The following is a 288,358-nucleotide window of genomic DNA, read 5'->3' on the forward strand; positions in this document are numbered from 1 at the left end:
CAGGGAGCCTACTTCTCCCTCAGCCTATGTCTTTGCCTCTCTCTGTGAGTCTCTCATGCATAAATAAATAAAATCTTAAAAAAAAAAAACTATGTGGGATCAGAGGAGAGGGTCTTGGACTCACGCAAGGTTAGTTTTGGAACTGGGATGCCCACCAAAAGCTTTCTATGGGAGCTAAAGATAAATCAATACAGAAATGGAAAGAACTCTCAAATGCCTCTAGAGCAAAATAGGCTCCTGTGAGAAATGAATGGCTTGGTGAAATTAAAATATTTGGTTACAATTGTAAAATTCCACCTCCATCTCCCATGATTTGAAAGGCTGTGTGCTAAATGGGGGTCTATAAGGAGAATTTCCTATCATAGTTTTTCTGAAAAATTTGCCCTCTCTAGCTCTGTGCTGTCCCATATGGGAGCCAAGAGCCACATGTGGCTAGCAAGCACTTGAAATGTGGTTAATCTCCATTGAGATGGGCTTTTGAGTATAAAACACACACTGTATTTCAAAGACTCAGTATAGAAAAGTGTAAAGATCTCATTAATAATTTATTATATCCTTATGTGTTGAAATAACATTTTGGATATGTTGGGTTAGGTAAAATATATTAAACAAATTTCACTTAGCTTTTTTCCTCTTTAAAAGTTTGGTTACTGATCATACCTGCCACCTTGGGTATAGTGACAACTGCATGAGGCCATGCGTGTTGTTACCTAGCACAGCACCTAGGCCAAGAAGGGTACTTCCAAGATGTAAATTTCCCCCATTTCTTCTTGGCAACTGAAATAAAAAGTCTATTAACCTCAGCCAATAACATCATCGTGCATGAGGGAACAAATCTCTTTATTACCCCTGTCAGCTTTGAACATTAAAATCATAAAAATGTTTATCCTATTTGTTTTAATTTGCTTTTCTTCGTATTAATGAGGCTGAACATTTCCCCAACACTGCTGGTGGGAGTGTAAAAGTTTTCTGAAATGATTTTATCAAGAGTCTTTTAAAAAGTTTATTTATACTTCTAGCCAATAATAGATTATTTTTTTCCACATATTTTCCCAAAATAAGAGAGGTAAAGACTGAGATGCATATTGAAGAATCTGGGATATGTCCAAGAATCTTCACTTTTTAAGATGCAGGTTAAAATAGTTAAGTCTCGGGGGGCCTGGGTGGTGCAGCTGGTTAAGCATCCAACTTGGTTTGGCTCAGGTCATGATCTCCTGGGATGGAGCCCCATGTTGGTCTCCACACTCAGTGGGGAGTCTGCTTGAGTCTCTCTCTCTGCCCCTACCCTACCCTTTCTGTCTCTTTAAAATAAGCAAATAAATCTTTTTTTTTTTTAAGTGATTATGTCTCAGTAGCTTGGAATATTGTTTCTACCAGCCAGCAGATGGGGATTGGGAGGGGCAGCAGTGTGGCCCCAAGGGGCGATGCCCGGTGCCCACTTGCACTGAAGCTGGGTTGCCGGTGGCTTTTTGCCTAGATGTCCCTCCCTTTCATGTTGTGTCCCACTAGCTTTTCTATTCTCACCTCCTTCTCCCCTATCCCCCTTCTGGGTCCCATTTATGACCTCCTCTTAACCTAGTAACATTTTTTGTAAGGGAGGCCCTTTCTCTGACTATTTGCTGTCCTCCCAAACACTTGTTTTATGCCAGGATACCCTCTGCTCTCTTTTATGCTTGGGTCTTTCGAAATCAAAGCCAAGATGTTTCACCTATCTGCCTGTCCAGCCCGCCCCTGAGTAACTGACAACAGGCCAGTCCAACCAATTAAATAAGAGATGGGGAAGGAAAATAATGGTATCGTGATGGGAAAAATGCTTTACTATATCAAAATATTATCGCACTACACATATTACGTAGATGTGTGGGAGAGAGACCTTTGTTCAGTAAACTCTCCCTCACTTCCTTAGAAATCTCATTTGGCTGTATGTTAGTTTATCTAATTATTTTTTTTCTCATATACAGCTATGATAATGTGTGGTACTTTAATTAAACGATTCAGATAGGTAGTTAATATATAATTATATATATTAGTAGTTATGCCTAAATATTATTTTACTAATAGTGGTCTGTGCTTCTTAAAATGAAGATACCATTGTTCCTTACAACAGTATTATCCTGCTGCTTCTTCTGAGTCCAGCAGGACGGCAGAGTCCATCTGTACTAGGGGTTCAGATGTATATTGGTAGGAATTATCTGTTGAAAAAAAGAAGGAAGGAAGGAAGGAAGGAAGGAAGAAAGGGAAGAAGGAAATCAATCAATCAATCCCATTTGGCTGCAGAGTAATTAATTTCCTTACTGTAACTGTGGTAAAGATTATGTACTGTACTCTACACAACAAATATGGACTGTTTGGACAGTAGAGTGGAAATAATACAAAGAAAATTCTCTATAGAAAAAATAAGTGGGAAATATCAGAAAGGGAGACAGAACATGAAAGACTCCTGACTCTGGGAAATGAACTATAGGGGTGGTGGAAGGGGAGGAAGGAGAGGTGGGGGTGACTGGGTGGCGGGCACTGAGGGGGGCACTTGACGGGATGAGCACTGGGTATTATTCTGTATGTTGACAAATTGAACACCAATAAAAAATAAATTTATTAAAAAAAGAAAATTCTCTATAATGGAGGAAACATCTTTTAATAGAATATCCTAATCCTGATCCTCTGAAAAGAGCACGTAGGGTGGCACACTAGTGAAGCAGGACTCACAATTGTGTGCTTACCACAGATTGAAAACCAAAATCTAAGAATCCTAAACCTGCTTCCACAATGAGCAAAGAAATAAAATAGAGCTCAGTTTCCATCCGAAAGATGGTCCCAAAATTGTACAACGAATATAAAAATGGATATTTGCAAAGGTATCACCAATAGATCCTCAACGGGTAGGATATTTTTCCTTGCAAAGTTTCACTATTAGAAATGCTTCAGGGCACCTGGATGTCTCAGTTGGTTAAGTATCTGTCTTTGGCCTTTGGCTCAGGTCCTGATCCCAGGATCCTGGGACTGAGCTCTGCAAAGGGCTCCTCGATCAGCAGGGAGCCTGCTTCTTCTCCCTCTGCCCCTCGCTCTCACTTGTGCTCTCTCTAGTGCTCTGATTTCTCTCAAATAAATAAATAAAATCCTTATTTTTTGAGAAGATTTTTTATTTATCCATGAGAGAAACACACAGAGAGAGGCAGAGACACAGGCAGAGGGAGAAGCAGGCTCCATGCAGGGAGCGCGATGCGGGACTCGATCCCAGGTCTCCAGGATCACGCCCTGGGCTGAAGGCAGACGCTTAACTGCTGAGCCACCCAGGCGTCGCTAAATAAAATCTTTAAAAAATGATTCAAATTCTAGTGTCTACTTTGAGAGAGGAAAGCTCTGGGTAGCAGGATAATAACCACAAAACTCACTTTATCTGAGAATTCTATTGAAGACTCATAACCATTGAGAATACCACTGTTTTTTTATGTGTTATATATTTAAAGTGATGTTGATAAACTGGAATTTGAATGAAGAGGCTGCTAAGGTGATGAGAGACCTGGAAATATAACACAAGAGCCAAATCGATGGGGGAAATTTCACCTGAAGAAGACAAGAGAGAAATGTGAACTCCTATTGGAAGGGCTTCATATGGAGGAGGGAGAAGATTTTTTTTTTAAAATGTGATTCTAGATTGTGATTCTTGATTCTATCAAGAAATAGATTTCATGATTAAGAATTAATGAGGGTCAGAATTTTCTTAGTTTTGAAGTTCTTAGACTTCCCCTCATCCCACCAAAAAACAAAACAAAATAAAACAACAACAAAAAACAAAAGAACAAAACATCCACAAAAACCAAAAACACCCAGTCTCCTGTGAGTGGAATTGAGCACTGATAAAATGATGGAATGCATTGGCCAGAGTGTTGAAAGTTTGGGATTCTGTGGACTGTTTTTTTAATGTGGGGCAGGGGAGTGAGGGGTAACTGTGGAGACAGGGTTTCAGATTGCTTTCCATGCTTTCATCACAATGGCTACTTTTATTTTATATACTGGGGTTCTGTACAGAATTTTGTTTAAAACAAAGCTCTTGTTATTATAACAAATCAAATTAAGTAAAGCCCAATCCAAACTGAACAACCCTTCTGAGCCACAAGTCTGAAAATGCCACCGCTCAAGACAGGGCTGGATTAATGGAAGCAGAAATGTGGTGGGTGCTGGTGATCGTGTGTATGTGTGCATCTGTGTGTGTGTAACTCTTACTGAAGATTACACTGGAAATCCATGGCAGAGTGAGGAAAGAATGTAAGCCAGTTGACTCCTAGGCCTCTGTGGTATATATTTTAATCTGTGTAATCTGTGAAATCTAGAACAAAGTAGAATTAGCAAAATTTTATATGTATATATGGATATGTGTGTATATATATAGCAAAAATTAATATTTATACACGTTGCAAAATTTATATGTATATAATTTATATATATATATATATATAAGTGAGGTTGAACATTTGAGTGTCTACACACACACACACACACACACACACACACAATTGCGGTCAATCACATATACCTGAACAGATACTCTATTCTTTAGGTATTTTAAGTGCTTTGTTTCTGTGGACTTTTCTAGAATCATAGACTACTTGGCTTAAGAAACCTCCTAGTCTAGTTCAGTCTTCAGATAGGGTCACACACAGGTTATTGTGAGAACTCAGGCCTCCTGCCAGGAATATTTTGGGGGTTATCTCTATAGCAAAGCCAGATGACGCTGCATTTCCAACCATGAGGAGGGAACAACACTTTGCCTTGAGAGTGAGTGGGTGTCTTAGACAGGGAGCCTATAATTGAAGATTATATTATTGAGATGAAATAAAAATGAGAGATTATTGGATACTTATTCAGAAAGACAAGTGTAGGGAATCAGATCGCATTGAGATTACATTTTATTTCTAATGATCAAAGAAGGATGAAGAATGTGTGTTTTGGTTTATGTTGGTCTAAGGCTAGGTTAGAAGGTGCTAATACCACTAACAGTTTGCTTTCAATAATGTAAAATCAAACAACTCATTTTCATTAGAGAAGCAGAAGGATCGATTTAAATTAAAAGGAGTGTGCTTGTCCATATGTATTCAAGATAGGCAAAGTAGGGGAAAGTCAACAATGAATAAACCTGTGACTTTGACCAATAATTGTCGTGTAGGTGGGGATGGAGGCAGCTACAAGCAGGAACAACAGGCTCCATCCACCTATGACGCCCCTCGACTAGTGATGCTCTTTGTTCTAAATCCCTCTTAGCCAGTTCTGCTTCCACCTGACCATCCTCCAGGTTTCTTACTCCAAGAAAAAAAGAGGCACTTAAGTAGGAGGAAAGGCAGATGTCTCCATAAGGCTTTTCTACTTGATTCCACTATTGTAGAAACAGTCCATGGATGCAGTAATCCCACCAGAACATGTTTACTACCAAGTATGAGCAACATAGGTACTAAGTAAATCAGACTTAGTACTAAGTGCTACGGGAGCCTGCTGCTCAAAATGTGGTCCATGGACCAGCAGGCTCAGCATCCCTGGAAGCTCTCTGACAGGTGAAGAACCTCAGCTCTCACTCCAGGCCTAGTGAGCCAGGACCTGCATTTAAACAAGAGTCTCAGGTAAGAAGAGTAGCTATGGGGAGCATCGATAAATGGCTTTATTATAGGAATATTTTTGAAGTTAAATTTGAGGAATCAGGTGGTTGAATGAGAGCCTCTCGAGATTAGACATGATCAGCTTTTTAGTTCTTTGAGAAACACACGTTACCTTAACCCCAGTGAAAGCTGAAGGGAATAATGTCACTTTGGTCCCATTAGGGTCTTGTTATCATGATGGGGGGCAGGAAATGGAAATGGAAGAATGAAAAGTACTCTTCGGTAGTTCACAGGAGACATCCCCAGAAAGAGCTCCTCGGGACTTGGGGGGCAGTGTGACACTGCAGGTCCCTTGTTCTTCAGACAAGGAAGGGCATGAGCAACTGGATCTGTAGTGTGACAAAACAGGTGACATGTATTTGTGGCCATAGCATAGATATTATTTTACATTCTGCCATTTTTCCCCCTTCCCACCACATTTTTGAATATTTAAAAAGTCTACTTCCCTTTAGGTTCATCTGAGACTCACTTTCTCACTCTGTGTTACAGGGATAATGACATTGCTATTCTCATTTCACACTCTGTGTACCAGGCGGGTGGCTCGCTGAGCTGCACACGCTCCTCAGGCTCCCCCAGGGGAGAGGTTGGCACAGTCATTTTGGCAAACAGCAGGCACTCACTCGGGAACCGACGTCTGCAGGGGAGGCCGCGATGCTGTACCATGTAGAACTGTGCAAATCTGAGCTGAACCTGGGCTGCTAATGAGCACATCACTTTTCTCTAGAGTCTTTCTGGCCCAGCTCAGAGGTGACAATGAGATTTCCCCAAACAATAATTCATCATGCATTTGCAACTGCTCATTCTTCTCTCCTAGGCTTATTTTCAAACTTCCACGCTTGTTGCTGAAGAGATGGCCAGCGTGTCAGTACTCTGCCACAAGAGTAATCCCGGGTGAAGTAAGACATTGCCCAAATGACTCCTTGTGCAATCTTTTTTAGCATAAACCTTTTATTTTGAAAATTTTCTAATCTCCGGAAAAGTAGAAATAAGAGCATAATGAACACTGGTGTACAATTTACCTACATTAACCAATTGTTAACATTATGTGTGTGTATGTGTGCACGCACGCACGTGTGTGCATGTGCACATGTGTAGAATCCAAGCCACATATCTTGTAGAGTGCCCCACAGTCTGGATTTGTCTGTTTCTTTATGTTTAGTTGTGGGTTAAACACTTTTGACAAGAAAACCACATCAATGACATAATGGACTTCTGATTGCATCACAGTAAGAAGTGTGTGATGACTGTTCTATCACTGGTTATGTTACTTTTGATCATTAAGTTAATGTGGTTTTGCTAACATTCTCCATGGTAAGGCAACTTTCTCCTTATTGTAGTCAATAAGTAATCTGTGTTGAGAGCATGTGAATATCTTGTTTCTCGGTAACCTTTCACTTTGTCATTTTAGCATTCACTGACAATATCTGATGAATCATAACATAGAGGATTGCAAACAATGACTTTCTACATCTATAATTCCTCCCACCTTTATTGGTTGGTATTTATCAGTAGAGAAGAACTCCCTATTTTCACCTTTCCCCTTTTCTCTCCCTCCTTCTCATTTCTGACTATCAACACAGACCTATAGATTCATTTTTAAATTCCAGGCATTATTATCCATTACTATAATTTTTTTATTCTCAAATGATTCAAAATGTGTCCAATAGTAGTCCTGCAGGCTAGCCCTGGGTCCTTTGACATGTCCCTATGGGTTTATTTTTATTTTTTTAATACATCCTTACTTTCTGATAGGACAAGATGTTATAGACTTATAATTTCACTATCAAAGGACTGGGATCAAACATTGCTTCAAGAAGCCCTGTTTTTTTTAGTTGGGAATGGTATTTAAAAATTATATTTAATGGGGGTGCCTGAGTGGCTCAGCAACTGAGTGTCCAACTCTTGATTTCAGCTCAGGTCATGATTTCGGGGTCCGGAGATCAACCCCTGCTTTGGGGGGTGGTGTCTGTGCTCAGCAGGGAGTCTGCTTGGATATTCTCTCCTTCTTCCCCTCCTCCTGCTTGTGCGCGCATTCTCACTCTCTCAAATCAGTCAATCAATCAATCAATCAATCAATCTTAAAAAGAAATGATGTTTAGTGGAGAATTCCAGATGTGCTCCTTGCTACTAAGGTATCACCGGTTTTAGGGTCTTTCTATACAGTAAGCTAGGAAATAGCCTCTAAGGAATAATAAGTCTTTCCCAAGTTGATCTATAGATTCAATGCAATCCCAATAAAAATCCCAGCAAGGATTTTCTTTGAAAAGGCAAAGGGCCTAGAATAGTTAAAATAATCTTGAAAAGAAAAACAAAGTTTAAAGACTTAGGCTACAAGTTTCAAGAGTTACTATAAAGCTATAATACTGGATATTATGAATCAACAAATAGATCAATGGCACAATGGAGAATTTAGAAATAGATCTGCACATATATGGCCAATTGATTTTTGACAAACACACAAAGTCAGTTCAATGGGAGGGCAAATCTCCTCAACACATGATGCTGGGGCAACTAGATAAATGGGGAAAAAGAAACCTCAATTCTTACCTCCCACCAGACACAAAAAAAGAATTTGATATGGACCATAAACCTAAACATAAAAGCTTATAACATGAAGCTTTTATAACTAAACATAGGAGACTATCTTTATGAACTTATATTGGACAAAGATTCCTTAGACAGGAACCAAAAAGCATATATCATAATATAAAAACTGGTACATTGAATTAAAGTTGAAAAAAACTGCTTATCAAAAGACATTGTTGGGCAGCCCAGGTGGCTCAGTGGTTTAGCGCTGCCTTTGGCCTGGGGTGTGATCCTGGAGACCCGGGATCGAGTCCCATGTCGGGCTCCCTGCATGGAGCCTGCTTCTCCCTCTGCCTGTGTCTGTGCCTCTCTCTCTCTCTCTCTCTCTCTGTCTCTCATGAATAAATAAATAAATCTTTAAAAAAAGACATTAAGAAAATTAAAAGGTAAAAATATTCACAAAATATGTTTTTGACAAAAGATATAGAGCCAGAATATATAAACAGTGCCTACAACTCTATAGTAAAACAAAAGACTTGGCAAAAGATTCAACAGACATTTCCATAGAACAAGATATAAAAGTGGAAATAAGAGGCTGGCAAAGTTGTCATCAGAAAAATGCAAATTAAAACCAAATTGAGAGACTTCCAGCTTCTGCTTAGGATATAGAGATCTAATGTAACAAAAAGCAGGTACCTCTGATTTTGTCTGTTTGGGCTGCTTTAACAGGATACCACAGACTAAGTGGCTTATAAACAATAAGCATTTATTTCTCACAGTTCTGGAGTCTGGAAAGTTCAAGATCAAGGTACCAGTATGATCACATTCTTGTAGGAGCCCTTTTTCTGATTTGTAGCTGATATTTTTGTCTTCACATGGTAAAAGGAATGAGGGAATGAGGGAGCTCTCTGGGGTCTCTCTTATCAGGACACTAATTCTATTCATGAGGGCCCCATTCCCATGACTTAAGCACCTCCCAAAGGCCCCACTTACCAGTACTTTAATGGGAGTTAGGATCTCAACATATGAATTTTGGGTGCCACAAAAATTCAGACCTTAGCAACCTCCTAGAGAGGTGATTATAGACTCTTCCTCAAGCCTTACTGGGTGATCATGAGAAAGACCAGGCAGAATGAGGTATGGAGAAAGCCTATTTCATGGTATAGGCTTGGAGAAGCCACTGTGGGAAAGACACAAATGCTTTGGTTTATTGCACCCACAGAACAAAAGCTCTATACTGATAGGAGAGGGCAAGAAGATGTGCTGGGCCCAGATCCTTGGGAGTCTCCTATCACTAAAGGAGAGGGAGGGTCATTGAATAAACTCCATCCCTGAGGTCTACCCAAGACCAAAGCTGCACCAGAACAATAGAGGACCCTGTTCTGGGCCCCTCAGTACCAAGCTAGCAAGCAATAAGTAACAAGCAACATGTCTACTGATGCAGAGGGCCACGAATGCGGAGAGAGGCCTTCTCCAAGGTACACATGCAAAAGGGAGAAGAGAAGCCGAGGGTAGAGCAGACACTGGCTAAACTCTCTGACAATGTAGCCTCTGCCCTGACACAGAAAATGCTAGAGGAATTAGAAGCTTGCATGCACTGAGGGTAACCATAGCAACAACAAATCCCATACTGTACTTCGAATTACTGAACCCCCCACACTAAAGGATTATCACAGAGGCTTGTGTGTTTTCAGACATGGATATCATTTATCTGGATCTCTACTGTCCTACACATGATATACCAATCAGAAGACAACAGGGAGACATCTTTAAAGTGTTGGGAAGAAAACTGTCAATGCAGAATTATATAACTGGGAAAATTATCTTTCAAAATTGCAAGAAAAATACTTTTTTTCTACAAAAAATTATGAGACTTGCAAAAGAACAAGAAAAGAATCAACATATTGTCAAGCGTCAAAGCAATCATTGGAACTAGACCTGCATATAACATGGAAGTTGGAACTATTAAAATTTTAAATAAATGAATAATATTTTAAAGGCTCAGAGGGAAAAGACAGCAGATGTATATGATCAGATGGGGAACTTTAGCAGCAAGACTGAGGCTGTAAGAACAACCCAAATGGAAATGTAAGAAATAGAAAAGTATGGTAACAGTGATGAAGAATGCTTTAGAGTTGAACGTAACTAATAAGTCAGTGTACTTAAAGATAGGTCAATACAAATTACTCAAACAAAAACACAGAGCAATAACTGAAAACAAAATGAAACAGATTACTCATGGTCTGTGGAGTAAAAGAAAATCATCTAATATGCCTGTAACTGGAATTTCAGAGGAGGAGAGACACAAAGGAGTAGAAATCTCTGAAGAGATAATGGCCAAGAATTTGACAAACCCCACAAATCCCAGAAGTCCAGAGAACACCAAGAAGGATAAATGTCCTGCCCCTCATAAAGCCCCACTCAGATACATTGTATTCAAACTGCTAGAAACTGAAGGTGAAGAGAAAATCTTGAAGAAAAATAAAAAAGATATAATTCAGAGGAACAATAATTTACAGAAGCTGTCTCTTCAGAAGCAGTGGCAGTTATAAGAAAGCAGAGGGATATCTTTAAAGTGCTGGGGGAAAATACTGTCAATACAGAATTCAAAACCAAGGAAATTGTCTTTCAAAATTGAAGGAAAAATAAAAACATTTTCATACTTACAAAAACTGGTAGTATTTATTACCAGCAGATCTGCGCAACAAGAAATGTTAAATGAAGTTGTTTAGGGAAAGGAATACGTTGCCAGACCAAAACTTGGATCTATACAAAAAAATGAAGAACACTGGAAATGGTGCAAATGTGGATAAATATAAAATGAATATTTTTCTCATTCTTAATTGCTCTAAAATGTGAATGAGTAAAGCAAAAATGGCAGCAATGATAGTATTTTTTATAGTATATGTCAAAATAAAATATGAAAACAATAGCATAAAGAATAGGAAGAAGGCAGTATATTTGGTCCTTAGACTGCACATGAAGTGTCATCATACTATTTGAAGGTAGACTACAATTAAACTCTAGGGTAACCACCAAAAACACTTTTTAAAGATAAAAAACGAGGTAATAGTGGAGATAAAATAGAATCACAAAAATAATCTAGTCAAAAGTAGGCAGGAAACAGTCAAAAGAAATGAAGAACATGGAACAAATAGAAAATGGCTAGAAAAATTTACTTTGATCCAACAATATCAATCAATAATTGCATTATATATGATCAGTATTAAACATATAGTTTGTTAGATTAGATTAAAAACCCCCAAACTCAACTGGATTGTCTAAAAAAACCTAGCTTAACTATAAAGGCATGGGTACATTCAAGGATAGTAAAAGGATGACAATGACCTACTATGTACATGCTAATAAAAAGAAAGTTGAAGTGGCTATATTAATATAGCTGATATTAATATTAGAGAAAGCAGACTTAGAAGAATAAATATTACTATAGATAAAGATGAGTATTACATTAATTATAAAGGAGTCAATTCACCAGGAAGCTGTAATAAACCTAAATGTGTATGTGTGACCAACAGCAGAGCTTCAAAATACATGAAGCAAAGCTGATAGAATTGAAAGGCAAAAATACATAAACCTACAATTATAAACTTTTATGAATTTAAAACTTTGGTCACCCATCAATAGAAAAATTAAAGAGAAAACTCAGAATTAGAACAATTATTTTGATCCATTTGACCTTACATTTCAAGAACATGCCACTTAATAACAGTAGAATACATAAATGTTTAATGTATACATGTGAGTGAGTAATATATAGAATTATTGAATAACTATATTGTTATAAAAATGTATGTTAACTACATGGGAATTAAAATAAAATAAAGTGTACATGAAAACATGTCACCAGATATGCCATATTCTGGGCTATAAGATAAAACTTAATACATTTTAGAAAATAGAACAATGCAAAGTATGATCTTTGACCATAAAATAATTAAACTGGATATTAATAACACAAAGATATCTGGAAAATAATCCATGGATCAATGCAATGGCATATTACTCAGCCTTCAAAAAGAATAAAATCTTGCCATTTGCAATGACATGGTTAGAACTAGAGGGTATTATACTGAGTGAAATAAGGCAGTCAGAGAAAGACAAATACCGTATGATTTCGCTCATATGTAGAATTTAAGAAACAAAACAGATGAACATAGAGGAAGAGAAGGAAAGGAAAATTAAAATAAGATGAAAATTGAGAGGGAAGCAAACCATGAGAGATGCTGACGTCTAGAAAAGTAAACTGAGGGTTGCTGGAGCAGAGTTGGGGGGATGGGGTGACTGGGTGATGGGTATTAAGGAGGGTACTCGATGTAATGAGCACTGGGTGTTATATGCAACTGATGAATCATTAAATTCTACCCCTGAGACTAATTAAAAAAAAGAAAAAAAGAATACATGGATCAAAGAGGAAGCCACAAGGAAAAATAGAGAATATTTATAATTAAATAAAAACAAAGAAGCAATGTTTTAAAAATTGTGGTATGTATTTAAAGCAATGGGTAGAGGAAATTGATAGGTTTAAGGACTGATATTAGAAAAGAAAGAAGGTCTCAAATCAATGATTTAAGCTTTCACCTAACAAAACCAGGAAAAGAAAAGCAAATGAAGCTCAAAGCAAGTAAAAAGAATTAGATAGTAAATATAAAAGCTTTCTTCAATGAAATTGAGAACAGGAAATGACTCAATAAAAAATGCAAGATGGCATTTTTAAAAGATCAACACAATTATAAACCTCTAGCTAGATTGACCATGGAAAAAGAGAAGACACAAATTACCTATATCAGAAATTAAAAAGGGGCATCATTACTGACCTTTTGGGATAATAGTGAATATTACAAACAACCCTAACCCATAAATTAAATAACTTAGATGAGAGAGAAAAAGGTTTGAAAAACACAAAATCCCAAAGCTCATTTAAGAAGCGATAACCAATATTATGATATTTGTTAAAGAAATTGAACTTGTAGTTAAAACACTCCCAAAAAAGAAAATTCCAGGCCTAGATGACTCCACAGGCAAATGCTACCAAACACTTAAAAAAGAAATAATATGATTCCTACACTCATATAAACTCATATAAACTATTCCAGAATATAAAAGCAGGCCTGGGACTAGGGTGAGGTAAGAGAGACATTAATGCAAGTGCAGGGTCAGTGCCTATGAGTGACTGCCACCATAAATTTTGTACGTTGCTGTCTCACCCTGGTCCCAGCCCTGTATAGAACATACCTCCCAACTCATTCTATAAATCCAAAAAGAAAAGACAACCAAAAAACTAATATCCCTTAGGAACATATATGGAAAAATCTTAAAATACTAGCAAATCAAATCTAACAATATATAAAAAAAGATATTATATCATGACAAAGTAGAATTTACCCTAGGAATGCAAGTCTGGTTTAACATTTGGAAATCAATCAATTTAATTTGCCATATCAACAGGCTAAAGAAGAAAAACCATCAGATCATCTCAATAGTTTCAGTAAAAGCCTTTGGAAAGATTCAGCATTTCTTCATAATAAAAAAAAAATCTTAGCAAACTAGTAATAGGAGGGAACTTCTTCAACCTAATAAATGCATCTACATCAACATTATATTTCATGGTGAAAAACTGAATGCTTTCCTTTAAGAACAAAGGATGTCTGCTATCACTCTTCTTATTCAACACTGTACTACAAGTCTTAACCAGTGCAATAATTCAAGGAAAAAGAAATAAAAACATACAGATTGTAAAGAAACAAATAAAACAATATTCACAAACGACATGATTTCTATACTAAAAATCCCAAAGAATCCATAGGAAAACCAGTAGGTTAGTTCAGTAAAAGCACAAGATACAAAGTCAACATGTGAAGTCAATTGTATTTCTGTATATTAGCAAATGAACAATTAGAAATCAAAATAATAAAAAGTACCATTTACAATAGCAGCTAAAATTTTTAAAAAGCTACTTAGACATAAAGATAATTATGTGTGAAATGCATATATGCTGATAACTACAAAACCTTGATGGAAGAACTCAAAGAATGCCTAAATAAATGTACAGATATACCATGTTCATGGCTTGGAAGACTACATAGAGTAAAAATGTCAATTTTTCCCATACTGATCAGTAGAACCAACATAACTCCAATTAAAATCCTGCTGGGATTTTTTTTTTTTTTTGGGAGGGGGGATTTTTTTAAAAAGAGATCAAAGAACACAGGCAACACCCTTTCTGAACTCGGCCACAGTAACTTCTTGCAAGATACATCCACGAAGGCAAAAGAAACAAGAGCAAAAATGAACTATTGGGACTTCATCAAGATAAGAAGCTTTTGCACAGCAAAGGATACAGTCAACAAAACTAAAAGACAACCTACAGAATGGGAGAAGATATTTGCAAATGACGTATCAGATAAAGGGCTAGTTTCCAAGATCTATAAAGAACTTATTAAACTCAATACCAAAGAAACAAACAACCCAATCATGAAATGGGCAAAAGACATGAAGAGAAATCTCCCAGAGGAAGACATAGACATGGCCAACATGCACATGAGAAAATGCTCTGCATCACTTGCCATCAGGGAAATACAAATCAAAACCACAATGAGATACCACCTCACACCAGTGAGAATGGGGACAATTAACAAGGCAGGAAACCACAAATGTTGGGGAGGATGCGGAGAAAAGGGAACCCTCTTACACTGTTGGTGGGAATGTGAACTGGTGCAGCCACTCTGGAAAACTGTGTGGAGGTTCCTCAAAGAGTTAAAAATAGACCTGCCCTACGACCCAGCAATTGCACTGCTGGGGATTTACTCCAAAGATGCAGATGCAATGAAACGCCGGGACACCTGCACCCCGATGTTTCTAGCAGCAATGTCCACAATAGCCAAACTGTGGAAGGAGCCTCGGTGTCCATCAAAAGATGAATGGATAAAGAAGCTGTAGTCCATGTATACAATAGAATATTCCTCAGCCATTAGAAATGACAAATACCCACCATTTGCTTCAACTTGGATGGAACTGGAGGGTATTATGCTGAGTGATATAAGTCAATTGGAGAAGGACAGACATTATATAGTCTCATTCATTTGGGGAATATAAAAAATAGTGAAAGGGAATAGAAGGGAAGGGAGAAGAAATGGGTAGGAAATAGCAGAAAGGGAGACAGAACATGAAGACTCCTAACTCTCGGAAACGAACTAGGGGTGGTGGAAGGGGAGGAGGGCGGGGGGTGGGGGTGAATGGGTGATGGGCACTGAGGGGGGCACTTGACGGGATGAGCACTGGGTGTTATTCTGTATGTTGGTAAATTGAACACCAATAAAAAATAAATTTATTATTAAAAAAAAGAGATCAATGAGCCAATTCTAATGTCTTGGAATTTTAAGAAGTTAGAATTGCCAAACCAAATTTGAAAATGAAGAACGAAGTTGGAAGATTCGCTGTACTTAATTTTAAGGGTTAGTAATAAGGCCATAGTAATCAAAGGAATATGACTTTCGAGAAAAGATAGACATATAGGTTAATGGAAGCAAGCTGAGTCCAGAAATTGACCCATGCATATAGGATCAATGGAGTTTTGATAAAGGAGCAAATGCAATTCAATGGAGAATAGACAACTTTTTCAATGATGCTGCTGGAAAAATTGGATATCCACATGCAACAAAATGAGTTCTACATTATGCCACATATAAAAATTAGCTCAGAATTAATCATAGATCTCAATGTAAGACCTAAAACTATAAAATTCCAAAAGAAAATGTAGGAAAGAATCTGGCAAAGTTAAGCAATGATTTCTGACATACAATGCCAAAATTATGATCCACTAAAAAAAAAAAAGTGCTGAGTTGAATTTTAGAAAGATTGAGAACTTCTGATCTTCAAGATCACTAATAAAAGAGTGAAAAGACGACACAGACTAGGGGAAATATTTGCAAATCACATTTCCAAAAAAAACCTTGGATTTGGTATTTATAAAAGAAATCTCTCAAATATTAAGATTTCCAACACTACATAGCAATGCCACTTTTCACTAAATTTAGTTTTTGTTTTAGATTACATAGTTATTTTTCATAAGATATGGTTATTTATGTTCACAGGTGATAGGTGTACTATTGTTATTTTTAAATGGGTTAATACATATTTTAAAAACTTCCCAGCTTTAATGTTTATTATGATAACTATTGATAAATGTATCTTACATCAACAAAAGCCCTTTTGCATTCCCTTTAGAGTGTGAATATGTCCTGAGATCAAAAAGGTCAAAATTTGCTATTATATAAGCAATAGATATCACGGGAGTTCAGGGCCAGTATTTTCTGTAATTGTTTTGGCTAAGTGTACTGTGAGAAAAGGCTCTTTGTGTTTTTTTTTTTAAAGATTTTATTTATTTATTCATGTGACATACATAGAGAGAGGCAGAGACACAGGCAGAGGGGGAAGTAGGCTCCGCTGCGAGCCTGATTTGGGACTCGATTCCAGGACCCTGGGATCACACCCTGAGCTGAAGGCAGATGCTCAACCATAGAGCCATCCAGGCGTCTCAGCAATTTGGTTTAAGATTACATTTTCGGTTTTCATGAAATGCCTGGGTTGGGTGTAGCTCTCAGATGGCCCTTAAATGCAAATTTGTCACTACTGTTATTTATTAGTTCCATAGGCACAACCACTGACCCAGAAGGTGCTAGAAGCACATCATTCTAGAACGATGCTAACCAAGTAAGAGGAAGATGTACCCTTCCAGATGAGTCAGGAATGTCAGGGATGCTCTGGTTCTGACCATATTGGTGAGTTCTTCCTGTTTTGCTCACCTGTTTAGGTGCTACCTTGGGACATTTTCTGGCTTGGTATGTGTCCATGGATCTGCAGCTTAAGAAGGACAAGTCTAAAAGGACAAGAAATCCTTTCTGTAGGTTCTTTGCAACTATCAGTCAAAGTGGATAGTTTTTGCTGCTTGTTAGAATAGGCATCTGGTTCCTTTGTCTCTTCCTTCACTCTGACTAATTGTTGATTAAAGATCTGTCTTTACTTGATTCTTTGATTGTCACCTTTTCCAACTGTCCTAACCTTTTCCAACACTCCTCCACTGAGTGGTCTGAAGAGAATTCAATGCAAATGAGGATAAATCTATCCAGAAATGGATTTTTCTTCAGAAATATTTGTAAGGGGGGAGTAGGTGGGAGAAAAAGTTAAATGTCAGTAATAAATACGTTTCAGTTTTCAACAAAGGAAGCACTTCAGAGATGCTCTGCTTTGCCATTTCAAAATTATAGGACTGGTTAATTGTCTCATTTGGAAGAAGAACATGCTGGGCTTTTAAAAATAAATTTTATATAATGAATCAAATCTGCATTTTGGGTACAGTCATTTACCCACTTAAATATTCATTGAATGCCTATGGGTGTGAGGGACAGTCTTGCCTTCTGGAGATTAAAAATGGAGTGGGACGGTCATGATTCTTGCTCTCAGAGCTCACCCCTCAGAGCAGCGTCTCTCAGAAGAAACACACTCATTTCCTGTTAAGAATGGATAATTCCTATTCATTCTTCAATTCTCAGATTAGGTTAGGTGTCTAAGAACTGCTGGATCAGAAGAGTTGTACTTTTACAATTTTAAAAGATATATAGGAGCCATTATATAAGGCTCAGCTAGAGCATCTGCCTTCAGCTAAGGTCATGAGCCTGGGGTCCTGGGATGGAGCCTCACATCTGGCTCCCTGCTTCGTGAAGAGCCTGCTTCTCCCTCTCCCACTCCCCCTGCTTGTGCTCTTTCTCTCTCTGTCGAATAAATAAATAACTTAAAAAAAGATATTATAATATCAGATAAAATATTGCCAATTGTCCTCTATAGTGATTGTACCAATTTGTACTCTTAATAGCATTACAGGAGAATGGAAGTTAAGGTCCACAGATCCTGAATCACCTGCCAGGTGAGTTGTTGGACTGGGCTGAAGATGGGTAAATGGGCAGTGGTGGGACAGTGAGATGACCCACTGCCATAAGAGGGGAGGCCAGGGTGCTGTGAGGACATACCCAGGGGCCCCTTGTCTGGTCCTGGGGGCCACCTGAAGATTCCCAGACATCGAAGCTCACGCTTAGTAGGACAGTTGAGAAGGATCAATAGGAAATGGGGACGGACATGGTTTAGTCTGAGAGATGGTGTGGTCTTGTTCGGGCTTTAATGTTCCTTTCTACACAAGGGGCTTCTCTGATGCCGCCCACCAGAAGAGAGGCAGGGAACAGTCCTGTGAAAGTTCTAGGCAAACTTAGAGCTGTGTTCCTTGTTGCATCATGAGTAAAGTTAATATGCAATTTTAAAACTATCTGGGGGATCCCTGGGTGGCTGAATGGTTTAGCATCTACTTTTGGCTCAGGGCATGATCCCGGAGTCCCGGGATCAAGTCCCGCATCAGGCTCCCTGCATGGAGCCTGCTTCTCCCTGCCTGTGTCTCTGCCTCTCTCTCTGGGTCTCTCATGAATGAATAAATAAAATCTTAAAAAAATAAAAACTAAAAACTATTTGTTTATTTGAATATGTAACTCATTCATATGATTCAAAATACAAAGGGTCCACAAAGGCACACAGTGAAAACTGTCCCGTCCACCCTGCCCTGAATCGCTGAACTTTGCCTCTGGAGGACACCAAACTTACACATTTCTTATGCTTCCTTCTAGATATTTCATGCAGAAAACAAGCAAATTATATGTGTGTAGAAAAAAAATTATATGTGTGTATATATTTATAAACTGTAGGTTTATAATGCTCTCTATATAGTATAATTTGTATATATTTTTATATTGTGCATATATGATTTTTCCTCCTCCTTCCCACAATTGTTAAAAGAGCTATAGCACTTCTTCATTCTTTCATATTCCAATTAAGGATGTACCATAGTTGATTAAATCAGTCCTGGGGGGCACCTGGGTGGCTCTCAGTCAGTTAAGCATCTGCCTTTGGCTCAAGTCATGATCCCAGAGTCCTGGGATCAAGTCCTGCACCAGGCTCCCTGCTCAGCCAGGAGTCTGCTTCTCTCTCTTCCTCTGCCTGCTTCTGCTTTCTCTCTCTCTCTCTCTCTCTCCCCTCTCTCTCTGTGTCAAATAAATAAATACAATCTGAAAAATAATCCGTCCCCTATTGATGGTCATTTGAGTTGTTTTCAATCTTTTGCTATTAAAAACATGTTTTTGCATGTATCTGTAAGACGATTTCCTAGGAGTGGAATTGCTGGATCAAAGAATCTATACCTTTGTCATTTTGAAAAAAATTGCCAGATTTTTCCCCCATAGAGGTTAAATCAATTTACACTCTCAATAGGAATATATGAGAATACAGCATAAGGTCCCCTGAATAGAACTTTGGGGATAGAAACTAGAGGACATGACTACACAACAGTAACAACCCCTTGGCTTTCTGATAAGTGTGATATCGTGGGGGTGGACAGCTTCCGTGTGGTTGGACCTGAGATGCATCTGCTGGGACGGGTTTGATATGGCTGCTCCAGCCAGCCACAGAGTCTACACCTGAGTGCCAACAAATGTCATCCTGAGACCCAGAGAGCAAAGAATAAATACAATGTGAGTTTTATAATAAAGTTATATTTTACCCTATTATGCCAAAGTTCTCAGGCTTATTAACTGCAGTTTATTTATTTATTTTTTAAATAAATTTATTTCTTAATTGGTGTTCAATTTGTCAACATATAGAATAACACCCAGTGCTCATCCTGTCAAGTACTGCAGGAGTTTAGAATCATTCCCATTGGCCATCAGCCCCAGCTGACTCTAAAAAGTTAGGGTTTTGTTTTGTTTTGTTTTTGTTTTTTTTTTATAAAACCTCCTCCCTAAATATTTCTGGGCTTCCTCAGGGGTGTGTACACGTGGTAACAATGGAAGAATTATTCTTGACCATTGTTCACTGCTTGGCTGGTCCACATAAGGTTCTGAAGTCCCTGGTCCATATAATTCACAGGGGGCTTTGCTGCTCCAAGGATGGAATCATGCCCCAGTGCCATGGTGGGCACTGTCCCTTCTCCTGGAAGTCTGAATGTTGAGTATCTGTGAAAGTGAGACATTGCCCACGAGTCTCAGAAGTAGAGGCTCCATGGTCCTCCAAGCCTCTCCCCATGAATGAAGCATTCCTACCGTGTTTATTTTCTGCCAGGGGTCAGGGAGTGAGGTAATGTACCTTGAATCATGACTGTGAAGCCTCTTTTAAGGCACAAACACTGTCTCTTTTTTTTGTGGGAGCACCCAGACTATCATAACTGGCTTCAGGGGAGGACACCCTGTCTGAAACTCCATGTCCTCAGGCTCTGATCCTGTTGCCAGGCCTACTGGTTGTAGCAGAATCTTACTACTCCTGTGGTTCCATCTCCTGCAATCTGATCTCCATGAGACCCCTGCAGACCATTAGACACATCTGAATCTCAACAACGGCCAGGGGCAAATACTGTTTCCAGAGGATTCTTGATCCCTCCGTAAACCACGAGACACAAAGAGTTACATACAAGGAGATTTTTGTCCAGCTTCCTTCACCAGAACTAACCAATCCCAAGGCCCAACTAAGACATCTGATTACATAAATAACAGAGAGTAATACTGAATCGAGTGGAGATGCCTGGGTGGCTCAGTGGTTGAGCGTCTGCCTTCAGCTCAGGTCTCGATTGCAGGGTCCCCGGATGGAGTCCCACATCGGGCTCCCCACAGGGAGCTTGCTTCTCCTTCTGCCTATGTATCTGCTTCTTTGTGTCTCTCATGAATAAATAAAGAATTTTTTTTAAATACTGAATTGAGTGGATTTATGAATGGAAGGAGAGATAATACTTATGAGTTGTTTTTATAAGAGGACTTATCAACTAATCTATTTCTGAGCCAGTTTAATTATGTGTCTAAGACATTTTTAATTCCTTAAAAAAGCACAAATAGAATGCCCCCATACTTGTGCCTGACGGATCATCAGCCTGTCCTACGACAAGTAGGTATAGACAACTGCAAATTACTATTATTGCCCCTAGGCAAGCTGTGAATTCAGGGCATCTTTTCCCTGACCCTGAGCATATTTCAGGTTTGTGCAGCAACTCACAGGGCTACTCGGGAGAAATGAGAGGATTCTTCCTAAGGAGAAAGGATAATGTGAATTAGGGTCAAGGGCATTCCCTCATTGTTAGGGGCTGAGATTTAGCAGTAGAAATATAAATTATCATGTATTAGGTCAACCATGCTCTCCTTAAGCTGCTTGGGTATCCTCTGTCCTTCAACTTTTTGTCCTTTGAGCCATAAAACATCAAAGGCCAATTTTAAGATTTGAAACTAGGCAGGGGGTTGGGCAGGGACAGATCAAGGTCAAGGAGGCCATTGCTTTTGGCTTGGCCTTGGGGTCTTGAATCACAGACACCGAAGGAGCTCTATTGCCTTAGGAGGATTAAGAATTCCATATAGGAGTTTAGGGCTCATGCTTAGGGTAGTCTCAGCAAGCCTTGGCTTTCCCCAATGTGTCGCCCTATGCATATCTCTCCTTTGAGACTGCAGTGGATCCCAGGCAAATCTTTTCATCTCAACTCAACTCAACTAGCGGTTCTTTCAGATTTTTCCCAAAAAGGAGATCATTTTAAAAGGTAATTTTTAAAATAAATTTATTTTTTTATTGGTGTTCAATTTGCCAACATATAGAATAATATCCAGTGCTCATCCCGTCAAGTGCCCCCCTCAGTGCCCGTCACCCAGTCACCCCCACCCCCCGCCCTCCTCCCCTTCCACCACCCCTAGTTCATTTCCCAGAGTTAGGAGTCTTTCATGTTCTGTCTCCTTTTCGGATATTTCCCACTTATTTTTTCTCCTTTCCCCTTTATTCCCTTTCACTATTTTTTATATTCCCCAAATGAATGAGACCATATAATGTTTGTCCTTCTCCGATTGACTTATATCACTCAGCATAATACCCTCCAGTTCCATCCAAGTTGAAGCAAATGGTGGGTATTTGTCGTTTCTAATGGCTGAGTAATATTCCATTGTATACAGAGACCACATCTTCTTTATACATTCATTTAAAAGGCAAATTTGTAAGTAAATGGCATATAAAACAGTCACAGCGTAGTGGATGAGAAAGAGCGGGAGCTTTGGAGGCCGACAAATGGGTTCAAATCCCAGCTTGGACACTCATGAGCTAGAATAAAGAACAGGTTCTAGAATCAGGAATAAGAATCAAGAATCTGCATTTCCAATGCCTCATCCCTTAGATGGTGATAATAGTTTCTATCCCATGGGGTTGTTGTAAAGGTCAAAATGAGATAAGGTGCATATATTCTTAGCAGAGCACCTAACACAGGGTAAGTACCCAATCTATGGTTGTGTTACTACTAAGAGCATAATGAAAAACTATTTGGTATAATCTGTGTTGATGGCAATTTCTGCCACTGTTCATTTCTGTGAGTAAATACATTCTGTCAACTTGATGTGGAGAACAAAGACAAAAGAAAGGTACATAAAATTAAATCTTACAACTGGCAGCCCCTTGAGCCTCAAGCATCTGCTTGAGACCGGCAGAGTACGACACCCTCCAGGAACTCCCAACTGTCTTAATATTAATACCTTGCTAGAAGGAAAAAAAAAAAAAAAAAAAGAAAAAGAAAAAGAAAAAAACAACCCTAGCTTGACAATGGCCAGGCCTCCAGGATCCTGTGAGTCTTCTTTAACACATGAAAATCCTTTTGGAAACTTTTGTCTCTATTCACTCCCCCAACTTAAAACTAAATCAATTGATTCTCAGGATTCCAGTGCATTTCTTTCTGTCCAGTGGTCCTGTCCGTATGCTTAAATAAAATCATGTTTTTTGCACTGAAAACATCTCGAGAATTCTTTGACCCTTCGCTCCCAGACCCCACAACAAATCACATCAACTCTACCTCCCCCATCTCTGGCCGATCTTTCCTTCTGTGCCTTCTCCATGCCCTTGGCTTGGTTACCTGGATAAAGGTCATTGCTTCCAATCTTGCATCCCTGACTTCAGTCTCAGCTTCCTCTAATGCAAGAGTATTTCTGGCTTTTTACAGTGCATTTGAACCACCCGAGGGCTCATTCAATCATAGTAGCTGGAGAGGGAAGGGGCAGAGAATTTGCATTTCTAAGTTCCCAGGTGATGCCCATGCTGGTTGGCTGGTCTGGAGACCACACGTTGAAAAGCACTGGTTCTTAGTGTTGGATGCCTATCGAAATCATCACCTGGAGAGATTTACAAAATATTCTTGCCTGGATCCTACCAGCTCGGAATCCAATGTAAGCAGCCTTGGAATGTGCCTTCAGGAGCTGGAGTTTCACTAAAGCTTGCCAAGTGTTGGAATGGACAGCCCAGCTTAAGAACCACTGCATAGAGCAAACTCCCTAAAATCCTTCCCCTAATTTCCCCTTAAATACCTTGTGCTTCACATCAGTCATCCCTAAATGGATCACGTCTTCTCCTTCGTCTCTTCTCTCAGCTCTTCACTTAAAGTCACTCTAGCTGATTTCTCTGAGTTCACCTTCACTGGCAAACTCATAGATGGTTTACTTTTTATATTTCAAACATCTGGCCCTATTTCCATCCAAATGTAGAGTTATGATTGTTGTTTTGCTTGTTTGGTTTCTCAACCAGAGAAGGAACTGGGCCTTGTTCATCTCTGTTATCACGGTGCATGGGAAGTAATAGATGTTTAATAAGTGTTTGCTAAAGACATCATCCTTTATGCAGCTGTTATACTGCAGATGAAATGCCTGAATGAGAAAGGCACAGTGTGGGGAAAAGAGCACCAGACCAGGGACCAAAGGGATGGTCTATCTTGTGACTGGGTGTTTCTGTGGGGTGTTTGCATTTATTTTTCTTGACAACCCTCCAGGGTGAATATTATTACCCCCATTTTCAAGATTAAAAAAAAAGGAATGTTAAATGATTTCCCTCAACTTCCTTCAAATCTCTTTTACTTGGTCTCTCTGTCCCTGGTCACTTCTCTCTTAAAAATGATCTCTTGGCTTTGGGACTAATATGTACTGGTTCTCCACCTTCCCTGCAATTTCTTTTTCTTCGTAAAGAGCTGAGAGCTGAAAAGAAAACTTTTTCTTTCTTTTCTTCCTTATTTTTTTTTTTTAAGATTTTACTTATTTATTTGAGGGAGGGAGGGCGAGAGATTGACAGAGAGAGAGAGAAGAGAGATCATGAGTTGGGGGGGGGAGTAGCAGAGGGAGAGGGAGAAGCAGACTCTCCGCTGAGTAGGGAATCCCGATGTGGGGTTTGATCCCAGGACTCTTAGATCATGACGAGAGCTGAGGTCAGATGCCTAACCAACTGAGCCACCCAGGTGCCCCTTCCCTGCAAAATTCTCCTTTCACAGAATTCTCTCAGAGCCAGCTTGTTTTGTCATATGTACCCTTCCTGGGAGAATTCTGTAAGCTATGGCTTCTTCCGCCCTATGGTGACCCTCAATCTATATTTACAGCCCAGACAGTTCTCCATCCAGGGCCCCAGACTACACATCCAAATGTGCACTACGTATTTCCACTTGAATGTTCTAGAAGCACATCAAAGTCAACATTTCCAAAGCTTAGCTCATTACCTCCCGTCTTCAGTTACTTTATTACTGGCTCTGGTGCTTGACCGGATCCCGGGACAGATACTTGATTCCACCCTCTTATTCTCAGCTCTTTATAAAGCAGCTACAAGATAGGATGAAGCTACTCCTTAAAATTCTTGTCCATAGTAATTGCATCCTATTCTCCAGTATAAGTTACCCCCACCAGTCCTCTACACAGGGACAAAGCATTGTTGCTGGAATGCAAGTCATTTTTTGGTCCTAAAATTATTTCCTAGTTGGTTGGAAAAAAAAATCTTGGTAGCAGATGTTGGAATTCCTCTTAGAGCAGAAATTGTCTTGGTTTTGAAAAATGCTTTGAAGTTTCAGACGGCAGGTGAGAACCTGGGGGCATGAATTTCAGGAAACAGAAGACAGGAGAAAGATATATATTCATTATGACTGTGTTTCCCTCAAGCAAAGAAGTAAAGATTTTTGATGGATTGTTTAATATCCTTTTCTAGGATCAGCTTCTGATACATTGATTAACAAAGCAGAAGAACTTTGCGAACACAAAAGTAACAGGACTGCTTCTAAATATGTTCTATCAAGCCTTAACCACAAATCTTTATATAGCCCTGACATCTTCAGGACATCCAAGAGCCCTTGTCCCGAATTGGCCTGTGCAGAAATAAACCTGAGTCAACTGTCCTGAGGATAATGAAGCAATAATAAGATTGAAGCAGGAGAGGAATTGTCAAGGCGTAGCTGAGCCCCATGTGCCAAGATTGATCTATTGCTTCTTGCTCCTTAGTAGCTTCACTAAGGAATGGAATATGGTTCAACAATATTCAGAAAGCATTTTCTGGAACAAATGTTTTGTACCAGGTTTTGTTTTAGGTCTGGGGATACCAAGACAGCTATGGTAGGGCCTATTCCACTGTCGTCCTTGACCTGCATACAGATGGAGAAAATAGAAATAACATAATTCAGTCCATAGGAAATACCATTTTTTTTAAATGCTATTAAACTTGAGCAGTTATTTTATCATTAGGATGTGTGCCAGAGCCTTTGTTTAGAAAGACAATACCCATTCTGTCACCAACAAACTGCTCACAAAAGAAACAGATAAGTGTATTTACAAGGGCTAAGTGTATCAATGAGGCAGGTGAGTTATTCCTCTTCTCAAAGCGTCTTCCTATCTGGACTTTAAGTATTGGTGTCTCAGTATGGACATTGGCATTTTCAATTCAACCAATGTTTTTTGAAGACATACCATGTGAAATTTTCTGCAAAGGATACTAGAATAAATAGGGCTGGTAATTGTCCTCACGGGCTTACAGTTGTGTGTGTGTGTGTCATCAGGGACGAAAACTTACCAGAAAAGCTACCCTAGACTGTGTACCTCCCGCACTACTCAAAATTCTTTTTAACCTCATCTAATCCTTTTGACGACCATGTAAGGTAGGTGTTAGTCTCGCTTCATGCTTAAGTGACTTTCCAGGGTCACAAAACTAATAAGAAAAGGAAGATAAGAGCATTTTAAAATATGGGAACTCTAAGGAGGCCATATCATATTTCAATAAGATAAGTATCAAAAGATTTATAGTGGAGGGTGTTTTTGCAAGAACTTGACATCTGGGCAGAATTTTGAAAGGCAAAGATTGTAGGTATAAATATTCTCAGTAGAGAGAAGAATATGAGCAAAAGCCCAGGATGTCATGGAACAGCCCAGTGCGTTTTGGCTGATGTGTTGGGATGTGTAGATAAATAAAACCAGAAAGATAGGAACTTTTTCAGGAGACCGTTTTTATTTGAGTGACAGCTGAGGAGTTTCTGTAGTAGAGTTAATGGCAGAGGAGCAGGACTTGTGGCGTGCTCACAGCTGTGCTTTAGGAAGATGACTCTGTCAGGATTAATATTGGAGAACTGGAACACAGGAAGCATTGAGACCCGTTAGGGCCACAAGAATCTCATGAAAGGTAATAAGAGTCTTAACTAGGGCAGTAGCATTGGGGGCAAACAGTATTATACCTTTTAAGATGGGCATCATGTGGGTTATTTTGTTTCAGGATTCCTCTGGAAGAAGTTGTGCCTATTGTCACCAAGTAAACCCATACTATCATTACTTGGATTGAAAATCCAGTCCCACTAATTATCTGAAAATTATATATGTAATATTTTCCAGCAGTTCCAGTAGCTGTATGCTGACACTTAAGGCAATGCATGCTGAAGCTTTTCAGGGGTCAGAACTGATAGACGAGAGAAGGAAACAAGAGTCATAGTTGGGTTATTTTATTTTTTTCTCGTATGCATGTTATTTTTTTTTTTACATTTTTAAAATTTAAATTCAATTTGCCCACATATAGTATAACACCCAGTGCTCATCCCTGCAAGTGCCCTCCTCAGTGCCTATCACTCAGTTACCCCAAACCCCATCTTGTCTCCCCTTCCACAACCCTTTGTTCATTTCCCAGAGTTAGGATTCTCTCATGGTTTGTCTCCCTCTCTTATTTTTCCTACTCAGTTCCCCTCCTTTCCCTCATAATCCCTTTCACTATTTCTTACATTCCACATATGAGTGAAATCATATGATGATTGTCCTTCTCCGGTTGACTTACTTCGCTCAGCATAATACCCTCCAGGTCCATCCACATGGAAGCAAATAGTGGGTGTTTGTCCTTTCTGAGGGCTGAGGAATATTCCATTGTGTACATAGACCACAGTGTCTTTATCCATTATCTGTCCATGAACATTGAGGCCCTTCCACAGTTTGGCTTATTGTGGACATTGCTGCTGTGAACTTTGGGGTGCAGGTGTCCCGGAATTTCACTGCATCCGTATCTTTGGGTTAAATACCCATCAGTGCAATTGCTGGGTTGCAGGGTAGCTCTATTTTTAACTGCTTGAGGAACTGCCACACTGTTTCATAGTTGGGTTAAATTGCCACCCAAACCTAAGCAGGGAATAGTGTGGCAAAGAGGTTAGGTGCATAAAAGGGGGAGCTAGAGAGATGAGTTCAGGTGCTACCTCTGTTCATGGCTGGCAGGCTGTGTAACTTTGGAAAGATGGATCAGAACATAAACTTCCCAGGAGCAAGTGTCTGCCAGTGAAAGAAGCCACAATTATATGGAATTGGAACCACAGATCACAGACTTGTCTAAAAAGTGCTTGGAGATATGGATTTCCAGATGAAGAAAACAGGGGTGGGGGAGGAGAGGTTGTTGGAAGTGAACGGGGGTAAGGTGCTATCAATCATTTCAGTAAGGGTGAAGGATGAACACACTCCTGTGCCCTGCTTATCAAAGGGTTCAATACATGTGCAGTGAATCAGCGGTGATTTACCTTCAGAGGGGCAGAGAGACGTGGTCTGGAAAATGTGGCAAGATGCTTTGTCCTTAGTGGGCACAAAATACATTTAAATCAAAGGAAAGAAGGGAAAAAAGAAGGAACTAGGATCTTTAGCTCTCTTACACAGAAGGGGAGCTTATTTATGAAGAACCTAGAAGGGAATTTTGCGAAACTTATAGAATTCTGCAAAAAAAAAAAAAGAAAAAAAAAAAAAAACCTAATGGCTACTTAACAACAGAGGTTTAAAAAAAAAAATTGTGGAATTTGAGGGCAAGGAAAGAGATCCTGTGCCCTTAAAGTAAACATACTTTACTTAGGCTCATGTGGGCTGCGTGCTTTCCCACCTTGGGACTGACCTAAAACTTTTAATTCCTTCTTAGGGTTTCCACATTTCCAGATGCCTTTATGAGATGCCCTGCTTGGGGGTCCTGTGGGACTCAGCAGAGACGAGGAAGGGAGGGTCAGATAGTACAGCTGCCTAGTGACTGCTCCCCCTCCAGAACTCTGCAGCACCTGGCTCTACTTCATAGTCACCTTTCCTCCCTATGCTGAGCCCCTGATCCTCAGGGGCCCCCAGTGATCGGCTCTGTCAGAAGCTCATCTATGTCCTACACAGAGTGACTCAGGTAGCAAAAGGTGGTCATTCTCTAAAGCGCAAGTGGATCAGGAAAAGGGTCAGTGGAGAGTTAAGAAAAGCCTTTTGCCCCCAGTCTGAGGGTTTTCCCATATGGCCTGTGTTCAGAATTGACCTGGCCTGAGGTCCTGAAAGAGCATTGCCCACACACGGTATATATCATATGGTCAAGGAACTGTTGCAGTTGACGCTAGACCGTGACTACGTGTGGCTGGCAACCTACGGGGAGACTGAGGGCTTCATCTGTGAGGGAAAGGAGGACTTCTTTCCAGCTAAGCTGATTTTTCAGATCTGCGGCTGCAAAGACCAGGTTAAGACAACGGAGGTTGGGAGCCCTATCATTTTTTGAACACCTAAGCCCTTTCAGACACCACTTTGTAGGAGTTGATGGAAAGCATTATGTCAACTTGATTCCTCAAACAGGCATGTTTTTCAAGCTCTCCAGAGATAAGGGCTGATTCTGAGAACCAGACTTGAGTGGGCACATCTGATCCGACCACTGCCTCTCTGCCCCAGCAAATGTTAGTGCTTCTACTTCACGGAGAAACAAGAGGGAGTTTCCTCCGTTCCTATTTCCTTGCGTGCCATCCTATGAAACGAGTCTTCCACATTTACCAACATGCTTCCCATTTCCTACCCCTTTTGCTCTCATGCTGGGTCAGCGGTATTGGGCTCTTGTTGAAAAGGTTCACATCTTCTGTGCACTGATCCCTTCACCTCCCCAGGGATCCCCATCCCTTCATTCTTTACCCCTGCACCTGCACATTCTTTACGTCTGGCTGCTGCCCCTCAAATCTATGGTCGCAAGCAGGATTCCAAGTTACTGAAATAATCAAATTCCCAGGACCCTCGGTCTTATTTTAGTTGCTTTTTTATCATTCTCTCATCTCTAACAGCTATCACTCATTTCAGTAAGGGTGAAGGATGAACACACTCCTGGTACATAACACAGTGCCCTGCTTATCAAAGGGTTCAATACATGTGGGGTGAATCAGCGATTTACCTTCAGAGGGGTAGAGAGACGTGGTCTGGAGAATGTGGCAAGGTGCCTCGTCCTTAGTGGGTACAAAATACATTTAAATCAAAGGAAAGAAGGAAAAAATAGAAGGAACTAGGATCTTCAGGTAACAGCCATGCTGTTCAAGACAGAAATTTGTACATTTGTTCTTTACACATTTCATCATCCCTCAGCCTTTGGTTGAGGACCTCCCACCTCCCAGGAATTGGGCAAGGTGCAGGGACCATGAACAAGACAGTCCTTACCTGCAAGGAGCTCAAAGTCTGGTAAAGGATACCAGGAAATTAAGGACCACACACACAGCTGCCAGAGACATGCCCAGATTCTCTGGGAGTACATTTCACCTTCCAGTTCATCCTTTGAGACCCAGTAGAAAAGTTACCTCCTCTGTGAAAGTTTTCTACAGGACTTGTCCTTCCCATCTTGGCACTCCCATGTCACCTGGTGTGTACTAGTATGACATCACTTATCACATTTTACTGTGCTTATCTCTACCCAGCTTACTCCCTTCCCTAGTTGTGAGGTTCCTAAGAGCAGGGATTGCACCCTATTTACCTTAGGACCTTTATCCCCAAGCCCAGGATTTAGGGGGTAGAAGTTCTTAGTAAAGTGCTAATTGAATGAGATGGAGTGGATGTTAGGAGGCACACAATATCTTTGGGGGCCAACTTGGATGGTGTGACAAGGTCTGGGTCAGAGGGGCCTTCGGGAGGAAGGCAGAGCTGTGGGAAGAAAGTGTGAACATTTATGCGCACATTCAATGCGATCTCCTTCCTGTCACCTACACCTTTTCTTAGCTACACCTTTTCTGTTCAAATCTAGAGGGAGGGTTGAGTTTTGATTTTTATTATGGAAGCATTTCCCTTTCAAAACATGAGGAGTTTGACTAGTTGTGCCTGAAAACCATGCGTTTGGCCACGATGCAGTCAAACTCCTCCAGCCATGGGGAAAGGAAGTGTTAGACCTCCCAGTCTGAAAACAAGGAAAAGAGGTGAATATTTGAACTAGGACCGCTAGCCCTACGGAGCCCCCACCTTTCAATCTTGGAGGAGATGTTGGGCTGAATTCATCTGACCGAAGCTTGTTCTTGGAAGTAGGTAAGGTTTTGTTATCATTTTACTGGACCCGAGGTTATGGGGTTACGTGATTTGCCCAATAGCTAATAAAAACTTACACCTCTGACTTTTAAATCAAGACTCCTTTCTCAAACTCTCTAAAACTACTTGAACAGTACAATGAAAAATCAGCCTGAGGTTTCTCTGGGGTATGAGTCAACTTGCCAAGTATTTCACACTGACGCAAATGCGTTTCTTCTTTTGGGCTCTGGATTTATCAGAAGTCATCTTAGACACTGACATCGCAGGTGGTTAGGGTTAAGGAAAGGGGATATGAGACCCTCAGGCGCAAAGCAACTTCCTGCCAGCCCACCCCCTTCTATAGGAGGGCACCATGTGCAACAGTGCTCTGGACTCCCATGACATCCTTTTCTGAAAGTTCAATACCTTGCAACTTGGCTAAATATTCACTAATTCTGTGTATTTCTTTTTGTTAGATACTCTATGGCAAACTCATTAGGAGATTATTAGCCAGGACTGTTGGAGCTGAGCTGATGCTAGTTAAGGAAAATGAGTTTGGGGAGCGCAAATCAATGCCGGAAGTATCTTTGTCCAGGCTAACAAGAATTTGATAAATACCATGGCACAACTGGCACATGTTGGCAATCAGAAGCAATAAAGCCATTACTGGATTTCAATAATTCAGTCAAAAAAGGTCACACGTCAGTCAAGGATGAGATGTGCAGAGAGAGGATGTATGAGTCAAAGAGTAATCTCATCAGGAATCCAATAAGCTTGCCAGGTTTTGGAGGAGAAACAAAGTGATGTTGAAGCCAGGACAGAAGGGAAGCTGTGCATATGTTGGAGGATTCATGCTGACTATGGAAGAAATATATTAATTCCCGAGAACTTCTGTCTGACTGTGGGTTCCTTATCTGTATGATAGGAATGGTGAGTTTGGATTCACAAAGAAAGGTGTGAAGAATGCTTTCCACTCGCCAAGCTCTTAATAGTTCCTCATGTTGCCCATCTTATTTGATTCTTGTAATAATCCTATGAGATAGTTAAGGCAGGTCAGTCTAGAGCCACCAGTCTAGTGGCTCAGTGTGTTTCTTGGGGGCAGGACAATGAACGGATTTCCAGGTAATTGTGCAATCTCTGAAGGCCACTTCCAGTCTTCAGTTCTGATGCTATAAATTTAGATCCAATAACCAGCAGAAGGAGAAGACCTTGTCTCTGGCTCAGAGTCCACACAGTTTAATAAGAAGAAGCTCATAGTCCCAGACAACCCCCTTAGTAAACGCCAACACCTTCCATTTTACCTGCAGAGATCATGTCTTTTCTTCAGACTGATGGGTGGCTTTGGAAAACCTCAAAGCAGAACGTGTGAGGCTAAAGCATTTTTTAAAACATATTTTTGAATTTACATATAGTGTGACTGGTGTGTGTGTGTGTGTGTGTGTGTGTGTGGTCTGTTTCAGGTTTGCCTTCGAAGTTGCAGGGTTTCCATATCATTCTACAGGTCGATAGACTCCTGAAGGCAACCTATCAGATGAAATAGCTCTAAGAGAAAGAACTGAACATGCCTGGTGAGGAAGGTCACTGAGGCCCAGAGTGACAGGGTGTGCTGCATAATAATACAACGATATTGTGTATGCTGATGTCCCGTCTGTGTGTGTGCTTTCCCCCACACAAGGGAAGGAATGCTTGTCGCAGCTAATGCTGAGACGTATTTACTCTTGGGCATGTACATTCTTGAGAAGGCTTCTTCCATTCCTTCTTCCATTTCTTCAAATGCTGATGATCCCCAAGGTGTAAGTTCCTATCTGTGGTCAGAGCCCATCTTCTTCTTTCTCTTTTCTTTTTAAGATTTTATTTATTTAGGTGAGAGAGAGCACAAAGCAGAACAGGAAGAGGCAGAGGGAGAGGGAGAAGCAGACTCCCCGCTGAGCCTGGAGCCCGATCCCAGGACCCTGAGGTCATGACCTGAGCTGAAGGTCAACGGTTCACCAGCTGAGCCACCCGGATGCTCTGGAGCCTGACTTCTAATCCTATGGTATCTATCCACTTGCTTTGTGTCTCAGCTTAAGGTCTTCTGGGCGTGTCACATTTCACAATACAAAACTGAGCTTCTGACTTGGAACCTACCCTCCCCCCACAAAAAAATCAAACCTTCTCTACAGCCTTCCCTGGTTGGAGATTAATGGCAATTTTATTTACTCAATTTTATTTACCCACTTGCTTAGGCCACAACTTTTGGCATCATACTTGACTTCTCTGTTTCTCTCCTGTCTTACATCTGATCTGTCAACAAATCCTGTGGACTTGATCTTTAAAATATATTTGGAATCTTAAAAAAAATCTATAAATGTACAGATGTTTAAGAATAAAATAATACTATTATCGCATAGCCACAGGAAACACATTTAATAATGCTCAATATGAGTTTTGATTTTAAAAAACTGGTTAAATTAAGAATAAAAACAACCTGCTTTAACTGAATAAAGGGTATAAAAATCATAAACCCAAATTGAGAAATATTAGAAGCATTCTCTTTAAACTCTGGAGTAAAACAAGAGTGACTGTTATCGCCGCTTCTTTTTTTTTTTTTTTTAAAGATTTTATTTATTTATTTTGATAGACAGTGAGTGAGAGAAGCTCAAGCAGGGGGAAGGGGGAGGGAGGAAGGGAAGGACAGGAATAGGGGAGGGGGAGTAGTGAAGGGGGAGACAGGTAGGGGCAGAGGGAGACGCAGACTCTCTGCTGAGCAGGGAGTTTGATGTAGGACTCCATCCCAGGACCCTGGGATCACAACCTGTGCTGAAGGCAGATGATTAACTGATGGAGTCACCCAGGAGCCTCTATTATCACCACTTCTATTCAACATTATCCTGGGGGATGCCATAAGACCAAAAAAAAAAAAAAAAAAATTTACAGCATACCATTTGCCCTTCTTTTAACATGCAAACGACTTCTCACCTAAGCTGTTTGCTGTCCACTTCTCTCTCCTGAAGTGTTGTTCTCTGATAGCATGTGATCAACAAGAATTTAAGTGTAAGCTCCACGCAGGCAGGTTTTTGCCTGTTTTGCTCATTGCTTCTCCCTAGCATTTAGAAAAGCATATATAGGGGGGATGTCTGGGTGGCTCAGTGGTTGAGCAGCTGCCTTAGGCTCAGGGCATGAGCCTCAAGTCCCGGGATCGAGTCCCAAGTCGGGCTTCCCGCAGGGAGCCTGCTTCTCCCTCGGCCTGTGTCTCTGTCCCTCTACCTCTCCGTGTCTCTCATGAATAAATAAATAAAATCTTAAAAAAATAAATAAGAGCTTTTATAAAAAAAGAAAAGCATATTATAGGAGCAGATCCAGCTATGTAATTGCCAGATGAAACCATGGCGCTCCCCATTAAAAAAATTAAGCTTTCAACATAGTGACAGTTGAGTGTTAAAGCAGGCATGGGGCCCTTCTGAGCACAGTACCCGCAGCAACTGTGCAGATGGCATGCCCGTGAAGCCAGCCCTACATGACCCGCCAATTACTCAAAGTTGTTGAAGGAATAAAAGATCTCACTTGATCATCTCAACATCTCCTAAGGCAGTGGGTCCGAATGATGCTGAGAGAGCTAAATAGACCTGCTGAATTTTAGTCTGCTCCCTACGTTGGCCTGATGCAACCGGAAGGCAGGGCAAAGGAGCCTGTTGATGGAGCCCATCTGGTCAACAACCTCTTGGGCCACGGAGCAGGTGCAGGGGAGCAGAGGGCGTGCGTGCAATGAGGGCAGGCAGAAATAACAGCAGACCCACTTATCTTGCTTTCCTCTTGACTTGTCTCTCCATCGGGGCAGTGGAATTTTGTGAAATGTCCAGAATCTAGCCCCAGGGCAGATGCATAAACAGTAGGTCTCCAAAAAATAATTGGTAAATAAATGAACAAATGAATTAATGAGGGAAGAGATTGATACAGAGAAGGTGTAGTCAAAGTCATTTTAGGTGAGGGATAGAAGCTTAGGGAGTTTGTTTGGGGGGGTCTGACCGAGATTCTCTCCCTCTCCCTCCGCCCCTCCCCCTGCTCCCATTGTCTCTATCCAATAAACCAATCTTGAAAAAAATCAAAGCTTTGTTGAAAGAGATGTATAGGGCTGCCGTCTAGTTTGTGGTGCGTGCTATTTAATATATATTTGTTAGGTAGATTTGTTATTGTTAGCCATTACCTTTATAGGTCTTTATATTGTGGACACAAAATTAAAGTCCACTTAATGGCAAGGAGAATCCTGTCTCAATTGAGGAAAGGCTCTAAATTAAGCCCCATAAATGAACAAAAAGGTTGGGACCAGTGCCTCTGAGCTCATCACCAGGAATGGCAGCTCCAGGGTACGGTTCTGGTATATTCTGAGCTGTCAGCATATCTTAGGGGTGTTTATGGGAGTAATTAAAGGCAAGAAGTAATTAAAAGGGAAGCCACAGAGGTGGGGAGGTCAAATCACAAGCTAGTAGGATCATGTGCCACTCAAAAATGTGAACACAGAGGCGTCCAGGCCAGTTTGGCCAATTTTTTCCACTTTCATTATGTCACCACGGCTGTATAGCTCTTTGTTTTAAAGTAAAAAAATGGCTATCACCACCTTTAAATCATAAAATGTCTTGAAAGTTTAAATATTTGTATGAAACTCTCACATACAGCTATTTTAGTTCTTTAAATATCCTCTTAACATAGTCCCATATGAACACTTGTACTGTAATTATAAATCATCTGTAGTTTATTTCCGTTTAATATCACATTATAAGCACATTGTGGTGTCCACTCTCTTCACGTAGCTTTTAAAAACTGATGTGGAATATTTCCTGAAGTTGCCAGACTTTGTCAATTGTAAATCGGTGGACATTTTGTATTGGAGGGTTTTTTTCTCTCCTGCGACCGCCTTAGCACAAAATATCTTTAGGCCTTGCAGGGCGTAGAGGCAGGCCATGCCCTCTGTCTGGGTCTCGCCTCTCTCTTTGTGTCTCTCATGAACAAATACATAAAATCTTAAAAAAAAAAAAAGGTATCTTTATGTATATAGCTTTTTTCTGTTTTTGAATTCTTGGCCTGGGAATACATTCCCAAGGTGGGATTTCGTTACTCCAAAGGCATAGCCCTGTGACACCTGCAGTGGATGTGCCTCTCACTGGCTGCTGCGCCCACTGCAAGCGCCTAGGAAGATCTGACCCTCAGACTCAGGGTCTCCTCACTCTTCACTGATACCCGCTTTGTGCAGGACCATCTCCCCAGCTGATCCCAGTCTTTCACGCCATGGTCAATGTCCTGAAACTTAGTCCTGCTTCTATATCTTTGATCCCACCCTTCTTACCCTTACCTCCCAAACCACATCCTCCTTCCTCATCACTGCTGAGGAAACGGCCTTCCTCCTGCCTCTACCACCATCTCCTCCAATAGAGACCAGATACAACCTCCTCCTGCCTCTACGCACACTGTGTATCTAGTCTTCATCGTGCAAATCTGCCTGGCCTGTGTTCTAATCACATGACCTGGTCTTATTCTCCGTTGTTTTAAGGTTTTCAGCTACTTGGAGAGGGCTGCGGGTTATATATTTCTCTCCCCTGATTGTTTCTATCAACCATGTCAGACCCACTTTCAAAACTCAAATACTTGATCCTCTGTAAGGAGTTTTTACTTATAAGCTATTTCTTCCAATAGTCCTTAGAGCTAATCTTTCAAAATCTTGTGTTAGACTTTAAAAAAAATTTTGAATTATTATTATTATTTTTAAAGATTTATTTATTTCTTCATGAGAGACACACACAGAGAGAGAGAGAGAGAGAGAGGCAGAGACACAGGCAAAGGAAGAAATGGGCTCCCTGCGGGGCCCTCCATGTGGGACTCGATCCCAGGACCCCGGGATCACGACCTGAGCCGAAGGCAGATTCTCAACCCCTGAGCCACCCAGGCATCCCTAAATTATATTTTTTAAAGATTTATTTATTCATTTTAGGGATATCAAGGAGGGGAGGTGCAGAGGGAGAGAGAATCCTGAAGCAGACTCACAGACTCAGGGCTCCATCCCTCCATGGGAGCAGAAATAAAGAGTTGGCACTCAACCGAGTAAGCCTCCCAGACAATCCCTCCTGGTAGGGTGTAGGGTGGTAGGGTGGTAGGATGGTAGGGCATAGGGCAGGAGCAAGACTTCGGGGGTGGCTTACTTGCTCTGAAGGAGATGAAATGCACAGAAGCCAATAATAAAAACAGAAAAGTGTCAAGGAGCCTATAAATACAAGAAAATTTAATTCAAACATTGAACACGATGTTGGCAAATATTAGCAATTACTGACTGCACAAAGAGTGTCATGTAACACCCCAAAGCCCAATTGGTTTAAAATCCTAAACATACGTTTAGCTCAACTCTGTGGGCCAGTGGTTTAGGCTGATGGTTTGCTGGTCCTGACTGGGCTCAGTTCCAAGCCTGGGGGTCAGCTGGCTGCTGGTTGGGGCAAGTGAGTCCTACCCATGTCCCTGGTGCCCCTCTGGGACATCTGCATGTTATAGAAAAGTTATAGAGTGGGGGCGCCTGGCTAGCTCAGTCGGAGGAACTCGACTCTTGATCTCGGGGTTGTGAGTTCAAGCTCCACCTTGGGTGTAGAGATGAAAATGAAATTAAAAAAACAACTTAATTTTTTTTTTTTAAAGAAGAGTAAGGGAGCATCAGCACTGTCCATGGGAGGACCTATCTGAGGTGTGGAGTTTGACCAAAATGTGGACGGAGGAGGCCCAAAGGAGGCAGAGACAGCACCTGAGGTCTGAGGAGGCCCACTGAGGTCTGATGGTGGCCAGGGTGGGTACTAGTTCAGACTCTCAGTGGGCCAACTGCTCTCGGTGTGGGAAGAATTGAGAAGCAGGAATATCTGGTGTTTTTCCTGGAAATATATCAACAGCGGGGAGAGGACTGAGTCAGGTGGCTGCAGCCTTGACCAGGGGAACAGGCAGAGGTGCTGGAGCAGAGGAGAGCTGGCAGGGAGGGGACGGGTGCACGCAGGGAGCTGGGAGGGGGGCCCAGCATCTCAGTCTCTGGGGAGGGCAGGTGCCTGCCTCCTGCTGTGGCTGTGCTTTCAAGCGAAGGCAGAAAGGCAGGTAGGTCCTTCTACACCTTGTTCCCTCTTCTGGGATGACAGGACAGACTTCAAGTTTTCTCTACCCCCGCCCCCCACCCACTGCCCTACCAACCACCCCAGCTTCTCTCCTATCTGAACGTGGACAGGAGGCAAGACTTCAATTGTATTAAACACAGCGTGATGACTGATTTGTGTTCCCTGCCCTCGGAAATCAAATCAGAGTCAAATCGGATCATTGGGGAGCAAACTCATTTAAGTCATGAACTTTGCCAGACCTTTCCATCACTTTCAATGGGGGAGAAGTAGCCGTACTGGTTCAGCCAGGCTGGAGGCGGGATAAGGCTTCGAAGGAAGGATTTATCATAGAGCTTACAGCTAGGCTGGAGTCCTGGGATGACTTCTTCCCACTCCACCCCATCCCACCCCATGCGAGGTTCACAAGCAATGCTAGTGTGTCTGGTCCCCGTGAGGGGCTGGGCCTCTGTTGGGTGGGCGTCCCCATGACAGACTTGAGAGGAGGCAGGCCACACTGTGGTGTAACTTTGGGAGCGTAGCTCAGAACTGGATGACCCCATTGGACAATCCTGGTGTCTGGAATCAAACCATTAGAGATTTTCTGCTCTGAGGCTTGAAGCTTGTCAGTCTTCGGGAAACTCAGGCTGAGCAGCAGATGCCCTGGACGGTAAAATCCTTCCAGCCACCACCAGCAGTAGGGGCTTGAAGAATCAAACCAGGAGGTCATGGGACAAAGCCTATCTGGGAGGAGGAAGAGGAGCTAAGAGTCAACTCAAGATGAACCAGATCAGCTAAATCTTGTCCAGGGATGGCTCCAATTCCAAATACTGTCAGAATTATTTTCTTCAAAAGTTCTGAAGGTGCTTTGGGCAATAAGAACAGTGAGCTAGGTCGTTGCAGTCTCTAGTAGATTGAAGCTCATGCTCTAGACTTAGATGTTTTGTGGAATGATATCCCTTCTTTTCTTTGCTAATCGTGGACTTTAATTCATGATTCTCTTTCCTCTCTACTTAAAAATATAGGCCCTGTGCAGTACGAATCATGCATATTTTATTGACACCAACACCCTGGCACAGAGTAGACACTCAGTAAATTTGTGAGCAAGGAATATGAACTGTGGTGTTTTTCCACCTTTAACACCTCCAAGGGAAGTAAGCTCCACCGACTGGCTACCTGACGTGGAAAGTAGCACTTCCTTTGCTTTCCTTTTCTTAAAAAAAAAAAAAAAAATCAGTATTTTAGGTTGAGAAACGTAGGTGATCAGATTGGAAGTGGTTTTCAATTTCTCCCTTTCCTGTTTTGTTTGTTTGAAGAAGAGAAACTATTTTATCAATGCAAGTTTACTCTGAACCGTAATCTAGAAAACATTTATAAACCAGGCTGCCTGGGTTCATGGTGGGTCAGACCTGGTCTTCATCTACGCCATAAGGCAGCTCAGAAGGACCTCCCAACCGCAGCACCGTCCACACGGTGTCTAGACCGTGAGTGTCTGGAGCACAGAGTGCATATTCTCCTTCCTTCACCCATTTCAGAATTCCATACTCATCTCTGTTAGGAAATGCTTCTTTTTTTTTTTTTTTTATCTAAGTCAGATTTTTTTTAATGCTTCGTCTCTATTTAGGAGAGAGAGTGAGTTATTGGAGTCTGAAGTGACCCGAAATTCAGTTACCTTCTTTTCAAGGGCCGCCTGGGTGACCCCATCAGTGAGCGTCCAACTCTTGATTTTGGCCCAGGTCATGATCTCAAGAATGTGAGATCAAGCCCCGTGTCCAGCTCCGTGCTCAGTAGGGAGTCTGCTTGGGATTCTCTCTCCTTCCCTCCCTCTGCCGCTCCCCACACTCTCTCTCTGAAATAAGTAAATAAATCTTAAAATACACTTATTTTTTAGGGCAGTTTTAGGTTCACGACAAAGTTGAGCAGAAAGTACAGAGATTTCCCATATATGCCTTGCCCTGACAAATGCGTGACCTCCTCTAGTATCAACACGCCCACCAAAGGGAGATGTTTGTTACAACTGATGAACCTACACAGACTCATCATCATCATCACCCAGAATCCAGGTTACATTAGAGTCACTCTTGGGGCTGTATGTTCTGTGGGTTTGGACAGATGTGTAATGACAGGTTTCCAGCATTACAATATCCTACATACTCAGCTGGTGGTTCTGAAAGTCCTCTGTGCTGTACCCATTCGTCCCTTCCTCTCTCTTCCATGACACCCTGTGATCTTTTTACTGTCTTCAGAGTTTTGCCTTTTCCAGGATGTCATCAAACTGGAGTTACACAGTATGCAGCCTTTTGGGATGGACTTCTTCCTCTTAGTAATATACACTTGAGGTTCCTCATGCCTTTTCAAGTTTGGCAGCTCATTTATTTTCGGTAATGAAGTACATTCCATTGGCTGGTTGGACCAGAGCTTATGATTTATACATTTACTCTCTGAAGGACATCATGGTAGCTTCCAAGTTTTGGCAATAATGAGTAAAGCTGCTATAAATATCTGCCCGCAGGATTTTGTGTGGACATAAGTTTTTGATTCATTTAGGTCACTATCAAGGAGCATGACGGATGGGCCGTGTGATAAGAATGTCTGGTTTTCTGAGAAATGGCCAAACTATCTTCCAGAGTGGCTGTACCATTTTGCATTCCCACCAGCAGTGAATGGGAGTTCCTGTTGCTTCAGGTGACTGTCAGCATTTGCTGATGCCAGTGGTGTGGATTTTCCTTGCTCTAATAGATGTATCGTGGCATCTCATCGTTATTTTAGTTTTGCAGTTTCCAAATAACAGAATGTTGAACATCTTTTCACATGCTTGTTCGCCATCCGTATTTCTTCTTTTGTGAGGTAGCTGTTTGGGCCTTCTGCTCGTTTTTTAAATTGATTTGTTTTCTTATTGTTGAGTTTTAGGGGTATATTTTGGTAACAGTCCTTTTATTATATATAATTAATATATATTATATTAATATATATGTATTTGCAAATATTGTCTCCCAGTCTGTGGTTTGACTTTTCACACTCTTGACATTGTCTTTTTAAGTTTTACGTTTTAATATTGCCTCTGGTTTTTGTCAAAAATTGGCTGTTTGTATGGGTCTATTTCTGGGCTACTCGTCCATCTGTTCTGTCCCATTGGTTTATGCATCTAGTTTTTTCATCAATACTACACTTAGCTTGATTACTGTAGCTTTACAGTGAGTCTTAGAGTCAGGTCTTTTGCCTGCCTATATAAATTGAGTCAATTTGTAATATTCTTAAAATAAGTTTCTTGTTCTTTGATTGGGGTTGCATTGAATCTATAGATCAGGTTGGGAATAGCCTTGGCAATATTATTTCTTCTTATTCATGAACATAGAATACATCTCCAACTACTTAGTTATTCTTTGATTTCATTTGTCCTAAAAACTTTCTTCTCCTAAAATTGTCAACTGGGAAAACCCACATCTCTAAGTGGGTAGGCTGTTGTCTCACTTTGACTTTTCATTTATTCCTTGTGCTTTGCTTTAAGCTCATGCTCCTGTAGATTATAGTTGTATCTAAGGGGAGGAATCAGCAGGAAGTAAGAACCAACCAACTTCTCTGTAAGGGAGAGAGGAGGCCGTGGTGGACGCTATCAGGAAGTTGCTGTTTGCTGTTGACTTCGAAGCTCACTTCCTCATCCAATTAGCAAGGACTTTGGAAGCAAACAGGTCTGAGCTCAAGTTCCAGTTCTCTTATTCACTAGCTTGCCTGTTGCAAGTTTCCTTCTCTATGCTTCTGGTTTGTTCATCTGAATAGCAGAGAAAATGTCTATTTTGCAGGATTTCTGTGAAGATTAAATAAGGTTGTACATACAAATGACTCACGCATAGTTGGTATCCAGTAAATGACAACTATTTTTGAGTCTCCCTCCCTCCCCTCCTCTGAATAACCGAGGGGCATGGGACTTTCTCAGTTTTCCCCTGGAGCTCAATCCCTGACCTTGATGGGGAAAAGGCATGTTACCATGCCAGAGCCATCCGTCTATAGGGTATGGGGCAAGCTTGCAAGTCCTCATGCATCAAGATGGAGAGTATAACCCTTTCAAAGCTTCACTTTAGACCTCTCTTTAGTTTAAAATTCTCTTACTTTCCTCCCCCTTCCCCTTTCAAGGAGCTAATGAGTCCTTGCAATTCCTTTACCACTCTTTCTCTGTCATCTAGCTTTTGTGAAATCATTTCATGTTATTAGAATGTTCCTTACAATAGATCTCTTCTGGTATGAAGGTCTTTATTTATACATTCTCAGAGATTATGTTCTTACCCATTAATATTTAACTATATACTTCAAGGTTCTTTACTCCCACTGTTTTCTCTTCTCTTCATCTTCCCCCATCTTGAAGTCTTTCTCTTTCATTCACATATCATTTGGCTCATTTCCTCACATATTTTTCTTAAGTGGGATCCAGAGGTAGCAACAGTCCAGCTTACTGGGTAGCAGGTGAGAAGTCGAGGCAAGTCAGAGTCCCCTCTTTATGAATAACTTGTTTTTTTCCAGGAAATTTGCAAATTTCCCTCCTAATAATTATAATTCAAGAACTTTGTTAGGATATGTTCAAAGAGGTGTCTTTTGTGTCATCAATCTAAACTAGGATTCAATGAACCTTTTAAATTGTAGACTCAAATGTTTCTTCAACTAGTAGACATTTTTCTTTTACTATTGCAGTTAATACTCAACTATTTATGGAGTCTTTGTGAATTTCCCTAAATGCTACAATTTATATCTAACCCCAGAATCCATACTTGTAGAGCTTTTGTGGTCATTCCCAATACGTGCAATCGTGGCCAAAAAATGTTATCTGATGCTCATGTTTCCAGCTGAGGTTGGAGAAGGCTATGCTTGCCTTCTTGTTTCAGTGCTCACACTGTAAACACATGTCATTTTCACTGCCTTTTGGCTTTTTTGTGCTTTTTTGTTGGTGATTTCTGCTTAAAATGGTCCCCAAGCATAATGCTGAGGCACTGCCTAGTGTTCCTAAGTGCAAGAGCACTGTGATCAGCCTTATGGAGAAACTATTTGTGTTAAAGTTTCATTCAGACATGACCTGTAGTGCTGCTGGTCATCAGTCCAATGTTAGGAACTCAACAATATGTGTAAAATGAACTTTCCTCAAACAGAAACACACACAAAACAGGGATATATTTTAATCAGCTGGGGAAAATGATGTGACCAGAAGCTGGCAGGAACCCAACCCTGTATTTTCCTCAGGAGCAATGGTTCAGTATTTGTCAATTCAGTGTCCACAGCAACTTTATCAAACATAAATATCACAAATAATGAGAATCAATAATATTTTAAATTTTTTGTTTTTTTTCTCTGTCTCTGGGATATAATACCATTTCATCATGATATATATTTGGTTTTACATATGGCTAGATATGATTAGCTAATATTTTGTTGAGGACTTTTATATCCATATTCATAAGGGATATTATTCTGAAAAGTGTTTTTGTTTTTTTAAAGATTTATTTATTTAAGAGAGAGAACAAATGAGTGGGTGGAGGGGCAGAGGGATAGGGAAATGGAGGAGGAAAGAAGCAGACTCTGCCCTGAGCACAGAGTCTGATGCAGGGCTCGATTTCATGACCCTGAGATCATGACCTGAGCTAAAATCAAGAGTCAGACACTCAACCCATGGAGCCACCTGGATGCTCCTAAAAAATATTTTTTTTTCTTGTGATATGTTTGTCTGGCTTTGTTATCAGGGTAATAATTGGCTCATAAAATGAATTTTTAACTACAAATTTCATTTCATTGATAAATATATGACTGGTTACATTACCTTCTGTTTCTTGTTGAGTGAGCTCAGAGTGGCTGATACAAGTTTTCCCAAAATATAATTTTCTCTTGAAAGCTCCATTTTTATCCTTGGCAACAAATATTGTTAGCCATCTTCCCCCAAGTGAGAAAATGCCTGCTGTATGCCGATGTTTGAATAACCAACCATAGTTTGTCAGTTGTTCTTTTGAGTAAAAATAGTACTCAGTGGAAGAGTGACTTGTTCAGCCTCAATTCAAACAGCTGTACAAGTGCTTTTCCTGGAAACACCAGCATGCTTCCCAATTTGTCACACAGAGAATACTAAAAAGATGCACATGCTGGAGTTGAAAGGGTTGAAACTTAACCTGTAACATTATCAAGGACAATCTCTGATGAATCTGGCCATGCTGTGCTGTCATCCAATGTCTGAAATACGTGTTATTCATTTGTCTGGTTTTCTAGTTGCTTACGGCAAGAGGGTAGATGTGGGTCCTGTTATTCCCTCATAATAGGTTTGTTTTTCCTCTTCTGGAAATCTTCTTAATCAAAAATTAAGCTTCCTGGAGCTATCTTTCTGATTTCTTCTCTTTCCCTCTGATTTTCTTTTCTTGTACGTTGACATATTTCTTACTCTTGGTCTCAATAGTGGATGACTCTTTGGTTCTTTAAGTTGTATATTAGATTTTAAAATTCAAAACATGTTTTTGCGCTCTCCCCAGATTTCCTTAGGTACTCGATTACCTTTTACTGCAGGTGCTCATCTTTCTCTTCCAGAGGTCTGCTTCCTCGGGCACATGTTCTACACATTTCCCCAGCTCTTCCTCTCTCTGGCTGCTGGCTTTGACTTTTGCTTTGTGGGTTCACTGGGATTCACATCCTGTTGCTAGAAGTCACATAAAGGCAGGAATGCTGATACCATGTCACACTCAATTAGTATCTTTTATATTGAGTAAAGTATTGAATAAAGTATAAGTATTTTTTAATTTATTTTTATTTTTTATTTAAGTATTTTTATACTTAGTAAAATAAATGGACATATTTAAATTGGATGATTTGATATACATTGTGAAATAATCACCACCATCAAACTAATTAATGTATCATCTCACTAGTTACCTTTTTTCTTTTCTTTTCTTTTCTTTTTCTTTCTTTTTTTTTTTTTTGGTGGTGAGAACACACAATCTACCCTCTTAGTGAATTTTTTGTTTTGTTTTGTTTTTCTTTAGAGAGAAAGAGAGCATGTGTGCACAAGCAGGGAGGGGCAGAGGGAGAGAGAGTCTTAAGCAGGCTCCACACTCAGCACATAGAGCCCAATGAGGGGCTGGATCTTACAACCTTGAGATCATGACTTGAGCTTTCATGATTTCATGAAAATCAAGAATCAGACACTTAACCTATTCAGATATCCAGGCACCCCTATTCTCTTTGTGAATTTTAAGCTGAATGTATTCATATTGTACAATGGGAATTTGTACTCATTGACTAACATCTCTCTGTACCTCCAACCCTGGCAGCCACCAATCTACTCTACGCTGCTATGAGTTCAACTAGTTTAGATTCCACATCTAAGTGAGATCATGTAGTATTGGTTTGGGGCTTATTTCACTTAACAGACTGTTCTCCAAATTCATCCATGTTACCCCAAATGATAGGATCACCTTCATTTTTAAAGCTGAAATTCAATGCTATCTTTTTTTTCTGGACATTGCCATACAAGTCCTTTGGGAAAATCAAAACTTACATAGGATCAGGGTCAGAAGTAATTATTCCCCTTCTGTGTGTGTGTGTGGAGAGAATGAGGCTCTGAGTAATGAAGCCCCTGCCTAGCATTCCTTGAGAGACAGGCAGAAATCCAGACGGACATCTATATTGTCATGGTGATTATCAACCATCTGTTGAACTCTCACCCAGTGCTAGGCATGGAGATATGCTTTTCACATGCTAGAGTTTCTTGTGGAGCTAGGTTTTCCTGGTTACTAACACACATCTGCCCTGTGACATAGGTACAATGATTCTCCCCACTTCTACATGAAGAAGTTGTGTCTTTCCCTGAGATTGCGTAAGTAGGAAGTGGTGAGATTGGGATTTGAATCCAGGCCTGTCTTTGAAATCCCTGACTGCATTTGCTTTGGACAAGAAAGGGAATGGTTTCCTTTCTCTGCTGCCCTTCAACAGCTCAGTGGGTGGCTTCCTCATTTAGAAAAATTCTTCATATTCTCTCAGTGTCTGAGGTCAAGGGTACCACCTCTTCATCTTCCATACATTCTTCCCAGCACAATAGCCCAGCTATTATTATTATTTTTAATTACTTTCCCATTTCATGATTGATTAAAGAGATTGGTGGGTTGGGTGGTATTATCAGGTGATGGATTCTGTGCTTGCTTTTGCTCAACCTTCCCTGCCCCTTGTACTTTATGTTAGCTGATTCACAGGCTGTCTCCTTATTACCATGAAATCTGGGGGCAGAACCCTCCTATTTCTAGTTGCCATTAGCATTTCCATTTTGAAGACATTTTGAGTGATGGGGGTGGCATACTCAAAACTTCTCTTAGGGATTTAGTGGTCCCTGCCAAAGGAGTTTTTGAGCACAGTCTAAGAAAGAGAGAAGTGATGTGGATTATCTGAACCAGTGCTTAACCCTCAAATCACTTTTTAAAGATTGGACTGGAGCCTATGGGAGAAGGTCTGAAGGAGCTATTTACTTCAGGCACCCAGCGTGGGGGACTGCTGTCAGGGCTCATTGGCAAGAGGAGGAGTTTTTTCTGATATGGTGGGATCAGTCAAACCAGGTTGCACTCCCGACCCCAGATCAATAGCTCTTAACCAGGAGTCATCTCTTGACCATCTGGGGATCTCCTAGGCTCCTCTACAGAAAAGTCTGAGTGTCCTGGTGTGTATATTTTGACAAAGCTCCCCTGGTAATTCTGAGGCATAGCTCTTGGGTGCACCAGCCACATCTGCCCAGAGGAGGCAGGCCTTGGGGTCTATGGTCATTTACTACTGATGGCAGAGATCCAGAGTTTATTAAAGAACTCATGCAAAGCACTGGGCCTGGGGCCAACTGAATAACATCACTGCTACTGGATCAGGAGCCAGGAGGGTACTCCTAGGACATGAACAGGAAGTAGGGTAGGAACACCAAGGATCAGACCGTCAAGGCAAGGACAGCAACAGCCAGAGTCAGGCATGACAGCCGAGACCCTGAGATTCATACTTGTAAGGGTGGAACGATCCAGAAAGGTAGAGACAGGTTCACAAGGGATGCAAACCATCAAGGTCCTTGAACACTGGAGTCTACTGAATGCCAGCCCCCTCTCCCTGCTGTGCTCACTAGCTTCTGCTCATGCAGTCTTACTAGTTTTCCACTGGGTTCTGCCGTTATTTCCCCAGAAACTTACAGACGTTTTAGGATATTAACTGACTCTTTGATAGGACCACAGGAGATTGTCAATTTCCAGGGTCACCACCATTTAAATGACTTTCCTCCCTATCTGGGCCCCAATGCACCATTTCTGGCAACTCTGCACAGAGGAATAAGATGAAGGAGTCTGCTCAAGGAGGTCACGAGGAACTCAAGAGTGGGCATGTGGGGACCTCGCCATGACTAATGACATGTCTCTCTTGCCTGGCAGAGTAAAATCTTTAATTTAGCAGTAGGTGACCCCACCACTAAGGGATTTAATTGCTTGGCTTGCCAACCTGAAATAGATTCATCCCTGACATTTGGGAAATGAGATGACCTGAAGCCATCTTCCCCCCCACCCCCGGGACAGCCCATGGCGTCAGCGGCATTGGAAGCATGGAGGAGGGAGGAGAGGGTGACCCCTGGGTTGGCCACCCCTCCCTCCCCAGCTCTGGTACTGGCCCACCCATGGGCTGAGATGCTAACTGATGCAAACATCCTTCCCTCCCAGGACCCCTGTCTGACATTTTTGGTCAAAGTGACCCTCTTTCCTAGAAGAATAACATGAAATATTAACATTTTTGCCAAGCTGCTGTGTGTGAAGCAGTATTTTATTTCGCATTAATTGGCATTTCCCCAATCACAACTTTGTTGTGCAAAGTTGATCAACTTTTGCTATGTTGATTTGGACATTTTTGTTTCTACTTCTTCAAATTGCTAGCACATATCCTTTGCCCATTTTTCCCTATTTTTTTATAATCCCTTTGTATTACTTTTAGGAATTCTTTATCTTTTTATGGCTCTAAGTCGTTTGCTAGATATTTGCAATAATTCTCCTGGTTTGTCCCTGTATTTTAACTTGCTACTATAAATAAGAGTTTTAAATTCTGATGTGGTTGCATTTACCAATCTTTCTCCTTTAGCTTTTTTTTTTTTTTTTTTTTTTTTTTGTGCCTTTTTATGAGAACCTCCATTCTCCTATGGGTATTTCCCTACATTTTCTTGTCATATGTTAAAAATATTGCCATTTTTATTGAGTTTTGCCATCTTTTCACTGACATGTTGTGAGGTAGGTGTTTAACCTAATTTCTCCCTCAGATGTATATATAGCCCATAGGGTCATGGCAGTTATGACCTAGATCTCCACCCTCCCCATATCCCCTGCCAAGGACTGAAATGGCATCTTCCCTATGATTAAACCCACATATCCTTAATTGATATATTTGTTGATTACTGTTCTAATAACACACGGTCTTCATCACAAATGCTCCAGAATATTTGCAATTGGAGAGCTAGTTCCACATGTCTCTCAGAACTTTCTTGGCTCTTCTTACACACGTGTATTTTAGAATCCCCATCTGTTTTGAGGATTGTTTATCCTCTGCTTGTTTCTATCCCATTTCTCAGTTTAATCTTTTATATATATATATTTATTTTTTATTGGTGTTCAATTTGCCAACATATAGAATAACACCCAGTGCTCATCCCATCAAGTGCCCCCCTCAGTGTTCTCAGTTTAATCTTATACCTTTCCCATAGTTTTATCTTTCTTACTTTGTCACCTACCTTTCTCCTTTTCCTCTATTTCCCTTGGGGAGGTAGATAGAAACCCCGAATGGAAATCAGGAAAGCTATGTCTGAATGCGCGCTGTCATGACCTCGCTTGTGACCTTGGGCAAGGCACCTCTCCCCCTCTGAGTTTTAGTTTTTTTCCCCATAAAATGAGGGAGTGGAGGAGACAAACCTTGACTTCCCTTCTAACTTCTGCTCTTTTATATGACAGCTCATTCATCAGTGTGACTTAGCTCTCCTCACCAACATGTATGTCATAATAAAACATCCTTTCTCCCTCTACCTGCCCCCATATTCACCTGCACCCCTGCCCCCCATTCAGGCACATGATGGCGGGCTGTGGCATAGTATGCTTGGCCTTGATATTTTCAGACCACTCCTCTGCAGAACAAAGAAAGGGAGCATTAGGTGGCTGCCACTGAGACGTTGAGCTACTTAAGCAGGTTAATCTTCTGGCGCCACTTTCACGGAGTCCTGCTTGAAGACACAGAGGGCCTGTCCACTGTGCTCCCTGGGTAGGATTAGGGGACCGCCTGCTGCCCATGTGCCTATCACCTGTTGGTAGCGAGGGCTCCATCTTCACCCTTGCAAATGGCTAGAGTGTATTTGCCTTGCCCAGCTGAGTATTTGCTTTTCTAACTGTTAATGGTCAGAGAGTTAATGAGGCAATAGAAGTTCTTCTGGGCAATTACACTCAGATGGAGCATTAGATCAGGTTGTTCTCATCATTAGATCAAACTAGTCCTCATCTGTCTGAGGGATAGGCTACTATGCAACCCTGCTCATTTGAATTTTCTAAGGCTTGGGAGAGCTTTCAAAGCAATGTATACACTTCACCATGTTTAAAGGGGAAGGGTGTGGGGCACCTGGATGGCTCAGTCAGTTAAGCGTCTGCCTTCAGCTTAGGTCATGATCCCAGGGGGCCTGAGATGGAGCCGTGCGTTGGGCTCCCTGCTCATGGGGAGTCTGCTTCTCCCTCTCCTTCTCCCCGCACCTGCTCATGTGCCCTTTCCAAATCTTTTAAAAAAATTCTTTAAAAAGGGGTGGGGGGAAGGGCGTGGACAGTTTAGCTTGATGATTTTGTCTATAGTTCTAGAAACTCTTGGCATGTCAGGATGGTTCACAGCTGTGAGCACACCTTCTTTGACATTGTCTTGGGAAACAAGAAACCTCCTCACCCAAGATTGCAGCCCCTGTGGGGAGTTACTCACAATCAGGGATTGCTGATGCCAGAAGACAAAGTCCCAGCCCCCCTTGCCTCAACGTGGGACAGCTTCCAAAGACCATCCCCAGCCTAGATCTGTCCATGGGGTTAGGCGCAACAGTGATAGCACTCAGCCCGTCTTAAGTGTTAACTTGCCTCAAGGTTAATACACTCCTTGCTTGCTGACCTAAGACCCTTGATCTGTAACAGAACCAATTTACTTTGAGATTTGCCTTTGGAGCACGAAAGATCAGAATTTTCCTAGGCCACAGAGGCCAGCAAGTCTGTTTGAAGCTACCCTGGCTTTCTGATTAGCCCAGCAATTTTTAACAAAATATTCTTTTTTAAGAGAAAGACTTTAATGACCTCCCTTTGCAGATCTGTAGACCTTACCCTCTTCCCCTCCTCCCCTGAAATGAGGGTACTCTTGTACAACCCTCGGGTACCAAGGAATCAGACCTCTTGTACAGATCTCCACATCTCCACCCCCCAGCACCAACCTTCCTGCACAACCTCTGGGCACCGAGATAACTATGGCTGCCATGGAGGCTGCATGTAAGCAAGAAAAGTCACAGACCACTGCATCCCTCAACTGACTAAGCCCCTTTAAAAATCTGACCTAGGGGGCACCTGAGTGACTCAGTTGGTTAAGCATCTGCCTTTGGCTCTGGTCATGATCTGTTCATGATCGAGTCCTGCATCAGGCTCCCTGCTCAGTGGGGAGTCTGCTTTTCTCTCTCCCTCTGCCCCTCCCCACTACTCAAGCTCTCTCTCTCTCTCTCTCAAATAAATAAATAAATAAAATCTTAAAAAGAAAAAAAGAACCTGAGCCAGGCAGACACCTCGGCCTTTGGACAAGAGCCCGCCTTCTCTGCAGATTGCTGGCCTCCTGAACGAAGCTCGCATTCCTTTCTAATCAAAGCTGGTCTCTTGAGTTTTGGCCTTTTGAGTGACAGGCAGCTGGACTTGGGTTTGCGTGATGCTGCTTTTTGGGTCACCTCAGCCTCAGTCCTGGTCCGGCCTTCCTCGGTCGCTTACAAGTCTGTCTCCCTAGACCTGCGTCAGGGTCATTCGGAACTGTCCCGTATGTCATCCAGGCCCTTCTTGCCAGAGCTCTGCGCCACCCGCCTCAGATTGGAGGAGGGTCTGCTGGCCCCCCGCTCACCTGCTGGTCCCTGGTCATCCACCCATTGGCCCCGGGCTTTGTGCCTGACCTTTCTTCCCTTGACCGTGAAGCCACTGTGATGGCCTCTGTCTGGCAAGTACCCCCACCCCCCCACCCCCCGCCCCAGAGTGAGCCCACGACGCCCCAGGACAGGGCCTGGGCCTGCCAGTTCTTCTGGAAGAAGACCTGAGGGCTACCAGCGCCCTCCAGTAAGGAATGATCACTACCCGGCTTTTGCACCCTTTGTTGACCCGTCCACAGTCAGGAGCTTTTGATTTTTTCTAAACTTTTAATTTTTCCGTTAGCAATTCCAGGGTCTTGGCAGGTAGACGCATTGGAACCCGGACACTTGAAGGTCTCAGAGAGGCAACGACAGCGAAGTTCACACTTGAGTGTTGCTTATAATTATGACACTTTCGACTTTAAGGAAACCCATAGAATCCTACACCTTGAATTCTTACTGGATTTCTGACTGCCACCTCGTCTCAGGCTTCCATCCCATCCCTGAATTTCATCTACCCTTTGCCTCCTAGAACAAGGAGGAAGCCACAGGCTGTTACCATAGTGAGGTTTTTTTAAGCCAGAAAATTAAGTAAATGCATAGGATTGCAAGCGCAATGATAGCGAAATACAGTGGCACTGGTTCTCACTGTGCTGTAACAAATGACTGCAGACCGAGTGGCTTGAAATAACACGAGGTTGCCCTACAGTTTTGGAGGTCAGAAATCCGAACTGGGCAAACAGGGCTGCATTCCTCTGGAGCTTAGGGGAGAACCTGTTTCCTTGCCTTTCCTCAGCTTCTGGAGGATCCCTGTGTTCTGTGTTCCTTGGCTTGCACCCCTTCCTCCATCTGGAAAGCCAGCAAGTACATCACTCTGGTCATCAAATATCTCTCCTTCTCCCTCTCCACCTCTCTTCTCAGCTCAAGATCCCTAACTTACATCTTAGAGCTTCTTTTTTACTACAGAAGGAATTGTATTCCAAGTTTCTGGAATTAGGATGTGGACACCCTTGGGGGAGCATTATTTTGCCTTCCGCCCAGTTAACAAAACATCCTCACTACCTAATAACACATGAGCCTCCTTACGGTGCATGAAATAGCAAGACCCAGGGGCAGGTTTAGTAGGTACCGTGATCTCAAGGTAGTGTTGAAGGTGGATGACACTGAGGATGTTTGTAACAACTGGGAGAGGGTAGGAAGGTGTTGACTCTGTTCGTGAGCATCGGGCCTGTGAAGATCACCGTGGTGTGTGTTCCACAGTCATAATTGCGAGACAGGTTAGCTGCAGTTAAAGCTTAGGGAACACAAGGATGTGGCTTGTTCCCTTTTAGGTTTAGGGACTCTGTCTGGATGTGGCCCACGGGCCCCAGATGAAGACACGACTCTAGGGTGTGTCCCAGAGATGGAACAGGTGCTGGAGAGGGGAGCGGCAGTGGCAGGCGAGGCTCACCAACACAGAGGGAACAGAGATGTTTGTAGATCGCAAGTGAACTTGGCTGCCTCCGATGGCCCTCGTCAAAATACCCTGTTCCTCCTGGCACATGGCGGGTTTTCAATGAGTTGCACCGGTGGTTATTATCATATTGAGGCGTGAGGTCAGGAGACAGAAGGGAGAGGGAGGATTGGCGAAGAAGGCCATCCCCACAAGTGGTGATAAGCCAGAGCCAGCCCTGCCACGGGCCTCCAGTCCTGGGGAGAAGGCTGCGCTCTCTGCCTAAGTGCCCTGGCTTTGCTGGGCTCCAGGGTCTCCCCCATCCCCGTCCTGTGAGCATCATCCAGAGCCAAAGATCGAGGTTGGGTTTCTGTCGTTGTCACATTGTGGCGGCCATGAGGAAGCCTGATGAGTACACGTTGACGATGTCATCTGAGTGTGCACCATCCTGGGGCACCGGCTCCAACCAGAACATCGACTTGTGTCCGTATTGGGGAAAGTCATGGGGGTGAAAACAAAACGTCCTTCTTGGGGAGAAAGGCACTCCGATGGCCCTGGAGGCTCTCTTCTGCCTTCGGAGGCTGGAGACCTCACTAGATGGTCTCCCACACATTCCTGCTCTCTTCCCCTGTTAACACCCAGAGCCTCCTGGGGCAGGTGTCTCTGTGGGACTTCTCCACGACACGTCCATCCTCCTTACTGTGATTCTCTGTGGGGTGCTGAGGGCTTTCCCACTGGTTTGCTCTTAAGGTTCTCCTCGTGACCTTGCACAGACGTTGCATGTTAATGAGTGTCCTTGCCCGCTCTGCTCCAACTCTTCTGGGCAGAGGAAGAGGAGGAAAAGGAGTAACAAGTGTCGCTGCTCCGTGTAGTGGTATCTACAGTTGGGTGGACTCTCTTGATTGACTGCATCTCAACAGCTTTTTAGAAAAGAAGAGGGAAAGCACACAGCCTTCACTTGTGGAGTGGAGAGAGCCCATGCTTAGGAACGCTCTGACTCTGAATCCCTATACCGACTTTTGTGTGTTCGGGTATTTTTAAATGTTAATGGCCTGTCCCTCATTTTCCCCAGGTGAGTCGTATTTCCCCTGGTTAGTAATAGAGAAATGATTATTTCATTTACTTTATTCCTAGGATCTTTCCAAAGGAGAGTGGGTCTGTTCAGAAATTGATCTGAGGTGGAAATTAGCACAGCTGCGGGGGGGGGGGGGGGGGGGGGGAGGGGAGCACCTGGGTGGCTCAGGCAGTTAAGCATCTGGGTTCAGCTCAGGTCATGGTCTCAGGGCCCTGGGGTCAAGCCCCGCATCGGGCTTCCTGCTCAGTGGGGAGTCTGCTTGTCCCTCTCCATCTACTGCTCCCCCTGCTTGTGCTCTCTCTCTCTTTCTCTCTCAATCTCAAATAAGTAAATGTATCTTTTAAAAAATTAGCACAGCTGGAAGCTAATGGAGCAATCTCCTCACACAGCCAGCCTGGATAGAAGAAAACAAAGCCATCTTGATGATGCGCATGAAATATTCCCCACCCTGGATTTACTGCCTGGGTTTAAACATTCATCTCACAGATGCTCACCAGGCATTCAGTCATGCCAACCATTGTTTTGAGGGTTTCCTCAGAATTAAAGCGGGAAGAAACACTCAGCCTTTTGTGTGGATTGAATTGTTCTGTAGCCTTTCTCTTCCGTCATCCCATTGGTCTTCACCTGTTCTGTTTCTCCACTCTGAAATTCCAACATTCCCATAAATAAACCCCAATTATCTCTCAGAAAGCCCCTGGCGTGCAGGAATTTGGATTGTTTCTTATTTGAGCTATGTCATAATCTTCTTTTGTGTTTTAGATTGCCCACTTCTGGGGCAAGGACCATGCTTTATGGTTGGTTGGATTTCGAAAGCCTAGCAGGAGACACGCTCCCTAGTCCCTGCCTTTTTTGCATCGTCATCTGCGTTGCCTCTTAACTGGTGGTGGCAAAAGGTGCAAGACTGGGGTCCTGCAGGCTCGTTGCCCCTGCCAACCCCCAGCTGTGTGACCTGGGGCAACATGCATGGCATTTCAGTTTCCTTATGTGTGAAATACGCTAGCTGAAGCGATTTTGGGAAAAGTCTCTAGGTTTCCTCAAACTCTAGGTCTCTAGTCACAACCCTGGGTGAGTGCAACGTGAAAGCCACACACTAGAGGGAAGCATTGGCTAAAATGTGCTGAGAAGCCCTCGAATGCCAGACCTTGTCTTGCAAGTTTAGTTTGCTGAGTTTTAGCAACTATTGATGATGAAGATCATGGTAGAGTGGACGCAGCTTATCAGTTTGGAGCAGTGGGGTTGTTTCGTGTCATCACTAGTCTAGACAACGATGGCTCTCTGGAGATGGGCAGGTGAGTGGCTGGGAGTCCACCGACCCATCAACCCCACCAGGGCGGACACCAAACTTCTCTACTATCATCCTTGGGCCGGGACCACTTCCCTGTATCCAACTGAAATCCTTCTGGCTTAACCTGTCCTGAGTGGGGATGAATAACAGATGAGGAGACTCTGTAAGAAAACCTCAACTATTTCAAATGATTACTTGACGATATTTCATCGTTATTTACTTCAGGCTAAAATATTTCAATTCGCTCAAACTCCTTTTTTTTTTTTTCTTTTCTTTTTTTTTTTTCCCCTCACAGGAATCTCTGTGAATCCTGTCTGGGGCTGGGGAACTAGAACTTGCTAATAGGCAGGGCCTGTTCTGACAATGAATCAAAGATAGGCAAGGCTAAATGAACTTTTACCAAGCTACTCTCAAAGCTGCTCCTATCGGTCAGAGGAACAGTATTTCCACTGTTCGGGAAATACCTCTTTACTTGTGGAATATGAAGGGCAGGTGATAACTAGATGATCCAGCCCACAGTTGTTGAGACCTGCTCTGTGCCAGGCTTTCTGCGAACAGGCTGGGGACACCACCATTGGGAGGATGTAGCACCCGCCCTCCTAGATCTCACTGTCTGTAAATAGGCAATTCTGGGGTCATATGACAAGTCCTAAGGCTGAGGGTGAGCATACATAGCTAAAGGACACAGGAGAGGGGTCTCTACCTAGATGTGGGCTGTCTAGGGGAGCTTCCGGGAGGAGGTAATACTAAAGCACATGGAGAACTATGGAAGGAGCCTCGGTGTCCGTGGACGGATGAATGGATCAAGAAGTTGTGGTCTCTGTATACAATGGAATATTCCTCAGCCATTAGAAACGACAAATACCCACCATTTGCTTCAACGTGGATGGAACTGGAGGGTATTATGCTGAGTGAAGTTAGTCAATCGGAGAAGGACAAACATTATATGGTCTCATTCATTTGGGGAATATAAAAAATAGTGAAAGGGAATAAAGGGGAAAGGAGAAAAAATGAGTGGGAAATATCAGAAAGGGAGACAGAACATGAGAGACTCCTAACTCTGGGAAACAAACTAGGGGTAGTAGAAGGGGAGGAGGGCGGGGTGTGGGGGTGACTGGGTGATGAGCGCTGAGGTGGGCACTTGACGGGATGACTGGGGGTTATTTTATATGTTGGCAAATTGAACACCAATAAAAAATAAATTTATATATATAAAAAAAGCATATGGAGGACAGGTGAAGATTGGCAGGCCAGGCCAGGCCAGGCCAGGCCAGGCCAAGGGAGCTTTCTAAAGATGAGCTCAGAGTATATATGGAGGACTCTAAGTAGTTCAGTATGGTTAGAGTATAGAGCACCAGGGAAGGAAGGGAAGATATGGGGCTCATGAGGTGCATCATAAAGAGGCTGCTTCCTAAGGAGTAGGTGGTTCCTCTTGAGGGCAGTCTTGAGGGAAGCCATGAGGGGTGAACAGGGGAATGCCTCATTTGAGAAGGACAGCTCAGCTGCTCTGTGGGTTTAAACTGGATGATGGTAAGCACTGGAGCCTGGGACACCAGCTGGAAAGCTTCTGCCCTTGAATGAGAAGGTGTCCACGTGTTTCAGCACCTTTTGTTGAAAAGACTATCCTTCACCTGGAGTTACTTGGGCTCCTTTGTAGAAAACCAATTGACCATACATGTGTCCATCTCTTCCTGGATTCCATTCTGCTCCCTTGGCCTGGATGTCTATCTTTTCAGTACAGCACACTGCTTAACTGCTTAACTGCTTAACTACTGCTTCCCCCCTTTTTAAAGATTTTGTTTATTCATGAGGGACCCACAGAGAGAGGCAGAGAGGCAGAAACACAAGCAGAGGGAGAAGCAGGCTCCCTGCAGGGATCCCGATGTGGGACTCGATCCCAGGACCCCAGGATCATGACCTGAGCCGAAGGCAGATGCTCAACCCCTGAGCCCCTCAGGCATCCCAATCACTGCTCCTTTATAGGAAGTCTTGAAATAAGGTCACTTAAGTCCTCCAAACTGGTTCTTTTTCAAAATTATGTTTGCTATTCTGACTTCTTTATTTGTCCATATAAATTTTAGAATCGGTTTATTGATTTCTAGAAAAAAAAAGTGCTGGTAATATTTAGCAGGATTGCATTGACTCTAGAGAAAACATTTTGGGAATAATTGACATCATAGCAATATTAAATCTTCCAGTCCATGCGCACAGTATTTCTCTTCACTTTTTTAGGTGTTTTTAATTTCTTTTGGCAATATTCTATAACCTTTAGCATCCAAATCTTGCACTTATTTCTAATTTTTTCCCTAAATATCTTGTTTCCTAATACAATAGTAGATGATACCGTTTAAAAATATATCAATTCCTGTTTTACTTCTTAGTATAGAAAAAATCATCACTCTTTTAAATACTGACTTTGTATTCCGTGTCCTTCTAAACTCACAGATTAGTTCTAGTTTACAAATTGTTTTTGGAATATCTAATATTGATAACCATGACATCTGTGCATAGAGACAATGTTATCTGTTTCTTGAAGATAATATATAAAAAGACTTTGTTTTTTTTAATCCAGTCTGAATACCTACACCTTTTAAGTAGAGTGTTTAAACCATGTATATCTAACATAGTGATCAATATGTTTAGACTTTAATCCACCATCTTGCTATTTGTTTTCTAATTGTCTCATCCGTTCTTTGTTCCTTCTTTTGCTTGTTCTGCTTTCTTTAGTATTAACACTTGGTTGGTTGTATTTAACTTCACTATGGTCTAATTAGCTTACATTTTTTAAAACTTTTTTGGTAGTTCCTCTAGAATTTAAAATATTACTCTTCTATGGGTCTGTACTAAATTCCATGGGTGTTCAACAAAGATTCTCTACTCTGCTGGTAGAACTTAAACATGCCCTAGCTCTGTGTCATCTTGGAATTGTTCAACTCATTGCTCCCACCTATATTTGAGTGACTGTGGAGTTTAACATCTCAGTTTTTGGTTATACAGTCAAGGGGACTCCTATATAGACTTTTTTTTTTATTTTAAAGATTTATTTATTTATTTATTCATTCATTCATGAGAGAGAGAGAGAGAGAGAGAGAGAGAGGCAGAGACATAGGCAGAGAGAGAAGCAGGCTCCCTGCAGGGAGTCCAATGTAGGACTAGATCTTAGGACCCTGGGATCACAATCTGAGCCAAAGAAATTCCATTGTCTTATAGTCTCTATGCTTTTATTCCCCCTAAATTATTCCCCCCCACCCCCCACCCCCCCACCGCCTGTCTTTCAAGCTACAGGATTTCCTCAAAGGACTAGTAATCCACCCTATAGGGGTGGAGGCTGGAGCTCTATCCCAGTATAAATTGGGGAACCTCAAGAGTAGTAACAGTGAGACTTTTCTCCCTGCCTGGTCCCTTTCACAGAGAAAAGACCTTTTATCCTCCTGGCTGAGGTCAGTCTTGGATCATTCAACAACGGCAATCCTCCTTAGGGGAGGGATTGCAGGAGAGGGAGGGTGGCAGCCTCTGGGAAGGCATTTGAGATGGTGCATTTTAAGCACTCTGCTCACCATCTGCTTGTTAGTTGACACACAACTCATTTTCTATGTCCTGGGCAGACAGTGGCCAGGAAGACTAACCTGTTGGCATAGAAGTTGACTATTACAGGAGCACTGGTGGCTGAGTGGTTGAGTGTCTGTCTTTGGCCCAGGGCGTGACCCCAGGGTCCTGGGATCGAGTCCCACATCGGGCCCCCCACAGGGAGCCTGCTTCTCCCTCTGCCTGTGTCTCTGCCTCTCTCTGTGTGTCTCAAATAAATAAATAAATAAATAAATAAATAAATAAGTAAATAAAATCTTTTAAAAAAGTAGACTCTTACAAATAGGGTTTCCATGTGCTAATGGAGTTCTGCTAATCAGAAGCACTCACGGTGATTTGGAAGGCGGAGGCTCTGGTCCTGTGGCTTCTGGTTGCCTCTGCTAGGAGTTAAAGTAAGAGGGGGCGGGCTGCAGCCTTGGCTTCTGAGGTGACCAGTCATGATACGGAGGCTGCACGTGTGGGACGGCTCTGTGAAGACAGATTCACTGGTGGGTGTGACTGTTTTGGTGTCCAGGGAACTGTGGCCGGTGGCAGTGGTTTCCTGACCCCGGGTTAGCACAGCTTTGGAGGTGTGTCCTTGAATCACAGAGTTGCCAAGGTCGCCTCCTGAAGGCCTGGCTTCTAAGTGGGGTCACCCCTGGGGAGCATCAGTGCCTGGGGCCCGTTCCTGGGGATCATGTTGAGGTCCCACTTTCTGGCCCTGCCGGTGTGTTTCTGAGCACTCCATTCTTTTGGTCATTTCTGCTCAAAATGCATGGAATGGTTTCTTTTCTGGAGTAGAGCTTTGCTATGTGGACTTTGAGCTCATGGGCGAGGCAGGGTTCTGAGGCTGTGGAGACATGGACACACTCGAGTGTGGGTGTGCTGTGGTGTCTGTCCCTGGACTCTCTTGCCTCTGGCCCAGAAAACATTGAGACAAATCAGTTCTCCTTTCCAGGCTTTAAAATGAACAAAAGTAAGACCTAAATATCTAGGGTTAGGAAAGCCTGCCTACTTCATACCAGCTCATACCACTGCTTACTTCCCAGAGTTACCCTCTGGGTGACTTGGAGGGTAGCCTTCGCATCTTCCCCCTGCATCCACATAACACAGAGCACCCTGTGAGCACGTGAATACCCTACACGTACACACAAAGCCCACATGTCGGTACAGAGCGAGGCTGTGTAGACACATTACTCAGAACATGCCCTTCCCACCTTAGCCTACTACGTTCCTTCCACGGCTCCACGGTATGTTGTGAATCATGATTTATTTAAATTGAACTTCATGGATATATTTGTACTCATTTTTTTTGTAACTGTTTTTACAAACAATGCAGTGAAGAATATCTTTGCTTATCTTTGGACACATGTAGATCTTTCTGCCAGATGTGGCTTTTAGAAGTGAGATTGTTCAAAGGAAAGAAGTGTTTTATTTTTTTTATTTTTATTTTTTAAAGATTTTATTTATTTATTCATGAGAAACACAGAGAGGGGAGAGAGAGAGGCAGAGACACAGGTAGAGGGAGAAGCAGGCTCCATGCAGGGAGCCCAATGTGGGACTCGATCCCGGGTCTCCAGGATCACTCCCTGGGCTGAAGGCAGATGCTAAACCACTGAGCCACCCAGGGATCCCAAAAAGAGCATTATAAACTCAAATTGATGTCACATTGCCCTTAAAAGCACTGTGACAACTTAGCCCTTCCCACAAAGGTTGGAGAGATCTTTGTAATGTATTGAGCTTCCACTTTTTATCCTAAATGTCGTTTATGGATATCCTCTTTCCATTATCCTTAGACTTTCTAAGTGGGACGTATCTCACAGGTGTCAGTTTAAGTTACTGGGACAGATCTGCACTCCTTTTTGTTTCTCGTTTCATTGCGGTGCTTTGATCTCTGTTAATACTTTGTTATTTCTTCTCCTGTCTATACGTTTGTTTTTTATGTCTCTCCTTTTGTTATTTTTCTTTTTGTGTTTGCTTGCTAGGAATTTAGCTTCTTTCTTTCTTTCTTTCTTTCTTTCTTTCTTTCTTTCTTTCTTTCTTTTTCTTTCTTTCCTTTCTTTCTTTTTCTTTTTTTCGCCTGTGATTTTGTTTTGCTAGGGTATTTGGCCTGTATGGGTTCTGTTTTATAAAGTTTCTCTTTTTCCCCTAACACTCAGCTAATCTGATCAGGCGATGCCAGGGCACTCAGCTTCATACATGGAGACGGGCCCTTGACTTACGGGCCCACTCACCCATTTTTGCGATCCCTGGCTATCAAGTGGCAAGAGCCCCAGGGACTCCCCCAAACCTCCTGAGGGAAACCCTGAGTCTGGCCAACAGCTGACTGTCCAAAGCCAGCAGGGCAGGAGCTGGGCATCTCGGGTGAATGGTGTCCTTTGTGCTGTGGGCCTTATGTTCTTCCTTTGGTGCTGGTAGATGCGATTCAGACTGGCCTTTCCCTTCACTGCAATGAGACATCCCCACTTGTATGTGTGCGTGTAAAACAGATAGAAGTTTAAGGCTAGGAGTGAGTGACTCTTCCCACTCCCTCAGGTTCCTGGGAACAAACACCTCAAATGCAGTCTTTTTTTTTTTTTTCTTAAGGTTTTGTTTCTTTATTTGAGAGAAAGAGAGAGAGAACAAGCAAGGGGAGCTGCAGGCAGGAGGAGAGGGAGAAGCAGACTCCCCACTGAGCAGGGAACCCCACGTGGGACTCGATCCGAGACTCCAGGATCATGACCTGAGCATGACACTTAACTGACTGAACCACCCAGGTGCCCTCAAAATCAGTCTTTATCAGAACTCTGCTTGGACAGCCAGGGTTTGCCCAGATGGATAGAGTTGTATATAATGGCGAGAGAGAAAAAGGCAAGCTGAGGACAAAACACGAACTGACACCAGCAAACCACCCCCTTGGGGTGGGATATGCATTACATCCTGCAAGCACTCCTGACTGCCTAAGAACAAAGGCCAGGGAAAAACAAATGACCAGCTGATAAAGATCCCAGTTGTATTGGGCTCAAAACTCCACTATAGTTTGTAACTATCTTAATGATTTACAAGAAAAACACAATCTTACTAATAGTCAGACCTCCAGGAACCTATAGACTCAATTTCCTGGAGCCTTAACGTCACCTTCACTTCCAAAGGACAGAAAAGCCTGAACAATCAGTCACCCCACACACCCAGTACAGCTCTTCCTGCCCACGGGTTCTGTCCTGTACTCTAATAAAGGCTCCTTTTTGCACCAAAAACATCTCAAGAATTCTTTCTTGACCACCATGCTCAACGATCCTGCATCTTCCAATATCCTCAATTATACTGTTAAATTACACAATTCAACCCAGTTAATTTTTTAAAAAATTGTATTTATTTCTTCATGAGAGACACAGAGAGAGAGGCAGAGACACAGGCAGAGGGAGAAGCAGGCTCCATGCAGGAAGCCCGATGTGGGGCTCGATCCTAGGGCCCCGGGATCACACCCTGAGCAGAAGGCAGATGCTCAACCCGTGAGCCACCCAGGTGTCCCTCAACCAAATTAGTTTAAACATCTAATCGGCTTTATTACCTGATCCATAAATCCGGCAGCACCCCATCTAGCAAGCAGAGACTGGTTCAGAATGGAAGGTTTTTATAGAAGGAGGGTGGAGGCAAGAGTTACTAGCAAAAGAAAAGGATTAGTTCCAGGTGGGGCCCTTTCTAGGAGAAAAAGCATAGTATCATGCAGATGACTCCTCTTTCTTTGTGGGGTAGAGAGAACCCACAGTGCAGACAGAAAAATCCCTGAGAGACCCCATTCCTGGGGGAGGTGAGTCTGCTAAGAGGTTATGTATTAAGTCCCAATTTGGGAACTCATCTACACGACCCGGTTTTGGACCTGTGGTTTGTGTGTGTGTGTGTGTGTGTGTGTTTAACAACACGATGCATTTTTTTCATATTTTTTCATTCCCCAACTCTGAGCGAGCCTTAACACTGAGAAAGCCCAGCACCCTGAGGCCGAGGGGGGCTTAAAGTTGTCCTTGAAGCTGGTGTGAGCACGACACGCTTGGGGATGATGGTAATTCTAGCTTCCACTCAATAACGTTGTTGTGGCACATTTTACACGTCTGGCAGGGGGGCTCAGACTACACCACCCCAAAATACACCACTTTGGCATCAGGATTGTCTTGAGCTGCAGACCTGTCTGCCAGCCCCAGCCCCACGAAGAAGGCCAGCAGGCTCTTAATCACCAGGGGATTCACTTCTAGACTCTCATCAGCCCAGGGACCAGGGGAGTCTACACAACAACCCCTCTGACTAGCGTCTACCCCTCAAGATTTCTCTATATTTACCTCCCCACTTTCCTCTGTCTTGTCCCTTCTTTACAAAATCTACTGCTCTTCTGCTAAGATGCTCTACGAGCTAGGGTTCTAACTACCAGTGGGCGAAGGTCAGGAGGCCTGTGACGACAGACTCCACCTGGTTTCCTCCTGTTTACCTGTCTTCTGTTCATCTAATTTGCAGGATCCCAGACAGAGGATTTATGGGAGTAAAGGGAAAATGTTAAAACAATTTTCCTCCCTGACACATTCCGTAAGGAGAGTGTTGTGGACAAGAACATTGCTTTTAAATTCAGATGGTAATACATAGACAGCCTAGATGTTTACTATGTGCTCGAAACTGAGGATCTTACAGGCACTGATGTCGTCCTGGCACATCCCTCCTTTTATGAATCAGGGAGCTGAGACCAGGTCACACAGCTAGGAGGTGATGGATGATGTAGGAAAACACATTAGGATTCGAAGCCAATGGCCAACATAGAATTCTTGAGATGTCTTTGGTGCAAAAAGGTGATTTTATTAAAGCACAGGGACAGGATCTGGTGGCAGAAACAGCTGCCCTGAGTCATGAGGAGGGGCTCCTTATATACTTTCAAGTCTGGAGGGGGACAGGGAGAGTGTAAGTCTCTGAGGAACTTTGGAAGCAAGGTTCCCAGGACCTTGAGGGAGTAGCTGTTGTTGGGACTAGGGTCATTTATTACCGTCTAATAAAACCTGAATCACGAGACCCTTCAGATGTACATCGGTGGGTCATATGCTTGGGGGATGATCCCCAATATGTATCTTGGGGGTCTTAGAGATAAAGGAAATTTCTAAAGGAATTTTTACATGTTAAAGTAGACTCACAGGATCCTGGGTGTCGGGCTAAGATTGCCTTTTGCCCTCAGCCGAGTATTAGCATTGAGGCAACTGAGTCCCTAGGGGAAGGTCACCCTGCCTGTCTCAAGGATGTGTCAGTGGGCTGTAGAGAGTAAGGACTTTAAATAATTTCTGTTCTGTCCTTCTGAACTCAAGGGCAGAATTGGACAGATCTAGGATCCCACCTTCCCACCAGGGAAGGTGCCTGCTGGTCCCTAGTTTCTCACATCCACAGAACCAAGATATGAACCCAGGCAGTGTGACTCCAGAGTGGGTCATGCTCTTCAAGACTACACTAGGGATCCCTGGGTGGCGCAGCGGTTTAGCGCCTGCCTTTGGTCCAGGGCGCGATCCTGGAGACCCGGGATCGAATCCCACGTCAGGCTCCCGGTGCATGGAGCCTGCTTCTCCCTCTGCCTGTGTCTCTGCCTCTCTCTCTCTCTCTCTCTCTCTCTCTCTCTGTGCCTATCATAAATAAATAAAAAAATTAAAAAAAAATAAATAAATAAGACTACACTAGCCTCTGCTTCCAGGTAAGGTAACGTGTTACACTTTGATATTCCACCCAGCATATGACACCAAAAAGCACTGGAAGACTCTGAACCAGTGAGAGAAAAGGAAGCCGACTGTCTTGGGACCTAGTCCTCAGGAAGCATCCTTGGGCACAGATGAGATAAAGACACAGAGCACAGAAAGAGGTTACTTTCTCTGGCTTGGGGACCAGGAAGGGAAGCACGGTATGTTGCTGGAAAGCAGTTTGACAGTTTGTGGTCTAGTCAAGCATACATGCATTGTCCAGGAATTCCAGCCCTATGTGCTGGAGGCAACTACCCAAGACAAATGAAAATGTACAGGCTTGTCACCCATGTGCATAGCAAAACCATTATTTATAACAGCCCCAAAGTAGAAACTATCGAAACACATTAACGGGTAGACGGAGAGACACAGGGTGGCCCTCATCCCTGTAATGGGACCTTTCTCAACAGTGAAAGGGAACATGCATGACATAGATGAATATCAAAAATATTCTGGCAAGTGAAAGCAGCCTAACACGATAGGCTACGTATTGTATGATCCCATGTATATGAAATCTGTGGGAGAAGCCAACCTCTGTAAGCAGGCAGGAGGTTAGAGGTTGTGTGGGGCTGGGGTATGGGAGAAAGAATTGCCTTCCACCAGGCACAGGGGGACTTTTTGGGGGTGATGGAAAGGTTCAGAAACAGGGTGGTGGTGATGAATGTAAAACTCTATATAGTTACTAAAACTCATTGGAAATGCGTGTAGAATGGATGGATTTCAGGATGCGTAAATTATACTTCAATAAAACTGCTGAAAAATATCAAATATAGCTATCTTTATTATTATTCCTATAGTTCTGGGATCGGTCTAACCTTCCTGTGGCAGGGATACCAGGAATGATGATGGTCCTAGGCACAAGCACCTACCATGTAGACTCTGCTCTTGGTCGGGATAGGCCCTCTTGCATTTGGGGCAAGGGACCTCGAGAGTGTGTCTCTTGATTACTCTTTCTCAGACTCTGGGGGCCTCCTCTCTTTCCACAGCTCATGCATTGTAGCAAGTCCTGGAAGAGAAGAAAACTCAGGCTGCTGAAATTAGCTTGCTCTTTGGTATCAAAAGGGTAGCTCCATCGTCAGAAGTCTGAGCACCTTCATTTTCTGGCTTATCCTCCACAAACCAGCACCAATGCCATGATATGGATTCTTAGGAAAACTGCACTGAAGAAGGTGGGATCCTTGATCTGTCCAATTCTGCCCTTGAGTTCAGGCAGATATACTCAGTCCGTAGGGCCCTCCAGCCACCTGTGTTATAAGCTACAGATAGCAGAGTCATGCGCACTGCAGCCGTCAATGTTTTTTGGTGGTGTGATTATGGTGCCATCCTTGGGCTCCTAAGCCATGGAGCTTACCCCTTGACTATGGGGCTGTTAGATCCAGCAATAGGGGCACCTGGTGCCTCAGTGGTTGAGCGTCTGCCTTCAGCTCAGGGTGTGAGCCCAGGGTCCTGGGATCAAGTCCCGCATCAGGCTCCCCGCATGGAGCTTCCTTCTCCCCCTGCCTGTGTCTCTGCCTCTCTCTCTTTCATGAATAAATAAATAAAATATTTTTTAAAATTCCAGCAATAGGGGATCCCTGGGTGGCGCAGCGGTTTAGCGCCTGCCTTTGGCCCAGGGCGCGATCCTGGAGACCCAGGATCGAATCCCACATCGGGCTCCCGGTGCATGGAGCCTGCTTCTCCCTCTGCCTGTGTCTCTGCCTCTCTCGCTCTCTCTGTGTGACTATCATAAATAAATAAAAAAAATTAAAAAAAAATTCCAGCAATAATTACTCCTACACCCATATTTCCAAGAAGGTTGTTGTCATTTTAATGCCAGGGAAAGATTTGAAGATAGAACCCTACAAAAGCAAACTTCAAAACTCTTGAATTGTTCTTATATATATCACTTCAAAAAAAAAAAAAAGAGATTAGGGACAGCATCCTGAGAGTGCCCTATAAGACAGATGGTAAATATTTGTTGACCTGAGCCTGGGTAGGACACGTTATGTAGCCCCACCTGTGCTAATCCCAACTTTGGCAAAGGTGAGCTGAATCTTATGGATGCTAAAGAACCTTAGCGTTTCTGCAGGAGCACGTTCTAGCAGGTTCTATTCACCCGACTCCATTCCCTCTCTCCCACCCACGGAGCCCAATGCGCCGGCCCCATCTGCATGCAGTACAGAAGAAGGCTGTATTTTACCAATATCCAGTTTAGGGTGCTCGGCCAGACGCAGCCTGGCTGCCTGAGGGACGTTACCCCGCCAGCCCTGGGACCCCTCACCCTTTCTTTGTGGCCGTGGTAGCCGATGAGGGTTGCCCAGTGTGGTTGGCCCTGACCTTCCTGTCTGCGGGTTTCCAGGTGGGGTGGGTATCGGGAGGCGCTGGGAGAGCCTGGAAGGAGGGGAGGTGTGGGGATGTTCCCTCTCCTTTTCTGGGGGACACAGCCTCAGCTTCCACTTACGGGCCTTTCTAGCTCCCATCCCCTGGACTCACCAGGGGCCCCCAACTCTGTGTTTCATAATTGTGCGCCCCTTTATTTTCTTTTCTTTTTATAATAAATTTATTTTTTATTGGTGTTCAATTTGCCAACATACAGAATAACACCCAGTGCTCATCCCCTTTATTTTCTTTACCCAGAGGAGCAGCAAGCTGTGGCTTCCTGGTTTTGCTAATCACTGGGGAGCTCCATTGTCCCCAGACTGGCTTCCAGATGCTCCCACTATTTGAATACCAGCTCCCCGTGTAAGTAACCAGCGTGACCTCTTCCTGGGGGCTGCTTCCTGGCTGGAGCTGCCCTTCAAGATGTCCCCAGCCATCTAGGGAACTCCCTGGACCTGCTGCGCCCGGGGAAAGTGCTCCCGTTCCCTCCCTGTGGCCCCCACACCAGCCTGCCTTCCTGCTGATTTCTCTGCCACTAGGCCATCCCTCAGCCAGGCACAGCTGATCCTGCTGAAAACTGTCACCAGCCTTGAAGGGAGGAAAAAAAAACATGCTTTGCCACTCTGTTCCCCATGTGAGATGGATCCGTCCATTTCCTGGAGCCAAGCAGAGTTTTAAGGAGTTAATGAGGATCTAGACACAGTCTGGGGCTCCCAGAATCTAAGCACGGAACAAAGAATATTTCAACATCTGCTGTCCCCAGACCTCAATTTCATTCACTCTACACAGATTTATTGAGCATCAGCCATGTGCTAGGGAGCCTTTTCTAGGCGCGGGGGTTACAGTGTTGAAAAATTCAACGCATTTGAAGACACACCAGCAAATAAAGAAAGAGATAAGCTCCTTTTGGAGAGTAGCAGTTCTGCAGGACCTGAAGCAGGGTGTGAGATGGGGAGGGGCCGTGGAGAGCGGGAAGCTGCTTGGGCTAGAGTGGCGGAGCAGAGAAGACCCCTCCAAGAGGGTGGCTCTGGAGCGCACCCCCAAGTGGCGAGAAGGGGGCAGGCCCTCGAAGCTCTGGGGGAACTTGGGCCTGGTGACAAGTCTTGGTTCCTTTCAGTTGCTCTTCTAGCTGAGACCTTGGCAAGAGCACAGTCACATGGCTGTAGCACCGGGGCGTATGTCTAAGGAGACCCCCCCCTTGGAGCTGGAGCCTGTGCTTGTGAGGCTGACCTAGGAGGGTCCCAGCTGGCATGGGGACTGGCCCAGGAGGCAGGGGCTGCTCCCAGAACATGGGCAGGTTGTTGGGGATGACCCTGCTCACGTGGCCCAGTGAGAAGCAGGCGTGGCTCAGCCAGGTTCTTCAGGGGCCGTGGCAGGAGCCCTCCGAGGCCATCTTTGGTCTGCTCTGCTGTATGGGTGGTGAAGTAGGGGTGCGTCGGGTTGTCCCCACCCAGGAGGCAAGGTTTCCCTCTGTTGCTCCACAGTGGATTCCCACCTATTCGGGGAGGATGATGTATGTGCTCTATTCCCATGCTCAGTGAATGCTTTTCTCATAACCCTTTCCTTCAGGATCTCAGAGACCTAATTGAATTTCACCCTCCCTTTGCTCAAATGTCGCGTATAAATCTCCCCCTCTGCTCAGTTGTGTATAAATAATTAGTGTCCTTCCTTCCAGCAAAGTGTTTTCCAACAAGCCTGTCTTTTCTTAGATGGCTCTTGATACTGTAGACCTTACTTGTTTTTCCTTCGAGGTACCTGACTTTTATGGGAAAGGAGAAATCCTTCATTCCGGCATCCTCTCTGCTGGGCCCTGATAGAGAAAACCCAGAAAACCCACAGGGATCTCCCTCGGTGGAGCCAGAAGGCGATGACAGCTGGGATTTGTTGGGAGAGGAGAACCAGTCTCAGTCTGGGGGGAGCAGGTGCCTGTGGTCAGCGGTAACTGTTCAGTCCTGGCTTCCTTGGGAGCGGGGTGCTGGGGGTAACGTGCACCGACATCCAGGAAAGTAAAATGTGGGCAGGGCAGGTTCTCAGGGGAAGAGGGAGGTGAGGAGGCTGTGATACAAGCACGAAATACCACAATGAACCGTCTTCATACTTAGGGTCTGGATTACTACTCCTGACCTGTGAGATCCCTGTGGAACATCACCTCCCAGCTCCTGTTGCCTAATCTAACTTGTCCTCCAGAAAACAAAGCAAGACAACAAACAAGCCAACCAACCATCCAGACCCCATGAAGTGCTGCCCATTTTCTTTCGGATAGAATGGGATTAGAGGAGACACTGAACACTCGGGGCTTGTACCCCAGGGAGTTCCCATGTGGAAGAGGGAGGGTCCGGATAAGGGCAAACGGAGTCTATGTGGATCACGAGGTGAGATCCGGTCAGAGGGCCTGAGGAGGTAGTAAGCAGATAGGAGCTATAAATAGATTCCAGGTGAGAGGGGCACCTAGGGGGCTCCGTGGGTTAAGCATCTGACTTCAGCTCGATCAGGGTCCTGAGATTGAGCCCCAAGTCAGGCTCTGCACTCTGCAGAGAGTCTGCTTCCCCTTGCCCCTGCCCCGCCCTCTCTCTAAAAGAAATAAAATCTTTTAAAAAATTGATTCCGGGTGAGAAACTGAGGAGACTGGTGGGGATGTTCACTAGGGACAGAGTTGGGCCCCCGCCCCCTACACTGGAAGTTCTAGGTTGAAATCCTAACCCACCATGTGGCTGTATGTGGAGATGGGGCTCCTAGGGAGGAGGTGACTCAGGTCATGAGGGTGGGGCCCTGATCCAAGGAGGCAGGTGTGCTCATGAGGAGAGACACAGAGCTCTCTTTCTTGTGTCACATGAGGATGCCACGTGAGGGCAAATGAGTTATTTTTGTATTTTGGATGGTAATCCTGTATCAAATTCACTGGTGATTTCCTCTACCACGCAGAAGCTTTTTAGTTTAATGTGGTTGCACTCATTTATTTTTTATTTTGTTGCTTGTACTCTGGGTGTCATATCCACAAAGCAACTACCGAGACCAATGTCAAGAAAGCTTTTCCCCTCTGTTTTCTTCTAGGAGTTTTACGGTTGCAAGCTCTACATTTAAGTCTTTAATCCATTTTGAATGAATTCTTGTGAGTGGTGTGAGATAACGGTCCCATTACGTGTTTTTGGCTTGTAATATCCAGTTTTCCCAGCACCATTACTGAAGAGACTATCTTCTCTCCATTGAGAATTCTTGGCTCCCTTGTCGGATATTAGTTGTCTATATATTTGTGGGTTTATTTCTAGGCTCTCGATTCTTTTCTATTGGTCTCTGTGTTTGTTTTTATGCCAGTACTGTGCTGTTTTGATCATTATAACTTTGCAATATAGTTTGAAATCAGGAAGTGCAATGTCTCTAGCTTTGTTCTGTCTCCTGAAGATTGCTCTGGGCTTGTTTGTTTTGCTTTTGTTTTTTGAATCCATCTGAACTTTAGAATTGTTTTTTCTATTTCTGTAAAAAATACCATTGGAATCTTGATAGAGATTGCATAGAATCTATAGATTACTTTGGTGGTATGGACATTTTAACAAAATTAATTCCTCCAAACCATGAACACGGGCTCTGTTCCATTTATTTGTATTTTCTTCATTTTTAAAATTTTAGTTTAAATTTAAAAAATTAAAAAAAATAAATTTTAATTTAAATTCAATTTAGTTGACATATACTGTATTACTAGTTACAGAGATAGAAATCCGTGATTCATCAGTTGCATACAATACCCAGTGCTCATCACATCATGTGCCCGCCTTAATGCGCATCACCCAGTTACTCCATTCCCTACCCCTACCCCTCCAGTGACCCTCAGTTTGTTTCCTACAGTTGAGTCTCTCATGGTTTGTCTCCCTCTCTCTTTTCATCTTATTTTATTTTTCCTTTTGCATTTTTTCCTTTTGCATTTTATTTTCCCTGTGTGCATTTTTTCAGTCAATGTCTTATAGTTTTCAAGATACAGATCTGTCACTTACTTAAGTAAATTTATTCATAAATATTTCATTGTTTTTGATGTTGTAAATGAGATTGCTTTATTTATTTCTTTTTGGATAATTCATTGTTAATGTATAGAAATACTACTGATTTTGCACACTGGTGTTTGTACTGAATTTGTTGATTACTGCTAATAGTTTTTTGAGTCTTTATGATTTTTTGTACATAAGATCATGTCATTGCAAACACAATTTTACTTCTTTTTTTTCTGATTTTGATCCCTTTATTTCTTTTTTCTTGCCTAATAGCTCTGGCTAGGACTTTCGGTACTATATTGAATTGGAGTGGTGAAGGTAGCACTCTTGTCTTCTTCCTGAAATCAGAGGGAAAGCTTTCAACCTCTCCCCATTGATTATCATGTGAGCTGTGGGTTTGTTATATAAAGCCCTATTAGGTTGAAGTATGTTCCCTCTATACTTAATTTGTTGAGAATTTTTGTCATGAGTGGATGCTGAATTTTGACACATGCTTTTTTCTGCATCTATTAAGATGATCATGTGTTTTTATCTTTCATCTACTAACATGGTGTATCACATTTATTAGCTTATGCATATCGAAGATTCTTGCATCCCAGGGATGAATCCCACTTGATCATGGCATATCCCTTTAAGGTGTTGTGAATTTGGTTTGCTAATATTTCCTTGTGAATTTTTTGTGTCAACGTTCATCATTACCTGTAGTTTTCTTTTCCTTTTGTGTCCTTATGTGGCTTTGGTACCAAGGTCATGCTGGCCTTATAAAATGAGTTTGAGAGTATTCTATCCTTTTTAATTTTTGGAAGAGTTTGGGAAGAACTGGTGTTAATTCTTCTTTACATCTTTGATGGAATATGCTCATGAAGTCAACTGTTCTTGAGCTTTTTTGACTACTGATTTGATCTTTGTACTCATTATTTATCTGATCATATTCTGTTTCATTATGATTCAGCCTCTGTAGGTTGTACCTTTCCAGGAATTTACCCATTTCTTCTATGTTGTCCAATGTGTTGATGTAGAGTTGTTTATAGCAATCTCTCTTTCATTTATATTTATGTAGGCTCTCTTTTTTATTGGATTAGTTTTACTTAAAATTTTGTCAATTTTGTTAACATTTTTCTTAAAGGATTGAGACCCCTCTCTTTGAAATGTAAACATCAGAGAAGATGGGTTTCTTTCCCACTGGGCCCCTTGCTCCAGGCTATAATTGCCTGTTGTCATAGAAGTTTTATTTTCCTTCAGAAAAAGTCAATTAACTAGCACAGATAGTTGCCCCAATTGCCACATGAATTTGGAATTGAACTATAAACAATAATGCATTGCCAATGGTGGTGTTAAACCCTCTTACCTAAGGACAAGCTATTGTTCGTCTTGAAGATATATCTCCTTATTCATATAAAGGGATGAAATTTCTTTTTGTCTTTGTAATTTCATTAGCAGATTACCTGTAATGTTCATTGCAATCTGGTTTAATGAACATTCCATAATAAAACCATTTGCTTCCTTTTCTGCATGCATGGAGAGGAGTTTTCTATGTTGGCAGGAGATTTTACTTTTAATTTTTCCCTAAACATGATTGACGAGAAGCTTGACCATCAGTGTCCTAAGAAGATAAAGGAAGATTGCCATTGGGTGTAGCCATGGGCTCATCATTTCTACCTTCAATGGCATAATAAAGGACACAGAGCTAACTTCCCCTTCCAGAGTCTACACTGGGGATGACCCAGTAATGTTCAGTGATCTGGACACGGGGAACCCCTTTTGCTCTTCTTCCTGCCATCATCTAACTGAGTGAGCAATGCCAGCCTTGGCTCCCAGAACCACCTGGAGAGTTGAGAATCCCCTCCCTCCTATAAAAGGCTAAGGGCCATGCATGGTGTATGTGATTAGTACCTGGCATTGCATTCTGTAGGAAAACCAAGAGGAGTGAAACTTTGACCTGCCTGTGTATTTGGTATTGGAAATTCCTGCTTTGCTGTTATTTGAAATACCACCCATCCCCTCTTTAAAAAAATACTGCTGACTCACAGTGACCAGAGGCTTTCGATGGCATGTTAGAACTGCCAAAAACACAAACCTAGCTTGTCTGTGACCACTCTGAGCCACATGGGTTCTCTCTTTTGATACAAGCTAATTGGAAAGAAATGACATTTCTGGCTGCTGTTCCTGTAAGAGATGCCTGCAGAGACCTGAAAGGATGACATGAAAGTCATTGGATTGATTCCAGCTTCATCTGGCAATCGCTGGAATCTGTGAGCCCAGCCTTACCTATCCTTTTGTTGTTGGTAGCAATAAAGAGCATTAACTGGAGCCTTGTCTTCTCTTGGGTCTTTGTCAGGAAAAGGAAGGAAAGATGGAGTCAGATTAGCCGGGACTGTGGATGGTGATGGACCTCAACCGGAGTCGTTCTGTGCAACTGAATGATGGGCACGTCATGCCGATGCTTGGGTTTGGCACTCCTGCTTCTGATGATATAGGTAGAACCCAGGGGACCAGAGGGTTGGCCATGAACAGCCTTGGGTGGGTGGTCAGCAGACATACACCCCTCATGCACCCTGGGACTCATTTGGGCCTTCATTTCATGATCTCTAAGCTTATACTAAGTGGGATAATGAGCTATTGATTCTGGGGTTTCAGAGGTAATAATTTTGAGGGTGGATTATTATTATTATTATTATTATTATTATTATTTTGGTTACTGTAATGCATACTGAATGCTTACTGCGTATTTTAAGTGCTTTCCATGCATTATGATTATTATTTTTTTAATTCCTCAACAACTAGCCTGGGTAAGTGCCATTATTCTTCTAATTTCTCGCCTGTTTAAAAATCTGAGCTTGGGCTGCTCCTCCTGCACTCACCCGATCTTGGTCAGAGCCATTCTGCTCTTTGTTAGAAACCCCTGATAGCCAGTGGGTGCAGGAGGACAGGATGACAAAATGACTGCTCTGTGGTAAGTTTGTTGGCACAGGAAGGTTGACATGTTCCAGCATCTTGCTCAGGTGACTTCTTTTGTTGAGGCAAACATCTTTTCCAGGAAACATGCAAACTGAGTATCTCAGATTTAGTCACTAAGCCATTCCCCATTTGAAATTTGATGCAGTTATCAGAGATGTTGTGCTGGCTTCCCAGAGCCATTGCCTGTTTGTCGAGGGGAGGACGTTGTCTCAGGTGAAAGCAGCTCCTCAGATGAGCAGTGGGTCAGGTCTCGGGGCTTCTGCTCTGCATTTACCTGCTTTCTGTCATTTTTCCTGGATCTGGCCCTGTGTCCTGTCCTCAGCCCTTTCGTAGAAGTTCTGATGCTGACCAAGGGGCAGCCTCACTTAGCCCACTGTATGTGAAGTCAGTGTGTTGATTTTATCAGATAAATATTAGAATAAATAACCCAGTGTTTGACATGGTGGGAAGAAAGTAATAATAAGCCTTCTGATCTTGTGAGTGAGGCTATCAAGAAAGTACAGATAGAATATGCTGCTATTAATTAATAAATCAATTAGCTAATTCAACAGTCATGATTAAGCTTCTACTTGGTGGTCTATCCTAGTGGTGGTGGGAGTTTGCACAGAAGGTAGTTCCACTTATGTGGGGCTTTCTCTGGCTGAGAAAGACACTTGATGCACAGGCTAACAAGGCTCTACGTTAGATTGCTAAGTGCCAGGAAGAATTGAGAGGTTCCAAAAAGAGGCTGATGTGAGCTGGGACATGCTGGGAGGGCTTCCAGGGGGAGGTGAGCTGAGCTTAAATGAGACTTGAAGTCAGACTCAAGCATTCTAATGGGCAGTGTGATGACTCCATTTGAGTAGAAGACACTTGCTTCTGCCTCATATCCTTTCACGGAAGTCTTTCCCGCTGGCCGAGGGGCAGCCCCATGTCCCCTTGTCTATGACAGTGAGTGTGGACTTCAGGCAGAGGGCTTCTGTTTTCCTGTGGGAAAAGGGGAATTAATTTAAACATTCTTTTTTAAAAATTGGAAAGATATTTCAAAATTATTCATGAATTGTCATTAAAAAAATCTGTCTATATGTCTTTATAGCAGTGACAAAATCAAGCCTTATACCAGGGGACACTCCCCACTGCTCCAGCTGGGTCTGCGGGCCACTGTGTATTCCTTGTCCCTTCTGACAGCCATTCTAGATTTCAGTCGTGCTCACTCATCACTTCCTGCTCTAGGCTGCCTGCCTAACCGGGTAATCACGGGGGAGTCTAAGCATCTGGTTACCATGACCTTGGCCAGTGGTAATTGCTGAAATTGTCCGTTCACAGTCTTTACCAGGCACAGAAGCATCAAGAGCTGCCCTCGCAACTTCTCTGAATTCCAGACATACTCCTCTCTGCCTCCATTGTGGAAATGTGGAAATCCACATATAAGTGACATCATGCAGTATTTGTCTATGGACCACTCTGTCTACTTCTGATAAAACGAGATGGACAAGGTGGCAGCCATGGCATTAGTTAGGTAGAACCCTACCTATGTCACCTGGAAGAGGGTTTCCCTACTCAGAACCAGCATCATGAATCTGGCAGATCCTAAAGCTGAGCAAATGGGCAACATAAATTTCCCAAGTGGGTGACTGGGAGTGGGGATGACAGTGTGTGGCAGGTGCAGTTGGTGTCCCACTCATACGTTCCCTCTGAACACCTGGCACTTAGCCTAGCTCCCAGCTGCCAACATCTGCATCCCCTCACCTGACAGCCGGAGACTTATGCAAAGTGTCCAGAAGCAGCCCACAACAATTCACTGGCTGGAATTATCTATGAATATCCTCAGTCTGTCTCTTCTTGGGAGCCATAGATTTTACGTGAACCTGGGGTTCATAGTGGAAACTGTGATGGAGCAGCATCTACTGGCTCTCTTTCTTCTCCCACTTGCTCACACTGCTCCCAGCACACCCTTTGCCTCTCCAGTAAGTTACTTGGTTTGGGATCCTTGCCTCAGTTTCCCCATTTGGAGGAACTCACACTGATTCAGGGGGACACTTGTATTTCCAGCCCTTGGTTACTGAATCGGGTGTTAGGATTATGGTATCACATAATTGTTACTAGTTCAAAATACCATATCGCTTCTTAAATGGCAGTGTCCTTAACCGACAGTGTCATTCCTCCCAACCTGGCACTTGTAGTTGTACCATCAAGAAGCCGTCCAACGTACTGCCAGTTGCTTCTGGAAGATGCAATATCTTTGGAAAACCAATGGACTCCGTGGTCAGGTGCTGATTGTAGCATATCCTTCACTATAAAGTGGGTCCCTTGGTCAAGGCAGCAGTACACGGGATGCTGTATGGACAAACCAAACTCTCTGAGAGCCCCTGTATAGTAATGCTGGCCAAGGGACTGTGCAAAGGGACATCCATAGAAACTCATCCATAGAATGTTGTAGTCCAGTAAAGATGCATTGCTTGCTTCCCTCCTCACTGTGATGGGGTGTTTAATACAATCCCAGGGCTGGCTTGTCTCCTTGAGGAATGGTACCCTATGAACACTGGCTGTCAGTCTTTGAGGCTGCTGACAGGTCACACATTTATGAACAGCATGATTGTAAAGAGCTCTAGTGAGAAGTAGCCCATGCAGTTAGCCCACATGTAGTCTTAGTCCCTCCCAGCAGGGCTGTTCCATTCATGGGCCCATAGGATGAGGACTATAGAGCCAGGTAGAGAGGCTAAATTGCACCCAGTGGTCAACACATCTTCTCTACCTAATTACTAAGAGCTTCTCCCAAAGACACTGGTGGCCATAGAAATCCCCAGGCAGAGTTATAGGTGCTTCTGGCTAGACGTCTTTGGGTGAGTGTACATGGATATGTTGAGTGCCAAGCAGATAGAGTGACAATTGTGTCACAATAATGGACATCCTGTAGTATATTTCTCCTTTATTTCCCTCTCAATCTCCCTGAAAATGAGCCATTATTTTTCCTTTAAATCCAATTGGTACACTTGATTGGCTTTTTTTAAATCAGCTTTATTGAGATAAAATTCACAAAGTTGTAAGATATTTAAACTGCATGACACGATTATTTGGTATATGTTTACATTATGAGAATATTCACGTCAAATATTTATGCCCTCCCTTTCTTTTCTACATTTATCTTCTATCCTCTTAACAAATTTCAATTATACAGTAGTGTTATCAGGGACAGTTACCATGTTATACATGAGTTCCCCAGACTTTGTCTTATAGTGGAAACTTGGTACTAACATCTCCCCATTTCCCCAGCTCCTAGCCCGTGGCAATCACTTTTCTACTTTCTGTTTCTAGGAAATTTTTTTTTTCAGATCCCACATATAAGTGACATCATGCAGTATTTGTCTTTCTCTGTCTGACTTATCTCACTGAGCATAAATGCCCTCCAGTCTCACCCATGTTGTTGCAAGTGATAGGATTTCTTTCTTCAAAACTGAATAATATTCCATTGTGTGTATGTGTGTGAGTGTGTGTGAGTGTAAAGAAATATATAGGGGCACCTGGGTAGCCCAGTCAGGTAAGCAGCCAGCTCTTGATTTCTGCTCAGGTCATGATCTCCAGGTCCTGAGATCGAGCCCCATGTTGGGTTCCACACTCAGTGGGAAGTCTGCTTGAGATTCTCTGTTCCTCTCCCTCCGCCCCTCCCACTTCCTCTCCCTCTCTCTTTCTGTCTCTTACTTCTCTCTCAAATAAACAAATCTTATAAAAGAGAAATATATATATATATAAAGAAAATGTGAGATACAAATATAAATAAATAAATAAATAAATAAATAAATAAATAAATAAATAAATAAATAAATAAAAACATATATATCTCCATTCTCACATGGAGAATGGCTACAATGGCCTCATTTTCAATTCTGAGCCCAAAATACATGTCACCCCCTTATCCTGTCTCTGTCTTCTATAACTGTAACTATATCTACATACATCTAGTTCCTTAGAAGTTTTTTCTAGTGTCAGAAGCCTTCCTTTTGGTTACTTCCATATGATTAATTCCTTATTGAATGAGACTTGATTTTCCATGTTCCATGGTGAAGCCTGTTTCACTAACTCTTCTGAGATTGGAGGTCCTGTCTGTGCCTCCAGAGTACAGGCTTGTTACCGAGGCTTGCATCACCCACGAGGTAGCAGGATATGTGTAGAAACAGCTGGCCAACATGACATGAAGGAAGTGCATTTCTTCTCTCTGAGTCAGGTGGATTACCAGCACTTCTAATTCATATTTTGTAGGTTCCTAAGAACAAGGCTGGTGAGGCCACCAAAGTGGCTATTGATGTAGGTTTCCTTCTGTTTGATGCCGCATATGTCTATCAAAATGAGGAGGAAGTTGGTAAGGCCATCAGAGAAGATTGCTGATGGGACCGTGACGAGAGAGGACATATTCTATACCATCAAGGTGCTGTGGGTGAGTCATGAGAAGTCACTGCTAGACACGTTATTTTGCAAAAAATAAAAAAGAATGACCTTTGGTCTTGGTTTGAGTAACTTCTGTTCCTTCTCACATTGTAGGGGCCCATGATAGAAAAGTAAAGAACAGAAAAGGCTTGCTTTTGATCGAAGCCTGTGAGAGAGGTAGGAGGGCAACCCCATTCACACATGAAACATTACTAGTGATAAGCATATTTTTTATCTGTTGTACGGATCAGCTGAGTCACTAGACTGGATTCCACTCCTTTTGCTCTTCAGCAGGTTGTCACAGGACATATCCAAGTGTGGTCGACCTAGTACTCCGCAAAGGAAGCTTGACTCAGAAACACATTCTTCAAGTCAGCATTGAACTTACCAAAATTTGTAAAATGTTCTCAGGTGGAAAATGGTGCTTCCAATGTCCAGAGAGTGAGGGTCTCTACAGAATGACCCTATGAGTGTCTCCATCAGGGACATCCTATATCTAGAAAGAGGAAGAACTGTTTCCAGGCAGGATGGCAGATTCCATTCTCCTCGCCTGACACTTCCTGACTCTCCTTTGAGAGATGACTTTTCTGATCCCTGAGATGCTGGGGCTGCTCTCCTTGGTCCACTGATGTCCATTCAGTTTTCCTACCATCACTCAAATATAACTCAGTACCCGTGAAGGACCCTGATCACATCAAGTGATACATTTAGCCCCAGTGTCCCTTATTTTTAGATAACCCCAGTGGCTTGTTACTCACTTCTCAATCTTGTAAAAAAGGTGCTTAATTTTGGTCCCCAAATGTGTGAAATCACTTCTTTTGGTCACTGCAGCTTTGGGCTACTTTCCTTTGACCTGAATTGGTTCGACCAGCCCTGGAAAGATCACTGAAAGCACTTCAGATGAACTATGTGGATCTCTTCATTATCCATTTGCCGATAGCTATGAAGGTCAGCTTCTGCTTTTCTTGTTATGCCTTGTTATGGTCATCACTGCTGCTGCATCATGTTACCTCCTTCCCATTTTCTGGGTTCTGACTGAGAGGCAGGCTTGGGTTTGGCTCCATGACTTATGATTCACCTTGACACTTCTGTCCTTTCACCACTGAGATTTTTTTTTTTTATCCTCATCTCGTAGCCTGTGTAATGACTGAAATTCAATGATCTTTTTTCCTCCACCTCAAAGAGTTGAGGATAGTGCCCTATATGTCTAAATGATGTGTTCCTGTCTGTGGTCCCTTAGCGATCAGTATCCTCAAGAATGTTGAATAATTTTTTAATAGTTATAAAGATCTTTATTTAAATTCAATTAATTAACATATAATTTATTATTAGTTTCAGAGGTAGAGGTCAGTGACTCACCAGTCTTATGTAACACCCAGTGTGCATTACATCATTGCCCTCCTTAATGTCCATCACCCAGTTACCCCATTCCCTCCATCTGCCTCCCCTCCAACAACCCTCAGTTTGTTTCCTATGATTAAGGGTCTCTTATGCTTTGCCTCCCTCTCTGATTTTGTCTTGTTTTATATTTTCCTTTCTTCCCCTATGATCTTGTTTTCTTTTTTAAAGTCCACATATGACTGAAATCATATAGCATTTGTCTTTCTCTGATTGAGTTATTTTGCTTTGTATAATACTTTCTAGTTCCATCCACATTGTTGCAAATGGCAAGATTTCATTCTTTTTGATGGCTGAGTAGTATTCCATTATATGTATATACATAAACCACATTTTCTTTATCCATTCATCTGTCAATAGATATACATCAGGGCTCTTTCCATAGTTTGGCTATTGTGGACATTTCCTCTATAAACATTAGGGTGCAGTTGTCCCTCTGGACAACTACATTTGTATCTTTGGGGTAAATCCTTAGTAGTGCAATTGCTGGGTCATAGAGTAGCTCTGTTTTCAACTTTTTGAATTTTAGGATTATTTATTCCAGTTCTGTGAAAAAAGTTACAAGTTTCAGTATTATATGTCAAGATGTTGACCTATTTTTATTGATTTGGGAGGGTGGAGGTTCCCTGTGCCTCCTGGACTTGAATGACTGCTTCTTTCCTCAGATTAGGGATGTTCTCTACTAGAATTTGCTCCAATATACCTTCTGTCCCTCTGTCTCTTTCCTCTTCTTCTGAGATCCCAATTATTCTAATATTGATTCACTTTATAGTATCGTTTATCTCTCAGATTCTTCCCTCATGATCCAGTAGTTGTTTATCTCTCTTTTTCTCAGTCTCTTGGTTTTCCACCATTTTGTCTTCTATATCACTAATTCTCTCTTCTGCCTCATTTATCCTAATAGTTAGAGGCTCAATTTTTTTGTTGCATCTGAGAAATAGCCTTTTGGATTTTGACTTGATTAGATTTTAGTCTTTTGTTTCTCCAGAAAGGGATTCTCTAGGGTCTTCTATGCTTTTTTCAAGTCCTGCTGGTATCTTTTTTAAAAAAGATTTTATTTATTTACTTGAAAGATTGAAAGAGAGAGTGAGAGCACAGCAGGGTGAGTGTTAGGCAGAGAGAGAAGGAGAAGCAGGGTCCCCACTGAGCAGAGAGCTGGATGTGGGGCTTGATCCCATGACCCTGGGGTCATGACCTGAACTGAAGGCAGATGCTTAACCAACTGAGCCACCCAGGTGCTCCCCAGATAGTATCTTTATAATTGTTATTCTGAACTCTAGTTCTGACATCTTACTTATATCCATACCAATTAGGTCCCTGGCAATCAGTACTGCCTCTTGTTCTCTTTTTTGAGATACGTTTTTCCATCTTGTCATTCTTGCAGAAAGTGGTTGCTTTTCTATTTGTAGATTCACAGTCTTTCTTTTCTTAGATGTCCAGTTGAGTTCACAGGTGTTCAGAATGATTTGATGGCTATATAGCTGAATTCCTGGGACCAGACGAAACTAAGGTCTCCTACTCCTCTACCGTCTTGGACTATCTAGAATGTTAAGTTATAACTGACTGCAGAGAGGTGGTGGGAAACCCCCATCTTTAGGGGGAAAGTCTCTCCCATTTGCACCTCTCAGCCCAATCATGATGAGGTACCTTGGGATGGTCCATACTGCACCACTGGGCTTCTTTGGGCTTCACTGATCCAACCTCTCATCAGAGTGGGCAGTTACTGACCATGTCTGGTAACCTCACCATCTCTGACTTGGGTTATTGTAAACTGGAGCTGAAACACATTGCCTAATAGTGTAAGGGGTTCCTATCATCCAAACTCTGTGAAATCAATTCTAACAGTAGGAAAGTGGATTCTTAAGAGAGTTCAGGGATGTGTGTGGATAGAAAGGCGGAGAGATTCTTTGCTACAGTCTCTCAGATGACTGTTGTTCTCCTTTTCCTACATTTCTTCTCCACAGCATACACACACACTTGCGTACACACATTCACACACACACTCTGATTAGTAATCACAGCCGCTTAAAGGTCATGTGACCAAGCTCCTTAGGCACCAGAAAGGTCATTCTTTTTTTTTTTTTTTTTTTTTTCAGAAAGGTCATTCTTAAAAACGAAGAAACAAACAACTTCTTTTTCCTCCTGTTTTCCCTCTGTATTCCAGCCTGAAGAGGAGATTATGCCCAACAGTGCCAACGGGGAGGTTATTTTAGAGACAGTAGATCTGCATGACACCTGGGCAGGAAGTACGGCTACTGGACCCAAGAGGGGTGCGGGGAGGTAGAAGCCACTGGGTAGGGAGTCAAGAGACACGGGTTCGAATCCTCTAGTTGTCTGCCCTCAAGTCGTTAAACCTTGATATACCTCACTGTTCTCAGTTGTAAAGCAAGGGAGTTGAGCAGGATGGACTCAAGGTCTATTTTTAACCTAACTTCCGTGGTTCTAAGTGGGGGTTTCTTTGCTCCATGGGTCAGGTTAGGCCTGCGAACCTCATAAGGGGGATTGTCAGCAGTAAGTTCAAAAGGGGGTAGAGCTGTATCCCCACAGAGGGAGGGATGGGCAGCTGTCTGACTTAGCAGAAGGGGGGGCGCTGTAGGAGCCAAGCCTGCAATGTGTATCCCATTCCATATGCTTTTTTCAACACTGAAGGAAAGAGGAAGCAGAAAGACCTTTCCTTGGAGGAAAACCTGAGTTTCTCTTTACCTTTGACTCTGACACCATTTGTTAAAGAACAATTACAGGCCTAATAGCAAAAACAGTGCCATGAAAGAGAGTGGGGTGATGAGGGGAAACTTAAAAGCTTTTTAACATCTGTTTGTTGTCCCATTTGTGCATGTAATGGGCTCAACGAAATAAAACATGTGCAGAGCAATAACATATCTTAGGACATAGCATATGTAAGTGATAAAACTAGTTCAGTCAAATCATTATATATATTAGAAGAGATTTCCTGATTTTTTAAGTTCAGTGTCAAATGCAAGGGCCCAAGTACACTAAAAGTTTGCCACATGTTTCCCTCCCCCTCAAGCCCTGGAGAAGTGTAAAGATGCAGGTTTAACCAGGTCCATTGGGGTATCCAATTTCAACCACAAGCAGCTGGAAATGATCATGAAGAAGCCAGGGCTCAAGTCCAAGCCTGTCTGCAACCAGGTGAGCCCACAGCCCACCAGAGACCACCTTGCTTCCTGCCCTTCACACCTTCTTCCTAAATGTGCAGGACCCAAGTTACTGGCTCAAGGCTACTGCATAGGAGATTGTTCCTTTTATGAAAAGAGGAAAAGGCCAAATGAGGAACAAGTTGAGGGGAGTAGGAAGGGTATTATTTCCACTTCTCAGATGCCTGATGTCCCTTCTCAAAGATGTTAAGTGGAAGCTGATGTTGGAAGACAGCAGTGCTGGTCTGGAGCTCGGGAAGCCCGTCAGGGCTGGAGGTGCAGATTTTGGAGTCATTGCTTTATGGGTGGTAATTAAACTCACAGAAATGAGTTAGCATTCCTGAGGTAAATATCCAGTTTATTCTGGAATAGGACAAACAGGAAGAGGGCAAGAAAGTCAACAAACAATTAAGGATCAGGCAAAGAAACACTGGTTAGGAGATTGAATATGAGCTGCAAAATAGGGACAGGGAACATGGTAGAAGCCAAAGAAGAGGGTTGAAAAAGTTTGAGTGGGACATGGGTGTGTGTGTGTGTGTGTGTGTGTGTGTGTGTGTGTGTCTTGGCGAGGAGCAGCCAGTCCAAATAGAGGTGGAAAAAGCCATTGGACTTCATGATACAGGCTGCATGGGAAAGCCCACAGGAGCAGTGGTGAGGGAGACGCCTGGGAGGATGAGTGGGGTGGAGAGTGAGGAAAGGAATAAGTCATCATTAAATAATTTTTAAAAATAGCATCATATGGTACAAACTTTCAAACATTATGACATTGTGAAGTTGGATTGCCCTTTTGTAAAAGAGCTTGAAAATGAAGCAAGAAACCATTCAAATATTATACTTTTCATCTTAGCTATTTTACTTCTGGGAATCTATTTGCAGAAAATAATTTAAAATGTGTTAAAATATGTCCCTCTGTCCTTCCTTCCTTCCCTTTGTCTTCCTCCTTTTCTCCTTCTATTTGTGAAAGAAACTAAGCCCTTTTTTTTCTTTAAATTTTTCTGCACAGTTGGTTTTACTGACTGATGTGATACAGTTTGATGTGTTATTTGGTCTTTGTGCTTCCTCTAAACTGGAGGTTAGGGATGCCGGGGTGGCTTTGTGCTTCCTCTAAACTGGAGGTTAGGGATGCCGGGGTGGCTCAGGGGTTAAGCGTCTACCTTTGGCTCAGGGTGTGATCCTGGGGTCCTGGGATCAAGTTCTGCACCGGACTCCCCAAGGGAGCCTGCTTATCCTTCTGTGTCTCTGCCTCTCTGTGTCTCTTATGAATGAATAAATAAATAAAATCTTAAAAAAATAAACTGGAGGTTATATCTAAAGAGATGTGATCACATATACAGGTCATTGTGAATTCATGAGTGTGAACAGATAGAATAGGATGCTTTCCCACCCGGTGCAGTTGCTATTCTTATCCATGGTCAAATCGTCACCATTTTGATCAGCAGGAGCCTACTCATGGGAGCCCCTGTTCCTTTGGCCTGCCTCTTTGTCTTCCCCAGTGTCTTTACTCTCAGGACTGTAAGATGTTCTAGGATCAATCTGTAGCTTTTTTGTTCAGACCTAGAGTCAGCCAGCTTTCTAAGGATTCTTGGTTTCTTTTAGTAGGAAATGGCATTTAGAGGCCCCAACTTGAGCATAACAGCCTCTAATCATTTTAAACACTAATAAAAAAATAAGAAGAGAGGTGCCTGGGTGGCTCAGTCACCTAAGCATCCCACTCTTGATCTCAGCTCAGCCTCGATCTCAGGCTCATGATCTCATGAGTTCAAGCCCTGCATTGGGCTCTGTGCTGGGTGTGGACCCTACTAAGAAGAAGAAGAAAAGGAAGAAGGAGAAGGAGAAGAGGAAGGAGAAGGAGAAGGAGAGGAAGAGGAAGAGGAAGAGGAAGAAGAAGAAGAAGAAGAAGAAGAAGAAGAAGAAGAAGAAGAAGAAGAAGACGATTGTTTTATCCTTTCTGAAAATTGATAGCATCTGAAGGTATTTCAGAAGGACAGGAAAAATATTACTAATCTGAAAACACAGACTATATGTTCATAGACTATTGGATATCTCTTCAAAGGACTTTCTAAATTTACATGTTATTGGCATATGTATTTTGATCTTGGCAATTTGCATGTGGAGTGTCGCCTTTACCTCAACCAGAGCTAGCTCCTGAAGTTTTCTGCAAGTCCAAGGATACCGTTCTAGTTGCCTACAGCACCCTTGGATCCCAAAAGGGCCCAACCTGGTAATGAGAATGTCAGAGTGAACTTATGCTAGCAACTCTATGATGATGAAACACTTTCATTAACATTTTATTTTATTTTTTTAATTAATTATTTATTTATTTATGATAGTCATACAGAGAGAGAGAGAGAGAGAGGCAGAGACACAGGCAGAGGGAGAAGCAGGCTCCATGCACTGAGAGCCCGACGTGGGATTCGATCCCGGGTCCCCAGGATCGCACCCCGGGCCAAAGGCAGGCGCCAAACCGCTGCGCCACCCAGGGATCCTCATTAACATTTTAATGTGGAAAGATTCAAACATAAGAAAGTAAACACGATCCTGTAGTGAATTCCCATGTACCATCACCAAGCTTCAAAAATCACCCACAATCTTTCAATCTTGTTTCATCCATGCATTCGTCTACTCCCACCTCCACTCCGAATATCATTTATTAAGTGATTTTATGGTAAAATCTGCACAGCTTGTTGTGCATCACTCTTAGCCATATAATTCTGACGTGTGGATGTACAGTATAACCCACACCCATACCATGATACAGAACCTTGCTGTCTCCTAAGAGAGTTCTTTTGTGTTTCTTCCCAATCAATTCTTCCTCACCATCTTTCTTTTATTTTAAAGTTTTTATTTTAATTCCAGTTACTTAACATACAGTGTTACATTAATTTCGAGTGTACAATACAGTGATTCAACAATTCTATACATTACTCCGTGCTCATCACAGCAAGTGCACTCCTTAGTCCCCTTCACCTATTTTCCCCATCCCCCCACCCTCCTCTTCTCTGGTGACCATCAGTATCTTCTCTGTAGTTAAGAGTCTGTTTCTTGATTTCTCTCTCACTCTCTCTCTCTCCCCCTCTTATTTTTTCTCTTTGCTTGTTTTGTTTCTTAAATTCGACATGAATAAAATCATAAGGTATTTGTCTTTCTCTGACTGGTTTATTTCACTTAGCATAATACCTCCAGCTCCATTCATGTCATTGCAAATGGCAAGATTTCATTCTTTTTGATGGGTGAGTAATATTCCACTGTGTATATACACCACATCTTTACCCATTCAGCAGTTGTTGGACACTTGGGCTGCTTCTGCATCTTGGCTGTTGTAGATAATGTTGTTATAAATACAGGGGTGCATGTACCCTTTTGGATAAGTTCTTGTATTCTTTGGGTAAATACCCAGAAGTGTGACTGCTGGACTGTAAGCTAGTTTTATTTTTAACTTTTTGAGGAACCTCCATACTGTTTTCTTCTGTATCATCTTCCTAATTTCCCCCTTTCAACTTTGATTAGTTTGGTATGTTTCAGGACTTCATAAATAAAAGAAGTCATAGAGTACATACCCTTTGGACATAAAAGAAGTCATAGACTACATACTCTTTGGGTCCAGCTTTTTTGGCTTAGCATAGTATCTGTTGAAATGTATCCATGTTGCTTCAAGTGTCTAGCTCATTCCTATTTGCTGCTGTGTAATAGTTCATCGTATGGACACATGTACCACAAGTTGTGTCTCCATTCACCCGTTGATGGAAACATTAATTGTTTCCAGTTTGTTGTAATGATGAATGAATCACTAAGAATATACACAAAACTCTCTTTTAATCATATTGTATTGTACCTACTTCTTTCAGTTGCCTGGGGAATCTGGGGAAAAGTGACAGAACACTCTATATATTCAGTTCTACACCCTTCAGATCTGTGGGTTTTGTTTTTTATTCTTAGGGTGGAAGGGGGTAGCCCGTCTCTCTTGGAGGAACCAATTTTGAATGCCATTGCTAAGAAACACAATAGAAACCCAGGCCAAAAAAAAAAAAAAAAAGAAACCCAGGCCAAGTGGCCTTGTGCTTCCAACTGTAGCAAGAGGTGGTGGTCCTGGTCAAGAGCTTCAATGAGAGGAGAATCAAAGAGAACTTTGAGGATAGGCCCAGCAGTATTTTTTCCAAAGTAAGGAATGGGTGCTGTGTTGGGGACTAGCTCTCTTGCTTTTCAGAATGTGCCCATGTTCATTCATTCCTAGGTATCTCTCCCCATGTGCGATGGGACAGCTTGGCAGGTAGGAGAGAGAGCATGACCCAGAGCCCTAGGCTTTATGGTTTCTAGCTCTGGCTTTGCCTCTTCCTAGTTGTGTGATCCTGAATACATTTTATCTCTGTTCTCCTTATAGGAGGCCCTCCATGCAGTAAAGAACTTTTAAAACCCTGGTTCCTCTTTGTTACCTTCTCTATCTGATGAACTCCAATTTGTGTTTCAATATCAAACCCAATAGGAGGAACTGCTCTGTATGACCATCAGCACAGTTTGGCCACCATAGCACTTGGCATGGCTTTGTGGGGTTTTCCTTATTAAACTCAAATTGATGGTTTATATGTCAGTGTGCTCTCCAGACTGTGAGAACCCTAAGTGTAGTGATGCTCTCTGGGTCATCTCGTAACACTTTTTCCCCCAATAGAGCTCCTGGCTCTAGGTAGGAAGCCTGGTATAAGTTTATGGACCAAACAAATTAACTAGTGAATGAGTAGTGTTGCCATACACCCTCTCTCATATATCTTCCTATGCTTTTGATCAGCCTGTTGTCTTTAATTTACTTTATAGTGAATTTCTGAGAATTGTGAAAAACCATGGGATCCCTAGCCTGTGCTAATGACAAGGAAAATTTCGTCATGAGTTCTATATTTGCAAAAGATGATATTGTGGAGCATATTATTTATAAGGTATTTGCTTCAAAACCTTGAAGCCGGGCAGCCCCGGTGGCTCAGCGGTTTAGCACCACCTTCAGCCCAGGGCGATCCTGGAGACCCGGGGTTGAGTCCCACGTCAGGCTCCCTGCATGGAGCCTGCTTCTCCCTCTGCCTGTGTATCTACCTCTTTCTCTCTCTCCTCTCTGTGTATTCTAATGAATAAATAAATAAAATCTTAAAAAAAAAACCTCGAAGCCATAGATTTAGTTCATTCAATTTATGGAAATATCCAATAGGCAAATCTAATCTCATTGTTAAATCAGGAAAAGATCCTGTTTTATTTTTCAGTTCAACTCAATGTATTAATATATATCCCATGACAACATATCACTTCTGCAGTATATTTGTAAGATGATTGATAGATGGATGTCCAGATAATAGATAGGTAGATAGATAGATGCACCAAGTTTTCCAAAAAATTGTCCCCTGGATGAAATAATGACTTCTGCTTTAATATTTCTTACCAAAGATCTGTCTCCTTCGCTCTGAATGCCCTCTCAATTAGGTGTTATATATCTTCAAATAAAAACAAATCTGGACATAAGTAAGAGAGACTGTAGGGAGAACTCTCTGAATGTAAGTGTCTCAGAGATCAATCAGAAAGATTTTTATTTCATAGGGAAGAGTAAACATGACTAGGAAGAGAATGGTACTTGGCGTTGGGATGAGCAGGTGGTGTGACTGAACAGTTGATCAGGAGATGCCTTTTTCTCATCAACAGATTCTTGAAGAGACCTTCACAGGGGAGCTGATCTTCCTTCCAATGCTTGATTAAGCTCAAGGTTGCATCATATTGTAGGGGAAGGAAAAACCTGATTACACTTTGGTTGATTCCACAGATATTTTTGTCCAGCTGTGCCTTTGGTTGGACAAAAATAATTGTTTTCTTTTCTGTTACAAGCAGTTCAATTAAAAAGATTTGAGATTGTGAGTTATAAGCCTTTCTTTTGTGGGAGTGGATCAGAGGAGAGGGGGTGGGGAAGAAGTGTGGGAGGTGAACTCAGGCCCCTTCAGAATGTGCCCCTTCCATCTTCATTCCTGTCCCTTACTCCCACACAGCTGGGAAGAACTCAAGCTCCCAGGTAGAAGCCAGCTATATTGGGGGAGAGTTCAATCTGGTTCTATCCCTCCTTCCAGGTTTTTGACTTTGAATTGACTCCAGAAGACATGAAAGCAATTGAAGGCCTCAACAGAAATTTTCGATATTTCAAACTACTATTGTAAGTGACTTGTACGTTGTGTTTTATGGATTGTTAGTTGTTTTCTGTAGTGTGGAGGTCAGTAGAGGGACTCAGCTGCCCTAAATCAGGACTAAAGGCCTGATTTCTGTGCAGCAGTAAAATGGGGGCTTCCTGTAGACCTCAACCTGGAGGTTGACTCCAGACCTCAGCCTCTGACCCGATGGCAGTGTGAGTGGGGCCCCAGAACAGAACTGCTAACGCCTGCATCATTGGGAATTCGCTATTTTCATGCCCTAGTCCTTGGGCCTGGTGTACTTCCACTCGGGGTTGACTTATCTGTTAGACACAGAGGCACAGCGCCCTCAACGCACTGTACTTTGGGGGGGCCTATCAAAATGCTTCATCTTTAATTCTTTTTAAAATCAGGAGAAAGAATTGGGTGCTTGGTTGTCTCAGTTGGTTAAGTGTCTGTCTTTGGCTCAGGTCATGATCCTAGGATCATGGGATCAAGTCCCTTTTAGGGCTCTCTGCTCAGCATTGAGTCTGTTTCTCTCTCTCCTACCCCTCCTCTCTGCTCACGTTCTCCCTCTCTCTCTCTCTCTCTCTCTCAAATAAATAAAATCTTTAATAAAAATCAGAAGAAAAATAATCTCATTAATAATGATTATATAATAATCAGTGCAGCCTGGATTCTATTTATTTTTATCCTAATATAATTGTAAATGTAATGTTAATATTTTTATGGAGGAGCATGACCTAGGAAGGCAAATGTGTTTTTTTCCTTAGTGGGTAATCCTTCCCCTATTTCTTTCAGATCCATTTGTTTCAAATACATCTTTTCATTGACCTTTTCTTAGCTATGTAATGCCACTGAACTGATTATAAATGGGTCATGAAATTAATTGACCTTCAAGTTGGTGACAGATGTGTCCCCAGTCATATACAGATAAGATCCTTTGGATTTCTCCGGTCTCTGAGTCAAGACATACTCTCGGGTGGCCTTTGTCCATCAGGAGGTGTCCCCTGGGGAGCCCCTGCCTCCTTTGACTACGACTTATTCACATTCCAGTTGTTCAATTACTGCAGGAGGGTCTCAGGATCCAGGAGAAGGAAGACTAGTCAAATTGGGAGGGTTCGCAAGGTTAGAGACAAAGGGAATAAGATTTTAGTTATTTTAGTTATAGAATAAGAATTTAGTTTTCAAAGAAAGATCATCAGTAATACTCATTACTGAACAGCAAGTATTCTCTTAAATTATAAATTAAGAAGTCTGATCACTTTTTGCAGGTATGGTTATTTAGGGGTGCATCTTACCTCCTCAACAGACTGGCAGTTCCTTAATAGAGGGACCATATGTTGTTGAGGGAGCTCTTTATATATTTGCTGAATGCATGTACGAAAAAAAAAACAGCAAAATCCTGTGACTGTTCTCACCATATACGGGCCGGTTCCCCCTGGGGATGAAGTGACTACAGTATTCGCACCCCAGTACTCACCCCCTCTTGTAAACTGCCACCTAGGTCAGGCCCTGTGTCACTCTGGTGTTTGTGTTACACGTGCGTGGGGGTTTGCATGTGGCTTGGGAGCCTCAGTGCTCATGTGCCTGGGGCAGAACCAGGGGGATGTGGCTGTGGATTTGGAGGTGTTAGCCTAGCCTGCCAGCAGCCCCAAAGAAACCTTCTGGGACAGTGGGGGGCAAAAGCGGCAAGCTCATGTCCCTCCTTCTCTTGTAGTGCTGCCGATCATTCTCATTACCCATTTTCTGGAGAATACTGACCATGAGCTATCACCATTCGCTCTACCAGAGTTTCTCATTTCCAGGGCTCGGAGAGGACTTCTGTGAGTGGTGGAGGGGATTAAAAGCAGTCTGTGAAAAAAGACAGAAAGAAAGAAAGAAAGAAAGAAAGAAAGAAAGAAAGAAAGAAAGAAAGAAAGAAAGAAAGAAAGAAAGAAAAAAGAAAGAAAGAAAGAAACCTGTGGTTTCAGGCTGCTTTGCCTTTCTTTCTTAAAAAAAAAAAAAAAAAAAAAAAGAAAAAAGAAAGAAATAATAAAGACTTCAAAATAAACATGTTGGTTTTTCCTGATAATCAAAATAATACATAAAAATTACGGAAACATTGGGAAATAAAGACAAAGGATAGAGAACACAGTTAACCCATAATTAGCTCATTTAAAAAAAAAACGTTAAAAAATAAAAATACTTAACTTTTGGTGCGTTTTCCTTCTTGATTTTCCTATACATATGTGTATGTGTTTGTTTACAAAATTGAAATAATCTTCATCATACAGTCTTGTATAAATGTTGTTGGTTAGCCTCAGTCCTTTTCCAAGTCATTAAAATAAGATTAAAAAGTTCTGGTGTTATATTTGGCTTGTGGTAAAGCAATGCATCTCAGGGATTTATTTAGTTTCTCAATCATCTGCGTGTATTTTGGCAGTGTGATTAGTTCTTGTGTATTTTACCATTCATCCATTTATCCATGCAGCACACCTTTATGGACATCCTTTATGTGCCAGACATTGTTTTATCAATAAATAAAACAGATGAGAATGAAATTAAAATGAGAAATGTCTCGAGTTTGTAGTCCAGCAGAAGAAGAATTCCATGAAGGAAATAACGCATATTTAGTTGTTAGAAATGGATAAATGGGGGATAATTCTGCAGTCTTTCACCTCTCTGGACTCCTCAGAAGCAGAGGCAGTGGCGACCCTTCATTCCACACTATTGTTTTTTCAAGAAGTTCATACAGCAAATAGCCTTGGAATATAGATTGTGGCCCCCGCCAGAGACATGGAAGGCTGTTTACTGCTTCATAATACAAAGAAAATATCTCCCTCCAGAGAAAAGGCAGGGGTGCTTACTGCCTACTGATCCAGGTTCCCTAGACTCAAGATTTTTCTCTCCTAACTCAACCCACTGTGTGTTTAGGTCTCACCTGGTCCCCTTCATTCCACCCGATGGAGATGGGGGTTCAAGGAAACTAGCACAGCAAACCTTATGGTCGTACACTTTTTTTTGCAATATATACATATGTCAAATCATCATATCATAAGCCTCATGCTTACACAATGTTATATGTCAACTTATATATCAACAAAGCTAGAAAAGACGCTGCTACTTTAGCTTTAGCTTTTACTGTGAGTAATAAGCTGTCCTTCTATTGGCATCCATGAAACCAGGACAAGCTAATTTGTTAGCTTGCAAATCCATCCTTGATGATTCTTGATGGTGATTTGAAGAAAACTGAGGCAAAGAAGGAGAATTGGTAGTGGTGAAGAGGGGGAGCATTTAGTGCTCTTAAAACATGGTTAGGAAAGATTCCACTGAGAAGGCGACTTTTGAGCAAAAATTAAGGCAAGACAGTGAGCTTGGTGAGTATGTGGGAGAGTATTCCTGGACATGGACCAGAAAAGGCCAAGGGCAAGAAGAAAGAGCGTTCCTACAATATTTAGGCGACAACAAGTGGGCTACTGTGTGTAGTTGGGTGACCAAAGGAGATAGGTGTAGAAGATGAGGTCCGGACAGCCAACAGAGAGCGGGTATGTCATCCAGGCTTTCAAAGGACTTTGGTTCTGAGAGAAATGGAAAAAGATACTGAGTTCTGAGCAGAGAAGCTACTTGGGTGACATGTTTTAACAGGATTACCTGGGTGTTCATGTAGAGGAGGAAGAGGAACCTCTTTCAGGGTTCCATGTAGACATGAAGATAAGAGATAATGTTGGCTTAGACCATAACGTGAGCAGTAAATGTGGTCAGAAGTTGTTAGAATATGGATATATTTGATGGGTTGAGTCAACAAGGCTACCTACCATATTGGATGTATGGTGAAGGGAAAGGAAAGAGTCAGAGTTGATTCCAGACATTTTTGGTTTAGGAATTGGGAGGAAGGAGTGGATATCTTCTCAGAGCAAGACAATGTGGGAGGGGGGGTGGTCAGCAGCTTCCCATTTCCCAGAGCAGTGTCTTTCTGACCTTTGAGTTGCTTCTTCCCACCCATGCCTCTCTGCCAAGTTCAGGGACACAGCTTTTGGTCACCCAGAATGCAACAGCACCCAGTCCCACTTTAGAGAATTCATTAAGGAAAACAGGTCGCTTCTTGGGACAAATACTACTGGCAACATGACTTTATTTATTTTTTGAACCATGTCAATATACTCTTTGCTGGGCAAGTATTTGCTGTTCTCTGTACACTGACAATTCTAGGGAGTGAGTGAGGAGAAACCAAAAGCAATTATTTACCTGTGGCACACCTGTGGCACTTGTTTATGACTCCCGGAGGCCCTTGGCATCTCCTTCTTTCATTTCTGTGTTCCCACTTCCTCTCTTCTCCCTTCCTCACGCTTTTCTCTTAGCCCCCTCCTACGGAACGAGGAGAACCTCGAGTCTCTTGACAGTTCTCTCGTTCAGCCTGATTGTATACAACTGGGGAGAGTTGGAATCCCCATGGATTCCTTTAACCCAGGCTGGTCAAACAATCATCCCTATGGACTGGCCAGTTTCTCAGGGAGCCTGGGAGGCTGGAGGGCTCTGGCTGGCAGCCCCTGGACTAACCAGGGAATGTCCAGCCTGGGCCCTCTGTGATACAGCCCCCTCCCAAGTCTCATGTGTTCTCTTTCAGGGCCTTGTAGTCCAGGACACTGAACTTACTTCTTTATCTTCAATAAAGCTGTAGCCACAAGTCTTACCTCTCCTATTCTATTAGAAAAAATTCCACCTAATACTATTCCAAGTCTTGCCAGTAGTTCATTGATACTCATTATTTACAAGGCAACCCTAAAATAGCCTCCCATTTAGTGATAAATGTGATAACATCTGGAAAGAAGCTCGCCTAATGGCACATCGTGACACTCAGATGTCTGCAAATACTCTTGATAATATTTTATTAATGTCATAATACTCATGCATATAGACAAAGGTAAGAAAATAATGCAGAGAGAGAGGTGATCAGTCAGTAATTCTTACAAAAAAGTAGATATTTCAATAATAATCATTTTTCGATCCCATTTTATTCTGGGTTGCTACTCTGTATAGAGGTCTCCTCACTTTAGAGTAAGCACCTGGGAGATGGGACCTGATTTTTATGCGACATTCTTCCCATCTCTGCTATGTTGCATATGGTGGGCAGTTGGCAAATAATTCATGAATTTTATAAATGGGAAATGAACTTGCTGCTGGGAGCCCGTATCACTCTGAAGTATGTGCTCGTGCTGAGCAGGTGGCTGGAGGTGACCAGTTCAAAACAAGCCAGAATCAGCCGTTTCTTCCACTGAGTATTTGAAATCACCAGGGATGGACTCTGCATTGCTTTCCTGACAGGTGTAGCGAGGGCGAGGAGTGCACTGAAATAGCTGACCCTGCGTGACCTGTGTATTCAGATCTGGGCAGGGAATATGATTGGAAGAGTTCAATTATTATCTTTTAAAAACCACATTTAGGGGCACCTGGGGGGCTCAGTTAGTTAAGCGTCTGCCTCCCGCTCAGACCATGACTCTGGGGTCCTGGGATCGAGCCCCGCATTGGGCTCCCTGCTCGGCAGGGAGTCTGCTTGTCCCTCTCCCCCCTTCCCCTCTGCTCCTTCTCTCTCTCTTCCTCTCTCTTTCACTCTGTCAAGTGAACAAAGAAAATCTTTAAAAATAGATAAAAACCACATTTATTATAAAGTCATGTTTGTGGAAGAAAGAAAGGCAGACTTCACAACCAGCCAGGTGATACAATTTTTAACTTCTTCTTTTCTTGAGATTTTATTTGTTTATTTGAGAGAGAGAAAGAAAGAGTCATTGAACCAATATTACACATCGTCCTTTCCCTTTTGGGTGCTGCTGGCCACCATAACCTCAACAGCTGACGAATATTAACACGGAGGCCTTTGGCTTCTGGAGGGTGGCAAGCAGTGTGGCAACGTCTCAGATGTTGGTGACTAGACACAGCAGCGTGGGGTCAGTCCAGGCTGCGGAGTGCAAGGTCAGTCAGAGCAAAATCCAGAGGTCAGGAGGGGACGGTGCTAAACCTTTGTCACTTTCAGGAAATATTAAATAATTGTTTTCCCTAAAGCCTCTTACCTCTTCCAACCGCTGTCTTGTGTGTTTGGTTTCCTTCTAACTCAATAGAGCGCCGAACTGGTTTGCCCAGAGTTTGGGTTTGGGGTGGGGAAGAAGGGATAAGATGGCACAGCTTCACTGATGGCCTGGGCATGGGGTGGGTAGTTTTCAGCCTCCAGGAAATAGCAGTTCCCAGGGATTTATCAGTGTCTCTGGGGCCCTTCCAGGAACAGGGAGATGTATGGTGTTCAGTCTGGACAAGGAAGCACTCTGAGAGGATGGCCAGCAGCCCATGGGCTCCTTCCAGCAGTCTGCAGAGGAGAGGGAAGGAGGTACTTACCATGGCCCCAGTAGCCTCGGATGCAGGAGGGGAACCAGCCCCAAAGGATGCTTAGGACTCTGCTGGCTGAGGAGGCAGCGGAGCACACATCTGCTTGGGAAATGGTGGCAAATGCCTCTTTTGATACTTCTGTCCTGCAGGAAAAGGGGAAATTTCCACAGTCTTTTACCAAAGAACCAGAGCTGAGAGTCAGGGATAGACTATTATGTGTGTCCAGGTCATAGCAGGACCTTGCTGGGGGTCACTGGGCAGCAAGTCAAGAAAACCACTCACCGGCCAAGTTGCCCTTGCGAAGGAGTAAACATTTAACTCAGTGCATTCTAAATATCTAACAGACTTTATTAAACAACTCATGAATCAGGAAGCACCCCATTTAGCAAATAGAAAGGAGCTCCATCCAGCTGCAGGAAAGCAAGAGTTTTTAAATGTAGGGAGGGAGCAGAAAAAAGGAAATTATTAGCAAAGAATCCATTGTTTAAGGCAAGGTCACCCTCCTAAGGGGAATGGAAGGGTCTATCAGTAGGTCTCCTAGTGAGTGACCAGGAAATTCTCGTGCTGACCAGCTAAAGATTACATTCCTGAGAGGTCGAAGCTGCAATTGGGTTAGGTAGTAAGTCTTGGTTTAGTGACTAGGTAATCCCTGTGATGCCCTGTGGTTTTAATACCTCACATTAATTCCACATTTCTCTAATTTTCTTAAGTCCAAAAAATATTAATTTGATATACTTGACCCCTTGAAACACCTCAAACATGAAATAAGGCACACTCACAAATACAAAACACAAACTATTCATGAGCCATTAAATATTTTCTATAAAGCCAACATTAACATGGCTAATCCATTTGTAAACTCCAATTCTCCTGAATTTCAAAACACCATTGGAAAATATATGCACGCAAAAGAGCACACCGCTTACACCTACGTTAACTTCTAGGAACATCTTTTACAAAAAATATACATTTGCTATCTATAAGTTTTAGGAATACCAACTTCATCATGCCATCCGAAGGAACCAGATTTTTTATGGCGGACCACTTTGTTAAAATTTGAGACAGTCAAGGACCCGACAGGGACAATGAAGGAATTTTGAGACTTATAGCTGTTCAGGACCCGGGTGTACTTTTCAATACCGATACCTAACCTGCTGCTTCATCTCATGACCACATTGACCTGTCATAACCGCTGGGTTTTCCAAAGCTGCGCTCTTCACCTGAGACCTAACCAACAAGCTGTTGCAACCCACAGTCTTTCCTAAAATGACTTACCCTTTTAAATTAAAGGAGGCTATATAGGTTCCATATAGGTTCTCAGATGTTGGGCTATGGCATAACCTTATGTTTTTAAGACACCGAACATAAATATTGGGATCGAATTCTCTACGTGGACTGAGATTGTATCTCTCTTATTTTTTATAATGTCTCATTGGACATTTTTTTTAGTCAGTTTATTGAAATCCATCTTAAAAAGTTGCTCCCTTGGGAAGATCACTGTACATGAAGGCAGCCAGGTGAACTCCCTAGGCCTGCTTCAGGCAGTAAAAAGATAAGGAGAAGACGCAAGGAGTAAAAAAAAAAGTACATTGTCTAACAAGGTCAGAGCTGTCCACAGGGGAGGGCCAAATTTTAAAAAGATAGAAAAACCCGGACTTCTGGTCTCTGGTCTCACAGGTTACAAACTTGCAAGTCATCCCTCCCGTCCTCATAACAAGCAAAAAGATAAACTAAAATTCAATAGCTCTTAGATCTGTCAGAAATTGAAGTTATGGGGCAAATGGAAGACCACAAAACTGGAGAGACAGACAGGTGTAGAGAATCATGACATACCAGAGGCAGGAGAATATGCCAGAGGCATACCACAGTCAGTGGACTGACATTACTGAATGCTGAAGCTTACTAGAAGCAATCAAGACAGTATGGTAGTGGTGAGAGCATGGACAAATCCATCAGTGGGACAGAGCAGACCCACACAAATACAGTCAACTGGTCTTTGACGAAAGAGCAAAAGAGCAAAGACAATCCAATGGAGAAAGAATCATCATCTTTTCAACAAATCCACATGTAAAAGAATGAATCTAGACTCAGACCTTACACGTTTCACAAAATTTAACTCCAGATGGATTGTAGACCTAAACGTAAGAAGTAAAACTATATAACCCTAGATGACTGTGGGCACAGCAATCACTTTGTAGACACAATGCCAAGTGCATAATCCATGTAAGAAAAAAAGTTAATGTTAGCCTTCATTAAAATAAAATTTTTAAAAAATCTGCTCTGTGAAAGGCATAGTAAGGAGAATGAGATGCCACAGACAGAGAAAATATTTGCAAAACATATCTAATAAAGGATCAGTACCCAAGTATGCAAAGCACTCTTAAACTCAATTGTAAACAAACAACCCAATTTTAAAATGGGCAAAAGACCTGAACAGACACTTAACAAAAGAAGATATGCAGATAAGTTCATAAAAAATCGCTCAACCGCATTTGTCGTTATAAAATTGCGAATTTTTTTAAAAAACGAGATACCACTACCTGCCTATTAGAATGGCCAAAATCTGGAACACTGACAACAGCAAATGCTGGCGAGGACGTGGAGCGGCAGGAAGGCTCATTCCCTGCTGGTGGGAACGCAGAACGGTGTGGCTGCTTTGGAAGACACTTTGGCAGTTTCTTAGAAAACTAAATATACTCTTAGCATATAATCCAGCAATTTACTCCTCGACATTTACCCAGATAAATTGAAAACTCAGGTCCACACAGAAAACTTCACACGGATATTTGTAGCAGCTTTTCCTAATTGCCAAAATATGTAGGGAGGATCTGGATGCATAATTATATTCATACAGTAGAGTCTTATTCAGCAATAAGAAGAGAGCAAGTATCAGGACATGAAAAGAAGCCTAAATGCATATTCCTAGGCCAAAAAAAAAGCCAGTCTTATAAGGCAACATGCTTTATAATTCTGAGTGTATGACACTCTGGAAAGGATAAAACTATTAAGACAGTAAAAGGACCAATGGTTGCCAGGAATTTGGAGGAAGAGAGAAAGGAGAGGATGATGGGTGGAGCACCGAGAGTTTTCTGGCAGTGAAATTAGTCTGTGTGATGTATGCAGTCATGGTGTAGACATGTCTGTATGCAGTTTTCAATATTCACAGAGCTCCACAACCACAGAGCGAACCCTAACACGAACTTTGGACCTTAGTTACTAATAATATATCAGTATTGGCTCATCAATTGTAACAAATATCCCACAGTAACGCAAGATGCTAATAATAGGGTACACTCGGGGGATGGAGATTGGAACGCTCTGTATTTTATGAGCATTTTTCCTGCAAATCTAAAACTACTCTAAAAAATATTGTCTATTAATCTTTAAAAAATGCGTGGTCCAAATCTTAGTCCTTCCCACAGTTTATGCCCATTAATTAAGACACTTCTTGAGCATTTGAAGATTTTATTTCATTTTATTTTTATTTTACTTTACTTTACTTTTATTTATTTATTTTATATTTTCTTTATCTTAGAAAAGGGGAAAAGCACAAAGAGCACGGAGCCGGGCTCTGCAGGCAGCTGGCAGGGGCCGTGCCACAGGCGCCACCCAGCACCACCCAGCACCACCCCTGGGTGCGTCTGGGAGCTGGGTCCGGCTGGGGCCTCCGCACCTCCCTTAGCAAGCGGTGGCAGGGGTGGCTTTTTGCGTCTGGGATGCTCCCCACTTGTAAAGGTAATTAGCATAAGTTAATGTGAATCGTTCCTTCACTTGGGGCCCTCAGGAAAGGCTTTGGGGGAAGCCTCTGCTTTCCGGAGAGGGAACCCGTATTGGCATTTTTAATTAATTAATTAATTAATTAATTAATTATTTTTTATTGGTGTTCAATTTGCCAACATATAGAATAACACCCAGTGCTCATCCCATCAAGTGCCCCCCTCAGTGCCCGTCGCCCAGTCACCCCCACCCCCCGCCCACCTTCCTTTCCACCACCCCTAGTTCGTTTCCCAGAGTAAGGAGTCTCTTCTCGTGTTCTGTCTCCCACTCATTTTTTCTCCTTTCCCCTTTATTCCCTTTCACTATTTTTTATATTCCCCAAATGAATGAGACCATACAATGTTTGTCCTTCTCCGATTGACTTACTTCACTCAGCATAATCCCCTCCAGTTCCATCCACGTTGAAGCAAATGGTGGGTATTTGTCGTTTCTAATGGCTGAAGAATATTGGCATTTTTAAAGATTTTATTTGTTTGTCAGAGAGAGCGAGAGCAAGAAGGGAGGAGAAGGAGAAGCAGGCTCCCTGCTGAGCAGGGGCCCCGACTTGGGACTTGATCCCAGGACCTGGGACCTTTGCGTTTAATGATTAAGCCACATTGTAAAGCATTGGGCCTCCAAAGCATGGGGCAAGATGGGGGGGCTGCTTCTGCTGAAACCAGGCCAGTTAAAAAAGATTTCTTTTTTTTTAATTTTTATTTTTTTAAAGATTTTATTTACTCATGGGAGACACAGAGAGAGAGGCAGAGACACAGGCAGAGGGAGAAGCAGGCTCCTTGCAGGGAGCCCGACGTGGGACTTGATCCCGGGACCTCAGCATCAGGCCCTGGGCCGAAGGGGGACGCTCAACCACTGGGCCACCCGGGCTGCCCAGGCCAGTCCAGATCGTGTCACTGAGGCTTCCTCTGGAGGCTCTCAGTCCCACAGGGAGGAGGGAGCCCCCAGGCTGCTCCTCATGGAGCATCTCGTGTTCCTCCGGGGTCACCTTCATGTTTCCTCAGAACCCATGGAGACATTTACGTCCTCTCCCAAGTTTTTATTTTGAAAGATTTCAAACTCACCAAAAAATTGAAAGCACAGGGGACGCCTGGGTGGCTCAGCGGTTGAACATCTACCTTCTGCCCAGGGTGTGACCCTCAGGGGTCCCAGGTTTGAGTCCCGTATCGGGCTCCCTGCATGGAGCCTGCTTCTCCCTCTGCCTGTGTCTCTGCCTCTCTCTCTCTCTCTCTCTCTCTCTGTGTCTCTTATGAATAAATAAATCCAATCTTTAAAAAAAAATTTGAAAGCACAGTATAATGAGCACGCACATGCTCTTCCCCGTGATTCACCTGTTAATATTTTGCTACATTTTCTTTCTCTCTCTATTTTCTCTTCCTGTGAAAACTCATGAAACTAAGTCGGGAGCAGCGCAGTTGAACATGATGTCCCCAGAGCAGGGACATCTCCGTCACCAGGCGGCCAGCCCGCATTCCCACGTCTCCAGCTGCCCCAAAAGTGCCCGCCTCCGTTTGGCTCCCCCCCTCCAACCCCCAAGACTAGGATGAAAGGTGTCAAGCGAAAGTGGTATCTTCCAGAGGTGAGAGGAAAACCCCAGACGAGGGGTGAGGAGGGGAGGGAGGGAGGGGAGGGCCCCCTGAGAATGCGGCCCCACTGGGAGCTCTGGGAATCCTTTAGGGCCTCTAGCCCCCGAGCCCTTGCAGAAGGTGGGCGGCTGGGCCAACGATGCAGCGCCGTCTACCTGCGTTTTGGGGCTGCTCGCAGGCGGCCTTAATGTCCTGGCACCGCCGACCCGTGGCCCCCAGCTGAGGTGCCCGGGGACAGAGAGCCCGGGCAGAGGGACACAGGACCCGCTCCCTGCTGTCCCTGCTCCACAACCTCTGCTGAAGCCCCTCTTGGGAAATAGAAGCCACTTCCCCAGGGCCAACGGCAGACCCGGCGGACCCGGGGCCCACTAAGACAGGGGGTGATCAGCCCTGGAAATGAGCCCCCTGGCCACCCGCAGGCCACCTGGAGGCCCATCCTGCGCACGGCCCACAGGAGCGTGGCGTCAGGTGCACCTGTCAGCGGCGGCTCGAGTCCGGCTGGGGTCTGGGCACCGGCTCACGGCCCCGGGCCCGGGGAGTGGTCGCAGCTCCAGCCTGAAGGCCGCACCAGGACAGGTGGGCGTCCCGAAGCCCGAGATGCCTCGAGGGCCTCCTCAGTTTTTCCAGCCCAGGGTGCAGTGGGGGCCGCAGCCGAGGCTGGATGGGGCCAATCCCCGGGGCCCGGGCGCTCCTACCTGCCTGAGGAACCAGGTGACCCAGGCCCCGGTGCCCTTCCAGGAAGCACCTGCGCAGCCAGACTAGGGCCGGACACCCAGAGGTGTTCCCCGGGGCTCCGAGCCCAGGTCCCGAGCCCAGCTGCCCGACAGGTTTTACCCTTCTGGAGCCCCAGGTGAGGAAGTGCCCTCACCGGGGCGGGTAGCTGCTCGGGAAGGCTGTCCCCGGAGATGCTGTCGCCCAGCCCAGGACTCACCCCCGGGGATACAGCATCTCAGGTCCTTGGACACCCTCCCCTGGGTCTCCTGCGGGGCCACCAGCCTCCCACAGAGCACGGCCCTTGTGGCCTGGACTCCGTTTCTTGGCCCTGGGGGCTGCTTGGTGAGGAGTCCAGGACACCTGCTGGGCTGCGACCCGCCCACACGCAGGTTTACTCTCTTTCAGCTGGAGTCAAGGATTACAAAACGCTCCGGAAACAGAGGAGCCCCCAGCATCCCTGCCCGGCCTCCCTGGCTCCCCAGGGGCCGTGCCCCCCCTCTGCACACTCCGGGAAACTGGGGCACTTCCCTTAGCCCCGAAGCTGAGCAGCACAGGCCGCCCATGAACGCCCGCCCCTCTCGCTGGAGGACAGCTTTCCACCAAGGGGCCCCCCTAATGTCCTCCCTGCCCCTCAACCTCAGGGAGGGCCCAACCCCTTCCCTCCAGGGCTGCAGGAGGCCTGTCCCATAGGCTCACCGGCCCCCTTAGCACCCCGCGGGGCCTTCCCTAACCCACGCACTCCGGCCTAGGCCTAGAACACTCACCCCAGAGCCAGGCCCCGACACACCCCACTCTCTGTCACCTGCCGGAGCAGAGGACCCAGCACGAGGCCTCCAGGACCACGCAGCGTCCCCGCTGCACCCCAGGTGCATCACAACACTAGGCTCCCCGGCCTCCAGCCTCTCCACTGGGGCTTCCCGTCTCTGCACCTGACTCCCCGCCCCCAGACTTCTGCCCTGACCTCCTCTCTCCCTCACACCAGCATCTGTTCCTGCCAGCGCCACCCTCCACGGACATCCTCGCTGCCACCGCGGATGAGGCTGGTCCCTGCTCTTCCGTGGCTGGGTACTGCTGCCCCCCTCCCCGTGTCCCCATCCCCCGCGCTGTGGCTCTCCCCCCACCATGGCCCTCCCCGCTGCCCCACCAGCAGCACCCACCTACACGCACCTGCTTGCCGCTCAGATCACGGCCACGGCCTCAGACACGTGCAAGCGCTGCACTTACATGGTCACTCTTTTTACCAAACCAGCCCTGCATTCCCTCGCCCCCTCAGCGACATCTAGAACCGGGATGGCACTTACATGAGTATCCACACCCGCCGTCAAGGCCCACCTGCGCTCCCACCCTGCAGTCCTCTCTCCCACCCGGGGTGCCACTAATTGCTCACACCCGTCCTCCCCAAGGGTGCACTGCAGATGCCCCCAGAGGACGACCCCAGTTAGACACGCTCCCCTCCTGTGCTCCCTCCCCGTCTCCTGTCCTCCTCCCTCAGCTCCTGACTATATCCCACCCTTCACCTAATGCCACCCTCTCTTACAAATCACCGCGGGGACCGGCCCATTGGGATGCCCAGCCTTCACCCCTCCATCCCCACCCATGCTGTGACCCCCTCGCTCATGGACCAGCTGTCACTCACTGGCTTCCTCCTCATTACTCTGGGATTCCCTATGCTCAGTATGGACACCGCCACCGTGTCTGCATCCTCTGCCAACACCACTTGCAAGCCTCCCCCAGCCCAGATATGTTCCTCAGGAAGGGACGTCGCCCGTCCCAAAGACGACTGGCATGGCAGGCCAAACTTGCAGAGGCCAAGTGGCAAATGTCTCGGGCTTTCATCTCTCAAATGACATAGACACCACGAGCCATTGGCCTCCTAAGTCAAGGACGGGGCTCACTAGCTAAGATGGTGTCAGGCAACTGTTTCGTGGTTGGCTTCACACCGGCTGACAGCGGAAGTGTTTGCAAAATCCTAAGAACCTTCCATGAGGTGTCCGCGCATGACGTGAGCCAAGCCGCCCCGCAAGTGCCTTGCTATTACTAAAGCAAGTTTCGCATTATTTCCCTTCATGCCACATTACTCCAAGCCCCAAATGCTTCCCAGTGTGTCATGGATTTATGTTCATGCTCACCAAATGGGCCATCTGGCAATGGGCCACCTGGCAATGCGCCGTGCATCAAGGGGTCGTCATGACCAACTGAGGAGTAGACCCATGCTGTGGTTTTCTTAAATGCTATGGATGCATGGGGACCAGGTCTCACCCTATACCTACCAGTGCCTTCCATTACAGAGGTCCCCACTACCCGAATCTCCCCAGTGAACCCCACCCTGAGTGTTAGATAACACTGGTTAGATTTCCCCTGGTCATGGAAAGCGTGATGGGGCCAACTGCATGAAACATACTTTTTTTTTTTAAGATTTTATTTATTCATGAGAGACACACACACACAGAGAGAGAGAGAGAGAGAGAGAGAGGCAGAGACACAGGCAGGGAGAAGCAGGCTCCATGCAGGGAGCCCGACGTGGGACTCGATCCTGGGACTCCAGGATCATGCCCTGGGCCAAAGGCAGGTGCTAAACTGCTGAGCCACCCAGGGATCATACTTTTTTATTTGATGATTATTATTGTAAAGTAATCTCTACACCCAGCGTGGGGCTAGAGCTCATGACCCCAAGATCAAGAGCCACATGCTCCACCAAACAAGCTGGCCAGGCCCCCAAACATAGTTTAAATTTTTGTAAACGGATACTTTAACACCCACAAAAGGGGAACAAGGCTCCTCAGATTACCTTGGCCCATCCAGAAGCATGTTGAAACTTTAATAGCTCCAGGCCACATGCTCTGCTAGTCGCACGTGGGAGCCTGTTGAGCCGAGCCCAGCCAATCCGAAGCCTGCTTGCCCTGCCTGACCCGATGCTTCCCAGATCCCGCATGCTCTGCTCCTCTGGCCCACAGCTCTGCTCTTATTATGGTGTCCTCAGCACCAGCCCCAGTGGCTCTCCGGAGTGACCCGAGGGGCACGTTGCATCCTCGGCAACTGTGAGTACCAAGTGACCTTTAAACCTCCCGGCTCTCTGTCCCCTGACTGCATCTTTGATTTCAGGTTTCGGTCCCTGTGGCCAGGCTGCTTTGCAAATGCAGTTTCCAACACCTGGCCGTGACAGATGAGATCGTCGTCCCCTCCTCGCACCTACCCACGATGGACGGCATGAGGCATTGATTTTCGGCCACTCAGGTGGCTTTAGGCTGACCTCTCTCAGGACTCGGATTAGCTTTGAATGCTAGTGAATCCCAACGTCCTGTATGTGTGGACATTAGGCTTAGTCTTCTGTGCAATGAAGGCCTCCTCCTCTAATACCAATGTTTGGAAACTATTTGTCTTTTTCTGGTCAATATCTCAGAGCTCTCTTAGGTTATAAATACCAGCTCCCTTTCATCTAGTTGATAAATGTCTTCCAGCTTATTCATTTGCTTGTTAATTCTGACAAAAGTGAATTTTGTCATGCCGAGTTTTCCTGTTTGTGTGTTCAAATACGTTTATTCCTTCTTTCATAGCATCTGATTTCCCGGTCTAACAAGATCTTCTCACCCACAAGATTGTGCCTTAGAGTTTCTTGTAAGTATTTTTCTTCTCTCCTTTTATACTTTATCTAGAATTACTTACATATATGGTGAAAGAGGGGAAATCCAACCCTACTGTCTTTGAAGTGGACAGGCATTTATTCTAGTACCATATGTTAAATAATTCATTACTCTTCTCTGGATTTATACCCACCCAGTTAATTCATACCTTAAATTCTCACATAAATAAAAGCTAATTTGGAATTTTCTGTTCTGTTCCATGAGAATTTTGTGTAACTTTATACCAATATGATTTTACTTTATTTTTGCTTATTTAAAATCAATTAATCTATACTGTATTATTAGTTTCAGAGGTGAAATTCAGTGATTCATAGATACATATAACACCTGGTATTCATTCCATCATATGCCCTCCTTCATGCCCATCATCCAGTTACCCCATCTCCCCACCTGCCTCCACTCCAGCGACCCTCAGTTTGTTCCCTATAATTAAGAATCTCTTACGGTTTGTCTCCCTCTCTGATGCCATCTTATTTTATTTTTCTTTCCCTTCCTCTACATTTATCTGTTTTGTTTCTTAAATTCCACATATGAGTGAAATCATATGGTATTTGTCTTTCTCTGGCTTACTTCACTTAGCATTATACCCTCTAGTTCCATCTATGTCATTGCAAATGGCAAGATTTCATCCTTTTTTTTTTTGTTTTTTTTCTTTTTTTTTTTTTAAGATTTATTTATTCATTCATTCAGAGAGAGTGAGAGAGAGGCAGAGACACAGGCAGAGGGAGAAGCAGGCCCCATGCAGGAAGCCTGATGTGGGACTTGATCCCAGGTCTCCAGGATCACACCCCAGGCTGCAGGCAGCACCGAACCGCTGTGTCACCGGGGCTGCCCTTCATCCTTTTTTGATGGCTGAGTACCAATACAATTATTTAGATAATCTTGGCTTTGTAATAAGTTCTGAGGTACAGTCAAGAAAGTGTCTGTCACTGATACTTTCCATGAATTTTCTTTCCATGAATTTTCTCTCTGGTATTAATTTTTTTCATATATACCAGAAAAAATTGTATACAATCTTAAAAATTGGACTTTTAGGGGAATTTGAATTAAAATCATGTGGGTATATATATTATTTTATGGGAATTTAAATTTTAATAAACTGTCCAAAATTTTGTACATTTTCACTTGTTCAGATATTATTTATGCCTTCAATGATATTTTATAGTTTTGTTCCCCTGTAGAAGCTCCATCACTCTTGTTAAATTTATTCCTAAATATTTTGAAGTTGTTATGATTGAAATGCAGGGAATACTTTGCTCATTTCCATTTTGTGGTGCTTTGGTGCAAGTTTTGTGTATTTGCCTTGTACCCAATTACAGAAGTCTCTAGAATATTCTAGTATATTCTTTTCTTTTGTATTATATTTGTACCCTGTAACACAATTATACTATGGTTAGTGAATTCTAAAGTATGTCTATTTCCACAGTATAACACCTTTTTTTATTATCAGATTTTAGTTAAATGATTTTAGTATTTTGTAGTCCAGAAAATCGCTGTTGTTTTTGGTAAATTCATACTATTTCTTTTAACATGATTTAATTTGTACAAACATTTCTAGTTTGTTGATATAATTGATATGTGACCTTGTGGAAGTTTAAGGTGGACAATGTGATGATTCAGTACACGTATATGTTGGAAAACGATTGTTACAGTAAAGTTAGTTAATACATCTACTACCTCACACATTTACTTTTGGGGGAGGAGTGGTGAGAGCATTTAAGATTTACTATCTTGGCAATTTTCAGGTGTATACTACAGTGCGATTAGCTTGAGTCACCATGCTGTTTAGATCCCCAGAACTTTTTCATTCTACAAGAGAAACTTTGTACCTTTGACCACCTTTACCCATTCCCCCCTACATAGCCCTGGCCAGGCAACCACCATTCTACTCTCTGTTTCTGTAAGTTCAGCATTTTTATTGTAGATTGTGTAGATTTTTAAGATTCTACACATTCTATTGGAAATGAAACCGAGGACATTTTAAACATTTATGTATCATTAGAAAATAATAATGCCAAAAGTACATTTTATGAAAAGTAAAAATATTTTCCAAAAAAAAAAAATCCATTAGGGATAAGAGTGAAATCATTTGGTATTTTTGAAAACAGAATGAGTAGCCTAACAGAAGGCAGCTAGAATATCAAATCTGCTTCTGCGTCCAGTCTGGTACAATACCCCACACCCTACAAACCTCTGGAAAACCTCCACTGCATACATGTGAGATCATGAGGACCAAAAAGGAAAATGGTACCCTGGTATCATGATGATAGTCTTTTTCATATGCCCCAAAAAGGGATTTTAGGGTCCTCCATGGGTCCTGTGACTACACTCTGAGAACTACTGCTTTGAAATTCAGATGAAACCAGCTTCCTATAGTCCTTGGCCACCAGAGCTCTTCAACGTTTGAAATTAGCAGGCATGTTATAGTGAATATAAGTAATAATAAGAAAAAGAAAGAAAAGTGGTGGAAAAAGGCTACACAGTACTTGATATAAATTACCATGAGGATAAAAAAGTTTGTACTAGTGGCACGGGGAAGGATTCATGAGGGAGCCTGGTTCTGACGCTGTAGGTGATTGAGGTTGAACCAACTAACCCTGGTGTGATGTTTTGCCTTAAGAATCTGGGTTAAGAATGTGAGTGTAAGTTAAGATAATTGTAATCTTGGATTTTGCATAGATTATGAAAGGGACCCATTGGGAAAATCCCAATCCTAGTGTTCTTGAAACCCTTAACCTAGAGCCAATTGTTTTAGCCATGGGGAACATATATAATTGGTTTATCTTGAGTTAGTTGCTCAACTCATAACCACTAATTGTGTCTAAAGATGCAGGCTCTGTAAGTTGGTTGGCATAACTGGAGCTCCTATGGCAGGACAGGTCACGTTTCTCTTACAGAATCCATACGTACTAGGAATTATCTTGCTCTCTGAGCACATTTCTTATAGAAAAACTGCAAGATTGGGAGCACCAGTTGCTCAAAGATAGGGAACCAGAATGCATGAAGGAAAGGTACAGTGATATTACAGAAGGTTTTGACAAATGCCACAAAGATGCCAAGTGTTAGGTTAGGTTTTTCCTTGCTGGAGAATCACGTCTGCCAGTTGATTAGAGTAGGTCTAAAGCACCTCTATGACTGGAGGGGAATGGTATCTCCAATTAATTGTCCTTAGTTTCCTGCTAGGTAGATTAAGCTTACTCTATCAATCAAAACATGGAAACCGATTTTTACTGAACAACTAAAAATTGGTTAAATTTTGGAAAAATCATCTCCTAAGCAGTTTTTTCCCCCAAGATTTTATTTATTTATTCATGAGAGACACAGTGAGAGAGGCAGAGACACAGGCAGAGGGAGAAGCAGGTTCCTCGCAGGGAGCCCGATGTGGGGCTCGATCCTGGATTCCAGGATCACAGCCTGAGCTGAAGGCAGATGCTCAACTCCTGAGCCATGCAGGTGTCCCTCCTAAGCAGTTTGTATTGAAATTACAATTTTAACATCACCGATGAAAGAAACTTCAGAAAAACATACAAAAGCAATGATTGTAAAGTATATTACTAGACGAACACTGAAATTTCCTTCGAAAAAGTTTGGAACTCCGGAGTCTATTTGAAAGCTTGCCACATCCAGGGAAAAGCTTGGCTGGTACATTGAGCTAATATTGAATGGTTAGAGCCCTCAGGGCGGTAGTTTCAATGCATCCCCTGCCCTCCACCCCCAGTCTGCAGCAGGCTGCCGTAAGGATAGAAACCAGAGGTTCTGACACAGTTTGCTGGATCCATGGTGGGCAGTAAGGAACCTGTCCTCTGCGTATCAGTGTTCTGTGTTTTGAAGGTGGGTTATTGCTTCTGCTTGCTGCCTGCAAATACAAAGGCTGTTGCCATTGTTTTATGCCCCACAGGCTAAAGCGGATTCCAGCAGATTTAAGGGAGCCATCTCTGCTTTGGGGGGTATTCGAAAACACTGCTGTCTAGGGTCTGAGTTTGTGGGAGGAGCTAGCGTCATTCAGTTCACTGTGCACTTAGCCACACGGAATGGAGGCCGAGGCAATGATATCATGGAGCAGTCCAGCTCAACACCCAGCAAAGCCATACATTGAAAACCCACAGCTGACATCACGCTCGATGCTGGAAGGCTCAACGCATTCCTCCTAAGACCAGGAGCAAGACAGGATGCCCTTTCCCACCACTGCTACTTGACATTTTCTTGGACACTCTACCCAGAGCTGTGAGATAAGCAACAGAGACAAAGGACATCCAGATTGGGAAGGATGAGGTAAAACTATTCTTGATCACAGATGATGTGACCTTACAGTATAGCCAAGCCCCAAGAGTTCATAAGGAAACTCGTAGAGCTGATAAACAAACTCAGCCAAGTCGCAAGTTGCAAGACGAACACACCAAGATTAGTTGTGTTTCTGTACATCGGTAGTGAACTCTCCAAAAGGAAATGTCTTGACAGGTACAGTGTTTTTGTTGGGGACGACAAAAATGTTTTGCCTATAGTTAGTGGTGATGGTTGTACAAGATTGTGAATCTGTTTAATGCCACTGGACTGTGTACTGACACATGGTCCACATGATAAACATCGTTAGGCAGATTTTACCACAGTTAAAACATAATCTATAGAAAGATCATTGCAGATATTATAATAATGTCTAGTAATTATACGGAGCAGAGATCCACAACGTGAAACAGCTCACTGCCTGTTCACGTATGGTCACAAGCTACAAATGGCATAGACAGTTTTTTTAATGGCTGAAAAATCCAAAAAGTGAATAATACTTCAGGACACTTGAAAATTATGTGAATTCCAACTTTCACTATTCAGAAATAAAATATTTTGGAACAAAAGATTTGCCCAAATTGCAGGATTTGGATGATTTATTTATCCTTTGGGGCCCTAGTATAATTGTCTCTCCCCAGGTGGTACAAATCTAAACCACTGATCACCAAAATGACCTCTTTTTTTTATGGTAAAACTTTACTTTCTACACACTTTAAAAAAATGTGCCAGTGGCTTTTGCCTTCTTTATAGGATTCGGTATTTTTGCAATCTGGTATCTCGTGAATTGACATGTCTTCAGAGGCTCCATTCATCAGTGTTATGGGACCCATAGGATTTAATCATCTCTCTTCCGTGCTCTTAAGCACTTCCCATGTTTGAGTAATGAGTGAGCACTGGAGCACTGACCTGTCACTTGTGTGGCCACTGGTGGATTCCCTGTTCCCATCCTTGGCACATTTCCTGCTCATGCACCTGCCACCATCCTTCCCATTCAGCACTCTTTCAAGGCTCCTGGGCTTATATCAATGTCCTGCTTGCCAAAATAGAGAAATGTCAGAGCTCCACTTTATAACCTGCCATTGATATAAAGGAAGAAAAAATAATCATGTACATTCACCTTCCCTCACTTATTAAAATTGGTGACAAATTCAACATGTTTTATTTTTGCTCATCTTGCTTTTGTATTTCAACTGCCCTTTCCTAACCTTTATATTAATTTTTTGCTTTTCACTGTAACTATGAACTCATAATTAATTTTCACAGAATCGACATCTTCCAAATAATGATGTTAACATTATTTTCAAAATGTCACAAGTGGTCTGGTGAGATTCCTTCTGTGGACGCCTTGTTTTATCAGCATTGTTGTTGGCATTGTAAGCTTCGATTTTTGGCAACAACACAGTATTTAACTCTATCCTGAATTTCCCTGATGCACAATACAAATAGCTACTTTCTAAGAAGGTAGATTTCTTTTTGGAGGAAAGGGCTAGAGAGTAAACTCTGGTCAATGGTATCGCATATGAAAATTGGTGGTAGGTGGAGATGCTACTTGAATCCTATTTGCTTCCCTTAGGCAGGACAGAGCTGGAGACAGTATTTTAAGCATGATTTTAGATGTGTGAACTCATACAATTTTTTCCAATTTAATATATCATGTTTCTTACAGTGTGAGGCATTGTCACCCACTCATATCTTCTCCTATATTGTGTTTCTTTATTTAAAAAGTTGATTAAAGGAAATTACAGTAAAATGGAGAAATCAGCAGGCAAATAGAAACAGGTTTAAAGACCGTTGAGAATCAATGCTGGCAATTGCAGATGTTGAATAATGATGGTAGTCTGTATCAAAGTCCAGAAAATACCACCCAGTGTTTCATAATTAAACTATTCATTGGATGACCTATGCAACCAAGGGAAAGGCGCCAGTAGCTGAGCTGGCTTTGTCTTAGAAGAATTTCTAAACTCAGCATGGCAGAGACGGAGAAGTTCTAGATGGTGGGGGCAAGACAAGAAGTCTAAGGGAAACGACAGGAGAGGTCTGAACAGAGGAGGCCGGGGGAGCTGGTTGAGAAGGCATTTTGGGGACTCTAAATTTGTGCAGGCTGAGCACCTGCTGGGCAGTTCATTGTGACCAATTATGCAATAAAAACTACAAACCCAGGGCATTTTAACCTGTTTCTTCAAAAATCATACATTTTCTTTCAGGAATCTTAAAAATTGGCTACTCCAGAACAGAGACCAAAAATTGCAATAAAATAATACATATCACAGTAGTTGTCAACATTCTGGAGTTTCATACCCCATGTAAGGCTTGTAAGATGTAGCGATATCTTACTTTATTCACCATCTTTGTAGTGGATATTTTAATGTAATACAATTTAAACAGACTAAATGAAAATGGCATTTCATTTTAATGCATATTTTCCCCACAGAAGCATAATTTTTATTGAGGTATAATGTATACCGTTACGTGTCATAGATGTGCAGTGTGACATTTTGATGTTTGTATAGATTGTGGAATGATGGCCACGGTACGTCTAGGTAGCGTGTATTTCCTGCACATATCCTATGTGTACGTGAGATGGAATAGACTTACTAGAGGTTTAGTGCCTTTTTGAGAGGAGAGGGAAAGGAGATGTTTCAGTGCATCTGAATTAGGCATGAGAGGAAAGGGAAAGACTCTGTAACAGAGTTGGAATCCAGAAATTAATCTAACAGCTTTAGCTAGCCTCTTTTAATGAGATCTGCTCTAATTATTATAGATAATATATTCTAGAAAAGGAATGTGACAGCCCAATAGTCTGTTTAGAAATTTTTCAATGAGGTATCACAATACCATCACATGGTCAATGAGCTAGAGATTGGCATGCTCTGTTGACCAGAGTGTAAACACTGATGGGGCACAGCCTTTTGAGAAATTGGCTTGGAAAAATCAGATAAGAGCTTCAAAATATATATATTTAGTAATTTTCCATAGCATCATAAAATCGAACAAACATCATTTATAATCTCATTTTTTCAAAACTACTGCTTAGGTGGTCTGTGTACTTTCTATTGCTACCCATCATGAAGCAGATAATGTCTGGATTTCAATTGCTCTTTTATCAATTCAAACTCAGAAATATAAGTAAGCTCAGGGTTAGAGCTTCATTAAATAGTTTAAGAACAAAATTAATCAAAGATTAATCATTCTTAGACTGTGTTAGAATAATACAAATGTATCAGGGTTGTCAAATTTAACTCAAAATGGATTGAAGATTTAAATGTAAGACCTAGAACTTTAAGACACTGGAGGAAAACACAGGAGAAAATCTTAGTGATGTTGATCATGATTTCTTGAATAAGACATCAGAAGTGCAGCAACAAAACAGAAATAAACAAGTGGGACTACATCAAATCAAAAAGCTTGTGTGCAGTAAAGGAAACCGTCAACAGAGAGAAAAGGCATTCTCTGGAATGGGAGAAAACATTTGCAAATCATGTATTTGATAAGAGGTTCATTCCAAAATATGATGAGGAATTCCTACAACTTGTTAATAAAGAAACCAATAACCAAAAGACTTGAGTAGACATGTCTCCTAGGAAGACATACAAATGGCCAAGAGGTACGTGAAACGATGATCAACATCACTCGTCCTCAGGGACATGCAGATCAAATCCACGGTATCACTTCCTACCTATTAGGATGGCTATTTACAAAAGATGATGGGTAACAAGTGTTGGAGAAGAAGTGGAGAAATCGGAATTCTCACGAATTGGAATGTCAATGGTACAACCATTTTGGAAAACCCTTGGCAGTTTCTCAGAACGTTAACCATGGGTTTGGTCTATGACTCAGTAATTCCAGGCTTACGTATAGATCCAAGAGAATTGAAAATGCACGTCCACGCAAAACCACGTGCAGAAGTGTTTACAGAAGCATTGTTCCTTGTAAGCAAAAAGTAGAAAAAGCCAAGTGTTTGTCAACTGACGATTGCATAAACACGTGGTACATCTGTACAGAGGATGTTAGTTGGCCATAAAAAGGACTGAAGTACTATTACACACTACAATGTGGATTTACCTTGAAAACATGCTAAGGGAAAGGAAGGGGGTCACAAAATGCCACATAGTGTGTGAATGCATTCAAATAAAATTTCCAGAATAGGCAAATCTGTGGAGACAAAAAGTGGTCGCCAGAGGCCGATGGGAGAAAGGAATGGGGAGATGTTTCTATGAGTTTGGGGTATTGGGGAGGGGTAAGAAAGTACTCTAAAATTGTATACTTGTAACAACGCCGTGAATATACTAAAAACTGTTGACTTGGGTAATTTGAAGGGGGTGATTTTATGGCATGTGACTTACTATGCTATTTTCTCCCCTCTGCAGATGTATTATAATTAGAAGCCAGAAGAGTGCAAAGAGATGAATCTAATGAAACTTAGATCTGTAAAGCTGAACGATGGACTCAGTATGCCTCCACTGGGATTTGGCACCTCTGCTCCTAGCAAGGTAGTCATAATGACGCTGGGGATGGAGGGTGGCAGACACAGGTCCTTATAAGAACCAGAGTTAGGCAAATGCAGGTGGGCCTCATTTTCTTCATTTGTAAGCTTCTCTCCAGGTTAGGTTATTTTGTGCAGTTAGTGAGTTGGTGCTCTTCAAATTTTCAGAGGAATAAAAACACCTGTTAAAAGTCCAGATTTGGGGGCTATACCCACAAAGGTTCTCAATGAGTAGATCTGCGATAGAGCTAAAAAAATCTGCATTTCTCATGAGCTGCCCTTGTGACTCTGATGCTGTTTGTCGACGGGTCACCCTCGGAATGGCACTCTTATCAAGGGACATGGACGTGTATCATCTGTCAGCAGTTCTCACCTGCTCTCCAGTTGTAGCCACGCACAGTCCACTAGAATCAATGAAATCCAGGAGTCTTGATTACCACACGACGGAGACTTCGTGGCGAGTTTGCTTGTGATGTCCTTTTCTGTCAGGTCCAGTGTCCAAGAGATCTCTGTCCACCAGTACTCATAGAATATCTAGAGAAATCTTGGCCACTGAAGGGTCTGGAGAGGACAAGATTAATATTAGAGGGAACGTTGGTGGTCTGGAGTGGAAATATCCTCTTAGAAGCCAGGTTGGTAGTACTGTGCCATGGGGAGAGCCAAGTGGCACTTGGAAATTCTCTCTCTGGAACGCTGAACTCCATGCATGTTTCTCGTTTGAACATTGCAAACTACAAGAGCACACCTTCAGTGGTTCTTGGCGGAGGAGCTTATAACTGTTTAAAGAAAGTTGTAGGATTAGTTCCTCAGCACAGGAGCCACATGGGGTATAATGCTGAGGACTGCAGCAAGGATGCTGGTGCAGAGTATGGCTTTCACTTGGACTTGGCTCTTAAATCTGTGGATGATCAGTTAATCTCCTTGGTGCTAGTTAACTCATCAGGAGTTATAAATTTAAAAGTAACCCAGGGGACATTTTAAGTGAGGGAGGGAGAGGTCATGGAGAGGGAAATTCATGGATAATTTTAAAAGTCCAGCCTGGTAGGCCAGCAGAATGGCAGGCAGCTAAGAGAAATAACCAAGTTGTTTATTGCTTATAGCTATTTTTCTGTAAAAGAGGAGTTTATTTTCTTTTTTTGTCTTTGTCCCTCCTCAAATGTTTGAAGTATTTCTCCAAGTTTAGAAAAGTGAATCATTAATTTATTCTGTATAAAGTTACACCATCATTGCACTGAGGTAATTTTGAGCCTTCGGCTTCTGGATTGCAACCAGTTTAATCATCTCTTACAGAGTGAATTCACTTGGGACTGTAAATCAATAGATTGTGTAAATCCACAGATCATGTAAATCCAGAAGCAGAAGGTTAAAGCCAGTGGCCAGGTGGGTCAGCTCATGAGCTCACGAGATCCAATGGTGAGCACCTTTTCATAATATTCCTAGCTCGAAGTTAGCAGGGGTGGGAGTATTTAACCATAGAAACAGGCCAATACCATAAATCAAGGCTTCTTTTCTTCTTCAGAGAGTCGGTTGTCAAACATTTACCACTAAGGTTATGAGTTGACATTTAGCTCTGACATCTCTAGCTCTCAGCCCTTGGGTAAATGAGGTTCTGCTGAATCGCTCTACATGTGGAACTGGCCATTCCTGTCAAGTAGGTCCTTATCTTCTTATGGTCTTCTAGGTTCCTAAGACTGAAGTGGAAGAGGCCGTCAAGAGAGCAATCGATGTAGGCTACCGCCATTTTGACTCAGCCTATATGTATCTCAATGAAGAAGAGATTGGGAGGGCCATCCAGAGGAAGATTGCTGATGGCACTGTGAAGAGAGAGGACATATTCTACACTTCGAAGGTTCTGTGTACAGTCCCCTCTCTACTGTGACTAATTGACATGTTAGGTCTCTTTCCTATGACGTAGGAAAAAAATACCACAGAACTGCTGTGAGGATGAAAGCAATGTTTGTAAAAATACATATATTTTTTTAAATTTTTAAAAAAGATCTTTTAAAGGGTGTGTGTGCGCACTCAGGCGTACGTGCCAGTGGCGGGGGGCAGAGGGAGAGGGCGAATCTCAAGGAGACTCCCCTCTGAACATGGAGGCTACACAAGGCTCTATCTCTGGACCCTGAGTCAAAATCAAGAGTTAGACGCTTAGCCAAGTGAGCCACCCAGGTGCCCCTATATATATATATTTTTTAACTCTTGAGCCATTTTCTCCTACTATTATTCATATCCGTAGATATCATATCTGAAACAAATAAAAGAATGTATGTATTAAAGTCAGACTGGAAAGGGAATCCAAGAGGCATTTTTCCAGTAGTGTGCATTGAGCTAAGTACTGCTAGAACCGGATATTTAAATATGAGGTAAAGTACCCAAGAAGAAACACTTGAAGTCCACTCAAGTGAATCCTAGGCAAGTCTGTGAACAGATATCTCTTCCTTCTCAATCCAGAGGATGAGGCTCTATGACTCTGTTACACACAGTATCATCATCTTATTCTCATCTGTTTATATCCTTTCCAGAGGGTCCTCTGGTTTCCTTATTTTTAGCAATTTTGATTGATTTTCCCTAAATTGTTACTTCCTAAAATAAGCTAAAGTACCCCCCCCCTCAAATTCCTATAGGGCCTAATTTTCTTTGGAACCCTGAACCATTTAATACAGTCAAGATGCAATTTCCTGATTCACAACTACTTGAAGTTCTTGCTTAAAATGCAATTTTCTGGTTCAATCTCCAGATACTGTGATTTATTATATTTGAGGTAGAACCCAGGAGTGTGTTCTTTACAGGCAAACCAAATAATTCCTTTACATTCTAACATTTGAAACCCTCCGTGCAAGGCCATACTATTTTTTTTCTTCCTTGTGGTCTTAATTCAGAATGAAACAGAAGCTATGAGGAACACAACTTAGGAGCTTGGCAGAGTGATTTGTCACTTCCCAATGACAGCAAGTGGGTTTGTGGTTTTTATTATTTATTTGCCATTTTATTCATTTCTCCTAAAGATTTTTTTTAAGCTGAATCAGATAGTTTTATTTGGTTCTGCTTAGGCTAGAGCTAGGCAGCAAGTCCCTAAGGACTCAACTAGGCCGTATTAAAATACAGCAATTTTTTAAAAAAATTGAAGAAGAATTAAAAGATAGCACTTCTGTTATGGAATCAGAGTGGACATATAATGTTCTATTAGTTCCAGGTGTACAAGAGAGTGGTTTGACAGGTCTATATATTTCGGAAAGCTCGCCACGATAAGCGTAGCCGCCATCTGTCACCATACAATGTTGTTGCACCACTTTTGACTATATTTATTCTCCTTTCTTCATGACTTACTTACTGTATAATTGGAAGTTCATACTTCTTGAACCCCTACACCTGTTTCACCCATTCCCTCCCTCCCCTCCCTTTTGGCAACTACCAGTTTCTCCTCTGCCTTTATGAGTCTGTTTCTGTTTTCTGTTTGTTTATTCAACCATTTGTTTTGTTTTTCAGATTTCACATATAAGTGAGAGCATATGCCATTTTTCCTTCTCTGTATGAGTTATTTCACTTAACATGATATCCTCTAGGTCCATCTATATTGACACAAATGGCAAGATTTCATTCTTTTTAATGGCTAAGTAATATTCCGTTTTACATATGTATTACATCTTCTTCATCCATTCACTTATCAGTGGACATTTGGATTGCTTCCATATCTTAGTTATTGTAAATAATGCTGCAATAAACATAAGCATGCATGTATCTTTTTAAATTAGTGTTTTCATTTTCTTTTGGTAAATACCCTAAAGTAGAATTATAGTAGTGGATCATATGGTTTTTCTAGTTTTAAATTTTTTGAAGAAGCTCCCTCCATACTCTTCTCCGGAGTGGCTGCACCAGTTTGCATTCCTACTAACAGTGCACAAGGTCCCTCTTTCTCTAAATTCTCACCAACACCTGTTGTTTCTTGTGTTGTTGGTGTTATCCATTCTGACAGGTATGAGGTGGTATCTCATTATGGTTTTTATTTGCATTTCCATGATGAGTGATGATATTTAGCATCTTTTCATGTGTCTGTTGGCCATCTGTATGTGCTCCTTGGAAAAGTGTACATTCAGGTCTTCTCCCAGACCTGATTAGTCTCCTTAGTCAGATTATTTGTTCTTCTGGTGTTGAGTTGTGTAAGTTCCTTATATTTTTTTATATTAACCACTTATCAGATATATCATTTGAAATATTTTCTCCCATTCAGTAGGTTGCTTTTTTGTTTTGTTGATTGTTTCCTTTGCACTACAGAAGCTTTTTAGTTTGGCGTAGTCCCAGTAGTTTATTTTTGCTTTTGTTTCCATTGCCTCAGGAGACATATCCTTAAGTATGTTGCTAAGGCCAACATCCAAGAGATTGCTGCCTGTGTCTTCTTTTAGGATTTTTATTGTTTCCTGTCTCACATTTAGGACTTGAACTGTTTTGAGATTTTTGTGTGTGTATGGTGTAAGAAAGTGGTCCAGTTTCATCCTTCTGAATGTGGCTATATAGTTTTCCCAACATCATTTGTTGAAGACACTATCTTTTTCCCATTGGATATTCTTTCCTGCTTTGTTGAAGATTAATTGACCATATAGCTGTGGGTTCATTTCTGAGCTTTCTATTCTATTCCATTGATCTGTGTCTCCATTTGTGCCAGTACCTTATTGTTTTGATTACAGTAGGTTTATTTTATATCTTGAAGTCTAGGATTATGATAGTTCTGGTTTTGTTTTCCTTTCTCAAGATTCCTTTGCCTGTTCAGGGTCTTTTGTGGTTCCATAGACATTTTAGGATTGTTTGTTTTAGTTCTCTAAAAAATGCTATTGGTATTTTAATAAGGATTGCATTGAATCTGTAGATTGCTTTGGATAGTATGGACATTTTAACAATATTAATTCTCCCAATCCATTAACATGGTATATCTTTCCCATTGTGTGATTTTTAATTTCTCTCATCAATGTCTTATAATTTTCTGAATCCGGGTCTTTTATCTCCTTGGTTAAATTTATTCCCAGGTGTTTTATTCCTTTTGGTGCAATTTTAAATGGGATTTCTTTCTTTCTTTCTTTCTTTCTTTCTTTCTTTCTTTCTTTCTTTCTTTCTTTCTTTTTCTTTTTAAAGACTTTATTTATTTGATGCATAGAGAAAGAGAGAGAGAGAAATCACAAGCAGGCAGAGTGGCAGGCAGAGAGAAAGGGAGAAGCAAGCTCCCCGCTGAGCTGGGAGCCTGGCAAGCGGCTCCATTACAGGACTCTGAGATCATAACCTGAGCCAAAGGCAGACGATTAACTGCCTGCACCACCCAGGTGCCCCTGGGATTGGTTTCTTAATTTTTTTCCCTGTTACTTCCTCCTGCCATGTTAGTGAATTCTAAATTTATTAGTTCTAATAGTTTTTTGGTGGAGTCTTTATATAGTACCACATCTGCATTGTGAATAGTGACAGTTTTATACTTTATTAATTTCTCCTAAATATTCTTTAAAAAAATAATCTAATACTACTTCTCTTTCAACCACTGCAGGTGTGGGTAACCTTCCTCCGTCCAGAATTGGTTCAAACCAATCTAGAAATGTCACTGAAGAAGCTTGGGTTTAGCTATGTGGATCTTTATCTCATTCATTTCCCAGTACCTTTGAAGGTTAGCAAAAGTTATTTTACTTTGATGACCAACATACCAATTAGTAGCTGAATACAACAGAGGATATAGTTTATAAAAAATGAGGAGAAACATACATAGTATTTTAAGATTCCCTTTTTTCTGCTGTAATATTCCTTTCTCAGCCCCAGAGTGACAAGAGTTCACTGTCATCCATGTCTTTGATTTTGTGAATACACTGTCTGTATTTTCAAGACCTCTGCTCCTGAATCTCAGCCTTTGACCCCTCGTTTTTGGAGAATGTTCTGAGGTAGAGAACAGTTGAGGCACAGGAGATTTAATGAGGATGGAACACAGGCTTTGAGATGCTGACAAGTCATGTTCTTGAATGCCCATCTCTAGGTGGAAGCAGGAATTGAAGCAGCTTATCCCACAAGTATCTGGGGCCAAGGGGCCTATGGAGCCCTGGCACCACCCTAGCCTCTCTCTAGGATGGGTATTGGGTGTTTCAAGCTGCCCTTGACACAAACAATATTTATTGAACCTTTATCAGTTAAAAACATACTTTCTAGGAAATGCATTTCCTCCATGTACTTTCTCTCCCTTTAGCCTAAAGTTTCCATTCCTTTCAAAATGAGAATACATTGTCGCATTAGCCTGAAGGTCTGTAGGCTCTTGATGGCTTGGCTGAGGCCAAACACAACTTTGTACAACCTCTCATTCTTTTCTGTGTCCCAGCCTGGGGAGGAATTGTTCCCAAAGGACAAAGATGGAAAAATCATTTTTGACAGAGTGGATCTCTGTGCCACATGGGAGGTGAGTAGAGCTCCAAAGATGCGATCCATGTCTCTGCATGTTGGGTGAGAGAGGATGGACAAGGAATTCAAGATGTGTGCATCTCGTCCAGTTCTGCTCCCATGTAGACTTGGGCGAGTCCTTCCCTGAGTGTCCTTCTGCCATGGTTTCACACCTCTCCCATTTAATAATTTACCAAGTACTTGTTGAGTGCCTATGATGTATTGAATACTAAGTATTTTTAAGTTCTCAGGCTACGTCAATGAACAAACCAAGGTCTCTGGGCACATGGAATGGAAGTGCTGTGGCATGGGTTGGGGGTGTGTGGAATGGGAAAGTAAAACTCACCAAGGAAACTGAGAATGCCAGGGTAGGTATGGGATGCAGATGGGCAGGGTAGGCTTTCCTGAGAAGGTAACAAATTGGGCAAATATTTGTAAGTGCGGAACTGAACACGTGGGTATCTAGAAGGAGAGTGATACAGGCATAAAGGAAGCCAAGGCCCAGTTGTTGTTGTTAAGATTTTATTCATTTACTTGAGAAAGACTGAGAGTGGGGAGGAGCAGAGAGGGAGAGGGAGAAGCAGATCCCCCGCTGAGCAGTGAGCCCAACATGGGACTTGATCCCAGGACTCTGGGATCATGCCCTGATCTGAAGGCAGACACTTAACCCACTAAGCCACCCAGATGCCCTCAAGGCCCAGTTCCTAAGGTGGGAGAGAGCCTATTATGTTCAAGAACAGCAAGGGTGCGTGTGTGACTGGAATAGTTAATCTGATGACCCTAATAGGACATGAGGTCACAGAGAAAAGAGGGAGCCAGTGGGCTGGGGACCAGAATGGCCTCCTTCTTGGTTCCCAAGCTGCAGACCTCCACTCCTGGTCTCCTGGGGCTTGTTTTGCCATCACTCAAGTTTTTCTAGGTGTGCAGCTAAAAATCGCACTGAGCCCTTTAGCTCTGTTCTAAACCCTGTGCATTCTATCTTCTTACTCATTTTTAAGAATTATTTTATTTTCCATTCTCCTACTTGGTTAATTCCTATCTCCTTTATTGACATGAGTGCCTTTAAAGGCTCTCTCTCTCAAAAAAAAAATAAATAAATAAATAAATAAATAAATAAAAATAAAAAAAATAAAGGCTCTCTCTCTCATGCTCTGTCTCATCTTCTCTCCCATCCTCCACCCCTACTCTTAGCACGCTACCACTTATCATGCTTCCCTAGCTGGCTCCACAGATTACTGACCACCCCTTCCCTCCGTAGGCCATGGAGAAGTGTAAAGATTCAGGGCTTGCCAAGTCTATTGGTGTGTCCAACTTTAACCGCAGGCAGCTGGAGAGGATCCTGAGCAAGCCAAGGCTTAAGTACAAGCCTGTCTGCAACCAGGTGAGCCACATCAATCAACCCACCGCACCCCTATCTCCTCTCCCTCCTTGGCTTACTCTTCCCTCATTTCAACTAGGTCACGGGTGGCATCTCCCCATCCTGTAGAGAGCAGAGTGTACTGCAAGTTGTTGAAAACAGTCCCCAAGGCCATGTCACTTTATAACAAAACATCTAAGTGTCAGGTTGGAGTATAATCTACTAGGTGTTATGGTGGTTGGTCTTAGAAATTTAAAGCTAGCTAATTACTGAGCTTTCTCATCTCTGGTCAATAAAGTTGGAACACTTCTATATAAAAGAAAACGGGTAATTCTTTCGAGTTCTGTGTTAGGAGATATCTGCTGAGACTCAATGGTATAAAATCAGCCACCCACAATGTGAGTAGGTTAGTGCCATTGAACTGTATGCTTAGAAATGGCTAAAATGGTAGATCTACTTTTTAAAAAATGGTAAATTTAAAAAAAAAATAAAAATAAAAAAATAAAAAATGGTAAATTTATGTTATGTGTATTTTACCACAATAAAAACATTTAAAGGTTAAAAAAAAATCAGAAGTCCACTTGTTATAATAAACCTGCTTTAATGAGCCACACATAAAACTTGCTTATCTTAGAATAATGTAAGAAATCATGAGTACAGAAGTGAGTGGCCACCCTTCTGCACTCCGGAGAGCTCACACTCGCCTTGGGCTTATCTCCTTTAAACTTCGTACCTGCAGGCTTGTTAGAGAGGGATTGGCAATCCGTGTATTAGATATCAGTGAGTCTTATTTTTTTTCTTATTTTTAGATGAAAAGTACAAATAGATGTTCTAAAGGTGGTATTGTGGGTCCCTTGGGAGATTTACCTTCACTTTGAGCATCACCAGTTTATAGAAAATAAAGAAACTGGTTTTGATTGGGGTAGTGATGACGAATTAAGGAAGAAGCTGAACGTGGCCCTGAGCTCTACCGGGCAAATGGAATGCGGCCAAGTTGAGGTCGTTGGTTAGTGGCAAGTCTACATGAGCCCAAAGAGCTGGAACAGAGTCTAGTTCGTTGTGACCTGTGAGGTTGAGGTCATTGGTTAATGGGAAGTCTACATGGGCTCAAAGAGCTGGAACAGAGTTCAGTTCGTTGTGATCTGTGAGGCAATCAGGTGATAGCAGACGGTGGTTCAGGTCAGGTGAACCTAGGTCCAGGCTTGGTTTGGGGCCCTGAATACAATACATCCCCCTTCCTCCCTGTCCGTGTCCCTGACGGAGACCGCAAACACACGTGCAGCTGTGACACAGAAAGTCCCTTTGCACCTAATGCCTGAGCCAGCCCCTTTCCTGCAAGCTGTGTTGATGAATACGGTTCACGGGAGGCCCAAGTCAGGCTTCTGGCTTCTCCTCGGATCTGCGCTCATGCTTATCCAACCACCACAGTCAGGGAAAGGCAGTGAAAAAGGGGTGCAGCAGGAGCTCAGCCACACTTTTGGTTTGGGATCTGGCCTTGTCTCTCGTGAGCCCCTTTCTCAGTAGAGCCGTGTCATCTCTGGGCCGTAATGCAGAGGTAAGCCTCTGGCAGGTCCCCTGGCACAGCTGTGGGTGATGATCCTGTGTTGGCTCCTGTGGCTGGGACACCTACATGCGTTTGCTACCGGGCGATACAGCCCTACAGCTTCCCCGTCAGGTTGGTGGCCGTGGTCCTGTGATCCAGCCCTTCTGCTTGGCACTCTGCAGGTGGAGTGTCACCTTTACTTCAACCAGAGCAAACTCCTGGAGTTCTGCAAGTCCAAGGACATCATCCTGACTGCATACGGTGCCTTGGGGTCCGACTTCGGGAAGGAATGGTAATGACCTCTATGCCTGTATCCTAACTGCAGACGCTGTACCTTCTGGAGTCATCACTCAACTGTCGGGGGGGGGGGGGCGGGGGGAGGGATGGTAGACAGCAGCCGTGGTCCATCTCCATAGACGCTTAACTCGCCTACATTGTGGGGACTCAAGGACACATTATTAAATAACACAAACCCTGATTAGAATGTTCACACAGTTGAAAAGCTTTGGCTGTAAAGAGTGACAAAGTGAGCCCTCGCCATGATTCTGACACTTGATAGCCGAGTGATAGGAGACAAGTGACAACTTCTGTTAAGTCTTAGTATCTTTATCTCTTGAAGAGGAATATAAAAATGCACCTTTTAGCACTTGACAAAGCAGATCATTAATTGAAAGCATTTTTGAGGGGCACCTGCCCTGTTGGTTGAGCGTCTGCCTTTGGCTCAGATCATGATCTCAGGGTCCTGGGATCGAGCCCCAAGTTGGGCTCCCTCTCCCTCTGCTGCTCCCCCTGTGTGTGCTCTCTCTCTCCCTTTCTCAGTCAAGTAAATAAATAAAACGAAATAAAATAAAATAAAATAAAAGCATTTTTGAAATAGTAGATTCTTATAAAATAATTGGGTTGTTACAATGCAGATTATTGGATCTTAATTTGGACAGTTTCTCTTCTTATCCAGTCTTTTACCACATTTCTCAGAAATGCTTTTTTAAACAAACAAACAAACAAACAAACAAACAAAAACATATGAAATACTCCCTGAGGGTCCTCTTCTGCCTTCCTTTCTCTGGGCCTTCTTTGGATCCACCAAAAGAAGTGAGCCCAGGGACTGTGGCACAGCAGCAGGTTCAGGAGGCAGAGCTTAGAGGGCGAAGGCCCCCGGCGTGAGGGGCTACACGGGCTCCGACACACAGCACCCTGCCTCCCCCCAGGGTGAACCAGGACGCCCCAGTTCTCCTGAAGGACCCAGTTCTCAATGCTGTGGCCGCCAGGCACGGGCGAACTCCGGCCCAGGTGGCCCTGCGCTTCCAGCTGCAGCGGGGGGTGGTGGCCTTGGCCAAGAGCTTCAACGAGAAGAGAATCCGGGAGAACTTCCAGGTGGGGCTGCGGGCCCAGGGCTGGACGGGGCCCCATTTCCCTCTGCACTGGGTCATCCGTGAGGCACCCGCGGGCTGTCCGTCCTCAGTGCCCAGGTAGCTTCTGCGGTGTCGGGAGAGGCCCCGGGAGGGTCAGCTTGGGGTCCCCATGCTGGGTTTCCTTTGAACCCCAAGCTAGGGCCTGATCTGCAGCTGCACAGAGAAGGAGTTAGATGACATGTGATTGGCGCTGGGGCCTGTCGAGGCTTCCTTCGCTGTGGCCACATGCACCTGCCCAGCGCCCCTGGGGGGCCCAACTCCCGCCTGGAGTGAACCCCAGCTTCATGAGTCATCTCTCAAAACCTCCACACCCCTTGCACAAACGTGTGTGGGAGGGGTAGGGGGATGGGGGCAGTCAGTGCCGCGGGGAAACTGAGTCATCACCTCATGTTTCTGGCAGGTGTTTGATTTCCAGTTGACACCAGAGGACATGGAGACTCTGAGCAGCCTCAACAAAAACATTCGCTACTTTTCAGATACTTTGTAAGTAGCTCGTTGCTCCCTTGACATTGGGAAGCTGGACGGTGGTGGGACTGTGTGACCCCAATCCACAGAGGGGTTCCTCTTCTTTTAGGAAAGTGGCTGGGGAACATCTTTCCTTCAAGGCCTCTGGAACCTCTTTTCCCTGATGCTCTCCTGTCCTCTGTCCTCACTGCACCTGTGATGGGGGCCAGTGGGTGCTGGAGTCACCCTTCTCTCCGCCTTACTCACTGCCTCCCCGAAACCTGGGGAAATCCCTCTCCACCGCCCCATCAGGCTCTCCCTCCCACCACAGGCACTCAACCGTGCTCCCGTCTTTTTTTTTTTTAATATATATATATTTTTTTCTTTTAAAAAAGTTTTTATTTGAAAGCAAAACAGTACAATCCACAAGTACAAACATGTGAAATCGTTAATAGCACGTGTTTATGTTTTATCATGAATCAGACATGTTTGAACAATTCACAGCTACAGGAAATCTAGAACGAAATCAAATATTTTGTCACATCAGGTTGAAAAGTTGGAGAGGACTTTGTAATATATATATTTTTTATTGGAGTTCGATTTGCCAACACATAGTATAACACCCAGTGCTCATCCCGTCAAGTGCCCCCCTCAGTGCCCGTCACGCAGTCCCCCCGTCCCCCCGCCCACCTCCCCTTCTACCACCCCTAGTTCGTTTCCCAGCGTTAGGAGTCTCTCATGGTCTGTCACCCTCTCTGATATTTCCCGCTCTGTTCCCCTCCTTTCCCCTTTATTCCCTTTCACTACGTCTTATATTCCCTGTATCAGTGAGACCATAGGATGATTGTCCTTCTCTGATTGACTTATGTCACTCAACATCATACCCTCCAGTTCCATCCATGTCGAAGCAAATGGTGGGTATTCATCCTTTCTGATGGCTAAGGAATATTCCATTGTATACATAAACCACATCTTCTTTATCCATTCATCTTTCAATGGACACCGAGGCTCCTTCCACAGTTTGGCTATTGTGGACATTGCTGCTAGAAACATCGGGGTGCAGGTGACCCGGTGTTTCACTGCATCTGTATCTTTGGGGTCAGTCCCCAACAGTGCAATTGCTGGATCGTAGGGCAGATCTATTTTTAACTCTGAGGAACCTCCACACAGTTTTCCCAAGTGGCTGCACCAGTTCACATTCCCAGCAACAGTGCAAGAGTTCCCCTTTCTTTACATCCTCTCCAACATTTGTGGTTTCCTGCCTTGTTAATTGTCCCCATTCTCACTGGTGTGAGGTAGGATCTCATTGTGGTTTTGATTTGTATTTCCCTGACGGCCAGTGATGCGGAGCATTGTCTCATGTGCTTGGTGGTCATGTGTATGTCTTCCTCTGTGAAATGTCTGTTCATGTCTTCTGCCCATTTCATGGTTGGGTTGTTTGTTTCTTTGCTGTTGAGTTTAAGAAGTTCTGTATAGATCTTGGATACTAGCCCTTTATCTGATATGTCATTTGCCAAAATCTTTTCCCATTCTGTCGGTTGTCTTGTAGTTTTGTGGACTGTTTCTTTGGCTGTGCAGAAGTTCTTTATCCTGATGAAGTCCCCATAGTGCTCCCGTCTTTAAAACCAAAACCCAAACCAAAATCTTCTCTTGAGCTGACATCGCTCTGCAGCCACACTGCATTTCTCCTTCCATAGGGAAACTTCTCGAAGGAGCCTATGCTTGCCGCCTCGAGCCTCTCTCTTCCCATCTTCTGAGGCACCTGCTCCCCACTTTGCCAAAACTCTCCTTGTCAAGGTCAGCCATGTCCTCCTTTCCTCATTTGTCTCGTTTTAGCTGGCAGACCTCTCTCTCCTCCTGGAAACGTGTGCGTGGCTTTCCTTCCACGCGGCCCACCCGCTTACCTGCTTCCCCGTTGTTGCCCGAGCCTCCTTCTCCTGTTCTTTGCAAGCCCTCCCCATCCACCTGGCCTCCTAACTTTGGAGCGACTTGGTCCTTGGACCTCTTTTCTTTTCTGTCTGTGCCCACCTCCCGGCTGCTTTCACCCAGTCTCAAGCTTTAAACACCATCTAAATACCCACTCCCCAGGATTCTACCCAGCCCAGACCTCGGCCCTGGACCAAGATTTGTAAGTCCAGTTGCTCAGCTGCACTTGGGTGTGCAATACGCCACCTCAAACCCATCAGGCCTACCACTGACTCACGATGGCATCTGCAGAGGCCCCAGCTCACACCCAAGTCTTCCCCCTTCCACGCCTGGAGGCCAGGGCGACGGGCAGCCCTCTTCCTGACATGGTAGCCTATCTCACTCGGACAGAAGGCCGGCTTCCTTCACACCTGCAGGGGCCGCAGGGCGCTCCCTCCCTCGCTGTCTGCCGCTGTGTCCAATCTCCGCCCGCTGACTCCACTGCGGCCCGTGGCCTCCCCGCTGTTCCTTGCGGCCGCCGGGCCTGTCCCAGGGCCTTTGCACTGATTGTTCTCTCCGCCAGGATGCTCTTCCTCCCGACAGCTGGCTGCGCACCCCTTTACCTCCTTCGTGTCCTCCCTCAGGTCACCTCCGTCATATACCTTCTCTGTCACCTCACCTAAGAATGCAACCCTGCTCAGCAATGCCTTTCTCTCTATTCTACTTTGTTTTCCTTTTAGCGCATATTCCTGATTAGCACACCATACACTTCACGGTTTTATGTTGTTTATTTCCCGTTTGCCTCATTGGAAACGTTAGATTCCTAGGGCAGGATTTTTAAAAATCTACTGTTTCCTTGAGTGATTAATCAGTGCTGGGTCAATGAATAATATGATCAAATGATAAAGAGGGAAAGGAAAAGGAGAGTGGAGAAGCAGGCAGTAATCCTTAGCAATTAGCATCAGTCGTTTTAATCAAGAATTAATTATTTAGTGATTTAGCACTATCTCAAAATTATTACTTTGTGTGTGTGTATATATATATATAGAGAGAGACTAGTATATATACTATTATATATATTATATACTATTATATTATATACTATATACTAATATATTATATACTATATTATATACTATGTAATACTATAATACTATACTATATATAGTATATATACTGTTATATATACCAGTCTCTCTCTCTCTCTATATATATATATATACACACAAAGTATAGAGAGACTAGTATATATAATAGTATATATATATATATATGATATATCTCAATATATATTGTATATATATATTGGATCTCTATATAAATGATATATCTCAATATATATATATCCTATATATATAGAGAGAGAGAGACAGAGATAGAGACAGAGACAGAGAGAGACAGAGAGAGAGTTAGTTTGCCTCCCTTGCTAAAATGAAACCCCCGATGAAGTGATTTATATCATAATCACTGCATCCATCCCTATATCTAATAATTTCTCACCGAGTAAAGGCATAGATGAATTACTTCTGAGTGCTTGAGAGAAACTGAACAACAGTGACGTTCTTATTGCCCTCCCCATCATCGCCTTGAAGTATTTGTTCCCGTTATGTATGAAACCCTAAGGGCATGGTTTTAAAAGAGGCAGAGTTCATTACTGCCCTCTTGGGAGTTTAAAGTAGCAACTCCAGGACCTTATCTCCTAAGTAGTAGAATAATACAATACCTTCAAAAATGCAACGTATTGTTTTAATTTTGTATATGTGTTCATGAGCACTGTGTACCATTTTTTACAATATGTTCATTATAGTCTCAAGTGGTAGTAGGTAGTAGTACCGGGTTATTGTAAAACTGGATGCTTTTGTCCTTGTCCATAAAAGAAAGTTCCATTAATTTTCATACTTAAGCCAGTTTAAAAGAAACCTCTCTTTACCCAGCCCAGAAACAGTTACTTGACTAAGTCTCTCTCTTCACCTTTTAGATTTGCTAATCATCCGGATTATCCATTTAATGACGAGGATTAACTGATTTCTTTGACTCTGGTTGATGATCAGCGAACAGCTCAAGGATGAGAAAGGATCTGACTTAGCCCATGTTACTTAGCCTGACACGTTGAAATGTAGCCTGAGTCCCCCGAATCTGGAAGTAAATGTCTCTAAACCCAGTCTTTCCCCCTCAAAGTCAATGGCAATACATTTCAAACAACCTAACCTATCAATGCCTTGGCTTTTTAGTCTGTTTTGCTTTTTCCTGTCACTGAGGTTGAAATGCTGTCCCTGTGAAGTGATCACAGGGATATAAATCTCTAAAAACAAACAAACAAACAAACAAACAAACAAACAAACAAGAAGGTAACCATTGAGTATACTTTCAAATTGCCAAAGTCTAGCTTTTTACTTGTCTCCAAGAATTTTTCTCTTTTGTTCTGTGAATTTACCACACTATACAATTTTATCAGGCCTTTAAAAGAGATCTGAAGCTTAATTAAAACTCAATACAAAAAAAAAAGGCCATGTTTCAATTAAAAAGTACTCATAATGCCAAGAACAAGGAGATTATCAAACTGGATGAAAAAGGATGAGCACCAGATGCACTGCACCAAGACGACCAAGATAGGAAAATTATCCGACCAAGGATTTTAAAGCAGTCATGGTGAACATGTTTCAACAAGCAATGACAACACATGTGGAACAAATGGAAAGCCACAGTTTCAGCGAAGAAATAGAAGATATAAAGAATCACAAAATGGAAATGTTAGAACTGGAAAACACAATAATCAAAGTGGCACCTAGGAGGGTAAAACGACATAAATCACCCAATGGGAACAAGAGAGAGAAAATGAGCTGGGGATAAAAAACAGGAACAGAGCCTGTGGACCTTGAACAATAACAAAAGCTCTAACATTCATGTGATCAGAGTAGGGGGGATGCAGAGATGTTGGTCAAAGGCACAACTTCTGTTATAAGTTCTGAGGATGTAATGTTCAGCATGTAATCATAGTTAATAATACCGTGCTGTAACACTGACATGTGCTTAAAGAATTGATCTTACGTGCTCTCACCAAAAAAAAAAAAGGGTGATGGGTGTATTAATTAACCTGATCGTGGGAATCATCTCCTAAAGTGTATGTTTATTAAATCACTAAGCTACTGGAAGTATAAATTTTCAAAAAACTTCACAGATATTGGAGAGTCCAAATTTCAAAAGTGATATAATTAGTAAAAGGGACTGAAAAATGAGTGCCAGGATTTATTAAGAACTTCCAAAGATTTGCTTTCTCCATTTGCATCAATGCATCTCTGTGAGGGATTTTCAGCTGCAGCTGCTTGCGATGAAGACTGTGTTTCAAATCAAACTGAGTTTATGATCAAAATTTCAAATTTCTGTATCACAAAGTATTGAATCAATAGTGACAAAAAATATATATATATATAAATGTAAAGCGTAGTTGAATCATTGCTTTGAAAAGAATGTAACCACAATAAATTAGTGGGAACAAAGAATTTGGACCATGATTAAAGTTCTTATTTTTCCATTTTTTATTTCATCTCTGGCTCAGTGTAAAGTTTTTTTTTCTATTTTTTTGGGGTATTTTATAATGTACACACTGGATTAATAAAGAAGTGTATTCATATAATACATAAATAAATATACATTGTTTGGGTGCAAGTTCAAAAACTGCTAGTAATAGTAGGGGTTCTACCAAAAAAGAGGGAGTCCACTGTTCAGAGGTCACGTTGCCGTGTGTGCACCAGACAAGAAACCAACACCGTCCTTTGTCAGGAAGGCTGCGCAAGCCCGGGGAGGCTGAGCAAACCCCTGTTCCTCTCTCCCTGTGGACCCGGTGGGAGCGTCAGTCCCACCCGACAGGTGCCGCACCCGCAGTGAGCCGGGGCAGGTGTCATACCCTCTGGGGGCTGGGGCAGGTGCCGCGCCCGGGGGAGCAGGCAGAGGTGCCGCCCCGCGGGGAGCCTGGAGAGGTGCTGCACCTGCGGGGAGCATGCAGAGGTGCCGCCCCCGGGGGAGCACGGAGAGGTGCTGCACCTGCGGGGAGCATGGAGAGGTGCTGCACCTGCGGGGGGCACGAGAGGTGCCGCCCCCGGGGGAGCACGGACAGGTGCTGCACCTGCAGGGAGCATGCAGAGGTGCCGCCCCCGGGGGAGCACGGAGAGGCCACATCCGCGGGGCGCGGCGGCAAGTGTCGCACCCACCGGGCAGGGGCAGGGGCAGGTGCCGCACCCACAGGCAGCCGCGGTCGGGACCAGGTGGTGGGCGGGGCGCACCTGGCGGGCGCCCCTGGGCCGCGGGGAAGGAGGCCCAGTCTCAGAAGCCAGGTAAACAAACAGGGCCCGGCCGCCTGTCCCCGTCGGGCCCCTTTGCTCCCAGCCGCCCCCGTGTGGCCCAGGCTCGGGAACTACCCCTCTCCCCCGGCCCCCCGCCCCCCTGAACCCCCGCCCCCCCGCCCCCCTGCGCCCCACCGCCCCCCGCAGCTGGCCCCTTCGCTCCTGCTCTTGCGGATCCAAGAAGAGCCCCCCCGGGAGCCAAAGATGGACCAGGCCGTCGGCTTCCCCCTGCAGCCCTGCTCGCTCCCACCCCCTCCCCCCACTACCCACGCGGGAGCCTCCGATCCACGGGCGGGGCAGGGGTGCCCTCTGCCGCCAGAGCCGCGGATGCGCGGGCGCCCGTCGCGGGGCGACCTGGAGAGGCTCCTGGGCTCCTCCAGGGGAGGGGAGGCCTGGGGTCCCTGCGGGGCAGGCCTGGGGCGTTGGCCTAGGCCCTCAGTCCCCGTCGCCCCCGAGCTCCCCGGGGCGCTCCTGGATATGCACAGAGCGAACCCGGGAGCCTCTGGCCCAGCTGCAGAGGCGCAGTGCTCCCCGCGGGCGCGCGTCCTCCCCCGGGCCGTGTGGGGCCCAGTGTTTCTCATCCTCGCTGGTTGCCGTGGTGTTGCTATTCCAAGTGTTTCTAGCAAAAACAACAACAACAACAACAACAACAACAACAAAAACCAACCACCAATCTGTAATAGTGTTTTCTATAGAATATAAAGTGATGGAGCTTACCTTTTGGTCCCTCCAGGCTCACCTGTGAATGGACATTGGTAAGAGTTGGAGTTTGAGGTGTGGGGATGAGAAGAAAGCCCCCTGCAGCCCGCAGTGCCTTTGCAAGGTCGGAGTCGTGGTGATAAGGATTCAGTGTAACATGTGGAAGTCATTTACATTAGGCCGGAGATCGATGACCGGCTGAAACTGGTCAAAATATTAAGTGAACGGTTGCACCAATGTACATCCGGTATATACGTTCGTGCATGTTTAATTTTTTGAAGATTTTATTTATTTACGGAGAGAGAGCATAAGTGGGGAGGAGGGGGTGGCTCCTCGCTGAGCTGGGAGCCTGATGTGACCCAGGACCTGGGGATCACGACCTGAGCGGAAGGCAGCTGCTTAACCACCTGAGCCCCCCAGGCGCCCCTACACTTTTTTAAAAAGCGAGTTACAAATTATGTATGCTATGTGGCAGGTTTTGTGAAGTGTTTATGCCCATTTATTAGACATGTTTTTTAAAGATTGATAGAAAAGTGAGCATGCAGTGGGGAGGGGCAGAGAGAGAGAGAGAGAAGCAGGTTCCTCGCTCACTAGGCGCAGAGCCCCACGACCTCACCACCCTCAGATCATGACCTGAGTCCAAACCAAGAGTCCCACGCTCAACCGACTGAGCCACCCAGGCGCCCCTATCTGCACGTCATAGACGTGGGCAAAGACCACAAGGATCCACTAGAAAGAGGAGTTTTCCTAGATATTGCTCTTTTAGGCCTTTTTTACTTTCTCTAGTTGAGCTTCTCTCAGTTCTTTGCATTGTGAATTTGGTTGAATTACTTTGTAACCCAGGAAAATTCTGTAAATGTTAATAAAAAGTACTATTAGCCAATTGTGTTGAATTTTTCTTACACTTGCAAACAGGGAGACGCCTGCCAATTAACTCATGAAAATGAGCCTTTTAAGTCTCTCATAATTTATAGCAGCTTTAACACGAGTGGCCCCAATAGTACTGAGGTGACCCCTCGTGAGATGAGCAACACAACACGTTGCCCTGAACGGGCCTGCGTGGATACGCTCCCTAATGCCCTTCCTTGTGCAGAGTGTGGACGGCCTGGGCACCGAGCGTCCTCTCTGAGCTGGGGTTTCCACATTGTGGAGAAGGAAAAACGCCTCTCTATTGACCTGAGACATCTCCAACTTTCAGCCCCGTGTTCTTTGGATGTGTCAAGGTAAGGATTTTGCTTTAAAATCAATGGGGGGGGGGGGGTGCTGGCCAGCACAGGGGAGCACAGGGGACGCGAGGCGGGCCCAGGGCTGCAGTGGGGCCGAGTGACAGATACAGAGACTCATCATGCCATGGTCTCAACTCTTGTATTTATCTAAATATTTCCATAATACAATCTTTTTTTTTGAGAGTGTAGGCCACATTGTCTTGTAAAATCCCATCACACTGTGCTCAAAAGACTGAGGGTTCTCTGTGGAGAGGATCACCCTCTCCCTTTCCATCACGGAGACCATCTGAACCGTATGAATTTCTCAGGGAGCTCAGCTGCTGTTCCAGGCGGAAATCCACCGGAATCAAGCCTCGTCCGTCCCCTCCCCTCCCTGGCAGCCCAGGGCAGAGGCTGGTGGTTCGGGCCTCGTGGATCTGTCTGCCCAGGCAGGAGGAGGAAGCAGGAAGCCAGGCTCAGAAGTATATGTTGAAAGGATAGTCCTTGTGGTTTGCAGCTCTGAAAAAAACAGGAAAACAAATAAAAAATTAGAAATGCTTATTCTCTTTAAGAGAAACATTCTAAGAGACACAGTTGTGTACTTTCAAGGTCCCCAATGTGCCAAATTAGTCTTTGGATTCGCTCAGGGGCACAGCCTCAAACAGAAAAGACTTAGGAGTTATGAGAAGCCTTAATTAACCTAAAACGTATATAATCAACACCGATTCAGGAACCAATCCCCTTATTTTGAAAGGAAGTAAAGGAGACGTATTTACATGGGTAACGTGCACAGCCGCAAGTTCCTGTTCAGGCCGAGGATGTCATTCATATCCTGTTCTGATAATTTAAAGTCGAACACCTGCAGCCAATACAGACGTTCATGGCAAAGTCAGGTCAGGGAGCACTTCGTGGAGCATGTGCTACCTGCCAAGTGTCGTGCCAGGCCTGTCGGGGACACCAAGCGGAGGGCGAACGGTGCCTGTGGCCCCCGGGTCTTCCCCAGAGCCTTGGCCTTCCCACACACATGTGGGCCTTGGCCTTGGCCTGCCGCTGGCTGCCTCGGGGCTGGCTGGGAGCCCCTGGAAAGTCGGGGGGGGGTACTGCACTCACCCCCTGGGAGTACGGGACACCCTGGGATAGTGAAGGGGTGCAGCAAAGCTTTCCCACTGCTCAAAAAAAAAAAAGAAAAAACAAAAAACCCAAAACCATTTGTGCCTCCCACCCTACCAGCTAGGAGGACGCTCGTCCCCGGGACCAGCCACTCCGACAGTGTTCAGAATGCAGGGTCCTCTTTGCATCTGTTCCCTCTGAAGCAGAGCTCTAAGCTGCACCGTCCCTGCCCCGCCCACCCTTTGGCTCCTAACATACTTGAGCACTATGACCCGCTCCAGAAATAGGAGCTTTTCTCCCAGGAGGGCTGACCCTGGTTGCAGCCGAGGGGCTGGGAGAGAAGGTGGAGTGGCCTCGGGCCCAGCCTCTGCCCACAGGAGAGGCCCCACCACAGCCCAGGGGAAGCCAGGGATTCGGAGTCCCCAGCAGCTCTGGCTGGAGAGGGGCGGGGGCCCGGGAGGCGGGGTGGCTGGGCTCAGTTCTGGTGGGGTCGGCGGGCAGGTGCCCGGCTGTTCTCGCCTCCCTGCTCCCTGTCTCAGCTCCCAGGCTGGGCACTGTCACACCCTCGGGTTCCTCGGGCTGTGGCCACAGCTTCACCCTGCGCGCCCGCCACGTCACAGCCAGCAGGGCCCGTGCGTGAGGTGGCCGGACCCCCGCTAGCTGCATGTGTTCCCAAGCCCTCCACCTAAAAGAAGAGAAGCACTTTCCTGGATATTCTCAATAATCCGCTTGGGGGTGACTGATTTGGGAATCACGATCACATTCCTCTGGATCTGAAATCGGAGCAAAATCTGCAGGAATGAAAAAAAAAAGTCTAATATCAGACACAGGGAGGAGATTCCACGGAGTTGGTGGTTTCTCACGCAGTTTACAGCGTATCGTACAGTGAAAAAGTCCAAAAGTCAGGGGCAGCTTTTAATCACAAAGCTTTTCTGTTCCAAAGTCTTTTAGGAACCCACACCAGTATTTTCTGGAAGCTTTTTCCAATGTGTGTGCAATGACCGCCACCGGCCCGCGGAGACTCCTGTGACTTAATGATCCCACGGATGCACCCAACACCTCGACCCTGGACGTCAGAGCAAGGAAGCCGGTGGGAAGGCCTTTCCTGTTCCACTCGCTGGTGCGCGGGGTGGGGCCCAGCACATGCTGGTGAAGCGTGGGGGCCTGGCCAGGGGCTCCTGTCCTCCGTCCTTGCCCGGTCCGGCCCCCAGAGGAAGCAGGCCCGCCCAGCCCCTCCTACCTGTGCCGGGGACTTGTTGTGCTTCTGCGCCACCCTCTGGATCACAGGGTCATCCAGCAGGTCTACGCCCTCACTAGAGAGAGCAGGGCCAGGCAGGAGGTTAGGTTAGGGGGTTAGCAGGTCCAGCGTGCATGCTCCTGGCTTTGAAAACCCCACTACTTCCTCCAGAGGGCAAAACCTAGATTTATTTTCGTCTGATCGCTACATCTGCTCGCTGCGGGGACGGTAAATGAGACAGAAGCGCTCCCCACCCCGACCCCACCGGCTGACACTTCCCAGGAGACAGCTGGACACGCTGCTGCTCTTGGTGGATACGTGGTGTTTCCTCGAGGACGAGGTGGCACCATCGGAGGGCCCATGGCCTGGTGTGACGTCTATGGGCTGTCTGACCTCGCTCACCATAGGGCCTGGAGCGGCGCCTAAACTGCTGCTGCTGCTGCTGGCAATCTCAGAAAGCTCAACTCGGGTGCCCACACGAGCCTGAGCCCGGGAACACGCGGAAGGTCTAGTGCGGAGACCCTGGGCTACGGCCTGGCGCCACCCCTGGGCCCGCGTCCCGCAGGGAGAGGCCCTAACCACTCCGGAGAGGCGTTTCCTCGGCCAGCACTCCTTAAGCGGCTCTACAGACAGTGCTCAGAGCCTCCTGAAGGAACTGACCAGCTGATCTCACCTGCCGCGGGCCCAGCACTCAGCTGGTTCCCTGCCCTGGGCGGCCCTGGGACCCCACGCTCATCTGCATGACACGACCTGGCCTTCCAGCAACTACCGTGTTCAGACACCTGTGCCTACCTCCCACGGCAGACACACACACACACACACACACACACACACACACAGGTATTTAGAGTCAAATGCTTCCAGCCCTCCAGGGCCCCTGGTCTGTCCCAGGCACTGAGCCAGGGGTGGAGGAGAGTCACAAATCACACGCTGTCCCTGCACTCGAGCAGCTCTGACAAGTGGGGACAGGAATTAATGACAAGACAGTGAGACGAGGGCTATGGACAAAACCGGGATACAGGGAGTGAGTGTGGGGGGCTTCCTGGAGGAGGTGACACAGAATTAAACCGTGTATCAGAAATCAGAGTTAACCAGATTTAAAAAGAAAAAAAAGGGTCCGAGCAAGATCTCAAGGTAAAGAGAACAGTACGTGAGAGGCACAGAGCCCGGAAAGACGGCGCTCCTTCCCGGGAGCCCCGTGTGGTGTCAAGTGCTGGGCGAGCACGCTTGTTGGGGGAAGAACCGAGGCCAGAAGCACGCAGAGGCCAGACCAGTGGGACTTCGAGGCCAAGCCAAGAACGGAAGGGTTTTCCAGCAGGAAGGTGACCTGATCCTACTGAGCCGCCCCGTCTGGTACCGCGGGGACAGTGGGTGGGAAGCGGGCAAGCCCGGCCCGAGCCAGGAGGCTGCGGGAACTAGCGAGAATTAGCGGGGAGAGTGCCCGCTTAACTACGGCAGGGGTGGCGGGAACACAGATCGAGAGACAGACCCCGGCCCTGCGGCAGAATGGCCTGGAGGACGTTCAGGTGTCTGGTCCGGGTGGTGCGAGCGGCCAAGGGGGCTCGTTAGCTTAGCAGGTGGAGGGAGCACGGCACACGGCTGGGGTTGGGGGGAGGAGGCCGGGCGAGCCTCCCCTTCCTTCAGAGAGCCCCTGCCAACCACCCGAATTCTTCCCTGCTAGAGCCCCACGCGCCACCACCCGTGACGCACCCCTACCTGGAACCGCCGAGGGGCCGGTACGCGGTCACGGACACCTGTCTGGACTGGCAAAACCCGATGAGCTCCTTCTGGGTGAGATACGGGTGGCACTCGATCTACAGAGAGAGTCACAGCTTACCAGGGGGATTGGGACCGACAGGCCACCAGGAAACAGGGCATGCGCTCACGGTCGGCTCTGCCCCCGAGGAGCCGCGGGCCCGTTCCCAGGCGCAGGCCTCCGCTGCCGTGGGGTGACAGGCCCCTGGGAACGGGCAGGAGGGCCCCCACGCTCCCCGGGCGCTCCGACGGCCCCTGCCCGGTGAGGTGCCCCCTCTGGGCCTGTATTTCCGCTCCAGCCCGTGGCGCTCTCCTGCCTCACGTGGGGACAGTGGCTGCTCTGTGGGTGGCAGCCAGGGAGCTTCCAGAAGGCAGAGGCTGTTTTGCTTCCTGCTCTGGGTGCTGACCGCTTGAGCAGGCTCACCTGCGGAGACTCGCCGAGCGATGCCCTTTCCTGTACCCACGTGATAGGAAGGGTATTTTTTTTTTTTTAAGATTTTATTTATTTATTCCTGAGAGACATGGAGAGAGAGGCAGAGACCCAAGCAGAGGGAGAAGCAAGCTCCATGCAGGGAGCCTGATGCGGGACTTGATCCCGGGACCCCGGGGTCACGCCCTGAGCAGAAGGCTCAACAGCTGAGCCACCCAGGTGCCCCAGAAATTTGTTGTAAAAAAAGGAACCTGATGCTCTATTCTTAACGTCCCCAAACCAGAAACTACCCAAGGGCCCATCCACGCCAGAATGGGTAACTACCCTGTGCTGTATTTACATCATGGAATGCCACGCAGAGATCGGAACGGTGGACGACCACACGTGAACGTGGACGCATCTGACAACTATACTGTGGAAAGCCAGACGCAGCAGAGTACGTCACGCGTCACTTCATCGACTACGTTCAAAAGCGGCTGGTGCCGTCAGTAATCGGCACAGCGGCTGCCCTTGGCGGGCGGCGGTCACACTGTTTCTGTGTCTGGATGCCGGGCACGGAGTGCGCCGAGGCTCAGTGGAAGTCATCGAGTCCCAGGGTCATGTGCGCGCTTTGTGGACGTCCGTGACGCTGTGCAACCGTTCAGGTAAAGTGAAGTACTGCAAAAATGCCCTTTGCTCATGAGCCAGCCCGGTGCACGGAAGGCCTGGGCAGCACCGTGGGTGAAGGAGGACGGCTCGCCAGGACCTTCTGCTGCCTCTACACAGAGCAAACCCAGCTCCGCCCGCGCCCTGCCTCCCCAGGGCACCTGCCGTCCCGCAGGCTCTCCTGCCTCGGCGCCCGATCCCGGCTGACCTGCTCCCAACAGCACCGCTCTGCAGCCCCGGGAGGGGAAGGCCCAACTTGCAACCCCCCTCCTCCCGTTCCCAGCTTACTCACGCGGACGGGGCAGCTGCAGAGCCAGCTGTTCAAGCCTCACCTGGTTAGTGATTGGCTTGAATCTCAAGTTGGGTTTGTTCAAAAGTCTGTCGAGCTGCTTGTGGTTGAAGTTTGACACCCCGATGGCTTTCACCAGCCCCATGACCACCAGGTCCTCCATGGCCTAGAGAGAACACAGGGTCCCGCGGATGCTCCACGCCCCGCACGCCTCTACACACTGTGCTGAGCCCACTCCACCCACCCCAGACTTCTGCGGATCCCATCCAACGTCCCACGGGCGTTTCTGCCCCCAGCGCCTACTCCACTTCCACCTCTCCCCGGCTGGGGGGCCTGGGGCACGTGTTTATGACCCACGGAGCCTCAACGTCCCCACCTGCAAAGTGGGGACAAGCCTGTCCTTGCCACAGGATTGTCTTAAGATTCCATCCAACAACACGCACCTAGCATTCAGCTCAGGGCCCAAATCTCCCGAACGCGCGGCACGTTAGGTATTGTTACTCCTCTTACTCTACCTGCTGATGCGGTGTCTGTGAGCACGTGCGATGCTGACCGTTGGCTTGCCTCCCTCTCTACCCAGGTTATGGACCTCCTGAGCACCATGAGGTGCCATCATTGTCCTGCTGGCCCTCTGCTCGAGGCGGAGCATGGCCCGGTGCAGGGGACGGGGGCGGCATAAGTCCCGAGTGGCCACGGGCAGGCGGCCAGTGAGCAGACACCAGCTCCTGCCTGCACGCTGCAGCAGCATCCAGAACCCCACTCGTGCTGCCGAGACCGCCCGGACTCTAACCCACGACTTTCCAGAGAGGCAGTGCCCTGGGACAGAAAGGGCTGGGGACCCCCGGACACTGGCCCTGATAGCCCAGGCCCCGCTGCTAATCCCTTTCGCTGATTCCCGTTTAAAAGAAATGGAGGGAGAGGGTGGCCTGGGGGGTGCGCTTCCCCATCTGTGTGCCCCTCACCCTGCCCGGTCCTCCAAGGCCGGCTCCCACTCCTCTCCCTGAACTCAGTGTGAACTCGCCTGCTTCCCACGCCTCTACCCCACATCAGTGTGCAATATCACACGCGCTGGGTCAGCCGAGGCCGGCGGGGAACCCCCCCTCCCGCACTCGCTGCTGTACTTGAGGCCTCCTCCCCCCTTTCCGTCCGGGCTCCAGCAGCAGCCTGCAGAGTTGCATCCCATCCCTCCAGCTTCTCTGAGCGGTTACCGATAAGCCGTTGGCAACTACAGAAGAGCCTGATGGGGCCCCACCGGGTAATGGAGAAATGGATTCTTAAGTTTTATTTCTATCCTCTTCTTTGTTTCCGTCATGACCACGCGCTGTTTCCTAATCAAGAAACAAGCGGACACTGAGAGTACCGGAGGCCTGCCCTAGTTGTCGCTCAGATGGATGTGTTGGCGAGAGGAGGCAGCCCGAGCTATGGAAGCAGGCGGCCGCTGAGTCAGGTGTGCACCCCCGTTCATGCTGCACACCCGTGCGTTGGGCACGCAGCCGGCGTACCTGAACCAGCAAGCTCGCGATCCCCCGCCAGCCGAAGGCTCACCTCCCAGGTGTCCAGGAAGTCCGTGTCACTGGCTATGACCATGCCGCTGCGGTCCAGGGGCACATCTTCTTCCCCGGACTGTGAGACAGAGGAGGGAGCCAATGGGGAACTGCGGGCAAGTAAACGTGCGCGTGCGGCCCACACGGCCCGGGGACCCCGGCCCTGCTGCTGGCCCAAGCTCTCTGCGCCACCCGACGGCCGTGAGCAGGAAGCCGGTGCCTCCGGGACGTTACCTTGAAGCCCATGGGCCAGTGCATGAGGTAGAGGTCCAGGTAGTCCAGGTTCAGGGCTGTGAGACTCCTGGTGCATGCCGCCTTCACCAGCGACTTCTTGTGGCTGGTGCACCAGAGCTGCCGGCGGGAGGAAGGACGCCCGTGTTAGCACCACAGCTGCCCCTGCGCCCCACGATTCCAGCAGCAGGAAGGTGGACAACATCCGCGACTAGGCGGCAATCAACACAAGGTGGTGACGTCGGCCTCGGATGCTCCCTTGGGGACGGATCTCCAAAACGGGGCCCCTGCTGCCTGAGTCCCGCTGGAAGGAAGTTGGCAGCACGGGGAACGATTTGTGGGAGGGCCGCCTGCTTACAGGGATCCGCTGGGACCAGATGAAAATCAACCCAAATGCCTGCAAGCAGAAGGGCGGGCGCGAACCGTCCAACTCGCTCACTGGGTCTCCCGTTAAGTTGGCGCCGGCTGGGAAGGCCGCGTGGCCGCGGGTGAGGTGGGGCGGGTGTCCAGCTGCCCTGTCCTGACCTGGATACTTCCAGCCCCGCCCCTGGATCTGCTTCCCGTTACTTCCCGCTCCGTGTCGTAGTGACCGCGACGAGGCCGGTCTGGGGCCTCTGACACAGCAAGAGAAGACAGATAACATGTTCCAGAAAGAAGACTGGAAGATAGGAAGAGAACACTGAAACAACACCCAGAAACACTGGGTATTGACAAAGGCAGGAAAACACAAAAAAGGGAGGAATATACTGTGAATAAATAACGGTGCCCTCTAGACGGTGAGCACACAGAGTGATTTCTGTAAAAAACTTGCATTTCCACCACTTTTCCAAATGTCAAGGGCGAGGAGCACACCTGCCCTGCCGGCTCTGCTGCACCCCGGAGAAACCTGTGCCTGGGTTTGGGGGCTGGCCCGGCAACCCTGCAGCCAGCGCCCTCCTGGACCAGCAGGGGAGCAATTTGAACCCCGCCAGGGACACACTGAGGCCTCTCCAGCTCTCCGGGACCTGATGAGTCGCAGAGTCACGCAGGACAGTGACGCTACTACAGGAGCAGCAGTGCGTCCTGCAGCTATGGACATTGGGCCTGGAAAGTACTCGAGATGACCAGATCCCGAGCCTGGATTTACACACAAGGACGCCGTGAGCCCGTGCCACCCAGTGACTGCCCAGTGCCTCGGAGCTCGGGGACACCCGGCGTGAGGGCCGGGGCTCTGGCCTCACGGTCCTGACACCCCGCGTCAGAGTCAACAGCTAGGGCGCTCTGGACTGCGCGCTGCCCGCGTCTGCCCCTCGGCGGCCCGCACGGCTGTCCCCTGCGCCTCCCATCTCCCAAGTCCGGGCCTCCCTCCTCTTCTGCCCACACGGTGGCCAGGGTCTCCGGCCTCCTGAACAAATGCACCTGTCTTTCCTTTTTTTTTTTAAAAAAAAGATTTTATCCATTTATTCATGAGAGACACAGAGAGAGAGGCGGACACACAGAGGGAGAAGCAGGCTCCACGCAGGGAGCCCGATGTGGGACTCGATCCTGGGACCCTGGGGTCACGTCCTGAGCCAAAGGCAGACTTTCAGTTGCCGAGCCCCCCAGGTGTCCCCGCACCTCTCGGTGGCTGCAATTGCCTGATCCGACACAAGTCTCGCTGCTCCAACATATGAGCTCCCTACTTAAACACCTGCAACGGTGCTCCTCTGTGGGGAACAAGAGCGAGCCCCTGATTCACAGGTAGCTGGGCCCCCGGGATGCAGCCTGTCCCCCGCTGCAGCCTCATTTCCTGGTCCAGGAACGCCAAGCATCTTCCAGGTCCCTGTACCTGTCCCCACCGCGTGCTCTGCCCACGTGTCCCCTCTGCTTGTCACGCAGTCCCGGGCACCTTCCCCTGCACCAGTCCCAGCACATGCGTCCTGCTCAGCTCCCCGAGGCCCAGAAAACCCTCCACACGCTAGGTCGGCTTTCCTGCCCCCCAAGCCCTGCGGGGTCTACACTGGGGTCTACACCCTCCGACGTCCTACCTTACTGACGATAAACAGGTCCTCCCGCCTCACCACGCCCTCCGTGATCTTGCTGTGGATCCCGGCTCCAACCTCGCTCTCATTGTGGTACAAGTAAGCGCAGTCGAAGTGCCGATATCCCGCGTCGATGGCCACTTTCACGGCCTCGGCCACCTCCCCTGGGGCCGCCTGCAAAAGGAGCGTGACAGAGATCCCTGGGTGGCGCAGCGGTTTAGCGCCTGCCTTTGGCCCAGGGCGTGATCCTGGAGACCCGGGATCGAATCCCACGTCGGGCTCCCAGTGCATGGAGCCTGCTTCTCCCTCTGCCTATGTCTCTGCCTCTCTCTCTCTCACTGTGTGCCTATCATAAATAAATAAAAAAAAAAAAAAAAAAAAAAAAAAAAAAAAAAAAAGGAGCGTGACAGAAGGAACCCTCGCACTCAGGACACGGCCGCTGCTCCCCCGCACCTGGGTCAGGTCCCCGCACCCGCGCCAGCGTGGGCCGGCCCTGCGATCAGGGCCCGTGGGAGTCAGGGCGGCTCCCAAGCCTCTAAGTTCCAGCTCCTCGGCTTGTTTGGGGAAAACTCTGTAGGTATTTTTGGTGCCTGCAAATCAGGGAGCCACATCCTCTGCTGTGCCTCCTGAACCAGCAGAGGAATAAAGACACGGAGGAGGCATCACAATAGTAAAGGAGACACAAGAAGGTGCAGATTCAGCCTCTACCCGGGAAGACCAGAAGGCCAAGGGGAAAGGCAAACAGGGGTACACTCGCTTGAAGATAGCCCACCCCCCGCGGAGGAGCTCCCCAAACCCACAGGCACAGTAGGGCTTTCATCAGAAAAACGCTCCCTGTGGACGGGGCTGCTCAACAAGCAAAGGGGCTGAAGCAGAGGAAGGAGCCCGGGGAGGGCTCACGACGTCCACCGGGCATCCCCAAGGGCTTCGTGATTCTCAGAGCACCTGCTCGCTTGACCTTCACGGAACCCCCTGCGCCAGGTCTTCACTCACGAGCAGCATTCAGAGGCGCTGAGAGCTAATGAAGCAGCATCCACCCCAAGTCGGGAACGAACCACCAAGAAATGAGAAGGGGAGGGAAAATGTGAGAACAAGAATGAACATCCAATAAAGACACGGAGGAGAAGATCAACAAAGCCAGAGCTAGGTCTCTGAAAAACCTTAGTAAGGTGGACAAACTTCTGATGAGACTGACAGCACCAAATTTTTTTTTTTAATGACCTCAATGAAAAACAGCCATACAGATTAAACTGAGACCCAAAATCGCAGAAAATATTATCGGTCACTACAAACTGACAATTTGCAGAGATGAAAAGACTGGGAGAAATCCCTAGAGAAACTTACTCGAGAAGAAGTAAAAGCCGAATTGTCCTATAATTATCTTTCTTTTTTTAAATGAAGCAATTCGTTGAACACACACAGAGTTCTACGTTTTCAAGGATGAGATCATCCCAAGTTGATACTAAATCTTTCATAGAAAAGGAAAAGAATATTCCCAACTCATTCCACCAGACCAGCATAACCCTGGCATCCAAAGCAGACAAAAATATTAGTAGGACAGTCACCATGGATCTTGCTCATCGATCGTTGCAAAAATCCTAAGTAAAATAACAGCAAAGTGGATGCAACAATATACTACGGAAAAAGAACATACCACAGCCACACTGAGTTTATCTGACATGGCCAAGGACGGCTTGATATCAGAAAATCCATAATAATTTACCACATGAACAGATTAAAAAAATACACGTTGTCAATCAATATTGGATAAGATTCAACATCCATTTCTGATTCCAACTCTCAGTAAACTAAGAAAAAAGAAAACTCTTTAACCTGGTAAAGAATACCCACACTTAAAACAACCACAACAACAGCAAAAAAAAAAAAAAAAAAAAAAAAATCAAGAACAAAAACAAACGAAAAACCCTAGGGGCAGACATCATTGTAAACCTGTTAAGTATCAGAAACATTCCCTTTAAAATCCAGAACAAAACAAGAAAGTCCTTGGTAATGGAGGTCCTAGCCATCACAAGCAGCTCAGAAATAGCAATTTGAGACTGGAGGATCAGAAAAAAGGGAATGAAAGTAGCGTTGTTTGCAGACGGGAGGATCATTTATGTAGAAAACCCAAATGAATCTATAGGTGAATTAAGAGAACAACAGGACAATTCAGCAGAGTGGCTGGAAATGTGATGAATATACCAAAGAAGACTGTTCTTTTTTTAAAAAACAACAACAACAAAAAAAAAAAACTAGGCCCACACCTAATATGAGGTTCCAACTTCTGACCCTGAGGTCAGAGTCCTATGGTCCATCAACTGAGCCAGACAGACGGCCCCGGGGAAGACTATTTTCCTATGCATCAACAGTGAATGAGCTGAAGACATAATTTCAGAGAAGTTTCATTTCCAATAGTATCACAGAGCGTCCAGTATCCAGGACTAAATCCCCCAAATGAAGGGTCTGCTCTCTCCAGGGAAAGCTGTATGTAGAACCAGACGAAGAGACACTGACAGACACAATCTATCTAGGACAATGTATTAACAGAGAAATAGACTATGCTTGTAGAAGGCCGGGTTTAATACAAAAAAGTCAGTTCTCTCCAGGTTGATCCATGGATTTAATGTGATCCCACAGACTCCGAATGAACTATCTTCCTCCCCCCCGCCCCCAAGGCCATCTTGAACCTGGGGTGTCCTTGTGCTTCACTGGGGTGAACAGAATGCAGCCAGAGAGGTTTCCAGCCTAGGCTTCAGGGCGCCCTGTGCATTTCCCTGGCTCCCTCGGGACCTCAGCCACCATCACCCAGTGGATACCCCAGGATAGCCTGCTTGAGGCTGAGAGTTCGGTGCAGCCACAAGGATTAGCCCCAGGGGGTCCGACCCAGGCACGGGACAGGGCTGCCCAGCTGAGCACCCTGCATGCAGCCGAGCACCCTGCATGCAGCCGTCAGGACCCACATGCTGCCCTAGGCCACTGCGTCTCTGTGATTGTCACTGAGGCCGCTCTTGGGGGCCAGCAGAGAATCCATAGTAGTGCTGTGACCTGACTGCACAAACGCGAGACTCTGCGTGGTGGTCAGGAAGGGGCGAACGGGGCCGACCCAGCTCTGTGCACCTGGGGTCCAGCAACACCAGAGAGGAATGGTTTGGCCCCCGAAGCAGGCTTTTTTTTTTTTTTAATTTTGTTGTTGTTGGTTTTTTTTGCAGGTTTCCTAGCGCTGGTTGCTGTGCAGAGGGCGGTGCAGCAAAGGCAGGCGGGGAAGTCGAGGCACGGAGCCCTGCGGAGCGCTGGCTGCGCGCGCACACAGCCCGAGGCGGGGCCGCGGAGCCCCAGCAACCGTGCAAGTCGCACCCCAGGTATGCAGGAGCCGGAGAGCACCTCGCAGGATTATACCTGGGTGATGCTAAGCCCTCCGCAGCCGGCCCCTCCCATGATAAAACGCGGGGTCCAACAGGTGCCAGCAGGTGCGCAGGGGCGTGTGATGCGGCGCGGCCCCCACCCCAGGGCGGCGGGTGGCCCCGCGGGCCTCGCAGGGGAGGCCGCCTCACCTTCCAGGTGCCCAGGCCCACGGCCGGGATGCGCTCCATCCTCCCGCCGCCGCCGCCGCGCAACTGCCGGGCTCGCGGCCGCAGCTCCCGAGGGGCGCGGGGGGCGGGGCCGGAGCGGCGGCCCTGATTGGCTGGCGGCCGGGGACACGCCCACCCCCTGGGAGCCCGGGCGGCGATGTGCGCACGCGCCGGCCTGCGCGCTCCTGGAGCCTCGGGGACTGGGAGGGTGGGAGGGAGGGAGGAGCGGGGAGAGGCCCGGCCGCGGGGAGGCGGGACGAGGGGCTGGTGTTCCCGGTTCCGGGGACCGCAGGGCTGGGCCAGGCCCCGGCTCCCGGCGCTGGAGCCCGGGTAGGGACTCCCTCCAGCAGGGAGAGGGAAGGCCTTGCTCCCCTGCAACCTGACGTGCTTGGGGCGGGCATCCCGAGGCCCCCGGGCTCCTCGAGGTCCGTCGGCCTCGGGGCTCCGTCGGTGACACACCTGGCTGGGTCCAGTAAATGCTTTCTACTCCCTGGGGTCCCGGCAGCAGGACCTGCGGGGTGCAGAATGGGGCACAGCACTGCCTGCTGCACCCCACCCCGCCCCACCCCGCCCCGGGGCCGAGGACCAGCCTCCCGGCTGGCGCCGCAGGTGGAAGGGGGCGGAGTCCCGGGATCGAGTCCCACGTCTGGCTCCCTGCATGGAGCCTGCTTCTCCCTCTGCCTGTGTCTCTGCCTCTCTCTCTCTCTCTCTCTCTCCCCTTCTCTGTGTCTCTCATGAATAAATAAATACAATCTTAAAAAAAAAAAGTTTCCATTTCCCTAACCTCTAATGTGGCTGGTCCTGTTTTCACAACCTTATATCTTATATTTTCTGTGGCAAAATGGGTATTCAAGTCTTTCACTCGTTTTGAATTGGATTGTTTTGTTGTTGACCTGTAAGAGTTCTTTGTTCTGGACCATGAGCCTTTTATTTGTTTATTTATCATTATTATTATCTGTAAAGAATGTATTTATTTGAGAGTGAGAGAGTGAGAAAGAGACCACAAGCAGGGGGTGAGGGAGAGAGAAGCAGACTCCCCGCTGAGCTCCAACCCAGGACCCTGTGACCGTGCCCCTGATTGACCGTGCAAGGCCAGGTGGGTCTCATGCACCTGCTGCCCGCGGGCACGGACCTCGGCCGCCCCAGGGGTCCGCTCTGGTTTGCAGGTGGGTAGGAGGCCCTGCGCACCCCAGTGGCCCCACCAAACCCACCCAGGAGCTGGGAGCCCAGGTCACATCCACACCGCCGAGGGGGAGGGAGTCACGCAGTTCTGTGGCCAGTCCTCCTGAGACCATTGGAACCTCAGGCTGGGACAGGCGGGGACTGGCCTGGGCACATCCGGTGGTTAGAGTCCATCTACGCAGGAAGGGTTCTGGACACTTGAGCTGAGACTCAAACCTCCTGTGGGCTTTGCTTTGGAAACGAGAGCCCTGAGATTCCGGGGGCCCCCCGCCTATGCGCAGCCCCATGTGAGCACCCATCTATCCACCTGCATGCCTGCGGCGGAGAGCACATCTGCTGGAGCCTGTGAGGGACTCGGCAGTGTCGCCTGCGGAATGGAGCAATGAGAGGGAAGATGGAATTAAAAACATTCCAGGGATCCCTGGGGGGCTCAGCGGTTTGGCACCTGCCTTTGGCCCAGGGCGTGATCCTGGAGTCCTGGGATCGAATCCCACTGGGGCTCCCTGCAGGGAGCCTGCTTCCCCCTTTGCCTGTGTCTCTGCCTCTCTCTCTGTGTCTCTCATGAATAAATAAAATCTTTTTTAAAAAATGAAAAAAAAAAACCCATTCCAGATCTTGTGATTATTTTTACAGTATATTTAACTTTGTTTTCCAGATTTTATTTATTTGTGAGAGATGGTGTGGAGAGAGAGCACGAGCAGGGCGAGGCGCAGAGCAGCAGACCCCCCACCCCCCGTAGCAGGGAGCTCTATCCCAGGACCCCGAGATCATGACCTGAGCTGAAGGCAGACACTTCATCCACTGAGCCATCAAGGCGGCCCTTCCTAACTTTAATTTTTAAAAACAGATAATAAATTGGTGGTGCAGCATGGAGAAAGGTATTTTATAAGTTGAAGTATAATAAGCATAGTGTGACATCAGCTTCAGGTGTACAACACGACTCAATAATTCTGTACAGTCCTCAGTGCTAATGGGAAGAATGGTCCCCACTTGTCACCAAACATTATTACAGTATGATTATGTTCCCTATGCTACTTGCCATCTCTGTGGATTATTTTATAACAAAAAGCTTGTATTTCTTTTTAAGATCTAATTTATTTATTTGAGAAAAAGAGAGAGAGAATATGAGAGAGGGAGAAGCAGACTCCCCACTGAGCAGGGACTCCCCAAGGCAGGGCTGAATCCCAGGACCCTGAGATCATGACCTGAGCCGAAGGCAGACCCTTAACCAACTGAGTCCCCCGCCCCCAGGCGCCCTGAAAGTTTGTATTTCTTTGAAAAGGCCAATAATGTAGGGCTAGCATGTTTTCTTTTTTAACAGACATCATTTTAGAAAGAATTGCTTTATCGTTGATTATTTGTAGATAAATTCACAAATTAGAAATCAAGATGACTGTTCAGAGTGTGCTTCACCTGAACTTGGGAAATGTTTTGGGACTTTGTAGAGATGGTTTTGTTAATTTAGGAAGAATAATTGTGTGGTAAAAGCCAGTTACGGGTTAGTGGAGAACTCTCCTAATGGGCACCAGCCTCCGGCCCAGCTGGCGGACTCAGCTTGGCTCTCCCGCCCTCCGGTGGCCCTTCTGCAAAATGCAGACACAGCTGCAGGCAGGTGAGCGGCTTCCAGCTATCAGGACAACCCAGGTGTGTGAACTGCACTCCCAAGCGTGCAGGTTTGGAGAACTGGAGACATTTTCTCACTCAGGTTCCTCACTTTAATTTTGCCACGTTATCACTGTGTCTCAATCACACACTCCCTTGAGATTCCTGCTACGGAACCGAGCTCTGGCATCTCCTGTTTGACTTAGCAGCTTTATCCAAAGCTACAAATATTTTCTGCATTTTTTTTTTACATATATACCATAATCTTAGGCCTTAGATTACCCTAGGACACAAAGGGTGTTTTGCAAAGAAAGAAACACTTGTAAATGTACTTATTCTTTGTCTATGAGTCCTTTGTATACTGTTTTTTTTTTTTTTTTAATTCCTCGGAACTACCTTGTGAGGTGTACGCTGTATTTTTCATATTTCAAGGCAGTAAAGTGGTACCGAGGGAACCTGACGGAAGGAGTGCAGCCTGGGCCTGAAAATCAATCTGGCTTCAGAGTCTGTACCAGAACTTTCCTCCTTCTTTTCAAAATCCATATAGTTGATTAATTTTGAATTGATTGTGAATTATTTAATGAGAATAACTTGGTAATGTGTTTCAATGGTTTAGCATGCTCCTTTGTTCAAAGCAACATGTGAGTATCGTATTTTTTCATTCGCTGGTGTGGGTCACCCTCAAAGACCTAGACTCCTCTATAACATTTAAGAACCAGGTTCCGTGATTTTTACAGAAGGGTAGATTTTACAAAGTCTTAAAATAGAGGTTTTTTTTTTTTAACTTTAACTTCTTTAATTTTTTAGGAATTTAAGGAGGAAACTAGTACTTAGAATCCTTTTAATGGTAGATGCCAAATAGTGGCTAGTTGGCCAAGGTCAAGTGCGTCCCAGGGAAGAGTTAACAGTGTACAGATTGAGTATGATTTCTGATAAAAATGGTTATTAACTTCAAAAAAGTTTTTCATTGCTGTAGGACTTCAGAGTAAGCTTTTCAGAGTTTCCTTCTGTAAAATAACTTCATTTCAAAAAAAAAAAATCCTTTGGGCATTCCTCTGCTAGACAATTTCAGGTCAAATCAGTTCTGATTAAGTTACTAGTTCTCCAGCAATGACTTTTCCTCCCTGGAATTTCTACATCTGGTTTTTGTTGCTCATATAGCACTGACTTCACAAATAAGAATAACAGGACAAACCATAAGACCCAAAGAAAAATAATTGTCCTATTGGGTTAAGCACACAAACTTATATATAATACACAAGATCAGCTGCTGGTCTATTAACTGGAAATGTGTGACTCTTCATGGGATCAAAGTAGTTGTAGTGAAATCTCAAGGAGGCATAGCAGAGACTCGGCCATAAACAGGAAAGCTCAAGTCTGGCCAGTTGTCCTGTGTGAAGAGAGTATTAAAACAATTGTGTAACTGTTCTTATATTAGTAATTATAGCTATGTCAAATACTTAAAACCCAATTATTGTAAGTTCTAATTCAAGCAATAGCTCACCCCTATCCCCAGGAGATGGGCATTCTTGTCAACCACACTTTTGTAATGGGTACACGGAGACACACACAAGTTCAGTAACTTTCAGTTTTTCACTCTAGGAAATGATGCAGCAGGATTCATCCTGGGTTCTAGGGTCAGGACACATCAATATGCTGCTTTACCACCTCATTTAAGATGGCCTACCCTTGTGACGGTTAATTTTACGTGTCAACCTGACGGGTCTACAGGGGGACCGTGCATTTGGCCAAACGTCGTTCTGAGTGTTTCTGTAAGGGTATTTCTCGGTAAGATTAACATTTTAATTGGTAAAGCAGATTACCTTCCCTAACATGGACAGGCTTCATCCAAGGTCTGGAAGCAACAAAAAGGCGGACTCTTCCCGGAGTAAAAAGGGATTCCTCCTGCCGGATTGCCTCTGAGCTAGGTCCTTGGTCTTCTCCGGCCTGAGACTCAGACTCAGACTGAATTACAGCATTAGCTCTCCTAGATCTCCAGGTTGTTGTTGACTGCTGATGTTGGGACTTCTCAGCCCCCCATAATTGTGAGAGCCAATTCCCTACAATAGATACATATGCTCTGTTTATGTATTATTTATGTATTTTATATATTACTTCCATCTATATGTATAACTTAATTCTACAAGTTTATATATATATATATGCAATTTTATAATAGAACATATATATGTATGTGTGTATATATATGTGTGTGTTATATGTTATATTCATATTCTCTGGAGCACCCAGACTGATATAGATTTTTGTTCTGAGAATAGGGATCGATAATACATAAAGACACATCTCTCTCTGTATATATAGGTGTCACCCTGATGTGCTGTAAGCTCCCAAGGATGGGGAAATATATGTCACCTTTTCACTGTATATCCGGCCAGTGTTGCAATTCCTGCCGCAGGGCAGACTTCCCAAATTAGGCAGGTGTTCATTGGAGAGAAGTGCTAGGGGAAGGAACACAGAGGTAAAACACAACTCCCGCCCCCGGGGGCTTCACACTTCTCTGGGGATGACACGTGAAGTCTACCTGGGTCGAATCCAATGAGCTGGGTGACTTCCACACTAATCTTAAGTGGGTGTGCACCTAACGGTCGAGTCGCACGATGTGTGAATCCCAGGTTGACAGAACTGCAAAGGGAAACAGAGCCTCCATCGCAGCTGGAGATTTCAATGCGCCGCTTCGTAGATCAAGCAGCGAGAACAGAACGCCCTTCCGCCGAGCCGAGCTCTGCACCGAGCACAGCTGCACGCACATCCTTCTCAGGAACACTCCGGGTGGTCCTCGGGACAAGCCGCACCCTGGGCCGCACGCTCAGTTGGGATGTCTTGAAGAGGGCAGCAGAGGGTCCCCTGGGTGACACCTGGGGGGCCCAGGGGCTGAGCGTCTGCCTTCACCCTAGGGCGTGACCCCGGGGTCGCGGGATCGAGTCCCGCGTCGGGTTCCCCGCAAGCCTGCCCTTCCAACGTCCTGTTAGCAGAGCCGCTCAGGCCCCTGCCCGCTCACTCCCCTTCTCCCTCACCCCTGCCGCGTGTCTCCCAAATGCACGCTCTGCACTTTGAGATGGGTCTTCCCACGGCAGATACACCACCTGTGTTTGCAGCCACACGCACATCGGCAGAGGAGGCGGCGCCCGTGCAGAGCTCCCCTCCTCCAACACCCGTGCACGGACACCTGTGCACGGCGGGCACCTGGGGGCTCAGCACCTGAGCGTCTGCCTTCAGCCCAGGGAGTGACCCCGGGGTCGCAGGATCGAGTCCCGCGACGGGCTCCCCGCAAGCCTGCCCTTCCAACGTCCTGTTAGCAGAGCCGCTCAGGCCCCTGCCCGCTCACTCCCCTTCTCCCTCACCCCTGCCGCGTGTCTCCCAACTGCACGCTCTGCACTTTGAGATGGGTCTTCCCACGGCAGATACACCACCTGTGTGTGCAGCCACACGCACATCGGCAGAGGAGGCGGCGCCCGTCCACAGAGCTCCCCTCCTCCAACACCCGTGCATGGACACCTGTGCATGGGGGCGCACCTGGGGGCTCAGCAGCTGAGCATCTGCCTTCAGCCCAGGGCGACCCCGGGGTCCTGGGATCGAGTCCCGCGTCGGGCTCCCTGCATGGAGCTGCTTCTCCCTCTGCCTGTGTCTCTGCCTCTCTCTGTGTCTCTAATGAATAAGTTAATACAATCTTAAAAAAAAAAAAAAGAAAAGAAAAGGAGAAGAGGCCAGAATTCGTCCCTACCGCACCTGCTGCTGTGCAGGGAAGCCCCGCCCCCCGCCCCCGCCGCCCCGGGCTCAGGCGGGAAGAGCCCCGCAGGCAGATGTGTGCGGTGACACAGCCCCCGCCCGGGTGCCACGGAGCGCGGGGGAAGACGCAGAGTGTGACGGCGGGCGGCCCCGGGAAACCACCGCGACCGAGCTCCGCGCGGCGCCTGCGCGGCTCTGCAGCCGCACCTGCTCCTGCACCTGCGCCCCGCACCTGCGCCCTGGATCCCGGCGTGCCTATCCGCAGGGACGACGATTCGGCTTGCCGCTAACAAACAGTAAAAATACCAGCCCCCTTCCGCGCCTCTCCTCTCGCCACAGACGCGCTTCCTCCCGCTCCTCTGCCTCCAATCCCGTCCCTTTCACCCGCCCTCCCGCAGCGGGGGTGGCGAGCGACGAATCTGCGGCCGCGAAACCGGCGGCAGCGCCGCGCCGCGCCGCGCCGCCCCGCGCCGCTCCCCGAGCGGCGGAAGTAGACGTCACGCGGAGCCGTAAAGCGCGCGCTGCCTTCCGGTTAGCGACAGCCGCCGCGACCGTCCCCGCCGGCCGTCCTCCCGGTGAGCGCCTCCCGGTCCTCGCAGCTCGGGCTCTCCGCCGTGGGCGCCCCCCCCGTCCGCCTTGGATCATGTTCAAGAAATTCGACGAGAAGGAAAACGTGTCCAACTGCATCCAGCTGAAGACGTCCGTCATCAAGGGCATTAAGAACCAGCTGATAGAGCAGTTCCCGGGCATCGAGCCGTGGCTCAACCAGATCCTGCCCAAGAAGGACCCGGTGAAGATCGTGCGCTGCCACGAGCACATAGAGATCCTCACGGTGAACGGCGAGCTCCTGTTCTTCAGGCAGAGGGAGGGGCCCTTCTACCCGACGCTGCGGCTGCTGCACAAGTACCCGTTCATCCTGCCGCACCAGCAGGTGGACAAGGGCGCCATCAAGTTCGTGCTCAGCGGGGCCAACATCATGTGCCCCGGCCTGACCTCGCCCGGCGCGCAGCTCTACCCCGCCGCCGTCGACACGGTCGTGGCCATCATGGCGGAGGGCAAGCAGCACGCGCTGTGCGTCGGGGTCATGCGCATGTCGGCGGAGGACATCGAGAAGGTCAACAAGGGCATCGGCATCGAGAACATCCACTACCTCAACGACGGGCTGTGGCACATGAAGACGTACAAGTGAGCGCGGGCAGCGGCGCCCGGGGAGCGCCCGGAGAGCTGGACCCGTGTGTGTGCGCACGTGGGTGTGTGTGTGTGTGTGTGTGTCTCGTGCGACCGCGAGGAGGCCCGCACGCCCCGCGCCCCAGGGGGCAGCAGCCCGGCAGATGCTGAACAAAGCAAAACAAAAACAACAACAACAACAACAACAAAAAACCAACACGAAGTAAAAGATTTGGAAGGAGTGCAGCTGTCTGTATCCGTGTCATTGCACGCGTGTGCGTCAGTGGGTGTCCTTTTTAGTTTTTTCTTTTTTAAAAGATTTTATTTATTTGTTCAATAGAGACACAGAGAGAGAGAGAGAGGCAGAGACACAGGCAGAGGGAGGAGCAGGCTCCCTGCAGGGGGCCCGACGTGGGACTCGATCCCGGGACCCCGGGGTCACGCCCTGGGCTGCAGGTGGTGCTAAACCACTGAGCCCTCAGGTGCCCCCCTCCCGTGCACGGGTGTTGGAGGAGGGGAGCTCTGTGGACGGGCGCCGCCGCCTCTGCCGACGTGCGTGTGGCTGCACACGCAGGTGGTGTATCTGCGGTGGGAAGACCCATGTCAAAGTGCAGAGCATGCAGTTGGGAGACACGCGGCAGGGGTGAGGGAGAAGGGAAGTGAGCGGGCACTAATACCATTATGTTGCTACCAATCCTACTGAGCGGCTCTGCCAACACGGCGTTGGAAGGGCAAGCAGAAAATCTAGTAAAAAGTGTCCCACAGGCACGAGTGATAGTCTGCCCCACAAGCCACATCTCCCCTCTTGCAGGCAGAATTTGGCCCATCCTTGTTCTACATGGTCCCGGAAAATTCTGATGAGGCCAGGCTCACCTTCGTGCTCTGTTTCCCAGTAAGACTTAGGCGTTTATAGGACCTAGAAGGATCCTCCTCTATCAGAATCCCTAGGAAAATGGGGATCTTCCTGCCCATGATTTTGAGTTGTTTATTCAGGTGGCTTTGTGAGCTGTGTTAAGATAGGGCTGCTTGAGGATGTCTGGAAAACATGACTAGGGCCTCAGAGGAAGATGCATGGGGAGAAGCGGTCTCCCTGCGATGGGGGATGTTGGCGTGTGTGGTTTTGTTCTTGCCGCACACATGCACACGTACGCACCCAAGACCTTGCTGGGCATAGAGTCTGAGCATGCTAAAATTGAACATGGAGAGCAACAGTGCCCTTTTTGTATGAGCTGATGGTTAATCGACTGGAGACTCCATATATACCAGGACACTTTATTAAGGAGCATGGCAAATTTATGTGAGCTAGTACATTTTCCTTATAAATGACTTTTTCTGGACTTGCGTTTCCTGAAATTTAAAGCCACAGTTCTCTCAATGTGTAATGGAATGGCATCGTAGACCTACCCAATTGAGAAATTACATAAAAAAGGGTAAAATAGGTGAACCGAAGGCTTGGTGACTTTGCCATGATTCGTTTTGGTGTTACTTATATGAATACAAGATAAATTGCTGTAGATTTAGGGGTGAATGGAAAGTGCAAAAGTAAAATGTGGAAATTTAGACTTCATGTTATTCCTCACACAAGTTTGGTTGTGAATGAAAAGATACTGGGGGCAAGCTAGAGGAAAGTTCTAGTCAAGGTATTTTATTTTGGAGTCTAGATCACTTTGCTGTTATTTTTATTGTTGCAGGTTGTTAGTGGGATATTTAGTATGTCTGCGTGTTGGGAAAGATTCACTAAGCGGGAATGCTTGATGGGGATATAATCAGTGGAATAGAAAAGCAGGAAGGGATACTCTAGAAGGAGAGGTGGAGGGACTGACCTGCCCTCATAAATCTGCACCTTTGGATTCTGTCTCTTTGCCGCAGAGTTGTCATGGAACGACTCAAACTCTCCTCATTAGAACACTATTTTTCCCTCAAAGGGTTAGGGGTTTTGCCCCGTTTAATTGTCTTCTGCAGTCAACACCACTCTGGCCATTGGTGGACACCTGTGGAGGACCGTAAGCATCTCATGACAGTATTCTGGAGCGTCAGTGACTGATGAACACTGATGGAGACACTGAAGGTAAGCCACCCTACAGTTCTTCTCTCACCGTGTCCCCACCAGCTCACTCCACCAAACATTGAAAGAGGACCCTCCGAATCTACATTAAGCCTTCTTTCAGGATTCATTCATGGATTTTCATGCTATCTTCCATTATGGGATACTGACCATTATGTTGATACCAATCCTACTGAACAACTCAAGGTGGAAACTGCATATGCATCAGAAAGGGTGGAGGGCAAGGGTTATGGGAACTTCCTGGAATTTCATAGAAACTTTGGTCTGTGTATTCAGAGATAGATGTCTTTGTTAAAGCATTCTTTACACTCACCACATGTTTAAGGTGATCTGTGAACCAAAAGGTAATTATGAACGATTAAAGTAGAAGAGGATCGTCTCTACTTACTTTTGGCTAAGACCAATGTCTGATTCGATGGTGAGGACACTGTCTGAAGTACGAGTGATAGTCATATCTTACCTCAAGAACCCACTCACTCCTGTGCTGTTTAACCCAGAATAGTTCAAGAAACAGTGTTTCAAACCTACCTTGGGGCTAGGCACTGGGCTGCAAGTAGGGTGCACAAATTTAAAACAGCACCCTGTTTTCCAGGAGCTTAGTCTTATTAGGAAGGCAAACATGTAGACGTATAATTTAATTTCACATGTTTGTGTATGTATATACACCTATATATAGTAAATGTATGAGTTACCTGTTATAATATGGTCTGAGTGAATGATGGAAAGTTGTCTCTGCCTAGAAAATCAAAGAGGATTTCTTAATTAGAGGCTATCTGAGTAGAAATGTTAAAAAAAAAAAAAAGGATGTTTTCATAATGAAAATAGTCCAAAAAAATCCAGGAAAAGAAAAAGTGTGAGCAATGCAGTAGAGTCACAAAAATAGAAGCAGTTTGGCTTTTTTGTAGGTCATGATTTTCCAGGAAAAGATGAGAAGAGATGAAACTAGAGGCTGATGGTACGGACCCATTTTTAGCGTGCCAAAGGGGTTACATGCTTAGGGCTGGAATGGGCGTCTACAAAAGTGTTGAGAAGGAGTGGAGCATGAACGGTATCACAGATTGGATAGGTGAATGCGAGAATGGATTCGAGGGGCCGGGGCTAGAGGGAATAACTAATAGGCAGCATTGCACATCTTTCAGGCAAGAGAAGATGACACTGATTTGAGGGATTTGAATGATCCTAAACATTTTCGTGAAGGAAAAAAGTCTTCGGACATTTACTGGGAACAGGAAGTCTGCACTTGGTGGGACATGGTTCATAAATGGGACAGGAGCCAGGAGGGGGGATAGTTGGGGGGAGGGTGGCAGGAGAGGGAAGGGACTTCATTCTAGGGACACGCATGAAACATAAACTTCTTACAGGACCCCCAAATGGGACCACCCAGCAGACATGCAGGTAGTGAGTGTGTGAAGACCAGGCAGGACCAGGGCTTTTGTACAGATTCGTGAGCCATTAGTATGTGGGTGGTGGTTCAAATGATGAAACAAGTAAATGCTCGTGAGTTTTAAAATGAGGAGGCTGGAGACGGAGTGGCGGGCGTGTCAACATCCGTGTGTGAGTGGGGGAGTATCTGTCCACTTAGAGAACTAAGAGGATGAGCATCAGTAGGACTGTGAGTCCCCTGACCAACTGTCTAATTCCTGGGAAGAGTAAAGAAGTGTCCCTCAGCTCTAGAGGAATAAGTAAATACCTAGAATTGGCGACTTTGACAGTCTGGAAAATCCTAAGGAATTTTGAGTGGGACTCATCGGACAGGCGGCTCGTCCCTGCCCAAGTGTCGAGCGCCCGCTGGTGGCAGAGAAGGGAGCTGTGCGTTTTCCCAGCAGTCACTCCAGGTCAGTCCCACTTGACTTGGGTTGCTGTTTGGACAGTTAATGCTCCTTTTTTTTTTAAAAGATTTTATTTATTTATTCATACGAGTCTGAGAGAGAGAGAGAGGCAGAGAAACAGGCAGAGGGAGAAGCAGGCTCCATGCAGGGAGCCTGACGTGGGACTCGATCCCGGGACTCCAGGATCATGCCCTGGGCTGAAGGCAGGTGCTAAACCGCTGAGCCACCCAGGCTGCCCAGTTAATGCTCCTAATTCTGGCCAGCCACCCTGAAAATCTGTAACTAAGACTCAGAGAAAGAATTGTGCCGGGCAGGCCATCCACCATGGTGCCGAGGACCTGGCAAGAATGCAAGGCTCTGACCGCTCAGAGCCGCTACGTCGTATTGTCAGGCATTAACCCCGGGGATGAGGTAGCAGCGTCTGCCTCTGGACAAGGAACCGCCCTGCTTCTGCCCTCCATCAGAGCAGCGAGTGCAGCGAGCTCAGGTCCCCTTCCGGCAGCGTGGCTCCCTGTGTTTGCAGTCGTCCCCTGTGGGACCTGAGGGTCATGAGGAGTCAATGCACTTGACCATGAAGCTCTGGCTGCTGCTGTCGTCAGGACACCTGTGTCCTCTGTCTCTGGCTCCGCAGCCTTGTGCCTTCTACCCGCATTCATGAAACAGACCAGCTTGGTGGTTTGCAGGGAGGGGGAAATCGGGGGCCCTGCACAGTTCTTGACAGTTTTGGGGATGAGGATGGGGTGCTAACCGAGATGTGGCTTCTGGAAGAGAGCAAATGAGGACTCTCAGGTCCGCCAGAGGACCTAGAAGACCCCTCAGGGTCCTGTAATGAAGGCCCTTGTCCTGCTGGCAGGTGAGAAGGGGGAGGCACTCTCCTATCTGTTCAGGGAGGTTTAGAGGCTGAGCAGCAGAGAGAGAGGATTGAAACCAGCCTTCCAAATGGTACCTTGGTTGTCACACATTGTTTCCGAATGAAGGAAGTCAGGGATGGTGTCTTTACCAAGGACAGGCCCACGACTCTAACTCCAAGGTGATATGGTTTTGATGGCAGAGTCAAAGGTCTCCAGCGCTGAATTAACTGATGTCCACAAGAGGATGCAAGATTTTGGAAGGAAAAAGTTTGTTAATTGAGCTGAATGGGAAGCGTCTGGAAATAAAGTTAATGCAAAAACCGTCCTTCTTGTTCCTTGCTTCCTACACTCTTCCCTGAGGCCCTCATGCCTCCCTCCCTCTCTCCTGCCTCTGCTGCTTTAGGAACAGAGGTGAATGAATTAGCCCCTGATGCAGGTGTTGAATCCCTGATTTGTGTTAGCATTTTGGGGGCGGTTGTGGGGACGGCATCTGGATTCAACTGATAAGGTCTCAAGATTCACAAAGAAAGAACGGTAATAAACTACCAGCTCACCTAAGAACTAGGTAACTGGGGGCTCCTGGGTGCCTCAGTCCCTTGAGCATCCGACTCTTGATCTCAGCTTGGGTTTCCATCTCGGGGTCATGGGTTGGGGCCCCACACTGGCCTCCGTGCTGGGTGTGGAGCCTACTTAAAAAAACAGTTTGCTAGAAGAGTACTGTTTACAGAAAACAGTTCTACTTCTACCCTCTAGCTTCTGTGGCTGCTCAAACAGTTACAACGACATAGGACAGGTTAACAGGAGAAACCCAAATTTAATAAAGATACGAAGACTCAAAAGGCAGCTGGACAGTTGAAGCTGATACAACATCCTGAGCGATGGACAGGGTGGGGGCCCCCGGGAGGCAGTGGAGAGGAAGGCTGTTCACAAGAAGGCAGAGGAGATGTGAGGACAACAAAGGTTAGCCACGTCAGCGTCTTAGGTAAACCAGTTGTCTCTGGTAATAGCTTCTTCCTGGTGCAAGACCCCTTTCCCTTGTAAATTTAGAGAAATTTGAGAGAAAGGTGAAGAGCTTTTCCTGAATCTGCTGGGTTTTGATCACCTTTAGCTCAAAATAATCCTCATGCCAAGGTGACCTATATTGGGGAAACTCGTTCTGAAACCCTTAGTTCTATACCTATTAAAGTAATTTTGTGGTTAGGGTCCTTCAAACAAAGAAAACTCCAGACCCAGAAAGTCTTTTTTATATATATATATATATTTTATTTATTATTCATGAGAGACAGAGAAAGAGAGAGAGAGAGGCAGAGACACAGACAGAGGGAGAAGCAGGCTCCACGCAGGGAGCCTGACACGGGACTCGATCCCGTAGACCCAGAAAGTCTTTCTGGTGAATTCCACTAAACACTCAAGAAATAAAAAAAATTTACAATTTCTTCTTTAATAAAGAAGTTTAGAGGACACTTCCCAATTCACTTCACGAAGCCAGTGTTACTCAAAAATCCAAACCAACGGCATGAGAAGAACATAAAACCGCAGACCAATATCCTTCACGAACATAAGCACAAACATCCCCCAAAATATTAGCAAAGTGAGTCAGAAATATGTAAAAATAGCAAACCACAGCGTTTATCCTGGAAACAGAAGGCTGGTTGTCATGGGTACGCCCGGAAGGTGCACACACGAGTTGCATCTTTCCACAATGTCAGCTTTATTCGATCATAAAGCAAAGTGAAATCCCAACTATAAAGCAGGTTGGGGACCCCAAACTCCATGGCATTTCCCTGGGTGATTAAACTTGGCTTCTCACACAGGACGCACAGCAGGACAGAAGACAAGCCGCACGACAAACCGGGTCACAGAAGTGCAGGAAGTTCAGCGCAGTTGAGAGGAGACCTCGGTCCCATCCGGGTTCACTCTCACACTTACCCCTTATGTTCAAGCGGGGAAGGATCTCGGTTCTGTTCCTAGATCAACTGGGCAGAAACTTGAGCAGCAGCTGCCTGTTTGAAGTGGGCAGACATAGAGAGGTTAGGTCTGAAGGTCTGACAGTTTGCTTTTTAAAGGGATTCAATCAATTTCGGGTCCCTGTGGACATCCTCTGGCTCTGGTGGGTGGTAATTGTGGGGTGGCGGCTGACGCTGGTCCCGGCGAGGTGTCATAGCTGCAGTATCTTTCACTGCTCGGTCATTGTTTGACACGGGCGCCTGCTTGACACGAGTGGCTCCAGTTTGCTCTCTACACTGATTCCGTATTCAGAAATTAATGTGAACCGTAGTAATAGGCTCATTAGGAGAAAGAGCATATGCTTATTTTACTAGATGCAGAATAAAATCTGATATAAATGCATAATCATTCAATTAAAAGAAAATGTCCTCAATCTAGTAAAACAGATCTACAAAACGTCTCCAGCTCACGTTATATTTATTAGTGAAAGACTGAATGCTTTCTTCCTAAAATCCGGAGCAAGACAGAGGTGTTCCCTATTACCACGTGGGAATCAGTCATTCTACATAGCCCAATAAGGGAAGAAAAAGAAATAAAAGACACACAGCTGGCCAATAAAACTGTCTATTCACAGCATGACTGTCTAAGTAGAAAAACCAAAAGAATCGCTAAAAAGTTTTCTTCGACAGGTATGTGAGATCAGCAAACCAATTTAAAAATCAATTGCATCTCAATAGGCTAGCAACGAAGACTGGAAATTGAAATTTAAAAATAGATTATTTTCAGTGGCATGGAAAACTTGAAATAATTCTTTATCAATAGAATAGGGTGCGGGCATGACCCACACAAAACCACACAAAACACTTAGGAAAGGAGCCCGTGTTAAAAAGACTGTAGCGAGCGTGGAGGTACACTCTGCTCGCAAACTACGAAACTCAGGAAGGTGGTAAATGATGTAAGAAATAGAGGCGGGGGGTGGGGGAGAATGGGTGACGGGCACTGAGGGGGGCACTTGACGGGATGAGCACTGGGTGTTATTCTGTATGTTGGCAAATTGAACACCAATAAAAAATAAATTTATTATTTAAAAAAAAAGAAATAAAGGCAAAGGCAGAAAAGTAAGAAAACTTCTTACTGCCTACGGCCCAGTGACACGTCCTTGCGACTGGCAGGTGACTTTCCTCTAGGGACTCAGCTGCTGCTTCCGTGTTAGTACTCTGCTCAGGGCACAAGGCAATCTTAGCCCAACCCCCGGGTTCTTGGGAGTCTACTTTAACATGTAAAAATTCCTTTGGAAGCTTCCTTTATCTCTACCCCCCAATACATATATTGGCAGTCACCCCCCAAGCATATGGCCCACCGATGTATCATCGGCAGAGTCTCACGACTCAGATTTTAATAGACGGTAATAAATGTCTAGTAAACATTTTCCTAATAGCAGCTACCCCCTCAAGGTCCTGGAAACCTCGCTTCCAAATTCCTTAGAGACTTATGCTCTCCCTGTCCCCCTCCCAGCTTGACAATGTATCAACAGTCACCTGTCCTGACCCCAGCGCAGCTCTCTCTGCCCGCGGGTCCTGGCCCCGTCCTTTAGTAACACCCCTTTTGTGCACCGAAGGCGTCTTAAGAATTCTTTCTGGGCCATTCATTCTGAACCCCAACATTTCCACATCAGTGATGTCAATTCTCCCCAAATAAATGTATGCACTTGATATAATTGGGGTCAAAACCACACAAGATTTTTCGTAAGAATTGACCAACTATTTCTAAAATTTCAGCCGCAATTGGGTCACGGAATAGCCAAAACCGTTTTGAAGAGGACAAAGTGAGGGCTCACGCCACCTGCCTCCCGGGCTTCCTATAAAGTGATGGTAGACACGTCAGTAGGGTATTAGCCAAAGGATAGATGTGTGAACTAACGGAACTGAGCAGAGTCCAGAAACGGACGCGCTGAACATCGCCAAATGGTTTTTTACAAAGTTGCAAGGATAATCCAGCTGGGGAAAAACAGTCTTTGCCCCAAATGGTGCCCAGACACCCCCATGCTGAGATACTGGACCTCACACCATCCCTTGCAATGTAAACTGGGGTTAGCTCAAAATGGATGGTTGGCCCTACCTGTTAAAATGTATTATATTTCTAGAAGTCAACATGGGAGAAAGCCTTTTTGATCTTAAGTTCAGCAAAGATTTCGCAGACATAACACCGAAAGTGTGACAAAGTAGACCCAACTGAAATGAAGAATTTCTGAGTTTTGAAAGACAGGAAAAGGAAAAGACAAGCGGTATGCTAAAAGAAAATATTAGGAGAACGTATGCTTAACAAATAATTAGGATTTAGAATACAGCGAACTCGGTGAAAAAGCGAAGGGTTAAAAAAATGGACAAAAAGTTTGAACAGATGCTTCTAACTAAATAGGCTAGAGACATATGAAAGGATGCTCAGCACCTTTAACCCCGAGAGACGTTGAATTAAGCCGTAGTGAGTCACCACCACGTACGTGTTCGCACAAACAGCAACGACAAAACCTGTCCACGGAGGTGTTGGCACAAATGCAGAGCCGAAAGAATTCACCCGCCGCTGGTAGGAATGCAAATGGCATAGTCACTTTGGAAAGGAAATGCGTAAGTGGGTTTATTTGTGACCTTCCCGAGCCAGAAACACAGAAAAGAACATTCCTCCCACTGTCACACGTTTACCTGCTCTCAGTCTGCATTTTACTAGGAACCTTGTGGTAAACATGACAAATAATGGCCAATAAGGATTTTGAATATTACAAGTCGAGGTTTTCAGATTCTGAGGATTAATGATAATGTACACGTTGGCACATTTTCCCCCTTTCACCTCTGCAGTTTCTCATTTAAAAAAAAAAAATCAAAGTCTACATTTACGGTGGGGCCCTTGTCCCTTCATTTCATCCTCACGTGCTTAAACTCCAGGCAAACTTTAAAACATTTACAAAGAGTGTGATTGCAATTCTTGCATGCTCTTTCAGCAGAGCTAAAATCAGGATATAATTATTTTCTTTAAAAATTCAGTTGGCTCAACATATTTTCAAAAGAGGAAATTCCAAGGCTTTGAAAAGCACATCTGTGTTACAGAGAAAACATTTTTCTAAGCAGGCAAAGTCTTTCTGACTATGCAAAATATCAAATTTTCTATCACATGTTTTGGGGTTATTTCTATCCAAAGACTTTTTCCTTTTAGTTGGAGTGATTCAGAAATGTGGGCAAGCAAGTCACGGTAATGTCAGCAGCTTAGCCACACAACCGTGGTGAATGCTCTATTAAGTGATTTTCTTAGGGCGAAATAGAGGCTTTTGAAAGCAAGCTGTGTGCTTCCCGTGTGTCGTGGAGTGTGTGCCGGATGGGGACTGTGTCTTTCAAAAGGATGAAATGTGCGGCTCCTCCCGGGCTCCTCGCGGCCCCACCAGCCATCAGTAATGATGTCTCTATTTCTTGGAGGTCAAATGTCAACTGATTCTCTTAAGTCTGTATTTACCTCTGTGTCTCCTTAAAAATCTACAAGAATGTGAAGTAGAATAAAAAAGCTACACGGAGATTGTCCGTTTTGCGGCAACATGCCGTGTGGGGTCAGAGAAAGGCAAACACTCTGGGGCATCGCCTACCTGTGGAACCTAAAATAGGCAAACTCCTTGAAACGGAAGGAACGGAGATTGGTGATTGCCAGGGGCTGGGAGGTGGAGGGAATGGGAAGTTGTGGGTCCAAGGGAAGGATTGCTTCTGGTTATAAGATGAAGAAATTCTAGGGATCTCATGTCCAGCACGGTGGCTCTAATTAGTAAGACAGTACCACGTGCTTGAAATTTGCTGCAAGAGCAGCTTTTAAGCAGTTGCACAAAAAAAAAAAAAAAAAGGTCATCATGTGGGGCGATGGGTGTGTTGGCTTGATTGTGGTGATGGTTTTGAATCCTATCAAATCATCACAGTGTGCACCTTTGATACACTATAAATTGATGTGTCAGTTGTACCTCTGTAGAGCTGGACAAAAGGAATAGTGAGATGAAAAATGGACGTGGCCAATGGACTCTATCAATGAACTCTGGAGCGAGCTTCCTCCTTCTGCTGGTCGCCGGGCTTCATTGTGTTTCTCCTGCCCCTCATGGAAGGAGGTGAGGCCCACACGCCAAGCCCACTGGAGGCGCATGTGTCTTCTGATGCGTGCACGTGTGTGCATGAATCCCTGAGGTCTCTCCCGTCCTCTAGTCTGTGTGTCCTGATGCTCCTTGTCCGCTCCTCAAAGGAGCCAGAACCTGGAGCTGCGGTATCACAGCCGGGCCGAAGCGGCACGACTATACGACTGTCCAGGGGATGCTGTTGGAAAGGCGCTAACGCCTTTGTAAGCTTTGTAAGCTTTGTAAAGAGAACACGTGTCTACAACTTGTTCAAGTTGCAGGATGTTGGAGATAATTTCCCTTCGTGAAGAGAAAGAGACTACTGAATCGTGGGAGGATGAACAAAGTTGGCCCCGGGCTTGAACACCCTCAGCCGTGGCTCCTTCTGGAACCATCGGATTAGGTGGTGATGGGGTCTCCAGAGATGCTACCCCCAGTCCTCTGGCCTTCCTTCCCAGGCGCCGCTTCTCCAAACCCCACACCTTCTTCCCTCTGCAGCTTCCCTCTCTCCCCATTCACCCTTAAAAAAACATCCAGAACTTATGAGAAAACCCCTCTGGGGTCGGGTCATCACCTTTTTGGAGACGACAAATTTGAGGCACAGAGAGGCCACAGTAATCAGCCAAGGGCACAGAACCTGAGGGCGGTGGGGAAGGGTCGTCTCTAGAATCGAGGAGCTAGTCCAGGGAGGGCACCCCAGGATGGCCCTTACTGATTCGTGCTGTCCTCTTGCTTGTTAACCCACCCCACAGGCATGCGAGCACTTCCAGTAGTTTCTTATTGCTTACTGACAAAAAAGTCCTAGAGATTTTTAGTTCTGAATGTGCTCACCTGGAAAAGCTCCAGCACGCAAGCCCGGCCAGCTCTTCTCCGCTCTCTCAGACTTTGTGTGGGAATTTGGAGTCAGTTTGATGCAGGTTCTTCTCTTATCCTGAGTCGGCTATTCCCTCCTGGCCTAATTACAGTGTTACTTTTCTTCAAAACTTTATATATATATATATATAAATTTATTTTAAGATTTTATTTATTTATTCATGAGAGACACAGAGAGAGAGAGAGAGGGACAGAGACACAGGCAGAGGGAGAAGCAGGCTCCATGCAGGGAGCCCGACGTGGGACTCAATCCAGGGTCTTCAGGATCACACCCTGGGCTGCAGGCGGCACTAAACTGCTGTGCCACCAGGGCTGCCCTTCTTCAAAACTTAATGAAAGTTCTACATTTCCTCTATTAGGTTCCCTTTTATTATCTCGCTCACCAAAAATCAAATCTCCTGAAAGCGTAACAGAACTTAATGTGTGTATACCTCATTTTATCAGCTTGGCCTCAAGGAATCAAATAAAGGCCGCTTTGATTGTCATCTAGATGTGACGCCACAGTGCTGGTTACTGTCAGGACCGCAGAGTCGCAGGAACAAACTCTTGCACTCCCTAAAGATGATGATGATGATGAGGATGATGATGATGGTGATGATGATGATGGTGATGATGATGGTGATGATGGTTTTTACAAAACCAAAGGGTATGAATGATAAGACAAGATGACTCCAGAGGAGCTGATGCTGTGCAGAGGGTGCATGAGGGAAAAACCACTTTATGCGTGAAGAGGAGGAAGAGGTAACTGGTCTCTGACCAGTTGAGCAGGATTTATGGGGGAGACCCACAAAGCCCGGGTGCCATAAAAATGGGACCAGAAGTGGAATGTCAGAATGGAAAAGGTGGATTAAAACCACACGGGAGAGGACTTTGAGGTCTCAATCCCTGAGTTCACTGAAGGCAGAGATCACCCCGTCTTCTGATCCTACCAATGCAGTGTTTACCTTGAGAGCGCCCAGCAGGGAGAGCAAGCTCCCAGTGCTCCAAGGAGAGAGCGGAGGGAGGGAGTGACGGAGGGCTGGGGCCCTGGCCTTGGAGGGAGAGGGAAGGGGCTGACCAAGTCATACCTAGGAGTTATCCACACATGGCCGTGCATGTGCACGTGTGTGTGCATGTGAGTGCGTGCATGAGTGCAAGCACATGTGTGTGTGCATACGTGTGTGCGTGGGTATATGCACACAAGCTCATGTCTGAGTGTGTGCATGCACGAGTGTGTATGTGTTTGCATGTGACTGCATGCATGTGTGCATGAGTGCATGTATGTGTGTGAGTGTGTGCACATCTGGGTGTGCACACGTGCATGTGTGAGCGTGTGCACTCGTGAGTGCATGTATGTGTGTGTGTGTGCACGTGTGCGCGAGGGTGCCCGGGGCTGCACACACTTCAGCGGCAAATATCAGAATGGCGCAGGATGGCTCTACATGGACTTCCTCCTATGGAATCTCCAAATAATGACGGATTCGGGGGCAGCGGTAGGCTGTTATCTGACGTCGCCTCGCCCAGCGAGAACCACCGTGTGGAGGCCCTTCTTCCTCCCCTCCCTGACCGGAGGCCTTGTTTGGTGTTGCCTTCCTATCTGAGCTGTGTCTTTTTTTTTTTTTTTTAAGATTTTATTTATTTATTCATGAGAGACACACAGAGAGAGGCAGAGACACAGACAGAGGGAGAAGCAGGCTCCCTGCAGGGAGCCTGACATGGGACTCGATCCCGGATCTCCAGGATTACGCCCTGGGCCGAAGGCAGGTGCTCAACCACTGAGCCACCCAGGCTGCCCTGAGCTGTGCCTTTTTAACAACACTCCACTCTAAACACTGGAAAGAACACCGTCCATATATCTGGGGACCAATTTGCTGGCTTGTTTTTTTTTTTTTTTTTTTAATGGTGATGTGAACTACAGAAGCCAGATTCTCTTAGCACTTAGGAACATGAGTGATTTAAAACATGCAGTTGAGCACTAGGAACATGAATGATTTAAAACATGCACTCGTGCATGCACACACTAGTTCAGGTAAAATAAACGTGGTGCAGAAATCTGGCCAGGAAAAGCAACATGAGAGAGGAATACAGCATGATGTGCAGGGGTTTCCCCCATAAAAGTCTAGCTCAGCGACAATTGTACCTATGTTCATATGTTTAAATACCTAAAAATGAAGAAATATGTGACATAAAATGTGCACAGAAGCTAAAACATGAAATGATGGTAGAACGGGTATGTAGTATAATCTATTCCCTTAGAATATTTCAAGACTTGAATTTAATAATGCATTAAATAATTCAGAATAAAATACTTCTATAAGGTACGTTTCTCAATTTTAATACACGAGGCAACACTCCAATAATGGGGAAGCCCTCAGCCCTTCTTATAGCTTTTAAAACCTGTAATCTTTCATTTTACACCTACAGGCAGATGTTTAAATAAGAATTAGTTACTTTAAACATTAGAAAATAAAAGTTTTATTAAGTACTGCATGTCAGATACTTCCGGCCTAGAGAGTTGGGCAGGAAAGGACCCCTCCCCACGACACAACACACCACACAGATCGAGACTTTCCATTTATTTGTTTTGAAGATTATATTCATTTATTCCAGAGAGAGAGTGAGAGAGAATCACTAGTGGGGGGAGGAACAGAGGGAGAGGGAGAAGCAGCCTCCCCCCTGGGCAGGGAGCCCAACTCAGGGCTCTATCCCAGGACCCTGAAATCATGACCTGAGCCGGAGGCAGACGCTTCACCGACTGAGCCACCAGGCGCCCCTGTTTGGGCTCTTTCAAGAAATATATTTGTAAGCCCTAAAATGGGAGCTGTAGCCTGGAATTCATGGAGAAGTTTCGGATTGTCACAGTGATCATGGTGTCACTGTCGTTTAGTAGACTATGCCAGAAGACCTGGGTACCCTGCAGCACACAGAGAGTCTCTGACCTCACCTGGAACCAGCTACATCCTACAGACCCAGATTTCTGGTGTGCTACTGGACGCTCATAAAAGTGAAAAATCTGTTTGAGCCAATCCAAGTTTAAATAAATCCCATACCCATTTTCATATGGTCTTAATACACACTAAATTTCATAGACATTCAATTACTGCGCAGATCAAGAGGGGATTGTCGTTTGCTTGAGAAATGTACCCCAAACTGCACATTTCAGAAAAAAAAAAACACATCACAGGGAATGTTGCTCCTTGTGGGCATTGAAGTGGAGGATTCGAGGTAACTCACCTGCGTTGAATTCTATCTGTAACTACCACGCTCACAGTGATTTCATGCATACTGTGTAAGCCGCTGAGTACCTACTTGTGTTTTCAGTAAAGTTATGCAAGATATTTAAAGATTCATATCATTTTACCCTAAATTGCCTTCTATTTTCTTCTACTTTATAATGTAGGGCAGTCTACTAACTTTTAAAAGTCATCTTTTGAGCTATGTAACATTAACTGTGGGTTTTGTTTATTTTTATTTTTTTTAAGATTTTATTTACTTATTCTTTTTTTTTTTTTGCCTTTTCAATTATTTACTTATTCTTGAGAGAGAGAGAGAGAGAGAGGCAGAGACCCAGGCAGAGGGAGAAGCAGGCCCCATGCATGGAGCCCGAAGTGGGACTCGATCCTGGGTCTCCAGGATTACGCCCTGGGCTGAAGGCGGCACCAAACTGCTGAGCCACTCGGGCTGCCCAACTGTGATTTTATGTCAAGCTCATAAAGGACGGTGCTGTTGATGGTGATGGAGACTAAAGGGTTCTAAGCCCCACTCCCCACCTTCCTCATGCACACCAAAATCAGAGCAAGTTGGTTTACTAGGAGGGAACACAATGAAGCAGAGAAGAGACGGAGAAAATCTTGTCACCTTGGGTCAGGACAGGTGTGCAGGCTCAGCCCCTTGTGAGAACCAGCCCCCCATCCCAGCCTCTGCCTTCCTTTAGATCCTCAAACCTTTAAAATCACCCCAGAATTTTTTGCTTCTACTAGAACAATGGGGTTTTGTTCGTTGCAACCAAAAAAGACTTGCCTACATGTTTTAATTTCCATTTCATAATAGGGATTAACTAATAGTTATTAGATGAATTAATGTAAGAATAAATGAATGCATCAATTAAGCCAATGACTTCAGATGAATTTTGAAAATGAACAAAATAAGGCTTTCTGTTATTTCTTCCAACTAATCATCTAAATCTGTTTATTACATTTCCTTTCCTAATTTCATCCTCCTCCCCCCTCAAAAGAAGCAATCTGTCTTTCATGCACTGTTGTGATCGGCTTGTTCAAAATACTTGTTTTAAATGGAAAGACTAAGGGGCACCTGGGTGGCTCAGTTGGTTTAAACATCTGCCTTCAGCTAAAGTCATGATCTCAGGGTCCTGGGGTGGTCCTTGGGCTCCCTGCTCAGCGGAGAGTCTGCTTCTCCCTCTGCTTCTGCCCCTCCCCCGACCCTGCTCGTGCTCTCTCTTTCTCTCTCAAATAAATATATAAAATTAAAAAAATAGAAAGCCCAAACATAAAATTCCATCTCTCACCTCCCTTTCAGTTCTCAAAACAATGACCTCCTTAGATACACTGGCAATGTTCAGCCCTTATTGTGTTTGACCTACTATTTCTCTGCCCAAATCTGAGCAAGTTCTCCCCAGATTCCCTCTTTTTAGTGTTGATGCTCCTCAGAGCTAGTCCTAACATTTGTTCCCTTCTCATTCCGTACACTCCTTGGAAAGCCTGTCCTCTCCCAGACCTTCTGGGACGAACTCCAGGATGATAGTTCTAGTATTTGTCCCTTTGGCCCAGATCTCTCTTTAATAAATTCACAGTATGTCCTACTGCCAGCTGGAGTGGCCCTCGGATAGTCCCACCAGGGACATTAGGTGCAACATGTACAAAACCGACCTTTCATGTCCCCACTGCCCTGCCCCTCCCCGCCCAGCGCTCTTACTGTGGTTTCATGGAGCAGTAATGTAGTGAGAAGATTCAGATGCTACCTGCCGTCTTTCTGTGTGGGGGAGATAGATAGATAGATGATTGATAGATAGATAGATAGATAGATAGATAGATAGATAGATAGATAGATAGATATAGGTAGATAGGTATAGACAGGTAGATAGAGATAGGTAGAGATAGATAGATGATAGATAGATGATTGATAGATAGGTAGATAAGTATAGACAGAGATAGGTAGATAGAGATAGAGACAGGTAGATTGGTATAGACAGAGATAGGTAGACCAGAGATAGAGATAGGTAGAGATTGATAGATGATAGATAAGGTGGATGGATGGATAGATGGTCACATTACAGCACAATTATCTTTAATCCTTTAATTCATTTCAATGATTCTCTGGGTTATTTGAACATTAAGACTAGTAGAGACCCAGGCTCTGTGTGTAGACAATACTGGGGTCTTCTGGTTACACATCATCTTAGGAAAAGCTGAATTTCCCTGTGGTATGCGGAGCCCGTGGGGAGGGCAGGCAGTGTGGGTAAGAAGCAAGGAGAACCTGCAAGAAAAGCTTCAAGACTCCCATCCCTCCTCCCCGTGATGGATGAAGGGGTGCCCCGAGAGTTCATGTCGGGTTGGCCATGCTCCACTGGCAGGTAAGCTTTACTGGGCACGTACGTGGCTCCTCAGGCACAGACCACGTTCCCCAGGGTCCTTTCATCCCCGTCCTGTGTGCAGGCTGCCAGGATGGGGCAGGAATGACTAACATCACAGCTCACTGCTCTGGGCTTTCTTGTCCCTCCCAACGTGGGACGTGGACATGGCTGTGACCTGGCCTCCAAACTGCCAAGTAGGACAGGTCTCCAGGCACAGGTGCTTACCCTAGATTTCCATGAACCAGTTGTGGAAAAACGGTTATAATTTTATTTTCACAAACTTCCCAGACACTTAACCACTTCCTGTGTGTAGGATTTAGAAAAAGCCTACAATGGCATCAACGACACCTCTGTCCCAGTCACCAATGGTGACCGTGGATGGCTTCGTGCTTTACCATGGTAAGCAGTGACATCTGAGAACGAGCACCTTGTCCATGCTCATCGCCACTGCAGGTGATGGTGCTAGTGGGTCCTTTCCTGGACTGTGTCATTGGCTATCTTCTAGGGACACATAGACACTACTGCGTGGATACTGTGCTCCAGCGACCATAACAAAATAGCACAGACTTGAGGGCTCTTCCCCAGCTCGGGAGGCTGGAGGTCCCAGAACAGGGTGTAGCTCATGTGGCTTTTGGTGACGCCTCTCTTCCTGGCTCACAGATGGTTGCTTTCTTGCTTCTGTGCTCGAGGGGACTTTCCTTGGTAAGTACATGCAGAGAGAGAGAGAGAGAGAGAGAGAGAGAGCAGGAGAAAATGAGCCAGCGCTCTGATGTGTCTCCCTGTAAGGACACTAATCCTATGGAATCAGGGCTCCACCGTCCACCCTATGACCTCATTTAACCTTAGTTACTTCTATACCCCAAATATAGACAGACTGGGGGTTAAAGCTTCAATGGATGAATTTTGTTGGTGGGGGCAGGGGGGCAGAGTGGGCGTGAACACTGACATCCAGCCCATAACACTACTACAATTTCACAAAACGCCTTGTTTTTGTAGTTCATAATTCGGTAACTCTATTCATACATTGTGTCCCTTGTAGTCTTCTATATTTTATGATTTGCACTTAAAATAATTTTTTGAGGAATCTAATAGGCCTTGTCACGCTGTCACAGAGAAGATTATATAACACAAAGTAAGAACCCTTGCCCTGAACACTATTTTGATAATATCGCCGGGAGGACCTGAGTGTGTAAGTGACTCCACGGAGCTCCATGACGTCCCTGCCTTTGGGTTTAATTTCTGTTTTCTCGGCGTGGAACAGACTCCCTGACTCTGCATGGAGAACTCATAGTCCTCCTTCTGCATTAACTGCATATTGGATCCTGCAGACTTTCCTATTTTGTGTCTGAGCTGACGCCCCCTGTGCACTCCTCTCGTCCCAGGTACCACTGCTCTGCAGCTCCATTTACACAGAGGCTGTCTGTGCATATGTTTGTATAATCCATGAAAACTTGTTTTCACCTATAACATACTGGGTTCTCAATTAATATTGATTAAATGGGTAAATACTCAAACAAATGGATTCCATAGTAGGGTAAGGAGATTCCCAGAAGGGAAGCAGACCTTAGTATTGACTGCCCCTCCCTGCATGGTAGGCAAACTGTAGAGGAACTCTGTTGTTTAAGGGAAATAAACTGATGATTTTAACTCAGAAGAAAACAGGGTGGGTGATAGAGAACAGAGGGTTAGCTGTAATGTGGTGGATGTTTGAAAAATACAGTATCTCAGCCTGGTTCTTCATTAACTCATTGTGCAAAATTGGTCAAATCACCTATGTTAGAGTCCACGAACTTGAGGATAAAATAGAGCAGCGTTGCCAACCTCAACAAATTTTATTTGTTATAAAAGTCAAATAAAATGATCCAAGTACTTAGAGGCTGTAAAGAGATCTCCCAAAATAGTATAAAGTCTAGCACGCAATTGTTTTTTTAAAAATCTGTATCAATCAATAATATAACAAGTCCAGAGGGCATCTGAGTAACTTGGAGATCGACATTCATGTAATACCTGAGTATTAGCTCATTTCTTGGAGTTCCTATGTTGAGATGCCCAACCTCACACTTGTTCTGTGTGGTGACACTCAACATTTTCTCATTCTTACTCTGCACTGGGAATCAATTGAGAGACAGACAAACAAGTTGGACAAATGGGGATTCAAATATTTCCTACGACACAGGCTGCCAGAAAATGTGGTTTAGTTGGGTGGCAACAGCATTCTTACTGGTACTATGACAAACCCACAAAATTTACTGTCAACTGTTGGAACTGAGGCTTTGACACTTCTTAGCTCAAGTCATATGCTCTCATGTGAACTTTGATTTCATTACCGGTAAATAGAAGTAAATGTAATCCCAAGCTACATACAGTCTTGTAGCTTTGTGTGTGTGTGTGTGTGTGTGTGTGTGTGTGTGTGTGAACCACATCGATTACATGTAAATATATTCCATGTATTTTTTTTGTAGTCAGTGTTTCCTTTTTTAATTTAAATTAAATTAGCCAAATATAGTACATCATTAGTTTCAGAGGTACAGTTCAGCAATTCGTCCGTTGCATGTAACACCCAGTGCTCATCTCATCACGTGCCCTCCTTAATGTTCATCATCCACTTACCCCACTCCCCACTCTCTCCCTTCCAGCAAACTTCAGTTGGCTTCCTGGAGTTAAGAGTCTTATATTCCATGTATTTTTAAATGGTGCAAACATTTTATTAATTGGCCGTTAAAACAGAAATAATACTGGTAATATCCCTGAGATGGTAGATGTAGTAACTCAAGACACTGAGAGGTACTGGTTTATGGAGCATTTCATGCACCAGGCTGTCTCTCGGTGTATACTTCTGGTGACAAACTTGTAGTTTCAGAATTTGAAACTAATATTTTTATGTGTATTTGCTCATTTTTCTTCAGTGTTCTAGTCAACCATATATTTGAGTATCTTTTTTTCCTAGTTTTATCATTTTATCCTATAGTATAAAGATAATGCTTTTGGGTTGACTTTAGTTTTTTGTTTTTTTTTTTTTGTTTTTTTTTGTTTTCAAAATACGTTCTTAATGCATTTGTTGAGCTAGAAAATCTTTTATTGTTCTGGTAAGTACTCTTTCTGCCTATGTCACTTATTTAGTCTTCTTTCTTTCTTATTCTGAGCTTCAGGTTACTGACTAGTTAGGTAAGATCTGACTTCAGAACCCCTCGTCCTCCCCCCTGGTACAAATACTAAAAGGTTCTGACCTGTCTGTCATCAGTGGGTGTAGGAAGAGGAAAATTGAGAAAGCACATGAGTGAGTGAGAAGTCCAACATCTCTCTGGTACCTGGTATATTCTAGAGGATCGTGAGTGTAAAAGGTGCTTTACCTTCTTATCCACCTCAACCCTTTCAGCTCTTGAATGGGAAAAGGTGAGTGAGTAACTTTAAACCCTGATTCTTAACCACCAAATAAACCAAACTCCAGCAGTAGCTTTCGTGAGCATACAGTATTCACAATTAAATGACAAAGAGATTATGGTATTTACCACAATTCACTACTCAGTGAGTTTCCAAACCCACCAAAAGGACAAGCAGCCATGTACTTTTTATGGAGAAAGTACATTGCTTATAAACATTAGACATCTACAGAAACTCGCAGCTTCTATAAATAAACTGTTGCTTGAGTAATAGAATGATCTCGTGAAGGTGGTGTGCCTCAATCGTCCGGTAAACCAGGTGCTCCTCAGCATGAGCTTCCACAGTGAGGTATCTGCTGAAATCCAGCCTAGGAGAGTAGAATGACACATCCTTCCTGATGGATCTGGGAGGCCTCAAATCCAGTACGAAATCCAACACAGAACATCACTAACTGAGCTAGTTCTCAACACAAATCTATAGGGTTATGAAGTCACTTCAGTTATCAACGCTAGAGAGGGTCTTCTTTCTAGATTCAGTGTTGCCATCCCAGGTGGGGATTACTTTTAAACCCCAAACTTAGATTCTTGTGGCTAACTGGCATTTTTTATTTATACATGCATGTGTTTGCATGTATATAGCTACAGAAGTAAGAAAGTCTACTAGTCTTGAGAATTTTATTCAGGCTATTTCCTCCTAGGTAGAATTTCATCATGTACAGTAGGGTAAGTAAAAAAAAATTAAGTTAAAGAGCAGTTATTATATATATATTATATTATTATATATATTATAATATATATGCAAAACATTAAACAGAATTTATCACAATTAGATATTTTTATTTCTCCTCTCTTTTCATTCTGATTATATAAGTACAATCTATTTGTGATTTTCCCTGAAGTTACTTTTTCTCTCTTTATGAAAACCAAGGCTATTTTACTTAGAAAAATCTGTTTACGATTTTCTAGGATGGTGGCCCCTACAAGGTAAGTCCACAGGGAACCTCAGAATGTGAACTTGCAATACGGTCTTTGCAGATGTGATTATGGGAAGGATCTGAAGGTGAAATCACCATGTATTAGAAAGGTTCCTAAATCCAATGACGTGTGTCTTGTAGGAGGAAGAGGAAACACACAGACAGAGGGTAAGTCCATAAGCACAGATTGGAGTGTTGCAGCCACAAGCCAAGGAAAGCCATGCTTTGTTGAGTCACTGGAAACTAGGGGACACGCATGGACCAGACCTTCCCTCAGAGCGTCCAGAAGGACCCCATCCTTCTGACACCTTGATTTTGGACTTCTGGGATCCCCCAAATTGTTAGAGAATATGTTTTTGTCATTGTGAGCTATGTTTGTGGTAATTTGTCACTGCAGCCTTAGGAAGCTAATAGAGTAGCTAATCATAATGTTCAAAACACAATTTTATTCAGGCTATTTCCTCTTGACTTTCATTCAGATAGCTGGAGAAGAAATTGTTGTTTAAAAAAGATCTGATTTCCTGTCCTCAGATCTTGTTTTTGCATTTTTGAAACTTGTGTTTGGAAAATTTTGAATTTTTGTTTTGGTTACTTACAGTTTAGAGCTTAGCTTACTATCATAGACATTATGAGCTGGAAAAAGAAACTAATAAAAGATCCTTGAACAGTGAAGAATGGCCACTTGAACTTGGCCTTCTTAGTTCTCATGGGCCATAAAGTGTAAAGTTACTACATTCCTCTGGAGAACTTGGGATGTAATTGAGATGATCTCAATGTGTAGCCAGCCATCTGGGGAGAAGAACTCTGGGGATGTAGGATGGAAAAAAGCTAGCAGAAATGGAGGAGTTTGCTTTCATGACCAACATCATCATCATTGAAACTGTATTATCAAAAAAAAAAAAAAGAAAATAAACTGTATTATCACTGAAGGTCATATCACTGGAGTAGGTTCTAGAGAACCTACTAGAGTAGGTTCTAGAGTAGGTTCTAGAGGACGTCATATCACTGGAGTAGGTTCTAAGATTCCACCCTCATGATGGATGTTTCCTAGAGAAAGACAGATGAAGACATTTGACTTGTCTGAACCTTGCCTGAGACTTGTTTGCGGGTTTCCAGGCGGAAGGCAGAACCATAGAACTTGGTCCTCGCGAGAGTGTGGACTGAGCACAAACAGGGAAATCCAAGTTGATCTCAGGGTTCTAAATCCCAGCCATGGTGAATAATTTTCTTCATGTACTGTTGGATCCTATTGGCTAGTATCTTGTTGAGAATTTTTGCATCCATGTTCATCAGGAATATTGGTCTGTAATTCTCCTTTTTGCTGGGGTCTTTGTCTGGTTTTGGAATTAAGGTGACGCTGGCCTCATAGAACGAATTTGGAAGTACTCCATCTCTTTCTATCTTTCCAAAAAGCTTTAGTAGAATAGGTATGGTTTCTTCTTTAAACGTTTGATAGAATTCCCCTGGGAAGCCATCTGGCCCTGGACTTTTGTGTCTTGGGAGGTTTTTGATGACTGCTTCAATTTCCTCCCTGGTTATTGGTCTGTTCAGGTTTTCTATTTCTTCCTGTTCCAGTTTTGGTAGTTTGTGGCTTTCCAGGAATGTGTCCATTTCTTCTAGATTGCCTGATTTATTGGCGTATAGCTGTTCATAATATGTTTTTAAAATCGTTTGTATTTCCTTGGTGTTGGTAGTGATCTCTCCTTTCTCATTCATGATTTTATTAATTTGAGTCTTCTCTCTCTTCTTTTTAATAAGGCTGGCTAATGGTTTATGTATCTTATTAATTCTTTCAAAGAACCAACTCCTGGTTTTGTTGATCTGTTCCACAGTTCTACATGACCAAGTAGGATTTATCCCCGGGACACAAGGCTGGTTCAACACTCATAAAACAATCAATGTGATTCATCATATCAGCAAGAGAAAAACCAAGAACCATATGATCCTCTCATTAGATGCAGAGAAAGCATTTGACAAAATACAGCATCCATTCCTGATCAAAACTCTTCAGAGTGTAGGGATAGAGGGAACATTCCTCGACATCTTAAAAGCCATCTACGAAAAGCCCACAGCAAATATCATTCTCAATGGGGAAGCACTGGGAGCCTTTCCCCTAAGATCAGGAACAAGACAGGGATGTCCACTCTCACCACTGCTATTCAACATAGTACTGGAAGTCCTAGCCTCAGCAATCAGACAACAAAAAGAAATGAAAGACATTCAAATTGGCAAAGAAGAAGTCAAACTCTCCCTCTTCGCCGATGACATGATACTCTACATAGAAAACCCAAAAGCCTCCACCCCAAGATTGCTAGAACTCATACAGCAATTCGGTAGCATGGCAGGATACAAAATCAATGCTCAGAAATCAATGGCATTTCTATACACTAACAATGAGACTGAAGAAAGAGAAATTAAGGAGTCAATCCCATTTACAATTGCACCCCAAAGCATAAGATGCCTAGGAATAAACCTCACCAAAGATGTAAAGGATCTATACCCTAAAAACTATAGAACACTTCTGAAAGAAATTGAGGAAGACACAAAGAGATGGAAAAATATTCCATGCTCATGGATTGGCAGAATTAATATTGTGAAAATGTCAATGTTACCCAGGGCAATTTACACGTTTAATGCAATCCCTATCAAAATACCATGGACTTTCTTCAGAGAGTTAGAACAAATTATTTTAAGATTTGTGTGGAATCAGAAAAGACCCCGAATAGCCAGGGGAATTTTAAAAAAGAAAACCATATCTGGGGACATCACAATGCCAGATTTCAGGTTGTACTACAAAGCTGTGGTCATCAAGACAGTGTGGTCCTGGCACAAAAACAGACACATAGATCAGTGGAACAGAATAGAGAATCCAGAAGTGGACCCTGAACTTTATGGTCAACTAATATTCGATAAAGGAGGAAAGACTATCCATTGGAAGAAAGACAGTCTCTTCAATAAATGATGCTGGGAAAATTGGACATCCACATGCAGAAGAATGAAACTAGACCACTCTCTTTCACCATACAGAAAGATAAACTCAAAATGGATGAAAGATCTAAATGTGAGACAAGAGTCCATCAAAATCCTAGAGGAGAACACAGGCAACACCCTTTTTGAACTCAGCCACGGTAACTTCTTGCAAGATACATCTACGAAGGCAAAAGAAACAAGAGCAAAAATGAACTATTGGGACTTCATCAAGATAAGAAGCTTTTGCACAGCAAAGGATACAGTCAACAAAACTAAAAGACAACCTACAGAATGGGAGAAGATATTTGCAAATGACGTATCAGATAAAGGGCTAGTTTCCAAGATCTATAAAGAACTTATTAAACTCAATACCAAAGAAACAAACAACCCAATCATGAAATGGGCAAAAGACATGAAGAGAAATCTCCCAGAGGAAGACATAGACATGGCCAACATGCACATGAGAAAATGCTCTGCATCACTTGCCATCAGGGAAATACAAATCAAAACCACAATGAGATACCACCTCACACCAGTGAGAATGGGGACAATTAACAAGGCAGGAAACCACAAATGTTGGAGAGGATGCGGAGAAAAGGGAACCCTCTTACACTGTTGGTGGGAATGTGAACTGGTGCAGCCACTCTGGAAAACTGTGTGGAGGTTCCTCAAAGAGTTAAAAATAGACCTGCCCTACGACCCAGCAATTGCACTGCTGGGGATTTACTCCAAAGATGCAGATGCAATGAAACGCCGGGACACCTGCACCCCGATGTTTCTAGCAGCAATGTCCACAATAGCCAAACTGTGGAAGGAGCCTCGGTGTCCATCAAAAGATGAATGGATAAAGAAGCTGTAGTCCATGTATACAATAGAATATTCCTCAGCCATTAGAAATGACAAATACCCACCATTTGCTTCAACGTGGATGGAACTGGAGGGTATTATGCTGAGTGATATAAGTCAATTGGAGAAGGACAGACATTATATAGTCTCATTCATTTGGGGAATATAAATAATAGTGAAAGGGAATAGAAGGGAAGGGAGAAGAAATGTGTGGGAAATGTCAGAAAGGGAGACAGAACATAAAGACTCCTAACTCTGGGAAACAAACTAGGGGTGGTGGAAGGGGAGGAGGGCGGGGGGTGGGGGTGAATGGGTGTTGGGCACTGAGGGGGGCACTTGACGGGATGAGCACTGGGTGTTATTCTGTATGTTGGCAAATTGAACACCAATAAAAAATAAATTTATTAAAAAAAAAAATCCCAGCCACCGAGAGAAGGACCTGCCACAGGGACCGAGCCTTCTGCCCCAGTGCCTACAGGCCACAGGGCGCGCTCTTTCGTGGACCCGCTGAGTTGAAGGAATAGTGGGGCAGCGACGTGGGAAATCCGCCTTCAGCCGTAGGTGGGCCTGTGACTCTGAAGACAGGCGTCAGGAATTGAGGCGCAGCTCTGTGGGCCGTCATTGCACACCTGCTAGCCCTCCACTTTGAAAGAAATAGCTCTCCAGGGCTTACCTGGAGTGACACTCTCTTTGGGGCCTTCTTACGCTCTAATTCTCTCTTTTTCATAAAAGCACCCAGATTTCTGTTCGAGGATTTCCACAACCCTCGAATTCAGTGTGTCCCAGGAGCAGCTAGGCATCCCAGCCTCCTGCCTCCAGCCTTGGGGCGGGGGTGGCGGGGGGCAAATGGATTGTTTTTAGGGATCTGAGCAATCAGTCCCATTAAGTCCCCATCAGAATGATGCTTAGGACTTTATCTGATGATTGGGCCTGCAGGCTTGGAGGGGGGCCGCAGATCCTGCTACTGAGGAGAAGTCAGACTGGGCATGGGGAGTGGGGGGCGAGCACCGGCCGGCCCCAGCGAGGCTGCCCTGAACCTTGGAATTCCTCTCACCTTTTAGTTGTGTGGGTCAATAACTTTCCCTTTTAGCGTTAGCCAATTCAATTTGCGACCTGCAGGCTTTATGTCTTCTTATGTTGTCACATTTGCTAATATAATTGATTCATGAGATTGAATTTCTGGATGGCACAAGACATTCAAACCCTGCGTTGCATCATGTATTTCCCAACTATAGGCTAGGGCAGCCTTGGCTGTCTTATCTGCGAACGCACACTCCTAGGGACCCCTGCGGTCGTGGTGTTCAGTCCCTCATTTTACAAACGGGGGACTGAGGCCATGAGGCTTAATTGGAATTGTCTAAGGGAACAGAGGCGCGTGACAGCACGGTTACAGTTGAAAATCCCTTCTCTTTGGCACCGAAGGCACTTCACCCAGGATGGAGCAATGTTTTCATTAGGTTTTGCATGAACTGTGGCATCCCCCGTGCAAGGAGCCCTGCGGAGCCAGCCGAGCGCGCTGCACAAAGGGGAGCACCTGGGGGACAGGGAGCCCCGACGGGAGGAGGACAAACCCTGGGCCCCAGAAAGGCTTCTATCACCTTCCAGAACAAGTGGAGGTGCAGAATGAACACCAATGAGCTGCCCTACCACCTTCACTGGTTGGCTGATGTGACAAGACTGTGTGTTTGCTTTGTCCCTGTCCCTGCGAGGGCCCGGGGGTCATGCATCCGCACGGCTCAGAAGGGGGGTCTAGGAAAGAGACCCTCAGAACCTGGCCTGGGGGAGTTAAACAGGGGACTTGGGGTCAGGAGCCCACCACTCCTGGGACTGCAGGGCAGGAGGAAGCAGGAGAGGAGCTGGGGGGTGGGGGTGGAGAGCAGAAGGGACATTCAGGTGGCTCACGTGGCTGGGGCACCAGAGTGGCCGAGGGACACTGGAGAGGAGCCAAGTGCCCAGCAGAGATGGAAGCACAGAGGAGGCCAGGCCCTGGAGAGCCCAGTGCGCCCGGCCCCCTGACCCGTGGGAGCCCTCTCTTGCAGGGAAAGGCTGACCCCCAGGCCTAACCTGGAGAGCCGGCTTGGCAACGTAGGAGAATCCTTTCAAGGCCACCGCCTTTTAAAAACCTTACAGCCCATATGCTGAGCAGCATTCGAAGTAATAGGCTCTTGGTGTTTGCTTGTGGCAGCACCATGACAGGCGGCTTCTCTTTCGCTTCGCCCAAGGCATTTTTAGGTTTAGAAAACTGGAGTGCGTAAGTGAACAAAATCCCTGCGAACCATCATTTATTCATCCGTGTCTCTGCGGAAACAAAAGATTATCCTTGTTAGACTCCTAACTCTGGGAAACGAACAAGGGCTGTGGAAGGGGAGGTGGGCGGGGGCACAGGGTGACTGGATGACGGGCACTGAGGGAGGCACTTGACGGGATGAGCACTGGGGGGTTATGGTATATGTTGTCAAATCAAACTCCAATTAAAAAAAAACCATGAAAAATAAAAATAAATAATCTGTTGAAAGCTAAAAAAATAGATTGCCGTCTATAGACAGTTTTATTCACTTGAGTATTTGAACGTTCCATGAACATTCCTGATATAACCAAGTCTCATTTACTCCAATAGCAGCATTTTTTTTCTTACCGCACACATACATTTGCCAAGTTACGTCACGGATTCTCTAGGTGAGCTTGGAGGAAAACTAGCAGGTATCTCTAGCGTCTAGTTTTCTGTGGGTCCTTAAAACACATGCAATCCCAGGCTCCACTGTGATCCTCTTTGTAATTAAAAGTACTTGTTGGATACACGTTTTCATAGAAAGCTCTGTGTGCCTTACGTAGAGGTTCTCTGGCTTCCTTACAATAATATGCGGTTAATCGACCACTTGGCAAACGTTAGACATACGAGCAAATGGTCAGTCTACTCTGAAGCTACCATGTTCTCAAAGTTTTAGCGGCGTCTGGACAGGACATTTTATTTCCTGTGGCCTTTTCAAGAGTTGCTGCCTTGTCAATAGGAGCCCCAAGGCAGGAAAGCTTGAGTTTCAGTGCATTTATGAATTCCGTTCCATCATAGATGGGCGCACACCCGGGGACGGGTTCTGCAAATACCTTTGATCATCCCTCACGGCCACATGTCTGAAGCTCAGCATGTAGGGCAGGGTGGGCTCATTGTTCAGAAAATGTCTCAGAAAAATTGAGCAAGGGACACCTTGGGGGGGGGGCGGGGCTCAGTGGTTGAGCGTCTCCCTTTTGCCCAGGGCGTGATCCTGGGGTCCCGGGATCAAGTCCCACATCGGGTTCCCCTGCATGGAGCCTGCTTCTCCCTCTGCCTGTGTCTCTGCCTCTCTCTGTGTGTCTCTCGTGAATAAATAAATGAAATCTTTAAAAAAAAAAAAAAGAAAAATTGAGCAAGCTTGACGTTTTCCCTTGGAGCGGAATAGAACACAACGTGGTGTTTTATTCCATGTTTGCCAACATTACGAGGTCTCCTACGTACACACAATATATGGAAACAGACATGTTGTGGGTGCACAGCACCCTGAGCATTATCCCCACTTTACCAGAGCTTTCTCTATCTCCACTTGGGGTAGCCACTCTCCTCTCTCTGTCCCCACAGCTCAGGTCAGGGAAGCCGTGGAGGCAGAACAGAGCAGCTCACACAGTGCCCCCCCCTTACATTTCTCCGCATGTGTTTGTCGTTGATCCATGTTGGTGTGAGTTTGTGTCACCTGCTCCTTCTTTGCTCACTAGCGCTCGATGGCACGAGTACGCTGCCATCTCTTCATCCATTTGCCAATAGATAGATCACTGGGCTGTTTTCAGGTTGGGGTTATTCCAAGTCTTGCCATATACAAGTTTTTTCCCCAGAAGTACATTTTATTTCTTTTGGGTTTAGACACCTATGTGTGGAATTGCTGGGCCATAATTTTAAATTCCCAGCAGCACTGTACGAGCTACCCAGTAGCGTTACGTCCTCAGCAACACGGGATAGTGTTTGACTTTTTTTATTTCAGACATTATATTGGCTACAAAATGATATCTAATTATGATTTTAACTTGCACGTTTCTGGTTACGAAGGGCCCTGAGCATCTTTTTCATGTACTTATTGGCCATTCACTACTCAAGCCCTTCGCCCATGTCTTAGTGGCTTGCTTGTCTTTGTTTCATCGAGTTGTAAGAATTATTTGTATATTCTAGATAAGTAATCACAGGTATATCACTGTTCTGACTCTGAGCTGAGGTTGGTGGCTGTTATGCTCGCTGCACTAGTTTCCAGGACACCAGAGTCTCTAGCCCTGTGAATAAGATCCCAAGATGGGCTCACCCTGCCTGCCACCAGGCTTCGCTGCTCCTGTAAAGTCCACCCATTCACTCCTGTGAGCAACCGTATCACCCAGTCACTGCAGGAAATGCAGCATTTACTACGTATTGTCCTGTGGGTCTTCTCAGTTGTCCTCTTCTGGATTATCGTAGAGGCTCAAAAATACGTATTGTATTTGTTCTGGGCCTATTATATACAGTAAGTCACAATTGCTACCTTTCAGAGGCCTGCATCTGAGAGGAGTCAGGATGTATGTCCATATAATGGTGATGCTGAAATGTAATCTAAATGTAAATAACCCGTGCGCAGCAGGAGCTGTCTAGGGTAAAGCGTTCATGGACTGTCTGGCAAGTGAGAGACTGTCAGTAATAATAATTATAGTTATTGGTGAACAGCTGTGTGTGCGCATGCATGTGCACAGTCTGACTCCGCAGACTCGGTGTGGGGGCAGGGGAAGGGGGCGGGTGGGGAGATGAGGGCGGAGACTTTCTGGAGCCATTGGTGTAGTGGTTAAGGTGAGAGGTGCTGTGGAACTTACCATCACTGGAGTGGAGGAGAGGGTGAGGCTGAGGCCTGTGGTTTGCCCTGGTGGCAGGTGATGTGCCAGTGGGGACAGGAGAAGGAGAAGGCAGCGAGTGCAGTGGGTGGGAAGAGCTGGGCAGTGCGTGGTGGCCGCTGTCTCTTGAGCTGTGCCCTCAGCAGCAGCGGTGCACGGCAGTGAGACAGTGCACTCAGGGGTCAGAGGTCAGGGCCCTCAGCAGCAGCAGTGAGCTGGTGCATGGCAGTGGGGCAGCGTGCTCAGGGGTCAGAGATCAGGGCCCTCGGCAGCAGCAGTGGCCTGGTGCACGGCAGTGAGGTAGTGCACTCATGGGTCAGAGGTCAGTGTTGATGCTGGAGACTCTGGATGGTGCCTGGTCCAGAGAGCTCGTGGTTTCAGTGGGATGGCTTGGAACTCACTCAGTGACTGCAGAACCAAGGGGCCCGTCCACACCGCAGCCCTTCCCTGCTCCTACAGTCCCCGTGGCTCCCTGCAGCTCTGAGCACACCTGGCTCCTTACGAATGTGGGGATGGTGTTTACCACCACGAGGAGGAGTTTCTGGGACGTGAAGGTAAGCCACCAACCAGGGTTTACCCATCTGATGTTGGCCTGGGGCCCTAGGCCCACGAAGCGGGCTGGGGTGGAAAAGTTGTTTGAAATGGTGCTTGACATTCATGCAAGAAGCTAGAAATGTCAATTGCTGCTTGAGGTAAACATTTCTTTTCCGGGGTAAATGGTCCGGCCTCCCCCTTTCGAGACCGGGTGTCGTTCGAGCAAACACCTGCGGGACAACATACATCTTGGCAATGGCTTTCACTCCTAATCCATATTTGTGTTTAACTACAAAACCATTTAATCCACCAGCCGTTGTAATCACCAACACAGAGCGCAGAAAAAACATTTCCTTCCTTATGAAAGTAAAACAAAACCAAGTACTTTCCTCTGCTTCAGATTCCTTTAGAATACCAATGCACGAAGGCTCAGATTAAATTAATCTCAGCTGTACAGTCACACTTGGCAAATGAATCATAAAATAGTTTCCTCTTCATATGACAAGTTGCCCTTGACAGCAAATTAAAATCTTAATAAGGGTTTCTAAAATACACACGCATATTTACATGCATAAGCTCCCTTACTGGAGCTCAATGTCAAAATACAAATTATTTTGCCTTGTATTTCAGAAACGGTGAACTTTGAAGACCATCTTTCATGCCTTTTTATCTGCTGGCTTCAAATCCTCTCTACACCTGAGTTCCATTCATTTACCTTCAAAATAATTGTTTTGGAAATCTCGTTAGGGTCATTGGATAGTTTTGTTTTTTAGAATTATATAAAAATCATTTGTTAACTCTTTACTGAAATCAGACATGGATTAATGGGGTAATTCTCTACCTCCCACCTATCCTCAATAACAGTGGCTTCTCGGGGCTCTGACCTAATGGAGAGGCCAGTACCGTAAGGTCGCAGCCCAGGGACACAGGCTCACAGAGACAGTGTGACTTCATCACGTGGTACTAGAGTACCTCTTGTCTCCTGAGTCCCACCACCACGTGTAATGACAGTAGCTTATATTGGGGAGAGCTGTGGGACTCAGGCTCTAAGGAAGAACTCTTAGAGAAGCCCCAGCGATGTCACGGGAGATGGTACTGGAAAGTTTTGAAGCCTCTGGCATGTTCAGCTGCAATAAATGTCAAACACAGCCTGGATGTCACATGAAGGGTCTCTACCTCTGGTTCTTATCATGCAGTAGGTCATGTCTGGCTTTCAATGAAAAAAAAAAAACAAAAACAAAAAAACAAAATCAAAAGGCACAATAAAAGGTGAGAAAATGTGCAATCTGGAAAGATAACAGAAGTATCTGATGATGTCATCACTTCAATTTGACACAGATTTTGGAATTATTTAAAGGAATTGTGATTAATGCATTGGGAAAAAGTGGCAACATGCAAGTGGAGATGGATGAGGCAAGCTGGGAGGGGAAACCATTTGATGGGTTCCTTAGCAGAGTAGATGTGGTTGGAGAGAGACTCACTCAACTTGAAGATATATGAGTGAAACTCCCCAAACTAAAATGCAGAGGAAATAAAGGGGGAGAAAACATTTATGGAAGGAAGGAGGGAAGGAGGGACAGAGGAGGGAAGTGAGAGGAAAAGATGATTGGTGTCTGAACTTTATAATGTTTGTGGTAATTTGGGGATTGGGTGAGAAATACAGGACAAAGGCCGAGTCGAGATCACACAATCTTGGAATATGTCACAGATGTAAAATGCTGGAGGGACCACGCATGTAGCATATGCCCAGCTCAGAGAGGCGCATTTTGACCGAAGTTTGCATAAGACACTTTTGCTCCCACTGTAACATCTCCCATTCCTTCCGCATCTCGATCCTGTCCTTTCTGGATCTGGGAGGGGACATTCAGTGCTAGCAATCATTCCGTGCTCTACGGGCCAGGCTCCTCTGCTCCCTGGCCCCTGTGTCCAGACTGTGAGTCCACATGAGTAAGATGGCCTGGCATGTTCTGGTAATTGTAATAGTCTCTGATACCGTCTGCGTATCTAGGACAAGTAAGAGCGGACTGCAAACTGTTCTCGGGCCAGTTGTTCTCCATTTCAGTATTTCAGTATTTTTATAGATTTTTAAAATAAAAGCTCATGTGGCTACGTATGAGAAATGTAGAATAATTTCATATGAGAAATGTAGAATAATTTCAAAATTGCTGTGTTTTTAAGAACCGATACTGGATAATTTGCAAGCTCATGTTTGGTTTGCATAAGCTTAATGCCTGGTATTTCTGTAATACCTCCCTACCTCCCTAAGTATCAAATCATGTTTGATACTTGATGATTTGGCTTTAATTGGAGGTCTCCCAGTTTGGCCTTAGGATGATGGAATTTTTAAAAGGAATGTTTGGCGGCCTCTTTCTTTCTTTCTTTCTTTCTTTCTTTCTTTCTTTCTTTCTTTCTTTCTTTTCTTTTTTCCTTCTTTTTTTATTTTTTTATTTTTTTACTTTTTAAAAATTTTTTTAAATTTTTATTTATTTATGATAGTCACACAGAGAGAGAGAGAGGCAGAGGCACAGGCAGAGGGAGAAGCAGGCTGCATGCACCGGGAGCCCGACATGGGATTCGATCCTGGGTCTCCAGGATCGCGCCCTGGGCCAAAGGCAGGCGCTAAACCGCTGCGCCACCCAGGGTTCCCCCTTCTTTTTTTTTTTTTTTTTTTTAAGATTTTATTTATTTGAGACAGAGAGAGAGACAGTGAATGAGAAGAAGAGGAAGAGAGAATCTAAAGCCGACTCTGCACTGAGCACAGAGCCCAATGTGGGGGTCGATTCCACAATCATGAGATCATGACCTGAGCCAAAAACCAAGAGCCTGACGCTTAACAGACTGAGCCACTCAGGAGCCCCTGGCAGCCATTTCTTGATGTTCTATTGTCTTCACTCTGTGTCTTCCTAAATCAATAGACTGGTAAGTAAAGTTTTAGATAGAAGTCTGGTTTAGTTTGAAACTCTGAAACCTTACATGGCCTTTGCTCAGAGGCTGTATATACATGAGCAGGCTTCTGGTCCTGGGCTCTGGAATACATTTCCTGGGGTGGAATCTTGTCTGTATGCCTTAGAGGATGTGTGACTTTGAGAAAGAGTGTAGTCTCTACATCCCTATGTTTTTTCATACGTACAATGGGGATAGTACCAGTGTTCATCTCACTTTGTTCTTAGGAGACCAGGGGTGCTAATGCTCATACCTCATTTGAAGATGGGCTCACATCACGTAAGAGCTCAATGAGTAGTCAGCTTTACCTTAAAACTGCCTTTGGTTGTGAAAATTGTCCTGCCCTGGGACCACACATACCTGTTGTTAAAGCCAGTTGTTCTATCACGTGAGAGGCAAGTATTTGCAGTCCTGACAAACACACCAGTGTCTGACTAACCAGTGTTTTGGCTGCCACCCATCATGCAGAATCGGATCTGCAGGTGCAAGGCTTCCTTCCCTAATTGTCAGAAATTTATTTTGAAAAGCTTCCATGTCTTTCACAGAGTCCTCTGTTCTCTCCAGTTGACTCATAAACATGGTGTTTGTTTGTGAAATGGTGATTCCTACATCTCTCGCCCTGAGCGTCTGGAATGTGGAGCCTCAGAGTCTATAGTTTTAACAAGTACCTCGGATATTTTCATGACTAGCTCACCTGGAGAAACATTGGTCTAAAAGTCTACATGCTAGTTGATTTCAATCTCCCGAGACAGTTGGAAACAAGTGTACTTTTCACATATAGTGGAAACCATGTTAGAAAAATTAGTCTCTGGCTTTATTGAGAACTCTTTGTGTTTTGTGATATATCGATGTGGTTTAACTTGACTCTGAGTTGTTAGGACAATCTGTTCTTTTTCATAATGGGGATGTGGGATGCAGTGTAATGCTTCCCTCGTCCCTCAAAGACATCCACATCTAAATCCCCAGAACCTGCTAATATGCTATGTTACTTGTCAAGGGGAAATTAAGGTTGCAGATGAAAAAAGATTGCTAGTTGACCTTAAAATAAAGCGATTCTCCTAGATTGTACAATGTAACTACCAGGATCCTTTAAAGTAGAAGAGGGTGGGGCGCCTGGGTGGCTCAGTAGGTTAAGCATCTGTCTTCAGCTCAGGTCATGATCCCAGGGTTCTAGGATTGAGCCCTGTGTCAGGCTCCCTGCAGCAGGGGTCTGCTTCTCCCTCTGTCCTTCCATCCTTCACTTGTGCTCTCTCTCTGCCCCCCTCTCTAGTAAATAAATAAAATCTTAAAAATGTAAAGTAGAGGAAGGAGACAAAAGGGAAGGGTGGAGTCAAATTTGAAGATGCCCTGATACTGTATTTGAAGACACAGGAAGGGGCCATGAGCCATGGAAGGCAGGCAGCTTCTAGAACTGGAAAGACAAGGGTATGCATCCTTGTTAAAATCTTCAGCAAGAGACACAGCCCTGTTGACCTGAGTTTAGCTCAGGGAGAACTATTTTGGATTTTTGACTTCCCAGAGTCTGAGATAACAAATTTGGACAAAATCTACTTGACCTTCAGTTTGGTCACAAATCTCAACATATGGCACCAAAAGCACGATCCATTAAAGAAAAAAAAAATGGATGACACCCATACCCATATCCACACCCACACAGGTGAATGAGAGATAAGCCTTGCTATTTTAAGCCTTTCAGGTTAGGGGTTGTTTGTTACCATAGTATATGAATAGCTTTGTCCCTTCTGACCGATAAAAGCCAGAAGAATCAACCTGCAGTGTGTCAGAACCAGACATGAGACCAACACTGTTTCTGTTAGCTGAGTTAGTAGCTGCTGACCTTTGAAACGCTGGTAGAGAAAGTAGATCCCAGGAGGAAGATGGCGTGGAGGGGACACTGCTTCATTTGAAGCTATTTTATTGGAAGATGAAAGCGAACTCTCATCTTGAAGGACACGTTTGCCTTTAGCTGCTAAGCACTTACATTGCATTCACATTTTGGAAGGAGGACATACAACAAATAAACAACAAAAAAGTTCGCAGCAAATTCAAAAATGAACCTGAATTTTGCACAGCACATTCTGGTGAAAACATTTTCCTAATATTAATAGTTGTACAGGATATAATGTGCATGAACATCACCTGGAAATCTTGTTAAATGGAAATTCTGAATCAGTAGATCTCAGGTAGGGAATAGGACTGTGCATTCTCAGAAGGCCCCACATGATGTTGATCCATGGACCACACTTTGGCAAACAAAGTATAGAATACACACGTGTAAACAGAGTATTTTTATTTTGTTTGAATGTATAATTCCAATTTTAAAAACTAGTGATGCATCTAGGCAGGTAATAACGGTAGTTATAGTTTCTCAAAATATGATGAATTAGCCAGCTAAATTAAAATCCTTTGTCTGCTTTCCATTCTTAACATTGGCTTAATCTTATATTATTTAGCTCAGAAAGGATTCCTAACTTTAAACTATTATCATGGATAAAAAGAGAGAGAGAGAGAAAAATAATGTTGAAATATAAATTAAGAGGAAAAGAACATCTTTAAATTACTCAGGTTACTTCTTTTTTATTTTGCTCTGTTGGGTGGAAGAAAATATGACAGTTTGTATTTATTGAAGGAGATTTACAGTGGAGATTTGGAATGTTAAGTATATTCCTAGCCATTTGCTTTTACCTTTAGCATCAAATAAGATCAGTGGAAGACGTACACATTCAATTGTAATAGTAACGTTCATGCCAGGCTAAAACTCAAATGCTAAGACATTTAGAAAACTAAACTCCTAGCTATTATCTCTATACTTTTTTTTTTTTGGTTGTTGTTGTTACTGGTGCACTGACCTTTCTCCTGGTTGCTAGACTCAAATGGGTTATTTTAAAAGCAATATTCTTACAGTCAAACTATACATTCACTCATTATTTGAATGCTTTGTAGCAAATGTCTCTCATAGATTTTTTTAGAATATACTGTTTGCTAAATATCAATTCTATTGTTATCCTTATTTATAGAATGGGGAATAGAGGCACAAAATCCTGAGACATCCAAGAGCCGGCTTTTAGTCAAGAAAAGCTTAAAAAAAAAGAAAAAAAATCTTAAAATAGAGAATAGGAGAAGTCCCTTAAGCTACTCATTCTAAAGATGAATCATATAAAATCACATAAAACCATACTGGAAAAGGCTAGAATAAGATCTGTTAGGGATCCAACTTAAGTTTCATCTGAGTTATTGGGATTTAATTTTAGAAATACATATTTTGGGATGCCTGGGTGGCTCAATCGGTTGAGTGTCTGCCTTCGGCTCAGGTCATAATCTCAGGCTCCTGGGGTCCAGCCCGGCATCTGGCTTCCTGCTCAGCGAGGAGTCTGCTTCTCCCCCTGCGCCTCCCCTGCTCATGCACCCTTCCTCTCAAATAAATAAAGAAAATATTTTTTAAGATTAACAGAGAGAAAGAGCACAATCAGGGGAAGCAACAGGCAGAGGGAGGGATAGATCATAACCTAAGCTGAAGCGAGATGCTCAACCAACTGAGCCACCCAGGGGCCCCAATTAAAATCTTTAAAAGAAAGGAAATATATATATCTGGATCATGAGTTCTTGTCTAATCTGACAAAATCAAGAGATGTGGCTCAAATAAACGTTAATATATTATCTCGCTGAAAAACTATGAGTTGGTGATTTTTAATGTTCCATGACTGCCTCCCACAAAGTATTTGCATATATTAAACGTCAAATGACTAACATGCAAAACCAAATAAATGTGTACATATTTAAAAAAAAACAGACGTTAGTTTTTTTTAAAAAATAAACTTTTACTTTCGGAGTAGTTTTAGATTGATAGAAACATCGTGAAGATGGAAGGGACCCCCATTATACCCCACACCCAGTTATCCCTACTGGTAGCATCTTACCTTACTGTGGAATATTCGTCACAATTAACAAATGACATTAACATGCTATAAACAACAGCTTACCCTAAATTCAAATTTTGGTAGTTCCTGCCTAATTTTTTCCCTGTTCCATCATTCTTTCCAGAATATTACCTCACGTTTAGTCGTCATGTCTCTTTAGGCTCCTTTATGCCATGACGGTTTCCTCGACTTCAATTATTTTTGACAAATATTGACAGTTTCCAGGAGGACTGGTTAGGTATTTTGTAGGAGCTGCTTCCAGTGGGATTTGTCTGATGTTTCTCTCTTGCGATGGCAGCGGGGTTATGAGTTTCTGGGAGTCTGAGCTTGGGGGCAAAGTGCCATTTCCATCACATCACATACCAAGGTCTATAACAATTCATTGTTGACAATAACTTGTCACCGGTGGTGTTAACTCTGGTCACCCGGCTGACAGAGGTTTTCAGGATTCTCTGCTACAGAGTTACTCTCTTTGTCTACCTTTGCATACTGACCTCTTTGGGAGGGAACTCACCACATTCAGCTCACACCCAAGAAGTGGGAGTTAGGCTCTGACTCTCAGGGCAGAGCATCTACATAAATGATTAGAAATACTCATGCATGGGCCATTTGCCTATTCTCCCTCATGTATTAGTTTATTCGTTTGATGATTCCTATTAGCAGAGATTCATGGATATTTCTTTTTATATTTTGGGTTATAATCCAACGGGAGTTCATTTCATTGCTCACACAGTACCAGCTACGGCCACTGGGAACTCTCTCAGGTGCTCCCGCGTCCTTTCGACATACCCCTCTCCTTGTGAGGTTGTTGCTATTACTAGTGTTAGTTTAATTTCTCTACTTCTTGACACTGCAAAGATGCCTCAGGCTCATCTTGTGTAGTTCCTGAACCGGGCCTGGAAGTGGCCATTTCTTTGAGGAGCCTCGTTCTTTTTCCTGGAGAATGGGGTCAGAAGTTGAGATCTGGGGTGAGGTGTATATGTTGCCATTGGCGGGAGTCACTGCTTCGTGGCTTTCTCACTTGGCAGAATGTATACTAGCCCACGTATAGGCATATATCTATAATATTTTTCTGTGCAAACATGTGTATCTATATCAAGTAGAATATGAGTTTATACTTCTGTCTGCAACTCAAATTATCACGTGCATCAATTCGAGACTTTTCCCTTGCTTCTCTCTAACCTCTCACTCCCAAAACGAGAACCTGGCTCCTACTATCTACCATCCGTTTACTTGACTGCTCAATTCAACTTTGCATGTATAGAGGTTTTCCCAGCGGGAAGGCACCCGTGCTTAGCTTTATCGGCTACACTATGGGACTTATGCTCAGTTTCTGTTGGCTCTAGTCTTACAGACCAACACCCACTTTAAAAGTCACTTAGATCAGCCTCTCTTTCCTCCTCATTCAATGAGATGTTTTCTTGCACGTGTAATTCAGTTAGACTTTTCGGTCGCATTCTGCATTCCATCCCGAGCTGTTGGTTTATTTTAAACATAGATTTAAATTGCATAGATTATTCTTTGTGCTATAAAGTTTATGGGTTTTGACGAAAGCATAATGACATGTATGCAGCAGTATAACATGTCTTGTCCAGAATAGTTTCACTGCCCTGAAAATCCCTTGGGCTTCATATCTGTGCTGTGACCTGTATGAGCGTTTCTCCCGTGGAATTGCTCTTCTTCCCCTGACCCCTTTCTCCCTTTCTTGGCTGTAGAGCTCCCCATCTGTTTCCTCAATGCCTTACCTCCTGACCATGTTTCTGTGTTACCCCCTTGAGTGAGATATAAATGTTAGATGGGCTGGAGTGGAAGAAAGACCTTCCCCCAGCTGAGGTTGAGGAGGCTAGCTAAGTCTTTTCTCCAGAAGGGTGGGCCTTTGGTAAAGGGAAGGTTCTGGGTTCACTCGGACCACTTTTCCTCTCTCCTTGCCAGAACCACAAGGCTATCTTTCTGGGATCTTTACCATGAGAATCTTCTGGGTTACCTTCAGGCATGGCCAGGAAAGTGTGGGCCCCCATCCCCAGCACTGAGACCTCTTACTATTCCACACCCACCTCTCAGCAATTCATGAAAGTTATAATTTAAGTGGCACTCTCTATTTATGGCTCTGGAAGCTTCTGGTCCAGATTAGCAGAGGCTGTGGCCCTCTGGATCCTGCCAGATTGCAAGATGGCAGGTGGCACTGCAGCCTCGGTTCTCTGAGTGGCCCAAGAAAACAATTTGTTCTCAGTTTGTCTAGATTTTTCCTTGTTGTAAAAATGGGAGTGGTAGCTTCTAAGTTCTTTATGTGTCGAAGCTGAGACTGGAAGCTAGCCATCGGTTTCTCGGGTAAGTTTCCTCCCAAACTTCTCATTTACCTTGAAAAGAACACAACTTTACGTAGGATCATGGCCAAGCAGTAAATGCCCACAGGAACATCTTCAGAACAATGGAGGTACTGAACCATATTTTACATGACTCATGGTTAAAAGACCTTGTGATGTTTATCCGGTTAAGCAGAAAACTCGTGAAGGAAGCATTGAAACATTACAGCTGTTCTCAAATATTTCAAGGGCTGCCTTGTGAAGGCACAATCAGCTGGGCTGTGTGATAAACAGATTACAGTTATGTGTCAAACAGATTACTAAAAAAGGATGTATTTCTTTCACAGGTTGATTTAGAATGTCAAAGGTTAAGCGCACACACCTAATTCTCCTCTGGCTAACAAGGCATCACGTCAGGCTGTGTGCAGTCCTCTGAACCACCTACCACGGTTAGAGTTTCTCTGTCGACAACTTCAGTTAGGGCTGCTCACTGCCAGGAGCACACACAGTTAGGATTTCACAGACAAACTGCCAGTGTTCTCTGCATCTTTTCCTCTCTGCCTCAATGTTCTGCTCGTTTTTGGAAGCCGGTATTTCAGGCTCGGGCATCAAGGCCTCTTGCCTTATGGCCCTAGGTTATCCATGCAAACGCTTTGGGGGAAATTGTCAGATACAGTGAACGTCAAAATCATGTATAAGCGGTTGAGACTGTCTGTGGAGAAGGTTCCGGGAGGGCCTGAGGACCTTGAGTCTGTATATAGGAGAGAGCACGGGACATCAGAAGGTCTTGTTAAATGACTGTGAAAAGGAAACTGGGGGAGATTCAGAATATTTTCTCCTGATTCACAGGTTCCCCATTTGCCAGCCCCGGGCTTGTCTACCAGGACCTGCACTCCATGGCCCACTGGACATGCGGCCCAGTGTTTTTGTCATTTGACTGTTGCTTTTCCCACCTGCCTTGTAGGACGTAACGGCCGTAGCCGGGTGTTGTGTCTGCACAGGAGCAAGCCCCTGAGCAGTGCCCGTGTTTTTCTCAGCAAGTATCAAGCGCCCCTTCCCGGGTTCACAGGTACCCTGCTCCCCACAGTCTTGAGCTTGGCATTCTGGGACTCCATCATGACACTCTTCACTCAGCTCCTGGGGATGATTTTTAAGCGAAAAGGGCCTAATTGCAAAAAATGTTAAAGGCTGGCATAAAATTTTATATATTGTTGACGATGGTCATAAGCTTGTATGGCAACAACAAAAAGCACAGACCAAAACCTTCTCATATTGGGAAATGAGATGCCTTCAAGACATCACTACTTCAACTGACTTTGTCCTCAATGCTTAAAAACTGCTAGTAGGTCTAACCGCACACCTATTATCTAACACTAATGTTATTAACCCCAAAATTGCCTTCATACATAGTCCTTCTTCTAAGGATTCACAAGATTCTTGAGTAAGAAGATTGACACCACTTTGGCCTTCTCAAAGAGAGTCACGTCTGTTTAATTATTGATTGAAACCTACAAGGATGATTTTTCTATCATCAGATACCTGGAGCAGCATATCCTTGCATTTTCCTGGATGTTTTTCCATATCAGCTTTCAAGAGGTCCATAAGAATCTGGAGCCAATTCTATGGACTTGCTAAGAGGAACAAAGTCTCAGACTATATTTTTCCATAGAGAAATCCTTTGGAAATCATTCTCCATGCTCAGTATTCATATTGCAGTTCTGCAAAACAAGGTCAAACAGCAAACATGGGTATATTGATCTTTGTATTGAAAAGTTGATATTTTGTAAGGAAAGTATTTTTGATGCCTAAAATATCATGAAGCAACTAGGCTTCCTTGTGTCTCTGTGTTCTGAATTCAAAGAGTGAAATTTACAGTAAATCCTCATCAAGGTGAAGCACACGCTTTTTAAAGATCAGATTTTAACACAAGACTTGTGACAAACGGGGGTGACCTTTCAGCTACATCTCACCACCCTGGGCACATTCACCGAAAGGCAACAGCTTATAATTTTCCAAGTGTTTATTCTTATTAGCCTCCTCTGTATTTTCCAAAAAAATACAAAAAAAAGTGCTATTTTTCACAGCCCTCTGTTCCTCTCTTCCATGAATTCCACCTACTATGTCACCATTCTGAGCTAAATAACTGGCCAGTGTCTGTAATACTGGGACTATGTAGCTGCCGTCCACTGCTTAGCTAAAAAAAAAAAAAAAAAAAAAGAAAGAAAGAAAGAAAGAAAGAAAAAAGAAAGAAAGAAAAAAAGGGCCTCTACTTTCTTGTTAAATGATTTTTGCTTGTTTTGGAATTTTTTATTGTTCTTTCATTTTGATTTTTTTTACCATTTGCTTAATTTTCCATATACTCCTAAGTATTTTCTTTAAATGCTCCGATAAAGTGGTAAAACTCCCTCTTACTGGGAACTATCTCCTCAAGGCCAAAAGCATGGATTTCTTTTTCTCACCAAAATCTCCCTGTTACGGCCACCCTCCACTGCTCTGCAGTGTGTTCTCGGGATGTCCTGCCCGCAGCGGGGGTCTTGTCCGCTCATCTGACCCCTGTACCCTGTGTGTCCGATTCATCCCCATCTGTCCTCTTTAGTCCCTTCCCCCTTGATGGGCTCCTCTGCCTTAGAGATTTCAGACTTTCCTCTTTCTCCACTTACCCTGTTACCTGATTGACACCACCCTCAACCTGAGCAGGGGCATATGAGGCAGGTACGTTGTTCGAAAACTTACACGGTTTCACACGTCTTTAATCTCCTCCAACGTAGAATTAATGGGAAAGTGATTTTTAAGGATATTATGCCACTGTCTTCTACACTGTAGGTAGCAGGTGGCATGTCTGATGGCAGCCCAATTCCTGTTTCTTTGTCGTTGCCCATTTTTGTTTTTATCTTTCTGGAAGATTTTAAAATCTTCTTTGTATGCTTGGTGTTTTTAAATTTCATAATGTTACGCCACGGTACAGATTATTTCTTAATTTCTCAATCAATACATTGAATACTGGCTGGTCCTTTTGAAGACAGAAAATCTTGCAGTATCATTCAGTGAGCTCTTGATATTTCTTTAATAACGTCATCTCTCCTGTATGTGTCTTTACTCTTTCTGGAACTACTATTAGCTGAGTGTTGGACCTCCACGACTGACCTTCTGATATTCTCAATTTTCCCTCCTTTTAAGACAAATCACAGGACATTGCAAATATGCAGTTATTCTTTAATTACCAAAGTGGCAATTCCATATGGTTTGGCCGGTATGTTGATTCATGAACCATTGCTTTGATTAGAGCATGCTATTTTATATTAATCATGATACTTTACATTTCTAATTTATTTGCATTCCATATCCAGCTTCCTGTTGAATATCAAGATTCCCTGTGTTCTTTTATTCTCTTTCTGTACTTTTTGAATGTTTTCCTCTACTTTATGCCATTGCTTTTTCTTCACAAATTTAATTTTTTACTTCTTGCTTTCTGCTAGGAAGTTTTATTGAACTATCTGGCTTATTATCTATCTGGTTTTATTATCTATCGATGCTTAAAAATGGATCTCTAAAAAGCTAAATTAAAGCTCTGTGTTCACAGTGGAGTAGGCATGTGATTGGATGTGGACCCATTCATTTTCTTGTTGGAGCCTATGATACAAAAAATTATAGGTCTTTTAAATGTTTCCTCTGAGACCAATTTTGTCCTTCCTTCTGCCTGAAGGCCGTATGATCCACTTTCAATCTTGACGAGTTGGGCGGAGGAGATGAGAATGATTGCACAGTCGTGTTCATACACTTCCACTTAATTCCTTAACTTTATAGTCAAGCCTACCTGCCGCCATGCACGGGGCCTGCCGTGCGGTACTGAGTCTGTCTAGGGGGACAGCCAGAGCCACCAGGGGGAGAGCAGGGATCCTGGACACCCCATCGCTGGGCTCACACTGCCAGCCACCCTGGTTTTGAGTCCCCTCCTCCTGTATGCAGCACCTTGTGCTTCTGATTCCCAAACTTCTCCAGGTTCTGCATGAAAAATCCGCTCAGGATTCAGCTTCTCTGTTCATCTATTAAGTTCACGTCCACCGTCCGTCTGTTTTCTTTCTGAGGTTTGTTAACATCTCTTGCCCACGATGTGTCTCCTTCATTCACTGTCTCTGGGACTTTATACTTTGCTGTCATTTTAGGAGGACTTCCAGAAGGAGTGGACCTACATGGGCATGTGTACAATCTACTACATTTAACCAGAATTCCTACAATTTATTTGCTTGGGAATGTTATGAAACCTTTTTTTCTAGATCATACGACAGCCGTAATGTGATACTGAACAGAGCAGAACCGTGTGTTTTATGACTTTATCACTCGTGCGTAAGCAGTGGAGACCAGGAGATGAGATCTGATGGGTTCGAGGCTGAAAACGTCTCATTTATTGAATTTGAGAAGTTCGTGATCCCTGGGGTAGAGACCGGTATTTCTCTTTGGGCAGATCCTTGCCTTGCTCTTGGAGGAAATGATGTGATGAGTAGAATTTCCCCGTGCTGTCATTTCCGTGTAAACTCATGTGGGTTCGAGGTCGGGACCTCAGCATCTTTGTTATTTCAGCGGATTAGCCCGGATGCAGTTTCTTCATTTTGAGGTGCCATGTCTCCCCTTGGACATGGAGCCTGGATATAGAGACACGACAGGATCTCTGCACGATGACAGCATTTTTAAGCCCAGTTCTGGAGTTCGACTGCTGACTGATGAAGGCGTGGGCCTTTGCTCTCAGACACTTGGCGGTCGATCGGCCGTAGAGGAGCGTGTCTGCACGATCCCTGCTCTGCATTCTTGGGGGGATTCCACGCAGGGACCCGGCTTGGCTGGGAACATCCCCAGCTCTCAGTTCTCCAAGGAGTCACTTAGGAATGAATAAAATAGGGCTCTGGGAAGTGTGGTGTCTGGCGGACAGAGCATCTTTGAGCATCTTCGAGTGTGGATACCTTCCTCGTCAACCTGCTGCAGCCCAGGAGGCAGGGCCTAGATTTTTGCCTCTATTTTGAGAAAACACCTCCACTGGTCTTCCCCCTTCTTCACAGGGGAATCCAGCTCAGGAAGCCTTGTTTCGTGGGCGGGGCAGATGCTCACAGAAGGTTCCAGGTTTCCTGGACAGAAGGGGATTGAGACCCACCCCGACAGCCAGAATTGCCCAAAACATTAATGATCCCGGAATCCCGCTTGCACAGACCCCCTCCAGAACCTTGAAGAAGCTCCACCAGTGTTCCCCCCCCCGCCGCCGCCCCAGCAATAGGTTTTATCAAAATTTGCAAACGTGAAAGGCCACTGTCTCTTTCCATTCTGCTGCCCCCTCCCCGCTTACGCTTACTTCTCCCAGTGGACACACCACGGAGAGTTGGGGGATGTGGCTAAGGGGAAAGTGAGTCAGGGATTCCTTTAGCTTGGGCTTAGTGAGAAGTATTTACATAATCTGGTCATTTTCTAGCATTTCCATGGGGAAACAGCTGTCAGGAGTGTCTTTCTCAAGAATGTGAAACCCATTCCTCTATAATACAACCATCAGCAGGGATGGGGCCTGGCTCCCAGTCTCGAGGGGAGGGGGGATGGAGCCCCCAGCCTTGGTAATCACCAGCTAGCAGACATGATGCCCCAACTGCCTATGCACTGGCCCATCCCATCCGACTTTTCACTTCTGGGACCCAACTAAGCTCCGCGTACCCATCCTTGCCCCCTCAACCTCTCTCCGAAACGCCCAGTAGCCTCTGTACTAGTCAAAGTGGAGTTCAGCCTTCCCCAGATCCCCTTCCCTCCTGTGGTGGTGAATTGTCTCTGCCAGGTTAGCACTCACCTTTGTCTCTGTAAGTCCACAGCTGTGCGGCCAGGCATCTTGTCTCCATAGAGTCTCATGGCCCCAGATTGCATCAGCTGGCCCAGGCTGCTATAATAAAGATGCCACAGACTTGGGGGGCTTAAGCGACCAACACTGATTTCCCACAGCTCTGGAGCCTGGGAGTCTGAGATCAACATGTCCTCTGGGTGTCAGAGAGCCGCGTTCTCTTTGTGTCTTCTGGAATGTGGCCACCTCTCTGTGTCTCTTCTTATAAGGGCAATGGTCTCCCTCATACAGGCTGCGTTTCCCCAAGGCCCTACCTCTAAATACCATCACATTGTGATTCAGACTTCAACATACAAATTTGAGGAAGACACATTCAGTCCATAGCAGAGACCAAGTAGCACGCACAGAAAATGTCCTATTAAACACTGTCCTATTCAAACAAGTGTCCCTGTGACATTGTGTGAATCCAAGAGCAACCTGATTACATGATATAACCTCAGGAGGACATTTGGTTTGCTTTGATGGATGCCATAATCTTGGATCCTTTTTCTTTTTTCCAGAGTTCTCAAATGTCACACATGATGGAAAATAAGTGCTGTTAATGCAGACTGTTTATGATTACTCACTACACAAGGATATTTGGAATACTCTGAAATCCTGCAGCTCAGATGAGCAATAACCTCGACAAAGATTTCCTTGAATTTGGTGAGAATCCTAAAAATTTATGCAAAATTATCAACAATGAATTATGAAAATGACGTGAGCTGCTCGAAACCTTCAATAACAAACACTCAGACTCTGACCTGCCTAGCTACAGAACAAAATGGAATTAATATTATTATTTTTTTATATATAAAAGTTATGCTACAAAAGTATTTCCAGAGGCAGAGATGGTCAAAGACACTATGGTCAAAAATGCAGGTAAAAGCATCATAGAGGTTGGGCAGCTAATTAATGAAAGAATCTTTTTTTTCTAGATGTGATGTTTGTGGCATTTTCAGCTTTTAAAAAATCTTGTCATTTATGCAGATGTGTATTTCATTTCAAACAAATATGCAATGCTTGTACATATTTTTGTATTTTTCTTAAAGAAGGTCCTTGGGTTTGTGAGTTCGAAGCCCACGTTGGATGTAGAGGTTACTTAAAAATAAAATCTTAAAGAAGAAAGAAAGAAGGAAAGAAGGTCTTGTTGAAAAGGGTACGTTTGACCCAATGATCTGGTCCTGGCCCCTGACCTTAGTTATTGGCCTGGAGAAGAGATTCTTCAAGGAGAGCAAACCTGAGAAGGTCCAGAACAGCCACCCTGTCCTGGGAGTGGGAGACCCAGGGAGATGGTGGCGGGTGCCTGCCTGTGAACTAGACGCGTGTTCTGAGGAAGCCGTAGCCCTGGGGCCCTGGGAGCCCATGTGGCCTGGGAGGGAGCAGATTCAGTAAAGGAAGGACTGCAGTCCCTGCTCCAGGGAAAGCAGGGGGATCGGCAGGACCCAGAACTAAGACCTAGGATGTCTAAAATGACCATACTTTCCTGAGCCTGGAGGGGGTGTGAACACGGACACTTCTGGCTCTGGGCAGACTCTACATGAGAATTTTTAAAAAAGATATTTGTTTTTTTTTTTTCCAGAGCAGTTTTAGGTTTTGCAAAAAAAAATCAAGAGGCGAGTACAGAGATTTCCCATATACCCTCTGGACCCCCTACCACACACACACAATAGGCTCCCCACAACCAATATCCTTCACCAGAGTGGTACTTTTTAATTTAATTAAAAAAAATTTTTAACCAAGGATGAACCTACGTCAACACTTTTTTTTTCTTTTAAGTTTACAATGAAAATTCTAAAGTTGATCCAAAGGCTCAGTAATGAATGAGCCACGTATTGTCTACCCTTCACTTTCCTTTCTTGTCCAGAACTTTCTCAGCCCAAAGCATCATCTGCAAGAACCAAAAACAATCTTATCTTCCTATTAGGGTGTGTACTTTGTTTACAACGAATTTGTCTTATTTCCTGCTTCCTGTAGATGGAGCTAAATCCTCAAGCATGTGTCTTCAGGTCTTCGAAATTCCCAGGAAGGAAATCCTCGGGAGACCATATCAATTTCTGCTGTTACTAAGGACAGCTACAGTGCGCAGGACTCGGTGCTAAAGAAAAACACATTTTTGAGATGCAAAGGCCTGTTTCTGTCTCCTCCTCCTTGCAGGAAACCAGCTTTAAAAGGCAATCGACAGCAATGCTGTTGCTGCTTTGTGTTTTGTCTAAGGTCATGTCTAACTTCTTTTGTGTTTTGTTAAAAATTAAGCTGTGCCACTGCCCATTATCCATTGTCCCTTTTCACGGGTGTTTCCTGTGTCCTGGTCTTGTCCTTTGCTCTGAATGACCGAATGGCCACGTGAAACCGGTTGTAATGAGCTCTCACTATTTCTCTTGGTTGTTTAATAAACACTGCTTATCTGTGGGCAGGGAGATGCACTTTATTACTTCCCCATATGGTTTCTAAGGCACAGGAGAACACAGTGGGGCAGGCCAACAGGAAACCTAAAAAAAGAAACAGAAAAAAACAATGTTTTAAAGAATCTGATCGAGTCCATACCAAGTCCTATGTACTGTAGCACTGTATTTGTTTATTGATTCCAAAACCAGACAGAGAAATTCCAAACTTTAAAAAGAAAAGAAAAAGCCAAGTAATATTTTAAGGACTTTATTAGGAAATATTATTAAGTGGGAATTTGCCTGTGTAAATTTATCCACTGGGGTAGTGAGTACATTTTACTTCTCGAAGAAAAACAGAAGTTGTCAAAAAGTTAGTGTTTTTCTACTCTTTCCTATTAGCTCCCAATTACATAGCTGGTACAAGTCACGGGCAGAATAAAAAACAAAGCGATGATTTTAACTGTGGCCTGAAATATTATCTTGAGCTTAAGACATCAGAATTATTTTCAGGTTTAGGAAAGAAGAAATTCTGGCAGCAAAGTAAATTTCATACTCCATGTTTCTAAGCTGAGTATTAGAAACTTGAGCAGTCTTATGTGCGTTTTACTTTTCTAAAGCTGGGCATTTTCAATAATCAACTATTATTGGATATTTGGATTAGTAAGTGGATTTGCAAATTGGGTTAATTTCATTAATATGCGAATTTTAATTTTATGTTCTAAATACTTCTCAAAATACTGGAATAATCAATTTCACATATTAGTTTGCATTCGGATGTGTAACCTACTATTAGTTTTTTGGGGTTCAAAGGATGAAAGAAATGTTAATACTGAAGAGATAAAGTATGAGATTTGTGGCTCTCAAAACAACATCCAGGATTATTCTGTTTTTAAAATGTAATTCAATTTTCTCCAAGTTACATTTCCTATTCTACAAACTATTCCTTGTTTGATTTATTAAGAAGACAGTAAAGCCATATCCTTTTTTTACACATCTTTTCTTAAGACCCCATTAAAACAAATGGCTTTCCGGTCTGTGCCCCATTTCAGGTCATTTTATATTGATTTGCAAAAGGGCCTCCATTACAAAAACACAAAAACCTTTTGTCATTATCTAAACTCCAAGTGTTTCGGAAGCTTTTGAGACCTCCAGGAATAAGCCAATTTCCGTAATGTTGAAAGAGAACTGTATGGTGGATACAATGCTTGTCTGTTTACTCAGGGTTGTACATGAGTAAGTATGTGATTTAATTAAAATAGAAGTAAAAATAATGATAATCTCGAGTTGTATTGTTGTTTGCTACAAAAGAAGAAGATGAAGATGAAGACGATGACGAAGAAGAAAGCAAACAACTAACCACTATGTTCCTATGAGAACATTGTCAACCCACTAGCTTGAAGGTGGAGCTAAGAAATCAGAGCTGATATTCTATGTGATGGGGAAATTTTATTTGATTTTATATACTACAAAGTTTAGAGATTCTCAGCAGGTGAGCATTAGACTGGATCCCAAAACATTTAAAGCATGCACATTGACAACTATAAAGATCACTGAAGGTGTTACCTTTGCATAGGTATGGAGAGCACATTTGCATGTGAAGATGAATACCCTGGGCTGGTGGTGGGGGAGATGGGGACACGGTGGTCAAAGGGTACAAATTTGCGATTATAAACCAAGTAAGTCCTGGGGATCTGATGTACATCATGGTTATGATTATGGTTAGCAATACTGCATCATGTTCTTGAAAGTTGCTGAGAGAGTAACTCTTAAATGTTCTCACCACAAAAAGAAATGGTGATCACATGACATGATGACATAGTAGCTGATGCTAAATGTAATCATTTTGTAATCTACAGGTTTATGAAATCGCCGAATTGTACCTTAAAACTTACATAATGTTGGGACGCCTGGGTGGCTCAGTGGTTGTGTGTCTGCCTTTGGCTCAGGGCGTGATCCTGGAGTCCTTGGATCGAGTCCCACATGGGGCTTCCTGCATGGAGCCTGAGACACAGGCAGAGGGAGAAGCCTGTGTCTCTTCCTTTGTCTCTGCCTCTCTCTCTCTCTTTTTGTGTCTCTCATGAATAAATAAATAAAAAATCTTAAAAAAAATCCTTACACAATGCTACATATCGATCATATCTCAATCCAACTGGGAAAAAGGGATACCTTGTAAAAAAAAGAAAAGAAAAATTTAATTTGAATATATCTCCTTATGGGCTAGGTGTTTTCAACGCGGCCATGTTCAGATCTGTTCTTGCCAATTCTCTCCTCGCTTAGGGCTCTTTGGAAGCAAAGGCAACTAACTGAGTTAAGGCAATGGGTTTCCAGGGTCCTCTGGGCTGTGGCTTTATTTAATAAGCCATGGCTTGTGCAGTCGCTAGTTGGATTTGATTATGTCCCTTCCTGACATTTTCATTCGATTGCTGAGGCCTAATATGTTAAGCAAGATGAGGTCTGGGGCCAGCATGCTTTTCCTTTGAAAGCATCAGAGCTCATCAAATTTAAATATTTGCTACTCCGCCCCTCTCCTATCTATATCTCAGCCAATTAAATGTTTTCCCATAAGATTGATGAAAACCTCCCAAAAACAATCAAAGAAAGGCACACATTCAAACCTGCGGACTCATTTATAGATTGAGACATGGAAGCGTAGATATCGCTGGACTGTTCTGGCGTGGAAGTGTCTTTTATTAATTCAGGAAGCGTGGGAGGCAGCCCTGGGAAGGCAACTGCCTTGAGCATAAGGGGCCCCTTAATGAATGTCTCTGTCCTCCTGCCCTACCCATTAGTGCCACAGCCCTCCTCCCGTCAGCTGACTGTCCCGGGGTGGAGGGTGAGGAGGATGGGAGTGCAGGAAGAGATCAAGCAAATTGTGGTGAATCATGGTGCAGGCAATCTGAATTGTGTAGCCCTTGCTTAGGCTGATAATGTTTTCCAGGCATATGAAAAAGTTGGTTTGTGTTTCCTGAGCATATGCTATCTCCCCTGCACTGAGAGTAAATCACGGGCTGTCAGGGCTCTGAGAGGAACTCAAGCTGGAGTGAGGCTGGCATTCCAGTGGAAGCCCCTGAATCGTTTTATCAGAAGTCAGCCATGGACATGAATGATGTCAATGGCTCTTCATGAGCTAGACTAAGTGCAGGTTCCATTTCAAAACACCTTTGCCTTGCGTGTCATGGACTCTTAGCACTCTCATATTTATCAGCTGCCTGGTCACTTCCAGGTCTGACCATGTGACTGTGTATCTTCTGTAGGATGTGGAATCTATCATCTCCTCCCTTCAAAGAGATATTTCAGAATCGAAGGATGCCTCCTGCTTATCCCCTTGCACCTGGCAGAGCTGCAGGGGTCACTTGTGCAGAGTCTGTAATCCCCCCAAACCCGACACTCCTCTAGAGGACATTCCGCAGGCCTACATGAAGGGTCATGGAGGAAAACAGTTATAGTTTCTTCAACATCAGAACCATAAAAAGTCATCGAAACGATGTTACCCTTTTTGTTTACCATAAGAGGGACAAATGTTCTGTGCTCTTGAGGAATTTAATCAAAACATCTTTAAATGCACCTGTAGGTGGTTGCAAGACCCATGATTTCGGGGACCTTTACACAGCGAACAATGAAGGATTCCTTTATTTACTCCTTTGATAATTCCACCAAAAGTGCATTCCCCCCCCCCCCCAAGAAGTCATTGTCTTTGTTCTTTTTCGTTAACAGATGTTTATTTATCATAACTTGCAGTTAAATGATCCGTTCCACCCTGCCACTCCCTCCTGTCTCCTGGCGCAGTGACGCCAGCATATGCACCACACCTCGCCGGGGCGCTCTTTTGGGAAAGGGCTCTTGCTGTGTGTCTGGGGAGGGACAGTTCATTGGCCCTTTGCCTCCTGGAGGGAGGCTGGAGCTGGGGAAGAGATTCCATTTTTAAATACTATGTTGTTAGAGTGCACATGACCCACATATTTATGTCAACAAATTCAATCTAGACCTCTTGTTTTACAAATATATCAGTCCCTCTTTGGAGAAACATGTGGAGATGTATGAATAAAACGCTCACTATTTCAATTATTTTTAGACTGTGACAACTATCTTGGCATTTATGTGTACCTTATGTGAAGATCGGAAAACACTTAGAAAGCTTTTTGGGGCAACAAAAAAGGAAATGTGCCCTTGAAACCTGAAAGCTCTTGCAGGTCCCAGAACGACCAGCAGATGGTGCGACAACCCATTTTATAGAGAACAGGAAGTCTTTCATTAGCAGAAAATCACCTAAAATGGAATCTTTCTCTTTGCTTATTAATTCTTCATGCATTAAACATGTAAAGTCTTTCCTGGCAATAGCATCCAAAACTATAACGAGAAGCCGTAACAGTTGTGTTAGAACCACAATGGGACTATTATACACAATGTCTGATGTTTTGAACCAAAAGGGACCTTGACTCTCTGGTCCAATTCTTGTATTTAATAACCAAGGAGACTGAGGTCCTTGACCTTGAACTAATGACAGCATCTGGGGAGGGGATGAAAATTGTGGTCACATCGCTGAGTTCAGCAATGCCGCCTCTCATCCAAATACCATTTTGCTTGGTCATCACAATTTGAGGGTGGTGGGAGCTCATTGAAGCCAATGGATACTTTTCCCCTGATGTTCACCTGTCGAGACTCTTCGATTCTCTTCTAGGGGGATTCATTTTTGCAAGGAAATGGCATTTTCTGGGAGCACATGATCTCTTGCTGCCACTTCTCTACCATTTTCTTAAGGCCTCTGTTTTCAGCTGTGAACTGGCAATGCCATTTTGCCAAAAGCTGTCTTCCTAGGCCCTGGCTCTTCCTGCAAGAGAAGGAAAGGGATTGTCCACACTTGTGGTTGACTCGAGGGCGATGTTTCCAACAGAGTCGACAAATAGCATACTGACGGGAACCATGGAGGAGACCTCGCTTCTGTTGTGTTACCAGAACAGGAATGGAAATGTGTCCTGCCCCTCAGAAGTGGAGGTGACATGACGTTGTACAATTACATCATAAGGAAAAAAGGATGATGAAAACATGTGATTGAAAAGAACACAACGTGCCCCAAATAATCGTCTCACCTGAAAATGAAAAGGACAGAAAATTGATATGGCTGTCATGGACTTTTAAAAAAGCAGAAAATTTTTTGTGACATAATGTTTCGTCATAGTCATGTCATCAAATGGCTTGAAGACTGTCTGAGGGATCATAAATGATTTATGCTGTAAATAATCTATTAGAGGCTTTTGCTAAAAAGCTGAGGAAAGATAATTTCTCCGGAAAACCAAGGTTTCCTATGAGATGGTTTCCTATTAGCTTCCTTTTATCAACAGGTCATCCTTTCACTCAACCACCAAAAGAAAAAAAAAATGGGGATAGTAGAACAAAATAACTGTTATAATTAGAGAATTAGTGTGTTATACTTAGAGAATGCAAGGTAAACAAAACTATTGAATGTCCAGTTAGAAAAAAATGCATTACTTTACAGAATTCTGCAAAATATTATTTTAAAATATGGTTTGCTTTTGAATGTGTCTGGCAACCCAACTGTCTAGATTATTACACCTTTAGCTGAATTTCAGTTTGATAAAAAGTATGCGTTGGGCTATGTATCTTGGAAGCAAGATGTAAATGAATAAACACAGATAAAACCCTGTACCCACTGCCTGGCTCAGATAACTTATTTTTTATGACCATTACCAAGCAGCGAAATGGCCATCCAATTTTCGACGTATGCTACTTTTGAGCAGAAGGGCCCTTAGCAAAGAACTGAATGTCTGGGTCTTGGTTTACTCATACAAGTAAATGGCTTAATCAGATGTTCTTTTGGAGCCTTCTGAGATTTAACATTTGGTGATTTTTACCACCTTATCCCAAATAAAGAAGCAAGGAAGCCGCTCTGATTTTACTGTAAGAACTCTGAATAACTGGGAAAATTTGGTAAAAAGAAATCTTATTTGTAATACCTACTTGAATTGAAAATGATCTCTTAGGGAACATGACTTCCCTGATGGTTACTTCATTAGAGAATATCCTGGCAAAATATTCTCAGGGGAGCAATCCTACATTATTTAAAAGGTCTAACCATTTATCTTTATATCCCCACGTACATCGTTTGGCATATCATGGGTTTTCCTTTGGTCGTTTGATTTAGCTTTTTTCTTTTTCTTCAAGATTTTATTTATTTATTTGAGACAATGGGAGTGAGATAGAGCGAGCATGAGTGGAAGGGAGCTGAAAGGGAGAGGGAGAAGCAGCCTCCCCCTGGGCAGAGAGCCCGACTCTGCTCTTGATCCCAGGACCCTGAGATCATGACCCGAGCTGCATGCAGATGCTTAAACCAACTGACCCACCTGGGGGCCCCTTAACTTTTTTCTTTTATGAAACGAATAGAAACTAAAACAAGTAGAAAACCTACTGATGACTTTCATAATATGAGCCAAGAAAATAATCTGAGCCTAGTAATAACTATGACAAAATATTGCTTTCTTTTTCTCGTAGCATCTGAAACAGTTGCCGCATTTTCAAATTTATGATTGTGACATTCCAAGTTGCTGCGAAGCCTTGTCCTGTGAACTAGGCTGGGCCTTCGAAACAGGAGCAATAGAGAGGAATGCGACCTTGGCTCTTTCCTGGGTCTAAATGTCCCTCTGACCCTGCCTGAGCCCAGAGGATGGCCTATGACCCCCAGGACCAATCAGCCAGCTGGTTTGGTCTCCAAGGCCACATGCAAAATACACTGGATCTGATATGTTTCAAAATTCAGATGTATGTTTTCCTTTTGGATTTTAGACATGAAGTACGTGGCAGACATATGGTTACATCAGGCCCGGCAGGCTCTGGGGCAGCTGCCCGTAATCCAGCCCATTGTGGATGCTGCTGGCAAACAGCAGGGTGATGGATAGCTAGCTCCTCCTCCTTTCAGTCAGCAGAGACTACAGGAGTTAGGAAAATTGTTCTCCTCCCCACATTTTGTTTCACGGTCTCGGTAGGAGATTGTCCCCTGGACAGCCATGAAGCCTGCTAATCATAACAAACACAAACACGTAGGGAGTAAAGGTTGTGAGAACAGCAGTGGGAGTCAGATCCGCCAGGGTGGACTCTGGGCTTCCTTCCACCCTCTCTGAAGCCCGTTTCCAGGGCAGGTGAGGGCGGCTCATACCTGAGGAGGGCTTGGGCTTTGGATGTCGGGGTTCGGGTGACGTATCCCTGTAAGTATTTACTGTGTTGGTCTCACACAATTTTCACTATCTCTGCTTCATGCATTTTTGTGGCACTAAAACCCTACAAAGTAACTGGCCCCCAACTCCCTAACTTTTATTAATTTTGCAGTTCAGCTATTGAAGGGTATGGAGCCACTTGCAATTCACAGACTCTTCCTATTACTTTACATAGAAATAAATGAAGACCAAGCGAATGAGAACAAGCAAAGGCTCTTCATTCTGAGCTTGCCAGAGCACGGGAGTTGCTGGTCACTGTCACTTGCCTTTGGGAGGTTTCTTCATGCACAACGGAGGCCACTCTGGCAGGGGCTGCTGGCATAGGAAAGCTGGAGGTGGCTGAGCAGAAGTGGGCAACCCATGTGGTTGGTTGTGAGGGGAGGACATCTGACTTGATCTGGTTCTGAGTTAGGAGGGAGGGGAGGGGGCAAAATAGGGGACCTGGTCATTCGGGGTCAGGCCCTGGCCCTTGGGTCCATTGTTGCCGAGCCTAGGGCCAGAGTTCTGTGTTATAGATGGTCTGGTTGTGCCCTTTCTGGACATGCTAGTGGTAGTTCCACGGTTTCTACAAAGGAGAAGCTTAAGGGGATAATCTTGTGACTGGAGAGTCTAGGGGACCTGTTACAGAGCTGTGTTTGCACAGGAAACTCCCTGGCTTTACTTGGATTATTTGTTTATTTGGAGGGGCTTTGGTGTAGGCAAAGCCTGGATACAGCGATGCTTCTGGAGCTCCCACTGCTTCCCGTCGCTCCGCAGCGGGGCTCTGCCCTAGGTTTCTCCCCGTCTCACGGAGCAGCTGACATTCACTTTCTTCATGCGTTTGAGCAGCAGAAAGGCTTTGAGAAAAGGCACAAATTTCAAGTCTTCAACAGACCATTCCCATTCCGTGCCAAACTCTGCTAATGGGGTCTGCTAACCAAATCATTTGCTTTGTGGGTCCCAGGGAAGTTACTGCGAAAATGATGAATAGGAAGAAGGGTTGAAGGGACAGGAAGATTGGAGAGAGAGGGGCCAATGAACTTCTGAGTCACTTGAACAAAATCAAATACTAACTATGGAAATTAACCATTACTCAAACTAATTGATTTATAAGATGAATAGTCCTCTCAGAATCAAAATAATGATATTAAATGGCAGAGTAACTGCATTCGGGGTTATTGAAAGGAAGGAAAATCTCTGCACTGACTGGAGTTAATGGCCTGCCCCTGCCCTGCTGTCAACCTCTTCCGTTCGGAATATATATATTTTCTCTCTTCTCCCATCCGTGGATTATTAATATCCATATGACTATTGGATTAATTCACACATCACAATAAAACAAAATTATGAGGAGAATATTGCTCCCATATTTTGAATACTCCCCAAAGTGCCTTTTGGGTGATTAGAGTGATTTTTCATTTAAAGCGTGAAGATACTGATTTTTAAAATGAAGACTTTCTCATATACACAGTACCTAAATGCATATTACGATTTCACATTTTGACAAAGATGTCCATCTGAGGCTTCTGAAGCCCGTGGTTGATTTCAGTTTGTTTCATACCCAGCTGCGTGGCTGCCCTGAAGACACAGACACAGGGTAGCTCCTACTGGAACTGTCTAGAGCTGAGAAGGGTCTAAGAGTTTGCCCAACATGCAACCAACACGTTAGGCTATCACAGTTTCGTGGAAGCTCCCGGAAGACATGGGATTCTCACACCAGACACATAGGACTTTACTACTCTTGGAGCAGCAGGCAGCTTGAGCATTGTGTTTGCTGAGTTAAGGCCACTTGTTCCCAGTGGGAAGATGTGATCAGGCCCAGACGGGGGCATGCGTGTTCCATGGGGGAGGCTGCAGCTGAGGATCCCTGAATTGGGATAGCCTGATCTGTTGCGATGGGCAGAAAGTATGTCTTCTCTTTGCTCTAGAAAGAGTGAGTGTATTTTCCACACAGTTGGTATTCAAATACCCTGAAAAGATGAGAAACCCTCTGCTTGGATGATGTACCAAAAGCTAAGAGACCCATGAAGAATGACCTCCCCAAATATGGCAAATTTTCCCATGAGCATACCACTCCTTTGGCTACCAGGAGTAATCTGAACAACAGAGGAAGGAGCCAAACCTGTTCAATTTGCCTCTTATGACATTTAATTTGGGCTTCTACCAACAGGACCCCAAGTGTCAGGGTGATGGGTGGTAGGTAGCATGGAAGGGCTGTCTTGACTGTTAGGCCGTTGTTGAGTGGCGTTTGCTGTACAAGGCGCACCACTGCCAGACTGCAGATAGAAAACCTGACCCGGATTGTGTCCAAGGCCCCAGTGCTATGGTGGGAGGTGTCAGCCAGTTGGAGTGGAAGAGCTATAATGCAGTCTGATAAAATGTCAGCTATGTTGAGACATAAGTGATGACCTGAGAAGAGGTCTGGCATTAGGTGCAGCTGATCTGCCAGGAGCGGGGCGGGGGGCAATATTCCATGTGAAGTGGTCTCTCACCAAGAGACAGACAACTGGGGTCCTGGAAACAGTCCAAGAGTCAGCAGAGAAACAAAAAGGTGCATCACTAGGAGCTTTGGCCAGAGCTATGAGGATGTGCTTGAGTTCTGCCCTCCGTGTGCTGTGACCACATCCATCATCACTTCTGTTTAGCTGGAGCTGAGCCTGAACAGTCACAGCAGCTCTGAGAATATACCATCTGGTTTCAAGTTGGGCACATGGTCAGTGAACAAAGCCTATAGGGTAATCTGTACAGGTCGAGGGCGCCGTAAGTCAGCAGCTTTGCTTTATGAGGCAGAGTGGAGGAGAAAATTTCCCTGGCTGCCCAGAGGACAGTGACGTCATTTTCATAAAAAGCTGAGATCAAACTAGAGCCAGGGCATGAATGTTCTTGACTATACCATTTCCTTTGGACAAGCAAGGCTTCCTGCCCACCTTGCTAGTCATTGTGTCTGAGGTGACCTATCCTGAAATGAGAGTAGCAGGTCAGAAACTCCCAAGTCCTCCATGAGTCAAGCATGTAGCACTAAAAAGAGCCCAACCAGACAATGGCTGCTTTTCAAAGGGGTGTTCCTGACAACTCTGTCAAAACTCCACATCCAATACCCTGGGCACCTTCGAGTGAAGACTGTCACACTTTGCCAGAAGATCCTACTGACAAAATCCATTAGTCACAGAGATCTGTAGTTCAAGGGGTCACTGGAGTTGGGGGCCCCAGTGGCAGAGCTTGACCCACACTTTCCAACACAACTTCTTGGTTTGGGCTCCTTTCAAAGGATTTGTGGGGCAGCCAATACAAAGGGCCACGTGGAGTGCCCATGTGAGGTGCATACTGTCTGCAGAGCCCAGGGACCTCCGTGAGGTACTAGGTTCCTTTCCAGTGGTGATTGCAGGTGGAGGAGAGAGGCCAAGATGTGGTGGTGTTTAGCAGGGATGTTGAGAGCTGCGAACCCACCCACACATTCCCAAGAAACATTTGGTGACCAAGCCCCTGAATTTTATGTTGGCTTCTACCTATTGGTAGAAGTGTGACAATCCACAATCAGGGGCCCTGTGGCTTCTGCTTCCTGACTGGTAGTGAAAGCTTTGGACAAGAGTGGGCAGAGGCCCATGCACTAAATCCTGCCCTGCCCTCCAGGCCAATGCGAATGACTGGACACTTGTCTCCCTTCTATGTCTTTCCCTTTGGTTCTTCCTGAAGGAGAAATCCCCTTGGCACTTATGAGACTGGAAAGTACTTGCATTTGATACTTCAAGTTGTTTACATTCAGATGTGGATGAGACATCAGCAGGGCACCAAATGCCCCAAGGGCCCCACACTCTCTCTACTGAGAACTCTGTTCAACCCCATCAGTTAAGTTTGGGTTAAGACTTGGATGACAGTGTCCAGCGAGACACAGAGGTCTGAGGCTCTTGGATGGATGGGCATGGTCTTCAGTCCACCTGGGGGTCAGAGGGATTTCTCCTGCACTGCTAATCATCTGAGAGTGCTCTCAGCATACAGCCCAACACAGGGCTCGAACTCACATCCCTAAGATCAAGACCTGAGCTGAGATCAAGAGTCAGACACATAACCGACTGAGCCACCCAAGCGCCCATCTGTAAGGACTTTTTAAAGGAGTCCTGTTTGGATCATCACCTTCTTCTTATACAGGTTGCTGGTAGTAGCTTATTACTCCAACATGGCAGAGTCCTGGCCTGTGCCCTGCATGGTCTGCCACCATTGCCACCAACCTGTCCTAGGGTTTCCCACACTGAAGAGTGTGCAAGCAATGCGGCCCTTCCCAATGCAGCAGGAGAGCTTAGAACCGCAGTGCCCTCCTTGGATCTGGGTTCTGAGCATTTTCTGGCCTGTGCTCCTCTGCCTCTCTTGTCTAAATTGCTTTTCTATTTTCCACTCCTCTTTCTGGAAACTGTTATTTGCTCGCTTCTCCTCTGTTCTAAATACACCACGCCATCCTTTTCCTTCTTGTATCTTCATTGATGACTCCTACTTTCCATTATTGGGAAGATGCATTATTCTAATGGACTTTGTAAAGTCAGTGACATTATGGAATTAATGCCCTTGGAGACTCATGCATGTTCAGCTTCTAGCACCTCCTAGTTCCTGAAACCAGTGTCCTTACAAACAATTAGGGAGAACATGAGACAGTAGGCACCCGACATAGGCTGGTGGCCACATAGCGCCAGGAAACATTCTCAACAAATGTAACCCTTGACTACTTGCTACAGTCAAATATATACTGAACATGTGAAATTGTGTTGTGTTAAACTTCTTTTTACCCTGGACAGATTCTTGCTACCTTATTCATTTATTTTTATTTCCAGAAAAATTAAAATACAGCATTTATTAGTTTCACGTGTACAACATAGTGATTCAACAATTCCATATATTCTCACTATTTTAAATAAAACAACCACCTGCCTCCTCCTCCAGAATGGTGGTGACCTGTGAGAGGCAGCAGGTAGCAAGCCCTCAGGTTTTCCACTGTCTTCCCCTATTCCTCATGCCCAACTTAGGAAGGGACAGAAATCGTTTGAAGATCACGCAAAGCTCTAGTTAAGTCACTCTAATGTAAATACCGGTTTCAGTTTCTTTGGGACAAGACTAAGAATTTGGGATATGCATACCTAAAAACTTTTGTAAACTTGTTCCTGACTTGCCCATGTCATGTGCTTTTCCTCCACATCATAATTGTAGTATCTTTGTTTCATATATGGCGTTAGGAAGTTTACTTTGAGATATATAGTATATATATATATTTATTATTTTTTATTAAATATTATTATATATAATATATTTTTATTATTTATTTTTATATTATTTTTATTATTTATATTATTTTATTTTATATATTTTTAAGTATACATATATTTTTTATTATTGTGGTGAAATATGAACAATATAAAATGTGACATTTGAGCTCTTTGGAGGCATACAGTTCAATGGTATGAGGAGCACTCACTCGTTGTGCAACCATCATGACCATTTCCAGAACTCATGTCCTCCGCTCAAACCCAAACTCTGTCCCCATTAAACACACTAACACCCCGTTTCCACAGCGCCTGGTAACTATTGTTCTACCCTTGGACTCTACGGATCTGACTATTCTCAAAATCAATGAAATCCCAAATCAATCCCAAATCAATGAAATCAGATAGCATTTGTTTTTTTGTGTGTGTACCTGTCTTATTTCACTCCGCTTAAGATCTCCAAGGTTTACCCATGTTGTAGCTTGTGTCAGAATGTCCTTCCTCCTTAAGTCACACCTCCCTGAAATACAATTTTAAATATAAGCTATATAAACAATGGCCATTTCCCTATCAAGTTGACTCTCTTCTTTCATCCGGACGAGAGTGTATTACCCGCATTCTTTCAAGTGAGGTCTTCCCTGGGCCATGAACGAACTCTTGAGAAAGTGAGTAAGAATGGGAATAAAAATCTCTAAAATCCGAATCCGACCACAGCTGGGGATGTCAGCAGGCTCTGCTGACCGGCACTAAAGTTTGACCTTTGCCTTCATAAAACCAGAAGTCGACTCCTGCGCCACGGAAATGTTTATTCATGGATCAACAGGGTGAGGGAGACCTTGGTCCTAGAGGAAGGTCTTGTCGCAGACACTCTGACTTTCGTGCCCGCCGACGTTCCTGCGGGTTTCGGAGGATGGTGATGGCTGTAAATCTGCAACTCCGAGCGTTTCAGACTCTGCACATCCTGCTTTATTGCCATTGTTCCCTTGACCTCTTTATCAAATTTCTTTCCACCCGCTTGCCAATAATATCACCTTGTTCTGATGGAGGCTGGGCTTCAGCCAGCTTAAGCCTCACTAACAAACGAGGTGAAATCCATATGAGGAGGGATCTGAGGCATGCTGAATTGAGAGGGCCTGCCTCAGGAGCAGCAAATTAGGTGTGCAACAAGAAATTGAGCTCCGGAGTGTGCATTTCCAGTCATTTCCTTCAGCTGGGAGCCGGCATCCTTCGATGAATCAATCAACATTTACTTATCCGTCCCCTGCAGCAGTTTTGCAAATCGTTTTCAAAAAATCATTGAACCACTAACAGTTTATCCACTCTGCAAAATACACACAGCTTCTTCTCATCTCCACCAGGTTCCTCACTCCTCAGCCACATTCAGCAGTTTTTACTGCTCCTGATTCCAATGAGCACAAAATATATACACCTGCCCAGGGAAATGACTTCTACCACCTAACCGCCTCTTGGATTTAAATGTCTATGGGACCCTCTCCAAAAAGAAAGTGGAAGAGTTGAAGCATAGGGTTCTTCTACCTTAAATGTATTTATTTGGCTTATAGATAACATGCCCTTGGGAACAGGCAGCCCTGCTTCCTCCTTAGGCATGACCTTTGCTACCTCCAGCTCCAATGAAATCACCAGCCAAGATGTTATCCTTACCCTTGGGCCCTCTCTCAGCGACTCAAATGCATGTGGGGGTCCCCAGGGGTGCTTCCTTCTGGTCACCCTGATCTTGCGATGACAGGCAAGGTTGAGGCTCCCTATGTGTGCAGCTGGGCCACGCTGGGGGTCATGACGCTGGTGCTTTTGCAGATTGTACCTTGAGGAAGGTTCATGACATCACTTTCTTTGCCCAGAAAAATGAAAATAATATCTCCTCCCTCACAGGGGAGGGAAATCTTCCCCACTCTACTTTTAGGTTGCTTACACCTTTGTGAGGGATGACATCCCATCTATGGCCTTGTGAATTGGGCCAACGAAATCAGAAGCGAAAGGCGGCAGGTAACTTTGAATCAGTGACCGAAATCCACCTTCGCAGTGACAGACTCACCTGAGCAACTTAGCTACCCATGGTAGTTGGATCCTTCAGGTTCGTTATGGTATTTATAGCAGTTACAGAGAAAAAAAAATTTTTTTTTCATACACATTTAGCTTCTGGAACTCCCTGGTTCCTAGGAGCAAGAATGAGTCATCTCTGATTTTCAGAGTCCTTAGGAAGAGTTAGGGGTCATATGGTAAAAGTGTCATCCAACCTAGGCCATCCATCTAGCCTGGCAACATTTTCAACAAATGAACCCCTTCACTACTGGCTACAGTCGAACCCGTATATTAAACATTTGAAATGGACTTTCTTCCATAAGTTGGTGAATTCTTGCTACTTTAAATAAAAGGAAAAAGGCCCATTTATGGCAGTGACACATGATAGGTACGTCCCCTTTTGCTACAATAAACCCGGGTATGAAGTTCTAACACGCACACCTGTCTTCGGGAGCAGATGTGCTGCAGCCTCACTCTCCACCGTCCACCTGTGAGGTTACGGTCAGAACCAGACCCCCCGGTGTCCCACGACAGGTGACAGTCTACTGCCACAATATTTTTGTGAAAAAGCATCACAGTGGCATCAAACAAAATGTGTCTGTTCCTTTCTCATGGGACTGCAGGTCAGGTGCGACTCAGCTGGCTAAGCTGACTGCTAGAATTTGGACTCGAGGCTCCAGGATGCCGGGCTGATGCACGCGTGTCCTTACCCTCTGAGCACCGCGGACACCTTGGAACATCTTTGCATGGAGGTTTTTGTGAATGCAGGGTGGCTAGCTGGACATGCATCTGAGTTTACAGATGTTCATTTGTTCCATTCTATTGCCACGACAGTCTGTGTGACCAAATCCAGCATCAACAGGGCAGGTACGTGCACTGGGTCTATTCTGGGCTGCGTGCAAGGGGAGATGGTGAAATGGGAGGCATGGCGGTAACGGGAACCCATCACTGCAGTGGGGCCTTCCTGGACATGGACAGTACATCCTTTAGGAAAGGGAGGTAGAGAAACCAGGGTTGTGTTTGTTCAGCTCAGCTGTCTGGTCAAAAACTTGGATCCTAGACGGAATGGTGTCTTGAAAGCCTACCCAGTGAGGCTTTGGGAAATATCAATTAATGTCGATCGCATTAAATATGCAGGGAAACCTAATCCAGTATATTAGGATGTGAACATTTGTGAGCATATCAGTGAGATTGCATTTATTCTTTTAATTATTTTTCAGGACTCAGAATGACTTTGGTAGAAGAGTATATGGAACACTATTTATTTATTTATTTATTTATTTATTTATTTATTTATTTATTTATTTATTTATTTATTTTTGGAAAGGACGGTATACCAAAACATACTTTTGATGTATTTGCATATAATAGAATGTAGGGAGTAGTTTAGCCTCGAAATATAGAAATAATCTTAATACAGAAATAAGGCAATAGATTTTCCAATGCTTAGGAAGTAGTTTAGGGCAGCCCTGGTGGCTCAGCGGTTTAGTGCCTCCTTCAGCCCAGGGTGTGATCCTGGAGACCTGGATCGAGTCCTGCCTTGGGCTCTCTCTGCCTGTCTCTGCCTCTCTCTCTGTGTGTCTCTCATGAATAAATAAATAAAATCTTAAAAAAAAAAAAGGAAATAGTTAATGCTCTCCATTTCTTTATATTCTGCATATTTCAAATCAGAAATGTCAAGTCCGGTTGAGTTTTGCAATTTCTGCTAAAAATAAAAGTGCTAAACCAATCTGTAGAATTCAGAAATAAATTGTATGGCTATTTTATTCATGCTTAACTATTTCTTAAAAAGTGAGCTATTTCCATTAGTATTCACATCTTCCCCTTGGAAGAAAGGAAATTTTATGTAAGTATTACTCTGACATAGATTTTTTGTTGTTGTCTTAACACACTATAGATCCGTTCTTAGGTACTAGCTAAAAAATGCCTCTTAGTTCAGATACCATTTTTTTTTAGCCAGTAGCTTCTATGGTATAAGCCAGCAGCTCAAAATATGGTTAAGTTGACAATAAGGTATGTTATTTATTGAATACAAGCAACAGTTCAATAACTCAAGTCCTATATTTATTTTCTCAGAGTAACTTGCTGTCAGTAAAAGGCAGATTTATGCAAACACGCTTAACAAACAATAGTGGATTTCAACATCTTTAACTCATTTTTGAAGAAAGACTTCATGCAACTCAAGGAATATAATTTTAATATGAAATACTTCCCTTAACAACTCAAACACACTCATCTTACACTACGTTTGACATTTTCATGTCCTTTTACATAAATATTAGGAATGGTTAAGTAGTATTTGGAAAGGCTTTAATTTTCTTCTATGCTTTGGCCTCAAGGAAATGAAAATTCAGAGAATCTGTTTTTGGCAGGGTACAGGATGGAAGTGAGGGTGTGTAGGATGTGGAGGGAAGGGACCACTTAATGAGACACAGAGATGCCTTCTCTTGGGGAGAGAAGTGGTCTTAACTTTACTCCTCCCTCAAAAAAAAAAGTTCTAATGTGGAACATATACAATTTCCAAAACAATTAACAGATAATAAAACCTAGGAAATGGATTTTTATTTTTCAAGATCAGAAAATGTCTTGGCTATTCAAATGCATTAGGCAATTCTTTAGGTTCTTTTTTCCCCTTATGTGTCTGGTATTTTAATCTTTAGCTCTTACTGATGCTAGAAGTCTAATTTATTGGTAATTGAATAAACTATTTAGTCTAGAAATGTGAATGATTCAGAACATATTCATGATATGATTATCTTATTGATGATATAATAATTTAATAATGTAATAGTGATGTAATGATGCAATAATTTCTCAAATGTGGCATGTTGAATACTGTTCTAAATGTTTTCATCCATTAATTGAGAGACTGTGCCCAATGCCACACTCCCCTCCCAGGACCATGGTGCTCATTCACATGGCTGTCAGGAGTCCAGATGCTGACTGGTCATAGCTGGGGCCATTTCTAGAATCTGTCTGTGGCCCAGGAAAGCAGCTTCGTGTCTAGTGGAGACATCCCTGTGGAGTTATGGACCTTCCCATGTCCAGAAGTCTCCATACACCAGAATTCTTGTTGTTTGATTCTGATATTTATGTTGCATTTATATTTATGTAGTTTGATAATAAATATTCTAGATCTACATATTTATGTTGCTTAATTCTGTAGCAATGATAGTTGTAATGAAAAGTCAACACAGGAGAAATTTTCAACCGCTGATGTCTTATGGCCACAGAAATTTTTGTTCCTGTTTTTATTAGAGTGAAGTAATATGGTGATCAATAAAGCACTTTCAGGCATAAGAACATTTACACTATATACAATTCCATGGGAAAGATGGAATAAAATTTATATTCAAGAGAAAGAAAATGATGCAAAATCGTCAACCCTTATTTGAGTCTGTTCATGTGTACTTTTCAACGCACTATCCAAAATATGAAACTATTATGATATTTAGACTTCATTAAGTAAATTTAAAAACACGTACCTAAGGTTTGGTTAACTTGTTTTTAAAAACTTCACTATTTGCTGATGTGGAAATTATACTCTTGAGAACGACTTCAACTTACGACAAAACCTTTTTAGTCTCAACATTGAGTGTGGTGATACATAGTTGTTCAAAATTCTTTCAGGTGGTAAGCAGGTAAAAATGTCTACCAAACTGGATGACCCAAACTGTCTTTCCACTATAGAATCAGTAATGATTTCTTATTGATTGATTGATTGATTGATTGATTTTTTTAAAAACTGGAGTTAGTAAAAACAAAAACAAAACAAACAAATAAAGAACTGGAATTAGTCTAATCCAATCTTTTGTGGTGAGCACCCATAGTGGTGGAAGAAGATATTTTTAGCAGTGAAAGAGGGAGGATCCCCAGGAAACCAAAGCTGGAGGTAAGAAGGGATCGAGAAGCTATCAAGAGATGTACAGTTAATTCAGTCAATGGGTCATTCGGGAATGCCCTCTGTGAGAAAGTTCTGCGTCAGCCTTCTGCTCACTTTTGTCAGTCTTGATGAGACCTATTGGAAAAATCTACTGAGATCCATATAATTAATTAAATAATTACCATAGGGCATGCTGGTTGTATTGGTTTCCTAGGGCTGCCACTAATGAAATGCCAGACTTGGAGTCTCAAAAAAAATTTTATTTCCTCATGGGTGTCAGGGCTAGAAGTCTGAAATCAAAGTGTTAGCGTGGAAGGACTCCACGGTCCACTCTCTTCGTGAAGTCTCTGGAGGGGCAGAGTGCCTTGCCTCTTTGAATGGCCGGAGGTTCCTGGTGTTTGTGGCTTGTGGTTACATTGCTGCAGTCACTGCCTCTGTCTTCACATGAACTTGTCAGTGGCTCTGTTTTTTATAAAGACATTGTCATTGAATTTAGGGCCCACCTCAATGTAGTATGGCCTATCACAATCCTTTTAGTAATTACATACACAAAGATCCTATTTCCAAATAAGGTCATATTCTGAGGTTCTGGGCGGACATCAACTGAGAGGGGCCCAGTTAAAACCACTGGGATCATGCATATGCAATGTAGTCAAGTCATCCTCCCAACTCACAACAAATACAAAGGATGGAGAAGTAAAGAACTGTTTGAGAAAAGTGTTTTTTCCCCCTCTCTTAATGATGAGGCAATGTAAGTAAATGGACACCCCCGAATGTCCAAGCTGAGATCCCATCCTCGTTATGCAGGGTTACAAATGTCATTCTCTGCTCACAAACCACTGTGCTCCACTGGCCTCTGCTCTGCCCCCTGTCCTGTTCCATGTCCTCATTGTGACAAGCGATAGGCGATGCCCCCACCACAAGCGTTAGACTCACATTTCCTTGGCATTGATCTCACTGAAGGAATAAAAGAAGGAAGGGTTTTTGTGGGATTTCAGCCTTCTTCCCTCACCCTCTGATGATTTGTCTTCCAGCAGATGGAAGCCCCCTGCCCAGTGGATAAATCCGTAAGCACCTGCATAATGCACCCCTTCAGGTACTCAGGTATGACAGGCTGGCATCCAGTGTCCTCGCAACAGACCTGTTCAGAGCAACAAAACAAAACAAAACAAAACAAAAACAAAACAAAAAAACAAACAACAACAACAAAAAACACCTTTAGCTACAGACCGGATACTGCAGGTTGTTTAGGGAATCATACTGCTCTTCTTAATATCTGACAAGTACATTTGTATTCTCCTAATGTGTTCTCCTTAATTATTGTGTGATTATTATCAGGATAAAACACTCATGATTTTTCATACGACAATTTTATACTTCTTTAAGATGAAATATTTTAATTGCCTCTGACATTTTGGTTGGGATCTTTATAGTATAAATGTGACTGAGAGGAAATCATATTCCCTGAGTATATCTTTAATGATGGAGAGAAATAATAAATTTTTCCCACCAAATGAGGAGTCACTGTAAGCAAGGTGTGATGGAGTGGAATTTTAATCAGGAATAAAGAGAGAGAGGCAGAGAGGAAAGGAAGGCCAGCCGTATTGCATTTTTCTGCAGTAACAACTGGATCTAGGGATCGAAGCGTCTACCCCTCCATTCTGTGGTCCAGTGGGAGGAGCTGCTTGGTTCCTGGAAAGAAGCATCACCGCCGGCTGGGTGAGAGAGGACCGTTGCCCTGCACATCTCAGGAAATGCATCCACGCTGGCAGGGGGCAAGTGACAGACTGACACATGGTCAGGACTGTAGAATTCTGCTGATTAATTATTGTTGGTGGCACCAAATGCTTAAAACATTGTCACTAGAGTATTTTACAGAACTTACCAATCTCCTACTTACAAACTCTAACGTTTCTGTCCATCTCGGCTTTGTGATTTTATAAGACCTAATAGTAAAGCCAAATAGACATTGTGCTATTTTTCCCTCTTCCCTTCCAGCTGGGATCATTGCAGGAGGCTTACTCATATGTCAACATTTGAATCAGCAGCTTTATCTTGTCAGGAGGAGAGTGCAACAAGAGTTACATTTGGAACAATAGGCCAAGCAATGATTCATGCTTAATTATTATAATGAAGTTCCTAGACTAAGAGTTAGTCAATCTAAGCATATAGGAAAAAGTAAAAGGCAATTAGGATCTGACACCTATGTGAAAGGACTTCAGTCTCTGAGGGAAAGGTGTCCCCATTCCCATAGGGAAAGAGAGAGGGCCTCCCATTTACCTGCGCTGATGTAGAAATACATGACATGAGCGCTTAGAACAAACCCATGGCCGTAAGAAAGGTAAGATGACCAATGTGAATGCAATAAAATAGCTGATAAGGCAGGGGGAAAATTAATAAGTGAAGAATAATAGAAATTATTCTCTTTACTCCTTAACTGTCCTGATAAAATAGAAAAAAAATTCAATCTTAGATGTTTCAGAAAATTCAGAAAGTAGAGCCTTATGTAACATTGGGTGAGGATTTACTATGCATTTATTAGGACATGCTTGGGTTCATTAAAGAGCTTCTGTTTAGAATGGAGAACACAGGATGGCGAATCCCATGTGATCAGGACTCCCCTAGCTCATGCTGATTTGAATAACCCAGGCAGATGACAAAGCATGAACTCTCCTCACTTTTTCCAATAGAAAATTTCAATCTGACTTTGCTTTGAAAAGAAAGCTGGTACCTTTAGCAGGACCTTTAAAATACAGTCAGGAGTTTTATCACAATTACTCAAAATCGCTAAAGTAACAATTCATCTCAATGTAAGATTTTCTATTTTTTTCTAGCAAAAAATGAATTACAGTCATAATATTTCACAATAAATTAGTTATACTAGGAGATATAAGACCCCAGACCATAAGTAACCCATGGCCATATGGTTGGATACATGACACGTGGAAAATTTTGTTGTTGCTCTTCATTTTCTTTTGAAATGATCACAATTAGTGATAAATTACCAATGTGCTAAATAATGAACCAGAATGACATTTTTTAAAAGTGAAATCCTATCTGTCCAAGTTTTCAAAACAGCATATTGTTCAAGTGAAAGCAAGCATCCTGGCAATACTTACTGTAATGTAGTTTTTCACCATTACCGCAAATCTTGACCGAAGTTGATTTCAATGAAAACATCCTTGCAAAGTGTCTTAAAGTCATAACATGAAAGGAAAGATGCCTGTCTTATAGGATGGCCTTTAAGGGATCTGAGGAAACATCACGGCCCCTTCAAAGAAGTTAGTTGTTGCTCAGTGCTACAGAGCTGCTGGTCACCTTGCAAAATTTATAGACTCACATGTACAAGAGTATGGTCATTAGTGTTCAGTTGGAGTTGATAAGACATTTCTCTACCCAAAAAGGAGGTTGAGTTACATGTGGCAGCCTTGCATTTATTTTGTAGTGCCATGGCCAGTTACTACATGTCATGACATGAGGGTGTGTGACCATCTTGGGCTCTAAAACACATTATGAACTGTTCTTGAGAACTTCTGCAGTGCTCTCCTGTAGCAGCCTTCATATGAGTTGAGATTTGTCATAGAACCTACAATTATGGTAACATACAAAACACCACAATTTTTCTTCTTTATTTCTTTTTTTTACTGCCAAAGTGGTAATATCAACATCCAATCTATGTTCATTGGCAAAATAAAAATATAAAATCACCATTGGTGTTATGGAGAGTGTATCTGTCCTCCCCTCAACTTCTCTGAGGAAGGCCTTGATCTTTCTTCTCTGCCCATCTATGCACTCTCCACAGCCAAGTCCACAATCACTCTAGTCTGAGAAGATCTCAATTTCTAGCTCTGTTCCATGGCACCCAATTAACACCTCATTACACAATAGCTAATGCACCAATTATTTTAGCATTGGATAATGAATGATTTTGTTCCTCAATTTTTTTCTTGGATGAGCTGCTTGTGTCCCCAGTCATGTTATAAAGATTGAGTCCAGATCCAGAACCAAATTACCTGAGATTCAGTCCTAGGTCCTTCACTTACAGGTGTGCATTTAAGAAAATGACTTAAACTTGTTTGTGCCTTAGTTTTCTTCATGCGAAATAGGAATGATGATATACAGTACAGGTTTATAGATTGTTGTGAGGAGTAAATGGTAAATATATGCAAGGATGTAGGGCAGTTTCTGATATGTGTTACATGATGTTACCCATCATCATATTACTGTTTAATTATTATTGCCATTTTCTTTGATGTCAGAGACATATATACTGCATCTTTTGAATCATGCCTTGCACAGGATTGATCATACAATGGCTGCCCCATAAATTTTGATGATTGGATATTAAGACTAGAAGCAGGAAGAATATCCATAGACCAGTGTGTAATGTCTGCATGTGCATGAGTTTGGGCATGACTAACAATCAAACTGCTGACCTGAGATGGTCTACACAGCCAGAAAGCATGCTTGTGGGATGTTAATGAAAGAGTTGGAGAGGCAGAGACTCATAACACATCAATCAAAAACTGCTGCGGCTTTTAATGCAAAGCTCATCTGCAGTTCATGACGAACCAAAGTAGAAGCAGACATAGGACTAAGCTCGAGGTAGCTGCAGGGATGGCACTGAGGCAACAACCATGGGGAAAAGGTCCAATTTTTCGTTCCATTAGTCATGTAGGGAAATTCTTTGAAAATTGAAGGGCAGATATAATAATAGGGAAGAGTAAAATAAATGAGATGCATTCATGGGGGTGGAATATAATAAAAGCATTTAAAACATGATTGTAGGAAATACTGACTGTATGGAAAGTAGTTCATGAGGTACTGTCAGGAGAAAAAAGATAAGTTTGATCAAAGTTTTGTGAGGCAGGAGGATGAGGAAGGGGAGGAAGAAGATAAAAAGCAGATGGAAGAAGCTGAGGAAGCAATAGAGGTGAAGAATAAAATCAAAAGGAGGAAGAAGGAGGAGGAGGAAGAGAAGGAAGAGAAAGAATGGAGAGGAAGAACTTGTTTTCTTGTAGGCTCAGGTTTATTTATTTTTAAAAGATTTTATTTATTTATTCATGAGAGACACAGAGAGAGGCAGAGAGTCACAGGCAGAGGGAGAAGCAGTCTCCTCGCGGGGAATCCGATGTGGGACTCGATCCCGGGACCCCAGGATCACGACCTGAGCCAAAGGCAGATGCTCAACCACTGAGCCTCCCAGGCCTCCGTAGGCTGAGGTTTAAAGAATACTATTTTTGATTGAGGAGTTTAGTCCAAACTTTGTACAGAGCTCAGTCTGTGAAAGGGCTCATTACTACTGATGGGGAAGGGGTAAGAATGTGGAGCAGCATCAGTGTCTCTTACATAGGACAATTGCCCTTTACCGAAGAACAGAGTGAAAGACTGTGATGTTACACATAGTTTAGAAATATCATAAACATATTTCTTTGTTCTAAAAAATCAGGCAGAAAACAGTGTGGAGGTTTCTCAAAGAGTTAAAAATAGATCTGCCCTACGACCCAGCAATTGCACTGCTGGGGATTTACCCTAAAGATACAGATGCAGTGAAATGGCAGGACACCTGCACCCCAATGTTCACAGCAGCAATGTCCACAATAGCCTGACTGTGGAAGGAGCCTCGGTGTCCATGGACAGATGAATGGATAAAGATGTGGTCTATATACACAATGGACAGCCCTCAGAGAGGACAAATACGCACCATTTGCTTCAACGCGGATGGAACTGGAGGGTATTATGCTGAGTGAAGTAAGTCAATCGGAGAAGGACAATCATCATATGGTCTCACTCATACGTGGAATATAAGAAATAGTGAAAAGGATTATAAGGGAAAGGGGAGGAACTGAGTGGGAAAAATTTGAGAGGGAGACAAACCATGAGAGACTCTTGACTCTGGGAAACAAACTATGGTTTGTTTAAGGTGGGTGAGGGCTTGGGGTAACTAGGTGATGGGCACTGAGGAGGGCACTTGATGGAATAAGCACTGGGGATTATACTATATGTTGACAAATCAAACTTCAATAAAAACAAATAAAAAAAAGCCAGGTAAAAATGATAACTTGGAAATGAATTTAGGAGGTAGGCTGTCTTAGACAATTGGGGCAGAGGGAAGAACAAAAAAGGCAAATAAAAACCTGCATGTGTGTACATATTTTTATTTTGACTTAAAGTCCTACTAAAAATAAATCACTGTGTATACTGTATATGGATCCAAAAAGCTGTCTTAGTTCATCAAAAACTGCAAAATAAGCCACCCATGCAATTCTTTATTTGTTCATGGGGAAATTTCATAAAGAACACAGAATATCTTTGGAATAAGTTGTATATATTTATAACGTTTTGAAAGCATAATTGTTTATTCAAATAAGCATCATTATTTATTCAAATGAGACACATGAGACCCTCTTCAAATAAAGAGGGTCAAATCTGTATTATGACTTAGTTACACACAGGCCAGGAGGGCTGTCATAAGATATTACCAGGAGGCAATTTAGGTTTTAAAGGAGTGAGAATATACTGACTTTTTTGGAAACTTGAACTCAGAGCAAAACTTAAGCAATAAAAACTCCAGGAAACACATGGGAAATATCAATGTTGACTATTTTGATTGAATTTTTATGGCTCCCCATACCTGTATATCAGAATGACAGGCATATTGATAAATATACGATTAATCATTCTTATATTTAGGTACTATGGAATAATACTTTTATTATATATAAGGATATGCACTGATGCATATACTTTTATTCATTAATGTAATAATAACCTTTCCACACAGATATTATTCTCTTCAATTCACAGATTCATGATTCTGTAACAAAATAAGTGTCCTCATGAGCTGAATCGAAAGCCTAAGCACTGTGGTTATTTTCAATTTCTAACAGAAATCGGATTTCATGATGCAATCCCAAATCTCTATGATATGTGTGGCTCATGCCCAGCAAATTCCTGTCACAGGTTAAATAAGAACTGGTTAAAGTGGAACTTTCATGCAAAGAAAATCAGCAAACATACAAATAGCTGCATACATGCCCTCTGTCATTTTCTGAGATGTCTCAACCTCGTGCTATCAGCTGGAATTCATTCTGACTGCAGCACCGCCAAATGCACGTTTTTACTATTTGCTTGGCAGGGAGATATTCTGTGGATAATTAAATTGATTGAATCTAATATTGTAGGATGAGAATAGCAGTGAATAGCATTTTCTGAATGGAAGGGTCACAGATAAGTCAGAAAAAAGTGGAGGAGAAAAAAGCAAACATTAAAGGATGTTACATTTGGGGAATAGACCAGCTCACACAGCAAAAGGAAAAAGGGCAGCAGCGAAAGATGGGAGAAAAAAGGAATAACTCTCTGTCACATCCACTCATTTTCTTACAAAGACTTACCTTGTTTGACACTGACTGAATATAAAAATGTGGGTTTCATTTAGATGTTGTTGATGGAGGGAGGGTGTAGAGACATTTACTCTGGAAAAATATTTTGTACTAATGCTCTAGAAAGAGGAGTGGAAATAGGAAAGAGACAGCTATGATGTTCAGGAGCTTGAGATGAAAGACAAGGGAGACAGAGGTGGACATGTCTCACAGATAATTTGATTTGAGGGTCCTGGTCCTTCTCTTTAGAAGTAAAAGCATCTTTGTCCTAAAGCAAAGAGTTTTGTCCAACTTTTCTCTTTGTCATTAAAGCTGCTGAGACATGCCAGTTTGAGGATGCTGTGTCCTCTGCCTAAAGTAATCGTTTCTTATTTTGCACACACACACACACACACACACACACACACAGCACAGATGCTCACTCATCCTGCTGACATTCATGTCCAGGATGTTGCTGTGGCTCTTGATCCATGGCTGTGATTTGGATGCACCTTTGACTTGTCCACCGTGTCCTTGGCAGAAATGGAACAGAGGAAGGAAGTTACGATGTTATGCCCACAAAACGATGTTCAAAACTGCCTGTATGCCAGGAAAAAAGTGTTATTTGAAACAAACAAACTGATTTCGGCTGATTTCGATCACCAGGGTAAAGGTCACGATCTCTACCCTGAAGGTGGCTTTTTGTTAGAAAAGTTTCTAGTTCGGCTTTGGAATTTTATGTGACCACCTCTCTCCTAAATTACTTTAAATAGTAAAACAAGAGAAATTTCCACTGACTGTAGACAGTTCAGAAGAAAGGGCACCGGGGGCAGAAGTAGAAAAGATGGCATTTGAATAACAGCAGGGAATAAAATATATTAAAAAAACCCCCAAAACATAAGCATAAATTAAAGGCTTTGTTTCCTGAGGAAGAAAGTTCATCAGCAAATGACTCTGGGAAGTGACTGGGGCACTAGAAGTATGGGGCCAGATGATCAACAAGTCTAAACTGGCAGTCATGCTGTGGCTCAGCTGTTTTATTACACCAAATTTTAGTGAAATTATGTAGAATGCAATAGCCTCATGTTTTTGGTTTGTGGGGGAACTATGAGAAAGTTGCTAGCATCTTATGTATGGGTTTACTTGTTACAGAGAGACGGGACGGGCCACCCCTAGGGAGTTAGGTAGTTCAGCTGTAAGAAACACGGAGTCACAGGTGACCATGAGCATCACTCTGGTCTCTACTGGACATTCCATGCTATGTAGGGGCAGATGGGCTGATGCGCGCACGCAGGTGTGCACGAGTGTGTGCATGTGCGTGTGATATTAAAGAGGAGGAAACCAGGGGCACCTCGGTGGCTCAGGTCATGATCCCGAGCTCCTGGGATCGAGTTCTGTATCGGGCTATCCACAGGGAGCCTACTTCTCCCTCTGCCTATGTCTCTGCCTCTCCCTGTGTCTCTCATGAATAAATAAATAAATAAAATCTTAAAAAAAATAAAGAAGAGGAAACCCCAAGATTAAAGGAGTCAGAGACCCACAGCTTGTATTAAAATTTAAAAACATGAACTTGAACTCTGGGAGTCAAATCCTTCATTTAATAATCCATTCATTTATATTATATTAGGTGCAACATTAGGTGGTCGAGGACACAGAACTTGATAAAATAGTCTTTATCCACGGCTCTATCCTCTAAAGGAATGGAAATTTGAGAACCTCAAAGGCAATTTCTGAAGTAAAGGGTATATTTACGATCAATGAGAGAAGAAGTAGAAAGAATTCTTAAATCTGGTTTTAACATTGTGAACAGAGCACATTAGGCGAAACGTCCTAACACAGTAATTTACGAGAGTGGCCCCAAAAGAAATTATAGGGAGATACATTTCAACTTTATCTAAGAAAGACCGTCATTGCTGTTCCAAGAGGAGATGTCCTGGCTTAAGATGTTCCAGCTGGAGCTGGACCCCTTCCTAGTGAAATTATAGAGTGATGGCTCTCCAAGTGTGGTGTCTCTGAGATCTCAAGAGGATGCTGCACTGTCAAAATTATTTTTTATAATTATACTAAGTCACTGAGGCCTTTTGCATTGCCATTGGCATTGGTGACGGAAAAGCAATGGTGGGTAAGATTGCTGATGGCTTAGCATGAATCAAAATGATGGCGGCAGCTACGTAGCAATCAATTCTATTTCTCACCATCCATGGTGACAGAAGCCAAGTGTGGGCTTCCCTTAAGAAGTTCCTTATTGTAGCAGTAAAGTATATAATTTCATTCAATGTTAGCCTTCAATCTTTTTACCGTTCTGTGGGGTGAAATGGGAAATATGAGCCATGCACTTCTTGATACCAAAGTACAATGATTATCTTAAGGAAAAGCACATGGGTGATTGAGATGTGAGCTGACCTAGACCCTTTTTCATGGAAAATCATTTTTTACTTAAAAGTATGACTGACAGAAAGTCTTTGGCTAGTCAGACTTAGGAGACCACTTCTCAAACCAAATAAATTGATTTGTTACTCAGGGAAAACACTGACACTTCTTTGTTGCCCATAAAGTTTGGGTTTTTAAGTGACAGAATTTGGGAAACTTTTACCTACCATGGAGTTCTTGCAACTCTCTGGTACTTAGTATTCTTTTCTAATGAGCTCAGAGGTGATGGTATAAATGGACTTCTGGTGTTATATATTGAAAAATGTCAGTATTTGAAAGAACTGAAAAACTCATGAATTGGTAATTTCCAAATGATAACTGCCTGGTTTTATGATAGATGCATAGGTAAAAGACCCACTCAAAGCGCAATAGAAACCCATGGATATTAATGTAACAGAGTACAAAAAAAGTGTATTGATATGGTTTCAAATTCCATATTACAGGCTTCACATGGAACTTCCATATGACAAATTTTGGGATAGTATCAAAATTATAACAATTATCTGGAAGGGCTACTACAAACTACTCTCTTTTCCAAATATATAGTTTGTATGAGGCTGAATTTTTAAATATATTTCATGCAATGCAACATATATCAACAGAATGTATGAAAAAACAGATATGTAGATATTCAGAATTCAGACTCCAACTATGTTCTTCTAAGTCAGATATTAAAGGGATTTTCAAAAAAGGTGAAATAATGCCTCTCTTCTCACTTTGTTCTTTGGTTTTAGAACATACAGTCACTCTCCAAATTATTCTAACAGAGTATGGGTTTATTACTATTCTTTTAAAATGAATCAATAGCCAATTGTCTTTTTTTTTTCAGTTTTAGCTTTGGATATGCTATGGATTTATAGACACAACCCACACAATCCAAAGCTCTGAAGTTTCTTAAAAGTGTAAAGGGATCCTGAGCCCAAAAAGTGTTGGAACCACTCTTACAAAACCAAACACAGCCCCAGACAGGCCACATGATGTTGGCTTGATCTATATCCTGAGGTGCTGTTTGTCATTTCTGTAAAAATATAATATTTGAACTGCAGTGTGGTCATTTTTGGTCTAGGATATGTTGTTGACTTAGTTCTTGCAGTCCAAATAAAAGAAATTCCTAATATTTGAGTAATAGGCCTAACATTCTTCAAAATGATTGAAATAAAAGTTGTCAAAATCCTTTAATTATGTGGACATGGTTTTATTTTCATAGAAAAAGTGATTTCTATCTAATATTTCATACAAGATGTTCACTTATACCATCTGTAAGTAAATATTGATATTGATATCAGTCCAAAAGCACATCGACCCTAAAAAAAATCCGTGAGCTGACTGGCGCCAGAACAGGACAGGCTGCCACGTCTGCTAACGTCTGGAGTGAAGACCGATATAGTTTATAATTACACACAACAAAGGCGTGCCAATCGTGCAAAGTTCTCCTTTAAACATGAAGGAAATAGAACTTCCCGGGAGTTTACAATGCGTAATATTTCTCTTGTTTCACTCTTTCACTGTTTACAACCCCCCGGAAGGCACATTATGGATGAATAAATGGCTGTTTGCACTTGATTTTTCTCTCATTTTTGTCTCTCCAAATGGCAAAAATCTGTTTATGGGCAAATTTTAAACGTGTAAGGATCATGCCTCAACGCTAATTGCTTTTCCCTTGAGAGACCAATTCTAAATTAAGATTTTTAAAAAATGTTCACCTCTTAAACTTTTAAATGGTATTTTCTCATATTGTTATGTACCAACTACACCCTAACTGGAAATCTCAACCCTAAAAAAGATATCAAATATCCCCAGAAGACAACTGACCTAGTAGTGATGTGTAATTTATAAATATGGTTATTTAAGAAAATGCTTGTATAATATGTAATTTATAAATATGTAATATGTCATTTATAAATAGGTTTATTTAATAAGATGATTTTGAATATTGGCTGCTACTCCCAAGATAATGAGACAACAAAATAGTATTTTTCTTCTTTCTGACATTGCAGGACACCTGGGCGTGTAATTTATAATCTCAGAAACATGTTGTTACTTACAGGGTTGGGAAATAACAGCAATCTTCAGATGACCATTTTTGGATTTGTTTAAGCAAGTATTTACTGGCATTTAAGTGCATTGAGTTTTGTAAGGTACGGGCATATGAGGGCAACCAAACAGACATATGCCTGTTAAGTAATGTTGGTTTTGTTTCACGAAAATCTAAATCTGAATGTGTTTGGGATCTGCTGTTCTAGGGCCCATTTCTAGCATTCTCAGATGCAACTGGCCATTGCCAACACAGGGAAGCTCATCAACTGTGTCTACGTTTAGTATTATTAACTCTTATTAATGGGTGCAAGAGAGCATTACTTCAAAAAATTTATTGTGAAAAAAACAAAACAAAACAAAAATTTTTTTTTGTGTGTGTTCCACAATTACACTGTCTTCCCAAAAATTTTGTAATGTGGATGGCTTATCACCTCTGTTTGCAATATCGATGCCTATCATCTATAAGAATATAGTCAAGGTCAACACACGTAAGACAATATTATGATCTACCACTCTGTTGGTGCCACGAGGGCAGAAATTGCAATTAAAAAAAATTACCTAAGTTGGTATTTTATTTTCTTATTCTTCCTTAGGTCTACCTATGATCTTTGTAATAGCATATGAAATGGAAACTTCAAATCAGTACTTAAGAAAAATCAGTAATGTCTCTAAATTACCTAAAGAAGTATAAAACTGAGAATACAATGTCAGTTTGTTATGCCATTAGAAGCAATTTTAACAATCTGTACACGCAAAGTAATTTCCTGGCTCTATCAGCTAAATGGCTCGATTATTCCTCTCATTCATGGACAGATATATTATCGGGATCAGCGTTTATAAGCAGTGAGCAAGGTAAAAAATACAGAATGTAAGGAAGTAAATCTATAATGCTTTTAGGACAGAGGATGAGTCATATTGAACTTGAAATGAATAATGATTATGATCTAGACTTGTACTGCCTGATGTAGTAGCCACTAGCCTCCTGGATGCTTAAAGCGTGGTGTGTCCTGACACCTACGGCAAGTGTGAAATACACACTAGGTTTCAAGGACTTTGTAGGAATAGGATCAGGTAATACATTTCATTCATCGTTTTATATCCACCACATACTGAAATGGTCATTCTTGAATGTATTGGTTTAAATAATATATGTTAAAGTTAATATGATCTCTTTTCATTTTTCACAGGGCTACTAGAAAATTTAAGATTACCTACGTGTCCCTCATTATATTTGTATTGGGCAGTGCTGACATACACACATCCATACAAAAAGGATTGTTAAGTGTGTCAATAGCACACCTGGCATCAATTTTTAAAAATCCCTTTAGCATGTTTGCCAGCTAACTTAGTTTTTAAAACAAATCTATTCAACTTGATTAACTTCCAAATTTCCAGCAATGGCATGTTATAATAACTACTTACTGAAACAACCTATATATTTTTCAACATTTTATTTTATTTTGCCATTCAGAATGATCATGTTTTTGGTAAGTATTAGGAATGTGCCCTTGGAGGGCATCTGCTTAAAAGTAGGGAAAAAAATTCAAAGCCTTTAAATAAGACTACATGGAGGCACCCTGACAGATACAAATTGTGTATAAAATCTGCAGAACATACACATCCAAAATACTGTACTTTTTGCAAAAAAAAAAAAAAAAAAATGGTCCCCTAAATCAATACTTCTGGTGACCTGAAACATGGCTTTATCTCTGCACAGGTAACAATAAATTTCTTGCTGGAAGTGGTCCATTCCTCCCATTACCCAGCCCTGCTTCCAGCTCAATTTCAGGATCACTTTGCTGGCTGTGCTAGTTGAGTGAAGCCTGTAACGATCTATATCAGAAGGACAGTAAAATGTATCAGACGACTACAGGTCAGAATTCGAGTTGGGCTTTGGTGATGACTAGGTGATTGGGGGAAGATTCAAAATCAATCATAAAATGGGAGAATGAAAAAAACAGGTCTCCCTCACTATGCCCCTCCCCCTCCCCCACCCCCTGCTGTTGTCTGCAGCTTCCTCTCTCTCTTCCTCTCTCTCTCTCTCTCTCTTTCTCTCTCTCTCTTTCTCTCTCTCTCTATCCCCCTCACCTCCACTTCTTAACATCTGCTAGAAGTTAGCAGCTCTCAGATTTTAGGAAATCTCCAATGTCCTCCCAGATTGCTTTTTCGGCTCCAGGAAAACCCCTTTGCAGTTCCTGCAATTGTAAAGTGGTCCAAATTTTTTTGGTTTTGTTTCGTGCCTTTCCTCCTCCTATGTCCCTTTTGAAATCCCAATTTCAACCTAAACCCCTGTGCACATCTCTCATGAATTCAGTAGTCTTGCGATGCTCCATCAAAGCCACCAGCCTTAACGATATCCTGTTCTGTGGCTCTTCCCTGACCCTGACCCATAGTATGAACTCAGGTGGTGCAAGCACTGCTCAAGAACGTGACTCAGGTGACCGATACAATGAAGTGGTTTGTGCGAATATAACAATAGATGTAGATGGCACTGTGTATTCTGAAGTCCGGCAACCCGCTCACAATTTAGCAGTGACCTGCCTTAATAATAATACAGAAGATTTATGAGGTGACATTTGGGTTTGGAATATCTGGTATAAGATCGACCTTTTAGAATCCCTTTAATTAGATAATGGTCCTGACTAATCCTCCTTGTTTTGATTCTTTCCATACAAAATCTATGGAGCTATGATTTTATCCCAGCCATTTTTGAGACTCCTTGTCACTGTTGGGATTAGAAAGATCTTATTCGGTCCAGAAAAACTAAAGAGAAACCTTAGTTTAGTGGCAATGGGTTTGGTTACTATTGAAGTAATTTTGAAAGAATTAAATACATTTTATTTATTTAAATATCACTAATATATAAAACTTGCGTGTGTTTGTTATATAATAATGTTTATATGTATAAATATAAACAAAACATATATATGACATAAATGTGTGTGTGCTGTATATAAACAGAGAGAAGAAACATTGCCAAGTCCACATAGACTAGGATATAAGAGAAAGAAGATCCTAACTCAAATTCTCTGATTCTAGAGGCTGTTTTATGGAATCATGCTACTTTTGTATTCTTAGCCCCAGCCCCAAGAGCAAAGCAAATCAAGCAATAGAGAAGAGAAATTTCATAAAGTTCATGAATTTTAGTTTGTCACCAAAAATCATTGAAAAATTGGCTGATTTTTCATACTCTCACCAAGTCTGTAGAGTATGTTTGGAATGATTTGCATGAGAATATAGGCCATACGACAAACAGAAAGTTCCACATTCACTCTCCAAGGGATGAAGCAATGGGGTCATATCCCAGAGAAGTCGCTGCTGGACAAGTGTCACCAAGTGGGAAGGTACGGTTTGGTGATGGGACTAGATGCTTTTTCCAGAATCTGCCTTGGGGCAGGGGGAGGGGGCTGAAAGAGGAGATGACCCTTGCCCTCCCTCAGGGCAGCTCTCTGTGGCTCACGCAGACCTGGCAAGCCTACTCAACCAGAGGAGATGACCTGAGCAACACCACAACCACAATCTGAGAAACTGTCACACAAGCAGGTGGACAAGAGCACACTCACCAGGGCTGATAAGGCGGTATTATTGGGGAAATCTCTGGTGGCAAGAGTAGCAGCAGGTGTCCATTATTCCAGGGCAGCCCACGGAGGTGTAGTAGGACCTAGGCCAGAGTCAAGGACAATGATGTCTATCCCCACAGGGGCTGCGAGGCATTTAAGAGCAGACATGTTCCAGCACTGAGACTCCTGTCCATTCTTGCCAGCTAAGCCTCAGTGAGTGGAAAGGGTCCAGGACCCTCCCCCTGGGAGGGTTGGTATCGAAACACTTGGGGCTGGGATCCAAGTCTTACAATGGTGGCTATATGTCACAGCAAACTTGCAGAAGGCATAGCCATATCGTTGTTTATGGCTGGCAAAGCACCAGGCCTGATTCTGGCATTATCAGTTTGGATCAGGATTTATTGCCTTACACTTTGGGTTGTAATCCATGTTCATGGAAGCCTGGAGGAAGCCACGTATCTCTTTAGGAAAGTCTTGAGTTAACCTTGACCTCTCCTAGTGTCTTCACGCATAAGCTCTGATTCGGTAATCAAAGGGGTAAATGTGTGGGAACGGAGCTGTTGATTTGCAATTAAGGTCCTTCTCATGAGGCAGTGCTCAATGGGATTTTCCATCTGAGTAAAAGCTAGACTTTATTCAGTAGACTATTGCTCAAAATTTTCCCTTTAAATAGTCCTTCAAATGAGTGGGATACTGGACATTTTTGCAGTTCTGTAAAGATTTTTATATAATGCTGTATTCCAAATTCCCATGACTTGAGCTTACGTTTCCAGTTTCAAGAGTTATACATACCTTAGACCTCTACTCACTACTCTCTACTCTATGCAAGCACATGACTTCTCTGGAGAGAGACTGATCCGGATGGACTATTTGAAAAGTGACATGATATTTATATTTTTGTTAAGTAGTTCAAAGGAAAAAAAAAAGAGAAACATGAATATCTATCCTAAGTATAAAAATAATATTTTGAGCTGGAACCTCTTTTTGTCATTGTCAACACCACAGTTATCCTTAGATAAAAGGTATAAACATCTTTTAAAATCAACAAAATATGTTAACTTTAAACAATGAAAAACTACCACTGAATTTTTAATAAAGAATTATTCCTCATGAATTCGTTAATTATTTCTTACCTTTAAGATCCACACCCTGTGTTTGAACTCATTTAATGATGGGTGGACTGAGTTCAACTACATGGTTAAGGTTAAGTTCGGTGAAAGACCATGCTGTCAAATTCTTCAGTCACTTAAATTACTATCTTAGAGTTTACTATCTTTAACTATTTCTCTGATTATTAAAAAGTTTCATTTAAAATACATTAAGGAAAATAAAATGTGTGCATATTTTATAGTGCACACAATAAATATGAGAGAGGGAAACAAGCCATAAGACACTCTTGACTACAGAGAATGAGAGGAGGATTGAGGGAGGGAGATGGGGGAATGGAGTAGATGGGGGATTGGTATTAAGGAGGGAACTTGTTTTTGTTTTATTTTTAAAGATTTTATTTATTTATTTGAGAGAGAGAGAGAGAGAGAGTGCACGAGCAGAGGGGAGGGGTAGAGGGAGAAGCAGACTCCCCCTCTGAACCGGGAGCCCAATGTGGGGCTCCATCCCGGGACCCCAGGATCACGACCTGAGCAGAAGGCTGACACTTAACTGTCTGAGCCCTCAGGGGCCCATAAGGAGGGAACCTGTGATGAGCACTGGGTCTTGTATGTAAGTGATGAATCACTGAATTCTACTCCTGGAACCAGTATTGCATGGTAGGTTAACTACAATTTAAATACAAATCTGAAAAAAAAAGAATTATGAATTATAAAATTAAATGGAAAATCCAGAGATTTTCCACACATAACAGTGTAAAACGAAATTTATTTTAAAAGTAAAATATAAAAAAAAAAAAAGTAAAATATAATTTACGGAAAATCAATATCTAATAAAATGTAATATTTCTCATTGGCTGAACTTACAAAATGTGATTTTTTTTTTTTTGATAAATGCTATCACAAGCAGCCACACTCAGAACAATGGTTAACTTTATCTCAAAAGTCAGCTTTGGATAATGTGGCATTGCTCTCTTGAACTTGGGAGATAAGGAAGCTGAAAAGTAAATAAATTTTTACTTCCCTAATCCACAGCAATAATATTTCTATGATTATATTAAGATGCCATGTTCAAAAAAATGCTACACTGAAGTAAGATCTTTTGTTAATGTAGAGCATTTGGGGACTTTTCTCCTATCCAGTCCTGAGGTGTACATATTTGGAAATGTCACATGCAATATTCACGTGGCTTGTGTAAATCTGTGAGTCACCTTTGCAGTGAACTAGGTCTAAAGGCCTACGATTTGATCTAATGTTGGGGTGAGTCATAATAGAAATTACATAGTCAGATAGTCAAAGCAAGTGAAGTGAAGACAAACACACACCACTGCAGCGGAGCAAAAGGGTGGCACACACTGAGGAGTAACACAACCTGCACTTTACAACATCCATCTGCCAGGAATCATCCCAGGACACGGACAACCATGTAGAGGCTACTCTCCTTCACACACATCTCTCCGCAGAGGTGAAATTCAATCACTATGATGTGATTTGTAGCCCACGCTTAGCAACGTGGTGACTTATGTTCCTCCCTCTATGGTTTAAATGCTCCCTGTTGTTATCTATTTGGATAAAATTTCATTTCAGTCTTTGGTCTCTTTTTCAAAATTTCCTACATACACTCTTATTGTAAACTTCAAGTCGAAACTCCAAAATGCATCACATCAAACCCTCAGACAACTATATCCTTGTTGGCTCATTCTCTCACATTACTTCAAAAAGAGAAAGGCTTTGATCTGAATCCTTTGTATGTAAAGAAAGCCTAAATCAGAGCTGCCTTCTGTTAAAAAATGAAACAACAGTGTTCTTGGTGGATAGAGTTTACAGTATGATCTATCATGTGTCTTTTGTTTAATAAAAGTTTTCAAATATCGAATGGATCAGTTCGGTACCAGTGAATGTGTGGAGCGGGGAAGGAAACCTCAAGAAAAAAATATAGAATGTATGATACAAGAAAAGAATCTTTTTGTGTATCAGAGAAAGTGTGCATGAGAAGAGTTGTTTTTGATTCTACCCGCATGTTTTGAAAACAAATACTACATAGATAGAAGGGACCAGAGAAAACATTTATAAGCCAGGATTCAAAAACAGACCTTTTAGTAAAACAGATATGCAGGTTTTAATGAATCTGAAAAAAATCTACATGTTATAAACTTATATTTTTTTATCATATTTCCACTCTATTCAAATATGTGGATTTATTTCAATAGCTTTATCAAAGAAATGGTAAAAATAAAGATATTCTACCTAAAGTGACTTAACACAAAATATATAAAAACACAGATGGACCCATGAAATGTCAACAAGATATAAATGTTTGGAAATAGGAGTGTGATAGAACTTTTGCCATGAAATGTTAAGGCACTTTGAGTCTTTAATAATTACATTAATTGACTGGTGTGGTTCTGGTAAAAGCACATCAGATGCTGTATCATCAAGCTGAGAACCCAGAACCATCTGTAGGAACTTGGCATGTGATTACATTGCATTACAGATCAAGGGGAAGGAACTCAACCCATTTATTTGAGCCCTATCCTCACCTCATGTTCTATGTGCCAGAAAGTCCAGGTGGATTAGACACGATATGTGAGTACGTAAGTGGGGTGGAGGGGAATGGAGAGCAACAGACGAGCAGCTGGAGAGGAGGGGTAAAGCGTTAGAAGCCAAGCCATGAATATAAGTTATGGATTTAGGTGGCTTAAAAGCTAGAGGCAAAAATCACAAAAGGAAATATTTCAGATTTGACTGCATAAGATGTGAATGTTTCTGGACATTAAAAATGTAGCAATCAAGTCCAAAGGCAAACCACAGAAAGCAAGCACACACATGCACAAGCAAGCACAAACATGCAGATCCCATGCATGAGAGGGCACATTCGGCTCCTATGAAAATGGGCAAAGAACACGAGCAGACTTACCCAAAGAGGAACTCTAAAAGGTGAATAAAATCTAGGAAAAAGCCAACCCTTATTAACAATAAAATAAATTGAAACAGTGATCTTCTGTTTTCTATTTCTTTTCTATTTCAGTGATCTTCTGATCTTCTATTTCTTTTCTGAAATAAGTGAGCTTCTTTCTTTTCACAAATTTTAAAAGGATTAAAATGGTTTTGAGGTTGTCATAGGATGAGGTGGGCTCTTAAACTGCGTTTCAGTATGAAAATTAATGAAATCTGACAACTGGCTTAAAAATATGTGTATGCATCAAGGACCTTAAAAACGTCCATGACCCTCTGTCCAGTAGTTATCACTTGGGAGACTTGTTTGATGTTATGGAGATTTCTATTTTTAGAAATCCATCTTCAAATATGAACCTTTGATAGGAAGTATTTAGTCCTCAGCACAGTGCACTCTCTTCAGGTTTAGTGACTGATCCGAAGTTAAGAGCAGGTGGCGTGCAAATGAAATGGAACATCACGATGGCTAAAAGATAATTGCCCTCCAATCAAGAGAGAAAGGTTTCAAATCAGCAGAGTAGCCATGCCCTCTGGAATATGGTCTTTTTCCTTTGTGATTCGTTCATTCATTCACTCATTCATTAAGTGAACATCTCAGAGTTCACTGCCAGGAAGATACAAAGGATATATAAAAATCAATAAAACACAGTAACTACCTCTAGACCTTTATATTCTAGCAGAAAAACATGCATTAGTCCCAGGCTCAGGCCTTGCTCTTCTCCCATATCATGGTTTTGCATGCATGCTAGATGCCCCAATCCTGCTCTGTACCATGGGAGGCTACGGGGATGATTTTCTTTAAAATTGTGGGTTTTTTTCCCCATGAAAAAATAATGTGTAGTAATATCTTGAAATAGGAGTATTCACAATCTACTTAAAATGATTTTGAATGATGATAATGTTTCACAGTATGTTTCGGATACATTTCTTTGTCCAGATTTTATTATTTTTCGGTAATCTCTACCCCAACATGGGGCTCAGACTCACAACCTGAGATCAAGAGTCACATGCTCTACTGACTGAGCCCCTCTAACACACATTTCCGTCATATAAAGGAAGGGGGTCCCTCTATATAATGATCAACTTATCATTTATCATTAAAGTAAGACTCAGAGGTTCCTTTGTGACCTTCTTGGGGATCGTGAAATAATGATCGGTCTTTGTTCTGAAAAGCACCTGGATGCAAAACATAGGACACACATGGTGGAGTCTCTGGCTCTAGGACGAGTTTTCTGGTTGGCTTTGTTTATAGAGCGAGCTCGCGTCCTGTTTGCCCTATGACGTTGCTATTAGCACAGCGACACATCTCAGCTGATGGCTTATGACTTGAGCCTGACAGCATGTTGGGAAGGTGTATTTGCTAATTTGTACTGGTTGGTTGGTTTTTCTCAGGTTGCTTGTTTAGCACCATAACAAGTCTCCCCGCAGATAATTTCTGAGATATTTTCCCAACTTTGCCTACGAGTTTTAGTTCATTTTGACTTGGGTCTCTTACCTGTGTCAGAGGTGGCCCTTTCTGCAAATTGCTGTCCTGGTGCAGGATTGGTTTGTATGGCCAACATGCTTGACACAGATAGCTTTTGTAGGGACTATATTTGTAGTCTGAATGAAGCGACCCCAGATGCAGGGGTGTGAGTTGTGACCCCGTGCTACACATGTAGGTTATCCGTGAGAGCATCAGTATTTGTTTTATTGAAATCTCTGTCTTGTTGCTAACGCACCTGAGCACAGTGTAAGAGGAGCTTTCTCCTTGAGGCGAAGGAGTGCTGTGGCTTCCCTGGTCCCCCCAGTCTGGCCAACAGGACATTACTGAGGTGGTCCAATAGGGATTCTTTTGTTAAATACATACTCTAAAATTTTATAGTATGTTCTGTTAACTGACCCATACAATAAATTAAAAATTACAAAATCCTAGTATTAATTTTCAGTTTCATGTGCCTAAAGATTCATAAAAACTCTTAGTTTATCTTGAGATGTTCCAAAATGTGTTTCAAGAAGTATTAATTTCACAAGAAAAATGGGGTCTGTGTTGAAATAAGTTGGGAAATCGCCCCAGTTCTATTCTTCCCTCCTGCTGGGCTCTCTGCGCTTTAGTATATCAGTGCTCTGAGGAGTAATAAAGGAATTGGATCTTACTTGGCTAATCCAGAATTTCCCAATTCACTCTCCCACACAGCTTTTTAAACAAAATACCCTGTAACTCGGTACAGAGAGTAGGTGACCTCCAACTCCTAGAAAGGTTGGTTTTGGGCTCTCTGTCCTGTTCTATCCCGACTTCTCTTCTTGCTTTCTCCTGGTTCCTTGGATCTGCTTCTATATGCACTGACTCTCCTGTGTGTAATTCCTGTCTCCCCCTGGTGCTGGTGCTGGTTTCTCTCCACAGTAGGGTCTTTATCATAAAACGAAAAAAAAAAAATGCTATTCTTTACATTAGTGAAATAGGCAAAATTCAGATCATAAGCGCAAGTTCTTCATTAATCATATTTTCAAAAGTATTACTTTTCCAGTGTTTCTTCTTGAATGCACAGAGGTGGTTATTAATTAACACAGGAGAAAGTGTCTCTTTCTTTGCATTGCAGCCCTAAAGCAGACTGTCTTTTGCAATAACAATCTAACCATTGTTCTCGCTCTCTTGGTCTCTCCTTCTGAAGATATTGAAGTCTCCTGAGCCCCTTATTTCTTGTCTTTACCTGGGATTGTCATTTGCTACCATGTTCATCTCAACGGCATCCTCTCCAGTTTTCGGCATTGTCAGCCCCTACCCGGGAATTCACTTCTCAATAGTTTCTGATCCACACTGTCCTCCCCCAAGAACACCTGTTAGGAAACGTGACTGTATGGCATTTTGTTTGCCCATTCTGGCATTCCAGGAAACCTCTAGGGGCAACGACTCCTTTGATCCTTAGTACTCAGCAGTGTAAGAACAGGGAAGCGTTCAGGAGTTGTTAATACCTGACTGATTTGTCTGCGACATTTTACTCTCTGTACGTACATTTTTTACATTTTTGAATTAGTTTCAGAGATAGAATTTAATGATTCATCACTTGCATATACCACCCAGTGCTCATCGCATCATGTGCCATCCTGAATGCCCATTGCCCGATTCTCCTGTCCCCACCCTTCCTCCCCTCCAGAGACCCTCAGTTTCATAGAGTTAAGAGTCTCTTATGGTTTGCCTCCCTCTCTGTTTTTATCTTATTTTATTTTTCCTTCCTTTGGTTGCAATTGGTTAGTGTACGGTACTTATATTTTGTCCATTTTAAGAAACACTTCTGGAGGTCCTAATTACAAATGGCACAAAATTCAGTCTTGTACCTTATGTTGCATGCATTTTGAATGCTATGCTGTCCACTATGTGCAGGCATGTTGTCTTTCCCCACATGGTCTTTCACTTAACCACAAGGCTTTTTTGACAAAGCCTTTTTAATCAGCTTTTTGCCTGGCCGTATCACACTTGTGCACTTTGTCATATTCTAACTTATGAGCTCATTTTGTTTGTTCAGTTGGACTGGTACTTACTCTTGTCTGGTAAACCTTTACTTCTTTATTATTTACAGTTCGTAAATCATAGAACTAAAATTTGAACTCAGGCAGTCTCGCCCCAGAATTCCTGCCATAAGTCATCATATTACCTTGGCTTTCTAGGCTACATTTCTCATCATGCAATCGTCAAGTCAAAACATGTGACAATCCTTTTTTTGTGAGGAAGAATAGTTTTATTTATAATTTCAAAAGCAAAAAATATTAATAATAGTTTACAGGAATAAAATTTATTGAATAAAATCACTTTTACTGGGGCACCCGGGTGGCTCAGTGGTTGAGCATCTGCCTTTAGCTCAGGTTGTGATCCCGGGGTCCTAGGATCAAGTCCCGCATAAGGCTCCCCAAAGGGAGCCTGCTTCTCCTTCTGCCTGTGTCTCTGCCTCTCTCTGTGTGTCACTCATGAATAAATAAATACAATCTTAAAAAATTCTCCTTTACTAATTTATTAGTAGAAAACCAACCTTAAATTGTTTTGATTTGCAATTTATATTTCTTACCGAATCAAAGGGACTTCATATCTTTGCATTCTAGTAGCATTTTCCTTTTTAAAGTTTTTATTTAAGTTCCAGTACAGATAGCACACAGTGCAATATTAGTTTCAGGTGTTTCAACTTAGTGATTCAGCACTTCCATACGTACGACACCCTGTGCTCATCACGATGACAAGTGCTCTCCCTCATCCCCATCACCTGTTTCCCCCATTCCCGCCACCCAGCTCCCCTCTGATGACCAGCAGTGTGTTCTCTGTAGTTAAGAGTTTGTTTCTCGGTTTGCCTCTCTCTTTTTCCCCTTGGTTCATTTGTTTCATTTCTTAAATTCCAAGTGCCCCTCCATTGATGAACGGATACTGAAGATGTGGTATACACACACAATGGAATATCACTCGGTCATCAAAAGAATGAAATCTTGCCATTTGCAACCATATGGATGGACCTAGACAGTATTATGCTGAACGAAAAAAAAAATCAGAGAAAGACAAATACCATGTGATTTCACTCTGGTAGTATTTCCAATTTTAAGAGTTGTTTGTTTATAACCTTTAAGGATGTGTCATTTGGAGCCTCCATTGATTTGTCCTGAAATCAGGCTAAATTTACCTGTGCTGACACATAAAACACATTTCCTAGTATGTTGATGTGTTTTGATTTTAATTTTGTTATTTATGCTAGATTTTATATTTGTAGGATAAATTTCTAAATGTATTCTAGCCGCAAATTTTATTTTTAAAAATTTAAAATCCATTTTCGTTTTTAAATTTGCCAGTCTCTGTTTCTGTTATGCCAAGGCTGGGAGCCTTCGTTTTTTCCCGTGTATCTGTTTATTTTAAGCTTTTCCACATTCCACTCTGGAATCCACCTAGGGTTTATTTTGGTATAGAGTCTAAGTTTTGCGTCTAAATGTTTTTATTCTAACAAGACCTATTAAAAGATGATTTATTTTTTTCTTCCCCCATGAGACTCTGAAATCTGTCTTGCAGTATGAGTGGCTGATTGCTTCTCCATGCATGTTGGAAATACTGAAGTTTATCCACCTGTACACTCAAGTCCCTGGAACCTGACAGGGGGTCCTCATCCCACATCACACTTCAGGTAAGTGGCTAAAGCTAATGTTGATTTATTTTAAAAAATGGCAGGGGGATGCCTGGGTGGCTCAGTGATTGAGTATCTGCCTTTGGCCCAGGGCATGATCCCAGGTTCCAGGATCGAGTTCCACATCAGGCTCCCTGAAAGAAGCCTGCTTCTTCCTGTGCCTGTGTCTCTGCCTTTCTCTCTCTCTCTTTCTCTCTCTCAGTGTGTCTCTCATAAATAAATAAATAAATAAATCTTTAAAAAAAGTGGTGGGTACTATTTCTGGTCAACCAGCTTTAAGTTGGCTTCCTGGTCAATGTTATACTTACCTGCAGTCCAGCGCCTGTTGGCCTTTGTTAGATTGAATATAAATGTCTGGTCTGAACCTCTTAGCAATAATTAAATGCATTGGAGATATAATGTCACTACAGGAACATAAGGTGAGGAAGCCCTTCTAGAGTGAGGGCCGAGGAAGGGGCTGGAAGAAACTGCTGTAAGCAAGGTAGGCCCTCGCCTCTGGAGCTGCATTTCCAGGCGGAGCACTCCTGGCTCCTGCGTGCACTTGTCATTCCCCCAGTCGGGGAGGAGGAGTGACTGGAGGGGTGGCAAGTGCAAGAGACAAGGATCTGGATGTGACGTCTCCGTCCTTTTGTTCCTCTCTCTGGAATCCACCTGTCTTCAGGGAGTTTCCTTTTGGCTTTTGGCTTTTGTGCACTTAGCCTGAGAGCTCAGCCCCTGGGAAGGGAGCCCTGAGCTGTCAGACTCTGGTTCAAGGGTTCATTGTTAGATTGCTTTTCTGCTCCACTCTTTAGCCAAGCTTCCCAATGTAGCAGTGATAAAGTTGATGTCATGATCTCCATTTACCCAATTTCTGCACCTGCCTTTTATTTTATTTACTTTATTTTATATCTTATTATTTTATTTTTAAAAATAGATTCCATGCCCAGTGTAGGGCTTGAACTCACGACCCTGAGATCAAGAATGGCGTGCTCTACTGACTGAGCCGGCCAGGCGTCCCTGCATCTGTCTTTTAATTGGTTCCAAGTATGGATGGATAGAGAAGTGCCATTGAGTTTTTCCAAACCCCAACAGTAATCCAAGATCAAGAATAAACATAATACAGGGAATTAAAATATCAGCTCCCTATATGTGTGAAGACTCATTCAATCTATGTCATCGGTTATCAGTAAAGGCATTTTCTGATTTCTCTTTTCTTAAGAGAAATCTCATATAGCTACAGCATACAGAAAAATACATATATATTCTCTACAGGTAGACAGAAATGCAGACATACATATCTTCTGACCCTGGAGATACATACATGTCATCTGCTTTCCCGTATTTCTCTTCAACTTTCACAAAATATGTTGAAAAAATGATTAATCTTATACACAGAAAAGACTTGGGTTTCCCTTATGTTTGAAGATTCCAAAATTCAAAGGCAGTGGAAGTAACCTGTGGGGTGTGTATTGCCTGTGGATGTAAGGTGAATAGGCTGGGGCAATTGTTGCTGTTGGTGGCAGGGAGTTGACCCAGCTGGCGCTGGCTCACTGTGGACCTGCATGTGTTCACCTAATGCTACTTAACAGAAACGTTTACAGAAATTGTTAAATGTCTCTGCGTGTTCTTGCAATAGTCTTAACAGAATAAATAGAGAGTTGATCTTAGAGATCTTCATGCCTCCCAAATTCAGCTCAAGTGTTACCTCCCTTGAACCATAGACTCTGGGGTGGGGGAGGTAAAATTCCTCAGTAATAGTTACATTACCAGCATGGATCTCGGTGACCAAGATGTAGTTGGCAATAAATGTTGCTTGAAACACAAAACATGATCAAATAATTCACTAATGGTAAACACAAGGCCCAACAAAAGAACAGAGAAAGTAAAACCAGTGTATTGACGGACCCACATCTATAGAGCTCTGTTGCAGTCTGTATGGTAAACAAAGTGTTTCTCCTGATTTTGGGTCCTTTGGATTTTTAGATAAATGGGTATGAGTCAGCATTTCCGTCCTTAGAGTCAAGTTGCATTGTGTGAGTTCCAACCTCTTAATCCAGAAGTGCCGGAAGTCTTTCTAACGGGCCCCTCCTCTTTTTTACTGTTGCTATCTGCTGCTATGGATCACTACATCTCATTCTGGAGAAAACAGAAAATGCAGGAAAAAAAGTCAGGAAATCTCATAAACAATATTTCCAGAAAAGACCTCAATTCTATCCCATTTCAATCTCCTCACATACCAGAAACAACCAGACTCTGTTCCAGGGTCTTTCCGCAAAGCTGCTCAGTGGAAATCAGACGTGAAAATCAAGTCCCTTAACACACACTCCAGAGCCATGTGTGTGGCACTCTGACCTTGGGTGGACACCCTCGCATGGCTTGCTGTGAAGATGTCTTCTTTCTAAAAATCTATCCTCTTTAAAGACTTGATCCAAAAGTGGTTATGAAATTAGTGCGTGTGGAGAAGGTCCATTTTCCTACACAGATGAGACAGGTCCAAGAAGATACGTTTTTCTTCTTTAAGTGGAGTTGCTTTTTTCCCAAACTAGACTTGCATCTGCAGTAGTTTTATGCTACAATGTGAATAATGGATCTGGAAAAGCTTTCTCTCCAGGACAGATGTATGCACAAGGCAGTTCTTTACCTGCTATTCAGTAACGATTATTTTGATTACACGAAGAAGTTCTTAGATGAGTGGAACAATATAAAATTAATGTGAAAAAAAAAAGCTAAAAATGTTTTCTTGGGTTTCAGATGATTGTGAAACCAGTCATTACTTTGTGTGCTGAACGATGCAGAATAAAGCTACCCTCATTCCATTCATCAATTAATTTAATTTTGACTCCATTTTAACCTCCTTTGTTCAGTTTCCACTGAATCTCTGCAAGGAATACCCATGGACACCCCAAACATGATGCCATGAGAGGCTGATGGAGCTCTTGGGGCAAGGATTACTTTCTAGATTTAGTTGCAGGTGTCTGTGCTGGGCAATTTTCAACTTTTGGAAAAGACTAATTGCTCCTTGTCCCCTTAAAAAATGAAAATGTATCCGATACAAATAGTGATTCAAAGGGGCACATGCACCCCAGTGTTCACAGCAATAAAGTCCACAATAGCCAAATTATGGAAAGAGCCCAGATGTCCATTGACAGATGAATGGATAAAGAAGATGTGGTCTATATATATATATGAATATTTGTATGAATATATATATATACCAACTATGGTTCAATGTGTATATATATTCATACATATGAATATTCTTCAGACATCAGAAAGGATAAATACCTACTCTTTACATCGACGTGAATGGAGCTAGAGGGTATTATGCTGAGTGAAATAAGTCAGTCAGAGAAAGACAATTACCATATAATTTCACTCATATGTGGAATTTAAGAAACACAACAGATGAACATAAGGAAAAGGAGGGAAAAATAAAATAAGATGAAATCAGAGAGGGAGGCAAACCATAAGAGACTCTTAATCATAGGAAACAAACTGACGGTTGCTGAAGGGGGTGCTGTTGAGGGGTTGGGGTAACTGGGTGATGGACATTAAGGAGGACACACGATGGGATGAGTACTGGGTATCATATGCAACTGATGAATCTCTAAGCTCTACTTTGAAACTAATAATACATTCATTATATGTTAATTAATTGATGTAAGTAAAAAAAATTAAAATGTATCTGAGACTTATGTCAATTTAACAGAAGTCTGAGGTGTACCTCATTCAGTGGCAACAACAAGAACTCCTCTAGCCAAGGCTTAGCAGATAAGAAGATTAGGGAAACGGATTTTAACTTTCATTACTTTAATGTAAAAGGTAAGACAAACTGATTTCAATATTTAATTCCTTTGATATTTTATCTTTGGATTTAATTTTCTTGAACTTTAACTTGCAAGAAAATTTTGTTCTTTGCCCTTGAGTTTCTTGCTGGAAATTCTGAAACAGGGGGATTTGCATTCATGCTGGGTGAACCTCATTTCGTTACCGTGCCCTTTCGACGTTGCGGTTGGATTTTATTTCCGAACTTCTAAGGGCCATATTGGTGCCCTGCATGGACTGTCTTGTGTACGAAGGGCGTCCAAGTTAGGTTCCTTAGTGAAGAGCTCTGACCTATTTTAGAGCCTTCTGGGGCAGAAGGGAACCATTCGCAACAGTGGTCCTGGGGGAAGCTAAAGGCCAGTTTTGGGGAGATGCTTTTCTGAAGAAAGCATCGTACATCATCCACCTCCTCCCCAGAAGGATCTAGCACAACTTTTGTTCAAGGGCTAAGGGAGCAGAAGTCGCTGATGGGAGTGTGGAGAAATCGCTCCTTGCACACACATGCTATTTGCATGGTGAGGGGTGGAGGAAGTGCCCCCAGGTCCCCTCTGGCTGCAGCCCTCACCACCCCCCACATCATCAGCTACGTAGTCAGCAAGGCCCCACACATGCAGAAAACGTGCATCGCTGTTCAGAAAGCAGGAGAACTTGCTGTTGGAGTAGTGATAGATACTAAGCTCTTCCTTTCTTCCTCAGTCCCTTTCTCGACCCAATGGTAGTGATTTAATTTGATCCTGAAGGTCACCTTCCTTGGCTGTAGAGGTACTTGCAGGCCACGTGCAGACCCTCATGGGCACCCAGGGCCTGGGCCTCCACCACACACCCTCACCCCATGTGCCATTGCCCCAACCACAGTGGATGGGCAAACCCCCCCCCCCCAAGCTTTGCCACCTGCATGCCAGGGCCCATTTGGGGTTAGTTAGAGGGTCCTTCTCCCAAGTACACCACACAAACCTGCCCAAGGAAGGGACAGACACTGCCATGCCCCACTCCCAAGACAGTTAGTGGGAAGGAGGAACCGCTGAAGGAAGGGGCAGGACACTTCACCTGGTTGACCTGGGGAATGGACAGCTGAGGACATCCCAGGGAGGCAGACATCAGGACCTCACCTGAGCCATGGCTCCAATCCCTAGACCATAACCCATTCATTGCCCCATTCGGACTCCACCTACAAAACATAAGCCCAAGATTAAAATTACCACGAACTTCAAGATGGCAACAGCAGAGCATCAAAACCCAAGTGTGGATTCCTTGTGAGCCCAGCCCCATGTGACCACACTGGCCAACACGCGTGAAGCTGACAGTGCTGCCCCTCGCCCCCCCCCCACTACAGGGGGGCAACAGCCCCCGCTTGGATAAAGGCAGAAGGAGAGACTGTTGACTGCCCTGCTCACTCTTTCCTTTGGAACTACCTGCCTGTAGGGAGCACGGCCCTGGCTGTGTGTGAGGGCATCTCTGCCTGGTCCTGGGCTCAGGGTCAGGGAGCCCTCTCGCCCCACAAATAAGCCACATTCCCTGCCACCGACCCCAGTGAGGGTGATTATTTGGCTTCAGGGTTTTGTTTGTGTTTTTAATTTCTGAGTCAGCTCAGGATGGGAGGTGGAGGAAAGTGGACGCTAAGCACCGCGAAGGATGGATGTTGGCTCTTGCTAACCCTGATCTCATGTTAAATGCTCCAGGCCGTGTAGATGACCAGACCCAGGTATCACCTGCTTCTCACCCCTGCACCTCAGCTTCCTGTCCGCTCACCCCCTCATTTCTTCCCCTGGGACCAACTGGTATCTTCCCAAATTTTACACTCGAAAGGAAAGGAAAGGAAATCTGCAGTGAATCATTCGTACACCATGTTCCCTCTTCCTGTCTCCCCATAACGAGTGAGTAGCAGCATCAGTAAAGGCACAGATATAGTCAAAAAGTAATGACAGGAGTTCATTAAGCATCGGGCTTGTACCAACCTGTCCTCACTCATAGCTTCATTTTCACACTGGCTGGCCCACCGAACCCACACCCACACCCACACCAGCACTGTGGTTCTTCTTCTTCTTCTTCCTCTTCTTCTTCTTCTTCTTCTTCTTCTTCTTCTTCTTCTTCTTCTTCTTCTTCTTCTTCTTCTTCTTCTTTCTTCTTCTTCTTCTTCGATTTTATTTATTTATGAGAGACACACAGAGAGGCAGAGACACAAGCAGAAGGAAAAGCAGTCTCCTTGCGCGGACCCCGATGTGGGACTCTATTCCAGGACTCCGGGGTCACACCCTGAGCCAAAGGCAGACCCTTAACCACTGAGCCACCCAGGTGCCCTGCCAGGCACCCCTTTTATTTCCTTTTAAATAACCCAAACTCTAGCACAGAGCTCTGCATATAAGAGTAGCTCTAAGAATAATCTTTGAACAGAAGACCTACCAACATCTATTTACTTTTGTTCTGATATTTTTTGAAGAGACTCAGAGTAAAACCAACAAAAACGTTTTAAAAATGAGTATCCCTTTAGAAATGCTATTTTATTTTATTTTATTTTATTTTATTTTATTTTTTTTGCAGACAAAGACTGACTAGATACTAATAGCACCAAAACCTACCTTTTAAACCATGTTCCTCTACTGTTTTGCCCCCGATTGCCTTCATTTGGGCTAGTGAGTTGATTTCAAAGGGTCAGCCATGGTTCCAATTTCCTCTCCAACCTTCAGAAGGTGTCTCATGCCTCCGTGACTTCGCTTGTGAAATCAGAGATAATGATCACTCTGAGCAATACTGATACAAAGATCCTTGATTGAAAACTTTCGGAACAGAATACTGGCAAATAATGATTTCTAGCACATTTTTTTCCTTGAGGTTGTAATGATCGCATTAGTAATCAAGAAGAGAAAGGATGGGTTTTCGATTTGACACTTTGGTATTTCTATCTGTCAAATCAAGCTCTCTGAGTTAAATATTGGAGTCAATTTTAACTCACATCTCTTGTTTCCAAATTATTCAACTATGTCATGGAAAATAATATTTCCTTGATCTTATCATTAGATATGCTGTCAGGTTTATAAAATGATATGATTTTTCATTTCGGTAAACCGTATTTAAATCATCATTGTATTCCTTATCCATCACCTTGGCGGTAATTTGGTTTACTGCTATCAATGTGCGTTTTACATTTTTTGACTCTTCGCTCAAAATGGCTCTTATCATTCATTCCCCAAGTAAAATATTACACCCGGAGATAGTGTAATATGAAAGAGAAATGTCTAAGGAACACAAATAGTCTAGGAAAGTGAAAGAAAATTGGAGGTTAACACATGTCGAGTTCCGGGCCTCAGCCTTCGGAGGTAGGTTTGACATCAGCTTATGGTCATTTCATTTATTTTTTCTCTTTTTTTTTTTTGGCATTCATGGAATTTTATCGTTTGTCTCTATGCCGATCATTCTGACTTGCCAGATCTGATTTATTACTATATTTTTATAATCTCCTATTTCCTGTACATATCTTAGTTTTGGATACTGCAAATTTTCAAGGTTCAGTGACTAAGAATGGACCAAGAAATCAGGTTTGCAATCAAAGTATGGGGACTCATTTTGTTTACCGCCAACTTGAATATGGGTAGAGCCGTTTCTACAGACAATGATATTACAAAAGACAGACTGAGTGAATGCACTTCCATTTGCTTCCTGTGTTCCACTCAGCCTAGAGGAGGTTTGGAGGGGGCACCTCCTATTTTCCCCTCCAGTGGGCTGATGGGGAGCTTTGCCCAACTCAAGGCTCTACCCAGAGCCACAGCTGCCACTGTCTGGGATCTGAGGTCCTACAGCAGGTCTGCACTTGACCTGCTGAGAAACTGCATCACGCTCAGAAATAAAAGTGCTCACCTCTCAAACCCAGAATCTTTCCTCACTACAATCACCATGTTCCTGCCACCATGGGACCGTAGTCACCATAACTTGAGTGGATTATGGTTAACCTTCCCAGTTTATTTTTCATTGAATCCAACCGCTTCACACCATTGTGAGCCACAGAGCTCTGTGGTTGCCTCCACAAGACTCAGCCTGGTCCTTTGGCCCCTTAAGTCGCCCCTGAATCTTGTCACTGATCTTTAGCATTAACAGCTAGTCACTGCCCTCCTGGCAGGTGTCGGGAAGCCCCTCACCGAGGACTGAGACTACACTTTCCCACCAGATGCCTGCCTTCCCAGCTGCCAGTCCAGGTGATGACATCATCACGGCTTCCCATGCAGGAGCCCCCGAATCTCCAAATTTCAGAGACCCTGCTTTTGTTTTACCAGCTTTAGGGGTGGGTGTGGATGAAGTGGGAAATCCTACATCACCCCCTTCCATTCCATGTAGGGGGTCTTCATACAGGTAAACACACAGGTAGAGTTCCTAAATATTTCTAGGCACCCTGGTGTCCTCTACCCCCAAGTGAACTCTACCCCCAAGTGAAGCGAGTACAGAGCTGGGAAATAGGTGAGTCAGAGGCCCATTTCCTGGCTTCCTGGCTGGGGACACACCTCAGGTGCCAGGGAGGCGGTGATCTTGAGTGCTCACCTCCATGCCCTTCGGGGACTGAGACTACAGTGGGATAGGAAGTTCAGACCTGACACACAAGCAAGCTCTTGAAATACCCCTGGTTCTGGTCAGGACCAGGGAGAAAGGAATCAGAGCCTTTAGGGTCTGGGCGCCCATGGCTGTCATTTAGTGAGACTTAAGCTCCACACAATACATGTTGCTACCACACTCACTGATTATGAGAGGACACAAAAACCAAAATAATAAAAATCAAGGCTATGATAACTTTTAAACTATGCTGGACTTCCTTGCATATGGCCATTTCAAGAATTATTCCTCTTCATTAACATGAATCCATCAATGAGAAAGAAATACTTCTCTTAATCACAGGCAATATTTTCTTGAGGAAGAATCAACCTCTTGGCGGCTCTTCCTATAACAAACACTCATTCTATTATTACGAAACAAATTCCAAGTTCCAAAAACATAACTGTTCCTAGTTCCAGGTTTTACGGCATTATTTAAATTGTAAAAAATGATGGGTTTTGGCCAGGTTTTTTTTTTTTTTAACCGGTTGTCTCACTTGTAGTCCAAATTCTATTTGGGAATTGCTTTGGGGGCTTCTTCCTGAATCTGTGGGGCAAAGGCTACAAGTCAAGGAAGAGAGTGAATTTTTATCAGTAACTCTGTAAAAGGCAATCAACGCTTTCCTTTTCCGAGGCAAGAGATGAGTCACACTCTGTTCCTCACCCACCTCTGGGGCCACGTTGGCTGGCATTTGAGGTTTTGTTGTGCTTGTGCATGTCTGTATGCATGCATGCATTTGAATTATTTTCTTCAGAGACCTAAGTATATTGCAACGCCGCGGCTCATACCCTAAGCTAAAATTATATGCTTATACAGGGCTTTATAACTTCTCAAACTGAGTTCATGGAATAAGCAATTTGATTGTCCGGCCAGCATGTGCAAGCACTCACAAATGATAGGATTATCCCTACTTCGTCGAGGAGCCGGCTGAGGCTCAGACATATTGAATGGCTTGCCACATCCACCTACTACTCTGACCAGCCCCTTCTTCTTTCCGAGCCTCCCACATGCCCTTCATGGGCTGACTACCTGAAGGAACACTTGCTTCAGGGTGCTGGAATTCCCTTTATCTTCTTTGTAATTAGGGAGCCAAATTCTCCAGGCTCGTGCTAGCAGAAGAGGAAGGAAACAAGAAGGTGCACAGATGTCCACCTTATCTTCCAGAATCCAGGAGACATGACGTGCAATCCCATTTCATTTTTTAAATTATCCCCTTCTGTGCTGAATGTAATTAGGAGTAGTATAAAGATGGAGGGGAATTCATAGTTAATGGGTTCCTACAATGTTTTAGGAAGAACGGTAGATTCATACTTCATTTACATTTTCTCATCAGTTTAATCCTCAAGACAACTTATAAATAAAATATTATTTATGTCTCAAATAGGAAATCCCAATTTCCTTTTGAGGAAATAATATTCAGAGATATTGAACCACTGATCCAAGTTTACACATCAGCAAATGGCCGGCAGGATTTGATTCTCACCTCATTTACCCTAGGCTCATTCTTCCACAAACACGAGATGGGGCCAGCCCTCGACACTGATCTTCCCTCCCCTATTTCTAACCCCCCTAAAAGCCCTGTTCTGTAGGACAGGGTGAAAAACCAGCTAAGGAACTGAGGACATTCTCTTTAGTAGAGAAGATTAAAAAGATAAGGATCCTAACTTATTTAAATCCCCAGTTCTTTGGAACTTTGAGTTAATGATATTATCTTTGGTGAGTTGGTTGGATTTTTTTCTGGGTTTTTAAGTAGGGATAAGGAAACTGTTAACGTTTCCCTTCTTGCAATTTTACTGTTCTCTTCTTCTTTATGTCCCTCTGACATAACCTCACCCAGCCATGTCTACTCTGGAAATGTCACCAAGGAGCCATCAGTAAGTGCAGAGCAGCAGAGGACAGTTTCAGTATCCAGTGGTGACAGATCAGATCCACCAGCTGACTCTCAGAGAGAGAGAGAGAGCCACTGCAAATACTGGATAAAGCATGAGAATAAAGGAGGGTAAGAAGGAAGAGAAAAAAAGGAGGGTAAGAAACACAAAAGAGGAGAAAACATGACATGGACAGAGAACTGGGAACATTTGAGGCAAATAAACTTTGAAGTTATTAAATAAATATTCTCCCCTCCCCTGCAAAAATCCCACAACATCATCATAATCATCATCATCATCATCATCAACAACAAAAAGACCACAAGAATTCCATTTAACAACATATAGCTTGGTCGTCTAGAGCTTACATTGAGTCTGTTTGGCAATCCCCATGTAAGTTTTAGGAGAATAGAATATTCATTAGGGAAGTACTAGGAATCCTTCCTAAAAACATATTGATTTTTTTAAACTTGTTATTGTGGAAAATTGTAAAGACAAATAGATGAAGGAGAGCGCCTGGTATCATGGACCCTCTGGGGCCAAGCGTGTTTCAGAACTATCACTTGCCTCCTGGATCCATCACACACCTGCCAATGACATCAACCCAAGGTCAACTTTGCCTCATCTAAAGCCTCCTTTCTCTCTCCCATGTCCTGGATTATTTTGAAGCAAATTCCAGACATCGTTGCAACTGTAATCAATGCTTACCCCCAAAGATAAGAATTTTTACAAAATATAGCTTCAACGCCATTATCACACTGAAAAAGTTTATTAAGAACTCCTAATATCATGAAATATCCAGTTAGGGATCAAATTTTCCCTATAGTCTCAAAAGTTTTTTACACACTTCAGTTTTACGTGCTAAGGCTGAGTTCACTTTCAATCACTGGTGATGATATAAGCAACGTTCCTTATGTTTCTATGTCTTTTGAGAATATTTCCACTAAGATACCTGAGCAACCTTTCCAAGTTCTTTACCACTTAATAACCTTTACCCTGTGACTCGTGGCAAACTTCACAGGAAATAGTTTGGTCAGTCCCTAGTAGAGACTGACCACATCCCTACAGATAAGCTTTGCGAAGAAAGGTTTGTTATTGCCAGAAGACCATGCCAGCTCAACCTCACGTACAGTTTATGAATCAATGTGTGTAACTGTGCATAAGCCCGGCTCCTTCCCGGTTCACAGCTGTATGCTTGCCAATTGTGCTTCAGAGACATTAACCTCCTCTTGAAAGTAAACACCCTTAATCTATTTACATGCTGCTTGGCAGTATTTACATGTATTGCTTAACTTATTCCACATGCAGATATCTGTATCATTTCAGACTGTGGCACTTTTGTATGAATAGTATATGGCCATCCTAAGTAGAGCAAGAGCAGTGCAAAACTATTATGCCTGGAGTTGAATCACAGGATATGATTCAATAGGAACAAGGAATAACAGGAACTGTTCAGATGAACTCTTGTAAAAACATCCCACAATGGCTTTTTCTTTTTTCCTTTTTAAAATTATTAATCCGAAAGTTTGAGAATCCTAAAGTCTTCTGATTTTACTAAAGATACCTGTTATAATAATCGTGGTGATGATGATAATAGTCTATTAAAATTTGAAATCGTGGCTAAACTGGAAGTAAGCTTGTGGTGAGTCATGCTTCATAAACCATGACCTTTGGGGATTTGTAACCATTGGCTAAATACTCCTGAAATTCAGATAAACAAGATGACTGGCAAATATAAATTTAGGAAATTTACTGAAGCAATTCATGAGGAAGACAGAGAAAAATTCAAGGGAGTAGACAAATACCATTATCCTTAACTCTACATGGGATCTACCCGCAAAATAACCATCTGTTACTCAGTTCTATAAGCCAGGCGAACAATCTGCTTGTCTGAGAGATGGGCTGTGTTCACACTTCTGAGTAAAAGCTGTCCCCCCACCTCCTTCCTCCACCTCATGAGCTCCCAGGTAGAAGCTCTTTGGTGGGTTTGGTCCCATGTAAAGACAGGAAGCACTTTATAGGCATTTGGGCAGCAAGGCAATAGCTTTCAGCTGTTACAGAAATGAACAGTAATGAAATATTAATATGAAACCCATTACAGAAGACAGAGCTGATTCTAGAGCTCATTAAGAATGGGATTTTAAAGTCACCTCCTCTGGAGGTGCTTAAAAATCAATGACTTGTTTATTTATTCAAACTTTCAATGAGAATGGGATGTAATTCTGTACTTCCATGGATTCAGATTCCCCAAAATGAAAACTTGACTATGTAAATAGAGCAAATTATTTTAGACTATGTAGAAAACACAAATTGGTCAGATATTTCCAGACACAAATTGATTTGAATTAGTTGTTTTGTGTATTTTAATTTTTAATTTTTTAAAAAAGATTTTATTTATTTATTTGAGAGACAGAGCGAGAGCATTAGCAAGGGAAGGGGCAGAGGGAGAGAGAGAAGCAAACGCCCCCGCTGAGCAGAAAGCCTGATGCTTGACTGTTAAGACAGGCAGATGCTTAAGTGACTGAGACACGCAGGCGCCCCTAAGTTAGTGGTTTTTAAGATTATTTTTCTTTAAGGAGACTTTCAAACTGAATGAATCCTTTTCCTCTGAGAAGCCACATTAAAGATAATTGTGGCAAATAATAGTTGAACAAAATTCCAGAATTATATCACATTGAAAGTCAGAATTTTTTCTTGAATTACTTCAGGTAAAGGATAGATTTGGTTGTGTGTTTCTTTGTGCAATTTTACATTTATAGACCATAAAATTCACTTTCTGTGCATAATTTTGTACTTTTTGACAAATGTATAGAGTCATGTGATCATCATCATAACCAAGGTTATAAAAGAGCTCCCCATCCCCAAAAAAGCTCCTGGTGGTGAAATGTGTAGTCAAAGCCTCTGCCAATCTGTTCCTGTCATTTTCTCTTTTCCAGAATGACATATAACTAGAATCACACTGTGTGGAGCCTTTGGGTCTGATTTGTTGGCTTTCATATAATGTATTTGAGACCTATCTGAGTCGATGGATGTCTCGGCGGTCCACTGTTTCTGCTGCTGGATGGTATTCATTGTATGGATAAACCATAGTTCATTGATCCATTTGGTTATTGAAGGATTCTTTTTCCACTCAATTTGTTGAAAAGACTGTTCTTTGTCCATTGACTTGCCTTGTCAGCCTTTTAGAAATTCACTTTACGATAAATTAAAGTGTGTTTCTAGATTCTCAATTCTGTTACATTGAATTCTATGTTCAGCCTATGACAGCATCAGACTGTCTTTATTACTCTAGTCTTGTAGTAAGTTTGGAAACTTGGGAGTGTGAGTCCTCCAAGTGTTTTCTTTCTCAAGATTTGGTTATTCTGAATGCGTTGCATTCTCATGTAAAATTATAGGATTCGTTTCTTAATTTATATATAAAGTCCAGCTGGGATTTTGATAGAGCTCGCACTGAATCAGTACATCAATTTAGGGATTTTTGTCATCTCAACAGTATTAAGTCTACCTGCCCATAATTGTGGTATATCCTTCTATTTAATAAATTTTCCTTAATTTCTTTGAAAGGTATTTTATAGTTCTCAGTGTACAAGTCTTATAATTACTTTATGAAATTTATTCTAAATATTTCATCATTTTGAATACCATTGTAAATAAAAGTATATTTATTTAGGCTTTTGAATTGTTCATTGCTAACATATAGAAATACAATGAATTTTTGTATTTTGATTTTACATCCTTTGCCTTGCTAAAATTGTTTATTAGTTATAATAGGGTTTCTTTTTTTTTTGCAGATTCCTTAGGATTTTCTATATAGAAGATCATTAAATTTACAAATAAAGATAGTTTTACTTCCTCCTCACTGATCTTTATGCCTTGATTTCTTTTTCCTGGCTAAGTGCCCCATGTAGAAACTCAGTGTTGGATGGAGTTGTGTCTGTGGACGTCCTTATCTTGTTCTTGATCTCAGGAAAAAGGCATTCAATCATCCACCGTTAAGTATGATGTTAGCTGTGGGCTTTTTGTGGATGCCTGATAGGTTTCAAAAAGTCCTTTCTGGTTTGTTGAATGTTTTTATCATGAGGGTTTGTTGGATTTTATCAGATGCTTTTTCTGTATCTATCTTCAAATATAATTGTTAATCCGTCTACACATACTTTCTGTCCTATCAATTTTTAAAATGTATTTTGATTGCTTGTTGTTTAGTGAATATACATGCAGGACTGTTATGTCTTTTCAGTAAATTGACCTTTCTATCCTTTGGTAATGACCTCCTTTAGCCCTTTCAAACTTCATTCTTTTTGAAGTTCACTTTGCCTTAATGTTTATGCAGTCAGCACAGCTTTCTTTTGATTAGTGTTTGCATGGGTTATCTCTTTTATTTTTTTCCATCCTGTTCCCTTTTAACCTCTCCATAGTGTTATATTTACAGTGGGCTTCTTGCAGACACCACATAGTTGAGATTAAAAAAAAAAAATCTAGCTTGCCAGTCTTCATCTTTTACTTGGTGTATTTAGATGAGTGATATTTAATGTATTTATTGATTTTGTGGGGCTTAGTTGTATCGTTTTATTGTTTATTTTTTGTCACCTCTGTTGTTTGCTTCTCTGATCCTTCTCCCTGATGCTGTGGACTGACTGTTTGTGACACCCCAACTCCCAAATTCCTATGTTGAAGCCCCGACACTCAGTGTGATGGTGTTTGGAGACGTGGCCTTTATGGAAGCAATTAAGGTTAAATGAGGTCAGGAGGGTGGGGTCCTGATCCAGCTGGATTAATTCCCTTATAAGAGGAGACAGACACTGCAGAGCTCTCTCTTCATCTCTCTGTGTGCACACAGAGCAGAGGTCGTGTGAACGCACGGTGAAGTGGAGGACACCTGCAAGGCAGGAAGACATCTCTCATCAGAAATGGAATCTGCTGGCACCTTGATGGTGGACTCTCAGCCTCCAGAATTGTGAGAAAGCAAATGTCTCTGTCTTAAGCCCCCAGCCTGTGTATTAGTCTGGGTAGAATAACACATTTGTCTTCTTTTTGGGCTCACTTGAATATTTTTTAATGTTTCGTTTTAACGTATTTTTTTAACCAACATCTCTTATTATTTTAAGTGGTCCATCAAGGGATTAAAATACAAATGTCTGACATCACAATCTTCTTTAAGTTCATATTTTACCCCACCAAGGAAAACGTAGAAGACTTGCAACCCCGTAGACTTGCTCAGCCTCCCCTCGCTATTGTGGTTTCCAGGTGAATCACAGCTCTCTCCACCTAATGAACTCTCCCCAGACAAAGTCAGAATGTTTGCTGTCAAAAGCCAGACATAGTTTAAAGATTTTTAGCACTGGAAAAATACTCCATTACTTTAGATAGATAGTTACTATTTCTTTTGCTGTCCCTTCATTCCTGATTTGGGAAGATTCCTTCTGGTATCATTTCTTTTCAGCCTAGAGATTTTTAGATTTTTAAAATAGCTTTTCTGTTGGAATTGAATGATCTTAGGTCTTTTTCATCTAAAACTGCATCCTGCAGATAGACACTCTCATCTCAGACCTTATATTATCTTTCCCATCTCTCGCATGCATGATCGGCTCTTTCTTGGATTCTATGCATCCATTGGCAAAGTAGCCAGACCTCACCCTGGGAAGTCTTGCCCTCCTGCCCTTTCTCTCTCCTTTTCTCTCATCTAAGTTTTAGTGTCATACACATCAGTAATTCCAATTGATTTAACACAAAAATATTTTCAAATATACCCATTCTTTTCCATTCTAAGTGACACTGCAAAATACAAAGTCTAGAGGGTATCTCTGCGTCTAGTCTTGCCACACAAAGCTGTTGGACGCACGACCTGTATTTCTCAGTTTGAAATCTACCCAAGTCTTCTTGCTCCTAAACCTTTCAGCAGCTCCTTCCTGACTATGTGATGAAATGCAAAGCCCTTAGCTTGGTATTGGTCTTATAAATAGGTCATAATCACATTGCCCTAATAAGTAATAAGTTTCTCAAAGTCAAGGTTCATATTGTGCTTTTTTTTGTATCCTGAATGCCTAGGATAATTATTGCCTAGTATAAATATTATCTACTACGTAGTAGTAGATACTAGTAGTAGAAACTTACTGGTATTTCCTGAGCTCAAAATCTTGTCTTTTCCCAAAATGTCACCAATAATACAAGCATACCCCACTATGGCAATTAACTCTTCCTCTTATTTAGTCTAATTTTGTTCACTTACATGTTTTACACACCTTAATAAACTCTAAGCTCTCTTAAAATAGAAAACATGTCTTTCTTTTATAGCATTTTGTCTACAGTAAAGATCCTCCCTCATACCTGATTGATAATCAATAGGTAGTCTATAATTAGGTGAAGGAAAAAGTGAAATATTCAATGATAAATTTCTTTTGATATCGTAAAAATTCCTTCCTTAATTTCATTTATGTTTGTAATATTATTGTATGATCTATTTTTAACTGGGAGGTCTTTTCTCATGAGCATAATAGGAGTAATTGCCTTTCAAAAGTCACAGTTTAAAAGGCAGAAACAGGATCTATGTGATATATTTCAGAGAGAAACTCTGTCATGTTTTCCAGCCTGTTGATTCTCCAACATAGTATATCTATATCTATCTATCTGTTGGATAAAAGAGTGAAAAATATCAAGTTACTCCTGATGAAACACATTTTAGCTATCACAAAAGCTATAAATTCAACAATTGGGATCAAGATCTTTTTTTTTTTTTAAGATTTTATTTATTTGTTCATGAGAGACACAGGGAGAGAGAGAGGCAAAGACACAGCAGGGGGAGAAGCAGGATCCATGGAGGAAGCCCGATGTGGGACTCGATCCTGGGTCTCCAGGATCACACCCTAGGCTGAAGGCAAGTGCTAAATCGCTGAGCTACCCAGGGATCCTCTGGGATCAAGATCTTTAAACAAATGTCCTCAATGGGCATTCAAAGATATTTTCTGATTACAATATTTTCTAAGAGTAAAATAATCTGGAGAATTATTATCTGTTAATATTATTAAAGAAAACACTCTGTAAGGACTTTGATTTTGCTTTGGTTGGAAGTTAGTTTTTTTTTTTCTCAAACATTTATGTCTGTAATAACCTTGATGTTCGCCTTGTGTCAACATGTGGCCCACGCATTCAAGTTCATGGTGAGTCCTGGTCCAAGGTCACTGCTGGTTTTTTTGGTGCCTGTGGAGCCCATCAGGGAAGCTGTACAAAGAGAAGGTGACAAACTATTTGAGTAGGTGGGTCTGTGTGAGTGATCAAAGGATTTGCTGAAAGGAGGAATTCCGGCATCAGCTACTTTTGGCCAAGACCTTAGAAATAAAATAGAAGGGAGTAGAAGGAAGATCTGAAGTTTCCAGGGGCACAAATCAGGTGATTTACCACGAGAACCAAACCGAAAATAGCTAGAGAACATGGATTTAATTGAACTGGGGGTTTTCTTTCCTCTTCTCCTTAATTTTCCCAAGATGTGCTAACTTCTTTTTTTTTTTCCTTTTGAGTTCCACAAGCGTGCACACACACATATGCACTTGTATGCAAGTGTACTGTAATCACATTCAGTAGCTTATTCTTGACTGTATTATTATCAACAATCCTGGAAGCAGATAATAGATCTCCTTCAACCCAAGATGACAAAATGAGAGATTTTAGTAAAATTAGAAGCTGAAGCCAAAAACCAGAGTTTAGAATTAGAGAGCTCAGCAGTGCTCATGTAAAGGATTGTATATTTTATACTATTTATTACAAATATGAAATGATATGATCCTTAGCTGTGGCCTTGGGATGGGCATTAATTTCAAGATTCCAGTCTGCTTCAGGGAAACTTCCCCCAAACAGAGCCAAATGGAAGAGTGCAGAGGGACCAGCTTGACATGCACAACACAAATGGGAAGACTGAGTCAATTCATAGGCTAAATCAGAATGGGTTTTCCTACTGTGTGTGCAGGTTGGAAATCAGGTTTATGGGGCTGTGCAAACCATGGGATGGGTAGTCTGCTGAGGTGCCGGCAGTAGGCATGTGAAACAAGAGGTCGCCTTCTCATCGAGAGGAAAATGGGTGATGCATCAGTTGCATGTGTCCAGTGCCAGAACCAGCCAGGACCTTTCACGCTGCCAGACGTCACTCTGCTCTCTCTAAGCCCATTCTCTCTGCACGTTGGTCATTGGCTCTTCCAGTCTCTCCTTGGGTGGGGTTGGCTGGCAGTGCCTTCACAATTTTTTTTTTTTACCTGACTCTTCAGATTGTAGGTTCCAAGCCCGCCTCCTCTGGCAGTGAGGCCTTTGCACTCCTGTGCTATTGGAGTTTTAGGTTGTGCCTCCCTCCCACCCAGGGGGTGGTCCTGGCCCCCAGCCCCCCAGCTGTCACGTGCTCTGAAAGTGGGGCTCAGGTAGCTAATGTCTGCAACCAGAAGGAGACAGGCTGCTATTACTTACTTCTATTTTGTAAACAGAGAATCTGAAGTTGGCAAAAGTAACTCTTGATCCCCCAACCCTGGGCACTCCATATAACACGCTATCACCGTACAGGTTTACGAATGCTTGAAATGCAAGAAAGCACTTGATGTACCTCTAAGTGTTTCCATGTTCTGTGACAAAAGTCAATGAAAAGCTAAAACTCAGTACAGGCAGGGGTCATGGTTCAGAAGCTTCTGGAGTGAGCCATAACCAGTGGAAGGGGTGGCTAAGGGCAGAGAGAATGGGAAATGGATAGCGGAGGAAGTAAGTTGCAATATAATCTATGGTTACAGGTCCAGCTGCAGAAAGAAGGACTGTGGTTGTGCTCATTGTTTTTCCTTGAGATTTGATGGGATTCTCTCTTCTTTTCTTCCATTGCTGTACAACCTAGAATAAGATACTTTAATAATAATTAACTTGACACCTCAATAATTAAGTGGCAAGTTAATTTCCTAAAAACACTTGCCCACCTGCCAGGAATTCTGAACAACTCCTCAATCCTCCTCTCTGTCCTCTTCTACCCCAGATGGGGGCCCCAGGATGTCACACATTACACGGGATGGTTTGTCATTTAATTTTCCTTTCTTCAGAAAGATGAACAGTTGTGTAGCCAAGGTTTTGTTTGTTTGACTGTTTTCTGTTTCATGCCTCTCACCTGCAGCCTGAGAGGGAAGTTCAAAGTGTTGAGGAGGAAACCTGATCCAGCTGACCCAGTGGGATTCCACACATAGCGCAGCATGAGTCACAAGTGACGCTCAGAAGGAGCAAGCATTAAAGGTTCCACTCACTGGTTGGGATTCTCATCCTATCTATTTTGGTATGATGCAGTTAACGTCCTTTGATTGTTAAAATTTACTTTTTCACCTGTTCAATTTATCTGTTGCTGCAAACAAACCGCCCCAGAATTCAGTGGTTTGGCCTGGCATCTTCCACTGGTTATGGGGCTCTGTGCCCTTTGGTGCTGGTTGGGCTTTGCTTGGGGGAAATCAGCTGACAGAGGCTGGTCTGGAGGATGAAGAGAACTCCTCTCACATTTCTGATGGATCTTCACAGGGATGGCAGAGACGCTGGGCTTGGCTGGGCCCTCCCACTGGTCTCTCCATGTGGTCTCTCTTGCAGGGCAATCCAATTGTTGATAGAGAAGCTCTAGGCTCTAAGGGAAAGATGGGCCCTAGAATATAGTCTTACCTCTGCCACTTGGCTGAGGAGTGGGAAAGTCAACCCCATTGCGTGGCAAGATGGGTCAAAGAATGTGCAGCATCATTAATTCACCTCACCATTTCATCTCAGTCCTGAGGCCAGAGTTTATGAGTAAAAAGCACCAGTAAAAAGCACCTGCTGCTGTAAAATAGTGCATGAGGCCATCAAAGGGACTGTGCTTTGTTTAGTCATGCACCCCCCCTTGTAGGGGAGGAAACACATCTTTCTACCCTCTTAGGTTCTTCGGTTCGACCTGTGAATTAGCTGTAAGAATCTGACATAAGGCAGGTTAGCAGGAGAAAAGCACATACATTTTATGTAATATATTTATTTATTTATTTATTTATTCAAGAAGGTTTTCTCCTTTTATTTTTTTAAAAGTATTTATAGTTTTAGTTTTTTTTATAAATTTATTTTTTATTGGTGTTCAATTTGCCAACATATAGAATAACATGTAATATTTTTTAAGTGTAAGAAGAGTCCTCACAGGGAGACTGAAGACCCCAAAGGAGCTGTGAGATCCAAAAGCTTACATACTTTTAAAAATAAAAAGAAATAAATCGTGGGGACATAATGAAACAAAAGAGGTTGGGCTGGGGCAGTAAAGTGTGGGTCAATGACTATGAAATCCATGGAGGAAAAGAATGGAAGAGAAGGGTTTAGAAGGTCTGTTCACGCAGGTCCGTTATGGTGTCCACGCTCTGTCTCTGGTGATGAGAATGTGCACCTTTCCTCGTATAGGGAGGGCCTTTCCTGTGGGAAGTCTGATGCCCTGCTTCTAGGTACAGAGAGGGACACCAGTGGCCCTTCCCGTATGCACTGATTCTCCAGGGCCTTCAGCTCACAATAATCAGCATGCCCAGGTGGCATATTTTGGGGTGAACATGTTCCGAACCCCTTGATCTTCACAGCTCTAGGTTTTGTGCATTTTAACTACTGTTACTTTTTATCACCCACTGATTCGAGAGTGCTTAGGGATACGTACGTGGATAGGCAGATAGATGAGAGAAAGATAACATTTCACCTATCAAATAAATAAGCAAACCCGATTCTTGGGTCAGCGTTCTCCCTCTTCAAAGATGATCATTGTACACAATCCCTCAGAGCAATGCACAATGGAATTGCGATGTTAATGGGATTGTCTAACATGAAAGGGACATCGACACAACAGCGGTGAAGAGATTCCCTCCAGGGTTCCTGCAAACTGAAGCGCCAGTGTGCAGTTATTGCTAACGCCAATACGCTTTGTCTAGTTTGCACATGTCTGAAGTCCCCGGCTACTGCTTTTGAGATTGTGTTTGCTGGCAGCAAGTTTTAGCTACTGTTGCCTCATTAGTTCAGAATCATAATTAAGGGTCAGATTCTTGCCACAGGTTCATGGAGACACTGGGAAACGTTTACATCTAAAGTCTCCTCCCCACAACTCTAACAGGTTCGAGTATGAGTGCCATCTCTGGCTCTCTGGCATTTAATTGCCCTCAGTTTTATATGCCTTTTTCCAGTTCCCCAGATTTCTTTATAGAGTAATGTTTAGAGAAGTTCTGGAGAAATTTTTTTTAAAGATTTTATTCACTAATTTGAGAGAGAGAGAAAGAGAGAGAGTGAGCACCAGCATTGGGGGGGCGGGGCAGAAGGAGAAGCAGGGTCCCCATGGAGCAGGGACCCTGACAGGAGCCTCCACCCCAGGACCCTGATCATGACCTGAGCTGAAGGCAGACACTTGGCTGACTCAGCCACCCAGGCACCCCAGAACTTCTGAAAAATTTTAATACTAAGATCAGGAAGGAGCACACTTATTTAAAGATAGCAATGTACCTGGCATTCTGCTAACCACTACATATAATCCGGGCACCATATGAAATGCGTTTTAATATTATCCACATTTTGAAAAGGAGGTGAAACAGACACAAATAGTAATTAAGTTGCCCAAGTTTTAAAATACAGAAACAAATAAAACTGTTGACAAGGCCCTGCATGGTCTGGCCCCTGCTTACCTCTTCAGCCTTATCTTCTTGAATGGTCACTGCATTTTTGCCACGTAATTTTTAAATTAATAATATAAAAACAATAAAGTAAAAATAAATGTACAGTGTGCTGGAAATGAACTCTGAAAGCATGCCAAAGATTGAGAGATGGCAAAGAGGAACTAGCTGTGTTTTAAATGGGCACATCCTGGTTTAGTGAGTTATTTGTATATTTGTAAGTATAAGAATAATATAAGGACTTTGGATCTGTCATGTGAGATCTTGGTCCCTTTCACTATAATTTTTCTTTGAAGTCTGAAGTTTGGTGGTGATTTGCTCTCCTACCTGGGTCCTTGTGCCTTTGTTTGTTTTCAGACAATGTGAGTGGCTGCACTCAGTTCCCTTGCATCCTTGTTCCCATCCCCATGCTCCATCCCTTAGATGCTGAATGCAGGTTCCAACTAGGCTTATGCTTCTTTCCAATCCCTCTTGCCGCTAGAAAGAACACACAAGTACACAGACACACACAAAGCACAGAAAAAGAAAAAAACATTGAAACTGGAATTTGGCTTCATGTTACAAAATGCCAGATATCAAAATGTTAATACTTGAGCTGTATAATCCATTCCTAAACCACATATATTAGAAAGAACCTAAGTAGTAAAATGCCAGCAAAAATATGATTCTAGGCCTATGTTCACGTCTCTACTAACAGAAGGCGTAGTTATTTACCAATTGCATGGGGATAAATAAAATGATAAATGAGATGATTTTTAGGCTAATTGGAGGACAGGTTCAATAACGCATATATTATTTCCACAAATTATATGAGAATATTAAAAATACAAAATGTATATTCTGTTTCAGATATATGGATGCCTTACGCACACATATCCTGGGATCTTTTTTTTTTTTTTTTTTTTTAAGATGTTTTACTCATTAAAGAGAGAGTGAGCATGAGCAGGGGGAGAAGAAGAAGCAGACTTCCTGCTGAGCAAGGACCCCCCCCAGGATCATGACTGAAGCTGAAGGCAGATACTTAACGGGCTGAGCCACCCAGGTGCCTCCACCCTCAGATCTTTCTAAATGTTAATAAAACCTCATTGGTTCTAGGCATTGAGTAAGAGATGATAACTTTCATGATATAGTAAAATTATTTACACTTGGTCTCACTGCTTCTGCTCTTGCCTTTCCATGGTCTGCTTTTATACAGCAACCAGGATCCTTTTGGAATATAAGCCACATAATTGTCTCTCTCTCTTTCTTTTTTAAGATTTTATTTATTTATTCATGAGAGAGAGAGAGAGAGAGAGGCAGAGACACAGGCAGAGGGAGAAGCAGGTTCCATGCAGGGAGCCTGATGTGGGACTCAATCCTGGGACTCCAGGATCATGCCCTGGGCCAAAGGCAGGTGCCAAACCACTGATCCACCCATGGATCCCCCATAATTGTCTCTCTTATGCTAAAACCCCCGCAGTGGCTCCCTACTCACCTGCTGAAAGCCAACACTTTTACAGTTGTCACATGAAGTGCTCTCTGCCCTGTCTCCCAGTCCTGTCATATCTGACCTAATGTTTCCTCCTTTGAGCATTTGCATTTGCACAACCTGCTTTGTCCAATCTAGAATGCTCTTCCCCTCATTTCTCTGTGGCTAGTTCCCTCACCCTCTCACCATCTTCAGGTCTGTGCTCAAAAATTCTATCCTTGATGAAGTGTAGGGGAGGAGAATACTTTTCCTCTACCCTCTTAGATTCAGTCTCTGAGGTCCTGTGAATTAAATGAACAGAAGCTACATTAGCAGAAGAAAACGTATGCAGATTTTTTTGATGTTAATATTTTTATGTGTATGAGGGCTTTACCGAAAAGAAGTGAAAGCACAAACAGGCAGTTAGACCGGGGGCTTGTATGTCATTTTAACAGAGAGTGATAAACTGTGAGGAAGTGACACAAAGGAGAGGGGGCTTTGGGCTCTAGGGCTGGTTAATTGTCAGAGGGTAAAATTTGGAAAAGTAAGGGTAGATAAGGGTTACTTAGTAAAGTCTGTTTATGTAGATTTGCCTTGGTGCCAGCCTCCATCCTCCATGATTAAGGTTGTTCTCCTCCAGATGTAGGAGATGGGGAACCTACAAAAGCAGAATTTATGTCCACCTTACACAGGGAAATTTATGCTCTGCTTTTAAGAACAAAGGGGAGGGCAGGATATTTCTCCTGTATCTGCTGCTTCTCAATTGCCTTCAGCTCAAAATAACTCTTACACCAAAGTGACATATTTTGGAGTGGCATGTTCTGAGCCACTTCAGAGGCCACCCTGACCAAACTCTTTGTATTACGATATTCCCAATCTCTACGATATTCCCAATCACTGCCTCCCACATACAACCACCACTCCTCAGCAATCCAGGAGAAGAATCTCTCTACCTTCTCCTTCAGCTTTTTTAAATAGCACCTTTCACACTTCATTGTTTATTTTCTATCTTTCCTGCTATAATATAAGCTTTATATGGTTAAACTTTTCTCTTGTTCTCTGATATATCCTAAGTATTAGAATACTGCTTGGCATGTAGAGGCAGCCAATAATTTTTGGTTAAATAAATTAATTAGCTTTGTAAGTATTTGTTCTGTATGACACCTGAACATTTAAACATGTGTCCACCTAACAAGAGAGATAAGTTATGGTTCACATTGCAGCTTTGTTTCACTTTACTGGTTTATTTAACTTAAAATAAGTGAAATTTTTCATGTAGCTTCAGCAATCTTCAGCATTTCCAAATTTTAAACAGATTCTCTTTCTTCCACAATGAAATTAATTTGTTGGGGAAGGTGACTAGTGATGTATGGAAGCAAAGCCTACTTAAATACCGAAGTCTGGTGTGCTAGTTCACATTGAAAAAATGATATTTTACAGATCCTTGTTTCTGAAATTTAAAATCAAAGCAAATTCTTTCTTATTACTGTAGTATTTTGTTTAACTGAACGCGTTTCTCAACAATGCTTCAATAACTATGCCTGACAACATTGGAAGATAGTCAGCATGGACCATCTGGTTCAGAATTGTGGATGGCAATTCATAATGCTCTCATTTGTATTTGCAAAGCTGACAGTCCTGCTCTGGGGTAAAAAGTGTGCAACCAGATTATCTGTCCTTTCCACAGTGGGAATCCCTAGAGATGCCCTGTGTTTCTTAGAAAGTCCTGCCTGCTGAGAGGTTTGGCCTTCCTGTCTCACAGCCTGAGTGATATTTTTCTCTCAAGTAAACTTGTCTACCTAGTTTAACTCCCTTTATCCTTAGTAGTTTCAAAATATTTTTATTTCCATCCTTCTGTCTCCTCTAAGAGTATGGGTATATAAAAGTTATGATCTTTGCATAGCTCATATGTATATGAAAATGTCAAATCAGAAAACTTGTTTCATATTTAATTTATAAATCCTTACTTTATTATGGGAATTTATTGGTTAGCAGAAATGTCAGGTAAATATTAAAATTGTCCTACAGTTATTATGATATTCATATTTAAAGGAATCAAGGAACCAGTGAATCACATCTTGGCCTTTTGGCTAAGATCAAATGTAAGGAGTCAATGACACGTGTGTGTGTGTGTGTGTGTGTGTGTGTGTGAATCACGTACCTCATTACTTTTCACACCAAGAACCAGGCTAATTTCCCACCAACCACAGTACAGTTCTTTTTCTTCTCATCTGGTGTCCATTAATTTTATCAGATGGAATAATTTATTTCAGGTCTAACCAACCTGATGTGGGTTAAGTCCTCCAGAAAATAGATTTAGTCCAAGATAAGAAAGGAAAATTAATTCTTTTCCATGACAAGATGAACTCATGTGGTTGACTAAGCTGGAATGAGAAGAACAAACCATGGCATGTTTCAGAGAGGAACTGCCCCTTGATGTTCCTTCTCCATCTGATCCAATCACTGTCAATCACATCTAGCACAGCTTTGAGACATGGCCTCAGAGGGGGCGAATCATTGGGAAAGGAGAAAGTTTATGTAAAGCATGAATCCAGGCTGCTTCTGAGACAATGGAAAAGATAGAATAGATTTTAATTCCCTACAATAGTGAAGTGACCGTTTGCCTCGTTTTTTTTTTTTTTTTTTTTTCAATTTGCTTTTCAAACCTGAGCTCCACCAGAGCACCTGCTTTCTGCCCAAATTCCCACCCACCCCTAGCAATGGGGAAAATCAGGGAGATTAGTAGGTGTGTGGTGATATGTTCACTCTGAGTTTTAAATATCATAAATATTTTCCCCTATAGTTCATATTTTCTACTTTAACTCTGAAATGTAACTGGGCCATGAAAATCCCAATTTTCCCCTAAACAGAAGCTCTTAAAAAACTTTTTATCATTGGTTAGGAGAATAACAAAGGATCGTACATTGTTTAATCTATTTGGGTTTCTTTTAAAATGAAAAAAAGTATATTTTCTTGGAAATTGTACAATATTCTGAGATAATGAATATTCACCATTTTAGTAAATATATCACATAAGTATTGATTCATCAACTATTCCTTCATTTATTTGTTTTATGACCTCTTTGTCTTGATTTTTGGCACCATACCTGCCATAAAAAGTGTTAGCTTCAAATAAATTTCTACAGTGTAAATACTGAACTCAACAGACCTGTATTTTTCCTTGAACTTAAAAACATTATAAAATTACAAGCTTTCTTATAGCAACAGGAACAAAAAAGAACACTAAGCTTTTTCCCATTGTTTTTAAAGTTCAAGTTACAGAGCCATCACTCAAACATCGGAACAATGAGGTCAGTGTATTGGCTCTAATCTGGATGCCTTGGGCTGAGTGGATCAGCCAGTGACAGCAGCATGGCCTCTGACTCAGCTGCCTCTGTGTTCAACTCTTTTCCTTTAGATTCCTCTCCAAATCATGGTAAAGATGTCCCCAGCAGCTCCACACTACATGAACCTCAGTACTCATTCTCCCAGAGGGAGACTAATTCTCTCCTGTGCAGTGTCCATATTAAACTCAGGTATATTGGATTTCTAAAATCATGCTCTCACTCCTGGACTGTGGAAGGGAAAAACTTATCATCGATCTGGATCATGCCCATTCTGTGTGAGTAAACTTGGATGCACTTGATCAGGGGTGGGGCGGGGGGATAATTTTCAAAAGAAACAAAAGGGGAAGGGATGCTGGGCAAAATGAAACATTTGATGACATTTTAGAGGCAAAATAATTTTGTAAAATACTCGTTCTGTTTATCTCATTTGCCTGGGGAATTCTTTGACTCTCTGGTCACTTTGTAAGTAGTGGCCTCAGCAAGAAAAGTGCATTTTTTTTCTATGGCTTATTCTAAAGCCCTGCCAATACTTTTGAAAATAATGATCAGTGGGACATTTTAAAAGGAAATTTCTCTAAGTGATGCTTCTCTCCATCCCTTATATTGACCTTCACCAAGCTTACTTAGGTTAATCTATGTATCATACATATATATGTGTATACGTAAGTATATGTATTTTGTATGTGTATATAGATAGGTTAATCTATATGGTGATTCATTTCTTTAATGCTGTCATATTATCAATTTTGTCAGTTATTAAGATTTGTACCAGAACCTAATACTAATTGCTCTTGCAAGAGGGACAAGAATATGCTCTCCCTTTTTAAGATTTTATTTATTTATTTATTTGAGAGAGAGAGAGAGAGAGATAGACAGCACAAGAGGAAGAGGCTGACTCCCCCTGAGCAGGGAATCTGACACAGGGCTCAATCCCAGGACCCTGTGATCATGACCTGAGCCAAAGGCAGATGCTTAACTGACTGAACCACTCAGGAACCCCCCAAAAACAATCTCTTCAACAAATGGTGTTGGGATAACTGGACAGCTACATGCAAAAGAGTGAAGCTGGACCACTTTCTTATACCATGCACAAAAAGAAACTCAAACTAGATTAAAAACCTAAATGCAAGACCTGAAACCATAAAAATCCCAGAAAAGAGCACAGGTAGTAATTTCTCTGATATTGGCCATAGCAACATTTTTCTAGATGTCTTCTGAAGCAAGGGAAATAAAAGCAAAAATAAACCATTGGGACTATAGCAAAATAAAACACTTCAGCACAGTGAAGGAAATAATCAACAATCTAAAAGCCTACTGAATGGGAGAAGATATTTATTTACAAATGACATATCTGATAAAGGTTTAGCATCCAAAATATATAAAGAACTGGGGAATGCAAAGTGGTTCATTGTAGAAAACAGTACAGAGGTTCCTCAAAAAGTCAAAAATTCTACAATCCAGCAATCTCAATACTGGGTATTTACCCAAAGAATACAAAAACACTATTTCGAAGGGAAACAAGCACCCCTATGTTTATAGCAGCATTATCTATAAAAGTCAAGCTATGGAAGCAGACTGAGTGTCCATTGACTGATGAACAGATATAGTAAAGGTGGCACACACACACAGTGCAATATTACTCAAACATCAAAAGAATAAAATCTTGCCATTTGCAGTGACATGGATGAGGCTAGAGAGTATAATGCTGAGCAAAGTAAGTCAGAGAAAGACAAATGCCATGTAATTTCATTCACATGGGGAATTTAGGGAATAAAACAAATGAGCAAGGGAAAAACAGAGAGAGTTAGAAGCAAACCAAGAAACAGACTCAACAACAGAGAACACACCACTGGTCACCAGATGGGGAGGTGGGTGGGGCCCAGGGGAAATAGGTGATGGGGGTGAAGGAGTGCACTTGTGATGAGCTCCAGGATATGTATAGAAGTCTTGAATCACTACATTGTCCACCTGAAACTAATGTACACCATATACTAACTATACAGAAATTAAAATAAAACACTTCAAAAACTTTTTAAGAACCGTAATTGCCATTCTTAGCAGATAGATTATCTTCCTTGTTTAAATTACATTCTAGCAGCTTGCACACAACTGTAGAAAGATCTCTCATAATGGAAGAAAGAGCTCAAACTAGTTCCTGATCACCCTCCAAACCTCTCCTGTCCTGACGTTTATGCAAAGACAGGTTTGTGTTATCTACATGGGCCCACCATTAAGTCTTGACAGTCCATGTGCATAACTTCCAATTTCTCCTACTGCTATCCCCTTCAGCTCTAGTCCTTCGGTTTTATGAACCATCAGAGGCTCGTAAGACAACATGCAGTTGGCCTTTGGTCTTTCTGCCTGAACAAAGCCTGCACCACTGGCTTCACTTGGAGTGCATAGGAAGACAGGTACATTATACTAAAGTCTGAAGAAACAAGCCCAAAGTAGTTCAGATAACTGAACATTTTCCCAGAGCAATGCTCGATCCTTTCAATACCAGACGCCAAGTGAAGAGATAAATAACATTCCAAGACTTAAGTGTTAGCATCTTATCTGTGTGCACAGAAAAACACAGAAACTTCCACATGTCCAAGGGAAATTCTAACAACGCAACAGCATCATGAATCTGTCATCACAACTTTGAAAATCTGTAGAGTTTTTGTACCCGGTAATATAAATGTGTGTGGGTATCAACACCTGTGCACATAAAGAAATTAATTTCCTTATGCATACATGTATAGGTTTATATGTGCTCATGACAAGGGGTAGAAATATGACATAGATCATTTTCTTTGGAAAATGCCATAACTGACAGCAAACTAGTGATGCCTTTGTGATTCAGTGGCTCCTGGGATTCCACAGGGTGGCTGCCCAGTGGGCAGGGCACCAGTGTTCCGCCTTCAGTGGCCAGGTAGGAAAGGACTACTTGCAACAGAGAGAAATGCCAGTCAGAACGATAGTGACTTTTGTCCTCATTAAGAGTGTGTGAGGGTTTTCACAGCTCCACCCGTTTCCTGTTTAATATGCAGTTTGGACATTTTGAGGAAGAAATCTAATTTCAAAATTGTCTACATATGTTTAACGACAACCATCATGCTGTTTGAAAGCACATCACTCTGAGTGACATATGTCTTGTGTGCTACTTGCGGTAGGTCCAGAGATTTTTTTTTTTCCCTGAAACAATTTTCTTTCAGCAGAAAATATTATACTGTTTCTGAGTAACTAGACAAGTTACCTGCTATAGAAACTGTTTGCTATAGAAGCTAACTATATGGGGATCCCTGGGTGGCTCAGCGGTTTAGCGCCTACCTTCGGCCCAGGGCGTGATCCTGGAGTCCCGGGATCAAGTCCCACATCAGGCTATCTGCATGGAGCCTGCTTCTCCCTCTGCCTGTGTCTCTGCCTCTCTCTCTCTCTCTGTCTTTCATGAATAAATAAATAAAATCTTAAAAAAAAGAAGCTAACTATATCACAATGTTTGGCCCTGCACATTTATATAAAATCGATAGGACTGATTCTTTTTTCTAACCTCTTTATAAGTAAAAACCCAACATATAGAGAAGTATTGCTCCCAAGGCTTTCCCTTTCTGCAAAAGCTTCAAATGGGCTTTAAAATTATCCTCTGAGCAACTTCAAATTTGTATGTAAAGGCACATGCATATGGTATATTCTTATCCTACCCAAATCCAGTATAACTTTCAGAGTAAAAACTCCCACCGCTCTTCAAACAAGAAGAAGACCAAAAATAACTTGATGCCATTTATCATTTGTGTGAGTTCTCAATACCAGGAGCCTTCTAGACTGAGGGAAATTTCCATGAAATTCCATTGTATGCCCATGTGGTTGGAACATAAGGATGAAGGGAAAGCTCACCCCAGGTCTTTGGCCCTCCCTACCATTATGATAGGATTCACTCCATTGAGAGTCAGGGAAACTGGAAACTAAAGAAAAGAAAACTCATGGTGTTGGAAAGCCAGCACTGAATGGGAATCAGAGGTTAAATCCCTGCTGTAGGGTATCAGCAAAGTAGGCTACCCATCATCTTGTTCATGTATATTTATGTCTTCCACCTCCATCCATGAATCCACAGCCACCTCATCTCTACTCTGCAAAAGGCACTGTGCTCATCCATACAGGAGATGCCAAGAGGGGTGGAGGAAATCCTGTTCTCATGAAATTTATGGGCTAGATAAGAAGATACAGGTACAGCCCCAGTGCTGTGTCAGCATTTATAAAGCTCTTCCCCAGCCACTCCTGCTGCCGAGCACACACATGGAATACTTATAGGATAGTCACTTGCCAGCTAGTGGAATTATATATACCAAGAAAATGATGTAGATATTTAGTGATATTATTTCAGAGGTGTAATATCCAAATTAATTAGTGTAAGAAGTCAGATATGACCTAGGCTTGATGGGACAGATGTGGGACTGATTGAAGTGTGAACCCCTCTCAAGTGCCTCCTGTCACCCCCATCTCTATCAACACCATTCACCACTGGTATTTGTATTTCTAGAGCCCTCTGTAAGGCATTATTCTGGAATGGTTCATTTCAGGAAATAATAATGGCTGGTTTTTAGGTCTGTGAAGTTGGTCAGTTTGAGTATGGATGACCATGCTTTCCATGTGACCCCATACAACCTGACTATTTACCTAAGAAGGCTGAGCAAAGAGAGATGGGCTGCAGAATCCTAGCTTTTAAAGCTTTGCAGGGGCAAGTGTAACACAATAAGAAATATATATATATGCATATATATGGTATTAATTATATATAATATAAATACATAAAATATAATAATATATAATATATATCTGTGTATATATAATACATATGTATTGATCTACTATGTGTATATATTTCCTGGGTGACAGAAGCATCTTTTTCTCTCACGAGGCAATGCTTGGTGGCCTCTTGGCTAGGGGCTGGTTACCAGAAAGCCCAAGCCATGATGAGAAGCTTGGAAATTCCAGCCCCACCCCCATCCTTTGGAGAGGGGAGAAGGGGCTAGAGATTGAGTCAATAACTGATCATCTCTACATGACGAAGCCTCCATAAAAATCCCTACACTGTGGGGTTGGGAGAGTTCAGGTTGCTAAATGCTTCCTAATGTGAGAGGATGATGTACACCAACCCCACAGAGACAGAAGCCCCTGCACTCAGGAGCCTCCTGGAGCTCACCTATGTACCTCCTCATTGGCCTGTTTGTCTTTATCCTTCACTGTATCCTTGGTAATAAACCATAAATGTCAGTAAATTGTTTCTTTGAGTTTTGTGAGCATTTAGAGCAAATTGTTGAACCTGAAGAGGGGGGATGAGTTGCCCACTCAGACAGAAGTGTGGGGACCATGGGGACCTTCTACTTGAGAATGGTGATCTGAAGAGGAGGCACTGTTGTGGGATTGGCCTTCCCCGGTGTTCTCAAGGCTAACTTTGGGCGGTTCGATTTGAATGAAATTGTAGGACAGTCCCTTGGTGGATGCAGAGAATTGGAAAACTGCTTGGTGTGAAAAACTCATGCATTTGACATCAGAAGTAGAGAAAGGGATTTTCCAATGTTCAGTAAATATAGAACGGTCCAGCCACATTTGTCAGAGTCCCTGAGAGGGGCTGCTGTGGAAGGTTCCCAGGTGGCCTCTCCAGGTTCCTGGGGTCTGTAGGACCCATTTTTCATCACACCCCTCTCAGCACTGTCCTCTCCCTACTTCCTCTGCACCCCACTCCTCCACCCCGAACTCTACCTGTCTTTCCACCCTTCAAAAATAGGCCAGCCTCAGGGCCTTTGCACGGTAGCTCCCTCTGCCTGGACTCCTGTTCTCCAGGCATCCTCAAGTGCTCACTCCTCACTTCCTTCAGGCTTGGCTGAGACATGACCTCCATAGAGAACGCTCATTCTGTCTTCCTCTCAAAAACAGCAGATGGCTGCCTTCCCCCTTTAATGGCAATTATTGAAACCTGACTGCATATTTTATGTCTAACATCTATATGTTTATTCCTCCTCTGTCCTCTCTGCTTTCTACACTCATGAAACCTTTGTGGTCAGACATTAGATGTTTCCACTGCTCTTTTCATGTACACTGCCTGGCACATAATGTTCTCTTGAAAATATCTGTTGAATGAGTGAACTACAGGCAGGTAGGAATCACAAATCATCCATTGTGTGTTGTGTATTTTCCTGAAGCATTTTTTAATGCTCAGGATCAGGAAACTAGGCAAACAATGCTCTTGCCGTTTGCTTTTCTCATGGGGGAGACAGTTAATTGAAATCTGTGATAAGTGCAGCAAATCCAACCCTTTGAGGACTTCAACTGGTTCATTCTGTGTACTTTGTTCTTGGTGAGGCTACAGTGAATTCAGCTAGGCATCCGAAAGGACATTGAGTGATAACTTTAAGGCAGGGCTATTATTCTTAAATCCATGGGGATGACTTTTAAACTGGATGGATCTACTCCTCTTATGAAAATTTTTTTAATACTTCCCTTGGTATTCTCTTCTCCTGCTTTGGTTTTCCTCTGAATTTCTAAGTCTACATGTTTTGTCATTTTGGGTCCCTCCCTCCAGGGCTCTTGGTCATCAGAGGTTATCCTTCCTATGAAAAATCCCTAGATAGGGAGTTCTGTGAAATATTTCCCAGTGCACTATAAATAGGGACAGCTGGCTTTGGTTCCCAATTCCTGCTCTTTTGTTTTCCTACATTTTTTTTTTTTTTTGGAACTGTAAAAAAATCTAGCACGTCTAGATGTGCTATCGCTTACATTAAAAGAACATAAAATGTCTTTATGGAATGCCAGGAAATCCTAAAATTAAAATTAGATTATTGTATTTGTGTTTTTGTTCATTCACCCAACAGATACTCACTGTGTCTCTGACATGAGTCATGCAGTATGTTAAAGTGCTGGTGCTTTGAGATGGACGCGGGCAGTCCCTATTATAAAGCAAACCATTGTCTGGATGTGGGTGGTACTCTGTCCTCATTTTCCTCTTTACTGGAATGATGCAGGCTGAATAGTCCCAGAGACAAACTGGTCATTAAGTCTGCCTTCTGCCCCTCCACCAAGTCATTTTGTCATGTTGCCTCCATGTAACTTCACATTTTTGTCTTTTTCCCTCCCTGTTCATTATCTATTTTTTAAGATTTTATTTATTTATTCATGAGAGACACACACAGAGAAAGGCAGAGACGTAGGCAGAGGGAGAAGCAGGCTCCCCGCAGGAAGCCCGATGCAGGACTTCATGCCCTGAGCCAAAGGCAGATTCTCAATCACAGAGCCACCCAGGCATCCCTCTCTCCAGCTCTTTATTGACACACTCTTCCTTCCAGCCATCTGTGGAAACAATCCAATAATTCATGCACGTAGTACTGGTCAAGAAGGTTGAGTTGCACACCTGTAGGTATGACCATTACTATGCATCCCCCATAATGCTACCCGGGGTCCCAAGGTGTGAATTTGTAGTGATGGAAAATTGGGGGTTTCTGGAAGACTGCCACATAAAGTAACTTCAGAGGAGGAGATCCCCACCCTAAACACAGTTTACTTCTCAGGCCCTTAGTGGAAATCTCTCTTTGTGAACCAAATAATTATTTTCTCATTGAAAACCTGAGATAAATGGGAGATATTGCAGTCCTAACAGTTATTCTTAAAGACACCGTCTATCAACACCCACCTCATATCTTATCCACAATGCAGTTTTCCCCTTTCTTCAAAGCATTATAGAGAGTCTCTCCTCGATTTCCACAAGCCAAAAAGATTACTGAGAATGCTCTGAAGTACAATCATAATAAACAAAAATATAAGAACACATAAGTGGTTTCCCTACTAAGGTAAATCCACATGGGATAAGGAAGAGATTAAAGCTTTCAAAAAGAATATTCATGGCTTCTTATTTTCAGAGAGGGAGCTGAATAAGAAACCCCCCCTATAGGTAAGGATACAGCTGGACCCTCCTTCTAAGTAGAATAAGCAGGCAAGGGCTGGGGACGGGATGGAAACAGTACAAAGCCCCACCATGCTTCACCTTTGCCGCTCCCCGCAGCTGAGCCTGAACATTCATTCCTCTCTCTCAGTTACGCACCAGGAGGCCAGGACATGTTGATGTAAGTAGCCCCTCATACCTGAGTGTGAATTACAGAGCCGATTAAAATTTTAACAAAGGCAAGACTAAGTACAAGGACATAGGTTATTGGAGGGAAGGATGCTCCCCCGTGATCTGGGAGCTAAGACTACAACAATGAAGATCATTAGAGAAAAAAAAAAAATCACTCAGAAAAGTTGATTCAGACTCATTCGAGCAACAGCTCAGTGAATATATTCATGATGAACTATGCTAATGCTCACTCAAACAAGAGCTAGGATGACCCACATGGACGTGCTTGTCCTGCGCTTTCTGAGTGATGAAATCATCCCCCTTCTGTTGTCAAGGTATTAGCGCTTACGTTCAAAATGGGCTAATGCCCATCAGGCCATTGCAGTGCATTAGCCAAGTGATGATTACAACCTGAACACAGACGCTATACATTTTAGCATACATTATCCAGCTAAGATGAGTTTTAATCCTCATGCATCCTGACTGTGATCCAATAAAAGTTTAATGGCACATTAGAGTAGATGCTTTAGATTTATTCCTACAAATATCAAAGCGAGCCTTGGTTGAATGAGTCTGTCCATTAACTTTTGGGGACTTGAAAGCCTTCTGTGTCTTATATGATGGCTCTGGTATTTTTGTGTGTTTATCAGAGAAAAGCAGTTTCCGTTGGAATTCCTGATGTGAGTTTGTTTGCTATTGGCTTTAAAAATGCTTTTGCTTCTATTCGCACGGGGTACAGGCAGACAAATGTGTGGCTGTCGGACTGTAGTTCCAGTGAACTGTTCCCACGCAGGGCTCCTACCCAGGCCCCATCTCACTTGCCACAGGTGCAAAGGCTTTAAGACTCTGAAATTTTCTTTTTGTGCGTCAGTCCAAAACTATTTCATGACTCCCTGATTGTTCCGACATCCTTCCTCCTTGAAAACAGATAATTTAAGAGCTTTCTGAAATCTTTATTACAATCATGGCTCAGGTAACTAAGATAATGAAAACATCCCCTAATTTCTACCTGCCACAGAATGAGTCTAATCTTCTAATCTACAGCATCTGTCTCCCTGCGACCTACCCCGTGCTGGCTGTGGGGGACACGGTCCAGCCCTGGGACAAGTTCCAGCTCACCTGGCAGTCAGGTGTCAGATTTTGTTGGGGGTAGTTTCTGTGGTCGCAGATGCCAATAGGCATTGGGTGACATGCAGCCCTTCCAGGCAGGGAAGGCAGGGCAGGGTGCAGAGACGCAGAAGAGCAATATATATTGCATTTTAGACTTTATTCTCCTGCCCTCACACCTGGCCAAGGTGGCTTAGGAAATATTATTTCACCAGGTAAAATTAGAAGCACTTGGAATCAACTTGTCAGATCTAAAAAAAATTTAGAGATGGAATCAATTAAGCTGATGTTTATTTCCCATAATTAACCCATCATTAAAAGAAAACAGGTAAGGCAGATATTTTTGGCCTGGATTAGCTATATGTTTACCTTGGTTTGCTCACTCTCTTTGTACTCAAAATATTCTTAATACCCTTGCCTCTGAAATATAATGTATTGGGTTGGCTTTTTTTTTTTTTTTAATTCTGGATGTGAAATACAGAAAGAAATCATATAACACACATCTCTGTCCTGCAAAACTTCCATCTTATTCAATGTTCACTATTTCCTATCTTATCATATTGTTATTTTTGCATGCTTATCTTTATTGTGTTTCCCGACAGAAGGGTGCATGCCGGAATCAGTTGGGACCCTTCTATAGCAAAGAGCAAAGCATATAGTCAATAAAACTATGTGCTAAGCTCTGAATACATGAACGAATATAACATTCAAATTGTAAGCTTAATTGTGACACATTCTTCTTGTCACGATTGTCTTGCTGTTGTGCCCATCCCTAAGGAATTGATCAGAGATGCAAAGTATGGCAGGTTCCAACACCAGCTTGGAAACTCCTTTCCTGAAGATAATTCCCTCTTGGAAAGCCACAGCATCTGCATCATCCACCTGTATCACTTATAGGTAAAATCCGAGTCGCCAGAGACACACTTAATTATCTCTTTGTTAACCGTGACATGTGGTGACTCTACACATCCTGATCCCGATATTTTTGTGAAATTAATTCAAGTGACCTACGGGCCTTTCAGCAAAACCCAAAGGAGCAAGGGAATGAGATTTCTAAAGGAAAACCATATGAAACAAAAACAGTTTAGAAATAGTTAACAACATCTATTCAGCTATCTCTTTAAAAATCAAACTCGGAAAAAAAAAAACACCTCTTACATTTTTTTTTTTTAGTTCAGATATTTTAGGGGAGAAAAAGTTCCATAAATGAGCTGAAAATTCACATGATGTTTTGTGATGCCTTCATCTCACCGTAAAAATATTCAAGAGAACCAATGTTGCTTAAGCTATTTCTTCTTTTTCAAAAGGATGGTCTTTTTTTGCTAAAGGTCAATGAAAAGCTCTGTACCTGATTCCTCTGCCAGCCTTGAGCATGCCCTCAAGGCAAAATTAGGATGGGCCTGTGAAGTCACAGCAGGGGTAGGAGTGGGGTGGGGGGACCAGAGGAGCTTCTCACTTAATGAGAGCCTGGGTTCTGACCCCTGTGGGTGAGTGCTGGGGGTGTGCACGCTCAGTCCTTCCTGCAGCTGGGAGGTGAGGGTCTTCTGTTTTCAGATGAGGATGCGAGGCTGAGAGCCCTGACTCACCCCAGGGCATAGAGCCCCTTCACGGGGACCCAACCTCCTGACCTGACCTCCTGACCTCCTGACCTTCACCCCATCTCCCCAAGGTGTTGGGCATCTTCAGTCTCTCAGCTGCTTGTTCTACATGGAAAGATGTGGCAAAGTAATTTCCATGGAGCTAAATGACTGTCAGCCGCGCTGTCTTCCCTGGTGTTAACTTTTACCCCAAGGAATACGCTTCTGATGATCATTTGTGTCGGGGTTTTCCCAAGAATTTATGATTTCATACTAGCAGCAACCTGTTTTTTTGTTTTGGTTTGGTTTTTGTTTTATTTATTTTTTTTAGCAACCTGGTTTTAACTGTTCGTTGGCTGTTAGGCTCTGTAAGTAGAAAATACTAAAAAAGCTAAAGATTTGAAAATTAAAAAAAAAAAGAAGAAGAAAATAGCTTCCCCCCACCAAACCTTTACAGGGTAATTTATAATTTCCTGCTCTCTTAATTCTTACCGAGTTTCCTCCTATATTTCTTTTCCTATGTGAGAACTTTAATATCTGCTGATGATAATAATAGATATTACCAATCTTTAATAATATATGTTAATTATATATGTTTATATGTAAACATATACATTTAAACATATATATAAACACATAAATATATTCAGCACTAAAGTGAAACGTATAGATCAGTCATTTTACTGCCCCGAGCCATGTGATTCCCTTGTAATAAGTTAAAATATAAAATTCCATTACATTTGACTTTTATGCCTCTTTCTTTACACTTTCTGTTCAGGTTTTTGCAAAGCAACATAGAAATGGCTAATAAACAAAATGTTAATTCTGTTTGTGATAAAGCCATTTTATTCCAGGTGATAAACTAAGATATTAGCCATTAAAATATTTCATACTTAATAGGGTTTGGGGTAGTATCTACATTTATGAATAATATTTGACAATGAAAAGGGACTTGGAAAAATAAAGGATTGGAGTTTCCTGGTTACTAGAATTTACAAATACAGAGAGATCAAGTAGCGTAACCAGAAAGCTCCAGGAATTTCATTTTTGGGATAGGGTGTTAAACGTGATTCAGACTTTCTATTGATTTCTTCTCTTTTATTTACTGAGGGGAGGAGATGGGAATGCCAGAATTCAAAAGTATAGTCAATCAATAGTTTCACTCTCCTATTTATCTTTTAATTCTAGAATATGAGAAATAATAAAAAAATCATATTCGTGACTTTCTCATGATCTAGACAAGCTTAAGGAAGAGGAGACAAATAAAACAAAGCTGGTCTTCATCTGTGGCAGGCAGGCAGGAAATCATGGCAAATGGTGATGACAACTCAGTTTGGTTTCCTTGTCCAAGCAAATGCACAGCTCTAGGAGCTTCCCGCCTCTGTGTGGGCTTGGCCAGGAGTCAACGTGAGACTGTGAATGAGCATCTTCATTCTTTTGTACCTTCATGTTTCCTCATCTGTAAACACTGAGCATCCGTCTCCCATCAAAGTGATTTCTTTTATTGTTTTTAAAGATTTTATGTATTTATTCCTGAGAGACACACAGAGAGAGGCAGAGATAGATACAGGCAGAGGGAGAAGCAGGCTCCATGTAGGGAGCCTGATGTGGGACTCGATCCTGGGACTCTGGGTTCATGCCCTGAGCCAAAGGCAGATGCCCAACCACTGAGCTGCCCAGACGTCCCATAACTTCTGATTCTACGTTACTAAACAGTGAAATGATGCTGGAGGATGAACTGGGTTCTTTTTTTTTTTTTAAAGGTTTTATTTTATTTTTTTATGATAGTCACACAGAGAGAGAGAGAGAGAGAGGCAGAAGGAGAAGCAGGCTCCATGCACCGGGAGCCCAACGTGGGATTCGATCCCGGGTCTCCAGGATCGCGCCCTGGGCCAAAGGCAGGCGCTAAACCGCTGCGCCACCCAGGGATCCCTGAACTGGGTTCTATATAAGCTCTTAAATATTATTTTTGCAAGTTGACACAATATCAGTATTAGAATTACCTTGAGATGAATGGAGAATCAAAAAATGTGGTTGTTTTTTGTTATTGAGGAGGGCTTTTGATTTGAAGGGCCTTTTTTTGTTTTGTTTTGTTTTGTTTTGTTTTTTTGGCCTTTGGATCTGCTTTTCCACCTTGGCTCTATGCACCTGACAAACGCGCCATCTCCATTCCGTGGTTCATGCTCTGAGGGAGGAGCTGACTTCAGCTGCCTGGCTTCTCTGAAGGAAAATGAGCATCAGACACTTGGGGAAGGGGGGGGTGCAGGGAACTTCTCAGAGGTGTGACAGGACTCCAGATTGGTTTCTGATTCACTAATTCAAACAGGTCCTTGGACTCTAATTAACTTCTCCCCAGCCTGATATTTTCCTCATTCACCAATCACAAAGGAATGATTATAGAGCTTTACAGGCAACAGCATCCATTTAAACTGGGTCTTAAACAAGGATTCGAAGGAAGTTTGAATCATCTCCACGAACAGGGGTCATCAAATCTATCATAAACTGTAAAACTATAGAAGCTGCAGATGATACGTGTTTTCTTATTTCTACGACGTTTTTATTTATTTATTTTTCTTAGGGAGGTAGTTTCACTGAGTCCTAAGGAGACTTCGGGTCATTCTTGACATATGAAGGGTAGATGTCTTCTTCTTCAAATAATTCTGGGTTCTTTTTACTCTTTTAGAATAATTTTTATATGCATGTGTGTGATTCTCTGAAAGCCATTTAAGAATTTTGATTAGAAAAAAAATTTTTGATTAGAACTTCAAAAACAATATATGTATTTGTCTTCTCTTCTTGCCTTCATTTTGTGTGTATATATATCATATATACATATATAAGTAATATATATGTATATATAAAATATGTATACATTTGTAAAATATATTCAAATATTTTTCCCTTCATATATATATATCTGTTTTATTTTTTATTTTTTAAAAAGATTTTTATTTATTTATTCATTAGAGACACAGAGACACACAGAGAGAGAGAGAGAGAGAGAGAGGCAGAGACACAGGCAGAGGGAGAAGCAGGCTCATGCAGAAGCCTGACGTGGGACTTGATCCCAGGTCTCCAGGATCACACCCTGGGTCAAAGGCAGGCGCTAAACCACTGAGCCACCCAGGGATCCCCGACTGTGTGTTTTAAAGCCTTAATTCACAATGTGATGGTCCTTGGGGATGGAGCCTTTGGCAGGTAATTGGGTTTGGATGAAGATGGGCATGGAGCCTCCATGGTGGAACTGGTGGCCTCATAAGGGGATGAAAGGAAGGGACTACAGGCGGCTCCCTCTCTCTCTTCACCACATGAGGACACAAGTTGATATCTCTCTGCAAACCAGGAAGAGGTCCCTCACCAGGAACTGTATCAGATGGGATTTTGATCTTGGACTTGCCAGCCTCCAGAGCTATGAAGAATGATTGCTGTTGAAGCTATCTAGTGCTTCCTGATTCTGATGTAGCTGTTTCAGCTAAGACCTTGGGAGTATTATTTTTAAAAACTTATTTATTGGTCCTTCAGAGTTTTGGGGTAGCTATTGTGAAATATTTGTTTAATTAGATTATTATTACATCACAATTGATTTTTTTGTTGGTGTGTAGTAATATTATTTGAGTTCTGATCTTGTAGCACAAAGCTTTTTGAATATTCTTTTTTGTTTAATTATCTATTCTCTTCAAAGCTCATTGAGAATGATCCTATGGTCAATGGCAATAATAATTTTATTTCTTCTTGGATGAGCTATTTCATGGAATGATGCTCTGTTTGTATTCCCATTAATGCAGGCCATTCAATAAATTGGTCCCAGAGTGTGTTCATTTCCTGAGGTGACTATAACAAAGTACCACAAACTGGGTAGATTAAAACAGAAATTTATTCTCTCACAGTTCAGGAGGCCAGAGGTCTGAAATCAAGGTGTTGGCAGAGCCCTTCTAACCCCCAAGGTTGTAAGGAAGGATGGTTCCCTGCCTTCTTTGGCTTCTGGTGGTTGCTGGTAATCTTAGTTTATGGTCCTATAAGCCAATCTCTGTCTATGACTTCCCATGGCTTTATTCCTTGTGTGTGTCCATGTTCAGGTTTCCTCCTTCCTATAAGGACACTTGGATCAGCGACTGCTCTAATCCAGTGTGAACTCATATTAACTTCATCACACCAGCAAAGACCTTGTTTCCAAACGAGGTCACATTTGCAGGTTCCAGATGGACATAATATGTTTTTGAGGTGGGAATACTATTCAACCCAGTAGAGTCCACTCCCTGGTACCCCAAAATTCATGTTCTCTCATGTGCAAAATACATTCACCCCATCCCAACATCTTCCAAAGTCTTAAGCCATTCCAGCATTAACTGTAAATCCAAACCTCATTTAAATATTACCGACTGGAAAGAGTTCCAAATCTCATTAACCAGATTACCTAAATCAGGTATGGGTGAGACTCTTGGTATGATCCATTCCGGGCCAAAATTTCTTTCCATCCATAGAACAGTGAAACCAGAAAACAAGTTATTTGCTTCCAAAGTACAATGGTTGAAAACAAAACAAAACAAAACAAAACAAAACAAAACAAAACAAAACCAAAGCACAATGGTTGGACAGGCATAGGATAGACACTTCCACTCCAAAAAAGATGAATGGAAGGAGTAAGTTGGGGAGGAGGAGGGCACTGGTCTAGAGAAAGTTCTCGACCCCCTCCAGGCAAGTTGCTGAGAACCATCCTCTGTAGTTTGATGCTCTGTCCTTAGGGCTCTCCAAGAGGGTAGCTCTGCCCTCTCTGGCCTCTGGGGCCACAGCCCGGGATGTCAAACAGACCAGCACTTTTAAATGTGAGCATCCAATGCAGTTCCTCCTTGGACAACCTGCCCGAGAAGGTCGATCGGATCATGAGTCACACTTGTAGTCTCTTTAACAAGTGGTTTTCCAGTCACACCCTTGGCCTTGTTTCTAGAGCATGCTATCTGGAAAGACAGAATTTTCCAAATCATCAAGTGCTGGTTCCTTTCCACTTAATTTAATGGTCCATTGCTCAATTTCTTTCTCTCTCTCTCTCTCTCTTTTTTTTTCTTTGGTAGCATTTTACTACAAAGAGTAAGGAGGACAGGGGTCACATCTTCCAGTTTTGCTTGGAAATCTCAGCTAAATGCTCAAGTTCATTGATTACAGGTCCTACTTCCTACCCAGGGGCAGAGCACAATGTGGCCAAATTTCTGACAGTTTGTAACAAGGTAGCCTTTCTTCGAGGGTCCGGTAGTGAGCTCCCCGTTTCCATCAGGGACCCTGTTTAGGGTTGGGGTTCCCTGTTGTTTCTTCCTTGTGCTGAGTTGTTTCCTGTGTGGTAATTTTTTTTTAAAGTTCATGTTGAGTTGCCTTTGTTGTTCGATGCACCCTGTGTTGTGGGACATTTGTACAATTTTTATATCTGTCATGCTTTATTTTATTACAGTTCCCATTGTTTGCTGATTGTATGCAATAATACAATTGATTTCTGATCTTTTAAAATTAAATTTGGGATTTCAGTAGTTGTTTTGTAGATTTCCTAGGCTACTTTGTGTAAACAACCATAGTGGTGCTTCATTTCTTCCTGATGGTTTGAATTTTGCCTGGTACAAGTCCTAGCATCACACTGTCTTTGTCTCCTTTTATCTGAGATTGTCTTCATTTTACCTTCGTGTTTGGAGAATATGTTTATTGGATGTAGAATGGTGGTGTGGCAGTTTATGATGTTGTGCCACTGCCTTCTGATCTCCAAAATTTCTGACAAGAAATCAGAAAAATATTTGCACCATTTTTTTTTTTTTTGTATATGGGTAATGTATCATTGTTCTCTAGCTAATAAGTCAATCAGAGAAAGACAATTATCATATGGTTTCACTCATATGTGGAACATAAGAAATAGTGAAGGGGACCACAAGGGAAAGGACGGAAACTGAGTGGGAAAAAATCAGAAAGGAAGACAAACCATGAGAAATTCTAACTCTGGGAAACGAACAAAGGGTTGCAGAAGGGGAGGAGAGTGGGGGGATGGGGTGACTGGGTGACAGGCACTAAGGAGTGCACTTGAGGGGATGAGCACCGAGAGTTATACTATATGCTGGCACAATTGAATTTAAACTAAATATTTAAAAAAAAACCACTATTTCTTTGGTTTTTAGTATTTTGACTATGATGTGCTTACTCATTTTATGCACACCCACTCTTGTGATTCACTGAAACTCTTGGTTCTATAAATTAGATTTTTCATCAAATTGAGGATTTTTCAGTCATTCTTTTCAATAGTTTTTTTATGTCCTGTTTTCTCTCTCCTTTGCTTCTGGGACCTAGTTACATGTATGTTGGGAATTCAGATATTATTCACTTCGGTTTTCAACCGTCTTTCTTTGTTCTTCAGATGGAAAAATATCTATTGATCTGTTTCCAAGTTTACGGACTCCCTCCATTGTCAACTCCAATCTGCTGTGAAGCATATTTACATCATATACTGAGTTTTTCATTCTTGCAATTGGGACTTTTTAAATATCTAGTTTTCTGATGAAACTTCTTATAGTTTTACTTATTGAGAGTATAT

General features: G+C 43.5%; 3 protein-coding genes, 3 long non-coding RNA genes and 1 pseudogene across 13 annotated transcripts in view; 4 read left to right on the forward strand and 3 right to left on the reverse strand.

Annotated features, from left to right (window-relative positions):
- Positions 1-22,389: 22,389 nt before the first annotated feature.
- Positions 22,390-90,376, forward strand: LOC140633434 (aldo-keto reductase family 1 member C15-like; annotated as a pseudogene).
- A 2,294-nt stretch (positions 90,377-92,670) lies between these two features.
- LOC140633435 (uncharacterized) lies at positions 92,671-99,683 on the reverse strand. 2 transcript variants are annotated; one of them, XR_012031045.1, is made up of 4 exons: positions 98,998-99,683; positions 94,864-94,997; positions 94,545-94,743; positions 93,875-94,432 (listed from the first exon to the last, which is right to left on the reverse strand). It is a non-coding gene; the product is annotated as an uncharacterized lncRNA (long non-coding RNA). The 2 variants fall into 2 exon arrangements; XR_012031046.1 differs by lacking the exons at positions 93,875-94,432; positions 94,545-94,743 and adding an exon at positions 92,671-93,862 and having other exon boundaries at positions 98,998-99,679.
- A 308-nt stretch (positions 99,684-99,991) lies between these two features.
- Positions 99,992-129,934, forward strand: LOC140633436 (estradiol 17 beta-dehydrogenase 5-like). 5 transcript variants are annotated; one of them, XM_072825937.1, is made up of 12 exons: positions 99,992-100,204; positions 100,631-100,787; positions 104,480-104,540; positions 113,218-113,340; positions 115,015-115,182; positions 118,858-118,974; positions 119,671-119,748; positions 120,988-121,110; positions 122,812-122,921; positions 123,838-124,003; positions 124,442-124,524; positions 128,369-129,934. In XM_072825937.1, the coding sequence occupies exons 4-12, from the start codon at positions 113,254-113,256 to the stop codon at positions 128,409-128,411; spliced, it is 975 nt and encodes a 324-aa protein (XP_072682038.1). In that variant the 5' UTR covers positions 99,992-100,204; positions 100,631-100,787; positions 104,480-104,540; positions 113,218-113,253; the 3' UTR covers positions 128,412-129,934. The 5 variants fall into 5 exon arrangements, with proteins under 5 accessions (XP_072682038.1, XP_072682037.1, XP_072682036.1 ...); XM_072825936.1 differs by lacking the exon at positions 100,631-100,787; XM_072825935.1 differs by lacking the exons at positions 99,992-100,204; positions 100,631-100,787 and adding an exon at positions 103,318-103,963.
- A 2,841-nt stretch (positions 129,935-132,775) lies between these two features.
- AKR1E2 (aldo-keto reductase family 1 member E2) lies at positions 132,776-145,525 on the reverse strand. The gene is made up of 10 exons (XM_072825940.1): positions 145,427-145,525; positions 141,882-142,049; positions 139,879-139,995; positions 139,646-139,723; positions 138,144-138,266; positions 136,698-136,795; positions 134,985-135,057; positions 134,451-134,535; positions 133,411-133,492; positions 132,776-133,153 (listed from the first exon to the last, which is right to left on the reverse strand). Exons 1-10 carry the CDS (start codon positions 145,463-145,465, stop codon positions 133,111-133,113), a joined length of 906 nt encoding a protein of 301 aa, XP_072682041.1. The 5' UTR covers positions 145,466-145,525; the 3' UTR covers positions 132,776-133,110.
- A 2,171-nt stretch (positions 145,526-147,696) lies between these two features.
- Positions 147,697-152,434, reverse strand: LOC140633439 (uncharacterized). 3 transcript variants are annotated; one of them, XR_012031049.1, is made up of 6 exons: positions 152,208-152,434; positions 151,763-151,894; positions 150,771-151,104; positions 150,602-150,687; positions 150,052-150,288; positions 147,697-149,618 (listed from the first exon to the last, which is right to left on the reverse strand). It is a non-coding gene; the product is annotated as an uncharacterized lncRNA (long non-coding RNA). The 3 variants fall into 3 exon arrangements; XR_012031047.1 differs by having other exon boundaries at positions 148,561-149,618; positions 150,771-150,871; positions 151,763-151,916; positions 152,208-152,426; XR_012031048.1 differs by having other exon boundaries at positions 148,561-149,618; positions 150,771-150,871; positions 152,183-152,425.
- Positions 152,435-152,489: 55 nt separating this feature from the next.
- Positions 152,490-155,594, forward strand: LOC140633438 (malignant T-cell-amplified sequence 1-like). Its single transcript, XM_072825942.1, has one exon. The coding sequence runs from the start codon at positions 152,619-152,621 to the stop codon at positions 153,162-153,164; it is 546 nt and encodes a 181-aa protein (XP_072682043.1). The 5' UTR covers positions 152,490-152,618; the 3' UTR covers positions 153,165-155,594.
- A 115,438-nt stretch (positions 155,595-271,032) lies between these two features.
- Positions 271,033-288,358, forward strand: part of LOC140633440 (uncharacterized) — a 24,386-nt gene continuing 7,060 nt past the window's right edge. The window contains exon 1 of the long non-coding RNA XR_012031050.1: positions 271,033-271,301. This is a non-coding gene — a long non-coding RNA (uncharacterized lncRNA). The remainder of the gene's footprint in view (positions 271,302-288,358) is intronic.

This window comes from Canis lupus, chromosome 5 (assembly GCF_048164855.1).
Source record: "Canis lupus baileyi chromosome 5, mCanLup2.hap1, whole genome shotgun sequence".
NCBI lineage: Eukaryota > Metazoa > Chordata > Mammalia > Carnivora > Canidae > Canis > Canis lupus.

Excerpts from the sequence above, each read along its gene's own strand:
- LOC140633436 (XM_072825937.1), top strand. The coding sequence starts at position 113,254 with ATGAATCTAATGAAACTTAGATCTGTAAAGCTGAACGATGGACTCAGT. Across the intron at positions 118,975-119,670 it reads ATTTCCCAGTACCTTTGAAG|CCTGGGGAGGAATTGTTCCC; the intron begins GTTAGCAAAAGT and ends TCTGTGTCCCAG. Across the intron at positions 122,922-123,837 it reads TCCGACTTCGGGAAGGAATG|GGTGAACCAGGACGCCCCAG; the intron begins GTAATGACCTCT and ends GCCTCCCCCCAG.
- AKR1E2 (XM_072825940.1), bottom strand. The coding sequence starts at position 145,465 with ATGGAGCGCATCCCGGCCGTGGGCCTGGGCACCTGGAAG. Across the intron at positions 135,058-136,697 it reads CGGCCCCTCGGCGGTTCCAG|TGAGGGCGTAGACCTGCTGG; the intron begins GTAGGGGTGCGT and ends TGCTCTCTCTAG. Across the intron at positions 133,493-134,450 it reads GATTATTGAGAATATCCAGG|TGTTCGACTTTAAATTATCA; the intron begins AAAGTGCTTCTC and ends ATTGGCTGCAGG.
- LOC140633438 (XM_072825942.1), top strand. The coding sequence starts at position 152,619 with ATGTTCAAGAAATTCGACGAGAAGGAAAACGTGTCCAACTGCATCCAG.